Below are 247,274 nucleotides of genomic sequence, written 5' to 3'. Positions count from 1 at the left end.
GGGGTTGTCTATCGAAGGGGCAAGTCTGGAAGCAGAGAGACCAGCTAAGAGGCTGATGAGGTGGTCCAAAGGAGAGATGATGAGGTCTGAATCAAGTGGAACAGGTGGGATAAGGAGAAGATGCATCCCAGGGATACTTGGGCAGTGGAATGGGGGAGGGGGAGCATGGCAGAAAGAGGAAATTTATGACAGTTGGGTTTCTGGATCGAGAAGCTGTTGATGGTATGGGGTCTGTTGCAAAACTCCTGAACCCCAGAGATGGTTCTTAGGGAGCCTTTGAGAAGTTTCAGACCAGGACTGGTTTAGGTAAGGAAGTTTCCCCATTCTATCTCCAATCTGGGAGGCCCTTGGATTGCTTTAGGGCCCCCTGAACTGCCCCGGGAGTTCTTGGTTGTTGGGGTGGGAGTACCCCAGCCTATATCAGCAACCCATACCCCCAGACTCCTATATTGTTTCCCTTTCATGGGACTCTGGAGCCTGAATTGGGGCCCAGATTCACAAGAGAGATGAGAAGAGAGATTCCCTTCTACAGGAGGAAGGTTTAACAGATCTAGCTGTGGTGGGTTCCACTCAAAATCTAGCTTGGGCAACTGTCCAAGTAACCTGTCTAACCATCTGTCCATCCATCCATCCATCCATCCATCCATCCATCCATCCATCCATCCACTGCCCCACGCATCTACCTAGCCAGCCAGTCATGTGTCTATCCATCCATTTCCAAGAACATTAGTTGAGTTCCTTCTCTACGCTGAGCCAAGATTGGCTAGGCCAGCTCTCTCCTGGTCTAATCCCTGAGTCAGCCTGGGGTGCTGAGGCAAGTCACTTCACCTATAAGATGGCAATCAGAGGGGCACCTGGGTGGCACAGTCGGTTAAGTATCTGACTCTTGGTTTCAGCTCAGGTCATGATCTCGGGGTTGTGAGATGTTGTGAAATCAAGCCTCACATCAGGTTCTGCACTCAGTGGGGAATCTGCTTGGGATTCTTTCTCCCTCAGCCCCTCCCGCTCGTTTTCTCTCTCTCTCTCTCTCGCAAATAAATAAATCTTTTTTTTAAGATTTTTATTTATTTATTTGACAGAGAGAGAGACAGTGAGAAAGGGAACACAAGCAGGGGGAGTGGGAGAGGGAGAAGCAGGCTTCCCACCAAGCGGGGAGCCTGATGTGGGGCTCGATCCCAGGACCCTGGGACCATGACCTGAGCCAAAGGCAGACACTTAACGACTGAGCCACCCAGGCACCCTGTCAAATAAATAAATCTTTAAAAAAAAAATGGCAACCAGCAGCTCTTTTGCAGTGGGTTGAAGTCAATGAGCTAGCTGACCCATCTCAGTGCCTAGAAGAGTCCCTCAGCATGTGTGTTCTCTTCATGCTCTTGTGTCCCTCTCACTGTCCCTGGGATGGCTGCAGGGTCCCCCCTGAGGGAATGGCCCCACTTCCTCTAGATTCACAGCCCTATTTCAGGTCAACAACTCCTCTTGGCTCACTGGTTGCCCTTTGATTGCTTGGGGCCCCCTGAGCTGCCGTCCTATTCAATATCTTACATATATTAGGGTGACACAGACCCAGCCTTTCCCATCAAGGTAGATGGACGTTTCTGCACAGTTCCCCTCTAATGTGACAAAAGTTAACTAGTTTGTACTTAATTTGCAGAACACTGGGGAGTTGTCTCTGTTGAAGTGGTTGAGAGCAGAGAGGAAGGCCAGCCTGGGTTTGGATTCCAGCCCCACCACATTGTGGCTCAGACAGTTTAGGCCACAATACCCCTAGGGGATCAGGGAGAGGTGGGAGGAAGAGGTGCAGCTGGGATTGGCTTTGGGTAGAGTGACCATAAGTCCTGGTTTGCCTGGCCAAGTCCTGGCTGATGACTGTTAGCCCAGAGTTCCCTTTCACTTAAAAAGTGCCCTGGTTTGGAAAATCAGCCATATAGCCTTATGACCTGTTCTGGGAGATTCTGGAGAACTGGGGCAGGCAATCAGCCACGTGGTGCTTCCTAGAAAGGTCTCCATTCATAGAAAAAGGAAAATAAAAACAATCCTACTTCTTCGACACATTGTTGTCACAGAACACTGCCTCTCATCCTTTTCTCTGTACCTCTTAAACCTATTTGGATTTTAGTGTCTATGAAAGACTGCATCTTGCTCTTTTTCCACCTACTATTACATATTACTTTCCCTGTGTATTTACACTCAGTGCCAATGTTGTTTTTAGTGGTTGCATCATGTCCTGTCCTGAACCCTAATTTATGTAGCGAATGCTTGGGTGTCCCGGAAACTCTCCAAACTGGAGGGATAAGACTGGGGTTTGTGCATGGGTGGCAGGAGTATCTCTGAGCCAGGGACAGGCAGTCATTGCTGAGTTCTTGTGTCAGAATTGTCCTTGGGCTCACAAGCCCTGTTAAAGTCACATTGGTCTCGGAGGCAGTCTGGGTCCAGGCACCCCTACCCACAGTGGGTCCAGGGACATAGACCACAGGCCCTGTTCCTCTCTCCTGCCCTGCTCTGGTCAGACCTGGAGCAGAAGCAGCTGTATCCAAGGTGCTCCTTATGAACTAGGGGTGCTTCTTTTTAATAAAGTTAGGATCTTTGATAATTTTGAAGTCTACCTTCCATGCTCTCATGGAGCTTGGGGTTTAGGGAAGGACGCAGTTACTGATCATATGCACTGCAAGAGACATCCTTATAAAATGCTGCAGACAGTGACCGCTTCCGAAAGGATTTGGGAGGGTGGCCGCTAGAGCACCGAGGAAAGCGCCAGCACTCGGAGCTGACCAGAGTTGTTGTCAGGACTCCTGAAAGCGTGGAGAAGGCGAGCCCCTAGGTTCACCTCGACTCCTCCCGCTCACGTTCTGCCTCCTCCCAGTCCGTGTCAGACTGCATGTCCGCTGAACGCTGACTCCTGCCCTGTCTGTCCACCGGTACTCTGGCCGCGGCCTCCCCCAGACCTCCGGGCCTGGAGCCTGGGTGGTTGGGGGTGTCTCACACTGAGAAATGGCACCCAGAAGGAGGAGCAGTTTTGGAGGGAAGATGCCAAGATCCATCTGAACAGACTGTGTCTGCAGCGCCTCTGGTGTGAGCGGTTGGATCCGTGGGTCTGAAGCACACGACGTGCTCCTTAGCCCAGAAGGGGCCTCCCGCCCGTTCCCAGCCTCAGTGAGCAGCATGTGGTCCTCTGATCTGAGCCAGAAACAGAGAAGCTTCTTTGACATGTCCTTCTCCTCCACCTCCTTGTCTCTCCTCCGTCACCCAGTGTTCCCTGTTCCCCTTCTGCAGGAGCTCCCTCAGCCTGTCGCCGCCTCCCTGGTCCGGTCCACCATCTCTCACCGAGTGCTCTCCCTGCTTCTGCCCTTGTGCCCCCCAATCCAGTCTCCAAAGTAGCAGCCAGCCAGCTTTTCAAAATGCAATTCTAACTATCTTACCCCTCTCTTTTCAAACCTGCCCCTGCTCGTACAAAGACCAGTGTCCTGTCACAGCCTTGGGGCCCAGAGTGACTTGGTGTCCTGCCTGCCTCAAGGACCTCAGGTGTGGCCTGTGAAGATGCCCCTCCCCCCAAGGGAGAATGTGCACATTGAGGAGAGAGAAGGCCCAGGGCTGAGCCTGGAGGAGCACCCATATTTGGGGGGAGGGCAAAGAAAAGAGTGACTCCCGCGCGCCTGGGTGGCTCAGTTGGTTAAGCGACTGCCTTCGGCTCAGGTCATGATCCTGGAGTCCCGGGATCAAGTCCCACATCAGGCTCGCTGCTCAGCAGGGAGTCTGCTTCTCCCTCTGACCTTCCTCCCTCTCATGCTCTCTCTCTCTCATTCTCTCTCTCGCAAATAAATAAAATCTTAAAAAAAAAAAAGAAAAGAAAAGAGGGACTCCTGAGAGGAAACCAACAGGTATAACAGGGATTGGGAAGAAGAACAGAAAAGTAGATGCCCCAGAAGCCAGGGTCACCCCCGTTTTGAGACGGAGACACCCTGATGAGCCAGGTCAGATGCTGCAGAGAGGTCAGGTATTGTGAGGACAGAGCGGATTTAGTGACCTGGGCGAGATGTCCTGGGGCAGTACTGGGGGCGGGGGCAGCTTGTGAGGGGTTGGGAAGGAGCAGGAGATGGGAGCCGAGACGGCGTGGCCAACGTGAACGTGACAGACTGACAGGGAATTTGGTCGTGCCAATGAAAACAGTCTCCCCGGGAGCAGCATGACTGCTGAGCAGAGTAGAGAATGATCCCAAGAACAAGTAATTAGTCCAGGAATGGAGCGAGCTGTGGAAGTTGGCACAACCAGCTGTTTCTGTAATCCCCGGCTAAGATCCATTGGCTCCTTTAAATAATACAGTTTGCTGCATGTAAGTTTTCTGCAGGACCTAAAGTTTGAGGACAATCAAGGGAAGAAAAACTAACATTCTAGACCATCCCTCCATGAACTGGATTTTTTTGGGAGAACTGATTAACGACCAGTGTAATCCCACAATGGGGCTCCTCCTGTCTCCTTGAACCAACGTGTTTATTTCTCCAACCAACATATAAGCCCCACAGTGAGTCAGCATGCTGCTGCACATGGGGGACACGGCCGTGAACATTCCACCCCAGTATTCAGGCCAGCACCGCTGCACACAGACACAGATGTGAGTGTGCATTGCACACGCATGGGGGCATCCTCTGTCTGTGGCTGAGGCAGCCATTCTCACCAATGGGCTGCGTGACATACTAGGGGCCACCTCCCTCCTCTCCTTAGGGAGCAGAGCAGTCCCTCCCCTGGCCCTCTTGACTTTGTCCTCTCTTGGAGAATCTGGACTTCCATCTGAGCTGCCTGGCACAGAAGAAGCAGGGCCCTGCGATGTTTTCCCATCCAAGCCCCATTTTCCAGATTGGGTGCCGCAGGCTACATTAGATCCATGGACCCAGGGCAGGGGCAGCTGACCTGAGGATGCCCCATCCTTGTTTGAGGGATAAGTGCCCTGAGTAATGTTTAATCCTGGTGGCCCAGGCACCGGTCACTCATTGACTGATGAGGCTAAAGTCTGTGGCCAAAAGAGCTGAGGTTGCTTTGGGCTTTTCTCAGAAATCACCTCTTTCCCTGCAGCTCCCTTCCTAATATGGCTCCAGCCCTGTGCCCTCATGCCGGCCTCAGGGCAGGCCTGAGGGTGACAGCATACTCCCAGATGGCCCTCCTATGCTCTAGCTTCTAGGTTCCAGACCTGAAGCTCTGAGCTCCTGCTTTAGACTTCAGGTTCTGAGCTCCATGTTCTGGGCCTGGAGCTCTAAGCCCTGCACCGTAAATTCTCAGGTGCAAGCTCTAGGTTCCGGGCTCCAGGATCTGAGCTCCAGTCTCCTGGCTCCGGTTTCAGGCATCCCATGTCCAGCCAAGCAGGGGCTCTGCTTCTAGGCATGGGGCTCTAGGTTCTGGGCTGCAGCCTCCAATCCCAGATTCCGGTCTCCAGTTTTTATTTTATTATTATTATTTTTCAAAGATTTTATTTTTAAGTAATCTCTACACCCAATGTGGGGCTCAAACTTACAACCCCAAGATCAAGAGTCTCACACTCTACCAAATGAGCCAGGCAGGTGCCCCTCCAGACTCCAGTTTTTAGACTTCAGGCTCTTGGCTCCAGGTTCTGGTCTGGGCTCCAGGCTCCATGCTCCAGCAGCAGACTCCACGCTCCAGGTTTTGGGTCTGGCTTCTGATTCCTTCAGCCCCTCAACAATAAGGCTGGGAGATGGGGACCTACTTGGCTAGTGGGGTTATTGCTGCCCACCCCTCCTAGCTGGCTGGGACTTCATTCTGGCCGCCAGCATCCTGGGCTGGCCTACAAGTGGCATGCTGGTTCTATGGCGCTTCTCCTTGGCTTTCTGCCTCTGTTCGACCCCCAAGCCAGTTCTCTGGAGATAGGAGCTGAGATAGTCACAGAGCACCCCTTGCCTAGACAATACGGGAGCCACAGGATACACACATGTGTTCATGTTTCAGCTTTTCTTGGACGTGCCAGGACCACCAGGGACATGAATGGTGGCCCTGTTTTTTGTGCAGCGGTATGGGCCTGGGCTGCGTCTGATTCAACGTGTGTTCCTCCCCATCTGGGCCTTTCTTTCCCTGTGAAAGCTGAATTCCAGCCTCTAATCCCCCAGAAACTGGAGTCACCTGATCACCGGCCAGGCCCCCTGAACGGTGTACCTTGTGCTCGCTCTTGGGGGTAGGGATGGCTGCCCCAGGGAGCATCTGCCCACCGCTGTGTCAGCACTTCCAACCGGCACCAGGCGAGCAGCTGGTGCCTCTACCTGCCCCCACCCTGGCCCAGAGCCGAGGTCACTGTGTGCTCTCTGCTTGCCCTGTGCCTGTCCCATACCATCCGCTTGACTGTCGCCACGACTGTCAAGAAGGGTAAGGGGACCAGAGACAGGTAGCAAGTTTCTCTCTCAGAGGTTTGGGTCTTTTGGCTGTCCTCAGGGCAGTCACATCCGCTCTCTGCCTGTGTCCTCCATAAGGTGGGGGTGCTGGGGACTGCAGAGCAGTCAGCAAATGTGTGTTCTCTCCCCTCCTTCATACTGGGTGCTGGGTGGATAGGCAAACTCCCCTCCAGGCTTCCCATCTGGTGGGGTGGGGGGAAGCAGCTTCCATGGCTTTTCCCAACCACCCAGGAGCCTAGCTCCATGCAGTGCAGGGGCTTTGAAAACGGTCTGCGGGGTTGACCAGCTGGTGCCTTTTGCCCCTGGGCCTGGACCCCTATCACTGCAGTGAGGGCCAGGACCTTGAGGGATTCTGAGAGTGCAGAGCTGGGAGGAGGGAACTGGGTCTCCCTCAGCCCAGGACAGCTTCAGGGGACATGTTGCGGGATTGTGGCAGAGGGACAAAGCAGCCAGCCAAAGTGGGCCAAGGTGGGTGCTAGCTGAAGCCCCCAAAGGAAGAGTTGGTTCTCCTTCTGGAGAAAGGGATGGTGGGCCAGAGTGACAAATAAGTGGCCTTGAGAAGTTCTTTATGTTATTATAATTATTTTAATTGCATCCTTTAAAAAGCATTAAAGCTTAAGTGAAAGTGTCCTTTGACTACTACCCCCAGTCCTGGTCCCCTCTCCATTTTCCTGTCTGCTTGACATGTATCCTTCTAGAATGTTCTCTATTCTTTCTGTATCCTTATAAGTGTGTCTCTGTGTTTGTGGTTTATATAAAGGTATCATGTCATAGGCATTGCCCCACTTTCTTTTACCAAACAATAACACTCTTGGAGGACTTTCCATAGCAGGACATGCTCTACCCAATTCTTTATCTGCTGTGTGGTATTGCAGAGCATAGACACACCACCACCTTTTTGTTACCCCACACCACACCCCCACCCACATTTGTCTGCCAGTTTTGGGGTCATAAACAACCCTGCAGGGATGGGGCTCCTTGTGCCTGGGAGTGAGTGATTCTCTGGTGATACTACTGGGGTCACATGCTGTGTGTTTTTAATTTTTAGCAGAAACTCCCAAGCTGCTCCCCAGAGCAGCCATATCAACGTATCCTCCCCCAAGAGGGTGCCGGCTTCCCATCAGGGGTTCCTCCCTGGTGTGTGTCCCTGAGTCAGACAGCCTATGTGCTGGTCAAGCTCCAGCAACAAATTCCTTGCAGGATCCTGGACTCATCACTTCCCTTCCTGTAGCCTTGGTTTCATCCCCACCAGGCTATTTTGTCATGAGGACAAAAATGAGATAAAGGATGGAGCATGCCTAACTTGGGGGCCTGAGTTGATGTGAATTTTCCTCCCCCCTGCAGGAGCTAACATCTATAGAGGCTCTTCCACCTGACCCATGACCTCCTCTATCATGGGGCAATCGCCTCTGTTGGTCCCTAAGAGTAGTAGGCATCACTGCTGGGTCTGCAGATAGGCAGGGGTGGGTGAAGGGTGGGCTTGCCTGCAGGATCTGCCAACTTTGGGAAGATACCCATCTCTCACCTGGTGTCCCCACCTCTCTATCTAGGCACATGGAAAGGTGTCTCTGCCCCCAAGGGAGAAACCCCAGAGCCCAGAACTATAAGGAAGGTTCTGCAGCTGATTGGGGAAGGGACATGGGTTTGTCTCCCTACCCCCATCTGGCCACAGACTGTGATCCTGGTGCTATGCAGTCCCCTGCCCAGGACCCCACTGCCCTGCTGTCCCTGCATCCTTCACTGGGTCTATCTGAGGCTGTGGAATCATTTCCCACTAGGCCAAAGGGATACAGCAATGACTACGAGGGACAAGGTCACTGCCATCAGGGCATGTTTTTCATATTATCAGCCAACAAGTGTAAATAAGTAAACAAGGTCATTACAGAGTGGGATGAGCACTATGAAGGAAGAAAACTAGACAGCATTGTAGAGAACAAAGTTGGGGAGCACTTCATATCTGGTATCAGTCCGTTTGGGCTGCTATAACAAAAATACCAGAGACTAGGTGGCTTATAAACAACAGAAATTTATCTCTCACAATTCTAGAGGCTGGAAGTCCAAGATCAGGGTGTCAGCACATTTGGTGTCTGTGACAGCCCTCTTCCAGGTTGTAGACAGCCAATTTCTTGTTCTGTCCTTACAGGGTGGGAGGGGTGGGGGAGCTCTCTGGGATCTCTTTTATAAGGGCACTAACCTCACTCACGAGGACTCCACCCTCATGACCAAGCACATTGCAAAGGCTCCACCTCCTAATACCATCATCACCTTGGGACTGGGGTTTCAACATATGAATGGCGGGGTTGTGGAGGGATGGACACAAACGTTTAGATCACAGCATCCGGTGACCAGGGAAGGCTCCGCTGAGGTGTTCAAGCTGAATGATGAAGGAGAACTTTTGTGGTTGCAGGTCTTAGAAAACCCACTCAGAGTCCCAGGCACATGCACACAGAAAGAATGTGTTGGCTTGCCTAAATGAGAATGTCTAGGGGTGGTTGACTTCAGGCCTGGGTGAATTTAGGTGTTCAGGTAAATTTTGTCAAGAATCTCCTTCTATCTCTCAGTCCTGCTGTCCTGTATTGGCTTCACTGACATGCAGGTTCTCTCCCTGCATATCCTCTGTTCAAATCCCCAGGAAATGGTAGATGACCAGGACTGGGATTTTGATTGGGGTCAGAGAATCATCCCTGCACCAAACTCTGATTGACCAGGCCTGGGTCATGAGCCCCCCTCCAGCAGCTAGGGGGTCTGGTCAACCCAGCCAAGCAAAATGAGCAGAGGAGGCAGAGGGCTGAAGGCCCCCGAGAAAGGCTTGGGTTCAACTTCTGGAGAAAGGCATGATGGGCCAGCAAACCTCACTGATCTCTCAGGAATTTCAAGAACGAGGTGCCATGATGGGGCGGGGGTGGGGGTGGGGCAGTTCCTGGCAGAGGGGACAGCAAGCACAAAGAACTGGAGTGGGGAAGAGAGCTTGACCTGCCTGAGGGGGTCAGGAGGGTCCCTCACTCCCCAGGTGTCCCTTCAAGGTTCCCATGTCCCCTTGTTTCCTCTGTCTCAGCGGCACCGGGACTGAGTCCGGCTTCTCTGCCCACATGCTGGGCCCTCCTTCTGGGAGGTCCTCCCTGCTCCCCCTCCCTGTGTGGGCTGCCTAGGGACAGGGATGACTACCCAGCCAAAGCAGGCAAGGGACAGAACCTGCCCCCACCACAACAACCAGCATCCTCCACAAGGCCCTTCATGCATCCCAAGGAGCCCACAGCCATGTCTGCAGAGACACACTCGAGCCCCACTAGAAGTAGAGGACAACAACCAGATGCTGTGCTCTCCTCAGATCCAGAGACTGAGGAACAGCATGAGGGCAGGTGGCAGAGGCGCAGCTCCCCAGAAGGGCCTTCCCCTCCCTCCCCCCTTCCTCCTTCCCTCCCCGTCTCTGTCTGTCTCTCATATTCACACCCCAATACTCTGTGCAGTCAGGAAGAGAAGTTCTGACAACAGGAAGTCAGGGGGCACATCCTGAGGTCCCCAAGAGCTTCCTGGCACTGACCTTGGTGACAGAGGCAGTGCAGTTGCGGGGGGTGGGGGGGAACACAGGGTGGACAGGCACACAAGGAACACACCTCACGGGAGAATAATAATTACTATTATAATAACAATATCGTACATCCAGGACAAACCCAGCTGCCCCAGGCCAACCGCAAAATCCGTCCGTCCCGCAGAGCCTATGTGAGTAGAGGGAGGGGCTGCCCGCCTGCACCCCCAGGCCTTACTCATTCCGGCTCCCTGAGGAGGGGCCAGCCCCACCTCCTGCTCCCTGCTGAGGCTTAGCACAGGGTGGGGGGCTGGCACCGCCAACGCCGCCCCTCTGTGCTGGGCATGCCTGTACTGGGGAGGCGAGGCCCACCTCCCCTCAGTGACCTGGCAGCAAGGGATGGGTGAGCGAACTGATGAGGGACCAAGCGGTGGTAGCTGTGGGGTGTGGCTCCTCTGAGCCCGCTCTCCACCCTCGTCCAGCTCTTCCTGCGGGCCTGCCCATGGCAGGAAGGGGCCAAGGACACTCATGGCACAGACAGGGCATGCAGAGCGGGCCCATGGCATGCTTGGCCCGCCAGGTGCCATGCAGCCGGCCTGGACTGCTGGGCAGCTGTCAGAGGCCCGAGTGGGCAGTGGAGTCCGAGGGGTCCCCCTTGGGCTGGACCTCTGATTCAGTCTGTGGTGGGGCCTCCTGGGAATTGGGCCCTTGGGCCGGCAGCTGCAGAAATTCTGGAAGCACCAGGTCCTCTTTGCGCAGAAGGCCCCTCTGGTCGTGGGCCCCACTGCTCTGCACCCGATTCAGCAGCTCCACCAGGCCTAAGGGTGGCCACAGAGTCATGAGGCCCACTGGTGCTAGCCCACCACCGTCCTGCTGCTTTTACTATGACCACAGCCTCCCTAACCTCCTTCCGCCCTTCAGCCCCTCTGGTCCCCCAGCCCCAATGGACACTCTTCCAGCCCCAAGGACATGCAGGTCCCGGCCTCAGCTCAAGCCTCTCTGATTCTGCCCACCTTCAATGGTCCCCAATGCTTCTGGTCCCTAGCTCCCACCGTCCCCAAAGTACCTTCAATGTCACAGGTCTGCCGCTTCCCAGTGAGACTACTCGGTGCCTCAGCCATGGAGTTGAGGGACAGTGGAGGGGGATGGGCAGCCTTGTTCTGGGCTCTAGGTTGGCTGCCCTGTAAGAACGCGGAGTCAGAGCCACAGCTGGGAGGGGAGGTGCAGTGGGTAGAAGGGGGAGCCCTTTCTCTCTCTCTCACCTGGCTGTGACGCCGGGCTATGTCCCTAGCTTCGGGAATCTCCACACCTGTGGCAGAGCGCACCACCGTTAGTGTTTGCCTCCCACCTGGACCCCTTCCCTTCTGGGCCAAAGCCGTCTCCAGGGACCAAGCCCTGGGGACTTGCTTCTCTACCTGGGTGAGTGTCCAAAACCAGTCTCTGGGCCGCCACCGAGCTCACTAGCTTCCCCAGATCCAGCGGCTGTTTCTCGCCTGGCTGTGGGGACAGGTCAGCAGCCCGCGAGACAGGCAGCCCGCTCCCGGCCGCCCCTGCCCTGCCCCGCTGTCCCCCCGGCTCACCAGGCACAGCGCCACCTGTTGCGGGCTCAGGCCATGCTTCGCCAGAATGGGCTGCAGCGCCTCCTGCAGCCGCTTGGTGGGCTTGGCGGAGATCCGCACCACGCGCTCCAGAGCCACCAACTCGACCCTGCACGGGACCCTCGCGCTGCGGCAGGGCAGGAGAGCGGGCCCGCCTCTCCCCCAGCCCCCCAGGGACAGGTCCAAGAGGGGGCGGAGCCTGAACTGGGAGGGGTTGGGACAACTTGGGGGTGGGCCCTTAGCCCCGGGGACGCAGTTAGCACCAGGGGCGGGACCTGAGAGGGAGAACAATAGCCTGAACTGGGACCCAAACAAGTGTTGGAACCCAGGACCCAAGCCTGGGAGGAGGGGCGCTCACTCGAAGGTGATCCTGTTCTCCAGCCGCACTTCCTGGTCCGCGAGCACGGTGCAGTCCTGATCCAGGACCAGGGCCTTCTGCAGATGCCAGGCAGGGCTCAGAGTCCCTCCCTCCCCAGCCCCAACCATCCCCACGGTCCGAGGGAACCACCTCACTTCCTCCGACAGCCCCCACTGGGGCCCCTAAGGGTCAGAGGGAAGGGCCGATGGGCGGGTGAGCCGCAGAGATGTGGATGGAGTAAGACTCCTGGCTGGAGTGGGAGCCTAATATGGCCAAGGCCAGGGAGAAGGGTGGCAAGAAGGTTGGACAGCTTTGGAAAAGAAACGGAGTTACAAGAAGCATGGGAGTGGGGTGAGCACGGAATGATAATGAGGCTGCTTGGATAAGGAGCAGGCCTAGGTCCTGGATCATGGGGCCGCCTCTTGCCAGGCCAGGCCAGGCCAGGACCTGCCTCCTGGACAGCTGCCCCCTTGTCTCTCAGGCATGTGAAACCCAACCGGACCAGCTGGATGCATTTCCTTCCTCACCACCCACCTTTGATCAGCTACCCGGGCCTTGTCCCTTTTTTGACACTTGTCCACTTCTTTCCATCCCCACTTACTACTTGTCTCCTCACTGCAACAAGAACCCTTCCCCCCAAGACTGCTGTGAGGCCAGAAGGAGGTAAACTATCTGGCACAGTACCTGGCACACGTAGGTACATGAACAGTAGGTGCAGAGTCTCCTGTCCCTATAGGCCCCACTGTCTGCACTAGCCTAGGGCAGGGAGGCAGCCTCTTCCAGGGATAGGCCTATGTTGTGCTGCAGGGACAGGTGGAGTGTGGGTGGGAAGTTATATTCAGCAGTCATGAATGCCCATCTGGGCTTCAGAGGCTGCATGGGTGGCCTGAGTGGGCAGAGCTCCTCCCACTGCTGCCCTCCCAGTCCCACTCTCCAGGCCCCGGAAGTTGCCCTGCACTTCTTACCCACATCCAGGGCTTCATTTAAGATGTTCCCTCTGCCTAGAATGTCCTCTTCCAACAGCTCTGCCAGGCAAACTCCTCCCCGTCCTCATTCTCCCCTCATCAACAGCAGCCTCTTCCACGAAGCCTTCGTGGAACCAGCCAGAAAAGCCTACCTTCCCCCAGAAACTCTCTGAAGCTTCAGCTCCTCTTCCCTGATCACATCCTGCCTGGCTCATCTCCAGCTTGGTGGGGATTCCCACCACGGATGTGGATCTGGAGGACAGAGCTCAGGCTTGGGTCCCTCTGCACACCCTTTTTCTTAGATTCCTCTTTAAAGCTTAATGCTTGTACCTCAAGAAAATTTTTTCATGGGCTAGGTGCATTTGGGTGCCCCTGACAGCCATTTCAAGGATGGCCAATAGGAACTCTGGGAGTGATGGGGGAAACCCAGCTCTGGCAGTGGTTCTCCCCCACTCTACCTCCCCAGAGCATCACAGTGAAGATGATGGGTGAAGCTGGAAGCTGGGAGGGGGTGGGGTGGGGATGGGATGTTCATGGAACGAGAGTGGAGGCCTGAGTTTGAGGAGTTGTTGCTGGGTTGCTTTGAAGCTGGGCGTGGGGGGAGGGGCAGGGTTTTGTTGGGGACTGGAATTAGGAAGGGGGTGAGAATAGGAATGGAATTGGGGTTGAAGTCATAGCTGAACAGAGACAGGAATGGGGTTGGGGTCAGGATCAGGAAGAGAGTGAGAGTTGGGGACCAGGCCAGATTCACACCTGCTCATTGCCGACGAGGTAGACCTTGATGTCGGGTAGAGAGAGGCCTCGTTTCTCACAGATGCCTGCCAGCATGGCACGGATGGTGAGGCCAGATCGCGCCAGGGCCAAGGAGGCTGTGCCATCGGGCAAGTACACACAGCAGTACTTCCCTGGCCGGCTTTCGCTCTCACCTTCTGTGCTCCCAAGGCTCTTCCGGTGGCTCTGATTTGGGGCAGGAGTAGAGGCAAGGTCATGTGTACACATTCAGGGACATGCAGAGAGGCACACAGACAGGTAAGCTCACTGGGGCACACACACGCACACACACGCCTAAGGGCACACTCTTCGGCAGGCAAAGATACTCCTCCTACAACAACATATATGCTCACCCAGACATAGGACCACCCAGAGACAGGTCCTCCCTCTGACCCACATATACCTGCTGGGTACACCAGGGCACACACACAAACAGAATGTACACCCATGCCATGCATGGGGCCCAAGGTGGTGAGGACAGGAAGAAAGTAAGGAATATGAGGGGTTGGCAGCAGGGAGATGGAAGTGGGGACCATGACTAGGAATGATGGCGGCCCCACAAAGGTGCATGAGTAGTGGCCCTAGCCTGCACCTCATCTCCCCCAGCAGTCTGCTCACCTCAGATTTGCTGTTGACAAAGGCCAGGAAGCCGAGGTCCAGACTGGCGGACGAGTTGAGGGAGCCCTGGGACTCTCTGCGCAAGGCCGAGTTTGGGGCCCCGGCTCCCAGTTCTAGGGGAGAGGGAGCAGTGAGCAGAACAGCCCTTCCACCCCCCCCCCACACACACTCCCTTCACAACCTGGTGGACCCCGCTGGAGCCCTCCCGCGGGGGTCTAACGCGGCTTGGGACCATGGAAGTGTTGCTACTGAGGGGGCTTCCCAAACTTCTGCTCTAATCTAGAAACCAAACCACCGGGGAAACGTGGTGGTCACAGAGACCTCTATTTCGGTTTTCAGATTTACAGACTGTCTATGCGACAAGTAGGAGGAAGGGGGGATTCTCAAAGCTTGCCCAAACTCCCACCCCAACTCTTCTCTGTGGCCTCCGACCCTCACCCCTGCGGAAAGACTTGCGGAGCGGGCGGCCCCCGGAGCCCTCAGCAGACGGCAGCTGCCCCAACTCCTCCACGCCCAGCGGCAGCGACTTCCCGGGCTTCAGCTTCGGCTTCTGCGGGTACAGGAAAGGCGCTGGCCCCGGGCTGGGCTCCAGCCCACGTGCAGACCAGGGGCACAGCCCTACAGATCTGCACCCGGCCCCCTGCTTCCCATAGCCCCTAGTCCGCACCTTCCTCGTGGAGTCAGGGCTGCCCGGGCTGGAGGAGCCAGGTTCCCGCAGGGGGCGTCCCTCGGCCTCCGCCAGGAGACACTCGCGGTATAGCGGGGACTTGACGAAGCGCGCATAGCTGTCGAACTTCATCAAGTTGAAGATCTGCGGGACCCGCGCAGGGAAGGTGAGCCGGGGAGGGCGTTCGGCTTGGCCCAGCCCTCGGGGTCGGCTGGGTCCCGTACCTGGCAGGCAAGACCCTAGCCCCTCCCACCCAACTCCTTGGTCCAGCCCCGCCCCCACGCTTGGCTCCGCCTCTACCTCAGCTAGGCTCCGCCTCTAGCCCATGTTCACCGCAGCCTCTGGTACCGCCCTCTGACCCACGCCCTGCCCCTGCATTTTACTCTGGTGCGGGCATCCAAATTTGCCCTTTTCCGAACCCCACTCCACGCCCATCCCACCCACTACAATCGGGCCCCGCCCCTGGATCTGGCCCCGCCTCTTGCCCTTTCTTCCAAGGCCACGCCCCCTAATCCCACGCGACCCCGGGAAACGCTCACCTGGAGCTGCTGCGCGCGGAACATGTCCGGTCGGGGTTGTGCCAGCACCTCTTCGCCTAGCCAGGCCTGCCGGTCGATGTTCACTGGGCTCAGCGCCTGGCTGGACAGGAATTCCTGGTAGATATGGCGGGCTTCCTGAGCAAGCTGTTGCAGGAGGGACAGAGAAGGTCAAGGACATGGCCCAGGCTCTGGTCCCACCACTCTGCCCCAGCTCCCCTTTCCCCCACCTGCTGGGTGTCGCTGGCCGGGATCTGCTGAAAGCGCTCGCAGGCCTTCCAGAAAGTTACATTCTCAGCGCTGAACTCCTTCTTCAGAAACTCCTGGTGCAGAGGAGGAGGAAGTTAGAGACACGGAGACCCAGTCAGGGGGTGCAGTCAAAGAGATTGGGATAGAGATAGGGCCAAGAGGCCAAGTCAGGCAGATAGGGCCAGACAGACAGATGGGGCCAGATTGGAAGGCACAGAGAGAAAATGGAAAGTTCCCTGCTGAGGGAACAGGAAGAAGGTGCCAAGGAAAGGCTGGAGGAGGCAGCTGACAGAGGAATCCCACTCTGGCCAGCCTGAAGCTCCATCCATGTCCTCTCCCATGCCCGCTGCCCCCCCCAACACACCATAGTGGCCACTGCCACCTGCCCTTCCGATCCCACCCCAAGGCTTACAGTGAAATAAGCCAGCCCCAGCGGGTCCTGCAGCAGCCGCTCGAAGGACAGACCCCAGCTGGCCACAGGCTGCTCCTCGGTGGAGAAGGGGCTGCTGGGGCCACTAGGGAGGCTGTGGATACTGAGGGAGCTTCCTCGGCCCTCGCCCTGGCCCTGAGGCCCTGCCGTGCTGCTCAGCTCTGTAGGTGGATGGACAAGTGGTGGTGAACCTTGTGGCCTTCCCCAGGCCCTGGCCCAACCCCATCTGTAGGTATTTTCCCTGGAAAGGTAGCAAGTGACAGGGGTGTCCCCACCCTGTTTCCACATACCCTCCCCCACCCCAGCAAGCCTCCTCCATACCTGCTGTCACTTACCTCCATCTGAGACAGCCAGAACCTACAAGAGACCCAAGGTAGGCAGTCAGAGCAGAGCCCAGGGTGGATTCTCAAGGTACAGTTCTCGGTTCAGGCCCCAGGACAGGAGCCTCCCCCTGGAGGGCCATGCTGGGCACTCCCAGCCAGGTCACTGCTTGCTCAGCATTTTGCTCAGGCTCCTCCTGGCTCCCCTTCCACCATGTGCCAACCACCGTGTGCTGGGACTTAACGCCAGTTACTTTCCATTTGCCCCTGGCTCCCTCCTCCCTCAGCACGTGCTGGGTAAGCGCCAGTGTACAGCATGGTGGGGATCGGCAGAGACTTTGAATCTTGTCTCTGCCATTTACTAGCTGTGTGACTCGACACTTGTTTGTCTCCATCTGCAAATAGGGGATGATGATAATAATAGTAACTTACTTCCCGGGACTACTGTGAAGATCAAATCAGTTTAAGACATTTCCAGCACCCAGAACAGTGGCCAGCATGTGCTACATGCTGCATCAATGTTTGCTGGTGTCTATAGTCAGTGATATCTTTGTTGGAACTATTTCCTCTCGGAGAAGAAGATCCTGAGAGACCCTGGGCCCCACCCCACCTTAGGCTGGTGCCGGGATGCTATTTTATAGTATAGACAGTCATTCTCAGACTCTAGTGTGCATTGAAATGACCAGTAGGAGCCCACCTCCAGAGATTCAGGCTCAGTAGGTCCAGAATGGGGCCGGAGACTCTCCATTTCTAACAAGCTCTCAGGCAATGCTGATGTGCTGGTCCATAGACCACACTGTGAATAGCATTGCTGTAGAGACCAACTCCATCCTCCCCCTCCCCCCCCACAACTCTGACTTCTCTGGGAATCCCAACCATTAGTGAAATAGAAAAAACCCTCCTTTCAAAATGACTCTTGCAGTGGTTTCCCTTGGTCTTCCTACCTTCCTAGCAGCTCCTCCAGCTTCCTCCTCATCTCCTACCCACGCAAGATGGCTTCTACCCCTCCCTGACTCTGTCCTGGGCCCTTTCCCCCTCCCACATCTCCCCAGATCCAAACCCACAGAGCCAACTTCCTGCTACCATCTCTGCCCAAATGTCCCACAAGCCCTTCCAACTCAGCCAGTCCCAAAGGAAGCCACCACCAAAGCAGGGCACCGAACAGTTTACCTACATCGTTCCTGTCTTTCTTCCCGCCACCTGGGCTCAATCATCCCCAGTTCCTCCCTCTCTCTCACATCCTATATTCTCACTAGGCCTGTCACAGGAGTTTCTACCACCTGTCCCTTTGTTACATCCCCACTGGAAACAGGTCTGCAAACATCTCCCCCAGGAAGCCTCTCCCTGCCCTCCTAGCTGGAATCTCCCTCTTTGTTCCCCACTCTCACCTAGAAACACTCAGGTCCCACATCTGTGGGCCAGAGCTGGCCTGGAAATATGTAGGACATTATTAATATCTTGGCCCTTATTTTTTGTAAGTGACTTTAACTGACTGAGCCACCCAGGAGGCCCAAGATTTTTTTTTTTTTCATTTTACGTTGAAAGGTGTTCCCACATTTAAAAATCAGGAGTTTTACATAAACTCCTGTGATGCCTCAGCTACCCGGAGCTTCTTCCCAGCAAGACAACGTTGGCTGGCACTGAGCAGCAACGGCCTTCCCTGGAAGGGGCTCCCGTTCTCTTCAGGGGTCTCTGAGGCCAGTGTGATGCATTTATGTTACTTAGGGAGGCAGGTGCTGCCCCGGACTGCCCAAGTTCCAATTTGTGCTGTGTGATCTTGGACAAGGCACTACACCTCTCTGTGCCTCAGTTTCTTTCTCTATAGAAATGGGGCAAATGCTTCTCCTGACTTCAAAGGGTTGCTGGGACTAAATAAGTTACATATATAGATAAGGAACCCAGAACACTGTCCGGCATGAACGTTATTGTTACTGCTGTTGGCACATTAGTATTGATGTCTGACCCTGCTCCGCTTCCAAGGTTGCTAGCCCTGTTGTAGAGGAAAGAACACAGGTGTTGGGGTCTGTCAGACCCAGATTCAAATCCCAGCTCTGCCCTTTTCCAGTTTTACGCCCTCAGGCTCCTCCCTGAGCCTCGTCTCCCACTTGGAGTGTGGAGGTGAAAGGTTGCTGAAGAGGAAAGAAAGTTGGCGCAGAATGTGGCTGGGCGTGGAGCCCATTCGCAGGTGCCCCACTCCCACCCCCAGCACCCTCACCCTCCTGCCTCTGCACCCCCCCATCTGATGGCTTCTTCCCTTCTTCCGAGTCAGCTCCAGCGGCTGGCTGCCTGAGAAAGTCCCAACTCCCGGGGTGCGTGAGGATGATAAATTGAAGCCCAGGGTCCCTTCCAGCCTGCTCCTTCCGTTCCTGGCAGCTCTGCTCATGCCGCACCTGCTTGTCCTGCCTGCTCTGAGGCTTTGCCAACCTCAGGGCGGCTGTCACCAACCTCTGCTCCGGGCTCCCGGAACCATCCTGCCTCCCACTCCATGGTGGCCACCTGGTCCTCCGTCCCTCCTCACACACTGGCCTCTCTCCCCCTGCCCTCCATCCCTGCACTCAGCCTCTCCCAAGCTCAGAGCCCCATGGCGGCTGGGGCAGGCACCTGCAGCTGAAGCCAGCCGACACTTCTATTCCGTTTTATTCTTGCCATTACGTTGAATTGACTGTCCGGGTCTTTAGGCTGGCTCCCAGGTGGTGGCTGTGGCCAAGCTCCCTGCCCCGGGGGCTGGAGCAGTTGCTGGGTTACAGCTGAAGCTCAGCCTGGGCCTGACTAATGAACCCCTTCATCCTCCCCCATTTCCCTCCCCCTCACTCCACCCTGCACTTTATCAAACTTTTCTAGGTTCCCCACGCCCCTTCCCACTCCTGTTTCCTGCTTTGCTGCTTTCTCTTGCTGGGTGTCTGCTCCTGCTCCCCTCACTGAACTAACTGCTCTCCAATCTCTGCTCATTGACACCAGTCCCCTCCAAAGACCAGTTGCCCTGAGCCCTCCTGCCCACCACACTTCTGCCCACCCGTGTCTAGGCCTCTCTCTCCTTACAATTTGGTAGCTCCCAGAGGGCAGGCCTGATTTGTAGAGGGAACCAACCTGAACTCCCTCCCATGAAGCACCCTCCTTGCTCTGGTGCCAATGAGCAGCCATCAGGGCCCTAGCAGTCCTCCTCTGCCCTCCCGTGAGGCCCTGGCACCCCCTTCACCAGGGATCCTTCACCTCTGAACGCCCCATCTCTGTGTCTCAGTCCCTCTGGCACCACTGGTTGTTGATCTGTAGAGTTGGGGCTGAGATGGGGTAGGGACAGAGATCCGGAGGTGGGAGGGAGTGAGGATAGGGTCCAATTTCAGTTCCACCATTCAAGGGCAAGTAACTTCCTCCCCTGGGCCTCAGTTTCCCCCCAGGGTAGAATGGGGCTCGGCATTCCCAATTTCTTGGGGCTGCTAGGAAGAGTGAGCGGGTGTGTGAAAGCAGCTGTCAGGGGCTCTGCTGACCTCATACTGATGCCCTGCCCAGGGCTCCCGCCTGCCCAGTCTCCCAGGCCTGGGGAAGTTGTGCTGAGCAGGGCTGGCCTTGCGCCACCCTGGCTTGCCTGAGGAGAAGTGGTGAGTGAATGGGAGAAAAGGGGAAGAAAGGATGAGGAAGGATGTGGTGGAAGGTGACACCCCTGACCCATGGTCAGGCCTCAGTTTGCCATACCTTTCTCTTAGGCCCTGGAAGAGCCACTGGTGTCTAAGGATACTGAGGTGAGAGTGGAGTGGACCAACACTTCTGAGCTCCAACTGTGTGACAGGCTCTCTCTGACAGTACACATCCACGTTCTCACTCTATCCTCAAATCTGTGTAGCAGGTGTTATTAGCCCCATTTTACAGATGAGAAAACCTAGACCCAAAGAAGTCCCACAGTGTGGAAGTGGCTGAGCTGAAGTTAAAAGCCAAGTGTGCCTGACTGGAGCCTGAGGTCTTCCCTCCACGAAGCCGCCTCCCTGGGCAGACAGGAGATGTACAAGGGGAACTGGGAGGCCCAGGGCCTCAGCCCTTTGGACACAGGTGGGCAAAGTCAATCAGGGGTAAAGGGCCTAGGGGGTCCTCTTGAACTCTGCCCTCTGGAAAGGTCAGACCTCAAAGGGAGGGCCCATTTACTTAGCATCTTCTGTGCTGGGCACTCTGTACCATCATCTCCTTTCATCCTAGTTTGGGGAAACTGAGGCCCCAAGATCCTCTCTGGGTATATGCACAGAGAACCCTGGGTGCCTGGCCCCTTCAGCCTGAGTCAACCCTGTGGAGCTGAACCCTAGCCCCGAGCTGGATGCCAGGAAGGCAGGCAGAGGTCTCTCCAGGTGGGAAGACTCGCTGGGCCCCCTGAGAGCGACAGGATATGACAACCACCACTCTCCAAGCTTTAGGCCCAGCTTCCCCTTAGGCCATGTCCCTGTACACACACCCTGTGTTTCCCCACATCCAGACCCTTCCCCATGCCATCCCCTTTCCAGATGGCATATCCTTTCAACAACTTCATAGCACAATGCACAAAATGATCCGACAAGTCAGTTCTCCCTTCCCAGGTCCTCCTCAAGCTTTCTCTACCCTGGATCCATGGCTCTTACCAAATCTGAATTTTGTTCTGGTATTTGGCCCTGTGTGTTCTGTGCCTTGCCAGACCGGGAGCTACTTGAGGGCAGGGGCCAGGGCCATGGGTTTGGGTCTCCAGCGCCTAGGACAGGGCCAGCACAGAGCAGACCTGTGGCGGGGCCGTTGACTGAATGCCTGCATGAGCAAATGAAGCGGACTTCGGGGTTATGTGAAGATGTCTCTGGGAGGGGGCTGGGAGCCATCTCTAAGTGACAGGATTCATTGCAACTGCCTGACAAGCTGAGTGGCGGAAAGACGAGGCTGACAAATGAAGCTGCCTCAGCAGGGAATGATGGCAGCCGTGGGTGGGGGTGGTGGCAGGGGGAGGTGGGGGAGGACAGAGCCAGGCATTTCTGGGAGGTGGGAGACCACCGGCATTGAGTCAGAGAGGCTGGGTTCAGATGCAGGCCCCTCTACTTGCTGGCTGCCTTCAGCATGTCATTTACTCCTCTGAGCCGCCGTCAGGGGGTAACTCGTGGAAGGAGCCTGCTGCCTGCTCCACAGGTGCCTCTGTGTGCGTCCCTGCTGACACCTGTCCGCCCCTCCCCCATCAGCTGAGCGCCATCTCAGAAAGCAGACCGATGGCCAGCAAGCAGCCAAGCTGTGACCCTCAAGATTCCAAGAGGTGACATGGAGAGTTCACAACAGACCCAGGAAGGGCAAAGATAAACCTGTGTGTGAAGGTTGCTACCAGGAACCAGGACATCTGTGAGCTGGCCAGGGCTGGGCACAGAACTTGGGTGCCCTCCCTTTTCTGAATGACTTTGGGGTAGAGAAGCCATGGGCTGACGTGGGAGGGGCAGAGGCTGGGTCCATCTCCAGGCACCCTCAGTTGCCCTCCAGTTCTGGGCACTGCTCAGAAGCATCAACCCAGCTGCCCGTTGGGGTGGGCGTGAGAGTGGACATGCTCCTCCTTGGCCTCGACACCTGAGTGTCATGCCTCTAGAGTTGGAGTGCGAGGACCTTAGGTTCTTGAACTTTCAAAGTTAGGTTGATGGTAAAGATAGTGAGGTGGGGAACTGGGCCAGCTTGATGGGGTTTGCCTCTCTCCCACCTAACTAGCCTGGGGATGGGCAATAAAGAGACACTGGAAGGAGAGGTGGAGAAAGGTCTTGGTAATTAGGAGGCAGGAGTGTGAGTAAAACCTCAGTTTCTGAATGAGGCAGGGGATCCTTGAAGAGGGGCTGAGAATGAAGGGAGGCATTGGGCTGATATTTATGGAGCCCCCACAATGGGTCAAGGGTCTCATATTCATCATTCCACTTAATCATCTCAACAAGCCTTGGAGAACTGTTCCAATTTCCTCCTTTTACAGGTGAAGAAACTGAGGGTCAGAGAGGACCCCTAGTAAGGGACAATGGAGCCAAGACTGGAACCCAGTTCTTTCTAGACCCATTGGTTTTGTCCCATAGTCCTAGGCTGGAGCTAGGTTGGAGGTTAAGACACTGTCTGGCCTTCCTGGGGTTGTTAGGAGGGGCTGGGGCTCTGCCAAGAGGGCTGGTATCCTAGGGAGAGAAGGAAGGCCCAGCACAGTCTGCCCCATCAGCTGAATGAATACAGAAGCTGGGCTGTCTGAGCACAGCTCTGATTTAAAGGTGAAGTAGCGGGTGCCTGGGTGGCTCAGTTGGTTAAGCGACTGCCTTCGGCTCAGGGCATGATCCCTGAGTCCTGGGATCAAGTCCCACATCGGGCTCCCAGCTCAGCAGGGAGCCTGCTTCTCCCCCTGACCCTCTCCCCTCTCATGCTGTTTCTCTCTCTCTCGCTCTCTAATAAATAAATAAATAAAATCTTTAAAAAAAAAAAATAAAGGTGAAGTAGCCAGGGAGAGGGTTTAGAGGGTGCGGCAGGAGCAGTAGCCAGGGCATCTGAGCACCCAGCTACTCCCACCCTTCCTGGTGGCCCAGGAATAGAAAAGACAAGCTGCACCAAGCTGGCCTGACCCTGCTGACCCATCCCAGGCTGTCCAAAGACTACTTGTTCTGGCAGGAAGCCTCTGAGCAGGTCCAGCTGAAGGGCAGTGACCCACTGAGGGTTACCCCTTACCTGACCTTGTGCATCAGGACGTGGGGTGAGGCGGGGGGAAGGCTGAGGCTAAGTCAGATGTGGAGGCCTGGGCCACTGTGGGGGTCAGCAGGGGTCAAAGGGCATGCCAGGTCTCCCTGCTGCCCTAGGATGCGGGCAGCCCTGGATGGGGCCAAAGTGGCAGGAGAGGAAGCACTGGGGACCAGAAGCCTATGCTCACTGTACTCTGCTCTCCTCTCTGAGGCTGCCTCAGGTCCCCAGCCGGGCCATCTAGAAGGTCCTAGGACAAGAGTCCCAGGTCCCACTGCCTGCTCCTGTTTGTACCCAACTTCTCCCGCCGGCCGGCAGCATGCAGGCTCTTGCCCAGCCCTGTCGGCTGTGCCTCCTGGGCTCCACCCTGGGTGTGCCCACCCCTTCCCCATGGGCCTGGCCCGGAGCCCGCACTCACCATGCGCCCGTTGGGGACACCCAGGTGCTTGGGCTTCCCCGGCATGCCGCCGCTGTTCACGGGTCCCTGCTGCGAGGAGCGCCCACCATGGGGACCGCGGGCAGCCCCGGCCAGAGCTTGCACGGCGGCAGGCAGGCAACAGAGAGAGCCCGGCTCCGCTCCTGCGGGCCCTCACATCCTGAAACACCAGCTCACTACCTCTTTTCTCTGCCACAGGAAGTGTCTCTATAGAAACCGAACCACAGAAAGAAGCAAGGTCTAAGAGAGCGAATGCCTCTTCCTACACACACACACACATGCACACACACACACACGCACACGCGCACGCACACACACGCACATTCGCAGGCACACACACATGCCACCAGTGCACCCTTGGCAGTTCCCCACGCTGTCACCAGCACATCGCAGAGGCCTCTGTGCGCCCAGGAAGGAGCCGAGCCTGGTCTGGCCCAGCCCAGGGAGCTCCAAGGTCATGTCCGGGCACACACAAGTGTGCGCTCACACACTTAGTCACCTTTTTGCACCCTGGCGGGGGCTCGCACAAACACGCGGACATGCGCACCGAGTATGCACATGGGTACTTTACTCAGCACACGCTTATCTCACACCTGCTGTGTTTGTGCTGCGCAGGTGCACACTCAGTACCCACCCCCCAGGCAGCTGTGCGCATGCAGAGTGACTACCTTCATCCCCAGACACTGCCCAGGCATGTGTCCAAGTGTACAGACAGATGGACGCCTTGCATGCATGGTCATGCACACCCAAACCATTCACGTGTGCATGTTATAAACACATAGGCTCGCCCTTCATAAGAAACCCCTGGGTGTGTATATCTAGTCCCCTGGACAGGGGCCTGTGACAGGCGCAACTGCACATAGGCACGTAAGCACCCAGCCACCCCGGTGACATGTGCCCACCCCCCCAGGCAGGGGAATGCATCGGTGGCATCTATGTGTGATGCCTGGGTGTTCATTCTCACTCACACAAAAATCCTGCCTTGGTGCAGTACTGTCAGCTGAAGAGTGACACCCTGCCCTCCAGCCCCGGCCCCGGGCCAGCCGAACTCGGCCCTTAGCCAGAGTCCTCAGTTGGCCTCTTTCTTATACGGCACGCACCTACTACAAGGACTTGCGTTTTACCTTACGTTTGGGCTTAGTGCCCTCAAGTCACCCACCACTCTGGTTTGGGTCCCTCTTCAGTTTTCTACCCTCTATCCTACTGTCCCCTTCCCCAGCTGTGACTTGAACCTTTCGGTGGCAGAAACTGACTGACTCTTCACCACGAGTTCATGTCCTCCTCCTCTGGGTGCGTGGTTAAACTTTAATTTCCCAGGCTCACTTGCAGTCAGGTGTGGCCTTGTGACTAGTCCCACCAAGTAAAAGTGAATGAAATGACGGGTGCCGTTTCTGGGCCAAGACTTTTATGTAGTATGTGCCCTCCACATTGTTTCTTTCACCTTTAGCTGGCTGGATGCAGGAGATTAAGGGATTGTGGGGCCACAGGAGGAAGGAGACAGGGTCTTTGTATTAGGGCACAAAGTGAAGCCACCCATCAACCAGGAACACTAGCTTTGCTCTGTTACATGAGTGAGGAATAATCTTTGAACCGTTATACACATTTGAGTCTATTTGTGATAGCAGCTAGTGTTACCCTACTTAATATACGTCTTCACCGGGCCCTGACTCCCCTCTTCCCAGACACCTTGCTCCAGGTCCCCCAGATAGAGGGATTCAGTCAGACTTGGTATGTGTATTGGGGGTTGCTTTTGGGCCTGGAGCATTGTCTTAATAAGGTGCACGACAATGGCATTGTGCCTGGGAGGGGTTTCTAGGGTGCGTGATGTCAGCAGAGACTGCCTATCTGCTGTGCCATGGATCTGGGCCTAGGTTTCATGGCGGGCTTCACCGTTTACAGGGTCTTCTCCCCACATGACTTCATTTGATCCTAACACCCTCTTTGTGAGTGGTGTTATTTCCATTTTACAGATCAGGAAACTGAGACTCAGGGAGGAGTGAGTTCCCAAAGTTATACATCAAGTTAGATACTGCTAAGTTGTGAATATGTGTGCTTGGGTGCCAGGAGCTGCACCTGGGCTGCCCACAGGCCAGGTGCCAACAGTTCATCTTTCTCCCCAAAAAGACCCTGTTACAGGCTCTGACCCTTGCTAAGGTCATCCTCTCCTCTCCTCACCTCTCCACTATGGATGCCAATTTCAGCTCTGATCACATCTTTACCCCAGGGACCCCAGCCAACCCTGGGACTTCCCATCTCTTAGTCCTTACCAAGTTTTCTCCCCTCCAGCCCTCAGAACGCTGTTCTCAACTTCTCTCTCCCTGGCTTCTCACAGGGGATCAATTACTGATATCTAGTCTCCCTGTGGGAGATCTGATCCCCCTTCCCTCTGGAGACTTCCCTGGATCAGGCCTTGCTATCTCTCATCTGGTCATAATGACCTTTTATTCAGTCTCCCCACCTGGGTAGGGTAGCCCCCCTCCAATCTCTTCTCCTCAACGTAGCCAGAGAAACCCATGTTGGCCACTCCCATGCTTAAAACCATCCCATTGCTTTCTGGAAAAAGGCCACGTTTCTTAGCTGGAAATTGAAGGCCCTTCAAGTTCTGGCCTCAGCTACACTCTCCCCCACCTCTCCTCAGCCATTCCGAACTGCTTTCATCCCATATGCTCTCAGGCATCCCTCTGGGCCTTTGCATCTCCTGTTCTCTCTGCTGAGAATGCCTTTCCCCTTGCTGGTAAACTCCTACTCATGCTTCATGACCCAATTCCAGGTTCTAGAACAAATATTCATATTTTTACTAATTACTTAATAATCACTTCCTTTGTGCCAAGTGTGCTTCCAGATGCTGGGGATTCAGAAGTGACCATAACTGGCAAAAATCCTAGCCTTCCTAGAGGTCTAGTGGAAGGTACATATCCTTGTTTGTATAGCTATAGATAAATCTCTGGAAGGGAATACTCTTTGGGAGGGGAGTGGCAGGGGACTTTCGTTGTATTATATGTCTGTACTACATATATGAGCATATTAATAATAAGCGAATAAAAAATATGTGATCCAGAAAAGATGTCTCAGCACTAATCTTAAGTTCACTCATTCAAAAGGGAAGATTCTTGGACAATATAAAGGAGCAAACAACCAATGATTCCACGTCCCACCCCATGATCTGTAACAGGGGTTATTAATTCAAATAGCTAGAGGGTTGGGGCAGGTGCTATAAATTAGCGGCCAGTGGGGAGGCTAGCTCAGCAGAGGAAGGCCTTTATAAGGCCACATAGGCGTAGTGTGGTTGGAGCTCCAGATTTTTCTGAAAAACCGGAAGTTTGGATTTCTGATGTTAAGTCTGTCCATTTAAAAATATCAATGGGCGCCTGGGTGGCTCAGTCTGTTAAGTGGCTGCCTGCGGCTGGGAATCGCTGCTCAGCGGGGAGTCGGCTTCTCCCTCTCCCTATGCCCCTCCCCCGGTTTGTGCGCTCTTGCTCTCAAATAAAATATTTAAAATAATACAAATAAAAGATAAAAATATCGGTATTTAAATTATTGTATTGAAATAGCATGAGCAGGTAAAACAGAGCTCTGTTTGGCTGTGGGCCAGCAGTGTTTTAACCTCTGGTCCACAGGTTAGCTTTTCTGGACCATTCATGGCCGCTTCCAGCTGCAGCGGGCGGGCACTAACATGGTTTGGATCCGGGTGGGTCCCAACCGTCACCGGGGTCCGGGACAGGATCCGGGTCGGCTCCTCCTGCTTAAACTCTATGGGCCACGGAGCTGGGAGTAGTGTACGCCCTCAACTGGGAATTCTACGTCTCCAAAGGCGTGACGCTAGGAGAGGGGTGGGACCAGAGAGGCTAAAGAGAGGCTAGCCAGAGCCACCCAGTGAGTGCGAGGGGCGAGGGAGTTGGAATTCAGGCCTCCTCCTTCCATTCTGAATTCTTTCCCCTCAGGCCTGGGAAACGTTACTCCAGAGACGCGATCACCGGCCGGTGGCCGAGGTCGTTATAGTCTTCGTCTGTCCAGCCCGCGCGGAAGGCCCCCCAAAACTACGAGTTCCAGCATGCCTCGCTACGCACACGACCTTCGTGCTTCCCTGAATCAAACTACCCTTCTGTTCCTCATTGGCTCACAAGCCCAACGTGCTGTTCCATGATTGGTTGCGGCTCTTGTCGCTCCTAGGACCCCCTTGCTGAGGCTGGCCGACAGTTTCCTCGAAGCCGCCAAGGAGATGGAACAGCACTTGACCAGGCTGGAGGGCTGCTCAGTAAATAAAGCCGCCTTCCTTTCGGCTGCGAGGCTTTGCTTTTTTAACTTCCCGGTGACACTGGGGTTGAAGGGTTTCCGGCCGGAGGACATTAGATGGGACACCCGGAAGGCGGAAGTCCTAGGGCGGAAGTGGCCGAGAGGAACGGAGAATGGCGGCCGAAGGCTGGATTTGGCGCTGGGGCTGGGGCCGGCGGTGCCCGGGGAGGCCTGGGCTTCCCGGCCCCGGCCCTGGCCCCACTGCACCTCTACTACTTCTCCTGTTACTGGGGCCGGTTGTTGCGGATATAACTGACGGCAACAGTGAACACCTCAAGCGGGAGCATTCGCTTATCAAGCCTTACCAAGGTGAGGCCTGGGGCGGGAATGAGTGCAGGGTGAGGGCGAGGCTGGACAGGGTTGGGTGAAGGGGTTTCCTTTCTCCCGAGCAAAGCAGCTGTGTGGGTTTCCTGCCTCTGGCAAGGCCAGTCCTGGCATGGCCTCTTACGCACCTGTCTACGCCCATCTCTGCCCACAGGGGTCGGTTCCAGCTCCATGCCCCTCTGGGACTTCCAAGGCAGCACTATACTCACGAGCCAGTACGTGCGTTTGACCCCTGATGAGCGCAGCAAAGAGGGCTCTATCTGGAACCACCAGGTGAGTGGCTCCCAGGACGCTAGGTATATCCTTAAGTAAGCCACTACTCCCAGTCTCCGCAGCACCCCAGACCTGCGCTTGGTTTGAAGGCTTGCACCCCCCCACCACCCAAGGTTTCCTCATCTTGGTAGCACTCACCAGTGACTATTGAAGTTACCAGGAATGATTACTGAAGTTACTGTGTGTCAGGAGCTGTGCCTGACACTTCACACCTTTCTCATTTAGTTTCTTCGAAAGCCATGTGAAGTAAGTGATGTTATCTCCATTTTACTGACAAAGCTAAAGCTCAGTTGAAAGTGCCTTGCTCAAAGTCGCATAGCTACTAAGCATTGGAGCTCTCAGGCTGTCTGAATTCAACTCTGTCAATAGTGGGATAAATGGGACAGATGGAATCTTTATTGGGTATTTTGTGTGTGTTAGGCACTGAACTTAAAATGCCTTATTGCATTTAATTCTCAAACAGGCTGTTTGAAGTTGATGACTGCCATGGCTTTATGCAAAGCTAACACAGACAGTGAATGGTATAATCAGTATTTAAATTCTGATCTGTCTGATATCTAAGCCCAGCAATTCACTTGCTACACATGACCCCTTCCCTCCCTCTGGACAGTGGAGGAATCCCTTAGAAATACTTGCAGGGGGGGCGCCTGGGTGGCTCAGTCGTTGGGCCTCTGTCTTCGGCTCGGGTCATGATCCCAGGGTCCTGGGATTGAGCCCCGCGTCGGGCTCCCTGCTCTGTGGGAAGCCTGCTTCTCCCTCTCCCACTCCCCCTGCTTGTGTTCCCTCTCTCGCTGTGTCTCTCTGTCAAATAAATAAATTAAATCTTTAGGAAAAAAAAAAAGAAATACTTGCAGACTTAGTCCACTTCCCCAGTGCTTCACGGAGGGTCTTGTCATCAGTGGTATAGAGGAGCTGGACCTGTGGGCAGTTTTAATTTTTGTGATCTTTACTCCAGAGGTTAGGGAACCTCAAGTGTCACTGGCATGTCATACATGACCAGTGGCCAAGATAAGTTGCTACACAGACTCTACACTGAGAAAGTCTAGGTTAGGAAAGAGGACTAATTTGGGGCTGGGTCACAGGTTGGAAGCTGCTCCTACCTCAACCTGCCTGATTCTAGTTATTCTCGTAGGCCTAAGCTGTTGACCATTGTCCTACTTTTCTCCATCACCCTGTTCTTTGGTCCATTCTGGATGGCTTCCCCATTTAGTTCTGGGAGCCCACACTGTCCTTGTGTTGCCTCAGCTGCCTGTCCCTTCTGCTCCTCCTCCTTTCTGCTAGGGGCTTCTGGGTTACTTTCTTCAGCTTTCACTCTTATCCTCAGAGCCTGGGGTCTCCTGCGAAGGGGATAAACAAGCATTATGTCTACACAGTCTGGCTCCTGGTGCTTGGCATCTCCATTTATACTGGTTATTTTGTTCCAGCCTCTCTGGCTGCCTTCTTGCCTCAGGACCTTTGCACTTGTTGTTCCCTCTCTTTGGGACACTGCCTCCTGGCTCTTCATGCCTGCTTGCTTCTTTCTCATCTGGTATATCTCAGCTTGAGTGCCACCCACTCAGTATTTCATTAACTACTTTCTCTCCCCCGCGTCACATACTGTCATGTTATTCTGTCTAGGGCTTTCAGATAATTTTTAAAAATTATAATGTAGGATTACATTTTTTATGGAAGTGAGTTCAGTATGTCATTAATTTTTTATTTTTTTAAGTAAGGTACAAATAGTTCTGGAACTTTTAGAAATTCGTTCAGTTACAAGTAACTTAATTATGGTTGTGGGTAACTGTTGGTTGGCATTGTCAGTGGTGTGGTGATGTCACAAGGCTGAGAGAATTCTGCACAAATTCATCAAATTTTCAGTCTGGACTCTAATTCTCTTCTTTCCCCCACATCTCCATTCACTTCTGGGGATTTTCCTATTTGGCCCTGCAGATATTCTTGAAAGGGTTGGAGTGTTTCCTGTAATTCTTGAAAGAAATTGCTTGGAACTCTTAGAATTTTCTGCTTATTGTTTCCCAAGAACCATCTCTTCCTTTACTTGACTGGAGAGGTGCTTTCTGAACTTTTCTTTGTCCTCACTTCTGGGAGGGGCACTGAATTAGCAGATACTCCTAAGCACCTGCTATTGTCCAAGCAGAGAAAACATAGCTTCTGCTGTTTTGGGGTAGAATGGTTCAGACCAAGGAGTGGCCCCAAGGTGACTGGAACTCCCAAGAGTCCAGTGGCTGGAGCACAGGACAGAGGGAAGCCCGTGGGGCTGATTGGGCCCCGCCTTGAGCCTTGTGTGGAGGCTGCAGAGTGGAATTTAAGCTTTTTTGGCTGATGTACTCTCTGGAAGTACATACCCTCTTGCACTTTTTAGAAGTTGATATCCAGAATTGCTTAAGTTTAAATATTTGTAAAGGATGTAGTTTCCAGCATATTTTAAATATTGCCATTTTATTTATTTATTTGTTTGTTTATTTAAGATTTTATTTATTTGACAGAGACACAGCGAGAGAGGGAGCACAAACAGGGGGAGTGGGAGAGGGAGAAGCAGGCTTCCCACTGAGCAGGGAGCCCGATGCGGGGCTCGATCCCAGGAGGCTGGGATCATGACCTGAGCCTAAGGCAGACGCTTAACGCCTGAGCCATCCAGGCGCCCCCATTTTATTATTTTTTTAAGATTTTGTGTACGTAACTATGTATTGAGGGAGAGCGCATGCGCCCCAGTGGGGGGAGGGGCAGAGGGGGAGGGGAGAATCTTCCTCGGACTCCGAGCTGAGCAAACAGAACTGAGCGGGGGAGTGAGACCTCGAGATCATGACCCGAGCTGAGAGCCGAAATCAAGAGTCAGACGCTCAACTGACGGAGCCACCCAGGCGCCCCTAAATCTTAAAATGAAATTGTTCAGGGGCGCCTGGGTGGCTCAGTCGTTGGGTGTCTGCCTTCAGCTCAGGTCATGATCCCGGAGTCTTGGGATTAAGCCCCACATCAGGCTCCTTGCTCAGCGGGGAGTCTGCTTCTCCCTCTTCCACTCCGCCTACTTGTGTTCCCTCTTTCGCTGTGCCTCTCTCTGTCAAATAAATAAATAAAATCTTCTAAAAAAAATTTAAAAAAATGAAACTGTTCAGTACTCTTAAGTGTATTCAGTGGAATCTAAATATTTCAATTTGATATCCACTGTATGTTTTAAACACTGAATCAGCCCAAATTATACATCAGGTTTTTTTTTTTGAATTTGTATTTTCATTTCATCCCACACAGAATTTTGTTCTATGCAGTATATTTAGTGCTTGAAAATCTCTTATTGAATAACTTGTCCCATTCCTCTGCAACTAAAAAAATGTAATAATTTAAACCTTTTAACTTTTTTGGGACCTTGAAACTAAGTTTTAATATTTTGGGGGGAATATTATAATTATTAATACACAGTTGGTCAAAATAAATGCATTACACAATTTTTTGATAATTATTGAAAAGTAAAAATTTATTGAATGCATCCCAGTAAACTGTTGTCCCTCCATCCCTGTCTGGATGGATATTATTGTCAGTAAGAGAGGCCTCAGCACCACTTCTGCTTTTTGTTTTTATAGATGTGAATGCTGAGAATCTGTGTTCACTTAGATAGTAATGGAGATGCAGGGAGTTTTGTTATAGCAGAGTTACTCAATATTTTAAACTTCTTTAGGTTTACAAACCCCAAATCATGTAGTGATCTTTCATCAACATGTGTCATGATGTATGAGCTGACTGTTGGATTATCTCTGCCTTTCCATGCAAAGACATGGAAACCACGAACTGTAAAAATGCTCTATGATTGCCAGGTGATTCTGATTTAGCTGGCCCCAGGGAGGGCCAGGGCGTTAAGATTGCTGAGCTCCCCAGCTGGCTCAGCTTTGCAGCGAGGGTGGAAAACCATGGCCGTGTCACGTTCTGTCTCCAAAAGCAGCTTCTAAATCCGTTTCAGCTGGTACCTCACCTGCACCTGCTTAAAATCCTTCAGAGGATTTATATTGTCTCTATCTTGGTATTTCCCTCCACTGATCTGCAGTCTTCAATCTGCCGTACGCAGAGACTTTCTAAGGCCTGGATAGTCCTGTAGGAATCAGTTTCCAGGTTTCAGCTTCTTTGTGTACCCTTTCCAGAAACTCCCCTCCCTATGAACCATACCAGGGGCAGGAGAGTAGGTGTTCCTTTCTCATCTCCCTGTTCACAGTTGCCCTTCTGCTTGGAGGCATCCCTTGAACCACCTTGGGGTCTTAGCTCAGTGCATTGTTCCCAGGTGCAGAAAACTCCTGGGCACCAAAGAGACCATTTGAAATCTGGTTTCTGGGCTTTTATAGAGGTGAGATATATTTAACATTTTTTTTTTCAAACATGAAGGCTTTTCTAGTTACTAAAAAATTAAGTTGTCATTAATATCTAGTTTGATTTTATCATGGTGAAAGAACACAAGCTATTATTTCCATCCTTGGAGGTCTTTTGAGTCTTGGAAATGGTCAGGTTTTTGGAAAATTTTCTGTGTGTGTTTGCAAAGAATGTGGATTCTCAGCTAGTTGAGTGCATTGTGCCATTTAGGTCCTTGGTCAGATTTGCTGATTGGGTTCAAATATCTGTATTCTTCCTGACATTTTTGCTCGTTTTTATCAATTACTGAAGAGGTGTGTTAAAATTGCTTTGTGGATTTGCTTTTACTTTTGTAATTCTCTCAGTCTCTGCTTTATAGATTTTGAGGCCAAAATTTTCCTGGTAAATGAAGTCTTGTTCATTAAATATTTTTGTCATTAAAAAGTCCCCTTTTAGGGGCGCCTGGGTGGCTCAGTCGGTTAAGCATCTGCCTTCGGCTCAGGTCATGATCCCAGGGTCCTGGGATCGAGTCCCACATCGGGCTCTCTGCTCAGCGGGGAGCCTGCTTCTGCCTGCTTCTCCCTCTGCCTGCCACTCCCCCTGCTTGTGCTCGAGCTCGCTGTCATGTCAAATAAATAAATAAAAAGTCTTTAAAAAGTTCCCTTTTAAACTTTGTTATCAGTATAGCTGCACAAGCCTGCTTTTGGTTAGCATTTGCATGCTATATCTTTTCTATCCTTTTCCTTTTTTCATGTTTTAGAGTTGTGTCCTGTAAAGAGCATATAATTAGGCTTTCCGGGGATTATTGGTTTATTTTTATTGTGGTAAAACACATAACAAATTGTCATTTTAACCTTTTTTTTTCACTTTTAAATCCTTTATGAAAACTTTCCCTTCAGTAGGCTTCTCATTGGCATTTAAATGGTGTTGAAAAATGTAATGGCTATCTAAAAAAATTATTGATTATTGTATTTATGTATCTGCACACATGCAAAAGAAAATTCCACAAACGTTTTTTATCATGGTAAACATACATAGCATAAAATTTACCACCTTAACCATTTTAAGTGTACAGTTCAGTGGCATTAAGTACATTCACCTTGTTGTACAACCATCAATAACAGTCTATCTCCAGAATTTTCCTGACCTTCCAAACTGAAACTTGGTACTCATTAAACACTGACTCTCCATTCCCGGTTCCCCACAGTCTCTGATAACCAGTAGTCTACTTTCTGTCTGAATTTGACTCTTTTAGGGACCTCATTTAATGAAATCGTAGAATATTTGTGTTTGGCTTATTTCAGTTAGCATAGCTCAAGTTTCATGTTGTAGCATATATCGGTACCTCATTCCTTTTTATGGCTGAATAATATTCCTGTGTGTGTTTACCACATTTTGTTAATCCATTTATTTGTTGATGGACTCCTGGGTTGTTTCTACGTTGTGGCTGTTGTGAGTAATGGGCTGTGAACATGGGTGTACATGAGTGTTTGAGTCCTTGCTTTTAGTTATTTTGAGTATAAACCTAGGAAGTGGAAATGCTGGGTCATATGGTAATTCTATGTTTAACTTTTTTTTTTTTTTTTTTAAAGATTTTATTTATTTGAGGGGCGCCTAGGTGGCTCAATCAGTTGGGCGGCTGCCTTTGGCTCGGGTCATGATCCCAGTGTCCTGGGATCCAGCCCCACATCGGTCTCCTTGCTCAGTGGGAAGCCTGCTTCTTTCTCTCCCTCTGCCTGCCTGCCGCTCCCCCTGCTTGTGCTCTCTCACTATCTCTCCTTCTGTGTCAAATAAATAAATAAAAAATCTTAAAAAAAAAAAAAAAAGATTTTATTTATTTGAGAGAGAGAGAATTCTGAGAGCAGAGAGCAGAGCCTGATGCGGGGCTCAATCCCAGGACCCTGGTATCAAGACCTGAGCCGAAGGCAGACACTTAACTGACTGAGCCACCCAGGCGCCCCTATGTTTAACTTTTTGAGAACCGCCAAACTGTTTTCCACAGCAACTACACCATTTTACATTCCCACCAGCAATGCACAAAGGTTCCAGTTTTTCCACTTCTTGCCAACACTTGTTTTTTTTTTTATTTTAAGTTTATTCATTTATTTATTTAAGTAATCTCTACACCCAATCTGGGGCTCGAACTCACAACCTGGAGATCAGGAGTCACAGGCTCCATCCACGGAGCCAGCCAGATGCCCTGCCAACACTTCTTATTTTCTGTTTTTGTTTTTTTTTTTTTATGATAGTCATCCATCCTAATGGGTATGAGGCAGGGTCTTGTGGTTTTGATTTGCATTTCTCTAATAACTAATGACATTGAGCATTTTTCATGTGCATATTGACCATTTGTTTATTTTCTACCTTAGAAAAATGTCTAGTCAAGTCCTTTGCTCATTTTGATGGGGCGCCTGGGTGGCTCAGTCGGTTAAGCGTCTGCCTTCGGCTCAGGTCATGATCCCAGGGTCCTGGGATCGAGCCCCGCATCGGGCTCCCTGCTCAGCGGGGAAGCCTGCTTCTCCCTCTCCCACTCCCCCTGCTTGTGTTCCTGCTCTCGCTGTCTCTGTCTCTGTCAAATAAATAAATAAAATCTTTAAAAAAAAAAAGTCCTTTGCTCATTTTGAAAAATTTTGTTTTCTTTTTTTATTGTTGAACTTTAGGAGCTCTCTGTATATTTGGGAGACACTACTCCCTTATCAGATACATGATTTGGAAATATTTTCTCCCATTTTGTGGTTTGTCTTTTTACTCTCGATGTTTTTGATGTGCAAGAATTTTTAATTTTGATGAAATTCACTTTATTTTTTTGTTTTTGTCTGTGCTTTGGTGTCCTATCCAAGAAATCTTGCTAAATCCAATGTTGTGAACATTTTCCCTGTGTTTTCTTCTAAGAGATTTATAGTTTTAGCTCTTAAGTTTGTCTTTGATCTTTTATTTACTATTTAAAATAAATTTATTTTGAGATAATTGTAAATTCACATACAGGTTTTTGTTTTGTTTTAAAGATTTTATTTATTTAAGAGAGAGGGAGAGAGAGAGCATGAGCAGGGGGCAGGGGCAGTGGGAGAGGGAGAAGCAGACTCCCCGCTGAGCAGGGAGCCCGATATGGGGCTCGATCCCAGGACCCTGGGATCATGACCTGAGCTGAAGGCAGATGCTCAACTGACTGAGCCACCCAGGCACCCCAATTCACATACAGTTGTAAAAAATAATACAGAGCGATCTTATGTAGCCTTACCAGCATGTAGTCATCTACATTTATGATAATTACTGATTTTTTTTTTAAGATTTATTTATCTAAATAGAAAGGGGGACGGGCAGAGGGAGAGGGAGAGAGAGTCGTAAGCAGACCCTGCACTGAGCTCAGAGCCCGATGTGGGGCTCAATCTCACCACCCTGAGACCACGATATGAGCTGAAACCAAGAGTTGGACACCCAACTGACTGAGCCACCCAGGCGCCCCGGATTTTGGTTTTACCTACCTTCCTATTATTTATTTTCTATTTGTACTGCTCATTCTCTGTTCATTTTTCTCTCTGGATTTCTTTTGGGTTGGTTAATTTTTATTCCATTTTTAGTCTTCTGCTAGCTTGAAAGTTCTTTGATCCCTGATTTTTCAGTGATTACTCTGGAGTTTAAAACACACAGCCATATTTTACCAAAGTCTAATGATAATGTGTACCTTCTTCCTGGACAATGCAAAGATCTTAGACTACTTTAACTTTATTTACCCCATTGTTGTCATTTATTTTAATCCTCTCTGTTTTAAGTCACATAAAACATTATTTTATACAGTCAAATATTTACCCCCACATTTACTGTATTGGTTGCTCTTTGTTCCTTCCTGAATCTCTGACTTTACTCTGGATCTGGATAATTTTCCTTCTTTCTGATGAATGAAAGACAGTTTTAATGTTTTTGTTTATCTAAAAATGTCTTAATTTCACCTTCATTCTTGAAGGATAACATTTGCTAAGTATAGAATCCTATGTTGGTTGTTACTTTCTTTTAACTCCAAATATTTCAATCTGTTGTCTTCTTGCTCCCAGTGTTTCTGTTGATGAAGCCCCATAACAGGCTAATTCTTCCTTTGAAGATAATCTTGTGTTTTTTCCCCCTCTGGTTGCTTTTAAGACTTTCTTTTTCCCTCTCCCTCCCTCCCTCCCTTTTTAATGTGCCTAGGTATGGTTTTCTTTTTGTCTCTTTTGGTTTGTAAGATTTAAGGTTTGTGGCATAATGTTTTTGAATCAGTTTTAGTAAGTACATGGACATCTCTTTAAATGTTCCTTTGACCTGTTCTCTCACTTCTCATTCTGAAACTCCAGTTATACGTATCTTACAGTTTCTCACTGTCTCTTATTGACAATTTTGTGTCTACCATTCATTCCCTGTGCTTCTTGGATATTTTTATCTATCTGATTGGCCTTGAGATCACTGGTTCTCTCTTCATCTGTTTTTAATCTGTTGTTAAGCCTGTCTATTACATTATTAATTTCAGTTATTCTTTTAGTTCTGGATTTTTTTTTTGTGAGGTGAGTTTTTAAAAATTTCAGTTATTTTCCAAAGTTCTCAGTCTTGTCTTTTATCTCCTTGAATGTAGTAAACTAGTTATTTGCAAGTCCAGAATCTGGAGTTACCATCAGCCTGTTTCCTCCCTCCCTCCCTTTTCGTTTTTGTTGGTAACTTGTCTTTTGTGCCTGGTTATTTCTTGTATGCCCGATATTGTATTTGTAAGATTGTTGAAAAATTTCAGGCTTGGGTGAGTCACTTTAATCTACTTTAAGGGATGAGAGGGCTCAAGCTGAGCAACCGCCCCTGGGAGGGCTTTTCCTCATTCACTCTTTTATTTGGGTTGCCGTCTTTGTGGTCCCAGCCCAAGGCAAGGGTGGTTCACCAGGCCTTCCACTCCCTCAGTAGGCCTTGGTGTCAGAGTCTTTGTTCATCTGTCCTTGAGAGCTGGTCTTACCACCTCTCAGTTGTCCCCTCTAGAATCTGCAGATTTTCCCAGAGCCAGTGAACTGCCGAGAATTGGGAAGGCCAAGATTTCACACTACTTGCAAGCTGTTGGTTAGATGTCTGCCAGCTGTGTTCTCAGGGGCTGGAGCTGGGTCTCATCACCTTGGTTTTTGGTTCCCAGAGCCAGAACAGTAAGTCTGATGAATCAGTGAATGCCCAAGCCAGATCACACAAGAGAGGATATAAAGTTTTCTATTTTTGAGTTTTTTAAAACTGTGTAAATTATACAAAATTCAGATATAGAAAGTAAACATTTCTTGTAGTTCCCCTACCAAAGTCACGTATCATTAATATTGGTCCATGTTCTTTTGATTTTTTTCTTTCTCTCTGTATATGAATTCCTTTTTCTAAAAAAAGGAACTTTTGCAACTTACTTTTCTTCTCTTAATATCTTTGATATCTTCAAGTGTAAAGGCTTATGGATCTGCCATGGTCTGTTAAAAAGCTGCAACAACCAGATTGCCCCCAAGAAGATGGGAGCATCTACAGTCCCATTGGTTGTTTGAGAGCGTGTGTTTCTTTCCATCCTCCTCTACACTGGTATTAATGATCTCTTTAATAGTCGCCAATCTGATAAGTAAACAACATTTTGTTTTAGTTTGCTTTTCTAATGGGCCTTTGTTTAAACACTTGCTCACATCCCCATATGTAGACTTCCCCCAAGTGGATTCTTGTCAAAGTATGTGTCAACACCTTAGTTTTCACGAGCAACTTCCTGGTGGGTGAGGCCAGGCTGTTCCCCTTACTGTGGACAGTGCCCTGCTCTGCACCTTGTGTTCCTGAATGCCAGGGAATATCTGCGTTTTCTCACATCACAATAGCCCAGAGACCCCAGAGCATGACCCTTCCAGCCCCCCCCAGCCCTGGCACTGCCATCACACTGAAGCTGGACTGGGTCTGTAAGAGGCAGGAAGGGTGCTGGCCAAGAGCTTGGGGTTTGGAGGTATCCAGACCTGGGGTTGAGTCCCTCAGCTTGAAAGTGTGGTTGGAAGGGAAGACAGTAGGGGTGGGAGACCAGAAAAGAGTTGCTGCACTTTCTGTTAAAGTCTTGAAGGTCAAGACACAGCACAAGTTTCTGAGTCAGATAGATCTGGGTGTGAATCAAGACCATCCACTTAACCTGCTGTGGAAAGTTATTTTGTCTCCGAATGAGTTTTCTTTTTTGTAAAATACGTGGCCCAAATAGGGGTAGTAATCCTTCCACAAGATTTTGGGGCAGAAGCAGTGGGGATGGAGAGGAAATGGCTGATGGGTTTGGCTGGTGTTGAGGAAAGTGAATCATAAGAGTGAGAACCTGTGTCCAGACCCAAGAGAAGACTAGGGCCAGGATGGGCAGAGTCTGGGCCTCAGGCAGCCTTGGGACACTGTGTGGCCCCCTCCTCCCCACCTGGGAAGCCCAGCAGCCCCCTCCCTTCCTGCTGAGAATGCCAGGGGGTGGGGTGTCTCTTGGTCAGTGGCACTTGTGACTCTGCTGCCTGGCCCTGTTTCAAGGAGTGCCAGTCTCAGTGGAGGAGACGGGCCTGTGCTGGGTCATCTCTCGCTGGCAGGATAGCCTGGGGAGCTCTGAGCAGTTCTTTCTGCTTTCCCTGCAGCCTTGCTTCCTCAAGGACTGGGAGATGCATGTCCACTTTAAAGTCCATGGTGCAGGGAAGAAGAATCTCCATGGAGATGGCATTGCCTTGTGGTACACCCGGGACCGCCTTGTGCCAGGTAGGGAGGCGCTTGTCTAGGTGGGGGCATTCTGCACCCTTGGTCCTGCTGCTCCTCTTTGAGGAAACCCGGGACCTCGAGTCTGCTCTGGGAAGTGTCCCTATAGGAAGAGGGATAGCTGGATCCTGCAGCTCAATTTTGTACCCCATTGTGGCCTGGTGTTGTACACCAGCTAAGAAAGGATTTTACTGTTCTACTTTTTTTTTTTTTTTTTTTAGATTTATTTATTTATTTTAGAGCAAGAGTGCATGCTAGAGCATGCTAGCGAGCATGTGCGAGCCAGGGGGAGGGGCAGAGGGAGAGAGAGAGGGGAGGCAGAGCTGAGTGCGGAGTCTGATGCAGGGCTCAATCCCAGGACCCTGAGATCATGACCTGAGCCAACTCCCAAGAGTCGGATGCTTAACTGACTGAGCCACCCAGGTGCCCCATCATTCTACCATTTTTTAAAAAAGCAAAAACAAGACTATGTGACTGAGACCATGTGTGTCTGCAAAGTCTAAAATGTTTCCTCTCTGGCCCTTGACAGAAAGTTGCTGACCCCTGGGTTAGAGGATGGGGTTTCCTTTGTAGGGGTCCTTTCTGCCCTCTTGTCACAAGACATGTCAGAGTACAAGGCCAGGTGTTGTCCCCTCAACAGTTCTGGTTTCAGACTTTGAGTCTTCTTTGCTGCACCCCTGACACCTCCCCTCCCTTAGAGATTCCTTCCCTTTCCTGGGTGAATGACCACAGATTAACCTCTTTTGCCCCCACCTACACTGGCATTACTTTGTCCTTCAGGTACCCAGGGGACAACTCCAGTATCTCCCATTACGAGAGCATCTCCTTTTAATTCCAGGGCCTGTGTTTGGAAGCAAAGACAACTTCCACGGCTTAGCCATCTTCTTGGACACGTATCCCAACGATGAGACCACAGAGGTATGCCTCTGCTTTCTCCCTCAGGCAGGACAGGAAGAGCTGGGCAGTCGGCCGGGAGGTGGGGACCAGGACTTCTCCCTGGTCTTGGCACAAAAGGGGCTTCCCACAGGCTGGACTGGCCATGGATTAACTGGTGTCTCGATCTCAGCGTGTGTTCCCGTACGTCTCGGTGATGGTGAACAATGGCTCCCTGTCCTACGACCATAGCAAAGATGGCCGCTGGACCGAGCTGGCGGGCTGCACGGCAGACTTCCGTAACCGCGATCACGATACCTTCCTGGCTGTGCGCTACTCCCGGGGCCGTCTCACGGTGAGCAGGCGGGCCAGGGCCAGCTCTGTCTGTCAGGGCTTGGGGAGGTGGGCAGGCTTGGGCCTGGTGTGTACTTGACTTGCTGCTGGCTGCAGGTGATGACTGACCTAGAGGACAAGAACGAGTGGAAGAATTGCATCGACATCACAGGAGTGCGCCTGCCCACCGGCTACTACTTCGGAGCTTCAGCAGGCACTGGAGACCTGTCCGGTGAGTGTTTGGCCTGAGCAAGGCATTAAGTCTCAATCTTGACCTTCCCTGGTCTGTTGGAAGCTTGTGACGTAGTTGATCACTTTTCCTTCTTGAACTCCCTTCATTTGGGTACACATGCACCTGGGTTTCTTCCTCCACTTTCCAGCATCTGGGAATGTTGGCACACTTGGGGCTTATTCCATGAGCACTCCCTCAGCCATCTTCCCCTCTCTTTAGCAACTGGGGGGCTTTGAATCCAGGTGCTGCAGAGTCCCAGCTTTGCGTCATAGCTCAGACCTTTCAGACCTATGTGACCAAGAGCCTGCTCAACATCTCTACCTGGATACCCAACAAGCATTTCAGCCTTTACATGCCCACAGCTGAAGCCCGCATCTTGCCACCGAGGCATAAATGGCACCTCTGTTATTTTAGTTGTTCAGCCCAAAAAACCTTGGTGTTGTTCCGGTCTCTCTTTTCTCTCTTACACACCACCTCTCATCTTTTGGTGAGTCCTGCTGGCCTTGTCTTCTCAGTGCAGCAGACCACTTCTCTCCCCACTGTTACTACTTGGCAGGTCCAGGCCATCGTCTTCACTCACTTGGATGACTGTGTGAGCCTCCCATGTGGTCCCCTTCTTCCACACTAGCCCCCGACAGTCTCTTCCAGCTCAGCAGCCAGAATGATTCCTTGAAAGCTCCTGTGAGGTCTCGCCACTTCTGTCCCCTGCAGGGTCAAGGCCACTGTCTGTCCTAGGAGTGGTCCGCTGGGCCCTGTGTGCCAGTGCTCCCCCACCCCATCCCCTGTGACTCATGACTCCCTACTCCCTTACATCACCCCCAGCTGTTCTTCAGACACACCAGTGCCCTCCGTCGGGCCTTTGTACCCGTGCCTCACTCTTGTCTCCTTCAGGTCTTACTCAGATGTCCCTTCCTCACTGGGGCTTTCCCTGATTCCCTTATTTTATTTTTATTTACTTTTGTTAAGTAAGCTCTACACACAGTGTGGGGCTTGAACTCAGAACCCCAAGATCTAGAGTCGCATGCTCTACCAACCGAGCCAGCCAGGTGCCCCTACTTCCCTTATTTAAAATTGCACATGCATATACCAGTCTCCTGTGTACTCCTTATCACCTTTCTTGGCTTTATTTTTCTTTATAACATTTAACTATCTTGAAATCTACCATATAATTTATTTCACTGGGTCCCCTTCACCGAACTGTAAGTTTCATAAAGTTAGGGCTCTTGTTTGGCTCACAGTGTGCTCCATAAGCATTGGGCTGCTGCCAGCCTCTGCAAGCTTTGCTGGACCACTGGGCCTGGGTGACACTTGATAGTGACCCTTGGCCATGGTACTCAGGAGGCATCAGGGCCCTCAGAGGACACCAGGCCCAGGACCAGCTCCTGCTAAAAAGAAGTGGGAAGCAGTGTAAAGAATCAGACAAAGGGCTTATTTATCCTCAGGATGGACATTTCCAGCGCCTGTAATCCAGCCACTGTCCAGGAGCCTCCCCTTCATGGAAATGTCTGGGTCCACTTGGTACCCAGAGAGTCGTTGCTTTGGGGTTTTAAAGTTTTTAGTGTGGATATTTTAATTATATACCCCTAAAGTGGGGAGAATGGTCCAATACGTCCCTTTGCCCCTGCTACCCAGCTTCAGGGAATCATTAGTTGCTCATGGACGACCTGGTAGTCAGTTATCAGCTGGCTGTCAGTCCTGTTTCATCTAGGGTTCCACCACAGTCTTTCCCCTCAGGTTATCTGGAATTTCGCCTGATCGTATTTCAGCCTGTGTCAGGAGAAGGTTCTGGGCACAAAGCCAGATCTGTGGCGGTGGCTGCTCTCCAGGGCTCTTTGGAGAGGCCCGGGGAGGAATGCTGAAGATGGCTGTGTACGTAGTCGTGCCTGGCCATCCATCAGAGGCTCGTGAACGCAAGCCTCTGCAGCAGGCGTCTCACAGTCACGTGACGTAGCGGCGTCTTTTCCCTTTTATACACCTGACACCGTGGGGAGTTTGAGAGGTGAAGGGATTTCCCCACGTTCACAGACCTAGGAACGGCAGAGCTCAGATGGGAACTGCCGTCGGACTTCAGAGTCAGGACTTGTCCCTGGGCCCCCGGGGCTGTGCACACTGGGCTCTGAGGTACCGCATGGCTCTGCCTGACCCAGCTCCTTGCTTTTAGGCTCTCCCTTTTCCAATCTCCAGAGTTTTGACATGAGGCTTTTCCTCAGGTTCCGCTTGTTAGCTGAGTTGATACTAGAATCAAGGGACCAGGACCCTTGTCTTGGCTCTGAACCTCCCCATCTCAAAATGGGGTGATCACTTAGTGTCAAGCAGAGGTTCTCTTCTGCCCAAACTGGTTAGACCTGAGCCTTTCTCATGTCTCCTCAGGGACAGTCACTGCCTATGTATTGGGGCCTAGCCCTCAGCTGTAGTGGAGTCATTCATTCGCATCCTGTTCTTGGGTCTCTGACAGGAGTGCCTAGCAGCTACCTGCCTGCCCCTTGGGAGGATCAGGCTTCTCAACCGGCCATAGAATAATATGCAGGGTTTTTCTGGTACATACTATCTGCTGGGCAATGTCTTCTGCTTTGTGTGTACTTTCTCATTTTCTTGGCATGCTAACCAAGCAAGGTGGAGATTATCACCCGGATTTACAAACAAGGAAACTGACTCAGGATTTAGACCCAGGTGATTTTGAGTGTAAAACCCATGCTTTTTTTCCCTGTGCATTCTGCCTCCTCTTACTGTTGAGTTCTAGAGGTATTCCAGCCGCCGAATACTGCCTGCTGGGGGTGGCTGGAGGTCACTGGGAAGAAAACAGGCCCCGCAGTAGGCAGGAGCAGGGTTTTCTCTGGGGGCCTGGCTACTTTCCCTGACTGGAGCAGCATCCCCACTCTGGGGAGGGGGATGGGCTGTGGCCCTAAGGCAGGCTCTGTGCCCCTTATAAGCTAACTCTCGGTCCTGCAGACAATCATGACATCATCTCCATGAAGCTGTTCCAGCTGATGGTAGAACACACTCCTGAAGAAGAGAACATTGACTGGACCAAGATTGAGCCCAGCGTTAATTTCCTCAAGTCACCCAAAGGTACATGCTTGAGGCCCATCCCGGCCTGGGGTGGGGGAGGGGCCAGCTTGGCTGAGTGCCTGTGGTCCATTTGCTCTCCCCTGGTCCAGTTGTGGCTTTGGCCTGGGGTCTTGGATCAACAGTCAGTGCTAATGAGTAGATATGAGAACATCTGGCATCTGCTTCTGCCAGTGCTTGGTGCTGGGTAAATGGCCAGTAAAGCCAGAGGGGCAGTTTGTTGGTGTAGGTGGCGTACAGGGCATTCTGATACAACTGGTGCATGGCCTGGGCAGTAGGTCCTGCCACGAGCCAGGGGAACTGATACTCCAGCTTTCCTCAGAAACAAGTAAAGGCAAGATTTGACCTTAAGTTTTTGCAAAGCCCCAAAAGCTCGTACTCTTCCCGTGGTGCTAATTAGCCACCAGTCTGTCTTCACAGAGCAAGGGTTCTGGTTGAACTGAAACTCCTGTGAGTGTGGACATCCACCCCAAGAACCCTGAAGTTGTCCCTGTGGGCCAGGGTCGGGGCCCTGAGGAGCCTCTCAGCCTAGTCCAAGGTCACCATGTGGAGTGGGAGCAGGAGTGAAACCCAGCATTTTATGTGACACCTCACTGTTTTAAGATTCAGATTACTTGTAAACATCTCAGGCTAAACACACCCTACCATACACCACTGTTTTTGCAGCCTTTGATTGAAGGGTTTCTGGCTGCTGAGAGCTCTCAGAGACCTCATCTGCTCTGACCTACCCAGCAACCCCATGAGGTTGGCTAGGCAGGGATTAACTGGTTTGCAGACTTGTTGATCCTTTCGTTCCTTTAGCAGATAGTTCCAGAGCTTCTACTCTGTGCCTAGCTAACCATGGGCTAGGTGCTGTCCTGGGCCTTAGTCTAGTGACTGAGGCAGAGGAGAGAGGCTGGTGTTAAGACCGGGTCAGCAGACCTGCCCTGGTCAGGTTGTGTGGGAAAGGAGGATGTAAGTTGGCTCCTGGCTGGCATTCCAGGCCCCAAGCAGCCCCCACAGTAAGGAGTGGAGGGTTGTGGCTGGGGAGGGCGGCCAAGTGGCAGGAACAGGGCCCAGGCTGCACAGGGCAGAAGGACATGAGTCCAGACGCCAGTCCCTTCACCATAGACTGATGAATTTGACAAAGTCAGTTCCTGCTGTCAGCCTCCTGTAAAAGGGAGATCATGAGTTCCCCATCCCAGTGTGACTGGGATTCCAGGAGATACCTCATGTGTCAAGGCCTCATTCCCAGCGGAGTTGTTGATGGTTTTAGCAGGCCGAGAAGTGGTGTGGCTGGAGCAGAAGGACGGGGGGGGGCGGGGGTGGGGGTGGCGGTGGCGGCTGGGAGACCCCCTAGGAGCCATGGAATGCATCCAGGTGTGAGTCAGAGCTGTGTTTCTCCAGAGGGGGACCTTGGACCCCAGCACGGGGCTGGGGTGGGGCTTGTGAACACAGGTCTTGTGCCTGTGCAGACTCAGGCTCTCCTGGGGAGTCCAGGAATTCAGTTTTCACCAGCTTCTTGCAGCAGAAGGCTCCTGGGGCCTTGATCCCTGGGAAGCTCAGTCCCAGTGGGATTATCTCTCCGTCCATCCCCCTGTAGGGCTGGCCGGCTGCGGTCTGTCGCTCTGCCCCGTCCTGTCGGACTCCCCTGTCTCCTGGGAGCCCGCCTGACACCTCCACTTTGCCGCTTCAGCTCCCCCTCTCTTCTCCCCCAGACAATGTGGATGACCCGACCGGAAACTTCCGCAGCGGTCCCCTGACGGGGTGGCGGGTGTTCCTGCTGCTGCTCTGTGCGCTCCTGGGCATCATCGTGTGCGCTGTGGTGGGGGCCGTAGTGTTTCAGAAGCGGCAGGAGCGGAACAAGCGTTTCTACTGAGTGGCCGGTGCTCTGCCCCGGGGAAGGGCCTAGTTTTGGGCCCTAGCACTAATGTGAACTTTTTTTTTACTGGGATTGTAAAAGAAAAACAAGACGACCTTATTTCTTAACCGTTTCAAAGAAATAATTAAAAAAGTATTTTCGTACATTTTGCTTCTTGCCCAGCAGGGACAGGCTGCAGGGCGAGGGAATAGGGTTTGGCACCCCCACAGCTGGGGACAGAGGTACTTGCCTGTTGCCAGCATCTCGGGAGCAGGAAGGAGTCTGTGCCTGGAGCTGGGCCCTGGCAGGCGGCTCTTGAACACTGGAGGGCCTCCCAACCACATTGGGGTGGGTGCCTGAGGACGCGAGCAGTGATTTTGTTCTGTGCAGGGTGTGGTGGTGGAGAGAGGAGGCTGACTGGGGAACCCGGGCCTTCCTGGTTGCCCTCTGAGCTTCTTCCCAAGGCAGACCCTCGAGTGAGGCTGGAGGAGCAATTTGGTGTAGGGCTCAGAGTGCAACCGTTTGCTAAATAAAGTGAAATAACCAACCTCAGCTGTGTGACTGTCCTAAGGGGCTTGCTTCTCTTTTTCTTCAAGTAACTTCAAGTGGCCAGTGCTTTACGGCTCTCAGCCTCCACCCCTCGGCCCTGCCACACAGCCCCAGGAGGCAAGTGCCATGCTCCCATTCCCAGGTGGGGAAGCACAGCTCTAGGAGGTCAAGTGAAACTTGTCCAGTGTCACATAGCAAGTGGGGTCATGGGGATGGGGCCCTGTGCCATCTCCCATGTGCTCTGAGCCTCTGGGTGAAAGGCTTCAGCCAGGGGAGAATGTGGGGTACCACGTGGAGGGTGTGACCTAAGTGTAAGTGAACTCTAGGGAACTCTGGCTAAGGGTGCTTCAGGAAGATCTGGAAGGGATTCGTGGGTACAGGAGGACAGGCTGGGGTCAGTATTCCCTTTGGGTGCCTTGAGGGGAGAAAGGTGGCACAGGGAGTGGAAGAAAGCCAGCAGCTGAAGGGAAAGCACCCTTATCTGGCAGCTTTCACAGGTCTGTCCATCTTGGCCATGGCCTGCCTATGCTCTCCAGACTGCTCTTAGATGTCTCTGACCCTGCCACAGAACAGTGTCCTCATCCATTCCAGAACCATCGTCAGTATCTTCCTACTCAAAATTAAATAACATTTGAGTCTCCATCTTAAAAGCGAGAGCAGCCCTGTCTTCCTGTTGTAACCAGGCTTTTTGTAATTTACATTCTTGATTAGATTCTCATAAAAAATGGACAGAAGTGGATGAAGTGAAGAGTAAGAACTTATTTTCCTGTTAATCTTTCACTCTCCTGATCTCTTCGTTGATGGGCTATTCACGGTCTCTTGTCCTTCTTGATGTGTCCCCTGCATATATAGGACTCATCTTTCACAGATTAGACGTCGAGAGATTATTTATGAGATCACGGTGACAGAGAAGTCTGAGCTGCGTTTCCTTCTCATGGGGCTGGGAGCCCATTCATGAAGCTGTAAGAGTAAACATGATCTTTATTGAAATATTTTACTGAGCACTTTCTCCAAAACTGTTTCTTTACTTGAAAAGTAGCTAACTTTGAGTGCTTACTATATGCCAAGCATGGTTCTGAGCAGGTGACATGTATTAACTCATTTCTCTCCACAACACTTAACCCATTCGGACACCGGAAATCCACCGGGTTGGGTGGCTCCTGTCTCACTGACCATCTCCCTCCTCGGGGAGCACCGTGTCCACACTGACACGAACGGCTCAGGCCTGGGGTCTGGAACTCCCCATGGCTGCTACAAACATCGTCGTCAGCACCACACTCGTCATACTTGGCCTTTAGTTTTGGCCCTGTCTGGGCCTTCCCTGAATTCCTGAATTGTGAGGCACATTGGCATCCTGTACGGTATGGCTCTGGCCCTTGGTTGCACATTGGAGTCACCTGGAGAATGAAAGTCAGTCCTCTGTGTTCTCTGGTTTGGGTTTAAAAAGTCAGGTGTGGGCAAGGGCGGGGTTTTTTTGGGGGTGGGGGGCGGCAGGGCAAGGGCTGTTTTAAAACAACCATGCTGGGTGGGTAAGATGAGTTTATAGGCTTGGGAACCAGCAGGTGTTAGACCAGTGATTTGAAGGCCAAGATTGAAGTGGTTGTGGTCTGTTCTGGGCTATGAGCGTCTCCTTTGCATCCCTTTCAAAGTTCATGCCTGGAGGTGTTTCCCTAGAAGGTTCGATGTGTGCTCTCACATCTGCTTTTTCACACATGTGGGATCATGCTGCTGTAATCTACATTTTTGCCACGTGCATTTAAAAATGGAATAATTTCATCATACAGAAGATAAATATAAATGTATATCCCTGTACCTGCTGTACAACATGAGAAATAAAACATTGCTGACACACTTGCATCCCTCTTTGTCCCCTGCCCTAAATAAGTGCCCCTCCTTTTGGAGGTGATTGTTGCGGATTCTGGTTTTTTTTTTTAAGTGTTTCTTAAAAATGTTACTGTAGAGGTATGTATCAGTAAATACATAGTATTATCTTGCATTTTAAAAATGACAGATGGTACACAGATGTATTCTTCGGATCTTAAAATTCAGCATTGTTTGTGAATGTTTGCGTTACATGTAGCTCAAGATGTGGCATGAGGGGACTCCAGTTTCTGCCTTTGGCCGTTGCTGGATGTTTGGATGGTTTCCAGGTTTTTGCTCTTAGAATACTGCTCTAACTGTTTTTGAGCACGACTCCATCCAGGCACAAGCGTGCAGGAATTGCCGGACTGATGTCACATTGCTCTCCGGAGTGGGTTGTATCCATTCTTCTATCCTGGTGACAGAGATTCCCTCTGCCCATTTCTTAACACTCCCTATTGTCAGTGTGTACTTTCTGACAGTCTGATAGGTGTAGAAGTTTTAATTTGCATTTCTCTACTAGACAGGTTGAGGATTTTTGTTATCCTCAAAGATCTATTTGTATTTCCTCCATGGTGGTTTAATTTTTTTGCCCCTCCCTTTTTCCTTGTGGATATGTACGAGTTGTCATGCGATCCTTAGGTTGTGTGCTTTGCAGATACCTCTCAGAATGCTTATCTTTTTGCTTTTCTAATGATGTCAGGTGATGTACAGTCTACATTTTAATGTCATTCACTAATCTTTTTCAAAGATTTTTTTCCCCCCAAAGTTGAAAAATTTTGCTGTTCATATTTAGTATGTAATCTCCATGGAATTAACTTTCGCGTAGGGTGTGATGTGGGGATCTGGTTTTCCCACTATGTCTAGCCAGTTGTCCCAACACATTTCCTGACATTCATCCTTCCAAAGGGGCCACAGCACCACTGAGTCAAGCACTCCGGATACCGCTCCCTCCTCTTCCTCCTCTTCCATGGCCAGAAGGCTAAATGCTCAGCTACATCTTCCAGTTTCTTAGCTAGGGTGGTTCTGGGAGAGTTGTGCCGGCTGAGATGCTGGAGGCAGTCTGCTGTGAGGAGGTTCTCAGTAGAAAGTGGTAGATAGCAGCTGGTGTGGCTGTTTGCCTATCCCCTTCCTCCTGCCGGCATGTGGGGGTGACCCCCAAAGGTGCAGAGGCCCCCTGTGACCACTGGGGCGGAAGTGAACACCAGAGCTGGATGGACCGTGGGTCCTTAGAACATCACTGAGGTGCTGCCACAGCCCTGGACTCCTGACCACTGGGCTTTTATGTAAAAAATAAATTTGTATTTGCTCAAACTACCGTGAGTCCTGTTTTCTGTTATTTGAGGCTAAGAACAGCCCTGCCGCTCTCCTTTGTGTGTATGTCAAATTTTCTGACGTGTGGGGGTCTTCTGTGGGCTGCAGGGAACACTGATGTGCGCACTGTGTGCCACGCGCTGTTGAAAGCGTCGGGACACAACAGAGAGGAAAAGGAACTTACGGTTCCTCATGGAACTTACAGTCTGGTGGGGATATCAGGTGAAATAAATAGAGTGTAAAGTAAGTTTAAAGTATATAGTAAGTATAATCTATGCAATGTTAGTACTTGCATTTGTTTCTGAGAGCTGCCATAACTAAGTACCACAGACTGGTGGCTTTAAACAACAGAAATTTATTGTCTCACAGATTCTCTGCAATCCTTGGCATTCCTTGGCTTATAGACATAGATCACTCCAATCTCTGACTCCATCACTGCATGGCCATCTTCACATCCTCTTCCCTCTGCCTCCAAATTTCCCCTTTGTGTAAGGACATTGGTCACATTGGATTAGCCACCCCCATGACCTCATCTTAACTTGAATAGATCAATCTACATAGAGCCTATTTCCAAATAAAGTTGTATTGTAAGGTACTGGGGATTGGGACTCAACATAACCTTTTTGGGGGAACACAGCTCAAGCAGTAACCGTGGTTAAGGGGAACAAAATTAAGGAAAGTGGATACAAGGAGTCAGATGAAGATGGAGAAAGACCTGCATTTGGCTAAGGGAAGTGGAATGAAAATTCATTGGTAAGATTTGTGCATTTTTGGGGTGCCTGGTGGCTCAGTCGTTAAGCGTCTGCCTTCGGCTCAGGTCATGATCCCAGGGTCCTGGGATGGAGTCCCACATCGGGCTCCCTGCTCCGCGGGAGGCCTGCTTCTCCCTCTCCCACTCCCCCTGCTTGTGTTCCCTCTCTCGCTGTGTCTCTGTCTGTCAAATAAATAAAATCTTTAAGAAAAAAAAAAGATTTGTGCATTTTTCCATATATAATATTTAAACATGAACTTACCTATCAAAAGAGAAGCTTTTACTTGGTTTTTAACTGCAGTGGCGGCGCCCGGCGGTACAGTAATTGAAGGTGTACAGCACCGTGATGGACAGCTCTGACGCCAGGCTCGCACACGTGCAGTCGCCGTCACCGGGCAGCGCTAGTACACCGCCATCGGCTGTCTTCCCGATGGCTGCACTCCTCGTCCGGGTGACTTAGTCATGCCGGAACACTCCCCTTCGCCCATCCCCTACCTCCCTGCACCTCGGGCAGCCATCAGGTCTATATTTCTGGGTCTGCTTTGTCTTGTTTTTTTAGATTTGACGTATAAGTGAAATCACAGGGTATTTGTTTTTCTCTGACTTACTTCACTTAGCATAATACCCTCTAGGTCCATCCATGTTGTTGCAGATGGCAGGATCTCATTCCTTGTTACGGCTGAGTGAGATTCCATTGTGTATATGTATACTACATCTTTATCCACTCGTCTGTGTGTGGGACACGTCAGTCGCTTCTGTACCTTGACTGTTGTATGTTGCAGTGAACATAGGGGTGCATATATTTGTTAGATTTAGTGTTTTTGGTTTCTTTGGGTAAGTACCCAGTAGTGGAATTACTGGATCATACTGGATTTCTATATTTAATTTTTTGAGGATCCTCCCTATTGTTTTCTACAGTGGCTGCACCAGTTTGCATTCCCAACAGTACATGAGGGTTCCTTTTTCTCCACATCCTCACGTACACTTACTGTTTCTTGTCTTTTTGATTCTAGCCATTCTGACAGGTGTGAGGTGATACCTCATTGTAGTTTTGATTTGCATTTTCCTGGTGATTAGTGATGTTGAGCATCATTTTGTGTGTCTCTTGGCCATCTGTAATGTCTTCTTTGGAAAAATATCTATTTAGGTCCTCTGCCCATTTTTTAATCGAATTATTTGTGTTTTTGGTGTTGAGTTGTATAACTTTATATGTTTTGGATATTAGCCGCTAATTGGATATACTGTTTGCAAATATGTTCTCCCATTCAGTAAGTTGCCTTTTCATTTTGTTGATGCTTTTTTTTTCACTGTACAAAAGATTTTTATTTTGGTGTCATCCCAATAGTTTATTTTGCCTTTTTTTTTTTTGGGAGAGAGAGAAAGTGGGGGTGGGGTGAAGGGGAGGGGGGAGGGGGAAGGGAAATTTTTTTTTTTTTTTTAAGATTTTATTTATTTGACAGCAGGAGAGCACAAGCAGGGGGAGCGGCAGAGGGAGAGGGAGAAGCAGACTCCCTGCTGAGCAGGGAGCCTGACATGGGGCTCGATCCCAGAACCCTGGGATCATGACCTGAGCTGAAGGCAGTAGCTTAACCGACTGAGCCACCCAGGCGCCCCAGAGAGAGAATCTTAAGCACGCTCCACACCCAGCGTGGACCTGAGGCAGGGCTTGATCTCACAACCCTGAGATCATGACCTGAGCCGAAATCAAGAGCTGGATGCTTAACTGACTGAGCCACCCAGGCGCCCCTTTGCTTTTGTTTTCAAAAGGACAGGGCGGGGACACCTGGGTGGCTCAGTCGGTTAAGTGTCTGCCTTCAGCTCGGGTCATGATCCCCGGGGTCCTGGGATCGAGCCCCACATCAGGCTCCCTGCTCAGCGGGGAGTCTACTTCTCCCTCTCCCTTTGCTCCTCTGACAATAAATAAAATATTTATTTTACTTCTGAAAAATAAATAAAATCTTTAAAAAACAAATAAATAGAATCTCTCTCTCTCTGACAAAATCTTTAAGAAAAAAATAGGTCAGGGTGGTGGTATATGAATCTCATGACCAATACTTGGCATTTCTTGATTTCAGTCAATAATATCAGCAATGAGGGGGCGCCTGGGTGGCTCAGTTGGTTGGGCGACTGCCTTCGGCTCAGGTCATGGTCCTGGAGTTCCAGGATCCAGTCCCACATCGGGCTCCCTGCTCGACGGGGAGTCTGCTTCTCCCTCTGACCCTCCCCCCTCTCATGCTCTCTCTCATTCTCTCTCACTCTCTCAAGTAAATAAATAAAATCTTTAAAAAAAAAAATATCAGCAATGAATGTGTGCACTAAAATAATCTTGCCCATGGTTTTATCATGTTTTATTTTGACTTCCAATTTTAGTTCCGTCATGGACTAAAGCCTAATTAATTCAACACATCTTTGTTAATAAACTAGTATGTACTAGGCAGTAGGCAAGGGATGCGGAGGTACAGTTCCTGTCTTCGCAGAGTGCAGTCTGGCTGAGGAGACACATCGTATGATTCAGGATCCAGTCTGGACAATGTGCCCCACTAGGTATTTTATTTTATTTTATTTATTTTTTTAAAGATTTTATTTATCTGACAGAGAGAGACAGCGAGAGAGGGAACACAAGCAGGAGGAGTGGGGGAGGGAGAAGCAGGCTTCCCACAGAGCAGGGAGCCCGATGTGGGGCTCAATCCCGGGACTCGATCCCAGGACTCCGGGATCATGACCTGAGCCGAAGGCGGACGCTTAACCAACTGAGCCACCCAGGCGCCCCCACACTAGGTATTTTAAACAGAGGGTGCTCAATATAGGTCGTTGGTTATGGGGGTGTGGGAAGGCTGAGAGAGCAAAAAGGGGCCCTGAGATATGCTAGAAATTCAGTATGGGAAACAGATACCTCCCAGAGGGACCAAAAGGAAGCGGTGATATTACCAGAACCCTGGAGCTTGGAGGGCCCTGGAGGTTGGAGGGCCCTGTGAGAAGGTGGAACGTGGTGGCTACTTGGACTCGCAAGAGAGGCACAGCTCCGGTTGGGGGGAGCCTGGGAGAGCTGGCGCTTTCTTGGCTGGCAGGGCAAGCCCTGCTGCTGGGAGTGCTGGAAGTGGGAGCCTCCTGGTGCCGGTTGGTGCTGCTGGCCTTGGAAAAAAGGAAGTCCCTTCTTCCTGCTTCCCCTTCCATCTACCACCTCCCAGTGGCAGAAACTCAGCAGGAAGCCCGCTGGGGGCGGAGCCTGGGAAACACAGCAGCGTAGAAAGGCCGGCTTGAGGCTTAGAGATGGTGGGTGAATAACCTGCGGGCAGCAGGCTGCTGGGCACGAGGCCATCGGGAGGGCGGCATGCCAAGGTCCCCGGACTGGCCACCACTGGAGATGGCATTCACAGGGAGAGAAACCGACTTCTGTGCGTGCGTTGTGTTGGGTTTTCTTTTACTCACAGGTGAACGTAATCCCAGCTCATGCAAGTGGGGATTGGCAACCAGAGGGAGAATCTATTATGTAGAAGGAGGGAAGGACTTGAGCAATGGTTATGTTGGTGAGTTTAGGAGACTTCACAGGTCAGTGAGAATTTAGGAAGGAATGGGATCTTGTGGAGAGAGAATGTTAGGAGGGAAATGGGCAAGCCCCGGACTGAGGTGACACCATGCGATGGAGGTGACCGAGACTCAGGAAACTGGGGGACGTGGGTCGAATGCCTGTGCAGTGGCGCAGCCTTGCATGCTCAACTCATCTCCTTGGGCATCACTGCTTGGCTGACAACTCCATATATCTGGAATCCTGAACCAGGATTCACTGTGGATCCTGCGAGAGCCGTCTTAAGTAGCGGGGCATCTCCACCATCCTGGGAGGGCAGAACAGAAAACTAACAGAAATTACGTGGGATTTTGGTTCCAAAATTGGTATTAATGTTTTAAAATTCTCAGTTATTTGCTTGCGTAGTCTCTCTGCTTTGTGATTCTTGTGTCCCGTGTCTTCTGCGTTTTTTTTTTGGTTTTGTGGCACATACCCTTCAGAAACTCTTAGAGATGATGCTTCAGGGAGGTAATCATTCTGAACTCTCTGTGAAAATAGATTTATTTTGCTCTTACACTTCTGCTTAGTGTTGCCAACTAGAAGTCTGATGTCATCTTCTGGTTCTTACTCCTCTGGAGTAGATTATTTTTCTTTCTCGAAGTTTTTAGGAATACAGTTGACCCTTGAAGAACTCGGGTTAGGGGCATTGACCCCCCCATACAGTTGAAAGTCCTAGTATAACATTTGACTCCCCTAAAACTAATAGCCTACTGTCAACTGGAGGCCTTACCAATTTAACATAAATAGTTGATTAACAGATTTTGTATGTTATATGTATTATGTACTGTATTATAATAAACTAGAGAAAAGGAAAGGTTATTAAAATCATTAGAGAAAATAACATTTACAGTACTGTACTGTTACTTATCAAAAAAAATCCAGGGGCGCCTTGAGTGACTCAGTTGATTGAGTATCCAACTCTTGATCTCAGCTCAGGTCTTGATCTCAGGGTTGTGAGTTCAAGCCCCATGTTGGGCTCCACGCTGGGCCCAAAAAAAAAATCCACGTATAAGCACAGTTCAAACCCACGTCATTCACAGGTCAACTGTAGTTATCTTTGCTGATCTGAAACATCATCAAGATGTGTCCAAATTTGAATCTTTGTTTTCTCCTTCTTAGCACTTGGGGTCCTCTTTTAATTTGATACTCACGTCTTTAGCTCTGGGAAATTTTCTTCAATTATTTTTTATTATTTACTCTCCTGATGACTGTGATGATTTTACAACACTGCCCCAAATTCTTTGATGCTTCTCCTATCAAGAGGAATATCAAGGTTGATATTCCTGTTCCCTCTTTTTGAGTCTGGGTGGGTTTGTGATTGCTTCCATTAGTGGAGTGTGGCAAAAGTAACGTGCTGTAACCTCCAGGGCCTGGTCATAAAGGCCAGGCAGCTTCACCTGTTTGGCAGGAGCACTGGCCCTTGGAGCTCCCAGCCACTGTGTAAGAAACCCCGCTGCCTGAAGCCCTCTGCTCGGGAGCCCTGTGCAGGCACTCCAGCTGACAGTCCCCGCTGGTGTCCATCCTTAGCCACTGGGGCTCAGGTGCCAGATGTGCAAGGAAGGAGCTGTCTGGGCTCTTGTGTCAGCCATTCAAGTCATCCCAGCAGAAGCCCAGATGTCATGGAGTGGAGGAGTCACCACATTTCCATGCTCTTCTCAAATCTCCAGTCCACAGAACCCATGAACATAAAAATGATTGTTGTACACAACTAGGCTTCAGGGTACTTAGCCTCTTATGTAGCAGTAGATGATCAGACCGCATACACATACCCCTCCCCCCCCCACCGTCTCTTGATCTCTCTTTCCAAACTTTTTTTAAAAAATATTTATTTATTAGAGCATGTGCGCACAAGCAGGGAGAGGGGCAGAGGGAGAAGCAGACTCCCCACTGAGCAGGGAACCCAGTGCGGGGCTTGATGTGGGCCTCGATCCCAGGACTCTGGGATCCTGACCTGAGCCAAAGGCAGATGCTTAACCCACTGAGCCACCCAGGCGCCCCTCTTTACAAACTTTTGCTAGAGGTAGAGGAGGGGAAAGGGCATTGAAGCGGTCTTGGCCTTGGTCAACCTGTTTGGTTGACCACTTGGTCTTGTGTTTTGGGTCATTTGATTGTTGGAAAATAGGCATTTCCCGTTGCATATGTGAACCTTTAGCTGGTACCTCATGTTGACTCTGCAGTCCACAATCGGGACATTTGGACTAAAGGCATACACGTCCCTCCTCTATTTAAACTGACTCTGGGGGATGTGGTACCCACTTCTTCCCACCATGGCAGGCAGAGGAAGGGCTGTCCTTACACACACAAGGCCACAGGTTTGTGTTATCAGGATAAGTGGCTACTACCTACCTTTAATATACAACAGACATGCTGTACGCCTAATAACCAGATGAATTCTTCAGAGTGTTGGGTGCCAAAGCCCCGGTCTTTCAGAAACATGAGCATTCTCCTTCTAGTCAATGGAAGGTGGGATGCAGATATCCATATGATTGCCATAATTAGACCTGGGTTCTTGGGGTGGGGTCTGAGTCACCAGACTGCAGGTAGTGGAGCATGAGAATCTGCATTTTTAATAAGCATTTGAGGGGAGTCCTATGCACACTGGCCGTTGAGCCATGCCGATTAGATGCCTTGTGGCTGTGTTAGCATTCTGTGGTGGCTTATGCAAACCCACCACAAAGCATATTTGAAAAGCTACGATAATCCAATAAAAATATTATTTTATCTGTTGGAGAATGAAACTGGGAAAATTTCAGTATTCATCATGTTGGACACAAAATCCATTTCGTAATGGTATTCTGTCCACTTGCCCAGAAAGCAGGCAAGCAAAATTGAAACCCTAGAGCGCCAAGCATTCATCTTAGCCAGTCTCCACTTGAGGATGGGAACGGGCGCTATTACCCCTAGAAAGTGCCTCTCAGCAGCTTGTTCCTACTGATACTCAAAGTCATAATTAGAATCATTTAGTAAGAAAATTCCCAAACTGAGAATAGAATCTAGTTTGAGTTTTAATCTCCTATTCTGTATCTCAGAGACCCACTGTTAGCAGCCTCTCAGTTACCCAGAGAATGGCCACCCTTAAAGGGAGCTTCATCCAAGGGTCAGCTTGCCAGTTTTGCCTCAGGATGTATTGGATGCCCCAAAGGTGTGAGTTGGAGCTAAATTTTAAACAAGCCCTTGCTTACTTTTTCCCTCTGCAGCCTTGAGCTATCTGATTCAGGATTTTGATAAGGAGCCTCCCTCTTAAATCTGCTTATAGCTGTTGAAACCTAGAATGCAAAAATAGCTGTTTTTTTTTTTTTTTAAGATTTTGTTTGTTTATTTGACAGAGAGACAGTGAGAGAGGGAACACAAGCAGGGGGAGTGGGAGAGGGAGAAGCAGGCTTCCTGTGGAGCAGGGAGCCCAATGTGGGGCTCGATCCCAGGACCCTGGGACCATGACCTGAGCTGAAGGCAGACACTTAACGACTGGGCCACCCAGGCACCCCAAAATAGCTGTTTCTAGGGTGTGGTCTAATTCCTTTTTAAAACATTTTTTAAAGTTTTACTTATTTAAATAATCTCCAGGGGTGCCTGGGTGGCTCACTCAGTTAAGCATCTGCCTTCAGCTCAGGTCATTACCCCAAGGTCCTGGGATCGAGCCCCGCATCGGGCTCCTTGCTCCGTGGGGAGCCTGCTTTTCCCTCTCCCTCTGCCTGCCTGCCTCTCCCCCTGCTTGTGCTCTCTCTCTCACTCTCTCTATCTCTGTGTCAAATAAATAAATTAAAAAAAAAAAGTCTTTAAATAATCTCCAAACAACATGGGGCTCAAACTCACAACCCCGAGATCAAGAGTCACATGCTCCCCCGACTGAGCCAGCCAGGTGGCAGGTGTGCTCTAATTCTTGACGCCATGACATGAATCGCTTCAGTTTCTATTCATCCCTGCACATCATTTGAGAACAAATTTAATATCACCCAAAGTACGCTCGGCAATGCAAGTTCCCTTAAATAAGCCAGCTCACGATTTAAGTGAGAGGGTATCATCCCCCCACAGACATGAGAGAATCATGCCCTGGGAATGTTCATGAATCATGCCCTGGGAATGTTCATGACTCTGAAAAAGGATGAGACTCTTTCAAAGTAGAAACTTAATTATGAACTTAGCTTTTCACCAAGGAAAGAAAAGGCCTTGCTAAAAACAAATAATTGTGTGGGTTCGTCGAAATAATTTATAGGTAGTATCTGTTCTGTTGTTTTTTTTTTAATGCAGCAGACATTGTATGTCATAATTTAAAAATCATATACCAAAGGCTCATAGCAACAATAAAAATGACCACTCTTTTGTGATTTGGGAGCAGTGATTTTCAGCTCTGTCAGCTCTTACTCCTAGCAGTTATTTTGTATTTCTAAATTATATAGTTTTATCTTGATTTGTAAGTTTTTAGCATTATGTATGTATTTCTTTGTATGACACTTGAGATTTAGCTCTTTTACATCCCACCTTCTCTGCAACCTCAGAATAGGATTGGGTCCCTCTTTTTAGCTAAGTAAATGATCATTATTATGCAAATGTATTGCACTGTCAGCCCAGGGAGAGCGCCCCAATTACAGCACCCCAGTCGGCAGCTTTGAACTTTTTCTTAAGTTGACACTTGCCTCATTTTTTTTTTAAGCAATCTCTACACCCAACATGGGGCTCAACCTCACGGGGTCAAGAGTCTCTTGCTCTGTCAGCTGAGCAGGTGCCACAGACACTTGCCTCATGTTTCCCTTGGATTTTTCCCCATATACAATCCTCACTTCTTTCTAAAGCCCTATCTCATTGTCTTTGCCTCCTTTTCCGGACGTCTGCTCCCCCCGCCCCCCAACTCCGCGGACCCCAGTGGCCACACACCCATGCTTGGGTCTTCCATTCTTTGTCCTTCGGATTTGGAGCAATTCTTCTGGGGCTGACCTCTCTTTCCAGGCACAGCTGCCTTGTTTTGCTAGATTCTAAACTCTGAACACTGGTGTGGCCTCGGCTCCTCTTCCTCCCAACTCTAAAATAACTACGGTAAGAACTTTAACCATCTGCCTCAACCTGTCACACTCACCCAAACACCCCCACACCGCTCCTTCACGAGCACACCGTCAAGAAAAAAACCTACATAATACTGAATGTCAGTTACAGCGCTATAAAACTGGGAGGGGGTGGTTATGAGGAATTTTAGATAAATTGGTATTAGTGACAGTGCTGTGGCTATAGACGTCAGCTGTGCTTGCATCCTTCATCTCTTTGTAGATGTTAGGAGAAGGGTAAATTCAGTTCCTTCTGTGTCTCAGTGTCCTCTTAAATTGGGGATCATGTTAATGTCTGTCTCAAAACTGCTGAGAGTCACATGCCTACATGAACCCATTAAACAGAGTGTAATTTCTTTCTTTTTTTTTTTTTATAGAGAGTGGGGGGCAGGGAGGTGGCATGGGGAGGGGCAGAGGGAGAGGGAGAGAGAAAATCGTAAGCAGGCTCAGCGCGAAGCCCAAATGGGGCTCGATCTCACGACTCTGAGATCAGGACCTGATCAAGAGTCGAACGCTCAACCGACTGAGCCACCCAGGCGCCCCCAGAGTGTAATTTGTGCCACACACGGAGCGCTCAGTAAGTTTTAGCTGTTACCATGATTACAGATTATTCTCATGTTAATTCTTTTCATTCAGTATTATAAACTATCCACATAGGGGCGCCTGGGTGGCTCAGTCGTTAAGCGTCTGCCTTCAGCTCGGGTTGTGATCCCGGGGCTCTGCGATCGAGCCCCGCATCGGGCTCCCCGCTCCGCAGGAAGTCTGCTTCTCCCTCTCCCACTCTCCCTGTTTGTGTTCCCTCTCACGCTGTCTCTCTCTCTGTCAAATAAAAAATAAAAATCTTAAAAAAAAAAAAAACCTATCCACATATACAAATTATTTTTGCATCTCAATAAATTTGTAGTTTTCTATCTAAAGATTTCTGAGTACTTTTCATGACTTGTATTCCAATTATTTGGTTGCATTTTTAACCAAATCTAGTTTACTTATTAAATCGTGTTATATTTTCTGATCCCTCTTTAAAAAAAGGAAAATTTTATTTTGAATTAGTTGGAATCCAACAGCTTCCTTTGTAATCAGATCAAATATATCAGCAATTGTATCTTTAAGATTTTAAAAAATTGTATGTCACCTCCAAACAAAAGATTTTCTATCTTAAAAAAAAAAAATAGCCACAGATTTCGTATGTTCTCAATTGGGACTGCTGCTTGTCTCCCCAATATTTAATATTTAATACCTACCTTTTCCTCCTGTTAAAACCCAGATTTAATTTGGGTGGCCTTCTCCAGCTCTCTTGCTAATGGTGGTTAGGAGAAGTTAATAGGAGTCATCAGGTGGCACTTCTAGAAAGTTCTTTGAAAGGGCTGGCTCAGCCTGAAGCACACTCTTCTGTCCTAGCTGTCCTCATTCCAGGAGTGTCCGGCTAATGTTTGGACAGACATCTCACGCTAAGGATGGGCAAGCAGAAGGTAGAAGTCGCTGCTGGCCTGCAGTCGTCCTACCAGCCCCATGCTCCTGATGCTGAACACTTCATTAACGGGAGAGAAAAACAAATCTTTGCTTGGTGAATACATGGGCTGGCCTCTTACCCACACCTAGCTCAGTTTCTGACTGATGCATGAGAGACTTCAATTATTTAATGAAAATACCACTTTCCCTAGAAATTGATTTTTTTTTTTAAACCTAGTTAACTATAGAGTAATTTACATTACCCACTGGGACCTAATTCTTTACTCAGAAAGGTTCAAGCCCTATTTGAAAGGAGAAAAAGAATAGCCGAGCTTTCAGAGTACTTACAGTCCTGCTGTTAGCTCTAGGGCCCCATTGCATTTTGCAGCCTGGGGAGACCGTTCGCTTCTTGCAGCTGCCTGGTTCTCCTGTGAGCCCTCCTAGGTGTGCAAGGGCAGGAATCCTGCCTGCGCTTCTGCTTCTGCTTTTGTTCCCATTTCTGACCACTGATGCTCCATCCTATTTCATCTCCATCAACAGAGCTACCATCCTCAGGTCTAGTTGGAATTCTCCCAGAATTTTCCAGTGCCATGTCCTCTACTCTCCTGGAATGTTTAAGACCTGACTTCCTCTGATCTGCCCCAGGATCAGCTCACCCACCATCTCTAGGGCAACTTACATGCTCACATCCCCAGACCACAGAGATGAAAAACTGTCTTATTTTAGTTCTTATTTCCTTGAGTGCTGTCTAGTGGAGTCACTTCCTATGTATCCTCCCAGGCATTGTGCTTAATCTCCAAACAGTTTCATCCTGTAGATGTGGGTGTTCTGGGTTTTTTGTTGTTGTTGTTGTTTTTGGTGGTTTTGTTTTGTTTTCTGCTTAAGCTTTTCTGTCAATATGTACCTGACTTCTAGAAATTTCTCTCAAAATTGTGGGGTCTGAACATATCATTTGTGTGTTCTTTTTTAATGAGTTTAATAGGTTTTTTGAAGAGAGACGTAAGTGCTCGTGCCTTTCATTGAAGTCTGGCCTATATTCTGGCAATCAGTTGAGCTTTTCTTTGTGGTGTGAAATGTAGTTGATTTCTGTAGGTAGGCTTGTGCATTGAAATTGTGTAATTAGTTTTCAGAGGTAGAACTTGATGTGTCTATATTAGATCAGCCTTATTCTGTTGTCCAGGGACTTTATACTCCCTTTTTGTGGTTTGTGATTGATAAAAACCAATTGAGGTTATTTGTTTTTGAGTACTGTTGTTATTTTGAATAACTTTATGCATAACATACATAGCTGGTATTTTTCATTTTCATTTTCATTTTTTTAAAAAGTATTTTTATTTGAGAGAGAGCATGTGCATGCATGCACAAGCACAGAGGGAGAGGGAGAAGCAGAAGAGAGAGCCCAACACAGGGCTCAATCCCAGGACCCTGAGGTCATGACCTGAGCTGAAGGCAGACACTTAACCAACTGAGCCACCCAGGCGTCCCATATAACTGGTATTTTTTAATGTTTTTTTTTCTGAGAGGCACACGAGAAAGTGCTTTCTTGATCCATCTCTAATCTTTAGTTTACCAGGTTATATGTGTACAAAATGGAATGAAGCACTTTTCTTTTTTGTTTTTTTTAAGATCTTATTTATTTATTTGAAAGAGAGAGTGTGAGTGTGTGCATAAGCAGGGGGAGTGGCAGGCAGAAGGAGAGGGAGAAGCAGGCTCCCTGTTGAGCAGAGAGCCCAATGACATGGGGCTTAATCCCAGGACCCTGAGAGATCATGACCTGAGCCGAAGGCAGACGCTTAACCAACTGAGCCACCCAGGTGCCCCAAGGAATGAAGCACTATTTGATACCTTGTTCCAGCTGAATTAAATCAGTCATTATTAAGGAAAAATAGCCATTGGGAGATCATATAGATTATAGGCTAACAAATCATCAGGAGGGCTTACTAAGATGATGATGATTCTTTGAAAATATGACATATTGACCTGCCTTGTTTATAAAACTACCCAGAATAGTGGTTAAATGTTAAACTGTCTTCACCACGTTACCGTGCTTTAAAATTTTTTTTACCAAAAAAATTGTTTTTGTAAAATATAAATTGTATGCATATTGTATGCAAAATTGACCATTTTGACCATTTTTAAGTGTAAGCTCAGTGACATTAAATATATTCACAATGTTGTGCAACCATCACCACCATCCGTGTCCAGGACTTTTTCATCTTCCCCAACTGAAACTCTACTCGCTAAACACTGACTCCCATTGCTTCCTCCCCAAAGCCCCTGGTCACCCCTATTCCACTCTTGTCTCTGAATTTGCCTATTCTAGATACCTCAAATATTAGTGCAATCAAGTAATATTTGTCCTTTTGTGTCTGGCTTATTTCACTGAACGTAATGTTTTCAAAGTTAGGGTTTCAGTGTCATCAAGGTTATCATGTATCAGTGTAGTATGGCCAAACAATATTTCATCATATGGATATACCACAGCTTATTCATCTGCTGATGGACACTTGGGTTCCTTGTACCTTTTGGCTAGTGTGAATAATGCTGCTATGAACACGGGGCCAAGTGCGTTTGCGTCCCTGCCTTCAGTTCTTTTGGATATACCCTGGAGTAGAATTGCTGAGTCGCATGGTAATTCTATGTTGAACTGTTTGAGGAACCTGCCAAACAAGTGGCTTTACTTGCCATGGCGCTGTCACTCTTTGCATAGGCTCGGAGTCCGCCCTCCTTGCTACCAGGGTGTTGCTAGATAAGCTGACCTGTGACCCTGCCTGTGCCCAACTGTGTGTCCCCCACTTAGGGCCATTCACCGCTCTCTGAACACCGGTGGAAAAGGTGCTGCAGAGTGCTCCAGGGAGCCTGCCTATTGCTCGTTTGATGGCCCGTGAAGTCCAAGCCTACAGGCTGTAAAGCGATTGCTTCCTGGCAAGTCATACACATTGGCAAACTTGGGGATCTCAAGGAAGATGATGCCCTAGATGATGATCTAGTTAAAGGTTCCATCTGTGAAACCTGGTAGCAGCCAGCATGATAGCGCTTAGGTCCTGAATGCAAAATGGAGACCTTGAATGCAAACCGAAGACCTTAAACATACTTCTGGCAGGATAGATATTGTAAAAACTGTGACCCCTGGGGCTTTACCAAGCCCTAGCCTCAGTGCCAAGGTCAAATTTGTGAACCGTCCAAGGAAGTCTCTCCGTTTTGTTAAAGAACAAGTCTTGTTTCACCTCTGTAGAGAAAGCATGCCGAATAGCACTGCATATCAATAATTTTACAAATTCAAAAACGCAGTGAAGCTTTTCACGTCACTGGTGGAATCCTTGGTTCCCTGACGTTTTCTCGGGATGAGCAGGTAGGCTTCTCCAAGGAATAGTGTTGGTGGTGGTTGAGTTTGTATAGGCATACCTCATTTTACTGTGCTTCACTTTATTGTGCTTTGCAGATACTGTATTTTTTAGAAATTGAAGGTGTGTGGCAACCCTGTGTTGAGCAGGTCTGTTGGGGCGATTTTTCCAGCAGTGTTTGCTCACTTTCTGTCTCTGCGTCACATTTTGGTAATTCTCGCAATATTTCTAGTTTTTTTCATTATCAACGTATTTGTTACAGTGATTTGTGCTCAGAGATCTCTGATGTCACTATTGTAATTGTTTTGGGGGCACCAAGAACTATGCCAATATAAGATGGTGAACTTCATTGGTATATATGTGTGTTCTGACTGCTCAACCGACAGCCTGTCTCTCCCCCTCTCCCTGGGCCTCCCTATTCCCACGGACACGACGGTATTGAGATTAGACCAATTAATAATTCTGCAGTGGCCTCTGAGTGTTTAAGTGAAAGGAAGAGTCTCACATTTCTCACTTCAAATCAAAAGCTAGAAATGATTAAGCTGAGTGCAGAAGATGTGCTGAAAGCTAGGCCTTGTGTGCTGAGCAGTCAGCCAAGTTGTAAATGCAAAGGGAAAGTTCTTAAAGGAAATTGAAAGTGCTACTCCAGTGAATACACACATGATAAGAAAGTGAAACAGCCTTATTACTGATATGAAGAAAGTTTGAGTGGTCTGCATAGAAGATCAAACCAGCCACCACATACCCTTAAGCCAAAGCCTAAATGAGAGCTAGGCCCTCACTCTCTTCAACTCTTTGCAGGCGGAAAGGGGTGAGGGAACTGCAGAAGAAAAGTTCGAAGCTGGCGAAGGTGGTTCTTGAGGTTTAAGAAAGGAAACCGTCTCCAGAACCTAAAAATACCAGGTGAAGCAGCAAGTGCTGATGTAGAAGCTGCTAGTTATGCAGAAGGTGTAGCTAAGATAATTCCTGAGGGTGGCGACACTAAACAACAGACTTCGAGTGTGGACCAAACAGCCCAGAAATCCTGAGGGCCTTTAAAAGAAGTATGCTAGATCTGCTCTGCCTGTGCTCTAGAACAGAAGGCAGGGTGATCTGCCCTTCCACCAGTATTGATTGGACATGCTAGATGGGAATGGGTGAGATTGCAGGAGCTCATTCAGGTTGGTTGTTTGCTACACCACAGCCCCTGGAATATGCAGCCTCCTGGAATTTATGGTGAAAGCCTGTGAGTGCCCCCTAGTGGCAATTGCTGGGATTTGCGACCAGAAAATTCCCATTTGAGAAATAGGACTTTGAGATTTTCCCTGTGATTGAAGGACATAAAATAACCTTGAGACCTGAACTACCCACAATACCTTGGGTGACGTTGGGGAAATGCTTTAACGGGGAGGGTAATGCCCAGAAGTATTCCATCATAAAATGGAAATGGTTTATACAGGAACAGACCACCAGGAGAGTGAGAGGAAGTACTCATGAGTAGGAGCCTCTTTTCCCCAAAGTCTGGCTCTGGAACCACCTGAGTAGCTGTTGGGTCCTATGGCTACTGAGTCACTCAGGCAGTGTCCCATGAAAAGCTTTCCATTGACCAACAAAGTAGTTGGTTTCTGGAGGGCAGTTCCACAGTAAATGGACAGTTTCCTCTTTAGAAGTCCACTACTCTGATGAGGAAGGTCACAACAAATCAGTTCAGTGGGCTGAATTGTATGCTGTTTTTCTAGCAATGATGGAAGAATTGAACAATCATAAAAGCCCCTGTGTTTGGGTTTTTACTGACTTACAGACAGTGGCCACATGTATCTGGCCAATCAGATTGGTGCTGGTAAACCTGACGGGAAGGGGGGCTTGTGGTACACATGGGTCCTGACAGGGACATACACTTACTCCGGGCTGGGCATAGCCTCTTCCGTGGTAGGTATAAATGTTGAGGGTACAATAAAAGGACTGGAACAGAAGATACTAGAAATATATTGTCAGGTCACATATCTTCAGACCAAGGAACACACTTTATAGCCCATAATGTTCAACAGTGGACAGAGGGATATAATTTTCAGAGGAATGGTTTGATGGAGAATTGGAACAGGCAGTTGAAATTTTTTTTTTTTAAACGGGGAAATAAAGGCATGAAGGGCTGGCTTACACACGTCCGTGAGTGTGTGCTCACACTCAACATGAGGCCAAGAGAAGGTCCCCACAGACAGATCCCTCTGCTTTTTTGGGGGTGGGGGCGGGTGGGTTTGGAGAAGAAGCAATGGGAAGGATGCTGGTTGGTATCACTATACTTCTCTCTTTTTCCCCCACATCACCTCACCTTCCTTTGTCCTACCGGAGGCAGTGGTCCCAGGACCAGGGCTGCAACCACAGGTGCCAGAAGCTTCTAAGTAAGAAACTATACCTTTAAACCTTTATGTCAGAATTCCTAAGGATCTGCTGGGGTAGGTTGTGCCTTCACCCCATCTGGCAGAATTGGGGCTGCCACTGAATGCAGCTATATTGCAGAATGGTCTGGACAGCTCACCTTAGTTCTGCACCCAGTAATCCTCCTGCCGTCCCCGCCCCATCCCAGTGGAAGAGGCCTGAGGGGGGGCATATGCCAGACCAGTATTTCTGTTGGCAACCTGGACCAACACAGTGGCCAAACCTAACACCCCTTCCAAAAGTAGAAAAGGTAGGGTCTAGATGGAGAAGAGGAGGAACGGTAGCTGAGGGTTGAGGAATGAATGAGTGGCTTATGCGGTGAGAGCATGGCAGTATGGCTGGCACTGGTGCCTGGAGAGGGGCTCCAAGCCAGATGTTGTCTCCTCTCGTTCAGTGACACCAGGTGCCTGAAAGGGGAGAGACTCCTGTTGCTGTGAGACCACTCTTGCTTTTGGAACCTAAAAAAAACTGGGAGTCTGCAAACCTGAATGGCATCACTCTGGGGGACATTTAAGTCACACAGTGTGATGATGGCCTGGACAGTTGTTAATGACCGAGTGGGACTCTAGTAATGTGCCAGAGCTTTGCAGAACACATCTGGCACACTGCGGTACGGTGTAATACCGGCCTTGCTACAGTGCTGGTGTTCACAGTCAGATGGACTGGGAAGTGGGGTCAGAGCCCCCTCAGGGAGCACCTGGGTGGCTCAGTTGGTTAAGCGTTGGACTCTTGGTTTCGGCTCAGGTCATGACCTCGGGGTCCTGAGATCAAGCCCTGTGTCAGGCTCCACGCTAGGTGGGGAGTCTGCTTGTCCCTCTCCCTCTGCTCCTTCCCTGGCTTGCTGTTTCTCTCTCTCCCATAAATAAATAAAATCTTTTTTTTTTTTTTTAAAGCCTCCTCAGGAAGTAACACAGATGGAAAATGACTATCCTGAGAAAGCACTGGATTTACCTCACCTCACCATCAGCTAATTTCTTTTTAAAATTAATTAATTTGAGATAGAGTGTGTGAGGAGGGACGGGGAGCCAGGCAGAGGGACAGGGAGAGAGACAATCTCTAGCAGACTCCCTGCTGAACAAGGAGTCTGACGTGGGGCTTGATCCCACGACCCTGAGATTATGATCTGAGCTGAAATCAAGAGTCGGATGCTTAACCAACTGAACCACCCAGGTTCCCCAGTGTCAGCTAATTTCTAAGCTGAATAGCTCTGCACCAGCTTATCATAAAGTACAAAGGGGGAAATAAATAATTAGGACAAAAATAAGAAAATGTATGTACTCGCTTTATAGGCTTTACATTAGTTGTTTCTTTAAATCTATCCCTACTTCCACACTAGCCCCTCCAAATATTAGGGAATATGATTATTTGGTGGTAAGAGTCTTGACCAAAGGCAGTGGTGGCATTTAACTTCACAAAAGAGGCCTCTGTCTTCTGCCCTCAGCTCTTGGAAGATGATCTTTGTTTGCCCAGAGGCCTTGGGTTAGCCAGTGAATGACTGTGTGATTTAAGGTGGGCTTTAGGTCACATGACATCAGTCCAGTGGAGACTTAAGACCAACCTCATGGGCACTCAATTAATCATGCCCATGTAATGGAGCTCTGAAAACTGAGTACTGAGTCTTGGAATAGCCTCTCTAGTACTTGGTACTCTGTATAATTGTCACACATTGATACCGGGAAAGTAACATGTCCTAAATGCACGGGGAGAGAGAATAGTGGCAGTCCTGCATCTCCTAGTTCCCCAGACTCATGAGCTTCTTTCCTTGGCCAGTCTTAATCTGTATCCCTTCCCTGTAAAAAGTTGTATAATACAGTGTATGCAGTATATATTTTAGCTTTGAGTGGGTTCTGTGAGTCCTAGCAAATCATCCCCAGCCATTGTTTTAGGAATCCCCTGAACTTGCAGTTGGTTTAAGAAGTGACTGTGTTCACTCTTAATGTACATTTGGCTGAATTCCTCACGAGTCTCTACTCAAGAGGAATCCAAATCATAAGCCCTTTGTTCTAACTGCCAGATAGGTAAGGACTTGCTTGGTCTCTCAGGAAAATAAATGAAACAAATACACACACACGCACACACACACTTTGACATAGTTATATTCTCTTTTTACTCCCTTTTATGTTCTAGAATAAAAAATTATAAAGCACATTTTCTTTCTTTCATGTCTTACAGTCAAGAGAAAACACAGTCAGTAGAAGTCCCAAGGGCGCCCGGGGGGCTCACTTAAGCATCCAGTTCTTGGTTTCAGCTCAGGTCATGATCTCATGGGTTGTAGAATGGAGCCTCATGCCGGGCTCCACGCTCAGCAGGGAGTCTGCTTGAGATTCTCTCCCTCTCCCTTTGCCCTTCCCCCTGCTCGCATGCACGTGCTCTCTCTCTCAAATAAATCTTTTTAAAGATTTTTATTTATTTATTTGACAGAGAGTGAGACAGCAAGAGAGGGAACACAAGCAGGGGGGAGTGGGAGAGGGAAAAGCAAGCTTCCTGCCGAGCAGGGAGCCTGATGCAGGGCTTGATCCCAGGACCCTGGGATCATGACCTGAGAAAAGGCAGATGCTTGAAACGACTGAGCCACCCAGGCGCCCCAATAAATAAATATTTTTAAAACAATAGACGTTCCACCAAAAAAAAAAAAAAAAACCACCCCAAGTTACTGGAATTAGCAGATAAGGACATAAACTATTATAAATATATAAAATAATTAATGGGAAAAGAATAATAACTGGGAGAGAGAAGGGTATAATGAGTTGAAGAGTATTTATCCAGAACTTCTAAATGTGACCTAATTTGGAAATAGTCTTTCACGGATGTAATTAGGTAAGTTAACATGAGGTCCTAATATTGGGCCCTAATCCAGTGACTGGTATCCTTACAAGAAAGGGAAATTTGGACCCAGAGAGACACAGGGGAGAACGCCTTGTGAAGCTAGAGGCAGAGATTGAAGTGATACATGTACAAGCCAAGGACTGGCAAGGGTTACTGGCAGCCACCAGCAATGAGGAGAGAGGCCTGGAATGGACTGTCTCGCAGAACCGCCAGATGGACTAATCTTGCTCAGCCCCGAGTTTGGACTTCTGGCCGTCAGCACTGTTGTAGACTACATTTGTTTTTTTAAGCCATTCATTTTATAGTACTTTGTTATGAGCCTAGGAAATTAATACATGAGCCATGAGATAGTCTGGGATATGGATAGAAAACTTTTTTAAGAAGACCAAATGGAAATTCTAGATCTGAAAAACACAGTGGCTAAAATAAAAACCACAGTGGATGGGCTAAACACCAAGTTGGACTTCACAGAAGAAAGAATAAGCGAACTTGAAGACAAGTAAATAGAACTTATCCACACTGAAGCAGAGAGATTAAAAAACAAAAAACCACCACCTGAAAACATGTACAACATCGCTTAGCATTGATGTATTCTCAGACTGGGAAGGATACTTGAAATTGGGATCAGTAAGAAGAGGAAGAAAATAGGGCAGGAAGAAATATTTGAAGAAATAAAGACTGAAAAACTTTACAGAAACTCACAACATTCTAAACAAGACAAACACAAAGCAAGGCAACAGCTGAAAACCAAAGATAAAAACTTACAAGTAGATAGAGGAAAAAGACACATCTTCGTCTATCCTCCCCACCTGCCCTGCTTCCTGGGAGGTGGTGCTTCCTGTCCCCCTGGCTGGTGGCCCTGACCATATCCACAGGAGACCTTGAGGCCCAGGTGACCCTTCTCCATGCTGGTCCCAGCCCCAGGCCTGCCTGCGGCAGCTCCCACGATGAAGTCCACTGCTCGATGTGGCCCCTCTGGTGCTCTTGCAGCCGCACTCTCACTTCCACAACTTCCAGTCGGAGCGTCTCTAGCTCTTCAAGTGTGCCTTGCTCCCTTCTGCTGCTGGGAGCTCTCCTCCTTCAGAATCCCTCTCGGCCGGGCCCCCTGGGTCGCAGATGTCTGAAGAGTAGGTTTGCGCCTGCACGGTGTGGGTGCTGACTTCAGTGAAATACACTTGGGAATTCATTCACAAGCCTCGCGCCTTCCTTTCTTCAAACGTAACTGATTGTGGGTGGAGGTTTGGAGGACCAATCAGCCTGTTGTGGGCCTCGTCCGCCTCTCCAGCATCAGCCTGCACTGTGTTCTTTGCTCTCTGTGTTGCCAGCCACGTCCACCTTCTTTTGGTCCGCCTCCGTTCTTTTCAGCCTCAGGCCTTGGCGCCTGTTGTTCAGTGTGCAGTTCTCCTACAGGCCTCCTATACGGAGATACGTGTTCATCCACTTCCCCAGCAAAACCTTCCCACACTTCCCTGATTCGGACAGGTGCTCCTTAGGGCTTGCCTTCATGTTGTGTCTTTTCCTATGAGGACCTGGCAAAACTGTGACTGTTGTGCGATTACTGTGTCACTCCCCCCCCCCCCCCCCCCCCCCCCCCCCCCCCGTGAGCTCTGCGAAGGCAGGAACCCTATCTGGTTGTTCCCATTTTGTATTCTCCAGTCCTAGGCACAGAGCCTGCCGTCCAGGACCTACTCTGCTAATACCTTGTGAGCGAATGGATGGGTGAATGGGTGGACAGTTCAGGCAGCAGTTGGTGGAGCATGTCAGTGGTTCCTCTGGGAGTGACTCTTAGTCCTCAGGGGAAGAAGACCTTTGGGTTTCTCTGACTGCCATATATCATGTGTTTCCCAGAACTATCTCTTCATACAGAATCTAGTCCCTCTTAGCCATTTCACCCTCAGCCCCAGCCTGGCTGTAATGCTCCACCCTGTAACAGCTGCTTTCATCTTCCTGTCTCCACCCTTAGACTCACTGTTCCCGCAGGTGTAGCTACACCTACTGGTGCTGCCCTTAGAAGGCACTGCATATACTCCTTTGGGAGGCTAAAAAGTCATGTTAAAGAAGTGCTCCTGGACTCAGGCAGCCAGGGGTTCTGTGGGAGGAAGAAACCTGCATCTGGTTGCACTGGCCTCAGAAGTCAGGAGCTGCAACGTACTGGGCACAGATGGGCAAGGGCTCTGATCCTGCGACAGTGCTGTCCTCACAGGGCTTCCTGAACATAGAGGAGGGAGGTCACTTCCCGAGCCACACAGTTGAGAAGAAGCGGGCACAGGAGAGGAACCCAGCTCCGTGGGCTCCAGAACCCAGGGCTCCCTAGCAAGCTAGTTCGCCTGCTTCCAGAGTATGGCTTGGCTTGGGAAATCGGTACCCTACTGACAGTTTCGTAGCAACAGTAGCTTCCCTGCAGACGAGGAGGAGGAGGAGCCAGGAGACTATTCCCCTTCGCCACAACAGGAAGCTGCGGCCCAGCGGGGGCGTAGGGGTGCAGATGGCAGGCCAGCGAGGGCACGGACCCTCAAGCATAGGAGCTGGATCTGTGCCCCCTCCCCCGGCGCCTGCGCACTGCAGCTCCGTTCCCCGCCCAACCCCGCCCAACCCCGCCCAACCCCGCCCCGATTGCCCGGGTTTTCAAATTTGAAACCTGCTCCTTTTCCCGCCTGAACATGTTGACCAGCGGAGGGAGAGGGCGGGGCTGCACGCCGCCAATAGTGCTTCAGAAGCTCGCCGGCCCCGCCCCGAAGGTGACGGCAGCGAGCCGCAGGAGGCAGCGGGCAAATGGGCGAGGGTGCCCGCCGGCCCCGCCTCTGCGGCGCCCACGTGCAGCGACCGAGCTGGGGCCTCCCGGACACCCAGGGCCCCCAGAGTACCATTTTAGGTGCAGAGCCTTCGCTATCAGCTTGGGGCTGGAAACTGGGGCCCTGATATACTAAGCAGTCGGTGCGGGGTCGTTGAGCGAAGTGGGCAAGACGTGGCCCCCTTCAGCCCGGGGATTCACTCAAAGGCTGGGCCTGGAATCGGCGCCAGTAGCAGCCCCGGGAGTCTGAGTGGGGGCGGGCTCGTGGAGGTGGTCTGCTGTTCCCGGGCCCCTTTTGAGGGGGGCGGGGCCAAGGGCTGGGCCGTCCCGGGGGCGGGGTGTCCCAGGGGCGGGGCCGGGCCCCTGTGTTTGTTGCACCGTGTCAGTTACATTGTAACAAAAGTGGTGCAGCCGCTCTTCGGGCCAGCACCCTAGGCCCGCCGGCCGCCAGCTGTCGCCGACATGGAACCCGTGGCCAGCAATATCCAGGTCCTGCTGCAGGCGGCCGAGTTCCTAGAGCGCCGTGAGAGAGGTGAGGAAGAACTCTTGGCCAGACTCCAGACGGCAAACTCGCTGACACAGGCCTGGGCTGGACTTGGCTCCCAACAAGAAGGATGCATGCATTGCTTTAGGCAGTAGCCCCGGGGCACCCCGCCCTCAACTTGTTGGCGGGGGAGGGATCCCCGGGCTGTCGGACTGGGAGGGGTTGGGGAAATGGCCCTGGCGCCAAAAGCCCTTCCCTGACCGTGCCTTGCCAGGGGCGCCTGCTGGGACCAGCCCCAGCCTGAAGTGGGCTGGGGCTCTATCTGGCAGAAGCTGAGCATGGCTACGCGTCCCTGTGCCCGCACCGCAGTCCAGGCCCAGTCTACAGGAGGAGGAAGCGATCCCCCCAAGCTTCTGGCACGCTGGACAGTGGGCGGTGAGGAGGGCTGAGGATGGTGGGGGGGGGGGATGGGTGTCATCCCTCATGGGGCCTCACCTTTGCCCACTTCCTCCTTGTTGCTTGTATCTTCTGGGCCAGGTCCCCTACTCTGGAGGCAATTCAGACCTCTCCTGCCATCTCCTCACTCCCCTCTGTTCATTCAGGGACTGTTTCTTGAGCACCCCTGATGTGTCAGAAACTATAAACAAGAGACTTTAGGGTCCTCCTTCCACTCACACTCCTGCAGTCCGCATCTCTACTTGATTTCCCTCGCAGACTTTTCTCTTTTTCTCAACCCTTTGCACATGCTAATCCCTCCACTTTTAACCCCGCTTTGGGTAGCATGTTCCTGGCCCAGCTCAACTGTCACCTCTGTCCAGGAAGCCCTTCCTGACCGCTGGTAGGGGGCCTCGTTTGGACCCCACAACCACCTGGGCAGGCCTCTCGGCATTTGGCCCAGTGTCTCTGCCTCTTCCTGCGGACTCCAGTGCTCAAGGCTGGCACAAGGTCCCCGCATTAGGCTAGTTTGGAGCCCACATCTATAGTGGATTTTAAGCCCCTGGGACTGAGGGTGTGGGTAGTAGCTGACGCCCCCTCATCCTCCCTGGCATTGGCAGGTCTGTGCACAACGAGCTGGAGAAACGCAGGTGAGTCCCAGCTTTGCCCTGACAGCACTGGGCCCCAGGAACCATCATCTTCCTCTGGCCTTCCCTCCCCTGCTGTCCCTCTGGCCAGCAAGGCTGGGCTGGCACTGCCCTCCAGACTCCTTCCCCCGCAGGAGGGCCCAGCTGAAGCGGTGCCTAGAGCAGCTAAAACAGCAGATGCCCCTGGGGCCTGACTGTGCCCGCTACACCACATTGAGCCTTCTGCGCTGGGCCAGGACGCACATCCAGGTAAGGAGCTGCCACTGCGCCCTGCGGCCAGCCTGCCAGAACCTGTGAGCGGTATAGTAGGGAGGGGCTGAGTGGAACTGGGGGGGAGAGGCCCGAGGTCATAGCCCAGCAGTTCTCTGTGCTTTTAGCTTCCATTTGTGCTAAGTAGGAAGAAAAGCAGAAGACAACTCAAGAGGACTGTTCTGAGGCTTGAGTGACTGCCCAGTAAACGTTCATGGTTATTATAGCTATTATCAATTCAGTCCTAACTGGCAAGTCACTCAGCCTCTCTGGACTTGGTTTCCCCCTCTGTACAGAGGGGCATGGCTGTTGAAAACATTTTTTTTTTCTTTTTTTTTTTTAAGATTTTATTTATTTATTCATGAGAGACAGAGAGAGAGAGAAGCAGAGGGAGAAGCAGGCTCCCAAGGAGCAGGGAGCCCGATGCGGGACTCGATCCCAGGACCCTGGGATCATGACCTGAGCTGAAGGCAGACACTTAACCGTCTAAGCCACCCAGGCGCCCTGTTGAAAACATTCTGATGTGTCGTGTGTCAGGGTCCCTAGGACTGCAGAGGTTTCCACTCTCCCATCCCCCCAAGGCCTCCTGTTCTGAGCTATCTATTCTGATGCCATTTGGGGAGGCAGTTCCAGAGACCAGGAGAGGGAAGCCAGTCACCCCTCCTCCCAGCACCCTTCTGCTACCTGGGCTAAGCTCAGTGCCCCCTAGTGGACAGGAGTGGGGTAGCAGACTCAGATTGGGGGGAGGGGGGCAGCAGCCCTATAAGTGGCCTCAGAAACAATAGAGGCCTTTTCCTGCCCTCCTGGCCCTTTTCGCAGAGGAAGAAATGGCACAGCCAGGCCAAGGACTGAGCAGCACAGCTAATGAGAGGCAGAGTCATAACCCAGGCCCAAGTCCCCTGACTTGCTGTTTCCTTCGACAAGTGTTTATTGAGCACCTGTTCTAGGCACCAGGTGTTGTGGTAGCCAGTCCATGTGCTATGCAGCAAATAAATCACAGTGCAGGGACTGTGAGCTCTGCCCCATGGTGCTCGCGTCCCCTCCTTGTGCTGAAGAACACCCTGGCCTGGTAGCAGGCCCATTTCTCACATGGAGCTTGCCTGGCCCGGTTCTTGGAGGGATGATGTGTGCCCCTTGGGTGCTGGCTGGCCCATGGGCAGGACCTGGGGATTGCTCCTTCCTCAAAGCCCTATCACCCCTCTCCTGGACTCCCTGGCCTCCTGTGGGCTGTCGTCCAACTTGCCCTGGAATATAATTTGGGGCACATAGATCTGTCCAGGTCTGTTTCCTACTGGAAACCTTCCATGGCTCCTGACAGGACAGTCTCAGTTCCTTCCTTCCTGTAAAACTGTAGGCCCTTCACAGCCCAGGCCTTGCCACTGGTCTGCTTTTGGTCTCCTATCTTCCCATGCCCTACCAGAAAAGCTGAATTCTCCATGACCTTCCCAGTATCCCTCTGCTTGGATGCTGCTGCTTGCCCCATCTTTGCATAGACAGCTTACTCATCCTTCTACACCCAGTACAAATGTCCCCTTGCTCAGTTCTCCCTTTCTTGTTGACTGAATGCAGGCTTCTGCCCGCAAGGGCTCTGGTGGGAGAACCCCTTGGCCCTCCAGTCCCTGGACCCCAGGCTGGCAGGGCTGGAGGGGGATTAATACTAAAGCTCCAGGGTTCCTGGGAGGTTGACCAGGAGTTACAAACCGGTAGGCTTTGTTTGGTCTGTAGTTTTCTAAAAACTTAAATTAGCTGGCAGCACGTAAAAGTACATTTGACATGAAAAAGTCTGACTTCCAGCTTTTCTTAAATTGGGCCACGTGGCAGCACCAGGCCCGTGTGCATGTGGCCCACCGGGCTAGAACCTGGGGGGCCGCCCCCTTGAGCTGTAGTGCGCGCTCGCTGCCAAGCCACAGGCCTCCCCCGTCCCTGCTGCTTGCGGCAGACAGACCCACGTCCCTTGACTAGGCCCTGACGGCCTTTGAGATTGTGGCGCCGTCCCCCAGCCCATCGACGCAGCATGCTCCTGGGGCATTTACGTGAGCCGGAGGGCAGGGAGGCTGGCTTCCCCGAGGATGTGGCAGCAGGCCCCTGGGGCCCAGATGCGGTCTGGAGCAGGCGGTGACCAATGGCCGGGCCGTCGCTGGCGGTGCTGAGCCCGGGACCTCGCCCCCTTGGGACCCACAGAAGCTGGAGGCGCAGGAGCAGCGGGCGCGGCGGCTCAAGGAGAAGCTGCGCAGCAAGCGGCAGAGCCTGCGGCGGCAGCTGGAGCGGCTTCGGGGGCCGGCGGGGCCGCGGGCAGACGGCCTGGACTCTTCGGGCCTCTCCTCCGAGCGCTCGGACTCGGACCGAGGTGAGTGCCCCGAAGCCAAGGGGTCGTGTGGGCTGAGCGGGCCGCGGCCCCTAACCGGCGGCCTCCCTGTGCAGAGGAGGCAGACGTGGACGTGGAGAGCCTGGCGTCCGGGGCCGAGGCTGAGCTGCTGCGGGGCTTCGGCGCGGGCCGGGAGCACAGCTACTCCCACGGCGGCAGCAGCTGGCTGTGAGCCGCCCGCACGCTGCCCTCCGCTCGAGGCCGGAACCCGCCGCGAGCCTCAGGGGCTGCCTGCGACGGACTGAAAGGACCCTTCCGTGGGAACAGGTGCCTGCCCCCCCCCGTCGCTGGCTGCCGGCCGGTCCTCCTGGGGGAGGGCTCGCCCGTGCTTCCTCCGCGGCCTGCAGGGCAGGCAGCTTGCGCCCGGGCCACCCTTCCAGGCCTTTCTTGTAGCACTTGGCTCTGCTGTCCCGAAGGGGAGCAGAAGACTCTTGGGCCCTCACGTTCCTTCCTAGAGAAGGCCCCCAGATACTGGACAGTATTCGCATTAAATTTACACATCTTTGCTAACTTCCTGTCCGTGGTCTTGCCTGAAGAAAATGGGAACTCCCAGGCACAGACAAACTGGAAAAGAGGAAATGAGATCATAACCGTGACCGACATCATTCGTTCACGGTACCAGGCAGTGTCCCTCCACGCCTCACAGCTGGGGGCTGCCTGGCCCCGCTTCACAGGTGGCACTGAGGCTGAGTACGAGACTTGCCTGAGGCCCAAAGCCAGGAAAGCGTGCAGTCAAGATTCTAACTAAAGCTTTCTGCCTCCAAGAACTATTTATTGAGTGCCTGTTATGTGCTAGACGCAGTTCCAGGCACCTGGGACACATCAGAGAACGCAACAAAGGCCCCTGCCCTCGCGGAGCTTACAGTCTAGGCTTCCTCCCCCTGCACGCTGTGCCCCCGAGCGAGCCACCGCCCCTCCCTGGGCCTGTCCTCGGCCCCCCGGCTCCACGCGGAACAGGACACCCCCCCCCCCCCCCCCCCCCCGAGAGCAGAAAGGGCTAGAAGTTGAGTTTTACTAGTAAAGTACAAGCAGGAAGGGCAGAGGGACTGGAGCCGGGCGGTCAGGTGTCCCACCGCCCCGGGGCCTGGGCTGGCTACACGAAGTGCTGCCGCTGTTGCTGCTGCTTGCTGGCCGCCTTGCTGGCCAGATCCTTGGCCTTCTCTGTAGCTGCCAGTGCCGTCTCCTTGGCCTTCTCCTTGGCTTCCTTGGCTGTCTCAACGAGGGTTTTGGAAGGGGCCTCCCCTGCAGCAAAGGGCAGGGGCTGGCTTCAGAAGACACCAAGACGACCCACCTCAACACCCCTCCTCCCCGACACTCCCCCTCTTTGGGCCAGGCGCTGTCCGAAGGGTGCCATTTGCCCCAGGGTACTGATGACGGGTCCCAGGCTTAGAGTGGGGTGGTGACGGCTGCGGACTCCACACCTGGCAGGGCCACTAGGGCCTCTTTTTGTGCCCAGAGCCCCTCACCTTGCAGCTTGGCCAAGATGTACTCAAAGCCCTTCATAGTCTTGGTCACGTTGCTTTTGAACCGGGCAAGACCAAATTCCTGGCAGAAGAAGAAAAGGGGGAAAGATTCTGAGCTTCCCACTGACCCCTAACCCAGCCTCCATACCAAATGCCTGGGGCCCCAAAGCCCCAGCACCCCCACAACGCTGCTCACCTGGACAGCTCTGGAGACACCAAATAAGCTAGAGGAGACCCAGGCTTCCCGGCGGATTTCGGTCCAGCCGCTGTTATCAGAGTTCACACAGTAAACACATCGTTCCTCCACCACCTGTGCAGGGAGTCAGGCCAACCACAATCGCGTGGGAGTCTTTCACTTTATCAATTTGCACATAAATTGGATCCCCTGCCTCTTTTTCACAGGGTAGGGCAATCAGGTGAAAATCCACTTCCTTCCCTTACTGTATTCCCAACCTTCATTTCAGGAAGAAAGCAAGAACGTAAAAAAGGCCATTCTGCTCTCTCAAACCTCTCCTCTGACCCTTTCAACTAAAAGGCATATAGACTCGAAATCAGTAGTGTGCCAGCTCCAACCTGGCCCTGGACTTTGTCTGAAGGCTTTCTGTGCAGTGCTTTTAGCCTGCCTTCCACCCACTGCAGTGCCTGAGCTCCCTGGCAGGTGAAATGAAAATGGAAATCTGGCAAGCGTCACAGCTCTCATTATCTGACGAGTGACCCAGTACTTCCAAGAGCAACACTTAAAAGACATGTCTCACAGCTGGATCACTATCTTCGTAATTTATAAAAATAGATTACGCCCTCAGGGTAGTCAGCTGTGAAGCCTTCGGAAAACTCTGGGGCAGAACATCAAGGTGCTCGCTCACTCTGTGACCTTGCAGGGCACTTCCTCTCTCAGAACCTCACTTCCCTCTTTGCACAATAGAGAGTAATACCTAGCTCCCAGAACCACTGTGAAGAAGTTAGCTGAGAAAAAGAATGAGAGCTCTCTGAAAACTTTTAGAGTATTCACACGTGAGAAGATACTGTAGGATGTTCCTTTAACCAAGGGTTTTCCAGCTCTCTTATAGGCAAGAAATCAAAAGGTATATGAACCTCTCCTCCCAAAATCTTAGGCGAAAACCCATTATGTAAGACAGATAAAGTGGAACTCCTTTAATCATCATGGGGTAAGGGGCCCAGATCCTCTCCCCTCTGAGGCACAAAAAAACTGCTTATAGCTTGATAGACTCCTGTTTGAAAAATCACTGCCTCCTTCCCTCAGCATCACTTCTGTGGGCGCACACTCTGTGTGTGCCAGGCACAGTGAGGGTGCTCTGTATTTAGTACTTGGGACAACTCTGTAAAACAAGTACCCCTCCCCCACAGTATGAATGAGTTAAAAAACTAACTGGCTGAAAAAAATCATCTGAGTTTACACTCTAGATCTAGCACTCCCCAGTAACCCAAATCTGCCTCAGACAACAGAAGCCCCTTCATGGCTTCCTAGCCACATGTACCTGGAGCTACTTTTGGGGGACCAATGGGGAGAGTAGTCTCACCATCAGCCGGGCATGGTTGATGTTCCAAGTGAAGGTGGTCATGGTCTGGTTCTGCGGGTCCACAATAGAATCCTCCAGGATGTACACCGAGTGAGCAACATTGGCAGGAAACAGTCGCTCGGCCCAGCGGGGCATCCTGTTGGTCTTGGTCAGGAGACGCCGGGACAGGAGTTTCTGGTCAGGGGTCACCTCCCGGTGCACTATGTCTTCCGTCAAGACATGTTTGCTGCAAGTATCAGAATGAAGGTGACCCTCGGGGGCATGCCGCTGAAAGACTGCCTGTTGGGGTTCCCCTATGGAGGCTCCCCGCCCAGAATGGCCATGCCTTCCCCAAGCTTGCACCGGTAAGTAGTGTGGCTCACACCTCAACTAGAGTCCCTTGCGACTATCCGAGGGCAAAATCCAACTCCCGCCCTCTTGCTGACCGGATTCCAGCGGGGACTGGACCTCATGATTTATTACCCCAGTGGAGAACGCCACAGGCAGAGGAGTAGGCCAGCGCCGGGACTTCCAACCCCAAGATCCCTCCCAACTGCTGTGCCGCCGCCTCTTCCTGTCTCACCACCCCGAAATGAGAGAACCTTGGACTAGAGCCTCAAGTAAACCACCGCCCAGGCCCGGCCTCCTTCCACTACCTTGCAGGCCTGGCCTGGCCACTTTTCGGATAGGGTCTTCTTACCCTAAAGAAGGCCACAACGGTTCCGACGATGCCCTACCTCGGACTCGATGTCGAGTCTCTCCCGGCCCCACACTTCGATCTCCAAACAGCGAGGGGGGGGAGGACTGCTCTTTCCAGGGCCACGTACCTATAGGGATTCGGGTACCGCTGCCAGAAGGCAGCGAACACTTGGTCCCAGGAACTCCGGAGCACGCTCTGGCCCAGGAAATACTTCACCATCGTCCCGGCCGGGGCGGACTCAGCAACCGCGCAGCATCAGGGGTGCGATGCCCGGGGGGGCACGCGGAGGCCGGACCGAGGCTCGGCGCACGCCCGCCAGGCTCGCAGCTCAGTCACCACCACGCCGCACCCAAGCAGCCGCCGCCGCCGCCGCCGCCGCCGCCGCCGCCATGAGGAGTTGTCGGGCCGCGCGCGCAACTTCCGGCGCTGCAGCGCTGTACCCACCACTTCCGGCGCCCGCGCACGTGACCCTGCGGCCCCGCCCCTCGCCCTTTACACCGCCCCCCCCCTCCCCCGCGGGAGTCGCGGCGCTGCGGGTCGGACCCAGGTTGAAGGGGCCCCTAGGTTCCGTGGGGAGTCCGTGGCGGAGCGACGCCTAAGCCCTGCGAGCGAGCTGGGCGGCGGCATGCGGCGCCGTTGAGGGCGCTGCCGCGCGTGCTCCCAGGCCGCCCTGAGTCCTGGGCTATTCGAAGGAGCAGCAGCGCCTGGGGCCGAGGAGCGGGGCAGACGCGGACGCTGCCGGAGCTCCAGCCGACGCGGCGTCTCCAGTCGTAGGTTGGCGCTTTGGGGTCGGGGACTGAGGCTTGGGCGCTGTCTGCCCGAGCGGAGATCCGGGTTTGCCTCCCGCCCCCGCTCAGGACCCTGACGCGGGTGAGGCGGCCCCGGGAGCATGAGCGGGCAGCGCGTGGACGTCAAGGTGGTGATGCTGGGCAAGGAGTACGTGGGCAAGACGAGCCTGGTGGAACGATACGTGCACGACCGCTTCCTGGTGGGGCCCTATCAGAATGTGAGTGCGCCGCGCGGGGCCCGGTACGGGTGGGAGGGAGCTGGCTCGCACCCGCGGCCCTGATCACTTCCCCCTGATTGCAGACCATCGGGGCCGCCTTCGTGGCCAAGGTGATGTCCGTTGGAGACCGGACGGTGACTTTAGGTATTTGGGTAAGTCCCCTGGGCAAGCAGTCCTGAGAAAACCCATTCATGAGGAGGCTTAGGTTCTCCTGCCTATTACTGGTTGACTTGGGGTCTCGTAGAGGCCATTTTTCTATATTAGACCCCAGTTTAAAACTAGGGGTCTGGAGAACGTGGTATTTGTTTGCAATCTTGGGGAGTAGCTCGGTAACTCAGGGCTGAGCCGCCCCCTGCCCTTCAGGATACAGCAGGCTCTGAGCGCTACGAGGCCATGAGCCGAATCTATTATCGGGGCGCCAAGGCTGCCATCGTCTGCTATGGTAAGAGGGGTTCTGGCCCGTTCCTCAAACAAGAGGGGGTGGGTGTCAGGCTGGCCTTAGAGAACAGCCCCTGATCCATGGTTGTGTTTTCTGCGTGTCCCGTGTCAAGACCTGACGGACAGCAGCAGTTTTGAGCGGGCGAAGTTCTGGGTGAAGGAACTGCGCAACCTAGAGGAGGTAAGTGCCAGACCTCACCAGACGACCAGGGGCTGGTGGTCCATGGGAGTGACTCTGACCTTGTCTTTTGCCCCAGGGCTGTCAGATCTACCTGTGTGGCACCAAGAGTGACCTGCTGGAAGAGGACAGGCGCCGCCGCCGTGTGGACTTCCACGACGTCCAGGACTATGCAGACAGTAGCTGTTGCTCAGCTCCCTGGGGGTGGGGGAGGGAGGTGGCTGCTTGGGTGGAGCAGAGAAAATAGGGACCACCTTAGCTGCCATGGCAAGATCCCTTGGGAAGGTCTTCTGGCCTCCCTGAAGGTGTGGGGTCCATTAGATTCCCTGAACTGCTAGCCTTCCCCTTTGTATCCACCCCGATTCTCAGGCAGGAGGCTTTAGTCACTTCTCTTTACAGATATCAAAGCTCAGCTCTTTGAAACATCCAGCAAGACAGGCCAGAGTGTGGGTGAGTGCTGTTGGGGGCCTCCCAGCAGAACAGGCAAGGGTGCCAGAGGAGGCAGAGAAGAGCCTAGAGGGCTGGGTTACTGGGTGATTCCAGGGTTACTGGCTTTGAGCCCTCACTGACTTGTCCTTTTTCTTGCCAGACGAGCTCTTCCAGAAAGTGGCAGAGGACTACGTCAGTGTGGCTGCCTTCCAGGTGATGACAGGTGTGTGTGCTTCCCCAGCCTCTCTGGAGACTTCCTCTAGGCCCACAGCATCTGGCCCCCTTCACGAGTTACCTGATTCCCAAACAGAATGGTGCTGAGCTGCCACCTCTCTTTGACAGAGGACAAGGGCGTGGACCTGGGCCAGAAGGCAAACCCCTACTTCTACAGCTGTTGTCATCACTGAGTCACCACCACTCACCTGGCCTAGGGGAATTAAAGGAATCCCCCCAGAAGGGCTAGACCTAGCTCCTGTCTGGGCTTGAGTGGCCGGACGTCTGAGCTACCCCCAGTCCCCAGGGCAGCAGAGGTGGCACCTGCCTGTGCTGGCCCATGGAACGAAGGCAGCATTGGGCTGACTGACGGGCATGAGGAGGGTAAAGGCTTATTTGGACCCCAGGCTCCTGCCCTGGACAGCACTTGTGTCTGCAGATTATTTAAGTGGCTTTTGATTTGTAAATAAAATCAATGCACTGTGAATCACACTCAGCCCCTCTCCCTGCTGTGTGGATTAGGTGCCAAGACACCTAGTTCTTTCTGGGGCTACCAGCTGGCCTCACTTCCTATATTAAGGCTCCTCCCAGCTCTTATTCTTTTGGAAGCCAAAGAACTTCACTCCAGGGTTGCATCTGAGATAGTGTAGAAACAAAAGGGCCTTTTCCTGTTCTTTAGGGGGGACAAAGACAGGTGAAGGGCTGGGGCTGGGGCAATGCGAAGCTCACGCAAGGCAGGCACTTAAGTGGTGTCCAGAGATCAAAGGGTCAAGCACTCCTACCTCAGACTGGCTGGTTCTACCACAACTTCTGTCACATCTAGGTCCATGAGTCATGTCTGTGGCTCAGATCCTAAGTTTCCCAGCAACCTACTACAAGGTGGCTTAATGGAAGAAAAATTGTAAGTTCTGCAAGACAGAAAGGTCTTATAGATCCAGATTGGGATCCAATTCAGTTATCAACAGAAAAGGGACCTAAACTTGGCCTGAGTTTCCCATCTGTAAAATCAGGTGACCACTCCCAGTTCAGGGCGGCGAAGATCCTGAGCAAAAAGTAACTCTAGGACTGAATGTTTGTCTTCCCACACTACTCCCCAGAGGGCTTTCTGCTGAAGGGCATGAAGTTCAGGACTAGGTCAGAAGGAAAGACAGACTCCCAAGACTCCCCCCAAAGTACATTTTTGGGTCTTAGAAGTATCAAGTGTTAGGGTGGATAGGGCTGGTACTTCCTGTTCAGCTAAAAAGCATATGGCAGCCCTTTTCCAGTATTGGAGGCCTGGCTGCTTTGCCTCTGCTTTTCCTGCCTTAGGCCTGGGCCAGGTCTTCTGCAGTGCCTAGCACCTATCTCTGAAGAACTAAAAACGTGGCCAGAATGGTCAGACTCACAGTCAGAAAATGCTTTGGTTCCACTTCCTTTTTTAAAACCAATTCCTCAAAATACCCTTCCTTCATGGGTAATGGAAGCTTCCTGTATAGGGGCTGAAACTGACACCAGCTACTCCCAAAAGAAGTGAAAAGACATTCTGGCAGCTGGTGGCTGCTGGGACGAAACCCACACCACTCCTGGAGATGCTTAGAGGAGGGGCTCACCTCCACCATGTCCCCAACCTGGGAACTATCTCAGAGGCTGGTTTCTGCTCTCACCCCAAACCCATCCTCCCTCCTGTTAAGCTACATCTCCCCACGGACAACAAACAACACACAGGGCAAGGGCCATAAGAGTAAAGTTAAACTTTACTTTACAGTAATTTTTTTCTATATACAAAGAATTACAGTACATGTTTATGGGGACTCCTACAGGGCTCCCCTCTTTTTCACTAAGAGTTTCACTTACAGCTGACAATCTATGGGGGGAGGAGGGGGCAAAAGACCAGTGATGGACCTCAGCTGACAACCCCCCCCGCCCCTTTCTTAAAAATATATAGATCTCTATTGTCAGCTTGTTTCTTTGCCAAGACTTAGAAAGCTGCTCTTCCATGAGCTCCTGTGTGCTGCACTCACCCATCTTCAACACACTCCTCTACACGCACACACAGGCAGCACCCACCTTGGACCTGGAGACCGCCTGTTCTCTGCCCCTACCCTGGAAGTCTAAAGCACCACAACCATTCATCTCTGCTCCTACTCCCTGGGCTTATCTCCTGTCCACAAAGCTTTGCTTGACTTCCAGGGTGTTAGACCTGAAGCCCCTCAATAGCCTGATGGTTTGAAAGTCATGGGAAAGCAGCTCTAGAGAAGGGACCATATAAGAGTTTAACATGATTTTGCTTATGCTGGTAGGAAACATTTCTCAGGCTGTGGATTTCTAATTAAAATAAACTCTTTCCACTTCCTTAAGAAATATTACCCTTAATCTTCATAAGCAATCGAGGTGCTCCCATGAGAGTGGAAGAGGTAGAGAGGGGCAGAAGGAGAACCCCACAGCTGGAGCGCTCTACCAACCTGTTCTAGGTAGTGTGGACGGAGGCTACACCAGGTGACACGGTGACACCAGCCCTGAGAAACTCAATGGCCACCCTCGTCTGGATATAGCATCTCTCCCACCTAGGATTATGCTGACCCACTCCAGGGTCGGGTGCAGGCTTCACTGAGGCTCTGCCTTCTCCTTCTCTAATTGAGCCTCAAAGAAACCATTCTACACAAAATTTCTTCCTCCCAAACAGGAACCTGGGTTTCTCAAGTCACCAGTCCCTCAACCCTTGGCAGTGCTTATTTATACCAGAAAATTAGCACCATCATTACATTTTTTTGTGTTCAAAGCAATTATCTATTCTTATTTCAATTTGTACTACAGCAACCTCTGGCCCTGCTGCACTGGCCCTAGGAAGCTCAGCTGAGAGCTAACTGGCCACAGCCAACGAAAGTCCCATGCAGCAGCTACCTAGCTCTAAGTGATCTGGAATGTCTAACACATGAAGCAGCCCAAGCATTATTTAGCAGGGAAAGGGGCTTGTATCAGCTCCTTTCTTGCCATGATCTCAGGTGAGGAGACTGGGCCACTCTGACCTCCTGGTTGACAAAACCGGAAGAGGATGACAATATCCTCCGAAAAAGCCTTAGGAGAAAACCCACTTTATAGGAGCTGAGGGCAAAATCCATCCACGTTTAGTGCTTTCCTGATTCCTTTCCACAGGGGAATCTGCCAGGACCAGACTTCCTTCCTGCCATTCTGTTCTCATGATGTGACCTGGGAGTCCAGCTCCAGTGAGATGCTGCTGAGCCTGGGAAAGGATCGCTGATGCACTTCGTGCCCTGACTGTAGTGTGGGGTAGAGAATGTGAAGATAAAATAATTATTTCCATCAATGCGAAAGATGCAGGTTTGGTAGTTGTTCAATTAGAGGATCAACACAGTGACTTAAATCACCTCAAACTCAGTAACTTCAGGGGGAAGCAGACATTTAAAAACTGGGATCCTTCTGTAGCAATGACAGTTATTTTGCTATTAGAATGGGTTTGCTTCAGCAGGAGAAGCAAATGAGGCTTTGAATTCAAATTTCAACAGTTTCCATCAAGTTCTTCTGACTGAACAGGGCTAGGAGAGATATTGGTTCTTTAGCTACCTATGGAAGCTATAACTTCCCCCTTGGAAACGTTTCCTGGGGACTGGCTTAGAGGCACTCTCTCTTGAGATCCTGATTTCCAGGCACTTGGTCAAATACCATCCTGCACAAAGATCAGGAGTTTCTGAGAGAAAAGCTTTCCTTTTAACTGCCAATTCATACCCTCTGGAGAAAAGGTCTCAGGTACAAGGCTCCAGGAGAGTCCCCAAGAACTGGCAGGATCACTGTCTCCCCACTGTCCCTCATGCAAGAGTTTCAATTTCCCAGTAGTCCTTCTAACTCTGCTTCTAATTGTATGGTGACTGCTTTCTTGATGTTAACAATCTGGTATCAGATGCTGCTATCAGTGGGCCTGACAGCTGAATTTCTAGTTTCCATTCTACCTGAGAGTCTTTCAGTAACCCTCACAAAAGCCTGGATGTCCATCTAGATAAAGAACTACCACCCCCCCACCCCCACCCTCTCCCCCAAACTAAGCACAGCTCAAAAGTTGTTTTCCCAGGCAGGTCTGGAAGGACGTTTCCAGTAAATGGTGTAGAATGGAAAGAACCAAAACAAAACCACAAAGTGGCCACTCATGGCCCACCTTTCCCTCACTCCTTGTCCTGTGAGACGTATCTAGAGCGGCTGTCAAGTCAATTACCTACCAAAGCCTACTTCAGAGAAGCTATTTCAGGATCAAACTTCTCCACTTAAATTTTTTTACATAGCCTGCACACACCCCCCCCCCCCCCAAATTCACAGTTTATTTCATGAAACAAAGAGCTACGGTAATTTAACACACAACATAGTGAAAGGAGATTCTGACAGTGCAGTGCGAATATCTTTTTCTGATCACAACTACAGATGACAGGAGAGAAAAGGGCACAGGACTGGCACCAAGCAAACCCTACTCATACAGCCTAAGAGATTAGGGAAAGGGACCTACTAGCTGCAGTTATATACTTATTATTCTCACACATGATAAATACTTAATATAATGAACTTTAATGTTCTGGGTGGATTTCTTTAAAAATATCTTTTCCATGGTTTAAAATTTTTTAAAAAAGAAAATAAGATGCTTTGTTTTTTCTTCCTTTTGAACAAAGAGCTTTTCCTCTCTCATGATGTGGGAAGAGAGATAGGATGAAAAGGGGAGAACTAGGCAGGTGGAATTTACAGAGGAGATTTCGAGGTCTAAGTGGGATGCAGAGATAGGCCCCTAGACTCGGGACAGCCCTGCCCAGCCTCGTACCTCTGCCTGAGTTCAAGTGTCTCAACCCGAGACAGACTTTGGGAAATAAAAGCAAATTCTTCTTTTAATCTTTATATAAAGCGCAAATGCTTCTATAACTATTGTTCCCTCCTTAGAAGTGATGTGGATAACCTCAGTAGGAACTCAGGAGGAGGAAACTGGGACAAAATACAGAATCTTGTTGAGGGTGTAAAAGCCATAACTGAAACAGAATGGCCAGGAGACATCTGGGCCAGGAGATGGCCTGTTGGCTAAAGCTGCTGGCTAAGTTGGCAAAGCAGAGAGGTAAACACGTTTGGTCTAGGGACAAAGGAGGGGTGAGTGAATGGGAAGGAACTGGCCAAACAGCACTTCCTGTTGGCAGTTGGTGAGCTGGGTGAATGGTAGGGCAGGGTAGCACCAACAGATTTCCCAGCCCTTGGGCCCCAGCTCAGGGCAGCAGTAACAGATAATCAGCAGTTATGAGGAATCATCTCTCAGACTGGACATTGCTCTAAACACATCTTGCCAGTCACAGGGGAAGGGCTCTGGCCTGCCTTTGAACAAAGTCAGCAGGCAGGTGCTCTCAGTACAGAACACAGCAATTCTCAGGGATAGGGTGGTAGAATCCACCAGTGAAGGAGAGGACTCCCTCCATTCAGGTAAGAGGGTAAAGGATCAAAAGAGAGAAGGAATTTTCCATCAGAATCTGGCACTCTCCCTGAGCTGGTGGTAGATCTAGCGCAGAGCTTGCCAGAGATTCCCTATGTCCACTGCCCGACTCTGAAATCTGAAAGCACCTGAGTGTTTGGGGGGCGGGCATGGGGTGGGCTGATGTAAAAGGACGAAAATCGGTAGGAAAGAAAGGTAAGCTTGCCAATTGCCTTCTTATACTTCGGTAAAGCTATGTCCTTGTAGAGCCCAGCCTCCACAACCAGCTGCTCTGCCAAGGACAGATTTTCAGACTCTGCACAGCCCAAACAGAAGCAGCAGCGGCTGCCCAGCCAACGGCTCCACTTGGCCTTGATGCAACCCCCCCCACCCCCCAACCCCCCCAATTAGAGACCTCCACATGAGCGTGTGTGCATCACACGCACACATGCACACCCAACCAGGGGACACTTACTCAACACAACCACTTCTGGGGCCATAAAGGACATTACAAAATGAGTCTGGAGCCCCAGGGCCCCTCAGAACTTCCTGTTATTTCCTGGTCAAAGGTTCATGAAAACAACCTGAGAACCCAGGCAGGCATGTTAGGCTCACAGGGATCAGGTCTTATCTCTGTATCTCCTGTCAGTGACTAGCACCTGGCCTAGCACATGTGAATGCTCAAGAAATCACTACTGATACCAGTTCTTCCCAAGTGTTCATCAGGTGCCCTCAGTGGGGCTCTGAGGGCTACAGAAATAACTTCGAGAGCCCCTCTACCTTCCAACCTGACCAGTGGAATTGAATCCCATGCTTGACTCCAGAGTGGACTTTTTATTTCAAGTTACCGTGTGTAAAGGTTGGAGGAAAAAGACCCAAGTCTGTCTGTCTCCTTGGCTGGGGCCCACTTGGATTTCCATACATGGTTTACACAACCACATGCCCCCACTGGCTAATGTCACAAGAGTTCTGAGTGTTGGGATATAAGGAAAGAGTAACAGTGGAAAAGTGGTGGGGTCTGTTTTTTAAGAGGGGAAAAGAAAGATGATTTCCCTTCCCCAAGAACCCTGGGGGCAGCTGGTCTGGTCATGTGACATTTACTCATATTACTTCTGTTCTGACTCTGCACACTTGTGACTGGAAGGAGCCTGGTTAAGAGCTGGAAGTGTATTTTGCTCTGGTTTAGGGTCTTGCCCTCTTCCAAGAGACCAGCAAGTCTGTGCCAATGTCTGTGTGCTCCCAGAGGACCAGCAAGATGGCGATATTGTCTGTCCAGCCACCATGGGCCAGAGCCCTGGCCCTGGTGCGGCCTTTCCCAGGGCCCAGGGACTCTGCTCTGCAGTTGCCAACTTCTTCTCTTCAGTACAGAGGGAGGATGGGGCCTTCCCAAGAGGCCTGAAGGACTGCCCACTCTTGGCAGCAAGTCCAGGTAGTTGCTGGCCTCCGGCCATCTGCTTCACCTGCTTCACCAGGCCTGGTGCTTGGCTGGGAAGCCCTGGTGTCTGCTCCAGCCCTGCAGGTGCTCTTCCTGAGGCCTGAGTTGTTGGCTCATATAAAAAAGCCTTGGCAGGGGGCTGAGAGAGAAGTCTGGCCTGGGTGAGTGATTTAACTGCTTGCCAGGAGTGCTCCGAAGGGACTGCTGCTTTCCCCGGTGGCTGAAGGACAGGATCTGACACGCTGCCTCTCTCTACGGCTCGCGGCATCTGCCCCAGACCTTTGCTGGCAGTCCACGAGCTTGACTCCAACACCGGCATCTTCTCATCAACCTGTGGTGTGACCTCATGAGGTGAAGCAGCCCGTTCTTTCTGGTGAGGAGTTAGGTCTATGAGATCCATCACCAAAGCAGCTCTATTTTTTGACTGAGTATTCTGGTCCACGGGCCTCAGTGCTTTTTCTTTAGCTACCAGGGTCTGGACCACAGCTGATAGTACTTTGTCAGGAGGTGGGAGTCTCTGGGACAAAGAAGCATGGGATTTGTCTGGGGGCCTGTCTGAAGTCTGGGGTTTGGGACCGCTGGTGACTAGCACTCTGTCTGGCGGTGGAAGTCTCAGACCAGTAGGGACTGGGGTTTTCTCCAGTGACTGGGGCCTTGGGCTGGCAGCACCTATGGATTTATCCAGCCTTGGGTCAGCTGTCCCCAGAGGTCTTTCCAGTGGTTGGGACCTGACTGAGGGTGAGGAGCTTACGCCAGTCACTGAAGAGGGTTTGTCAGATAGTTGGGGTCTTGGTCCTGCCACTGCAGGTGGCCTGTCCAATGGCTTCTGGCTGGATACCAAGGACTGGGGTTTGGTCCCCGACCCAGCAAGGTCCCTGACCCTATCTACAGGCTGGGGCCTGGAGTCAGTTCTGTCAGAAGGTCTTTCAGGAAGCGGTGGCCTCTGACAAGTCCCTGCCAGAGCTTTTTTGGACAGCGACAGTGTCTGGTTGGTGTCAGCAGGCAGCTTATCCAACAGTTTGGGCCCCTGAGCAGCCACTCCTGATGAATGCTCTGCCAGGTGAGTGCCTGGGCCTGGAGGCAGCGGTACTGGGGGAGGCACATACTCACGGATCTCCCCAGGTTCCAGAGGGTTGGGCCCACAGGGGTCATGCTCAGTACAAGACAAACGCCCATCCAATTTGGAGATGAAGAGCATCCCTTCCCGATGCTGCTTACAAAAGGAGCTGGGACACATCTCACAGAAGGAGGCTGCTTCCTTCCCACAGATGTCACACTGATGCCAAGGACACTCCCATTTCCCTAAAAACACAGATATGAAACAAACGCTTAGGAAAACAAGCAAGGTGCATGAAATGAGTCATGGCCCTGAGCCTGGGTCAAAGGAGTGATTTCAAACTGCCACCTTCTGCGGAGAGCTCATGCCACTCACCTGACACCTCCCCTGCCCCAGAATCTGAGTCTCCTGTACAACACATAAAAATAAAAGCCAAGTACAAGTAGCAACTGAGTATTAACTAAATATACAGGCAGGAGTAGTTTCTTATTTCTAGGACTATTTCTAGCAAGGGGGAAAAAACCCAAAGCTCCCCTTAGATAGAATGTGAAGATACTACTTCCACAGTTTTGCAAACTCCATTTGTCTAATATAGCCTTTCAATATTCAACTCTAAAGGGATAATCTCAGCTATTTAAACTTCTGCTTATTTGGTTATATTTAGGAACAGGGAGCAGATATACAAATGTGAAAAACTGAGCGGATTTTCCTTTGCTCAGTTTCAAATCTTGCAACTAGCACAAATTTTACCTGTACAGTCCACACAGAACCAGTGGAAAAGATCCTGACCTACCATCTATTTGCTCCCATTTCATGACACCTGAGAGTCCCTGCCGTGGATGGTGTTTTCGCCCCGGCTCATAGTTTCCAAATAAACTATGCTAGTCCTGACTCCTGGCTCCTAGTCAAGATGAGTTCCATTGCAGCCTGTGCCAGCTACAATCCTGAGCTATTGACTCTGAAACAATTCTCCTTCTCCACTTCCTGGCACTGACAAGTCATGTTGTGGTCCTGCCCTCACACTACCTCCGTTTCTATAATTTTATTTCTCTGGCAACCATACATTGAAGGAAAGCTAGTTCAGGGACAAACTCCTCTCATTCCCACCCCAAAGTTTTCTCTCTGCAATTCCTAAGAGCAGGCCACTGGTGATGTTTAATCTCCTCAGCTGAAGTGGCTCCCTACTGCTTTCTTGCCTCTGTCAACAAAACAGACCACATATCCAAGTCCCCCCAAACTCTTCTAACTCCAAATCACCACTCAAAAGTTAGCAACTTGGGCACCTGGGTGGCTCAGTTGGTTAAACAACTGCCTTCGGCTCAGGTCATGATCCTGGAGTCCCAAGATTGAGTCCCGCATCGGGCTCCCTGCTCAGCGGGGAGTCTGCTTCTCCTTTTGCCCCTCCCCCTCTCATGTGCTCTCTCACTTTCTCATTCTCTCTCAAATAAATAAAATCTTAAAAAAAAAAAAAAAAGTTAGCTTCTCCAGCCACAAATTCCTGACACTCTATCTGCCCAAGCAGCTCTCTTATGTGTCAACAGACGGAGCTGCCTCTCCTTCATAAGGGAGTGGGTGAAGGGAGCTCAAAGGGTCCCTAGTCCAGGGTATCTAGTCCACACCTCACTGACCGGAATAACCCCAAACTCCATGCTATCTCAACCTCTCTTTCTTTAGAAAGGAAACATGATTTAGTGGCCTTGAAGTCAGAAAACCTGGCTTTCAATCCAACTCCTCCATCTACATGCTCTATTGTGACAAGTCATCTCACCAAACTGGACTCTCAGTTTCCTCATCTGCATCATGGGAAGGTGAAAAGGTCTCATCTTTATGGGTTGCTGGGAGGATAAAATAACATAACATAAATGTAAATAAAGTGCTTGACATATAATGAGTTTCTGTTCCCTTCTCTATAACCTAGGATTCCAAAGCCTTTATTTCCAGAATGAGAACATGAACCATACCCCCTTCAACATTATGCATGGGAAGACCAAGGGCTCTGACAATTCTGGCAGAGAACAAAGAGCACTCTACATGGATTTTGACACCAACCTGCTGGTCGCTTGGTTAGATTTAGACAGTCAGCGTGGTAAACTTTTGGGCAGCCTGGCTTCTTACAGGAGACGAGCTGGCCAGCATCCCCACAGCTGAAACATTCATCCTCTCTCTCCTTTGTGATTTCACCCTGGGTCCTGCGCTTCCCCTGTTGCTTCTTCTTGAATTTCTTTGACTTTTCTTCTGTGGCAATGGGTTGATTCTAGAGGTCAGATATTGAGCAGTAAGCATTCTGTCGATATATTAGTTGTGTGATCTTGACCAGATTAACTATCCTCTCTGAGCCTCAGTCTCTCCTCTGGGAAGAGACAGTCCTCATAGACTATTGTAAAGATAAGAGAAAATGCAGGAAAGGCACCTCGCACATCATAGGTACCCAATAAATGGTTGCATTAATTCTAACTTTTCTATCAACTACTCCTGCCACATGAATGAAATAAAAGAAAAATAAACTTATTTTTGTTAACACACAAGGCTAGTGTTTGTTTTTTTTTTTTTTTAAAGATTTTGTTTATTTATTTGAGAGAGAGAGAATGAGAGAGCACATGAGAGGGGGGAGGGTCAGAGGGAGAAGCAGATTCCCTGCCAAGCAGGGAGCCCGATGCGGGACTCGATCCAGGGACTCCAGGATCATGACCTGAGCCGAAGGCAGTTGCTTAACCAACTGAGCCACCCAGGCGCCCTCACACAAGGCTAGTGTTAAAGGTAACGTTACCCTTTCATTACGTTTTATTTTTGTGTTTGTCTAGGTGTGTATGTTTGTGTGTGCACACACATTTCTTTATTCAATAAACCTTCACTGGACACCTTAAGAGTCACATGCTAGGAAGGCACAGAAAACTAATTCATGGTCCTTGCCCTCAATAAGCTATGTGCCCTTCATCTATATCAAATTAGGTTCATATCCACCACTCCCCAAGACAGATCCTGGTGTAGCCAGCAGGTCTCCTCCATGATCCCTGCAGCCCACACTTACCAAACCCCATGCGTTTCATCACATCATTTATCTTGGACTAGAAACATCCAGGATCAATCTGATCTATTACTATCCCTCAGTGATCTCCCATTTCTAAACTTCTGCCCTCAAATTTCTCTTTCACTGATTCATGTGTGAAATACTACATAGATGTTAAGGATGCAAAAACTGACATCCCTAGTGAATGTAACACCATTAAACTTAGGTTAAACTCAGTTACTATTTTGATTTATAGGTAATAAATAAACTGGACACCTTAAGGAACAAGACCATTTAACCAACTGACTAAAGAAAAAAAAACTCAATAAAATATAAACATAATTTTCCTTATTTAATAAAAGAATAATTGGGGGTGTTCACCATCTCCGTGTGTTTTTGCTCAAAATGATTACTCCTGGGGCGCTTGAGTGGCTCAGTCGGTTAAGCAACTGCCTTTGGCTCAGGTCACAACCTGGGGTCCTGGGATTGAGCCCCACGTCAGGCTCCCTGCTCCGTGGGGAGCCTGCTTCTCCCCCCTCCTCCTGCCTGCCACTCTCCCTGCTTATGCTCTCTCCCTGTCAAATAAATAAAATCTTTAAGAAAAAAAATTAAAAAGATCACTCCCCCTTTAGTTATTGGTTTCTGTGCTAATTTGCATTTTTCAGTTCTTAACATTGACTTCCAAATCAAAAAAGCATAATGGGAAATACCCAATTGGAGTCACTGTGTATTTTTCATCAAAATTAAACTTCAATTTTTAGTGTGCTGTAACTTAGGATAGAAAAATCTGGATGCATGTTCATCTATTATGGTCCATCCATTATATAAAAAAATTAAGTCACTTAGAGACAATGGTTAAAAAGACTATGTGACAGCAAGGAAAAAGATTTTATAATATTTAAGAAATGCAGGATACAGACTTGTAAGTAATTCTTTACAGAATTATAAGCCAGTTAAAATGCACACAAAAACCCAGAGAGTAAGACACAACAATGCTTATACTTAAAGTAAGATTAAGGGTCCTATTTATCTTCAAGTGTTATACTACATTTAGAATCTTAAATTCAATATTGGATTCTTTGAGATCTTTAAAAAGACAAAGAGAGGAAGAAAGGGAGACAGAGATACCAAGAATCTAAGAAGCTTATTAGGAAATGTGAGTGAGATGAGCTGAGACCAATAAAGACATAGGAAGTAACCTACTTTATGGATTCCTATCTTACAGCTTTTTTAGCTAGAAAGGTATCACCAATTAGAAGTCAGACTGCTCAAAAGAAATTCAACAACACCCATAGATCTGCTCTTGAATAACCAAACTGACCATCAGAATGCTTAGTTAAGTGCCAGTAGCCCTACCGACAACTATCCAATGTCATTATTCCAAAGAGACATCTTAAAAAGTCAGCTATGCCACTGGTTAGGGAGGGAGGACCACACCATTATTCCCGATGGAAACATTTGGAAGGTACCTTTGGCCTTACACCCAAAAAGCCACTGCAGTTTGGGGCTCCACATTTGCAAACAGTCTTTCCATTCCCAAGACATTCTAGGTTGTAGTTGAAGGTAAGTTCAGTGCCTGCATAAAAGACCATGAAAATATTAATATCTATGGTTTTAATTATATTATTCTGTATTAATCACAAAGGATATGGACTTGCAAGAGAACAGATTTTTTCAGAGGATAGAAGGGATTTATTAACTCTAATCCCACTATATTAATGAAATACTAATAAATTCGAATCCTATAATATTATTAATCAGCAAATACAACTTAGTAACAGAAAAACTTATACAGGTTAACAAGTAATATTTAAAATAACCTTTACTGTAGATGTTAATTATCCCAAGTTGTTTTGTGTTTCCTAATCAGATTCAAAATATATTAATTCATTACCAAAACAAACAACAACTCACCTGTATACACTGATGTGCTAGGCACTGGGAATGCAAGTATGAAGAAAACCTGTTGATCTGTGCCAAATCTAGCAGAACTTAAGGGAGAGACATCTCAATACAGAGTAATACTAGAGAACTCTATACCATAGACTTGGGCCCTGGCTTTATATCCCTGTTACCACAGTCTAGCTGGGTGATTTGAGCCCTGAGTACATTTATTAAATGGAGAAACAACAACCGCACAAGCATATTTAGAGAATAGGACATAATGCACACAGCAGTAATTTGTACACTTTAAAAAGAGATGTACAGATTTAAAGTACAAATTGTCCCCTTTCTGTCAAAAGTGCATCTTATCAAAACTAAGAGAGGAAATAAAACACACAACCATTCAAATTTAAAACACATTAGGGAGGGCCTAACAAACAGAAGAATTTTATATATGTATAAAAAGAGATTAACTCTGGGTCAGGGTAATGGTTCACCATTAACGTGTACAGTGATAATCATTTGGTCAAAATGACCAAATCTTAGAAGATTTCCCACTGCAGACTGACCTATTTTCCATCACTGAGATTAACTGATATATATAGTTTTTCATCTAATATTGGATTAATATAGATCATTATTTGTTTATTCAGCTAAGCAAATTATAAATCAGCTACCTTACATTTAGGGGTCCAAATGGTACAAAAACTAGAATCACTCATGGCCTGGTGAGAAGTTCACACTGCAAGGAACTTGCAGAAACCAAGACTGACCAAGGTAAGAGCAGGGTTCTGTCTCCCCTCTCACATTTACGGCGAAATACTGCACTGAATGATAGATAATTCTACTCACTTTATTCCTTTCTTATTAAACAATTTATGAGTACATAACTGAATTTTCATTAATTTAATGTGCTTATAATACAACTCACCCATATACACAAATATAAGATAGCAGGATACTGACATAACCTACTGCTTACTCACCATCCACTATGTAAACATAACCGCACAAGGGATAAATCAGAAGGTATTGGTGTGCATAAAGGAAAGACTTATACCATTCTAGAAAAGAGCCCAATATACAACAATCCTTGAGGTCTGCACTTATGGGGACGAAAGGGCATTGGAGAAAAGATAAACAAGGAGTATGACACATGTGGTAGAAAGTATAACAGGTATTGAAGAATACATGAAGCTGAATGAGTAAAGAGAGCAAGCTGAAAAGTTCTGATTCCATCTGTCAAGGCTGCAGCTCCATAGGAACTCTGCATAGCACTGAGCTTTCTGTCTCGTTCCTCTCATTCCACCCATGCAGACTGGAAGTCAAGTGAGAACAAGAACAAGGTCTGTGAATTCCCATACCATGCTGCTTGAGCTAAGTGAATATGGAAAAGAGAGAAGAAAAATTTGTGGCTAGAAATGGTAGAGGAATCTATCACCATGGACAAAGACTTAAGTTACAAGTACAAATGTACTGAAAGCAGCCAGGAGAGATAGAAGGACTGACGTTATGGGCCTGGATAACATTTGAGTAATTAATACACAGGACACGACCCCAGGGTGGTTAGAGGTGCCAGACCCAAGAATCCAAGTAACACAGGTATATAATACCACATACTTCACAACATTTTTACAAGGATTAAATATGGTAATATGCTTGGAATAGTGTCTGGCAGTGGTGCCAGGGGCTGAGGGGAGAGAAAATGGAGAATTAGCATTTAATGGATACAGAGCTTCACTTGGGGAAGATGAAAGGGTTAAAGAGATGGATGGAGGTGTCAGCTGAACAACAAGGTGAATGGACCTACTGCCACAAAACTGTAGAATTAAAAAATGGTTAAATGATAAACTTTATGTTATGTATATTTTGCCATACCACCATCACCACCAAAAATATTCCACGCCAAGTACCACCTGGAAAGTCTTTTCTGTATTCCCAAGAGTTTGCAGACCTCATTTTGGATTATAGGACATATGGGATGTTTAGATGATAAAACCTGAAATTCCTTTCTTAGCTCCAGAATCCTTAACTGATTCTTACCTGCTTTAATGTCACTCAGGGCAAAAAGGCCAACACGGGTATCTCCATTCACAGACCATTTCTGTGTTTCACAGTTGGGCTGGCAGCAATGATTCATGAACCGAGCATAGTTTCCTTTAGGACCAGCGTCAATGATCCGGTCCTAGAATTCCAAGAGATGATGCTCATTAGATACTTCCTATATATTGTAACAAGCTAGAGTTCCTATTTGTATAATTTGACTCTCCCAGGAGTGGTTCTCAAAGTGTAGTCACTAATCCATCACTAGCACCATATCTATTATTTGTTGGAAATACAAATTCTTGAGCTGCACTTCAGATATACTAAAAGCAGAAACTCTGAGGTGGGGCCCAGCAATCCGTGTTATAACAAGCCTACTAGGTAATTCTGATATATGCTGAAGTTTGAGGACCACAGCCCTAGAAGCGGCAGCTTGCCTCACCGTCTCAATTTGGTGGTCCTGAACCCTGGGGCTACACATTAGAAATCAGCTAAGGAGTTTTTAATACTGATGTTGAGACCCCATCCCAAATGAAGATCTGAATATCTGGAGGTGACGATCTCACAAACCAAAGGGTTCAACTTAATAAATGTTCATGAAGTTTCACACCAGAAAAGAATTCTGTTATAACAGTCAATGGAAGGGGTCAGGGATTGCTAGCAGACCTTAATATTCAGGTACAACGAAGAATGTCAAATGCACAGAAAATAAACACATTAGGATGCTGGAATTAGGAATGAGTCCCAAATATAATTCTAGGCACCAAAGAAATGAAACTCATCAGCAAATTCCTATGATTGGAAAGATGACGGGTTCAGAGGCTGAGTTCTACAATTTATATGACCTTGTAAATGAACTAAATATTAACAAATCAGTTTCTCAATCTGTAAAATAAAAGGATGAAAGAATGATTATTTACTTGGCTGGCTGCAGGTTTTAATCTTATAGGAAAAATACTAAAAGACATAATACCCAACTTGTATAGGACAGTTCAAAAAGAATGCAAACAGTAGCTCTGTTGACTCTGGCAAGGGATGTGTAGCCAGAAATGAGCAAATTTAGCTACTCCAGAACCTCGACAAAGCAAACCCTACAAATGTAAGGGAAAGACGCTGTTTTGGGCAGTGAATTACATGCCTACAAACACTATGGCTGGGACAATATCAATTTCACAATCTTATAACAATGGAAATAACACTTACTTTGTCTAGAGTAAGCATATAGAAATTAGTGATATCATGTTCTTGGGCATAACGGATTCGAGCTCTGCACTCTTCTTCATCTATTAGCTCACCCACATACTCATTCACAAATTCACCCTAGAACAAGAAATAGTTCTTAATGGCAAAAAGCACAACTGTGTTCCCAGGTACACCTTATTTTTAAAAAAATTAATGAAAATAACAATCTCCAAAGCAGTTCATGTACACGTACCTAATCAATTTAACAAAGGTTTATTCAAGAAACATAAATATGATGCTTCAACTATTTGACAATGAAAAACACCTCCCCACTCCTATCACTGTCACCAGGAGAAAGACTGGGATACAATGGACATTAAAGATCAACCAACGTAGGTAAACTAGGGCTCCATCAAAATGGTCATATAGTTGATCCCTTGAACTGCCCCAAAACCTGAAAGTCAATTTCCATAAACTATGTTCCTTTTCCTTGGAATATACCCTGCCTGCTGCCCGCCCTTCCACATTTTATAATACTGTCCTCCTGACTCACTCCGCTACAGTCATACTGGCTTTCCCTCATGCTGTCCAATTTGCCAGCAATGCTTTAACACTCACCTAGCCTAAGCCAACAACTACTTGTATTTCAATTCTCAACTTAAAATATTCCCAGAGTCAAAGCTAGTTTCAGGCCCTTTACCATTTACCATATGCCTCCAGAACCCGTTGTGCTTCCACACTGGGGACTACTTGATCAATGTCTCGCCCCCTTAGAATGTAAACTTTATGAAAGCACGGCCTATGCCTCTCTTACTTATCACTGCATTTGCAGCACAATGCCTGGCACACAGTAGATACATAATAGCTACTTAGCAAATAACTAAACAGACCAGCCAATATTCACTTCCTTTTCTAGAAACAAACTTCAATAAAATTCTTTAGAAAGCATAACTAGAGTAAGGTTTATTTTATTAAAATGTCAAGTAAGATTTATTCTACACAAAGACTATATAATATTCTCTATTAGAAACTTGCAGGTCCATGAGAGACTATGGACTCTGAGAAACAAACTGAGGGTTTTGGGGGCGGGGGGGGAATGGGTTAGCCCAGTGATGGGTATTAAGGAGGGCACGTATACGCAAACAATGAATCATGGAACACTACACCAAAAACCAATGATGTAATGTATGGTGACGAACATAACATAATAAAATTAAAAAAGAAAAGAAACTTGCAGGTCCTAAGTTTGAAGTTGAAGATGTTACTGCACTTTTATTAGAGAAGGCCTAATCCTCTTCTTCATTTTCCATGAACCAAAACCGAATTTCCCTTAGTAAAAACAGATTTTATTTTATTAGGTGACTAACACCTCTGTATCACATACTCATTATCCCCTTCCTCTTAACTACAAGTTCCAGAATTGTCACAAAAGAGCAAGTAAGGCCATAGTATCTCTATGAATTTCCTTCACTTTTCCATCCTCACACACCATGAACATGAGCAATACTAAGGACTTTAGAGGTAAAGGAGACTATTCTCAAGCATCTAAACTCTAGAAGGAAAAAAAAACTCTAGAAGGACACAGCAAGACCCAATAGTAAGGTTAATCCTTACACTATGTTATCTTTCCTCTAATGATCATTTTCTCATATTCATCAAGAATAATTACTCATATTAAGCAATTGCAAAGAAGAAAAAAAAAATCTGGAAATTATGAAAAATTTTCTTCACCTTTTTAATATCTGTTTTTGTCCTGAGACCCCAGCCCCTCTGTAATGTTCGGAAAATTTCAACCTCTGGATACTGGCGCTTAGTGAAGCACTGGTTTTGGCAGCGTCCTCCGGCAGGACATACTGTGGGGTGGCACTCATAGAGCAGCATGCGATTGATGCACTCAGAGTCGATCCCACAGGGGTTATCATCAGTAGCTTTACAGTTGCAACGGGGAATTTCGGACAAATCTGCAGTGAAGATCTGTACCCTGCCAATAGGACGGTTCACCTGCAGAAGAAACACATACTATAGAACATCAGGCAAGTCAACACAAGACAACTCAGGACCTATAGAAGGTAGACTTCTTTTCTTTGAAGTTGCATGCCACATTTTCCATGATTTTGAACTTAGGGCATTATTCACAATAGCTAAATGTGGTACAAATAACGGAATATTATTCAGCTTAAAAAGAAAGAAATCCTAACACATGTTACAATATGGATGAACCTGGAAGACATTATGTTATGTGAAATAAGCCAGTGACAAAAAAACAAATATTGTATGTATATAAGGTACTTAGAGTAGTGAAAATCAGAGAGGAAAAAGTAGAATGGTAGTTGCCAAGCAATGAGGAGGGGAGAATGGGGAGTTAATTTTTAATGGGTACAGAGTTTCAGTTTTACCAGATGAAAAGAGTTCTAGAGATGGATGCTGGTAATGGTTGCAAACATTATGAATGCATTTAATATCACTGAACTGTATAAAAATGATTAAATTAATAAATTTTACATTATCTATATTTTACAATAAAAAAACTGGAGGAAAAAAGATTAAGGCAATCTGACATAAAGCCTCACTTAATATACACATTATGGATCCCACAAAAATTTTTTAAAAATCATTTTATGAAAATTATAATTTCAAAGCTGATAGGCTAACTTAAGTGTAAACTGGGTTTTTGCTATTACCACATGGTGGCGCCACGTTAGCTGCTACATTTTTGTTTTATTAAGATTTTTTATTTATTTGATAGAGACACAGCGGGAGAGGGAACACAAGCAGGGGGAGTGGGAGAGGGAGAAGCAGGCTTCCCGCGGAGCAGGGAGCCCGATGTGGGACTTGATCCCAGGACCCTGGGATCATGACCTGAGCCGAAGCAGGGAGCCCGAAGTGGGGCTTGATCCCAGGACCCTGGGACCAAGACCTGAGCCGAAGACAGACGCTTAACGACTGAGCCACCCAGGCGCCCCTAAAAGAAAATTCTTAAGTGGTAAATGGTTGGCATGAAAATGTCTTTGGGTAACTGGGATTCCTCCTGTATGTGAAGAAATAATTTTAATATTTATTATCATAGTTTGAAATCTTTTTAATAGACTACAGCAATGTCACTCATGTATTTATTTAGTAGTGGTGCTAGTACTAAAAACTATAGTGAATACAACAGAGATCAAACAGCTGCTGTAACACTGAAGCCGTGAGCATTTTCCAAATGCTAGCAATAATGCTGAGAAAAAAATAGACATTCTATAACACAGATGGATTTGTGCACTATAAGAATGAGTCTCCCCTACCTGGTATTATTTCACTTAGAATAGCCAAACTGTGAGTCTTCAAAAACCCATCCCATACATAAAAATTGGCTTTTCAGGAACTTTATGATTTTGATAAATCACTTCACTTGCAAGATTATTGTGAGATTAAGAAATATATGTAAAAAGTATAGTACAGAGTCTATCAGCCTCTTAAACATGGTAGATACTATGATTAATTATTCTTTTAATGTTCTTTTATTTTTTTATTTTTTAAAGATTTATTTATTTGACAGAGAGAGAGACAGCGAGAGAGGGAACACAAGCAGGGGGAGTGGGAGAGGGAGAAGCAGGCTTCCCGCGGAGCAGGGAGCCCGATGCGGGGCTCGATCCCAGGACCCTAGGATCATGACCTGAGCCGAAGGCAGACACTTAACAACTGAGCCACCCAGGCGCCCCTCTTTTAATGTTCTTTTAATTATTTGTCACATCAAATATTCTAGATTATCACATCCATTCAATCTAAAATCACTATGATTGGGACACCTGGGTGGCTTAGTCAGTTAAGCATCCGGCTCTTGATCTCAGGGTTGTGAATTCGAGCCCTGCATTGGGCTCCCAGCGTGGAGCTTACTATAAAAAAATATATATATATAAAATAAAATGAAATCACTATGATTAACAAAACAGTTATTTCCATCCTCTAAATTCCCAAAAGTGGGGCGCCTGGGTGGCTCAGTTGTTAAGCGTCTGCCTTCGGCACAGGTCATAATCCCAGGGTCCTGGGATTGAGCCCCGCATCCGGCTCCCTGCTCCGCGGGAAGCCTGCTTCTCCTTCTCCCACTCCCCCTGCTTGTGTTCCCTCTCTCACTGTGTCTCTCTCTGTCAAATAAATAAATACAATCTTTTAAAATAAATAAATATATAAAATAAATTCCTAAAAGGATCCATTTCTAACATTTTAGTTTTTGCCTCTTCTTTAACAATATTATAAAATCTCCAATCTGTTTACAGAAATAAACTGTCCTCAAACCGGTTCTTGATAACACCTTACAAGGATGTAACTCTGCCAGATCTCTTCCCAGATACTTCAAAATACTGGCAAAGGCTGTACACTTCTTGGGGTGCCTGGGTGGCTCAGATGGTTAAGGGTCTGTATTTGGTTCAGGTCATGAACCCAGAGTCCTGGGATCAAGCCTCCTGTCGGGCTCCCAGCTCAGCGGGGAGACTGCTTCTGTTGCTTCCCCTGCTTGTGTGCTCTCTCTCTCCCTATAATAAATAAATAAAATCTTAAAAAACAAAACAAACCTGTAAACTTTTCGTTAATGGAGGAATACTACTACCACATGTAAATGGAAGTCACAACCCTGAGGAAAGCAAACTCTAAGGGGACAGAAGGTAAGGACTGACTCACTCACCTCAGACTGCAGGTCCTACACATAGGGCATTAGAACATATCTGTCTGTTTCAAGGTATCTTTACCTGACCTCCCTCCCATAAAAGTTTCATCCTACTCCTTTTCTCTCGATAAAGATATGTTTCAACCATTCTTTCTTAACATCTGATCTAACTTGTTATTAATCCCAAATAAGTTTCTTGCCTAACATAACATATAAGCAAAAACAAACTAACAAAAAAAAACCCCACATGATTAAGAACAATACAGATACATAAGTACAGTTAAATGCTCACTCTAGATCAGGGATTGACAAACCTTTCCTGTAAAAGACCAGACAGTAAATACTTTGGGCTCTACAGGCTACAGATGTAGCTCAATTCTGTCATTGTAGCATAAAAGAAGCAAAAGACAATTTCTACATAAGCATGGATGAGTGTCAAAACGTATTTATAGGCACTGATATTTGAATTTCATGTAATCTTCATGTCCCTAGAATTACTCTTCTCATTTTAATTTTTTTCCCAACCATAGTAGGCCAGATTTGGCCCATGGACTATAGTTTGCCAACCCTTGTTCTAAAATTTTTCCTGGAAATGTATTTGTTTTTAAAAAGGTGGGGAGAGGGTATGGAGGAAAGAAGTTGGCTTCTAAATTCTGTGATTTAGATCACTCCCAGGAAGCTGCTCTCTCAAGAGCTCATTATGCTTGATGTGCAACTCTGAAATGCCTCCCTTGTTGTTGTCTGACACCTAAGACTGTGGCCACGAACCAGATTCTTTTCCCCCTTTTGAGGCCTAACTACACTTAGAACTCCATGCACTATCTTATATATCCACGCACAATAACTCCATTTAACTCTCAGTACACCACCACCAGCGTCCATTTAGACCCAATTTCAGGTTTTGAGTGTATTTTCTTCAGCAGTTTTATTTGTAAGGGTTGATATTTTATGAATTTTATTTTCTTAGAGGCCTTCTAAAGATCAAAAAGAAAATTCACTTAAAAAAGAAAAAAAATACCCTCATTCTATCCTGCAACTACTATGTACATCCATTAAAACCCTTTAAAAAATCTAAGCTATATTATGGAATTTTAGTGTTCTTAATTTCCTGTATCTCATAACATTTTACTGTTTCATCGTTATTCATAGTTACTCATCAGTCATTCCCACCTTTACCAAAAGAGACTAAACTAACAAGAAAATAGAAAAATGATGGAATCACAAAACCTTATGCATGCAACAGTGAAATAGTGACACTTCAGTTTCTCTACTGCATTGCCTAAAGTATTAAATCATCTTTCCAGAAAGTATGAAAGATTAGAGATAACATCTTTGTAGTCTGCTTTTAGTAGGGTTGCTTTAAAAATCCAGGACACCTGATTAAATTTGAATTTCAGATTTTTAAGTATGTCCCATGGAATACTTGGGATATACTTGACCACATTAGACTCTAAAGATAGTGATGAAATTGATCTCTACAAGAAGCCTCACACTCTAAGACTTCAGAAACTCAAATACAATGGGTACACTAACAATGAATTTCTATTGACAAAAAAAGAAATATGGTATTCTTATTCAGGCATGACGTCACCACAAATATTTTACAACAAGAACCTGGGCAGTCTCATTCTGTTAATAGAGCTAATAGTATTATTTCATGTTTTCTGATGTTTAAACATTACAACTAACTTAATAAAAATTAGGTTTTTAAAGAGAGGTTTTAGGAAATACTTATTAAAATGTCTAAAAAATTTGTTCTTCATTATTCCTGTGTTTTTACTTCTATAAATTATTCATAAAAATGATTTAAAACATTAAAAAATAAAAAGGGTCCATTGTACCCAGATGATAAATGGTGAGGACTCTTTTACTAGGCACATTAGGGGTTAGGTACATATAACATGAATTCTCCTGACCTTGGGAAACCTAATCATACTGGTTACCTAAAATATCTTTAGTATCAGCCATTACCAAGAAGACTTACCATGTGTATTATTCATACTATCTAAGGGCTATTTATCATTTTTTATCATGCTTCTTGAGTCCCCTTCAAACTGCAAGATGTTGCCTGTGCACAGACTCTAATCCAGTCCACTTCTATAAGAAGACTTTCCAAGGCAACAGAAAAAGTTATCAACACACAATTGACTTTACAGAAGCTATAGACAATGTGCTAGGAATGGTGCTCTGGAACTTTTTCTTATCTTCCTTCAAGTTCACACCTCTACCTAAAAGCAACTCTGCTTGTGCTTCCAAACCTCTTCATGAACACAGCAGGAAGACAGTACTCTATAAGAGGGTGTCTCCTGGAGACAGTCTCCTGCATTTTTTTCTCACCTTTATATGTTTGTAAGGCGGTGGCTTCTTGTCATTCTTTCGGTCTTCCTGCAGCTGTCTTAGCTCTTTTTGGGCCTTTAACTCCTCAAACCTTGCTGCAGCTTCCTGAAGAGCTAAGAAAACACACAGCACAAGTCACTTAATCTTGGGTGGAGTTGTTTATTTTGCCATTTTTTTCCCCTTTAAAGTTGGAGAAAATCCATGTTTTAGACAACAATCAGCCAGCAACTGGGGCGCCTGGGTGGCTCAGTCATTTAAGTGTCTGCCTCCAGCTTAGGTCATGATCTCGGGGTCTTGGGATCAAGCCCCACATCGGGCTCCCTGCTCAGCGGGGAGCCTGCTTCTCCCTCTCCCCCCTCACCCCAACTCGTCTCTCTCTCTCAAATAAATAAACAAAATCTTAAAAAAAAAAATCAGCCAGCACTATATAGAAAACTAAGAAGTACATATTACTGCTATTTTCAAGTTAATTTATAGTCCCCAAGGTATTCAGATATAGCATTAAGACAAAACATAATCTACCACTACATGGCACAATCTAGACTACCACCTTCAGAGGAAAATTTAAAACAAAACCAAAACAAATCCAGCTAAATGATTTGAAAAAGCCCACAAATAACATCTCCTAACGACAACAAGACTGTATCTGTTCAGCAAAGTCACTGTGCTTAATTAAGCCTAATTCTTTCCTCAGTTCCAAACCTCCTGCCTCCAGAAACACTCTGTCTCCTAGGTGCCAAATAACATGCTGCATTCCTCTGGAAGAAATTCAAAGTTGAAGTTTTCCTCTCCTTCTTGCCTAATTCTCTAAAGAGCACCTGTCCTAGTCCTCTCCTAAGATTCATTCTGTAAATATCAACTATTAGCTGTAATGATACACAGATCTTCATAGCTGATTTTATTCAAGTCCTGTACTTTCATGTGCTTAAAAGACTGTAATATCTTACAAGTCCAACAAAATCTTAAGATTCTCATTCTTTTCCACTTAAAACAAATTTTTCATTCATTCTTTTTTAAAAATTCTTTGTAACCTAGATTAAAAACTCTGAGAAGAACTCCAATTCTTCCCCCTCTTTCCTCTCTGTAGCTTCCCCCATATTCTGTCAATTCTTTAAAGAAAAGAAAAGAAAAGGGTCCATCCCCTTTTCTCCATTTCCCTGTTAAACATCTAACAGAGCTTTTGTTGTCTGGAGTCGTGTGTGTGTGTGTGTGTGTGTGTGTGTGTTTAGATAATCACTCCTTTCTTCATTCTATTATTCAGCATGTGTGTGTGTGTGTGTATGTGTGTTTTTAAATAATCACTCCTTTCTTCATTCTATGATTCAGCATGTCCTGACTAGTCTGTTTACTTAATGTCTATTCAAGTACCCATCATCCTCACCACCCCAGGGACACTTCACTTCACAATCTTGTCATCTCTGCCCGGAACTACCAAAACAGCCACATCACAGACATCCCTGGCCACAGCCTCTCACCTTCTACAGTCCCAAAACTCAAAGATTCCTAAAAATTCTGCTCTGACCATGTAACTTACCTACCACCTTTTCTGGCTAACAGCACTGTGTTCCCCCCGACCCCATATTAAACTATACCACATAACTAGAGGTCATTCACTTAACATGTTAGATTTAACATATGTTTTCACATGCGCTGTCTTCTTGTTAACATTTTCATTTTTAACTTCTTCACCGTCAGTGTAGGGGTGAAGAGTGTGGATTCTGAAGCCTGAATGCTAGAGTTTGAAACCTTCCTCTACTTACTGGCACTGGCACTGGCACCTAGGGCAAGTAATTTAACTTTTATGTGCCTCACTTTCCTCATCTGTAAGATAAGGATAATGACGCCTAACTAATACTATTACCACCAGCACCTAAAGCAGAAAACAAACTGAACAGGGCCTGGCAAACAACAAATGATAACGATTATTATTAAGGTTCACTCCTCAAAATCACTTGGAAAAAACCAATCCATGACTTCCAAATTTTGATCCCCAGCAGTTATGCTTCCTCTTAGTCTGTTCCCATAGCATACTATGCACAGTTCTGCCACAACACGCAATGAATAACATTTTGACTGCTTGTATCTGTGTCCAATTCCCCCATAAAAACATGTATTCCTTGAAGGCAGAGGCACCCCGCCAGCCCAGGGTTGAGGCATAGGAAGAGTAGAATCCCAGAGCTGCAGCAGGATCAGACTTGTGGTAGTCCCTACAACTCCACCTTCTCCCCCAGCCTCTGTGGTGGCCAGCTCTACACAGGCAAAGATGTTGGTCAAGTGGTCCCTGACCATCCAAGACTACAAGACTCAAGAGCCAAGCTCCTATATTGTTAATACTAATAACCCATATCCACACAGAAACCACATGGCCAAAGGTAAGTGAGGACCCACTGAAATGACATGAGGCAAATGGAACCTTTGTGAAACTTGTTCCCTATGGACATGATTCTCATTCCCCATCCAGGAGGTTTCACCTGCTTAGAATTTTCTTTGAATCTTCACCTTATGAGAAAGTTTTACCTGCTTAGAATCTCCACCTCACCATACAAAATCTATATACTTCAATGTCCAAATATCTTCGAATAATAAGAGATACCTATACTGCCTTTCAAAGGACAGCTAAAGGAAGAAGATAATTATCATTGATCGGATACCAACTATGTGCTCTGCCGGTTGTTTTTATTACCTCACTGAATTCTCAGTACAACCTTTACTCATTATATAGTAAGAGAAAACTGAGGCTCATAGTTGACTCAACTCCTTCTAACCCAAATGTCCCCACTCCTTCACTGCTAGGCCAGCTTAAAAAAATCTCTTTTGATTCAGAACATTTATGCTTTGACTTTCACTATTTTATTTTGCTCTATAACTTCTCTGTAACTTCCTTGGAACAAACACAACTCTATTAGAGATTCTGACTCTTGTCTAGCAAACCACAGGGTTTAGGCTATAAAATAGTTCCAAAGCTCCAGTACTTGATAAGATGCTGAGAAAACAGAACTGGTAAGACAAAAACCTCCCTCAAGGAAATTCCTGTTACATAAAGGCTAGGCTCAAAAATAATGAATTATGTGGATCAACTTCCCTGTAAAATCCTGTAGCTGCCCCAGAGAGCAGAACACAGCTGCTAACAGAACATAAGTGAATTCTAACACATAACAGAATAGATTCTTGGGCAACAGAGGTCTGTGTTGGCCTGAGAAACAAAAATATAAAGTTACCTTTTTTATATGTCCCATCCACGCCTTTGCCCATCTTATCCTTGCTGCTCACATCCCCCTCCATATAGGGAAAGACTCGGGCCTGATGTGTCCACAGATAGTCATTAGACCCAAAGAAGAGTACAGGGAACTCGCCCACATCATGTCTCATCTTATCGATATTGGAAGGTACAGCTCGAGGATGGCAGATCTCAGCTGGCCACCACCTGGGAAAGGTGAAAACAAGGAAGGAAACCTTTAGAATACTGCAAGACACTAGGAAAATGACCTACCTTTTAGGACAGGAATAAGGAATAGCAATGTCTGTCTATCTACATGAAAGTCCAACCTAGTCCATTTTTACAATCTAACTAGAGAAAAAATAAGTAGAATGTGCTGAAAACCTGAAAATGGCCATTCTCACAGATGTGCTCACATATATACTTTTTAGACTCAGTTATTTTACTCTAAAGAATATATAAAGGAAATAATAATTTAACAGTAAATAATAATCATCTCATAGAAGATATAAACAAAGCTTCGACTATAATGTTCACTGAAGTATTATCTATAAGAATGAAAACCTGGAAACAATCAAAATGCCCAACATTTAGGGAATGATAAAGTACCTATAGTATATGATACAATGAAATATAATTTGGCCTTTAAAAAGGAAAAGTTTCAATAATTGTGAGGGGCATAGAACAAGGACACCAAGAAATGCCTCCGAAAATAAAAAGCATGTAAATTAATGCTTTACATCCACTTTAGGAAGACAATTGGCTTTAGCTATTTCAGCTGGAAACCCCTACTCCTAGAAAAACTGTGCATGTACACTACTAAGGAACATTGATAAAATGCTCATAGTCCAAAGAGGAGAATGGATAAACGAACTGCACTGTTTTGTTAAGACTATATCAAGAAGAAATGTAGAACAGCAAAGTATGAACTAGAGCACTGCACTAACTACTATTAAATCTCAGGAGTGTAACAGTAAATGAAAAAAGCAAGTTGCAGGAAAATATAGCAACAATTTCTTTATGAAAAGGTCTAAAACATGCAGAACAAAACATTATACATGTGGTAAACCATTACAGCAAGGCAAAGGAATAAAAAACACAAAATGCAGTATAGTGCTTACCTCTAGGGGTGGGAAGAGAGTGGATTCAGAAAGGGTCATGGACGGAGCCTCAAAAGTACTAGCAATGTGCTATTTTCTTTAAATGGGAGGTACATACACAGATATTCCTTTCTGATTCTTTTAAATCATGCATGTTATGATATTCTTTTGTATGTTCCATGTTCAATAAAAATAATTTTAAAAAAGAAAAGACACAAAACTGAGTATAAAATATAAGGTACATGCATTGAGGGTACATGCATTGGTGTGTCTCCAAGAAAATATACCAAACTGTTAGCAATGTATCTTCCTTGTTTGTTATGGATTTTATTTTCATTAATGAATTTTCTACAGGGAATATGTATTATTCCTATAACCACAAAACATAAAAATTAGTTTTTTTCTTTTATAATGGAAAATTAATGGGGAGAAGGGTGGACCTTGCTTAATCAGAAAAACTATTAAAAAGGAAGGAAGGAAGGAAAGAAAGAAAGAAAAGAAAAAGAGTTAAGCACTGTAACTGAAATCCCAAGAAACAGAGGATGGGATGTTAAAAGAAGTCAGTGCCAATTTCCTTCATGCTCACTCACCTGTATCGTCCAACTTTTACCCAGACAATTTCCCTGTAATGTGGCTTTTTGCCTGCCTTACAATCATTGCAATACCAGTTTCCTTCAGGGATATCAATGTTCAGGCATTCACGATGAAAAGCAGCAGGGCAAGAATCACAGCACAGAAGGCTGCCTCCTGTGGGAATCAAAAAATCTGGCACTCAGAATCACAAGACTGCATATAGTAACCCAGCTGAAACAGCTTTTGCTCCTAACCAATTATCTATCTCCTAGCAAATGGCTTAGTAATTTAATTAGTTATTCAGAAAGACTTTTCTACAAGAGCACTTATTCCCTCTCCAATATTCCTGTGAACCACAACCTTGAGGGTTTGTTACATTCACAGCAAATAAACATGAGGTCCTATTGGCAAAATTAGGTTAGGGCAGTGAGGTCAGAAGTCAACCTCTCAAAGTCAAGTATGTGCATATACACATTTCTTTCTCTTCACTAAAAGACAATACGCTAAATTTTCCACAATGAACAGTAAATAATCACATCTATTTGAAGACTAAACAAGTGAATAAATGGCACAGTAATGTTTGACACATAAGTAGTCCCCATATGGTCAGTTCCTTTCCCCTTTTTAAATTACTAACTCTATTCTTTTTTATGTTTGGCACTCTGACACCTATGGGCTCTTTTCAGAATAACATTTATAAACATTAACCTAACATATAAATTAAAAGAACACTGTTACATTTTATGTTATGTTTCTTTGTAATACAAAATGTTACAATACAAAATGTTACAAAATGTAATACAATATGTTAGAAAGTTATGTTTCTTTGTAATACAAAAATAAGATCTAGCAGTAACAATGATTGCAAAATATTTTAAGATATCTACAACTGAAATATCTGTGATTTTCACTGGTGACAAAAATCATAGGTACTAATGTGGTTTGTTGCCTAAACTTAAATAAATGTTCTCCCCTTCTCCACTGAGGTTTTCAGACACCAGGATAATTACATATATTGCAATGACAATGAATTTTCACTTCCTAAAGATTTTCAGAGTAATTCAATTTATGTATCTGAGGCTGAAATCCTCATAGTTTCAGACTATAAAAAATTTCAGATAAAGAGGATTCATATTTAAGGAATATAATAAATACCCTATTATTTTTTTAAATTTTATTTTATTATGTTATGTTAATCACCGTCATCATTAGTTTTTGATGTAGTGTTCCATGATTCATTGTTTGCGTATAACACCCAGTGCTCCATTCAAAACGTGCCCTCTTTAATACCCATCACCAGGCTAACCCATCCCCCCACCCTCCTCCCCTCTAGAACCCTCAGTTTGTTTCTCAGAGTCCATAGTCTCTCATGGCTCATCTCTCCCTCTGATTTCCCCCCCGTTCATTTTTCCCTTCCTACTATCGTCTTTTTTTTTTTTAAAACATATAATGTATTATTTGTTTCAGAGGTACAGGTCTGTGATTCATCAATCTTACACAATTCACAGCGCTCACCATAGCACATACCCTCCCCAATGTCTATCACCCAGCTACCCCATCCCTCCCACCCCCCACAACTCCAGCAACCCTCAGTTTGTTTCCTGAGATTAAGAATTCCTCATATCAGTGAGATCATATGATACATGTCTTTCTCTGATTGACTTATTTCACTTAGCATAATACCCTCTAGTTGCATCCATGTCGTTGCAAATGGCAAGATTTCTGGAAAACAGTATGAAGGTTCCTCAAAAAGTTGAAAATAGAGCTACCCTACAACCCAGCAATTGCACTACTGGGTATTTACCCCAAAGATACAAATGTAGGGATCCGAAGGGGTATGTGCACCCCAATGTTTATAGCAGCAATGTCCACAATAGCCGAACTATGGAAAGAGCCAAGATGTCCATCAACGGATGAATGGATAAAGAAGATGTGGTGTGTATATATACAATGGAATATTATGCAGCCATCAAAAATACCCTATTATCTTATGCCAGAAATGAGCATGTTTCAAACATGCTAAACTCAGGCATGTAAGTCCAAATCTCATCCTGAAGTTAGTGGGGGATAAAGCCTTAGCAAAGTATATGTCCACATCATCTGAGTTTTACTGTGCCCCTTTTGCCTCATAATATCCTATAAAAAACTTAGATTTTGTGACACCATCCTATCCATGCTGTCTTTTTCCTTTTCTCAATCATCTGCAGCAGGCTCTTAAAATAAGCTCTGAGGTGTTAAGCTCTGGGGTGTTTATTTTCTTGGGGCCAGGACTGTGTGCTTAAGACCCAACTCCTTTTCAATTAGAGAAGCTCTCCTTTTATCTCTGTTGTATACTGAAGCTTGATTCAGTGATATTTCATTTGCAAAAAAGTCTGTTGCTACAACAAGTTTGAAGAACTTGTTTACTCAATACATATAGCCTGTACTCTCTGCTCTGAAACTCATATTTAGCTATTCTTGTGCATTTTGTAGGATGAGTTGAACAATCTTAGCATGGGACTTAAGAGTGATGTAGAGTCACATAATTTACCTGCCCCAATAATATACCTTCTAGAACATTTCCTATTTATGCTTAGTTATCTGCTAAGTCACAATCTGATTAACCGTATAGTTTGCCAACTACATGGACTTTGTAGAAAAATCTTCCTTTTAGTAAGCTGGCTTTCATAACACACTAGAAATATTTCAGGTACAACAAGGCCTTTGCACTAGGCCTTAAAAGGAGGTTATATAGCATGAAAAGAAATCTGCATATAAGAATACTCACTGAAGAAAGGCTGAGGACAGAGCTGAGGGGATATAGTGGCAAACAGTTTTGCAGGGAAGGACATAATACGATATGAGCTGAGAGAGAATATGAGAAAAGAAATCAATAGGATTAATCTGGGTAGATGGATGGGAGGTAGGCAGGAGAGTTTATCTGGTGGCAGTAAGGGAGATGTATAGGAGAAAGGACATTAAGACAGAAGAGGGAAAACTACATGAACCATCAAAAGAAAGCAAAAGAGAAAAAAGTGACATTCTGTGGAAGAGGTAAGAGAAAATAAATTTTAAGCACATTGCTGAATTCCAGGAACTTGTTCCTTTCAAGTTAGCAGTTTACCATATTATTATCCTAATACTCTGAATGATCACCTTCAGCTTTCTCCCTACACGGGCAAAAATGTCCTAAGGCTCTATTCTGTCTCTGTTGTCTAATAGCAGGATAATCTTAGATAATGGGACCAGCAATTCTCAAGCTTTCTGGACTCAGGGTAACTTTATACTCTTGAAAAATGATGGAGATTCCCGAAGAAGTTTTGTTTATGTAGGCTAAAAATATTAAACTTACTAAACTGGAACCAAAACTAAGAAATTTTTAAAATATTTATTAATTCACTTAAAAATAATAAATCTATTAAATCTAATAAAATAATAAATCTAATAAATATTTAGAGCATCCAGTTAAGCATCTGACTGGATTTCGGCTCAGGTCATAAAAATTAATAATAAATCTAATAAAATATTTATTAATTCACTTAAAAATAACAATAAATCTATTATGTTAATATAAATAACATTTTTGTAAAAAAAATAACTATTTTCTAAAATAAAAAATTGTTAGTGAGCTAACAAGTTTTACATTTTTGCAAATATTTTATTTTTTAAAAGATTTATTTACTTGGCGAGGGGGGAGAGAAAAAGCGTGACACAGCAGGGGGAGGGGACAGGGAGAGAGAATCCCAAGCGGACTCCCCACCAAGCGGGGAGCTCAACACAAGGGCTCAATCTCATGAACCCTAAATTATGACCTGAGCTGAAACCAAGAATCGGACACTCAACCAACTGCACCACCCAGGTGTCACTCAACTACATGAGTGCTTTAACTTAAGATAACCTTCAGTATGCAACAGAATCACTTTAGTGTACTTCTATTTTAACAGAATATTAAAACAATGTTCACCTGAGGGTTGAGATTTAATAAAATTAATAAATGTTATTCAAGAACATTCTTATGTGAAACTTCTTTTTCTTTTCTTTTTTTTTTTTTTTTTACTGAGAGCGTGTGGTAATACAGAATACAATGACTGATTCTACTTGTATGTTTTAGAGCCACTGCCTTGATCTGTATTAGGTGCCAGCAGTTTTACCCACCACTGGTTTTTGAACCATCAGTGCAAATGTCAACAAACTATAAAAGGCATGTGTTATCTTACTATTATTATGAAAAGAGTTATGATTTCATGGAAGCCCCTAAAAGGGCCTCTGGGTCCTTACCCCTTCCCAAGGATCATGGATCACACTTTTGAGGGCTGCTGCTGCAGCTACTAAGTTTTCTACGTGGCTCAGTTATCATTATGAGTATCCATTATTGGATTCAATAGCTTTTCAGTTAGGATGCTCCATGTCAGGAATGCTATGGGCACCCTCACTCTAAACCATCTCATTCATTTCATCCCACTCTGGAATTAGAAATGGTCTAATGCTGGGGCGCCTGGGTGGCTCAGTCAGTTAAGCATCTGACTGGATTTCGGCTCAGGTCATAATCTCAGGGTTATGAGATCAAGCCCCTTGTCAGGGTCCATGCTGGGCATGGAGCCTCCATAAAATTCTCTATCTCTCTCCTTAAAAAAATAAAAAGAAAGGTCTAATGCTGAAACTGTTTCATCGTCCCATCTCCAAGAAACGTAGAAAACTTTTGGAGCTTACACTTCAGCCTCCCAGAAACCTGTTTTTAGTCTAAGACTAGAATTATAGAAAGTTATATTTAAATGCTATTGAATACCAAAACTCTTATCTCTAACTTTCTTCTAAACAAAAGAAGGGTGGTACAATAAAGAGGCAGCAGTACTTACCACAAGACTGTGTTATAAGAAGCAGGTATTGTAAGAACAAAGAAAAATGTCCACTTTGTGAATTAAAACATCTCTAACACCAAAGGTTCCCTTTCTATCCACAGAACTGCACTTAACATTCTTTTTATTTATTCTATATTAGCAGCATAGTTTGAGGATACAAACCATGTCCTGGTGTAAAACTCTAGTCAGTAAGTATAACTTTTCCTTAAATTGTCATGTTACATAAATCTTCTAAGAACACACACTCCAAACTGACCATTTTCAATCACATAAAGCAGTCAAAAAAACTTCTTTTTTGGCTTTAGCACTATTTAGTATATCCAAATTTCTCAAAAGGGATGCTCATTCAATTACACATTTTGACTTTTCAAATGAGTCCCTCTGAGGGCACCTGGGTGGCTCAGTTGGTTAAGCATCTGACTCTTAATTTCAGCTCAGATCATGCTCTCAGGGTCATGAGACTGAGCTCCACCTTGGGCTCAAGCTGGGTGTGGAGCTTGCTTAAGCTTCTCCCTCTCCTCCACTCGCACACATGCTCTCTCTCAAATAAATAAACAAATATCAGTCCCTCAAAATGTTCATAACCAGCCAAGTTTTCGTGAAATTGCATTACCAGTAAGTATTCAAAAACAGAAAAGTGAGACAAATTGTTCCCCCCCAAATTACTAATCAACAAAATTTCGTCAATTTGAAAAGTAATGAAGAAACTAGGTAAGAGAACTGGTGCCACCCTTAACATCAAAAAATAGTGAAGCAACGTCCACAACAGTCTTAGAAAAAGAACATGTAGCTTAAAAGTTTTATAGCAAACCAACACAGGCTTATGGTATAGAGGCAAATGATAATAGCCTCAAGCAGAGGATTATAGCACCTGTGGGTGCTTCCTGGAAGTTAAGCCCACCACAGGAAAAATTAAAATAAGGAAATGAGAACTATAAAAGCACCACAGTAAATAGACTAGTGATGATTACTATATCATCCACCTACAGTAACTAGCAAAAATGAGGCTGTGAAAAATGGAAAGAAAAAGTATATAAGAAGCACAACACTGACTATTCTAAAGGAGATGTTTTAAGCTGAAGGAAAAAAAGATACAAAACAAAATTTATTTTTCCTCCACTTTAGAAGAACTTCTAGGAATTAATATCCCTAACAGTGAGGAAACATTTTACAGACATTCATAAATTCCTTCACTTTCCCTTTGTTTCGTCCCTTTAAATTCATGAATAAATGATTTAACAAAAAAGATACACAATTGTACGATATAATATCATCTTCTAGAACTGTTTCTATCTAGGTAGCTACCCCTGCTATCTGGGTATGTGCACAAATGTCTTAAGTAGTATCACTTAAAATTAAGCAATGGTTTTTCTGACGGTGGGACTTGGGACAATTTAGATTATTTATTTGTTTGTTTGTTTATTTCCTCCCACCCTCCCTCCAATTTAGATTGATTGATTTCCTCCCTCCAGTTTATCTTCCCTCCCCCCCCAGCTTTATTGAGATATAACTGATCTATAACATTGTGTAAGGTTAAAGTGTACAACAGAGATACTAGATATATGTATATACTGTGAAATGATTGCTGAAATAAGTTTAGGTGACACATCCAACACCTCACATAGTTACAATTTTTTTTCTTTTTGGTGGGGCAGTGAGAATTTTTAAGATCTACTCTCTTTAGCAGCTTGCAAATATACAATACAGTATTGTTAATTACAGTTACCATGCTGTACATTAAGTCCCCCAAACTTACTCATCTTCTAACTGGAGATCATACTCTCCCATTTTCCAAGGGTGATTTTATTTCCTTTCCCATGTCTTTTTCTTTATTGTTTCATTTGTTTATCATTTATTTTTTTAAACATCTATTTATTTATTTAAGAGAGTGTGTGTGTACACATGCATGCACGCGAGAAGTAGGGGAGAGGGGAATGGGCAGAGGGAGAGAGAAGCTCAAGCAGACTCTGTGATAAGCGCTGAGCCCAAGGCAGGGCTCGATCCCACTACCCTAAGATCATGACCTGAGCCAAAACCAATAGTCAGATGCTCAACCGACTGTGCCGCCCAGGTGCCCTTCATTTGTTCATCATTTTAATAAAAATAAGGTCATTATTCAAAATAATAAAATAAAACCTCTCCCTACTGGGGGAAAAAAAACAAGTTTAAACGTTTGCTATGTTATCATTAATTCAAGACATTACTTCCTAATATTTCTCTAGTAACAATGTGAAGAAAATAATTTTTGTTGCAATTAGAATATTGTATTAATCTCTTTTTAGACTATTCATGTATTAAGCAGTCATGTCTTACCTTCTGAGCATACAAAACACCAGCTAACATTAACGTGCTCATGATTTCGGCAGCCCCGCCTAGGTGTAAAGTGATTAGGGCAGATGATACTATTAGATGCAAGAATCTTGGACCCGGCAGCCAGGCAAAAGTCATTGGCATGGTATGCCACAGGGCAGCGGACACAGCGCATCAGACGACCTAAAATTACAAGAAGCAGGAAAACCAGTAGTAAAAGAAAAACAAAGAAAACATAAAAGCAACATGAGTTTTGAAATTTCTTTGTCAGCACTGAGAAAATGTCACTAACAGAAGGAAGCACTACTAGGACAAGGGATCACAAAACACACAATTCCCTATGAAAAGCTCAGATGGGAGCTATGTGATAAGCTGCCATAAAGGAGTCAGATCCCACAACTGTTAAGTGAGCCTGCCTCACCAAGGAAAGCCCTATTCAATCCACTGCCCTGACTTCTAGGAAACCTGGCATCAGCCTCAAACTAAATAGGTGGGATGTGCACAATCAGAATAAAAAGGCAGCTAGGAGAAAGACTAATGCTTGCTTTCATTGCCTGGTACTGAGTGATTCTTAAAGCCTGAATTTTTAGGTGAATGAAACTTTCCACCCCTTCCAGATAAAATATGTCCCTAATATACATCACCTACTAAAAACCATTACCAAACCACCTAAATGCAATCTACAATAGCAACTGAAAAGGGGAAGGTAAGCTGATGGTTAAACTATAATTTTGATCAAGCAAGTGAAATTACTGTACTTAAGACTGATGAGATCTATAGGCTCAGGAAATCATATTACAAAAGGTACTGCCAGTCTAATTAGAAGAAAAGGCAAAACACTGGTAAATGTTTCCTGCTCAATCCCTTATGGGAGAAGTAGGGACTCTCTGGGCATACTTTTGGAAACCTCAGCTCTCAACCTAACTATAAAGCAGGAAAGAGGTGTCAGGATAAAAGTTTCCAATTTAAAAAACAAATCAACACAAAACAAAAACCTCAATTCTGTCCTAAATTCATACCTGAATAATATCACATCTGACAACCACAGAGATAAAGGGTTCACAGGAAAAGAATGCATTTTGGTCTAATGGAGTAGGGAGAGGAAGACCTACAGCAAAACACTTTCTCAAACTAAGTATCACGTGAAATCCAAATATTTGAAGCCACCACATAACAATAGGGCTCCATAGAATACAATGTGGCAACTGTTGGACTAGTCCATTATTTTCTTCTCTCTCACATAAAATGCTGGTACCCTGACAAAAGCTAGAGGCCATGAAGAGACATGCCACATCGCCTCTGGAAATACACACTACCAATGACACCAAGGTTCTACAATTAGACCAGTCCATGTGAGAAACCCGTACCTTTAGATGCAGAAACACTGGCTGGATTAGCAGCATGGCAGGTTATACAGATGTGGAGGGAGCACCGGAAGCCCTTGTTCTGCATGACAGTGGGTGGATACTTCTGGACACATTCTTCATGGTAAAACTTTCCACACAAGGGCAAAAGGCACCTTTTAACATCTTCTCCACTCTGCTTACAAACAAAACAGGTATGGATTCCTGGTAAACAAAAGGAAGGTAATAAATTAACACCAATTCAAGAAATCATCCAATGCTAAACCATTAGATGAAAAGTTTGTTAAGTACACAATTCTGTACCAAGTTCCAATATGGGGGGGGGGGCCCTCCGTACCACCAAGCAATTCTCCAACACCAGCTGGGTGTCTTACAATTCAACTCAATTCTGAAACTATATACATGGAGGTAACATCATATCCCACAGGTTAAGGACTCAATTCTACAAGCCGGCCCTTGCCCCCAACTTCAGATGCCAGTCTCAAGTCCAGGTTGTCACCTATACTTCTGACTGGCTATAAATCAGAGGTTCCTACAACCTCCACTTCCTTGGGTTTAATTTGCTATAATGGCTCATAGAACTCAGAGAAACATTTTATTTACTGAATCACCAGTTTATCATGAAAAGATAATACTCATGAATAGCTACATGGAAGAGATGCATAGGGCAAGGTATGAGGAAAGGGTGTAGAGCTTCCATGCCTTCTGCAAGAGCACCACTTTATTCTGAATCTCCACATACCCACCAATACAGAAGCTTCCGAAACCCATCCTTTTGGGTTTTGATGGAGACTTCATTGCATAGGCTGATTAAACCATTGGCCACTGGGGATTGACCTAACCTCCAGCCCCCTCCCCTCGCTAGAGATTAGGGGGATAGGAGTGAGAGTTCTAGCCCTATAATTGTAAGGTTGGTTCTACTGGCAATCAAGCCCCCATCCTCAGGTGTGTCTTTTATTAACATAATAAAACACACACAAAGGACATCTTTATCACTCTCACCACTTAGGAGAGGCCAAGGTTTTGGGAGCTCTGTGCCACAAGCTAAAGACCAAAATATGTATGTTTTATTATAAATCACAATATCACAGTAAAGAACTTTGTAACAGACTGATCAGGCTGATAACATGAACCTACTGAACAATCTTAAGATCATTATTAAGTGAGAAACTCTTGATAATATATGCTTGCTGATGTGATGCAATAGAAAGTACACATTACCTACAAAGCATTCCTGCCAAAAGAAAACTGACCTGAAATTAATCCAGCCTCTAGATCTAACTACACGTTTCCAGGAAATATGGAAGATAGAGGAACAAGTTAAGGACACCTGAAAGATGCAATCAACCAAATATGCAACGCGGAAATTTTAGCAGGACAAATGTTAAGACCGTTGTCTTAACAAATAAACGACATTAAAAAATAGGATGAGGGTGTACTGTTGTAGATTAAAAGAAATTTAAGAGACATATCAAAAAATACAATAAAGGCAGTCTTATTTGGATCTTGATTAAAATACTGTAAGAAGACATCTTTGAGACATATGGGAAAATGTGAAAATGGGACTGGGCAGTAGGTGACACACAGAAGTTACTGTATAATTTTTCTACATATTAGATATATTTTTTTAAGTTGTGCTAGACCTTTTGAAATATACGGGTAAAGCACTGGGTATTATATAAGACTGATGAATCACAGACCTGTACTCCTGAAACAAATAAAAAATAAAAAGAAATATATGGGTAAACAGAGGCAGAAAACTGGTAACTACTGAAGCTAAATGATGAATACATGGGGTTGTTTTATACTGTTCTACTTTTGTAAACGTCTGAAGATTTCTGTAATACAAAGTTTAAGAAAAGGGAAATTAAAAAAAAGAAAAGAAAAGAAAAGAAACTACCTCTCTCTGAGAAGCAATACAAAGTAAGGGAAAGAGCCCAGGCTTGAGAGACAGACCTGAACATGAATCTTGCCCCCGACACTTCTGGAAACAGGAATTCATTAAAATAACCCACCACACCTATGAACAGTAAGATTACCCAGCTAATAATGATTTTAAGAAAAAATTTTAATTATGCATTTGGAAATAAGCAAACTATTTACTGCCTGATGCCAATATTAAACTGGAATGACCTAAATTATGGTGTGGTCACTCCACATTAGGAAAACAGGGTGAGCCACAAGAAAAAAGATATGACTCCTTTATTCTTACTCTATTCATCTTGACTAAAACTAGGGTAAAATTTCCTACCCTCAAAAATAATAACTCTACCTCACATCATATATAAAAATCAATTCAAAATAGACCTTAGACATAAAGCTGAAACCAAAAACTATAAAATTTTCGTTAGAAAACAAAGAAAAGCTTTGTGACATTGGGTTATACAAGATTTCTTCAATATGACACCAAAGCAAAATCTCTAAAGAGAACAAACTGATAAACAACATCATTACAACTAAAAAACTGCTCTTCAAAAGACTCAATTAAGAAAATGAAAAACCAAACCCACAGTTTGGCAGAATAATTTTACAAGTATGTATCTGATAAATAACTTGTATCCAGAATATAGATAATGAACGCTTAAAACTCAACAGTAAGAAAATAAACAACCTAATTAAAAAAAAAAAAAAAGATTTGAACAGATACTTCATCAAGGAACATGGCAAAAAAGCACATTAAAAAGACGCACATCATTTGTCATTAGGAAAATGCACATTAAAACCACAATGAGATACCACTACACATCTGTCCAAATGACTAAAATTAAAAAGACTGACAATACCAAGTGCTGATGAAGATGTGGAAGAACTGAAACTCTCATACATTACTGATGAGAATGTAAAATGTGTACAAACACTTTGGAAGTTTCTTAAAAAGTTAAACATATACCTACCATGCCATTCCGCCCTTAGGTATTTACAGAAGTAAAAAGAAAATGTATCCATACAAAGACATGAATGTTCACAGCAGCTTTATTAATAATACCCCAACCTAAGAACAACCCAAATGTACATCAAGAGATGAATGAATATATATCACCAACTGTGATACATCCATACAATGGAATACTACCCAGCAATAAAAAGGAATGAACTCTCAATACCTACAACAATGTTGTTGAATCTCAAATTAACTATGCTGATGGATGGTTTCACAGGTGTATGTACACACACATATATATGTCAGAACTTATGAAACTATACTTTGTGCAGTACTGCACATCAACTATACCTCAATAAAGCTATTTTAAGAAAGAGAATGAACTACTGATACACACATTAACACAGATGAGTGTCAAAAACATTACGCTGAGCTAGACACAAAAAACTACATACATTTTGTTCCACTTATATGAAACTCTTAAAAAAGATAAATCTAATGTGTAGTTACAGAAAGCAGATCATTGTTTGCCTGAAATAGGATTGGGGGAGGGGGAAATGAGGGGCATAAGGATCAACTGGGACTAAGTACAAGGGAACTTTCAGGAGTGACGGAAATGTTCTGAATCTTCATTATGTTTGTGGTTACATAGGTGTTTATAAATTTTATCAAAACCTATCAAAACATACATTAAAACTAGTGCGTTTTATAGTAGGTAAATTATACTTCAGTAAGGTTAATTCTTTAAAAAATACCTTTGCCTTAACTTGTTCAGAGAATATCACATTATAATAAAGATAAGACTAGCAAAACTGGATTATCTGTACAAAAGGCAAGATCTTTCTAAGGTTAGGATAAGAGATATGCACATACCTAAAATTTTTTTTCCTAATTTCATTTATAGGGCTGGATGGTACTATTTCCCATAATGATCAAAAGCCCACTGTGCAGGAGGCAAAATAACCCAACAATTTTTGTCTTCCAGCTTTTATTCCCACACTGCTAAAAGTAGTGGCAGAAAGAGGAGATAACTCAATATGACACAGCCACTGATTTACAGACACAAGTTAATTCTGTCTCTTGTTCCCACAGGTGCTACTCTAAACCTACACTCTACCTTCAAGTTAGAAATCACCTTTCCCCCATCATTCTCATCGAACTAAGAAAAAACACTGGCTTCTTTATTCTGCCTCCCAACTCCAAGGTACATTCCTGTTTTATCTTTTCCTCTCTTCAAGATTATTCTCTCCTGTCACTTTGTAGCTATACTCCACTAATTATTCCCTCTCCTGTTGCAGGAATTTATTTCCCTATGTGGTTCTTAACATTCATCCTACAAACACTCAAGATGTTCTTCCTCTTGACCCTATAATATCCTCCTTCAGCTACTGCCCTCTTTTTCCATGGATATCAAGCTTTCGTAAGACGTAGTGTATACTGCTATCCATTTGCCCTTCAACCAGGTTTAGTGTGGCACCCTCTGGCAAAAAGTCAAGCCTTTTCTCACTGCTAAATATAACAGGCTCTTATCACCCCAGAACCTCCTTGGTCTCTTTGCCACAAATGCCCCTGCTGATGACACCCCACTCTCCCTGGCTTCACAGACATTCTTTGACTAGCTCCTCCTCACCCTCCAGTGTTTTTTTTTTTAATGTGGGCACCCCCTGAGTACTTTTGTTGGTCCTTTTCTCCCTCTCCAGATGCTTTCTCCTTGGGCAGGTTCATTCACACTTGCGGTTTTAATGACTTAGGGGTGTAACAGCTTTTAGCCCCCATTTTTTCTTACTACTTAAATGCTGTAACATTCACATATAATGCTGAAGAAAGAACAATCTCCTTAGCATAGCTTGTGAGGTACTTTACAGGTGGTTACATCTGACCATTCTTAGTTTCTGAGCCAATCTATGTAACTCTCAAAATATGTCTTTCCTTTTTTGGTAAACAGTTTTGTTCACGTATGATATACACACAGAAAAGTACAGCATCCTAAGTGTACAGTTCACAAATAATCAAAGAAAACACGCTTATGTAATCACCACTCAACTCAAGAAATATAAAACATCACCAGTAATCCAGAAACCCTCCTTGTCACTACCAATGCCTCTTCCCTAAAGTATCTTAAACTCTAAACACACTAACCTATGCCTCCTATTTCCCCAATATTCTATACTTTCATTACTGGACCTTCTTGTTCTTCATCTCCCCACACCAATTTCCATGCCTCTTTTAAAGACAAATTCAGTTATCTTCCTCTGTGGAACTGGCTCATCTTTATTCACTTATCACTACAAATCTATCTCTACTACAATCCTTCTGCACTATATTATACTATCCATTCATTATTCACTTGATATTCTTTTCTACAGGCGAAGATCACACAGCACCTATCTGCGTCTGTAGCAACTAGCCCAGTATTGCCACAAAAAGTGTCTGCAATAAATGTTGGGAATTTTTCCCGAAAAACTTAAACATCTTTGGAAGAAAACCCCATCTATATCTACTTCACCTGTGCGACATTCATTGCAGATAAATTTTCCTCTTGGCATCTCAGTTAATCCAAGGCACTCCAGGTGGAAAGCCCCACAGCACTGAGCCTCACATAACAGCAGCTCACCCAGTTTCTCACAGTTCTGTTAAGAGAAAGAAAACAGGTATGTCTATAGAGAAAAGATTTTTAAAGTCCCAAGCAGGCGGCCTTCATGAAGGCAAAGATTAAGCAGCAGCTTTCCAGAAAGAAGAAAGCTCACCATTTATTCAGCCAATATTTAATGATTAACTCCTCTATGCCAGGTTCCACAAAGTCCCTGGCTCTCATGATTCATATATTCTAAGGATTGAAAATACAAGTAAACAAACAGGAAAGATATCAGATAATGATAAGCATTAAGTAGAGAATTCAAACAGCTACTTTGGATTGGGTGATTGGGAATGGCCTCTCAGATGGAATTCTGAACTCCAAGTCAGTCACATGATCTGACAGAAAGACCAGGAAGACAAATACAGAAAGTCCACAGATAGGAAAAACTATGTCATGTCTGAGAATCACAAGGAAAGTCAGTGGACTAAAATGAACAAAAGTTAGAAGTGGTAGAAGATGAGGTAAGAAAAAGGCAACAGCCTGATTGTGTGGCCTTACACATTATGCTACAGTTTCAAATTTTATTCTAATTACAGAGGTGTGCCATTAGAGGGCTTTAACAAGGGAAGGCTAAAGTCAGATATTTAAAAACAGATTCCTCTGATTACTACATGGAAAATGAGTTCAAGAATGAGAAAGGTGAGAAGAGTAGCAAAGAGACAATCAAGAAGCCTACTGTAATAGTTCAAGCAAGAGATACTGGTTAGCTAGACTTGGGTTGTTAACAGTCTCACAAAAGGGCTCTCATCAAGGTTTGAACAATGTTTGAGTTACATCTACAACCATCTCAGAGAGATCACCTTTGAGATGATCTCATCTAAGACAGGGTGTCATTTATGATAGGGCGTTAGGAAATAAAGATCTGGCTCTGTTGCTTTCAAAACATAAGATTTATGAAAATTCTGCAAATTCCCAACATTTGTTACTTTCATCCCTCTAACATCCTGACGTTTCCGAACCCATAGTGATCAGCAGGAAAATACTAAAAATGAAAAAGAGTCTTATTGTGGAAGACAAGAAAGAGGGAAGGCGACTAGATAAGTCTAATATCTTCAAGAACCCAAAGAAACAACAGGTCTTGGCCACTTAACATCAAACCTTAAATAAACAAATGAGTAGGAGAGCTTTGGGAAAAAATGCCAGAGGCAGCCAGGGATAAAGAGCAGACAGACCCCAAAGTCTTAACCTATAGTGTAAATTAGTCTTACACTTTGGCTCTTCCATTATCCCCTATTCACAGATAAAAATTGACAAATGCTATAAATATTACCTACTTTCTTTTGTATATTCACAGTGTCAATGATACCAGCTCTTATGTACAATAAACAAATTCGCCATCACTATTTAAACAGGAAAACTTCAATTACAGTATATATCAAAGAATGTTTTCAAGTTAAGCAAATGTTACAGACTAACCCTTTAACAGGGATGACCATGTAATTTCATCTTTCAAAATGGTAACCATGTGAGTGAAAGGACATGATATTAATAAATTAAACAAGGACAACAGATAAACAAAGAGTGATCCAAACAATCCAGGACCACAAGGCAACTATCCCTTTAACCATTTTTTGTTGATAATCTTTGTGGCCATATAGTCTTTAAGGACTAACTAACACTGTGTGTGGGTGCTGATCTGAATATGATCAACCTTCTTTACATAATAGTAAAAATGAAAAAACAAAGAAACTGAGTTGAAATTCTATTGTTTATCATAACATATTCTGGGCTTGGGTTAACTTTTATTTTTTAGCCATTTCAATAAGAAAAAAGAAAAAAAAACTAATAATCTTCAACTTTTTATAGGCCAGCTTTTAAGAATTTACAAAGGTAAATCAAGCCCATAAAAAAGAGAACATAACCAAAGCATCCATTTAATTGACTCTACTCCCAAGTCTGATAAAGGCTCTTTACAGAGAGGCAACACAACATAGTGATTAGCTCTAAACTCAGACTGCTTGAGTTTGAATCCTGGCTTCGCTGTGTGACTATAAGCAAGTTATGTAACATCTCTATGCCTCAGTTCCTCACCTATAAAAATGAGGACATGGTAGTCTACTTTACAAGACTGTTATGACTAAATGACTTAATATTTATAAAAGTTTTATTTTTATTTATTTTTTTAATTTATTTATTTTTCTGGAGGTGGGGAGGGAGAGACAATCTTAAGCCTGATGTTGGCCTTGATCTCACAATTCTGAGATCATGACCTGGGCCAAAATCAAGAGTCGGCTGTCTAACCCAGGCGCCCCTGGAATATTTATAAAGTGATGGAAACTCTTGACACACAGTAAACACTGTATAAATACTTATTAAACAAATATAAAAAGGCAGGTGGTAGATTCTCTAAAGTCACTACTTTAAAGGTAAAGAAATCTTAAAGTGAAAATTTCCCTTGCAGCATTCCTTAGAAACCCAGAGATTCTCACACCATGAAACGTACAGGAAAATGATCTTTAAGCAATCACCAGATTCACCTTCTCCCATCTCAGACTGGCTTCATGGCATCTATTCATGGGTAACAAGGGCAAGTGATTGACCAACACTAAATATTTCTTTTCCTTTCTCTTTTTGTAAAAAGGGGTAAGACTTAGGGGCGCCTGGGTGGCTCAGTCGTTAAGCGTCTGCCTTTAGCTCAGGTCATGATCCCAGGGTCCTGGGATCGAGCCCCACATCGGGCTCTCTGCTCGGCGGGAGGACTGCTTCTCCCTCTCCCACTCCCCCTGCTGTGTTCCCTCTCTCACTGTCTCTCTCTGTCAAATAAATAAACAGAATCTTCAAAAAAAAAAAGGGGGGGGGGGGTAAGACTTAAATCCTTAAAGGGAAGTGACTCTACTGGAATCATCCAGGAAAATGTTTATTCTAACCATGACTGGGTTATCAAGAGATGGAGAGGGCTTCTCTTAAGAGACATGCAAGCAATCAAAATCCAAGTGGGCAACATCCTCTACCTGACAAACATTCTCCTTGAGTGCAGCTCCTCCGCCTCGTTCGCCCTGCAGCTTTTTAGATGCCGGCATCCCATGATCATTCTCTACACCCTCCTCAACAGTCTCCTTAGGGCTTGCAGCCGTTCTGTGTGTCATCAGTTCTCCCTTGCAGAGAAAAAATAATGTCCCACATCTGTATTATTGATGTCTCCTCCATCTGACCCCCTCCCTCTGGGCTGCTATTTGTCTAGCCATTAAGCACTTACAGATGTTCAGCCAATCACGCGGGCGGACTGCATGCAATGTTAGTTCTAACCCTGCTGTGATTGGGCGGGTAGTGGGCGCCTCATGCCCTGCCACTAACTGCTCTGAGGCTGTTCCACTGGAACTTTTTGAGCTGTTCCATTTTAAGGTTTCACTAAGGGAGAGAAAACATTCTTAAGTTTATTTGATTACTTATTTGTCCTTCCAAGATCAGTGTTTCCTAAATAATGCCCCCCTTGGGCATTCTATTCAAATTATCCTGGAAAGAAACACTCTGTATCATAATGTATAAACTGACCTCACTTGTTCTAATTCTCTTTTAACCTCAGTTGAAAAGCCAGAGATAGCATCAATGACTGCACTGATGCTCTACAAGGAAATGGTTTTAAATCTACCTTTGTTTTTTGTTTCCTTAAAGCCAATGTTTACAAACATTAGTCTAAAATTAAGCAGTTGATGGTCTCAAGAAATACGCAAATGAGTTTCCCTTCTAATTGTAGCAGTCTCAACTTTTAAAGGGCAATACCCAAGTTCATTCGGATCATATGGTTACTTGGTATTGTGCTTTGGTTTTAGAAAAAGCTTACTTCATGATGAAAGTTATAAAATTTATCAGACACCTAGAGCATAGGATCTGATCTTTTAAAAAGATCATACCCATAGTTGCCATATATGTCTTCTTACAGCTATTAATTAGCTTGTTTCAGTAGAACATTATTCTTAAGTAAACTCAAGGGAAAGAGGGGTGTGGCCTCTACTGTGAAAAGTAGATTTTCTTTGGAAGGTCAAAAGATGAGGAACTGAGTAATACCTCTGAGGTTGGAGTTTCTTTTGATGAGTCGTCATTTTTCATTTTTTTACAGTGCACCTTGGCTGTAGCATGCCTCTGTCGTTTTCGCTTCCTTGGTTTATCAAATATCTTGGTAGTGCCTATGACAGGAAAACATGCGTTACCTGCTGGCTATTCACTCCCAAGTCCAGGAAATCCTACCTTCAACTAAAAGGACCTCATAGAATTATGGAATGTTAGAGTAAAAAACCAGTCTTAAAGTCCATTTAATTCCCCAACTTAGCAGATGAGGAAGAAGGGCACATTTACCCATGACTATGTAACTAGTTGGGGAAATAGCTACACATATATAAATTCTATCTCATACAGATTAAATGGTAAATGAATACAGTAGGTTAAAGCAGTTTCATTTTATATGACTGAAGTGAAAGACTTCATAGTTCCTCAAAGGACTTTAATATCCTATAGATGGGGAGGAAGTACATTTAGTAGTCAGGAAAAGATACTAAAACCTGACCTCCACAATTAAAGACAGTAAATTATATCACTATATGATTTAAGGATTAAGATAAAAAGCAGAAATACAAAAATCTGGCTTGGGGAAAGGGGAGACCTCCCCCAAAACATTTAATGGCTTAAAGGATATTCATGCAATAGTACTAAAATCTTGAACATCCAACAAAATGTATGATCTAACCTGGCATATTTACAAAATGAAATTCCAGTCTCTCCCTCATTGTCTATTATATATATTTCTTTTTTTTTTTTTTTTTAAAGATTTTATTTATTTATCTGAGAGAGAGAATGGGAGACAGAGAGCATGAGAGGGGGAGGATCAGAGGGAGAAGCAGACTCCCCGCCGAGCAGGGAGCCCGATGTGGGACTCGATCCCAGGACTCTAGGATCATGACCTGAGCCGAAGGCAGTTGCTTAACCAACTGAGCCACCCAGGCGCCCCTATTATATATATTTCAACTTTTTGTTACAGAAATATCAAGAGGAATCTCAAATGATATTTCATAAAATATTCCAGGATAATTAGGCTAGGTATCAACATGAAGGCTAGACTTTGGAAAACTGGCTTAGTACTCTCTTTCTTGGGATTGCCTGATAGAGATGGAGAAGCTCTGCTATCAAAGCTGCCAATCACCTATGACTAAAAAATTAATATGATAGCAGAATAAAGGTTCAAAATTCTCAGAAGCTGAAACAGTTGATGAAATTTATAAAAGATAAAGTACAGGTTGTATGTTTCATAAAAGCTGGACTACAAAAATATTAAGAGCTGACATTTTGAAAGGTTTTTTGTTTAAAGCAAGCAAGCCAATCGGTGAATCTATTAAATTATATATGAACACAAGCTTAACATAAGCTAACATACTACTAGATTTACTTACTAGAAAACTTAATAATCATGGGTCATATTTAAAGATGTGCCCATTTAAGGGGTGCCTCAGTTTATTAATTGTCTGCCTTTGGCTCAGGTCATGATCCTGGGGTCCCAGCACTGACCACTGCATCAGGCTCCCTGCTCAGTGGGCAGTCTGCCTCTCCCTCTTCCTCTGCCCCCTCCACCCCTTGTGCTCGCTCTCTCTCAAAAAAAAACAAAATCTCTTTTTTTTAAAGTGCACATTTGGGGCGCCTGGGTGGCTTAGCTGGTTTAGCGACAGCCTTCGGCTCAGGTCATGATCCCGGAGTCCTGGGGTCGAGCCCCAATCAGGCTCCCAACTCAGCGGGGAGCCTGCTTCTCCCTCTGACCCTCTCCCTTCTCATGCTGTTTCTCTCTCGCTCACTCTCTGATAAATAAATAAATAAAATCTTTAAAAAAACAAAAAATTTAAAAAGTGCTCATTTGAGATCACATGTAGTGCTGCCTGGGTGGCTCAGTCGGTTAAGTGTCTGCCTTCAGCTCAGGTCATGGTCCCGGGGTCCTGGGATGGAGCCATATGTCGGGCTCCCTGCTCAGCAGGGAGTCTGCTTCTCTCTTCCCCTCTGCCCCTCCCCCTCTGCTTGTGTACTTGCTCTCTCTCTCAAATAAATAAAATTTTTTTTTAAAAAAGATCACATGTAATATAACCTTCCCATGATACCCTTTGCTGGCAGACCACATCTGATGCCATGTGCTGAAATCTGGGCTAATGTCTCAGAAATGACACTAATCAATAAATAGCACTGGCAGATGAATGATCAAAGTGGTACAAAAAAGAATAGGCCTGAAAAAATCTGGAGTGAATAACAAGATGGTAGTGTGGCCATGAATTTGGTCAGTTCTGGATTTAGTCCCCCAACCCTGCCACCTCTTTCATCTTCATGTTTTTCTATAAAACAAGGATAATATGGATAATATCCTAAATCTCTGTAATGCTTTAGATGGATTAGAAGTTAACAGTCCTGGGGCGCCTGGGTGGCTCAGTCGTTAAGCATCTGCCTTCGGCTCAGGTCATGATCCCAGGGTCCTGGGATCGAGCCCCACATCAGGCTCTCTGCTCAGCGGGAAGTCTGCTTCTCCCTCTCCCACTCTCCCTGCTTATGTTCCTTCTCTCGCTGTGTCTCTGTCAAATAAATAAATAAAATCTTTAAAAAAAAGTTAACAGTCCTAAAGCAATGGACTGAGCAAACAAAGGATCTGGTAGAGGAAATGCTCAAACTACGATATTCTATCTGTTACTGAATGAAGGGCTGCCCATTCCTCCTACAGGCAGAACCAAGATCAACATGTATAACTTTCAGGAGTCAGATTCAAATGCAACCTAAAAGATTTCCAAGCCCGGTGCCTGGGTGGCTCAGTCAGTTAAGCATCTGACTCTTGATTTCAGCTCAGGTCATGATCTCAGGATCGTGGAATCGAGCCCTGCGTTGGGCTCTGGGCTGAGGGTAGAGCCTGCTTAGGATATTCTCTCTCCTCCCTCTGCCCCTCCCTGCTCGCACTCTCCCTAAAAAAATAAAATAAACTTCAAAAAATATATATAAAATATAAAAGATATCCAAGCCCTTAAAAGAAGCAACCACATGGACCACACTCAAAATATAAGCTGTCTTTTTCAAGCATATGCTCACTCACCAAAAATCATAGATGTGACAAAAGAAACTAAGACTATTTGTGAAAAATAGGCTTAGATGACTTGTAATTTCCCTCTCAACTCAGATTCCACATTTTCTGTCCTATAGAATAAAAACTGAATCAAAGCCAAGAAAGTAATGATTACAGTTAGAGAATCATCTAATAAGAAAATTAAGTAGCAGATTTTTCTTTATTGTTCCTAACTTTTCCTTACTCTAATGTAATTCTAATTCCATGTAACTAATTTCAGCATAAAGCTGAAAATGACCATCCAGCTTTCTAGTGTCATGCATCATGTTAGGAAGCATATTCGGGCAAACAAGTCTGGGTTTTTTCTTTAGATTTTATCTTATTTTATTTATTTTTAAGTAATCTTTACACCTAATGTGGGGCTCAAACTCATGACCCTGAGATCAACAGTCTCATGCTCTTCCAACTGAGCCAGCCAGGTGCCCCTTGGGCAAATAAGTCTTAGAAGTTCCAACCTCACTGGTCTTGCTTACATATGTAACAACTTTTCTAGTTAGCTGAGAAGGTGCTTCATAGTTATTTTGCACTACATTTTTTTTTTTTTAAGATTTTATTTATTTACCTGACAGAGAAAGACACAGTGAGAGAGGGAACACAAGCAGGGGGAGTGGGAGAGGGAGAAGCAGGCTTCCCATGAGCAGGGAGCCCAATGCAGGGCTCCGACCCTGGGACCATGACCCGAGCCAAAGGCAGACACCCAATGACTGAGCCACCCAGGCGCCCCATGCATTACATTTTTTTAAATCTCAAAAATACGCACCTCCACCATACTCTTTAGAATGAGATGCAGCACGTGATTCATTAATGTCATTCTCCAAGTGACCAGCTTCATAACACTACAAATAAACAAAATGCAACAGATTTACAGAAGAACAGAAAATAAACCCTTTATATTATATGCCAAATATGAACTATTATCACAGATACAGAAATCCTGGCTGTTTCTGACAATTAAATAAACAGTATTAATAATAATGGGTTGAACAGAAACTACATGGGGAAAAAAAGACATCAAAAACACACAAAAAAAACAGCTCCAAAAGACTCATACAAACACACACTCCTTTGGGGTGTGGGGGTTAACCAGAGATTCCCAATATATCAAGCAGATACAGAATGGTGCTCTGATTGAAGTGGTAGACAAAGAGAAAGGGTATATATCCAGAGACCCACCATCTCAGTTCTATTCCATACCACCCTGCATTTAAAGTCTATCTTCTTAAGACTGCATTTATAGCCATTAGATTTTACAAAAACTTATTTGATGAATTCTAAATATTAAAAAGCTTTGAATCAGTGCTCACTTCAGCAGCACATACACCAGAAAGCTCTGAATCATGGAATGTCTTTCTGATTTAATTGGCTGTAGATTAATATAAATGAAAGCAACATTAAAACTCAAAACAAAACACTCAGACATCAAGAGTAATTTCCTACACATTTTATTCCCCTACTACTAATGCTTGTATGAATTAGTTCCAGTCCAAGCAAGTGTCTTCTACAACAAAAATAATCTTCAGCAGGAATGTCAAACAAAATTTAGTGGCCACAAAAAGTCAACATAACAGATGCTATTCTTGCTATAAAGTTCCTAAATTTTGAGGTCAAAACAAGCTAAAATACAGCAGTGAATTTCCAAATGCTCATTATACACATTAATCAAATCATTAACTTATGTATGTCAATTATATCTCAATAAAACAGGTAAAATATCATTCACTAAACTAGCCCTAATTCTTATTTTCTTTAAAATTTGTAATTACCTCACCTGTAGCAGTAATGCAACAGCCTTACATAATTCACCTTGTATAATACTACTAAATTTATCACCTAATAGCAAATGTTACTTTCATGCAAAATATTCGAATGAATCATAGTTTCCTTGGCCCTTACCATCTACCTCTTCCAACAATCTTGCAAGTGGCTAAGATTTGAATAAGACAAAGTCAAGAGAGAAAGCACTGCGCAGAAGGAAACTATCACAGCCTTACTAGGACATGTCTTAGGAAATGGACTTTGAGAAGAGTAAAAGACTTAAAGGATATAATGCAGACTTTAAAATGAGGTACAAAAACACGAATAAATTGAGTTTTACAATTACATGCTAATCCAGATGGGTGAATAACTCACAAAAACAAAAACTAGGATCCTCAATATAGGATTAAATGATAGAAGCCTGTTATAGCTGATGAAAGTCTAAAAACTCTATATTTGATTTGCTTACAATCTGCATTTTTCCTTTAAAGAAAGAAAATTTTAATAGGAAATCTGTGCACCCTAACAACTGAATTTCTAACACACTGAGTTACTCCTCAAACATATGGGCAACAGGATGTTCCCTAAAAATTAATATCCAGGAAAATAACCTTCTATTTCCATCTACTATTTAATGATGCCTTCTTGGCCAATAAAAACAATGTTTGCAAACTCAAAAACTTAGGTTCAAATGTTTCTGCCTGGTTTATAAATAAGCGGAGTCTTTTCTGAGGTGTTATGCAGACAAGGCAAGGGGATAAGAGTAGGTTAGTGGCCCACAGAGACAGAGGTGAGGTAGAAAGCAGGTGAGGTTTTAATCCCAGAAAAAAAATGACAACACACACACACTATAGTCAATCTTAAAAGCTCTTTTCATTTTCACTTGAAAAGAACATCTAAAACCAACTGATACTCATATCCACAAAAATGCAAAACAGCTTCTCAATATAGGATCTCTTAGACCAAACAAGTATACTCTGCCATTCTGTAATGTCTATGTATGTGTGCATCAATGTTGCTAACTAAGTATTACTAAAAGATTTGTTTTTAAAATCCCGTATTTACATATGGCTTAATCATATTTTAGAATTGACTAAAATAACATACCTTTTTAGAAAGGCCAAGGTCCCCTTTCTTGGGCATAAATCCAGGGTCTAAATCATTGGATTCAAGAAGTTTCTTAGTTGGTTTTCTCTGACGTTTACTTTCATAATTTCCTGAAATGCATGTATCTTTTCATTAGATGATTTAGAAACTAGGCACAAACTAATTAAAAAAAAAAAATCTATATGCCACAGAAAAATGAGTCACCATATTTTTTATGTTTTCCTCCTCATCTTCTGGGGAGGGGCAGGATAGGAATCTATTTATTTATTCTAAAATATTAGTTAACATAAAAAAACAGGAAAACAATTCTCAATACAAACACAAACGAATCTGAAAATGTTCTTACGTCTGTGTGTGTGTCTGTGTGTGTATCATCAAAGGACTAAGGGAGAAATCAAAAGGGCAGAACTATCTTTATAATAATTAATTGATAGTAAGGACAAAAAGAGAAGTGAGGTGGGGTAGAGCCTGAATTCCGGGCATAAGAGGACCAAGATTAGAATTTTTATTCTGCTCCTGAACAAACAAAAAACACATTTACTTTGTAGGACTGTTCTTAAGAATCATATACAAGAGCCTAATAACAGAGTTTGGTACATGCTAAATTACAAAATAGTAACTATCTTTACTATTTTTAAAGTCTTTTTGATTCTGTCTTACTTGATTAATAAACACAATTGGGATACTTTTTTTTTTTAAATAAAAGGAATATCATCACAAGCTATTGTTGGGAATATAAAAAAGTCACATCCAAAATTTTCCTTGAGTGACTACAATATTAAAAAATCAGAAGGTGATTAGAGACAGTATGTTTAGATTCAACTCACACCAGGTGACAAGTTTATAAAGAATGATAAAGTGAAAAACAATTGGTAATTGACTTAAAGGGAATATTTACACTTAGCTACTTACAATGTATCAGGTAAATTACATTATGATGTCCATTTTATAAAAGAGGAAACAAGTTCAGAGGTTAAACAACTCCCTAAGTAACACAAGAATTGACAGAGCTAGTATCTAAAGCATAAGTTTCATGTGTTTATTAGTGTGTAGCGCCCCTCCCCCAAACCCTGCTATCCTAAGTGTTGACTCACATGTGTTTGATCAACAAACATGAAGAGTAACAGTGGAGTAAGGAGAATTGTTTTTAAAACATGTCTTCTGGACAGTGTACCACCAATTCATGGTCATTAACTATATCCAATTAGCCAGCACTTTCAGGATTTCCCAGGACAAATGTGGGTAGCTTGCTGTACAGAGATTCACTATTGGCTTTTCATCACAACATGCTAAAATCATATCTACTTACATTCTGAGACCCCATCCCCATCTTACCTGGTGTTTTAACTAGCAATTCCTCAGACTCAAGGGCAGGCCGTGGAGAGACTTCCGGAGCCACAGGCACAGACAAGGTCAGCTGTGGCAACTCAGCATGTCCACCTCCAAGTTCTGACTGAGCCAAGGGCCCTTCCAAAAATGGAGCCTCCCTTTCAAGAACTGGAGGCTCTTCTTTGGTTGAAATCAAAGAATTCTCATCCACCTGCTTGTTCTGAGCACTAGATCGACATCGGGCTAAAAGGCTTTCCTCTTCACAGCGGGAACTTACCTAAGAGCAAAAAATAAAAGTAGAATCCAGAGACCAAAGTTTCTATAATTTCAGTGTCAAAAAGAGTAATACACTTAATGAAATTCTGACACATGCTACAACATGGATGAACCTTGAAGATATTACGCTAAGTGAAATAAGCCATACACAAAAAGACAAATATTGTATGATTCTACGTAGATGAGGTTTACCTAGAACAGTAAAATTCATCAAGACAGAAAATAGATTGGGGGAGGCTGGGTGGCTCAGCCAGTTAAGCATCTATCGGACTCTTGATTTTGGCTCTGGTCATGATCTCAGGGTCATGAGATCAAGCCCCACACTGGGCTCTGTGCTAGGGATGGAGACTAAGATTCTGTCTCGGCCCTCTGCCCTACCTCTCCCCAACATGCATGTGTGTGTGTGCTCTCTCTCTCTCTCTCAAAAAAAAAAAGAGGAAGAAGAAAAGGAAAAGAAAATAGAATGGTGGTTGCCAGGGGCTGAGAGGAGAGTAAAGTGGGAAGTTATTTTTTAATAGGTACAGAAATTTAGTTTGGGAACATGAAAAAATTCTAGAGATTATGGATGGTGGTGATGGTTCACAACAATGTGAATGTACTTAATGACAGAACTGTATACCTAAAAGTGTTTAAATTACAAACTTTGTTATATATATTTTACTATAAATTTTTAAAAAGGGAAAAAATGCAGTTGAGATACACTAAAGCTATAAAAATTCATTAATGCCAGTGATAACCCTCCCCACCCACAAAAAGATTTCCTAATATGTCACCAATAAAGCAGCTAATAATAAATTCCCAATGTTAAGTTAGTAAATTTATAGGAAAGAAATAAGCATTTATGCTTCCTTTCATGTATATCAAGACAATAAAGTGTTCAGTTAATGAGAGTTCGCCAGCTAATAAAAGTACAAGAAATAATAAAATCTAAAAGTTTTCATTTTATAACCCCTAATAAAATTAGTGATCCAGACAAGGATTCTTTGAAATTTTTATTTTTTATTTTTTGAAAGATTTTATTTATTTGACAGACACAGCGAGAGAGGGAACACAAGCAGGGGGAGTGGGAGTGGGAGAACAGGCTTCCTGCCGAGCAGGGAGCCTGATGCAGGGCTCGATCCCAGGACCCCGGGACCATGACCTGAGCCGAAGGCAGACACTTAATGACTGAGCCATCCACGTGCCCCTCGATTGAAATTTTTAAAAACCATTAGGGAATTAACATAACAATAAAAAATTAAAAAAAAAAAAAAACCATCAGGGAAATGGTGGATAGAGAAGAGGACATTCTTTTGAAGCCAAAGTAATTACAGATATACTGCTTCATTTTTTAAAAGATTTTATTTTTTTTATTTGATTTGATTTATTTTAGAGACAGAGAGAGCCTGCGAGCAGGGCAGAGGGAGAGAGGCAGAGAAGTAGACTTCCTGCTGAGTGCAGAGCCCAATGCAGGGCTTGATCCCAGGATCCTGAGATCATGACCTGAGCTAAAACCAAGAGTCAGACACTCAACCAACTGAGCCACCCAGGCACCCCCACATATTCCTTCTTGATCAAAGGGAGCAAAATGACTTAAAAGAAAGGAAATCAGGACTCTGGACAACTTCTAATGTCATGCAATATATGACACAATAGCACCTATAATTTAATCTAGCTAAAACTGTTTAACTTGAATCCATCAAATTGTTAGTTATAATTTCCACATAACAAGGGAGATAGAAAAGTTTAGTGAAATATATGAAGAAGCAATCATACAAATCTAGAAGGGGGATACTGTAAAGGTATCTCATTACTTAGATAGATAGGGTCATGAAAAACGGGGGACTGTTCTGGATTTAAAGAAATTTAAGAAATCTAACAACCAGATAAAATGTGTAGTCCTAGAATGAATAAACCAAATGTAAAGGTTAGAGGACAAGTGAGGAAATCTGATATGGATTTGTTGTTATTAGATAAACTGATCTTATAAGATGCAGTAAAATTAAATCATTTATGAAGGAAAATGTTCTGTTTTTTAGAGGTGCATATTATTTAGGGATAGAAGGTAAAATGTCTCTAATTCACTGTAAAGTAACTGAGCTTAAAAAAATTGAATTGGGGGGGGGGCGGCGCCTGGGTGGCTCAGATGGTTAAGCATCTGTCTTCAGCTCAGGTCATGATCTCCAGGTCCTGGGATTGAGTCCCATGTCTGGCTCCCAGCTCAGTGGGGAGTCTGTTTCCCTCTCTCTGACTCTTCCCTTGCTTGTGCTCTCCTCTGTCTGTCTCTCTCTCTCAAATGAATAAATAAAATCTTTAAAAAAAAAAAAAATTGAATTAAGGGGTGCCTGGCTGGCTCAGTTGGAAGTGTCTGCAACTCTTGATCTCAGGGTCATGAGTTTGAGCCCCACGTTGGGTGTAGAGATTACTTAGATAAAATTTTTTTTAAAAATTGAATTAAAAAATAAAGCAAATAAGGTATCAATAGCATTTGTTTAAAAAATTATAATCCTGGGGGTTTCGGTGGCACAGTCAGTTGAGCCTGATTCTTGGCTTTGGCTCAGGTCATGATCTCGGGGTCATGAGATTGAGCCCCACATGGGGCCCATGTTCAGCACAGAGTCGGCTTCAGACTCTCTTTCCCTCTCCCTCTGGCCCTCCCCTACATGCTCTCTCTCTCAAATAAATCTTAAAAAAAAATAAAAATAAAAAATTATGATCCTACCATATTTTATATTCTACAATTTTAACAAATATTTTGTCATAATAATATTCCTAAATCATTAATCTCTGAAAGCAAAGGGAGAAAAAAATTTAAATATACATATACTACTCACAGTGCATAGAGCCATTTATACATTTCATGTATATTCTAAGTAGTGCCAAAAGCTGGTGGTAAAAAATGGAAAAAGCAAGATCCCAGTTAAGGAAATTATTATCCCATGCAGACAAAACATGATATTGAAGGCAAAACTGCAATATCCTAAAAGTACTGATGAAAAGACTATTAAAATGTTGGAACAAACCTTGTGCACCTGTTCCTGCACCTTCTTTTGTTTTTTCTTAGGAGCAAATATCTGATCATATTCTTCTGTATATTCCAGAAGCCACTTGCTTGGCTTCCTAAGGCGTTTCTTCTCTGACCGCACAGCTAAAAGAGGAGAAATAAGTTCATATTAACCAAAATGTTAGAGGAAAGCCCACTGCTTTCATGCAACCATCCCTGTACTCTCAGAGGTACAGAGATGGGAAACTCTCAAAAACAATCTGCTTAAGCTCTAAGAGGCTAAAAGTGATTTCCTATGGTTTATCACATACGGAAGTTGAGGGGGGAGATTGAGAGCAACTTTTGTTGCTCTATACACATATACACAGCCCATCTGAAGTTAAGGGAAAGATAAAAAAAAGATTAAACTGAAATTAACTAGTGTCCCATAGTGACAGATACAGCTAACATTAAAATATAGTCTAGGGGCGCCTGGGTGACTCAGTTGGTTAAGCATCTGCCTTCGGCCCAGGTCATGATCCCAGGCTCCTGGGATCAAGCCCCGCGTCGGGGGTGGTCCCTGCTCAGGGGGAAGTCTGCTTCTCCCTCTCCCTCTGCCTACCCCCTGCCTCATGTTCTCTCTCTCTAATAAATAAATAAAATCTTTAATAAAATAAAGTCTAAATCAAGCAAATTCATAAAATATACCATAAATTATTTTAATAACACCTCTCTGGATTACACAGAATACTAGACAGATATTTCAGATAGAATATTTACCTAATCAGTACTACCATGTGAATTTCAAAAGCACTTTACACACACTTCGTACCATAGTTGTGAGTTTCACATTAGAAAACTGAGGAATATTTCTAAATAGAATCATTAAAAAATATAATTAATTATATGTATACCATTACCTCAATGACATAAAAAGCATATGGCATGTATGCCAAAGACAGAAAATAAGATAAAAATACAGAGTTCGGGGTACCTTTTAAGAAAAAAAAATTGTCATGTTTTATGGTCAAAATTTCAAAATATCATAGCATTTTTCTTTGAATTAATGGTAAAACAATTATCTATTATAATTTCCCAATAAAACTTTGTCCCAGTTTAACATGCTATAGTGATTTTATTAGGTCTTTGGGAGCAAAAGCTAATGCATACAGAATGTAGGATATAGTCTACTCAAGAGGTATTTCATGACACAATAACCTCAGAGGAAACTATTTCTGCCTCAGTTGAATGAGGAACACTGGTGTTCAGTTGAGACCAAAAGGAAAAAGTCAAATCATAGGCACAGTAAACTTGGCAAAGGCTTCTACCCCTTAGATAGCACATATGGAAAAAAGCCATAAAACTGTTAGGATGAGATATGAAAAATAATTTTTTTTCTAATTCTAACTACTGTAATTTCATAGCAATAAATAGTAGTAATATACCACTTAGTTTAACTATTTAAATCTAATATAAAAGGAGTTGAAAACTTATATTCACCCAAAAAACCTTCACATGGATTTTTAAAGCAGCTTTATTCATAATTATCAAAACTTGGAAGTCACCAAGATGTAGGTGAATGGATAAATCAACTGTGGTATGTACAGACAACAGAATATTATTCAGCACTAAAAAGAGATGAGGTATCAAGCCATGAAAAGACATGCAGGACACTTAAATGCATATACCAAGTGAAAAAAATCAATGTGAAAAGGCTATATATACTATATGATTACATACATATATTCTGGAAAAGGCAAAACTATGAAGACAATAAAAAGTGGTTACCAGGGGGTGGGGTGCGGGGGGCATGCACATGGGAAGGAGGGATAGATAAGCAGAACACAGAGAATTTTTACAGCAATGAAGATACTCTGTATGATACTATCATCATGAATACAAGTCATTATATATTTGTCCAAACCCAAAGAATGTACAACACCAAGAATGAACCCTAAGGTAAACTGTGGACTTCGGGTGATTATAATGTGTCAATGCAGATTCATCAATTGTAACAAATGTACCACTCCAGCGGTGGGTGTTGATAATAGGGAAGGTTGTGCATGTGAGTGGACAGGTAATATAGGAAATCTCTGTGCCTTCTCAATTTTGCTACAAACCTAAAACTGCTCTAAAAAAATAAAGTATTAATAAAAAATAAAAAGTTAAAATGATAGAGGCTGAAATAGTTATCAAAATTATATACCTACAGAGCTCCCAATGTAATTATAGGGCTTGTTAAACCTTTCAACCAATGCAATTTTCCTAACTTCTCAGTTTTAGACAATAAACCTGTAAGTGACCCAAACTGGCGAGTTTTTCCCAAGCATTTCAAAAGAAGTTAAAACCATCAGCTAGGGCGCCTGGGTGGCTCAGTTGGTTAAGCGACTGCCTTCAGCTCAGGTCATGATCCTGGAGTCCCGGGATCGAGTCCCGCATCGGGCTCCCTGCTCGGCGGGGAGTCTGCTTCCCCCTCTGACCCTCCTCCCTCTCATGCTCTCTGTCTCTCATTCCCTCTCTCTCAAATAAATAAATAAAATCTTTAAAAAAAAAAAAAAACCATCAGCTAAACAATTACTTAAAATGTTCCCCTCAAATAATAATGTTTAAAAAATCTCTCCTGGAGAAAAGAAATAAGCCAAAATACATCTTGAAATAAGTATATGCATCTGTACCTGTGACAGTTAATGGGTAGTAACTTTATGCTCTGAGGCAAATAGATTATGCCTTTAATATATTCCCATTAGGTAGCATCCAAATTTTCAAACACCAATGACATTTTTAAACATTTAAGACCAAAGAAATGATAGGGAATAACATGGGTTTACTATGTGCATGCAAGTTACGGTTCAGCCATTTAACATTCATGAATTTCTAATCTTCACTTCAAGGTAAGTTATGACATCACCATTTTATAAAAAATGTAACTGAGAGGTGTCTGGCTGGCTCAGTCAGTAGAGCGTGGTACTCTTGATCTTAGGGTTCTAAGTCTGATCCCCACATTGGGTGTAAAGATTACTTAAAAAAAAAAGTCTTTTTTTTTTTTTTTTTAAAGATTTTATTTATTTATTTGACAGAGAGAGACACAGTGAGAGAGGGAACACAAGCAGGGGGAGTGGGAGAGGGAGAAGCAGGCCTCCCGCAGAGCAGAGAGCCCGATGCGGGGCTCGATCCCAGGACCCCGGGATCACGACCTGAGCCGAAGGCAGACGCCTAACGACTGAGCCACCCAGGCGCCCCCAAAAAAAAAGTCTTAAAAAAAAAAATAAGTAACTGAGGCTCAAAGAGGAAAGTGCCTTGCCTAAGCCCACTCAAGTTAGTCCATTATTTACGTGGCAAGTCCATGATTCCAACCAAAATCTCTCCATGCTCCAAAACCACCGGGTTCTTTTTACTAGAACAGATACCTATGCTATCACATCATCATATCCCTTATCCTACCCCATCCCCCACAGCTCCCATCCATTACTACCTCCCCACATTAATTAGATCTCAGTCCTAGACAGGTTATATTCTCTGTCTTCTCAGAAGGTTCCATGGGCTAATCCATCCCTTCTTTCCTCCTGAAGCTGCTGTCCCCCATTCTGTCTTTGGGTTCACTTGTCTCACAGAATAAGTTCTAAGACTAAGTTTTAGTCCTTCAGTCCTTTATTTCCTTAAGATCCACAAGAAAATCAGCAAAGAGCACAAAAGACTGGAAATTAATGTAAAAACATATCTGACATACTACTAGGTTCCTGCACAAGTACATACATTGCAGGCAACCCTCTTGGGTCCCCTCCCTCCTCGGGAGCTTTGTACTATCACTTTGCTATGCTCAATAAACCCTGTTTTGCTGCCCCTCCCCAAAAAAACCCCACAAACAAACAAAAAACCACAAGTACATACATTGTTCCTCACCAACATTATATCAAACAATCCTTTAAAGGTTTAGGGTTTGGCAAGCTACCAACAGGACTATTTTAGTAAATAAAGTTTTATTGGAATACAGCCATGCTCATTTATTTACCAATGGCTTATGACTGCTTTTGTGTCACAAAGAGTTAAGAGTGACAGAAGACAGTATGGCTTGCAAAGCCTAAAATATTTACTATTTGTCCTTTTAAGAAAAAGATTACCAATTACCCCTCTTAAATGTACAATAGGGTAAGACACTGTAAATGAAAACAGCCTGGCCACAATTCAATGACTTAAAACCCAAAAGGTCTCCTGGCTGTTCCTGAGCTTCTGTTTCTTGCCCTCTTCAACCACACCTGCTACCAAAACCCCCTACTCCCACCTATGTTCTCACCTAAACTAGACTGCTCATCCGGTAAAACCACTTTTGAGTTGAAAGAAACTAGAGAACTAACTCATCATCTCCAACTACTCTATAAATGACCAAAAGGAAGTGGCTTGCCAAATCAACATAAAGTATATCAAGAACAGAAGAGGAATATGACCTTTTGGATACTAAAGGGAAATATTAAAAGGTAGAATACAAAAGCTAATGGAGAGATGAGTAAATCATGCAAACCTCAATACATGGCACAAGGCAAATAAGAAAGAGCAGGAGCCAAAGTATGCACATCATTAAATTTCTTGGCAAATACACATCAAGGAAGGTTGGCCCTAGCACAGGGCCAGAACCTGTTGTAAAGAATGGATATAAATTGCTCATACAGGAAAGTTTAGCAGTATCTTTTTAGACTACAGAGTGTGTACATAAACCAGCTAAAATAATAAAATATCCAAAAAGTTAAATAAACCCCAAATGTTCACCAACTGAAGAACAGATACATAAAATGTGGTATATCTGTGCCCTGGAATACTATCCAGCAATAAAAACCAAATATTGATATAGGCTACAATATGTATAAATCACAAAACCAGAAATATTATGCTAAATGAAAAGAGCAAGGCACAAAAAGTCACATATTTTATGATTCCATTAATATGAAATGTCCAGAAAAGGCAAATGGGAGTGGGGGTAGGTAGTGGTAGATTAGTGGTTGCTGGGCTGGGAGTACAAACTGACTAACTATAAATGGGATAGAAAAATCTTACTGGGTAGAAGAAATGTTCTAAAACTGATTTATGGGAATGGTTGCACAACTCAACAAAGTTACTAAAAATCACTTCCTTATGCATTTAAAATGTGTGAACCTTATGGTATATAAAGTTGACTATATTCAACTATACTGAATAAAGTTTTTTTAAGACTAAATTACAAAGTTTTCTTTTTTTTCACCAAAATGGTGAATTTTCCTAAAGGACTACAGTACTAACAGCAATATCACTCCTCACTAACACATTTTTAGCCCTTGTCATACCTCTACTTTCCTAGATCTGAAATCTCAGAAGCAAAACGTTAAAAGGAAAGGGGTAAAAGGGCAAAAATCCAAACATTTCTTCATAATAATAGTTAAGTTACTGAGTCCAACCTCCGTTGAAAATAAAATGTTGTATAAAGTGTTTTAAAAATTTGTCAGCAAAGCACTGACAAGACTGTGAAGAACTACAAACCAAAAACTAACAAAATAATAACCCAGAGAAATAAATATAGCACTGAAATGGATTTTGTCCTGAGGGCTTTTTTGTGATCCTGCTAAAGAGTAAGGGGGAGAAGTTTAAAAGAGAATAAACTAGTGCCCCAAAGGACTCTATCATCAGAGTCACAACGAAGCAAAAGTACACCATGTCCAAACCTCCAGAAGACCACAGGGAAAGGTGCTTTGGCACAAAGCAGAAGGGGAGCAAGGGGGAGAATAAGTCCTTGAGAAGCTGTGATTGGTCCTCCTGTGTATTTGCAGTTCCCATAAGAAAATCAATCAATGTAATTAATACATCATGTTAACAGAATAAAGGGAGTAAAAAAGGAATGATCATCTCAACAGACACAGAAAAACCATCTAACAAATGAAGGATTAAGGGAACTTTCTCAACCTGAAAGGCCCATCTTTCAAAGTCATAGCCAATATCACAGTTAATGGTAAAAGACTGGATGCTTTCTCCCTAAGATCGGGAACAAGACAAGAATGCTTGTTCACTCCACTTATGCTTAACACTGTTCCAGAGGCTTTAGCTGAGGAATTAGGCAAGAAAAAAAATAAATAGAAGACATCCAGATTAGAAAGGATGAAGTAAGATTTTCTCTATTAGTTGATGACATGATCGTGTACAAAGAAAATCCTAAGGAATTCACAATAAAACAATCAGAACTAAAAAAATGGGTTCAGCAAGGTTGCAACATGCAAAATCAATACACAAATATCAACTATATTTCTGTATACTTGCAATGAGCAACCTAAGAATGAAATTAAGGAAACTATTTCATTTATAAGGAGCATCAAAAATGAATAAAATTTTTAAAAACAATAAAATACTTAGAAATAAACTGAATAAAAGCCCAAGACTTATACACAGAAAACTACAAAATATCATTGAAATAAATGAAACACAACTAAATTAATGGAAAGCCATCCCTTGTGTAGAGTTTAGAAAACTTAATATTGTTAACAATGGCAACACTGCCCAAACTGACATGCAGATCTAGTACAACCCTTATCAAAATCCCAGCTGGTTTTTTTGCAGCAATTAACACACTGGTCCTAAAATTAAAATGGACAAGTGAAGATCCAGAAAAGCCAAACAAACTTGAAAACAGACAAAGTTGGAGGACTCATACTTTCCAATTTCAAAACTACAGTAATTAATTATTGTAAAAATAGGGTAATTAAGACTGTGGTACTGACATAAAGAAATATATATCAAAAGAAAGGAGTTGAGGGCCCAGAAATAAATCATCACATTTATGGTCAAATGATTTTCAGCTAAGATGCCAAGACGATTCAATGGGAAAATAATATCCTTTTTAACATAAATGGTGCTGAGAAAACTTGATTAGGCAATGGTTCCTCAGACATGACACCAAAAGCACAAGCAACCAAGGAAAACACTAGACTTCATCCAAATTAAAAACACTTGTGCTTCAAAATATATAAATCAAAAATGTAAACGGTAAACCCACTAAATGGAAGAAAATATTTGTGAATCATATCCAATAATACTTAGATCTATACCAAGTAAAGAATTCTTAAAATTAAATAATAAAAAGACAAATAACCCAATTAAAAAGTAGGCAAAGGATCTAGACAGATGTTTCTCCAAAAGATTTACATGAGACCACTAAATACATGAAGAGATGCTTAATATCAATAGCCCTCAGGGAAATGCAAATCATAGCAAAATAATGAAATACCACATGACACTGACTAGGGCAGCTATTTCAAGTAGGTATGAGTAGAGAGGTAGAGAAACTGGATCCCTTATATATTGCTAATATGAACGTAAAATGTCAAAACAGCTTTGGCAAAACATTCTGGCAGTTCTTCAAAAGTTTTATATATATATAATTACCAAATGACCCAGCAATTCTGCTTCTAAATATATAAACAGTAAAAATGAAAACATAGCCACACAAAACACTGCACACAAATGTTCAAATGATACCATTATTCATAAAGGCCAAAAGGTAGAAACAATCCAAATGTCTAAGTTGATGAAAGAATAAAATATGGTTTGTTCATACAATGGAGTATTATTTGGCATTAAAAAGACACGAAAGGGGCGCCTGGGTGGCTCAGTCGGTTAAGCGGCTGCCTTTGACTCAGGTCATGATCCCAGGGTCCCGGGATCGAGCCCTGCATCGGGTTCCCTGCTCGGCGGAGACCCTGCTTCTCCCTCTCCCTCTGTCTGCCGCTCTGCCTACTTGTGCTCTCTCTGTCAAATAAATAAATAAAAATCTTAAAAAAAAAAAAAAAAAAGACACGAAACAGGGATGGCCTGGGTGGCACAGTCGGTTAACCATCCGACTCATAGTTTCGGCTCAGGTTGTGATCTCAGGGGTATGGGATGGAGCCCTGCTCTGGGCTCTGCACTCAGCCCAAGTCTCCTTGGAGTTTCTCTCTCTCTCTGCCCCTCCTGCTTCTGCATGCATGCGCACGCACTCTCTCACTCTCAAAATAAATAAATAAATCTTAAAAAAAAAAAAAAAAAGACACGAAGAAAGAGTGACATAGATGCAAGATGGCAGAATTGGAGCCCGTACACAATTTCCCTCACAGGGACACCAGAGTAACAATGAACACATCAAAATACCTTTGAGTACTCTAGAAACCAGTTAGGAAGTTGCACTACCCCCAGGCAAGTCAAAGTCAAGAACTATAGGATCAAAATGGGTTAAAAAAAAAAAGAGCAAATTCACGTTATCTGAGACTTCCACTCCCAATGCAGACACAGATGAGCTCCCCTCATGGATTGGGAGGGAGGGGGGAGTTAGGGATGGGGAGCTTGTGGCCAACATACCAGCTTTTCACAGGGCTCCCAAGAGATCAGACTGTCTAACACGACCAGGACCACTAACAGAACCCACACAGTTTGGATTCCTGAGGGCTGCTGAAAACAAGGCAGAGAATGGGCAGCATGCTGAGGAACCAGATGGCTTGCAATGAGGTAGTCAAAGGCCAGCACAGTTTGATGAAATCAGGAGAAGGTACTAAACTTATTCTTCTTTGTACAAAAAAAAGGTTCAAGAGTGGAACCAGCATTTGGCAATCTGGATTTCTGGAGAACTGGCCAAGGGACTAGTATATGTCTTGCCTGCTTTTGAGAGCAAATGGGGAGCCAGTACTCTTTGCATACCTGGGAGCCACTGAGAATGAAAACAGTGGGAAGATTGTTGCAGTAACACAAGCAAACCTTCAGTACTGCAGAAAAACCCTAGAGGGAGCAAGATTACAAGCCCCTGAAAAAGAAATGGCAGAATTCCCTAATTAGGAAATTACACATACAAGCCCAGAGAAGCCCAACCTCCAAAAAAGGTTCAAGGTCCTTAGAATATCCCTCTGAGGTGATTGGTGAAAGCCTTTCCATGTCTGAAGCCAATCCCTAAAGACTAGAAGTGGTTGGGGCGCCTGGGTGACTCAGTCGTTAAGCATCTGCCTTCAGCTCAGGTCATGATCCCAGGGTCCTGGGATCGAGCCCCGCATCAGGATCCTGCTTGGCAGGAAGCCTGCTTCTCCCTCTCCCAGTCCCCCTGCTTGTGTTTCCTCTCTCACTGTGTCTCTCTCTGTCAAATAAATAAATAAAATCTTAAAAAAAAAAAAAAAAAAAAGACTAGAAGTGGTTGTTATTCAAATGCATAAAACTCAGGGGGAAAAAAAATCACCAAGCACACAAAGAAAACAGGGAAATTTGGCCCTAATCAAAGGGTCGAAATAAATCTCCAGGAGTGCCTGGGTGCCTCGAGTGCCTGGGTGCCTCGGGTGGTTAAGCATGCGGCTTAGATTTCGGCTCAGGTCATGTTCTCAGGGTTGTGAGATCCAGCCCCCATCTGGCTCTATGCTGGGCATGGAGACTGCTTAAGAATCTTCTCTCCCTCTCCCTCGGCACCCCCATCCAGCTCCTCTAAAGACAAACAAAAAAACCCCACATACTTTGGAAGATAACAAATACAAATATATGTGCAGAGCACCCAAATATATGAAGCAAACACTAACAGAACTGACAGGGGAAATAGTCAAACAATAATAGTGGAGTACAATATCTGGCTTTCAATAATGGATATAACAACCAGACAGAAGATCAATAAAAAAAATCAGAGAATCTGAATATCACTATTTATCAAATGGACCTAACAGACATATACAGAACACTCATTCCACCTTATAGCAGCAAAACACACATTCTTCTTAAGCACACATGAACTGTTTTCCATGATAAATCACGACAGACCACAAATCAAGTCTTACAAATTTAAGAAGACTGAAATCCTACCATGTTATCTTTTCCAATCACAATGAGCTGGAACTCTAGCAGTTGGAAAACTAGAAAATCCACAAATATATGGAAATCAACAAACTCCTGCACAACCAGTGTGTTGGAGAAGTCCCAAGAAAAATTAGAAAATATCTTCAGACAAACAAATATGAAAATACAATATACCTAAACTTATGGGATCCAGTAAAGTAAGTACTAAGAGAGAAGTTTATAGCAGGAAGCACCTACATTAAGAAAAAAGATTCCAGGGTGCCTGGGTGGCTCAGTCAGTTAAGCATCTGCCTTCAGCTCAGGTCATGATCCCAGGGTTCTGGGATCGAGTCCCGCATTGGGTTCCTTCTCAGCGTAGAGTCTGCTTATCCCTCTCTCTTCTCCCTCTCCCCCCTGTTTGTTCTCTCTCTTATAAATAAAATCTTTTTTTTTTTTTAAAGATTTTATTTATTTATTTGAGAGAGCAAGAATGAGAGAGAGAGAGAGAGCATATGAGAGGGAGGAGGGTCAGAGGGAGAAGCAGACTCCCTGCTGAGCAGGAAGCCCGATGCGGGACTCGATCCCAGGACTCCAGGATCATGACCTGAGCCGAAGGCAGTCGCTTAACCAACTGAGCCACCCAGGCGCCCCTCTTATAAATAAAATCTTTAAGAAAAAAGATCTCAAATCAACAACCTAATTTTTACACTTCAAGGAATAAGAATAAATCCAGAGTTAGCAGAAGGAAATAATATTAGAGCAGAAATAAAACAGAAAATTAAAAATATCAAGAAGACTAAGCACTGACTTTTTTAATGATCAGTAAAATTAGAAAGTACTTAGCTACATTAACTAAGGAAAAAAACACAAATAACTAAAACCAGAAATTAAAGAAGAGTCATTTCAACTGATACCACAGAAGCAAAAGAATTATAAGAAACTACTATGAACAACTGCATGCTAACAAACTGGATAATCTAGAAATGGATAAATTTCTAGAAACATACCAAGACTGAATCATGAACAAATACAAAATTTGAATTAGGAATTAGTAAGGAGATTAAATCAGTCATTAAAAACCTCCCAAGTGAGAAAAGCCTAGGATGAGATAGCTTCACTGGAGAAATCTACCAAGCATCTAAAAAAGAATTAATGCCAAACCTTTTCAAACTCTTCCAAAAACTGAGAAGGAGAGAACATTTCCAAACTCATTTTATGAGGTGAGCATTACTCTGATACCAAAGACAGACAAATATACTTTAAAAAAAAAAAAAATTGTAAACCAATATTCCTTATGAACATTGCTGCAAAAATCCTCAGCAAATATTAGCAAACTGAATTCAATACATCATGACCAAGTGGGATTCACCCCTGGGATGGAAAGATGATTCAACATATAAAAAAATAAATGTAATACAAATGTTACCAAAATGAAGAAAATCACATGACTATCTCAACTGATGCAGAAATTCAACACTTTTTTTTAAGATTTATTTTAGAGAGAGAGAGAGAGCAAGACAGCACATGCTCATATGAGTGGGGGGGGGGGGGGGGCCAGAAGTAGAGAATCTTCAAGCAGACTCCCAGCTATGTGCAAAGCCCAATGACAGTGCTCTATCTCACAACCCATGAGATCATAACCTGAGCCAAAACCAAGAGTTGGACGCTTAACCCACTGAACCACTCAGGTGTCCCTCAACACTTTTTTTTTTTTTAAAAAGTAAGCTGTAGGCCCAATATGTGGCTTGAACTCATGACCCTGATATCAAAAGTCACACGTTCTACCGACTGAGACAGCCAGGCACTTCCTACCAAAATCCCAATGGCATTTTTTGCAGAAACAGGGGAAAAAAAATCCTAAAATTCACATGGAATCTTAATGGACACCAAACAGCCAAAAACAATCTTGGCAAAGAATACGTCATTTCTTCAAAATATATTATAAAGCGACATTCTAATATGATACTGCCGTAATGACAGACACAAAGGTCAATGGAACAAAATGGAGAACACAGAAATAAACTCTAAGTGTATGGTCAAATTATCTTTGACCAGTATGCTAAGACTACACAATGGGGAAAGGATGGTCTCATCAATAAATGGTGCTGGGAAAAGTGGATATCCACATGCAAAAGAAAGACGGACCCTTATCTTACACCATTTACAGATATTAACTCAAAATGGATCAAAAACCTAAATCTAAGATCTGAAACTATAACACTCCAGAAGAAAACAAGGGAAAAGATTTGATTCATGACTGGAATGAGCAATGATTTATTTGATAGGATACCAAAAGCACAGATAACAAAAGCAAAAATAGACGAATTGGACTGCATCAAACTTAAAATCTTCTGCATAGCAAAGGAAACAATTAACATAGTGAAGACAACCTACAAAATGAAAAAAAATGTCTGCACACCATATATCAAATAAGGGGGAATAAAGAAGAAGAAAAAAAGAAAGGCAGGCAGGCAGAAAGAAAGAAACAAAGAAATCCTACAACTCAGTAACAAAACAACCCAATTCAAAAATGGTCAAAGGACCTGGAGAGACATTTTTTTCAAAGAAGATATACAAATGGCCAACAAGCATATGAAAAGATCCTCAACATCACTAATCATTAGGGAAATGCAAATCAAAACCATAATGAGCTATCACCTTACACCTGTTAGGATGGCCACTATAAAAAAATAAATAAATAACAAGTGCTGGTGAGGATGTAAGGAAATTGAAACACTAAGCGCACTGTTGGTAGGATTATAAAATGGTGTCGCCACTATGGAAAACAGTTTGGAGTTTCCTCAAAATACTAAAAATAGAATTATATGATCCATTCCAATTTCTGGCATACAGTCTAAAAGAACTGGAAATGTGACCTCAAAAAGATATTTGCACACCCATGTTCAAAGCAGTCTTATTCACAATAGCCAAGAGAGAAGCAACTTAAATGTCCAATCCTAAATATCTGCTGATAGATGAATAAAAAAAATATGGTATGTACATACAATGGACTATTATTCAGCTTCAAGAAAGACAAATTGTGTCATATGCTAAAACATGGATGAAATTTGAGGACATTATGCTAAGTGAAATAATCCAATCTCAAAAAGGCAAACAGTACATGATTCCATTTACATGAGATATCTAAAGTAATCCAACTCATAAAAACAGAAGGAGAATGGTGGTTGCCAGGGCATGGGGGAAAAGGAAACCGAACTGTTGTTCAGTTGAGTACAGTTTCAGACATGCAAGATGAAAAAGTTCTAGAGATCTATTGTACAACAATGTGTATACAGTAATGCTGTATAAACTTGTTCAGAAGGTAAATTTATGTATTTTTTACCACAATAAAAATAAAGCATTGCTACATGCTAACTTAAAAGAACCAAACACTAAAGTACCACATATTGTATGATTCCATTAACATGAAATGTACAGAACAGGAAAATCTACAGATTGGGGAGAAATGAAGGGAGGTTAATAAAGGGTACTATGTTTCTTTCCTGGGTGAGGAAATATTCCAAAATTGACTGTGTTGATGATTGTACAATTCTGTGAAAAAAACCACTGAAGTATAAACTTTAAAATGATGGATATTTCATGGTACATGAGTTACATCTCAATAAAGCTGTTAGAAAACAAAATCTACTATGGTAAACAATTTTGAGAATCTTATGTTGAAGGATAGTCAGTTTTCATATTCAGAATATTCCATCCCAAAGCAACGGAATACACGTTCTTCTCTAGTGCGCATGGAACATTCTCCAGAATCAATCACATCCTAGGTCATAAATCAGGTCTCAACCGGTACCAAAAGATTGGGATCATTCCCTGCCGATTTTCAGACCACAATGCTTTGAAACTAGAACTCAATCACAAGACAAAAGTCAGAAAGAACTCAAATACATGGAGGCTAAAGAGCATCCTACTAAAGAATGAATGGGTCAACCAGGAAATTAAAGAAGAATTAAAAAAATTCATGGAAACCAATGAAAATGAAAATACAACTGTTCAGGGGCTCCTGGGTGGATCAGTCATTGAGCGTCTGCCTTCGGCTCAGGTCATGATCCCAGGGTCCTGGGATCAAGCCCCACATCGGGCTCCCCGCTTAGCAGGAGGCCTGCTTCTCCCTCTCCCACTCCCCCTGCTTGTGTTCCCTCTCTCGCTGTACCTCTCTCTGTCAAATAAATAAATAAAATCTTAAAAAAAAAAAAAAAAAGAAAATACAACTGTTCAAAATCTTTGGGATGCCTAAGAGGAAAGTATATAGCAATACAAGCCTTTCTCAAGAAACAAGAAAGGTCTCAAGTACACAAACTAACCCTACACCTAAAGGAGCTGGAGAAAGAACAGCAAATAAAGCCTAAACCCAGCAGGAGAAGAGAAATAATAAAGATCATAGCAGAAATCAATGAAATAGAAACCAAAAGAACAGTAGAACAGATCAACGAAACTAGGAGCTGGTTCTTTCAAAGTATTAACAAGATTGATAAACCCCTGGCCAGACTTATCAAAAAGAAAAGAGAAATGACCCAAATCAACAAAATCATGAATGAAAGAGGAGAGATCACAACCAACACCAAAGAAACACAAACAATTATAAGAACATATTATGAGCAACTCTATGCCAGCAAATTAGATAACCTGGAAGAAATGGATGCATTCCTGGGGATGTATCAGCTACCAAAACTGAACCAGGAAGAAACAGAAAACCTGAACAGACCTATAACCACTAAGGAAATTGAAGCAGTCATCAAAAATCTCCCAACAAACAAAAGCCCAGGGCCAGATGGCTTCCCAGGGGAATTCTACCAAACATTTCAAGAAGAATTAATACCTATTCTTCTGAAACTGTTCCAAAAAATAGAAATGGAAGGAAAACTTCCAAACTCATTTTATGAGGCCACCATTACCTTGATCCCCAAACCAGACAAAGACCCCATCAAAAAGGAGAATTACAGACCAATATCCTTGATGAACATGGATGCAAAATTCTCACCAAAATACTAGCCAATAGGATCCAACAGTACATTAAAAGGATTATTCACCACGACCAAGTGGGATTTATCCCTGGGCTGCAAGGTTGGTTCAACATCTGCAAATCAATCAACGTGATACAATACATTAACAAAAGAAAGAACAAGAATCATATGATCCTCTCAATAGATGCAGAAAAAGCATTTGACAAAGTACAGCATCCTTTCTTGATCAAAACTCTTCAGAGTATATGGATAGAGGGTACATACCTCAATATCATAAAAGCCATCTATGAAAAACCTACAGCGAATATCATTCTCAATGGGGAAAAATTGAGAGCTTTCCCCCTAAGGTCAGGAACGCGGCAGGGATGTCCATTATCTGCTATTCAACATAGTATTAGAAGTCCTGGCCACAGCAATCAGACAACAAAAAGAAATAAAAGGCATCCAAATCGGCCAAGAAGAAGTCAAACTCTCACTCTTTGCAGATGATATGATACTTTATGTGGAAAACCAAAAGACTCCACCCCAAAACTGCTAGACCTCATACAGGAATTCAGTAAAGTGGCAGGATATAAAATCAATGCACAGAAATCAATGGCATTCCTATACACCAACAACAAGACAGAAGAAAGAGAAATTAAGGAGTTGATCCCATTTACAACTGCACCCAAAACCATAAGATACCTGGGAATAAATCTAACCAAAGAGGCAAAGGATCTGTACTCAGAAAACTATAAAATACTCATGAAAGAAACTGAGGAAGACACAAAGAAATGGAAAAATGTTCCACGCTCATGGATTGGAAGAACAAATATTGTGAAGATGTCAATGCTACCTAGAGCAATCTACACGTTCAATGCAATCCCCATCAAAATACCATCCACTTTTTTCAAAGAAATGGAACAAATAATCCTAAAATTTGTATGGAACCAGAAAAGATCCCAAATAGCCAGAGGAATGTTGAAAAAGAAAAGCAAAGCTGGCGGCATCTCAATTCCAGACTTCCAGCTCTATTACAAAGCTGTCATCATCAAGACAGTATGGTACTGGCACAAAAACAGACACATAGATCAATGGAACAGAATAGAGAGCCCAGAAATGGACCCTCAAAACTCTACAGTCAACTCATCTTTGACAAAGCAGGAAAGAATGTCCAATGGAAAAAAGACAGTCTCTTCAACAAATGGTGTTGGGAAAATTGCACAGCCACATGCAGAAGAATGAAACTGGACCATTTCCTTGCACCGCAAACAAAAAGACTCAAAATGGTTGAAAGACCTAAATGTCAGACAGGAGCCCATCAAAATCCTAAAGGAGAACAAAGGCAGCAACCTCTTCGACCTCAGCCACAGCAACTTCTTCCTAGAAACATCACCAAAGGCAAGGGAAGCAAGGGCAAAAATGAACTATTGGGACTTCATCAAGATAAAAAGCTTTCGCACAGCAAAATAAACAGTCAACAAAACCAAAAGACAACCGACAGAATGGGAGACGATATTTGCAAATGACATATCAGATAAAGGGCTAGTATCCAAAATCTATAAAGAACTTATCAAACTCAACACCCAAAGAACAAAGAATCCAATCAAGAAATGGACAGAAGACATGAACAGACATTTTTCCAAAGAAGACATCCAAATGGCCAACAGACACATGAAAAAGTGCTCAACATCGCTCGGCATCAGGGAAATCCAAATCAGAACCTCAGTGAGATCCCACCTCACACCAGTCAGAATGGCTAAAATTAACAAGTCAGGAAACGACAGATGTTGGCGGGGATGCGGAGAAAGGGGAACCCTCCCACACTGTTGGTGGGAATGCAATCTGGTGCAACCACTCTGGAAAACAGTATGGAGGTTCCTCATCAAGTTGAAAATAGAGCTACCATACAATCCAGCAATTGCACTACTGGGTATTTACCCCAAAGATACAAATGTAGGGATCTGAAGGGGTACATGCACCCTGATGTTTATAGCAGCAATGTCCACGATAGCCAAACTGTGGAAAGAGCCTAGATGTCCATCAACAGATGAATGGATAAAGAAGATGTGGCATATATATACAATGGAATATTATGCAGCCATCAAAAGGAATGAGATCCTGCCATTTGCAATGACGTGGATGGAACTGGAGGGTGTTATGCTGAGCGAAATAAGTCAATCAGAGAAAGACATGTATCATATGACCTCACTGATAGGAGGAATTCTTAATCTCAGGAAACAAACTGAGGGTTGCTGGAGTGGGGGGTGGGGTGGGAAGGATGGGGTGGCTGGGTGATAGACACTGGGGAGGGTATGTGCTATGGTGAGCGCTGTGAACTGTGCAAGACTGTTGAATCACAGATCTGTACCTCTGAAACAAATAATGCAATATATGTTCAGGAAAAAAAAAAAAGAGCAGGAGGGGAAGAATGAAGGGGGGGAATCGGAGGGGGAGACGAACCATGAGAGACGATGAACTCTGAGAAACAAACTGAGGGTTCTAGAGGGGAGGGGGGTGGGAGGATGCGTTAGCCTGGTGATGGGTATTAAAGAGGGCACGTTCTGCATGGAGCACTGGGTGTTATGCACAAACAATGAATCATGGAACACTACATCAAAAACTAATGATGTAATGTATGGTGATTAACATAACAATAAAAATGAAAAAAAAAGGATAGTTTTATCCTCAACAATTATATTGTATATAATATTAATATCTTGAAAGACTTCTGCTGTTTTCTTCTGCTGCTAAGGTAAGATACCCTGGTACTTCAGTTTTTTGTTGTTCTCAAACCTTGTTACAGAAGGGAAGTTAAGACATCTAAAGCCTTCAAGTAAGTACTACAGAACACTTTCTTTTTCCCAAAAGCAAATGTCCCTTTTGTCTACATCATCAATGGACCTTCCTTAAATTGTGGTAAAGGAAGTCTAACATTCAATAAAATCTATTCACTTTCTGTAAACTAATAACTATACTTAAATTTTAGGCTCAGAGCCTCTCAATTACCTACAATGCCAGACTGAGTCCCAAAAAGTTTCATAGATTTAAAAAGGTCGTGGGTTTGGGACACCTGGGTGGCTCAGTTGGCTAAGCGTCTGCCTTCGGCTCAGGTCATGATCCCAGGGTCCTGGGATCAAGCCCCATATCAGGCTCTCTGCTCAGTGGGGAGTCTGCTTCTCCCTCTGCCTATTGCTCCCCTTCTTGTGCTCACTCTCTCACTCTATCTCAAATAAATAAAATTTTTAAAAAAGAGAGAGCGAGCGAGCTTCTGGGAAACATAATTTCTGAAAGTATATGGAAACCTGGCCCTCAAAATTCAGATCTTGTACACAAAGCTCATCCTTCAAGTGATAGTACTTTCTTCCCAATTTACACTTAGCCCTTCCATCAAAATAGCCCAACTTCAGAAGAGTAACATTATCACCACTACTTCTCTAATCCTTATCATTGTCAGGAGTCCTTACCTGGTTCAGGGAGCTCAGGCTGGGGTGTCAAACTGGGAATTCCCGGCTCTTTTTCCATCTCTTCAATGCTGGCACTGGATTTATCACAAACATTCAACCGTGGTCCAACTGAATCTAAGCGGCTGGCATGATTGGGATCTGCCAGTGTATCCTCTAGTATGTTTGTTGAAGTAGGGGGTCTATGCTCTGGGAACTCATCCCCCTTCTTTATGGGGTCAGCTGGAAGCAAAACCCCAAAGGCACCCTCAGAGTTTTCTTTCTCCCTAAATCTGTTAGTGCGCTTCCGAGGTTTAGTGCGCCTTTGGTTTAAACGCTGCCACCGCTTTTTAGGCACCGCTTGATTTACACCACTGGGTTCATCATTCTCACTGTTCATTTCAGTATCCACCTCTGGGCCTTTTCTGTTTTCAAAAGAGGGGCCTTTCTCAGGAATTTTATCAGAGTCAGACTGGTTGACTTTGTTATCAAAATGAATACTGGAAAAATGGGCACTGTCTTCACTTGTTAAATGGCCCATTAACTGAAGGGCTTCCTCTTTACCAGAGTCTTCTAGCCCACCTCTTGAGGAACCATTCTCTGAACCTCCACTTGCTCTGTCTCCCTGCAGTGCAGCCTCAAGAGTTACAGCTGGAAGTCGGTTGAGTTTTCTTTTGCGCTCTGTCTTTAAGGCTTTACGGTTCAATGTGTTCTTTCCCAACTGGGCTGAAAAACTATCTCGCAATTTAGATGATGGTTTTGATCGCCCACAGTTGCGCCTAGTAACACAGTTTGAACGACTTTTACCAGAAGCAGGGATGTCTCTTCTGTCAGACACTAGGCCAGGTACAGATACAGACAACTCTCCAGACACTGCAGAGTCACCCCCACTAGAGCTAGGACGGACTGGGTTCTGAGTGCCATCTCCATTTTTTTCTGAACTGTGAGTGGAGCTTCCTGAAACCAAGACCTTAGATGCACCTACAGGACTACTTGTAGAACAGTCCCCAAGACCAGGACTCCGATAAGAGACCAAGTTCTGAGCAGTCATTAACCGTTGCTCCTTGGTCTTACTATCATGCATATCTTTTAACATCATTAACAATGTACTGAATTTGTAGTCTGGTTCAATAGGTATATGATTCTGACCAGAGGCAGGAGAAAAAAGTAATGGTTTTGATGGCTTTGATGTTCCAGAGTCACTCATATCTTCACTTAAGGATCTATAAGAGAGTTCCTTCAACTCTGACAGAACATGTTTCACCACTGCTGTTTCTATGTCATTTGAATCCCTGGTTTTCTCATGCATGTTGCTCAGTAGTTTTAGCCCATCCACTTTCCCACTTTTGGAAATGTTGGCCAAAGGAGAGCCTTTGGTATCAGAAGAACAGCATTTCAAACTGCAGTCCTCATTTGTAACTGGAGGTTCCATTACAACTGGATTTTCTTTATGTTTGCACTTTATACTTCGGATCTTGGGCTGTTTGCTTTTTGAATGTAATAGAGCTTGATTTGTAGCCCCACCTTTTATTAGTGAGTTCTCACTGGAAATGCTTGATGGTGTGTTGAATTTTGGAGAGAAACCATCATTTCTAAAATCCGATTGGGGTTTGCGGACAACAGTAGATACTTTAAGATCAGAGAGATTAACCTGAGATGTCTCAGTTCCAGGCTCTCCTGTCTTAGTACAATCCATTAGGTGGTCTGTATGTGAGTTAGTAATGAGGGACTTCTGCTTTGCTTTTACCTTAGTGTTTGTGGCAGGATACCTAGTATACTTTACCTTTTCATTTTTCTGCACAGATAACATATTCTCTGTTCTATCAAAAGCATCTGTAATTTCAAGGACACTGTTATCAGACTCTGAACTGTGATCTATGGGATCCAGATCACTGCTTCCATCATCAGAAGTGGTACAGATACTAATGGAATCACTTCGCTTTTCTTCATCACCTGTTCCAATGTAACAGAGCTGCACTTTTGAACTACACACCAAACCTCGTTGGAGTTTCTTCTTCTCCCCAGAACGTTTAGAGATCAAGGCACCCTCAGACAAGCCCAGTAAAGAGTCACAATTTGAAGTCTCAAATTCTTTCTTTGCTGTGTTTTTCGCACAAGAAGAAAACAGGAAACTTCCTGGGGCAGTGTTGGACCCCGTGAGGCTGTTTGCTATCCTGGAAAGTTCATTAGAGGCCTGCTTATCAGATACATCCCCAGAAATAAAGTTTAGGCCAAGGTTCTCTGGAATCTTTCCCCTTCGTTCTTCCTTATGTGCTTCAAATTGCATGTGGCCCTTTTTCATACTAGTCCTTTTTGGATTATCAGAACTCTTTCTGGCTCGAGACTTAGCACAAGGCTTTTCCTTCTCATCTGCAGAATGTTCAGAGTCAAAAGCCAGAGATTTCAAGCAGCCATTAAGTAACAGGTCATGTTCTGATTCAGGATCATTTGTACAGTCCTCAAATGGCATATCCTCCTCACTGTCCAACTTGATTGAACTGGTAACACATCTTCGGTTCTTCGACCCTTTGGGAACATCATACTGTTCAGCAAGACCAACACTGGCTTCCCATTTACTCAAAATTTTCTGAGGAACCTTAAATTTAAAGGAGAAAAAGATTATCACTTATCAAAAAAATACAAAAGGGAATAGAGAGATGATCAGAAGCCTTTCCAAATAAGAAGCCTTTCCAAGCCTTGTAACTTCTTCAAGGTACTTTTATGGTACCAGCCAGGTGATTAGCAACGACTGTTCACCCAGAGCCTAAACAAACAATGGGGGATTCCTCAAATCTACTTCTACCACTAAGATCTGTCATTAGAAGAAAGATTAATCCCACACATCCTCTGCTCTCCCTCCTTTACAAAAGAGGGGCCATAACTAGGACTGCATTACTAATCAACATTATATTACTAAATCAAGGAATAATCAGACCCTTCCTATTTACCCCTCCACACTTTAAAATAAGGATTTATTTTCTTCCTGACTTATGAAGGCCAAGCACTTGCTCAGTTGTATGAGAAAGCAAAAGGCTAAAAAAGATGAACATGGAAAAATGAGGACAGGAGAAATGAGGTCAGATCTACCCTAGGAGACCCTAAATTTGAACCTCTGGTTCTCCCTAGGCCCCTTTATTTCTGGTGATGTATCTGATTATTCTATACATGTTACATTAAATCTGGATTATAACTAAGCAGTCTCCTGGGCTGAGTCATGTTGTCCAGAGACACCAAAACACCTTGGGTATTACATATGTGCCTTTCTTGATTCCTCACAAATGGAGACACTGATGCTCTGTGAAATATAACTAATTTTTCAAACTCTTATTTCCCTCCTTGGCTTCATACAATCGTTATTAGTCAAGGGTCTAACTATTAGCCAACTATACTTTAATACTTATAAAAGGGATGTTCCACTGAGCATGTAAAAATTCAGGTCACTGGAAAGGTAGCCTCCTCTTATAAAGCAATGAGCTGACCCTTTAATTTATTTTACACACAAACACACACTCATTAATTCTCATAACTGTGACGAGAGTAAAACAACTTTCCAGAATCTGAAAGCCCTACTGAACTCCTTTGAAAATGGGTTGGTTAAGCTACATAACTAAAGGCTCGACACAAAAACTCTTTAACACCTCCCTACCACCAACCACCCAAAGTATTGGAACTGAGGCAGTAAGCCTCCTTCATCATAACAATAACATATACTAGTTGTTTTAGGGCATCAAACTTATGACATATTAAATATTTATCATTATTTCTAATTCTCCCAACAGTTCTAGTGCACATATTATTACACTAGTTTTAGAGATGAAGACACTAATCCTCAGAGAATTCAACTAAGAAACAGAAGGGACTGCATAATGACTCTAACTTATCCTAATAATGATTATTAAGTATTTATACACAGAAAAACCTGAAACACCAACCTAACAGGAACTATTTCACCTTCTAGAATTAACTACAAAGGAATATTAAAAGAAATAAACCAAAATTTTATTCACCTAACTTTAACACAAAACATCAAGCAAATGGAACAAAAACACAATATTCTTTATTAAAACATAACTGGGCTTGAAACTCCAACTTTAAGTATTAACCACATACAAAAACCAAAACAACACCATTTGCAACAACTTGGGATAGAGCTAGAGAGTACAGTGCTAAGTGAAATAAGTCAGAGAAAGACAAATCCATATTATTTTACTCATATGTGTAATTTAAGAAACAAAAGAGCAAAGGGGAAAAAAGAGACAGAAAGACAAACAAAGAAACAGACTCTTTAAACTACAGAGAAAAACTGATGGTTACCTGAAGGAGGATGGGTGAAATAGGTGATAGGGATTAAGGAGTGCACTTGTCTATGATGAGCATCAGATGATTAAAATAAAAACAAACAAAAACCCAAGACAACAAACAAAAATGTTTAGTTTTATCTTTCTCATTTTTAAGAGAATTAATCCAGAGAGTGAGAAGTAGAATATTTCATTTCGAGGATCATTTTCTTCTTACAAAAGATATGAACAAAGAAGACTGGTCATGTCATTTTATACCGTCACATCTAAGTGACATGGCAAAAGTTATCTGAAATTATTTCTCAAAAAACTGAGTGTAAATATATGGAAGGCTACCCGATTTCATCCCAGGAAAAACACTGCTTTCATTTATTTTCTCACAAATATCCTACTACCAAAGGAAATAACTTATATTTAAATAATATAAGACTTCTTCCTTGCCTCTTCCCTGCCCACCCCAAAGAAGATAATTAGAGAGGCTTAATTTCTTTACCTTGTGCCTGTATCCTTTTTCTTTTTGCTTCCCTCTTCTCCTAAGAACAGGTAGCTCTTCAAATTGATGTCTGCCTTCGAACATGACGATTGCTTTTCCAGCCACCCAGGCTCTCTCTGAAGGGTCCCCAAAAGCCTCCACGTAGTACTGTCGATAGGGCCTCCGGTTTGAAACTAGATAAAAATAAGAACCAGTGTCATTACTTTAAAACGATGACTGTTCACCTTCAAGAGAACAGCCATACCATCACTACCAAAGAAATATCTACTTTAAAAAAAAAAAAAAAAAAAAAAAAGAGGGGTGCCTGGGTGGCTCAGTTGTTAAGCGTCTGCCTTCGGTTCAGGTCATGATCCTGGGCTCCTAGGACCGAGCCCCGCGTTGGGCTCCCTGCTCAGGAGGAGGCCTGCTTCTCCTTCTCCCACTCCCCCTGCTTGTGTTCCCTCTCTCGCTGTCTCTCTGTCAAATAAATAAATAAAATCTTATAAAAAAAAGAAGAGGTCAGAGGGGGAAATTTTAAATATTCAATCCATGTGGCAAGAAAATGCATAAGAGATTATGAAACAATTTCAGTGGTTTGGTTTGGTGATATGCAATTGATTAGTCAATCATAGAACAAATTGATATAACAATCAACTAAGTTCCTTTTATCCTCAGTCTATAAAGTCTTATACCATTGTTACCAGAAAATACAAAGGGCATTTAATAAGCCACAACACCACAAATATAATAATCAATTAGAACCAACCACCAAACAAATTTTTTAAAAATATATTTTATTTATTTGACAGAGAGAGACACAGCGAGAAAGGGAACACAAGCAAGAGAAGTGGGAGAGGGAGAAGCAGGCTTCCCGCGGAGCAGGGAGCTCGATGTAGGGCTCGATCCCAGGACCCTGAGATCATGACCCGAGCTGAAGGCAGACGCTTAACGGCTGAGCCACCCAAGCGGCCCACCAAACAAATTTTAAAACACTATGCTAAAACATAAGGGAGGAAAAAAATGCTTCAACGCCTTGCCATGTATGATGTGCTAACATTTACGGAATGGCTACTATGGACTAGGCACTCACTTACACTAGGTGTTTTGCATGGATTCTTAGCCTTCACAACAACCAACTCTACGAAATAAGTAGTATAATACCCCTTTTATACACATGGTAAGTAGAATAACTTCAGAGAGGGCAAATTCAGAATGAAACATTGGCTTTGCAGAGAAAGCAGAACCTGGTATTTCAAAATACAGAAATTTAAAGCAAAAAAGGAAATCCCGAGAGCAATAAAAACAACAAGAAATCCAGTTATTCTATAGTTTCTTTGTTATCCAAAGTTCTAAACATACAATTAACAAAAATAAAACAATACAGATCTTGTCTAGAGAAGATTATAATCAAATTTACATTTCGGCATTTTTCATACCAGTAAAAAATGTCACAAAAGAAATATATCAGGACTATACAATGTGTAATAATGTTTTCTTTCTTTTTTACAATGTGTAATAATTGGCCTGTATTTAGAAAAGGAAATCATCTAATATAAAAATTCACTTACATAGGAACTCACATCTAATCCCCTTAACCATTAAAAAAAAAAAAAAGAATCCAAATATCTCTTTGAATAAAAAACAGGAAAAGTCAACTTCCTTCAGAATAGAAAAAGAAAGAAAAAGAAAAAGAAAAAGAAAAGAAAGGGGAGGGGAGATGTATAAACTCAGTATTAGAACAAGTATAAAGAGCTGTAAATACTGTCAAAACTCAGGTCTCCACAGTAATTAGAAGAGTAGCCAAAATATCAAGTAAATTTCATAGGCAGCTTCTTTACAAATGCTAATTTCAAAACTATACAACCAGAGAATGAAGAGTACCTATAAGCTTTCATAAACTTTAGTTGAAATGGCTATTTTCCTACAAAAATAGAGCTTAATAATAAAATTACAACCTGGTTGAATTTTGATTTTTAGTCCATTTCAAAAACAAGTTCTATGAAAACACTGAACTCCTTAGTCTCGCTTAGTCTCCACCTACTAAATTAAATCCTTCCATAGAAACCACCTATAAAGGGGGATTAAATGATGAGATATATATATACCTATATAGTAGTTCAGAAGGTCAATTTGAATAGTACATAATTCTCCCATAATTAAGTAAATTCAATCAACACAGCCTGAACACTTATGATGTGCCAGCACTAAAGAGGACAAAAAAGAAATTTATTGCCTGGTGGGTAAGAGATATACAAATAGATTATGGTAAAAGAATATGGTAATTACAGTAACATAAATATTCACTTTTTATTTTTTTTAAAGATTTATTATTTATTTATGAGAGAGAGAGAGAGAGTAGAGCAAGAATGGAGGGAGGAGCAGAGAAGAGAGAATTTTTTAAGCAGACTCCATGCTGAGCATGGAGCCCCGACATGGGGCTTGATCTCATGATGCGAGCCAAAACCAGGAGTAGGCAGCTTAACCAAACATTCACTTTTTAAAAATAACATTAAAAAGTGGAGATCATTCTGGCACTTTGATGGTTCAGTCGTTTAAGCGGCCGACCCTTGATTTCAGTTCAGGTCATGATCTCAAATCCTGGGATCAAGCCCCTCCATGCTCAGCGGGGAGTCGGTTTGAAGATACCCTTCCCCTCTGCCCCTCCCCTCACCCGTGTGCATGCTCTCTAGCTCTCTCAAATAAATAAATGGAACCAAAAAAAAGTGGACATCATTAATTGGAGGACAAATGGGACACCTGAGCAGAATTTCTAAAGGTAAATAAACACTTTGTTAAGGAGAGAATTCTAGTATGAAGGCCCAGAACATTCAAAGGCATGAATGAATAAACAAACAGCTGAGAACTAAAAGTAGTTCAGAACACTAAATCATAAAAACTTAGCAGGTAAGCAGTGGCTACACCTTAAAGAGCTTGATGCCATGTTAAGAGCCTGACCATTGTGTAAGCTCTTGGCATTAAGGAGCCTCATTTAAATTGTGGAACCACAGGCTCAGTTTTGGGTCTTAGAAATATAAATCTCCTTGACCTCGGAATAACACATTCAAGCGGAAACAGAGAGAAGACTCAGCAGACCAGGGATTACCAAAATAGTGTATAAGCAAGATGACTAGAACCTAAACTAAGGTAGTAACACTGGGAATCAAAAAAACAAAATTTGAAAAAAAAAAATTTTTAGGGGCGCCTGGATGGCTCAGTCGGTTAAGTGTCTGCCCTCGGCTTGGGTCGTGATCCCACAGTCCTGGGATCAAGCCCCATGTCCAGCTCTCTGCTCAACGGAAGCCTGCTTCTCCCTCTCCCTGCTGCTCCCCCTGCTTGTATACTCTCTGTCAAATAAATAAATAAAATCTTAAAAAAAAAAAAAATTTAAAGACAAAACAAAAGGATTTGACAAGTAATAAAAAGTCAGAAGGGTGCCTGCCTGGCTCTTGATCTTGGCTGGGGTTGTGAGTTCAAGCCTCATGTTGGGTATAGAAATTACTTAAATAAAAATAAAACTTAAAAAAAAAAAAAAAAAGGGGTCAGAACAGATATTTGAACACCATGTTCCTAGCAGTATTATAAACATCAGCCAAAACATGGAAAGAACCCAAATGTCCATTGAGGGATGAACAAAATGTGGTATATACATACACTGGAATATTACTGAGCCTTGAAAATGTATGAAATACTGACACATGGATGAACTTTAAAGACATTATGCTAAGTGAAATAAGCCAGACACAAATAAACAAATATTGTATAATTCTACTTATATGGGGTACCTAGAATAGTCAAATTCTTAGAGAAAGAAGTGGAATAGTATTGATCAGGGGCTAAAAGTTCTTATCAAATGGGTACGGATTTTCAGTGTAAAAATACGAGAAGGTTCTGGATATGTGTAGTGGTAATAATTGCACAACAATGTGTATGTATTTAATGCCACTAAACTGTACACTTGAAAATGGTTAAAATGGGGTGCCTGGGTGGCACAGCTGGTTGAGGGTCCAACTCTCGGCTTCGGCTCAGGTCATGATCTCAGGGTCTTGAGATAGAGCCCATGTCGGGCTCTACACTCAGTGCAGAGTGCGCTTGAGACTCTCTCCCTCTCCTTCCGCCCCCCCCAATAAATAAATCTTTTCTTTTTTATATGGTTAAAATGGTAAATTTGTGGGGTGCCTGGGTGGCTCAGTTGGTTAAGCATCCAGCTCCTGGTATCGGCTCAGGTCATGATCTCGGGGTTGTGGGACTGAGCCCCAGGTCAGGCTCCGCGCTCAGCACCGAGTCTGCTTGTCCCTCTCCCTCTGCTCCTCCCCTCCCCACCACCTCCTCTCTCAAATAAATAATAAAATCTTTTAAAAAATAAAATGGTAAATTTGTTACGTATATTTTAGCACAATAGAAAAAAGGTCAGATTAACAAGTATTAGTGAGGACATAGAGAAATTAGAAGCCTCACGCTGGTGGAAATCTGAACTGGTGTAGCAGCTTTTCAAAGCACCTCAAAAAGCTAGAGAGAGTTAACATGTGAGCCAGCAATTCTACTCCTGGGTATATACTCAAAAGATCTGAAAACATTATGTCCACACTAAAACTTATACACAAATATTCACAGTAGCACTATTCTGAATAGCCATAAGGTAGCAACAGTCCAAATGTCCATTGACTGATGAATTCAAAAATAAAATGTGGTCTATCCATATAATGGAATACATTTACCATGAAACAAAATGAAATACTGATACATGAATAGATTTTGAAAGCATTATGCTAAGTGAAAGTAGTCGTAAAGGACCACATAGTACATAATTCCATTTATATGAAATGTCCAGAATATGCAAATCTATAGAGATAGAAAAGATATTACTTGTTACTTAGGGCAAAGAGGTATAAGGGGTGAGAAGATTGGGGAGAGGGTAGATAAAGGATATGAGGTTTCTTTTGGGGATGATGAATATGTTCTAAAATTGACTATTGGTGGTAGTTACTCAACTCTGAATATACGAAAAACCACTCATTGAATTGTACACTTTAAAGGGGTGAATTTTATGCTCTGTAAATTATATCTCAAAAAAGTTCTATAGAAAATACAGGATCTGATGGTATAAGGGCACAAAGAAGGAAGAAAAGGGTGACTTCTAGGTATTTGGGGTACATTACTAGGTGGCAGGGATCTATTCACTAAGGCAGGAAATGAAGAAAGTACTGGCCTGAGGAGGAAAATAATTATGTCAGTTTTAAATAAGCTAAGCTAAGGTGCCTAAAGGACATCCCAGTGAAAGCTTCAAGTACATAGCTAGGCTAGCAGATTTGAAGCCTGGGGAAACACTAGTACTGTGTATATAAATTAAGTTTAACAATAACAGTTAAAACTCATAGTTAATAAGACTGCTATTCAAAAAAGAATAGAAAAGAGGGGCTCCTGACTGGCTCAGTCGAAAGAGCATGCAACTACTGATCTAGGGGTCGTGAGTTTGAGCCCCACGTTGGGTGCAGAGTTACTAAAGAAAGAAAGCGAGAGAAAAGTTAAAAAAAAAAAAAAAAAAGAATCACTCACATTCAACGGCAATGTAGAACAGGATCCAGCAAAGGATAATAAAAGGAATTTTTAAAAAATTAGATGAAAATAGTGATTATTGTAACAAGAGAACACAAAAGTCAAGGATGAGAGATAAATATTAGGAGGAAAGGAGTGTTTCCCTGCACCAAATGCCCATAAAATTAAAAACTATTATCTACTGTATTACCAGGTAACTAATGGCCCTGCATAGAGCAAGGTTAGGAGCGAATGGGTGATTTCAGTGCTTTCAGAAATGAGTAGCACATCCAGAGTGGAGAAAGTCGATGGTTCCTGCAATCATGGTTATGAAGGGAAGATGAGAGCTGCCACAGATAGTCATAGGTAGAGCTTTTTGAACAATAGGTTTATTCAAATATTAGTTCTCTTCAAAGAGCCACAGTAATTCTTTGCTCTAGTAAATAATCTTTTTAAAAACTATTATTAAATAATGTTAAAGTAGAAATCTTTAAAGATAAAGAATGAGACTAATACTCAAGTTTAGTTTTGCTCCCTTCTAACCCCCCCCAAAAAACAGAAAAAGCAGTTTTTAAAAAGAATAAACACAAAATGGGGTGCCTGGGTGGCTCAGATGGTTAAGCGTCTGCCTTCGGCTCAGGTCATGATCTCAGGGTCCTGGGATTGAGTCCCGCATCGGGCTCCCTGCTAGGTGGGGAGCCTGCTTCTCCTTCTGCCTCTGGCTCTCTCTCTTCTCTGACTCTCATGAATAAATAAATTAAAAAAAAAAAAACATTTTAAAAAGAATAAACACAAAGGACAAAGCACTGGAAAAGAAACAACAATAAAAATCTGGCAAAGTTGAAAGTCAGATAGCGATGAGAGTTAAAAGAAAAATGAATAACAGGCCAGCTCTGAGAAAAGCTAAGAAGCAACCTGATTATCCAATTGCTTTGCAGAGGGTATCCTAGAAGTAGAAGTATAGAAAGTATAGTATAGAAAGATCTGAAAACAAGACTGGCTGAAAGTCTGTTCAAGATGAAGTTAAGAGTATTTCCAGGTCAGGGGCGCCTGGGTGGCTCAGTCGTTAAGCGTCTGCCTTCGGCTCAGGTCATGATCCCAGGCTCCTGGGATCGAGCCCCGCATCGGGCTCCCTGCCTCATGGGAAGCCTGCTTCTCCCTCTCCCACTCCCCGTTTGTGTTCCCCTCTCTCGCTGTGTCTCTCTCTGTCAAATAAATAAATAAAAATCTTTAAAAAAAACCAGAGTATTTCCAGGTCAAGATGAAGAACTGAATAAACATTTCTAAATTCCTTTCCCTCCTAATCTCCACTAAAGCTACAATAAAAAGATTTTCAAGTAATAAGCCCATTAATGACAGGGAGAACAAGGATAACTGAGTGTAAATTACATAGCTGTGCAGGTATGTACAGTTCTGGAAGCTGAGAAGCAAATGGATTAGTATAATGGTAACTATCTTAATAGATTTAAGAATGCCAAATTTTAAGTCTTCAGTGAGTAAAACCAAGAACCAACTGTATCTATACCACATACCATCAAAAGGCCCAGGAACTGGCAACACCTGGTACAAGTCTGGAGTTTGAGAGGATAAGACACAGAGAACTGGGGGCGCCTGGGTGGCTCAGTCGTTAAGCGTCTGCCTTCGGCTCAGGTCATGATCCCAGGGTCCTGGGATCGAGCCCCGCATCGGGCTCCCTGCTCAGCGGGAAGCCTGCTTCTCCCTCTCCCACTCTCCCTGCTTGTGTTCCCTCTCTCGCTGTGTCTCTGTCAAATAAATAAATAAAATCTTTAAAAAAAAAAAAAAAAAGACACAGAGAACTGCTTGAAAGCTGTTAAGCAGCCTTCTCCATTCCAAACCACATTGTCATTGCCTCTCCCCTCCCCCCAGTAGAAGACTAGAGGTTTTTCCACAAGTTGGGAGTAAAACAGAAAGACTCTAGACTAAGCAACACCAAACATAGCCCAGGAGTATAGCAATACCAAAAAATGGGTGAATGAACTGAATGCTACAACCACCTAGTTGAGTTCCCTGACTGAGCACCCAGAATATGAGAAGCCAGATTCTTATTTTTTGGGTAGAAGACTAGACTCTTCTCTGAGGAATCTCACCAAGCCAAGAAAGAAATGGAGAAGATACTACTGACAAGGGATTGGGAGGGGGAAGGGAATCACCCTACAAGAAAATTAAAAGGCTGAAAAGCTCCACACATTCAGAAGTATCCATATGCTCTTTAATCCAGAACAGAGATCTGAGGAAAGCCTCAAACATAAAAAATAGAAAAGAAAGGTACAAAGAGTAAAGGAAAAAAAAAAAAAAAGAACTTGAAACATAATATGTACAGAGAAGAAAATTTCACAGAAACTATCATAAATAGCTTCAGAAATGAAAAAGATATTGCACTCATGAAATAAGATGAAAGGAACAAAGAAGGAATCCTTAAAAATTAAGAACATAAGAGCAGAAATGTAAAACTCAAAAAAGGGTTTGAAGACAGAAGTTGAGGAACTCACTATCAAGTAGCAAAACAAAACTGTACCCACCCCCCCCCAAAAAAGAAAAAATTATGATGTCCAGTGCAGGAAAGTCAATATCTGAGTAAGAGTTACAGGAGAGAATAAACAAAGGGAAGAAAATAATCAATGAAATAATTCAAGAAAATGTCCTAGAAAGAAACTAAATTTGTATATCAAAAGGGTCCACCAAGTACCTACCACAATGGATGACTCACAGCAAGGTACAGCCTTGTGAACTACGGGAACAAACAGAAGAGTCTGCAAGCTATCAGAGGGACAAAAGTCACAGAAAAACTACCAGAATCAAAATAATTTGATTTAACAGCAACTCTGGAAGTAGAAGATGGAGCAATGCCTTTAAAACTGAGCAAAAATGACTTCCAGGCTAGTGTTTTATACCAGCCAAACTATCAAACAAGTGTACGAAGAGAATAAAAATGTATTCAGATACATTCATTGTGTTACTCTTCAATTTGTCTATAGGTTTGAAACTTTCAAAATAAAAAGCTGGAGGGGAAAATTACAATGCCACAGAAAGAGTCAAACATTAATACTGGTCATAGTTTCAGCGTGATGGGGAGCAGGATTACTTTGACAGCAGTCTATCTGAAATTTCCTACTATTGGCACATGTCAATGGCAAGACCAGTAATTGCAAGATCAGTAATTCCACCAGGTTATGTGCTATGAAGGAGATAAGGAGGAAAAGGAGCACATTCAAAGAAAAATGGAGAGTTAACTACTAAGAGGTATTAATTAGGCTTTCCAGAACTTGGCTGACTATAGCTTGCCATAAACTAGGAAAATGAAAACAAAAGTGAAAAATGCTAAAAAGAAAATGGAAAAAGTATTATGAAATAACTAGCTGTAAGGTTAAATAGATCCATTTTACCATGTTTTGTCATTTCTTCAGTAGGAAGCTATATAAATTCACCCTTTCTGGGAAGCTCACTTGAATTTAAGAGTTTTAACCTTTTTATAGCCTGAAAACAAAACATGGTATTTTCCAGTCAGCAATGGCACTTGCTCTTTGGTGTGATCACATTCTTGACTCATGAGAAACAGACCAGACAGGTACCTCAATATTCAATATTTGAAATATGAAATCAAATCTAGCAATCCCACTTTTGATACACGTATATGTGAAAGTTATTCTTTACACCACTGTTGTGTACACAGAAATACATTTATGTTATATACATATGTATGTAAATATGTATATAGAGACTTCACAACACAAAATCAAAAACAACCTAAACACCCATCAACAGGAAAATGTTTATATAAAATATAACATAATCAAAAAGTGGAAAACTATGCCGCTGTAATAAAAAAGAGAGAAAGTCTTTAAAACACTAACATGGAAAAACCTCTAAGTGAAAAAAGCAAATGTAGAACATACAAAAAATACGCTACTTTTGTGTTAAAAAGATGAGAATATATACTTGAATTTACATAAAAATACTTTAGAAACAAACATTAAAAACAACTGTTTACTCTTTGAAAAGAAGGGTAAAGAATGGGGCATATCAGAGAAAAGGAGGGAGTTGATTTTTGGAATATTATGAATATATGACCGAGTCAAAAACTAAAATACACATATTAAATCACAAAACATCTTAACGAAAAAAGGCAGCTCAAGATCAAGTTTTAGTCCCTAGCTTACAGCATTTTAAGGATACCTGAGATTCAAATAGAACCAAGTAAGAAACAAACTACAGTTATTAAAGGGAATGCACTAAATCAAGATTTTACAGTTCAAAATTCAAAGGATTCTTTATAATTATTTCAGCTTTAAAACTTAACAGCAATGATACAAACCTGAAGACTGAAGTAGGAAAACCTAAATATACTGAAAAGTGATTCTAGAGAATGTAAACTTTAGGTAATAAATCTAACATTTTCCTGGCATCTATAAATAGAATAACTGAGAATCATAAAATAAAATCATAAATCATAAAATAAAACTTTTAAAAAAATTCAAAATGGTAAAATACATTAATAATTTATTCACCAAATGCTCAAAGGTAAAAATGTATTACTACTTAAGGCAACAAAAATTAGGTTACACTAAAGGCAACTACAAGTTATTTACCATGTATAATCAACTACTAGTATTACCTTTCATTTTTGAATGTGTGTTAATCAACGGATCAGAACAAATCCTGCAGGGCCACCATGGGCGTCTCTTGAATTTTGCCCAGATGAGATCTCCAACTTCATACTTCAGTGGCGTAGACTTTTTCTTGGGTTGACACTTTAGACAGACAAAACATGGAGCATCAATAAGAATCAAAACCTTTTGAAACAGTGTACCGTTTTCTTATTAGCCTTCTGAGAAAGCAGAATTCTACAGAAATCTAGATAAAAACATTCCACTTAACAATTACAAAGCAAGTACAATTAAATCATTTTGTCTTAATGTTTATAACATAGCCCTTTATAAAGTAGTAGCTCTAAATTTGTATTTGTTTTATATAAGCAATCTACCTATGTTCATGGAGAAAATATTTTCATTAATAAAAAAGCTAAAAACTGAAAAAGGAAACAATCTTCCCTAGGAAAAGATATTTTTGCCCTAGTCCTTGGATTACAACACAACATGGCAGTGGGGGGAGGGGGTGGATTAAAAAAAGAATTTATGAACAAAGTCAAGAATCTATGTTCCCAATACAATGTGTCAATTATATCTCAATAAAATGGGGGTTGGGTGCAGGGAGACTGTGGAGCCTTCTACAGGTGATATTCTACATCCTTCTCAAATAAACATAGACATTCCTATTAATTAACAATAATAGCTCTAATGAAATAATCCTGAAAGCTACAGGCTAGACCCTAGTAATGTCAATGCAACTGACTTGGACTTTTTCCAGGACCTACAGAACAGTATACTGCACAACTCCAAGGAACACCATTCATGCAGAGTAAATTCAATACGAATCAAGCTCCTTGGAATTGTCTAATGCAGAGACTTCGGCTGCATCTTTTCCCCAAAACCAATATCCCTAATTGATCTGCAATACAACATCCTCCATCTCCACTCTAAATCCATGGCCATGCCTTTAACACACCATAAGCAGACCTCCTGCCTTAAAATGAACACAGCTCTGTATTTAGTAGGACTGAGCTTCCCACATGGTATACACCACACAAAGGAGTTGCAAGTGTACTGAGATGTTCCTGGGTAGTAGCCAAAAGAAGCACCCAGGGTACTTGGACAAAGATCAACCTCTTCCATTTACTTATTTACTTGAAGGAGACATACAAATAACTATGGTTTTCTCTAAGCGCTATGTATTGAAAAAGGCTTGGTGATCCTCCTTCAGACTCAATCTTCCCTTGTTAATACCTAAAACGGATTAAGCATTCAATAAAGTATATGCTAGATGAACTGACTGAAATCATTCAAATGAATGATGAATATTGCCCCACTGCAGGGATATCAAAGGATTGGGCTCAACTCAATGATTTCTAAGTTACCCATTCAACTTTAAGACTCTGTTTTCAGACAGAAATTCAATTTTATAGAATGCCTATGAATCACATTGAAAATATTGTGATTAGTTCTACAAATATAGAGTTACTAGGAAATGAGACAGAAACTACATTTTATTCTTTTTTTTTTTTTGAAGATTTTTTATTTTTTATTAGAGAGAGAGAGAGTACAAGCAGAGGGAGCAGCAGGCAGAGGGAGAAGCAGGCTCCCCGCCAAGCAGGAGCCCGATGTGGGACTCGATCCCAGGACCCCGGGATCATGACCTGGGCTGAAGGCAGACACTTAACTGTCTGAGCCACCCAGGCACCCTACATTTTATTCTTTTAAAGGAAAAAAAAAGACTATTTTTGCCTGTTACCAGTTTGTAAGTCATCAGCAAAAAAATAGGACTTCAAAACTAGTTAGTTGGCTTTGAAACTTTAAAAAAACCAAGATACAGGGGCGCCTGGGTGGCTCAGTCGTTAAGCGTCTGCCTTCGGCTCAGGTCATGATCCCAGCGTCCTGGGATCGAGCCCCACATTGGGCTCTCTGCTCCGCGGGAAGCCTGCTTCTCCTTCTCCCACTTCCCCTGCTTGTGTTCCCTCTCTCGCTGTGTCTCTCTCTGTCAAATAAATAAATAAAATCTTTTAAAAAAATAAAAATAAAAAAAATAAAAATAAATAAAAAAACCAAGATACAAAGACAGGACAGGAAAACAATTTTTTTTTAAAGATTTTTATTTATTTGTCAGAGAGAGAGAGCACAAGCAAGGGGAGCTGCAGGCAGAAGGAGAAGCAGACTCCCCACTGAGCAAGGAGCCCGATGTGGGACTCGATCCCAGGACTCTGGGATCATGAGCCAAAGGCAGACACTTAACCAACTGGGCCACCCAGACGCCTGAAAACAAATTTTTTATTTGCCTGTACTGAAAACTACAATTTGAGTAGGTTCCCATAAATTTCTGATACAATTTATGATCATTTAATTTATTTGGCAATCATTGGTATTGGCTTATTTATTCAAGTCCTAAATTATTCTAAACATATTAACTAATATTTACTTGATGTTTGCTATGTGCTAGATGCTGTTCCTTTTTTAATCCTCTTAAGGTAGATACTGTATTATTACTTATTTTACTGTGTGTCTAAGGTCATACAGTATTTAATAAGTTGGCAGAGCCATAATTCGAATCTGGGCAAACTCTCAACCACTGCCTAATCCAGTAACAATAAAATCCCATGATTGGGGGCACCTGGGTGGCTCAGTCGTTGAGCGTCTGCCTTCAGCTCAGGTCATGATCCCAGGGTCCTGGGATCGAGCCCCGCATTGGGCTCCCTGCTCAGCGGGGAGCCTGCTTCTCCCTCTCCCACTCCCCTTGCTTGTGTCTCTCTGTCAAATAAATGAATGAAATCTCTCGCTGTGTCTCTCTGTCAAATAAATGAATGAAATCTTTAAAAAAAAAAAACAAAAACCCATGATTGCTAAATTCTTTATGACAAATTAAGCCATAATCAATCTATGACATGATACTGGTTCAGTCTTCCCCTCATATTACTCCAACAAATAAATAAAAAAAAATCTTAAAAAAAAAAATATATATATATATATGAACGCCTGGGTGGCTCAGTCAGTTAAGCATATGCCTTCAGCTCAGGTCATGATCCCGGGGTCCTGGGATCAACTCCTGCATCAGGCTCCTTGCTCAGTGGGTAGCCTGCTTCTCCCTCTGCCTGCTGCTCCCCCTTGTGCTCTCGTGCTTTCTCTGACAAATAAAATCTCTAAAAAACAAAACAAAAAACAGGGCGCCTGGGTGGCTCAGTTGGTTAAGCGACTGCCTTCAGCTCAGGTCATGATCCTGGAGTCCCGGGATCGAGTCCCACATCGGGCTCCCTGCTCGGCGGGGGGTCTGCTTCTCCCTCTGACCCTCTTCCCGCTCGTGCTGTCTCTCATTCTCTCTCTCTCAAATAAATAAATCTTTAAAAAAAAAATAAATAAATAAATAAATAAATAAAAAACAAAACAAAAAACAAACAAAAAAAAAATATATATAACAGTCAATGAGAAACATGAATAAAAAATAGCTTCATTAAATTAATGGTATCATGGATAAAGATTTTCACAAACCTGAAACATTTATTATCTCCATGTTTTTTTTTTAAGATTTTTAAATGTCATCTCTACACCCAACATGGGGCTCAAACTCACAACCCCAAGATCAAGAGTCCCGTGCTCTACGGACTGAGCCAGGCAGGTACCCTCTCCACGTTGTCTTGACTGATTTACCATGTTGACCAAATACTACACTATATGCAAACCCATTGGAAAATAATGTCTATACAAATACATACTGTTAATACTATTATTAATGGACAACAATAACCAAATCCAACTGACTTTAACACATAAAAAATTAGACACAGGCAAGAATTCCAGACCAAAGAGAGGCCTTCAATTACGAAGTAAAGAAAATAAGAATAAGGAAAATAAATTCTTTTTAAATATGACTCTTCTCTTCAGAAGAGCTTAAAAACTTCACCTTGGAAAGAAAGACACCCAAATACACCAAATTGTTAAACCCATAATTCAGCTACATACAAACTCACTAAACAACCACAATAGAAAGCTCAATAAGAGACACAATGATGAATTCCTGATCCCAAGACACTTGAAGAGTATCAGGGAAGACTCAAGTGAAGAAATGCCATCTGAGCTTAGATTGGCAGGATACGCATATTTCAGAATGGTTCTTCCTAATATCTCTATATGTCCAGCTGGAAGAAATATACTGGTGCTAAGCCTTTTTATGTAACTATTGAGCTGAACTGTGCTCACCCAAAAGTATGCCCCACAATATCTGTAAATGAGACCTCATTTGGAAATAGGGTCTTTGAAATAATCAAGATGAAATCAATTAGGGTGGGTTCCTAATCCAAAATAAATGTGTCCTTATAAAAAGGAAAAATCTGGAAGCAGAGAGACAGACATGCATACAAGGAAGATGATGAAGACACAAGGAAAACACCTAAAAACCAAGGAACTCCTGAGGCAACTATACATTAGGAGAGGTATGGAACATATTCTCACAAGCCCTCAGAAAAAAACAACTTGACATTGCATTTCTAGTCCGCAAAACCGTGATACTATTAAATCTCTGTTGTTTAAGCTACCCACTTTGGGCACTTTATTATGGCAGCCTTAGAAAACCAATATACATAGATTATCTTGCTTAATCTTCACATTATGAAATGGCATTATCTCCAATTTGCAGATAAACTGAGGATCAAAAAGGTTAAATCACAGTAAGAAAGACTAAGATTTAAGCCTGATTAATTCTGAGGCACCTGGGTGCTCAGTCGTTTAGCGTCTGCCTTCCGCTCGGATCATGGTCCCAGGATCCTGGGATCAAGCCCCACGTTGGGCTCCCTGCTCAGCGGGAAGCCTGCTTCTCCCACTCCCCCAGCCTGTATTCCCTCTCTCACTGTCTCTCTCTTTCTCTGTAAAATAAATAAATAAAATCTTATAAACCTGATTAATTTTAAAGACCATGTTTTTTTTAATATAACATTTTTTCCTTCAATTTTAACTGAATAAATATAGCCAGGATTTGTTTTCAAAGTGTTTAAAGCAAATCTAAAAACCAATTAGGTTCAAAATCTCCATTTCCATTCTTTTATTGATAGTAACTTATCATTTCAACAGTAAACTTTCCTGTATAAGCTTGTCACTACTATTTTTAAAGGACTGATACTTCTACTTCAATAACAATCAAGAAGTGGCTCTTTAGCCAAAAGTTATGGTTAGAAGACACCTTAGGTAATATAATATCTTTAAGGACTTCCACTAATGAAATTTTAATCAAAGGTATAAACCAGACTGCATTTCTAAGATAAAATAAGCTCAGGTGGTCCAGGTATGTTCCTGGGCTGTATGGGATAAAACTTAAATTGCTATTTTAATGTTAACTGAACGTTACCACAGATATCCTTGGACACCAATATCTTTACATGCATATCCAAAATTTAAGAGTTGAGTATTTAAAGTCAGCTAACTCATAGAACAGTATCGTTTTTTTTTCTTTTTAATTTTATTCTGGTAAGAATATATAACAGATCTACCCTCTTAACAAACTTTAAGTGTACAATACATGGATGTCTAAAGGTACGACAAACTATCTTCTAAAACAACTTTTTATAAGTTTTTTTTTTTTTTAAGATTTTATTTATTTTTTTCACAGAGAGAGAGCACAAGTAGGCAGAGAGGCAGGCAGAGGGAGAGGGAGAAGCAGGCTCCCCCCGCCCCGCCCCCCGAGCAGGGAGTCCGACACGGGGCTCAATCCCAGGACCCTGAGATCACGACCCGAGCCAAAAGCAGCCACTTAACTGACTGAGGCACCCAGGCGCCCCTAAAACAACTTTTTAAAGAATATACAGTGATACAGAACTTGAGGTAAAGACCTAGGGATGTTATCACAGAACTTACTGCCAACTCTAGGACTCAGTTCTTGTTTTCGTTCTTTTTCTCCGAGAGAGAGAGAGAGGAAAGCATACAATGTGTGCAAGAGGGGGGTAAGTGGGGGTAGCAGATGGAGAGGGAGAGAGAGAATCTTAAGCAGGCTCCATGCCCAGTGCTTAGCCCAACTCAGGGCTCCATATCAAGACTCTGAGATTATGATCTGAGCCGAAATCAAGAGTTGGATGCTTAACCAACTGAGCCACCCAGGTTCCTCAAGCATATTTTTAATAACTTGATTTAACATACCAAGTTTTAAAGGTTATACTAAGAACTAAAATGTACAGAGCTATCTGAATTTTACTTTGGAATTTCACCTTTTTCTACCCAGTCAAAAGTGACTCCCTTATTTTGACGATAAAAACAGGTATTTCCAGGGGCGCCTGGGTGGCTCAGTCGGTTGGGCGGCTGCCTTTGGCTCAGGTCATGATCCCAGGGTCCTGGGATCGAGCCCCGCATCGGGCTCCCTGCTCAGCAGAGAGCCTGCTTCTCCCTTTCCCTCTGCCTGCCGCTCTGCCTACTTGTGCTCTCTGTCAAATAAATAAATTAAAAACAAAACAAAACAAAACAAAACAGGTATTTCCACTATTTTACAAATAGGACACCAAAGGTAAGAGATTACAGAAAACTCATATTGATGTTCCTTTAATAATATATTGAGCGGGAGCGCCTAGGTGGCTCAGTCAGTTAAGCATCTATCTGCCTTTGGCTCGGATCATGATCTCAGGGTCCTGGGATAGAGCCCTGCATCGGGCTCCTTGCTCCATGGGGAGTCTGCTTCTCCCTCTGCCCCTCCCCCCTGCTCATGCTCTCTCTCTCTCTCTCTCAAATACATAAAATCTTTAAAAAATAAAAAAATAATAATATATTGAGTGAAAAAAAATAAAAATACAGATAATCTTACGTTCCTGTTTACAAAAGCATTTTACAAAAGCACTAATGATTTCATTATCATTTGATAATTTCAAAGCCTCTCTAAAAGTCTACACAGCACCAAGCCCACAGTAGGACCTCAGAGACTATAATCACCAAAACAGAAAAAAGAGACTTCCCATACTACCTCCATGCCTAACACTTAGCCCAGTACCTGGCAAAGAGTATATGTTCAATAACTATTGTCTATCTTGATCCTATTAGTCAAACTGATTAATATGCTACGCTTTATTATTAAAAAAAAAAAATTTAAGCATGTATTTCAAATTAATTTCAAGGGCAGTCCTTTGCCAATCTGCCCTACAAGAAATATTATAGAGAGTTCTTCGGCTTTAGCTAAAGGACAATGGACATAGCTCAAATCTACATGAATAAAGAACATGGTAAAGGTAACAAAAGAGGTAAATACAAAATACAGTAAAATGTATTTTTGTTTACAACACTTTTCTCACATCCGACTTAAAAGACAACTGTGTAAAACAAGAATTATAAGTGTGTGGATGGGCACACATTATATATAAAAATCTGTCTGTATGACAATAAAATGACAAGAGATGAGAAAGACCAATAAAGGAGCAAAGTTTTATTACTACTATTAAAATTAACTTGATATTAATACAAACCACATCGTAATAAATTAAGATTTTAGTTGCAATCTTGACTATTTAACCAGAGCAACCATTAAGAAAATACTCTGTGTGTATTTGGGGTTGGGGAGGGATGCTATCATACAGATAACAAGGAAATTAAAATATTACACTAGGAAATATCTATTTAATATAAAAGAAGGTAGTAATGGGATCAGAGGAATAGAAACATAAAAAATAGTAAAATGGCAGACAGCAATCCTACCTTATCACTACTTAGATAAAATGTATACGTATTTAAAACTACAATTCAAAGACAGAAATTGGCAGAATGGATAAAAAAATATGATTCAACTATATGATGTCTACAAGAAGACACTTTGTATCAAAGTCAGGAAAGGAGCTGAAAGAGGGGGCCCCTGGGTGGCTCAGTCAGTTGAGCATCTGATTCGGAATTTCGACTCGGGTCATGATCTCAGGGTCCTGAGACCAAGCCCCGAGTCCGGCTCCCTGCTCAGTGGGGAGTCTGCTTGAGATTCTCTCCCCCTCTCCCTCCACCTCTCCCCCTGTTCATGCAGGTGCTAGCACTCTCACTCTCTTTCTCTCAAATAAATAAATAATAAAATTAAAAAAAAAAAGTTGAAAGCAAAATATTGGAAAAGAAGTAATATGCAAACAGTAACAGAGTGGGGTGGCTTCTCCTCTACATTAACAACACATAAAATATACTTAAAGGAAAAATGTTACTAGAGACAAAAGATCGAAATTTTATAATGATAAAAACGTCAATCTAAGAGGAAGGTATAACAATTACAAACACCATGCATGAAACCAGACTCCCAAATTCATGAAGCAATAACTGACAGAAATAAATGTAAAAAAGAGAAACAATAACAGAGATTTCAAAACCCACTTGCCGTAATGGAGAGAACTAGACAATCCATAAAGACACAAAAGCCTTAAACGGCTCTACAAACCAACTAGACATAACAGGCATCTGAAAAACATTCTACTAAACAACCGCAAAATATACAGTATTTCTTTTTCTTTTTTAAAGAGACAGTGAGAGAGGGAACACAAGCAGGGGGAGTGGGAGAGGGAGAAGCAGGCTTCCAGCTGAGCAGGGAGCCCCATGTGGGGCTCGATCCCAGGACCCTGGGATCATGACCTGAGCCGAAGGCAGACGCTTAACGACTGAGCCACCCAGGCGCCCCTAAAGTGTTCTTTTGCGTTTTTTGAATATGGCTGACACACAATATTACATTAGTTTCAACACAGTGATTGGACCAGTCTATTTGCTAGGCTATGCTCACTGCAAGTGTGGCTACCATATGTCACCATGAAGAGCTATTACAGTAGCACTGACTGTATCTATGCTGTGCCTTTTATTCCCATGATTTATTCATTCCATAACTGGAACTCCTCTATAAGTGGAGTAGGGTTAAAGTGTTTAAGTGTTCTTAGGGTTTATATACAATTAGGAAGAAATAAAGCATTTTATTTATTTATTTATTTATTTATTTATTTATTTATTTATTTTTAAGAAATAAAGCGTTTTAAATTCTTTGTATTGTCAGGGAGGAAGGTAATGGGAATTTTAAGTACTGATGAGTTAGGGAGGCTTGTAATATCTAGGGTAACCTATAGATGAAGAGAAACCAAATATGTAATTTCCAAACTTGAATTAGGGTGGAAGGAGCATAAAAGGAGCAATAAAAAAAATAATTTAAAACCAAAAAAAGGCAGCAAAGGGGAAAAAAGAAAAATAAACCAGACAAAGAGCAAATAACACAGCAAATTTAAACACAAATATATGGCTAATTAAAGTGGAATAAATGTTGCTGTTCATTTGACCAAAAAGATAATATTTAAAATTTTATGCCTCTAGGGGCACCTGGGTGGCTCATTCATTAAGCGTCTGCCTTCAGCTCGGGTCATGATCCCAGGGTCCTGGGATCAAGCCCTCTATCGGGCTCCCTGCTTGGCAGGAAGCCTGCTTCTCCCTTTCCCACTCCCTCTACTTGTGTTCCTTCTCTCGCTTTGTCTCTCTCTGTCAAATAAATTAATAAAATCTTTTAAAAATTTAAAAATAAAATAAAATAAAATAAAATTTTATGCCTCTAATAACAGAGCCTCAAAATACAGAAAGCAAAAACTGGCAGAACTACAAGAAAAAATAACATTACAGTCATAGTGCAAATAAAGCTCTCTCAGTATTTTACATAAAGAAAAAGTCAGAGGGTTTAGAAAAAATTTCAATATATGAATAACAAAACTGACTTAATGGATATATGTAAACTACTTCACTCTAATTGTGAAATATACCTTTTTTCAAGCATTGGGACCGTTTATAAATATTCACCATGTCCTGAGCAAATGAAATGTATCTCAACCATTCTGAAAGGACTGGAATTATATGGAACATATTTCCTGTCCATAATGTACTTAAGTTAACAATTACAAAAATATACTGAAAATATTTGTTTGGAAATTAACAAGTATACTTTTAAATAATCATTTAGGTCAAAGAACAAATCATAATGAAAATCAGAAAATATTTTGAACTAAATGATAAAATACCCCATTAACGATCAAGAGGAGGGAACATATGCTGGCATTTTTCAAAGAATAGCAAGAAAAACCATGTGGCTGGAACACAGTAAGCAAGAGAGAGAAGAGGAAGAAATGAGGTCAGAGAAATGATTCAGAGAGAGGATGACACAGGTCTTATTATGCCCTTTTACTATGAGTGAGACAAGTCTTTAAAGAATTGATGTTTTAATAGGATCACTCTGAGGGCCAAACTGAAAACAGCCTTAGGGGGTCAGGATAGAATCAGAGTGACCTTCTTCGGTTATTGCAATAATAATTCAGATGAGATAAAACAGTTATGTGAACCAATCTAGGATGGTGAAGGGGGCAAGAAGTAGACAAAGCCAATGGACTGGACATGGATGTTACAGAAAGAGAGAACAAGGATCAGTCTGAGAGCTTAGGTCTTAAATACAGGAAAGATGGAGTTGCCGCTTACTAAAATGGAGAAAACTACAGGAGAAGCAGGTTTGGGGAAGAAACAGCTGAAATTTGGTTTTGAACAAGTGCAAAACTCCATTTCACAACCTAGTGGAAAATGCCCCAAGAAGCCACTGTAGGGGCACCTGGGCGGCTCAGTCGGTCAAGCATCTGACTCTCGATTTCAGCTCAGATCATGATCTCATGGGTCCTGAGAATGAGCCCCGCATCAGGCTCCTCGCTCAACAGGGAGTCTGCTTGAAGATTCTCTCCCTCTGCCACTCTCCACACTCATGTATTCTCACGCTCTTTCTCTAAAAAATAAATAAATCTTAAAAAAAAAAAAAAAAAAGCCACTGTATATATGATTCAGGAGTCCCAAGAAAAGATCCAAGCTAGGGATGTAAACGTGGGTCCAGATAAAAGATCATCAACAAAGTGAGCACAGACAGAGAAAGGTATCTGAGCCTAACGTCTGAGGCACAGAAATAGGTAAGGATTCTTTTTACTCTCTAATGGAATTGCTTGACCAACAGACTCCCCAATTCTATTCATATTCTCTCTCGAGGGGAAGAAAAGAAGAAGGAAAAAAAAAAAAAATGAAACAGCCAAGCTCTTAGAAATAACTTATCACTATTATCTTTTTTTCAAAATATTTTATTTATTTATTTTAGAGAGAGTAAGTGCAAGGTTGTGAGCACACAAAGGCGGGGCGGGGAGGGAAAGAATCTCAGTCACGCCTGGCACTGAATGCAGAGCCTGATGTGGGGCTTGATATCACGGCCTGAGTCGAAACCAAGAGTCGAATGCTTAAATGACTGAGCCACCCAGGCGTCCCACTTACCACTATTACTTAATTTTAGTATGGTCTCCTGGAGAGCAACATCGTAATACCCTTTGAAGCAATACTCACATTCCTGGGACTACATCCTAAGAAATAATCCAAAAAGAAGGTAAAAGACTAAGGGCTATAAACACATTTTCACTTCACTGTTAACTATAATAACAAAAACGAAGATAACTACAAGATGGCTAAGCAAATTTAGAACAATTTGCTGGTCTACTAAACAGTTAAGCGACCAACTCTTGGTTTCAGTTCAGGCCATGATCTCAGGGTGGACGGATCAAGCCCTGTCGAGCTCTGTGCTGGGCATGGAGTCAGCTTGGGATTCTCTCTCTCCATCTCCCCATGCTCCTCCCCGCTGCAAGCACTCTGGCTTGCTCGCACTCTCTCACTCAAATAAATAAAATCTTAAAAAAATAAAATAAAAATAGGGGTGCCTGAGTGGCTCAGTCGGTTGAGCATCTGCCTTCGGCTCAGGTCATGATCCTGGGGTCCTGGGATGGGCCCCCGCACGGAGATCCCCACTCAGCAGGGGAGTCTGCTTCTCCCTCTCCCTCCCTCTGCTTGTGCTCTCTCTAATAAATAAAATCTTAAAAAAAAACCAAAGATGTTACTACCACCGTGGAAACAAAATTTGTATAATAAATACAAATTTTCATTGTTAGATACAGAACTCTGGTTTTTTTTTTTCCTTTTAAACTTTCTTTAATCATATAATTGTTTTACACAATTCAGTTAAAAAGATATAACAAGTAAAACTGGCCAAACAAGTCATTTAATTTCTCCCACTACTCCTCATTTTAGGATATATTGTTTAATAATACTACAAAAACTTAGGTTACTTGATAGCAGAGATTACTCTCTGTCTCCCTAGCATGTTACATAATAGATGCCCAGATAATGTTTGCTGAGTTGATTCAATTTAGTTTAAGTAATTCATGTTGGATCACTCACTCATTCAAATATTATACTAAGTTTGGAAAGTGGTAAAACAGTGATTATTTCTAGAGGATGAAAATTATGGAAGACTCACTTATCTTTATTATTTTTCTACAGTAAACACTTATTTTCAAGGAAAGTATTTTTCTTTATATTTAAGCATTTTATAAATATTCTGAGTGCAAGACTACGTTCAGGGATTTTTTTTTTTTTTAAGATTTTATTTATTTTTCAGAGAGAGAGAGCACAAGCAGGGGGAGCAGCAAACAGAGGAAGAAGCAGGCTCCCCACTGAACAAGGAGCCAGACTCAGGACTTGATCCCAGGACCCTGGGATCATGACCTGAGCCGAAGGCAGACACTTAACCAACTGAGACACAGAGGCGTTTCTCAGGGATTATTTCTATTGGTCGTTACTAGAGAAAAAAATATATATTCTGACTGACATATAACTGAATGTAAAGATGGAACAAACAAGGCCTCTGGGAGCTCAGTCTCTCTGGAAGAGACAAATGAACAAAGTAAAATAATACAGCTGCTAAGGTGGGATTGGGGTGAGAGGTGGAGGCGTCTTGGGGAAGGGAGATTATTAGTAACAAATCTATTTATTATTTGTAACAAATTATTTTTATTATTTTATTTATAAATTTATTTATTAGTAGTAACAAATTTCTCAAAACAAACTCCAAGAAATAACGACAGTAAAGGTAAGAAAAGCTGACTCCTTCCTGTAAAATAAGGCTAGTATCTAGATAATATTTGTTTCCAATCTCCTATTTCACCATTTCCATACCTCAAAACTTACACCAAGCTGTCCACAGTTCCCCTCTGAGATCATGCTCTTTATCCTTCCATCTCCTTTCTACCTGGAATTCCTTTCTCCTAGGTCTCCTCAGGACAGCTTACCTCCATCACCTCCTATCTCTTGGCTGAGCCAAGTGCCTCTCTACTATAGCCTATGCCTATCTCTTAGCTTATCATTATATTGAGTTTATAATTTATCTATTCCACCAGTCTCTAAACTTGAGGAAGACAAGGTGTCATCCACTCATGTATCTCCATGACCTGGGACAAAATACATGTTCAATAAAAACATTTTAATTGAACCGAAATAGGCTGCAATGGGCCATTTCCTTAGCAGCAAAATTAGATGCCTTATTTTGTCCACTTAGGCACCTGTCAAAATTTAATGGGTCCTTAATCCACAAAACCCTCATTTGTCTTAAAAAGATAAATGATACCAAAAAAAAAAAAAGATAAATGACATATTTATATATATTCCAAGTCTTTACTTCAAAGATGACCAACAATCAGTCTCTACCCCAGAACTCCCTGGTTTGGAAATGGGTAATACCACTAAATTTGGGACAGCAACAGCACATTAGAATTTAGTCACAGACTATTAAATTTTGAAACTATAGTTCTCTAAGCAACCTTCAGATTACCAATTAGTCTCCCAAATATCTAGATTTTGGAAAGAGGGTACTCTGGCTATTCAAAACAAATATTCCAGTACAATGAAATTATCTTTCCCCAACATTTATTCAGCATGGGGGCATGAACTGCAGTAAGTCTATTTAGACACTGGATACACTAACAAGTTTGGTTTTCTGTAAAGCTATCGAGTAATCCTAGAGATTCTGGGAAGGATCACAGATAAACCTTCTTCTCTAAAGCCTCTCTCAGCTCCAACATCAACCTTTCTACGCACAAGTGAAAATGGAAGCCCATTTCTACTATTTTATTACTTTAAGTTAGAAACATCCCGAGCTATTTCCAATCTAAACATTCATAATCATATGTAAGTACTCAAAATCATTTTAAGTTCCCCAGCCCTCTTTCAAAGACAGACCAAAAAAACAAAAAACCCTTCAGCCCAATCTCACAAGAATATTTCCCTCAAGTCAGAATTGAAAAGAAGTAAAAGTGCATTTCAACCACATCACACACTGAGGAATTGCTAAATAAAATAACTGTACTAAGTATAGTAATTTAGCTAGCTACATTGTGCACAATAAAAATCAAACACTGTGCTGAACACTTAATACTTAATAATCTCATAAACTCACAGCAGCTTCTAAGGATAGGCTAGAAGAGTTTTTTTTCTCCATAGTATGGAGGAAAAAAAACTGATGTAGAAATTAAGTCATTTGCTTCTGTTCACAAAACTAGTACCAAAAATAGCAATGCAGGAGAGGATTCAAACTGATTCCGTAAAAATGACTTTTACATTGCACCAGCCTAATTCCCAGAAGATAAACCAGAATTTTCTTAGAAAGGATCCTATATAAATGAATTTTCCACAATATTTAAATATAACTCATATTCTTCCAACATTTGGGAAGTCCAAATATTCCTCAATCAAGAAAAACTTAGTCTGGGTTGCCTGGGTGGCTCAGTCAGTTAAGCGTTGGCCTTCAGCTCAGGTCATGATCCCAGCGTCCTGGGATCAAGCCCCACATCGGCTCCCTGCTCAGTGGAGATCAGTGGAGAGTCAGCTTCTCCCTCTGCCCTCCCCTCTGCTCATGCTCACTCTCATGCACGCTCTCGCTTACAAAAATAAATAAATAAAATCTTAAAAAAAGAAAGAAAGAAAGAAAGAAAGAAAGAAAATCTTAAAGTCTATCACACAAGCAAAGCCACTGAAGCTGTTCTTCTGCAGCTGTTAAAATATTTTCTAGTTTGCTAATAGCCATTTCTTCAGCCAAGGAGGGCACTGACTAAAATCTCAGACAAGGGCGCCTGGGTGGCTCAGTCATTAAGCGTCTGCCTTTGGCTCAGGTCATGATCCCAGAGTCCTGGGATCAAGCTCCGCATCGGGCTCCCTGCTCCGCAGGAAGCCTGCTTCTCCCTCTCCCACTCCCCCTGCTTGTGTTCCCTCTCTCACTGTCTCTCTCTGTCAAATAAATAAAATCTTTAAAAAATAAAATAAAATAAAATTTCAGACACAATGAGAGAACATGGCATAGTTTAGAGTAATACTTTATTTTTTTATTTTTTTTAAAGATTTTATTTATTTGAGAGAGAATGAGATAGAGAGAGAGCATGAGAGGGGGGAGGGTCAGAGGGAGAAGCAGACTCCCTGCTGAGCAGGGAGCCCGATGCGGGACTCGATCCTGGGACTCCAGGATCATGACCTGAGCCGAAGGCAGTCGCTTAACCAACTGAGCCACCCGGGTGCCCCCCCGCCTTTTTTTTTTTTTTAAGTAGGCTCCATGCCTAGCATGGAGCCCAACATAGGGCTTGGACTTACAACCTTGAGATTGAGACCTGAGCTGAGATCAAGAGTCGAACACTTAACCAACTGAGTCACCCAGACATCCCTAAAAAAGCAATACTTTTAAATGTACCTTAGTCTCGGGGCACCTGGGTGGCTCAGTCGTTAAACGTCTGCCTTCAGCTCAGGTCATGATGCCAGGGCCCTGGGATCGAGCCCCACATCAGGCTCCCTGCTCGGCGGGAAGCCTGCCTCTCCCTCTCCCACTCCCCCTGCTTGTGTTCCCCCTCTCACTGTCCCTCTTTCTGTCAAAAAATAAATAAAATCTTAAAAAAAAAAAAAAAACGTACCTTAGTCTCATTACTTTTTAAACAGCCAAGAAATGGAAATAATCTAAATGTCAGACAGGGACGTGGCTCAAATTACAGAACATCAATATATTGGAATGCTATACAGAAATTTTATACATACATGTACAGTGGGTAAAAAAGGTTATAAAAAGGCATGTATACAAAGAATACAAATTTTATAAAGATACACATTTTCAGGAGCACCTGGGTGGTGCAGTCAGTTAAGTGTCGATTCTTGGTTTTAGCTCAGGTCATGATCTCAGGGTCCTGAGATCGAGCCCTGAGTTGGGCACCGCGCTCAGCGCAGAGCCTAGTTGAGATTCTCTCTCCCTCTGTCCCTCCCACTCGTGTGCTCTCTAAAATAAATAAATAAATCTTTAATCAGCATTATCATCCCCTGAATTGTTTTGAAAGAATCTGAAAGTGCCCTGTTTCCGTGCCTCACTTGCATCATGTGTAAAATGGGAACAATAGTACCTACTTTCATAGGGCTATTAGAAAGACTAAATAAGGGGCACCTGGGTGGCTCAGCCGTTAAGCATCTGCCCTCTGCTCAGGTCATGATCCCAGGGTTCTGGGATCCAGCCCCGCATCGGGCTCCCTGCTCAGCGGGAGGCCTGCTTCTCCTCTCCCACTCCCCCTGCTTGTGTTCCCTCTCTCGCTATATCTCTCTGTCAAATAAATAAATAAAATCTTAAAAAAAAAAAAAAAAAAAAAGAAACACTAAATAAGAGTGCCTGGATGGCTCGGTAGGTTAAGTGTCTGCCTCTGGCTCAGGTCATAATTCCAAGATCCCGGGATGGACTCCATCTCACATCTGGCTCCCTGCTCAGCAGGGAGTCCGCTTCTTCCTCTGCCCCTCCCCCCACTTGTACACTCGTGGACTTGTGCAGTTGCACACGTGTGCGCTCTCTCGCAAAAATAAAAAAATACTAAATAAGCTAATATGTAAACACATTAATATGTAAAGTGCCAATAGTGGCAATGTATAAGCACTGTAGGTGTTAGCTGATAACAAGTCTCCCCTTACCCACAGTTTTGCTTTCCAAAGTTTCAGTTACCCTTGGTCAACCTCAGGCCAGTAGCAGATAATCCTCCTCCTGACATTATTGCCAGAAGGTCAATAGTAGCCTAATGTTTCATCACAATACCTATTATTAATCACTTCCTTCATCTCATCATGTAGGCATTTTATCAGCTCATATCATCACAGGAAGAAGGATAAATACACCACTGACAGATGAACGGATAAAGAAGTTCATCTTTGATGAACTTCACACACACAATGGAATATATATATATATATATATATATATATCTACACACCCACCCACACACACACTGGAATATTACTCAGCCATAAAAAAAAAAAAAAAAAAGGCTGAGATCTTGCCATATGCAACAACATGGATGGACCTAGAAGGTATTATGCTAAGTGAAGTAAGTCAGAAAAGACAAATATCATATGATTTCACTTATATGTGGAATCTAAAATATAAACAACAAAAAAGTAGAATCCAACCTATAAATACACACAACTGATGAGTGCCAGAAGGGAGGGAGTGGGTGGGATGGACAAAATGGATGAAGGGGAGTGGGAGATTCAGGCTTCCAGTTATGGAATGATTAAGTCACAGGAATAAAAAGCCTAACATAGGGAATATAGTCAATGGTATTGTAATCGAGTTGCAGGGTGACAAACAGTAGCTATACTTATAGTAACCATAGTGTATGAGTTGCTGAATCACTATGTTGTATACCCGAAACTGATGTAACATTGTGTATCAACTATACTCAAAAAATAAAAAAGGATGAATAGGGTACACTAAGGTGTTAAGAAAGATCACATTCACATAACTTTTATTATAGTATATTGTTATAAAGTTTCTATTTATTATTGTTGTTAATATCTTAATGTTCCTAATTTCTAAATTAAACTTCACTATAAGTATGTATGTACAGGGAAAAACATTTTAAATATACAGTTTGGTTCTTAAATTAAAATTAAAATTAAAATTAAGGGGCACCTGGGTGGCTCAGTCGTTAAGCATCCGCCTTTGGCTCAAGTCATGATCCCAGGGTCCTGGGATCAAGCCCCACATCGGGCTCCCTGCTCAGCCAGAAGCCTGCTTCTCCCTCTCCCATCCCCCCTGCTTGTGTTCCCTCTCTCGCTGTGTCTCTCTCTGTCAAATAATCTTTTAAAATAAATAAATAAATAAATAAATAATAAAATTAAAATTAAAAATATATATAGGGTTCGGTTCCATAGTTTTAGGCATCACTGGGGGTCTTGGAACATATCCCCCATGAACAGGGGGGAATGGAGACTAGTGCATTATTTCAAAACCTTGACATTAGAAGCCTGTTATCCTTCCTCTATTCAAGTCTGACTCTATCCTAAGTAACAACATTCAAAGGTTCTCTTTTTTATCTTAATTATTAGTATGACAACATTTTTTGGAGAGAGACTACAGTGTAATGGTTAAAGAGCATATGCTCTCTGGAGTCTTACTTCTTAAAGTTGCTGTAAAGAGCCTGGCTCATAGTAACAATTCAAAAAGCAGTTGCTATAATATTATTCACTGTACTTCTTTGAAAAGTTACATGATTTCAATTACTTTTCCTCAGTTAGGTAATTAATGAAAGTATAGGTACTCAACCTCCATTTAGCACTATGTTTATGAAAAAAGATTTCAAATACCAAATAAATGGCCTAAAAATAATGTTTAAAGAGAAACAATTTAGGGGGCACCTGGGTGGCTCAGTCAGTTAAGCATCCAACTCTTGATTTCGGCTCAGGTCATGATCTCAGGGTCATGAGATCTATCAGCAGGGAGTCTGCTTGAGATGCTTTCCCTCTGCCCCTCCCCCCCACTCTCACATGCACGCTCTCTAAAATAAATCTTTAAAAAAACACACACAATTTAGCACAATTCCAATGCTGTTACTATTCTTCTAAAAAACCTCTGATGCCTATTACTCTAAAGTACATACCACATACCCAAATAAAATTCAAGACCCACCATCAACTGACCCCAATCTGTTCACCCTACCTTATTTCCTACATAATCTTTCTGCTACACCTTAAAATCTAACCAGAGTGTAATTTGTACTACATATTTCCGCATATTGCATTCCCCCCTGCCTCAGGGTGCCCTACACCTTCACTGTGCCTTGTTTAAATATGTCCCATGCTTCCCTCAAGACCCAGGTTGAACAAACCCTTCCCTCCTCAAATAACCTACTCCCACAGCATCTTGCCCTTTTGGCAGCGCTGATTTGCTATCTTTCAAGTTAATCACTTTAGAGATGCAGCTATTGTCCCTGCTATTAAGGACTTGTCTTGGATCATTTTTATTAAGAAAACTATAACACATGATAGGAATACGCAGACACAAAGTCACAACAACATTATCAAACCGAAATATGCTTACAAATCGTTTCTTTTTCTTTTTGGCTAGCTTAAATCTAATAACAAGATTTACATTGTAACTTACTAAAATCAATGTCCTGAGGGACAGAATACTCCCCAAGTAAAGAATGTGAGGGGCAGAGGGAACAAATGACTTGTCCAAGACTACAGGAGAAGCAAGGTAAGAAGATGAATAGCCACACTACTCTGGGCATTTGTAAATCAGTAAGTCTTTGAAATTTTAATCCTTACATACATTACATTTGCTTATAGTCAAATGTGAAATTATACACACCAAATCATACTCCATTCCAGCCTAACAGAAAGGCTGTGTGTTGGGTTTTGTTTTTTCTTTTTTTAATATAGTTGACACACAATTAGTACATTAGTTTCAGGTGTACAACTCAGTAATTCAACTTTTCTATACTTTATGCTATGTGTTCTGTGTAGAGAAGCTCTGTGTAATGCAAGAAATGCATGGGGCTTAATTAATTTCTGCTCTACCACTAACCACTATGAGATTTTCGGAAGTTATTTTACCTCTCTGACCTTGCTTCTTTAACTGTAAAAGTGGGATAATGCTGCCTCCTATTTGTAGGAGGTTTTATCAACTGAACAAATGTTAAATGTACTCTAAAATAATTCTTAATGCAGTACAGGTCATCAATAATATATGATAGCTATTTTTAGTGCAACAACAATTGCACTAATTTTAGCAACAACAATTCTTCTACAAGAATTGACTTCCCAGTCTTAATTCAAAATTACAAAGGAAATGTTCAATTCTACAATGGTATGGTGAAGTAAAATACGACTATAAATGTATACATTACTCCCATCTCACTCACTGCCACACAACCTAATAAATGCACGTGTGTATTCTAGTTGTCAAAGCCTTTTTATCATGTTTTGTATCACCTGAATCTCAAAAATAACCAGGTAAGGTAGGCAGCACAGTTTTTATCTCATAATTACAGACAAGAAAACAGAGGCTCAGCGTAACCTTACCAGAGGGTTGAGAGCCCTTTAGCAAAAAGCAGGGATCAGAGGCCAGCATCTTCTGACCCCTACTCCACCACACCAACCACAGAAGAGAGGAGTGAACTAGAGTACCTGAAGTCTCCTCCCACTAATCCTCTCTATCTGGCACAGGGAGTCAGAACTCAAGTCTGTTAACTTTTGCTGAGAAGAAAGGGGATCTGTAAGGTAAGCAAATCTAGGCAAGGAGTAGTTAGATAAATGATCTCTGGCAGCATTATAATTTTAGACTGCAGCAAACTAAGGCAAAAAACTACAGATTATTGTATAAAAGTTCATTGTTACTGAGTAAGAAATGACCCTTGCTTACTGGCTAGATCCCAGAAACAATAGATCAAATAGAAAGCCTGGACAACAGACCAAAGGGAATCACTGAGGTCTTGGAAAAGAACAGAGGAAAAGCAGAGAACAGGCCCAATGAACGCTGGAAAACAGAAGAACTGCTAGGTTGGTTGTGGAAACTGGTAAACTTTAGACCACATGGTAAGGTTGGGGGCTAGGTGACCCAAGCCCAACCTTGAGAAAGGAAGCATTTATTAGATACCCAAGTACCAGAAACTGCTATGAACATTCATATATTTTGTTCTCTTTGAAACCTCAGAAACCTTGTTCTCATTTAAACCTTTGAATGAGACAGGTATTAATTACCATCTCCTTATTATAAGTATAGAATCTGAGACTCAAAAATGGGAAGTGAGCAGGCCAAATGCCAAACAGAGCTGTGTTGGTGCTCTGTTCTATGTCTGTGCTCTTTCCATTAGATACAGAAAAGGAAAAATTTTAAACATTAGTCTGTTTCAAGCCTTCAGTACCTGTAACTACACTTAACCTTGGCACAATTGTGACCATACTATCCCATTCAATGAAGGGATTCTGTTCATAAATTCTCACCAGGCAAATTTTTCTCTCAACACCTTTATACTATAATTCAACTAACAGCAGATGCCCCTGGTCTCTTCAAATCAGATACATCATAGGGGCACCTTGGCGGGGGGGGGGGGGGGGGGGTTCAGTCGGATAAGCATCTGGCTCTTGGTTTCAGCTCAGGTCATGATCTTATGAGCTGTGGGATGGAGCCCTGCTTTGGGCTCAGTGGGGAGTCTGCTCGAGATTCTCTCTTCCTCTCCTCTGCCCCTCCCCGCCCACTCATGCTCTCCCTCCCTCCCTCTCTTTTGCTCTCAAATAAATAGATCTTTAAAACAAAATAAGATGAAAACACAGAGGGAGGCAAACCATAAGAGACTCAACTGTAGGAAACAAACCGGATTGCCGGAGGGAAGGTAGGTGGGGGATGGGCATTAAGGAGGGCACTTGATGTAATGAGCACTGGATGTTACATGCAACTGATGATTCACTAAATTCTACCCCTGAAACTAATAATACAATGTTACCTTAATTGAATTTAAATAATTTTTAAAAAATTAATAAATCTTTAAAAAATAATAATAAAATAGGGGTGCCTGGGTGGCTCAGTAGGTTGAGCGTCTGCCTTCGGCTCAGGTCATGATCCCAGGGTCCTGAGATCAAGCCTCCCATCAGGCTCCCTGCTCAGTGGGGAGTCTGCTTTTCCCTCTCTCTCTGCCCCCCCCCCTTGTGTGTGCACTCTCTCTCTCAAATAAAATCTTTAAAAAAAAAAGTAAAATACTAATTTAAAAAAAGGACAATGATGCTCTCTGACACTCCTAAGTGATTTCAAGACAACAAAGAGACTAGAACATCTACCTTCTATTCTAATGCCTTTTCCCTAAAACCATGTTGCCTTTCCAGTCTTTTCTAAGTATTTATTTATTTGAGAGAGAGAGAGAGAGTGAGTGAGTACAAGCAGGTGGTGGGACGAAGTGAGAGGGAGAAACAGACTCACTGCTGAGCAGGGAGTCTGATGCGGGGCTCGATCCCAGAACCCCAAGATCATGACCTGAGCCAAAGGCAGACGCTTAAATGACTGAGCCACCCAGGCACCTCAAAATCAAGAGTTGGACGCTTAACCAACTAAGCCACCCAAGAATGCCTATTTCCAGTCTTAATATCACATATCCCCTATCCCTCTCCCACAATAGAGAAGTCTAGGTCACAAGAATTTTTTTTTTAAGTAGGCTCTATGCTCAATGTGGGGCTTGAACTCACAACCCCAAGATCAAGAGTTGCATGCTGGGGTGACTGGGTGGCTCAGTTAGTTAAGTGTCTGCCTTTAGCTCAGGTCATGATATCCAGCCCCGCGTTGGGCTCCCTGCTCATGGGGAGTCTGCTTCTCCCTCTGCCCCTCCCCCCTGCTCATGCTCTCTCTAATAAATAAATAAAATCTTAAAAAAAAAAGAGTTGGTTGCATGCTCTACCAACTGAGCCAGCCCAGCACCCCCAGGACACAAGAATTTTGGCAGAGGCTGTGGTACTCTACAAAACAAAGTATGAAGCAATTCTGACTATAACACTTGCTGACTGCAAATTCAGACAAGTTAACTTCTCTGAACTTCAAGTCCTTCACTTGTAAAACGGAGATAATGTATTTAGAAATAAATACCTACAGAGCATCTAGCACAGTTCCAGTATAAAATAGGCAATCTATAAATAATTGACATACATTACTTTTAAAATTCACCCACGGGGCGCCTGGGTGGCTCAGTCGTTAAGTGTCTGCCTTCGGCTCAGGTCATGATCCCGGGGTCCTGGGATCGAGCCCCGCGTCGGGCTCCCTGCTCCGCAGGAAGCCTGCTTCTCCCTCCCCCACTCCCCCTGCTTGTGTCTCTCTGTCGCTGTGTCTCTCTCCATCAAATAAATAAATAAAATCTTTAAAAAAAAAAAAAATTCACCCACAACTCATGATTCAAATTAACTGATAATCTTAAAGATAAGCTTTGGTCACTTAGTTACTCTGCTTTGGGGTTTCTGTGACCCACCTGTGCCAGGCCTCTAAAGTCCCTCCAGGACTGCTCTAAATCAGTTATTGCCTCAGCAAGGAGAATACAAGAGAAGGAGGTAACTCACAAGAACAAGTGAGTGAGTTTATTTTGTGTACTGTGTGGTTTTTTTTTTTTTAATTTGAGGGAGTCCATTTACGAAACTAAACTATAACAAACTTGTAAAATGGGACACCTTGGTGGCTCAGTCAGTTAAGCGTCTGCCTTCAGCTCAGGTCATGATCCCAGGGTCCTGGGATCGAGACCCGCATCAGGCTCCTTGCTCAGCGGGGAGCCTGCTTCTTCTCCCTCTGCCTCTGCCTGCCACTCCCCCTGCTTGTGCTCTCTCTCTGACAAAAAAATAAATAAAATCTTAAAGAAAAACACCTGTAAAATATCACTTTTGTTCACTCACTCATTCATCCACTCAACAAATATTTACTCACTCAACAAATATTTACTGACCACCAGGCAAAACTAGGCCTTGGGGCTACAGAGATGATTAAGACATAGTATCTCCCACCCCCCACTCCAACTAAAAAAAAAAAAAAAAAAAAAAGACATAATATCTCCCTCAAACAACTAAGTCTAGCTCAAGGTTTAAATCTGTTCTCCAACTACACAGTAATATGCCAGCCTTAATTTGAATGAGATACTCAATTATAGAGCCTGACTTTCGAATAAACAGTGATGATAATTCAGGTCTTCTGAAGGCTCTACAAAGAGTGTTCACTCCCTAGAACCAGAGATGTATAATCTTGTGCAGTTAAAATCCCTTTGGGCTCATCTATAAAATGGATATAATACCAACCTGCTATTAGTTCCTTTTTTAAAAAGATTTTATTTATTTGACAGAGAGAGAGACAGTGAGAGAGGGAACACAAACAGGGGGAGTGGGGGAAGGAGAAGCAGGCTTCCTGCGGAGCAGGGAGCCCGACGCGGGGCTCGATCCCAGGACCCTGGGATCATGACCTGAGCCGAAGGCAACCACCCAACTGACTGAGCCACCCAGGCGCCCCTAAGTTCCTGGTTAAGTACTGTCAGAATTGCTACAAATACTCAAATATATATAGGTAGTAGAACTTTAATCAAAATGCCAGGCACATTAAGCCAGTATGAGAACAAAGCTTCCTAATGAGTTAAAACCAATTCCAAAGCAACCCAAACATAAATAAATTAACCTGTTTACCCTTGATTACTAATATAGCTTATAACTGACAATAGAAATTAACCTGTTAATCACCTGAAGATATAAAAAATCATAATTACTCATGTCCTTATACTCATAATTACTCATAAATAATGGCTTAATTTAAAAGTATAATTAGGTATAACACTATACTTGGATATTTAAATAACTGAAAGAAGTTTCTTTCCAAGAAAGTACTAGAAATGATACAGCATTTTCACATAGTTTGAAATTAGTTTTTTTTGGGGGGGGGGGGGACAGAGAGATTCTTAAACAGGCTCTACACCCAGCATGGGCTCAATCTCAACTCAGATCCTGACCCAAGCTGAAATCAAGAGTCAGACGCTTAACCGACTGAGCCAAGGTGCTCCAGTTTTAAATTAATTTTTAAGCACATTTAAAAATATATATCTCAGCCTAAGCATTAATACTTCTTTTCTGAATAATTACCAACTAGTAAAAAAGGTAATGTTCCACTTAGTCTAAAAATATTGTCCGTAAAGGGGGGACGCCTGGGGTGGCTCAATCAGTTAAGCGTCTGCCTTTGACTCAGGTCATGATCCCGGGGGTCCTGGGATCCAGCCCAGAATTGGGCTCCCTGCTCAGCAGGGAGTCTGCTTCTCCCCCTACCCCTACCCCTGTTCGTGCGCACAAGTACGCTCTCTCTCTCTAAAATAAATAAATAAAATCTTAAAAAAAAAAAAAAAAAAAGAAAGCCTGCCTTTTTTCTACCCCAAGTCAAAGCAGCTTCATCTTTTTTTCTGTCTTGTACTGGTGTTCTGTATGAAATCTTATTCAATGCTAAAAAGTAAAAAACACTAAACCAAGTCCAAGTTCTTAGGCTAACAAATAAAAGGCTTCCTGAAGTGACCCCCATTCAACCATCTAAATTTAGGTCCCACCACCACCTGCATCACATGCTTTACACTTTGAAGTTACACATACATCTCATGCTGTTATACCTCTAGAACCTCAATCCTACTTTTCCACCTAAGACATGCTTCCTTTCCCCTTCTGACTAGTATCTCCTTACACTTCAAGATTAGACTCAAGAAGCCTCTCCATGGATCCACAATAACTTTAATTAAGGCTCTGAATTCCTCTGTGCGTATCTCTTATTATTGCACTTCACACATTACATTGATATTAATCCCAGATTCTAACAGTCTCTAAGACAGAGACAGTATCTTATTTATTCATTTTATGTCTTACTCATTTTTTAAATTCTAGGACTTACTTGGTAACTCAAAGTCTGCTCAAACACTATCATTAACAAAATACAGACAATGCAGGTACTCAATACTTCTTTGTTAAATAAATAATTTATCCTATAGGTGGGTGGGGGGATGGGTGAAGTAGGCGAAGGGGATTAAGAGGTACAAACTTCCAGTTATAAAATAAGTAAGTCATGGAGATAAAAAGTACAGCATAGGGAATACAGTCAGGAATACTGTAATAATGTTGTACTGTGACATATAGTGACTATACTTCTTATCATGGTGAGCACTGACTGAGTAAGGTACAGAATCATCAAATCACTATGTTGTATACCCAAAACTAATATAACACTGTACATCAACTACTTCAATAATAAATTTTTAAAATAATAATTTATCCTATAAACACATATGTGCTGGATTATGGAATGAGGTACAAAGTCATTACAGTACTATTTATAATAGTAAAAGATCGGGGGAAAAAAACTAAACATCCATCCCTAAGGGACTAAAAATTAGGGTATATCCATACAATGATCTATTCTGCAACCATAAAAATTATTGAGGCAGTTCTTTATGTACAGATACAGAATAAAATACATATAAATATATAACACACTTATATATAATTATATTTTTATATGCAAATATATTTATATATTATAAAATATATAAGATATATAAGATAAAAATAAAAATATAATAAATGGAAAAAAGGAAGGTGTGATAGTAGTATAAAAAAAAAAACAAAAACCTGGGGTGGAGATTAGATACATCTGCTTCCATATGCATAAAATATCTAACAGGACAACATACAAGAAACTGATTGACTGCCAGGGAAAGAAACTGGGTGATTATAAGACTTCTTTTTACTATAAATCCTTTTAAATTTAAAATTTTACAAATTAAATAATGCAATTTTTTTTTAAAGATTTTATTTATTTGACAGAGAAAGACACAGCGAGAGAGGGAACACAAGCGCGGGAGTGGGAGAGGGAGAAGCAGGCTTCCTGCCGAGCAGGGAGCCTGATGTGGGACTCGATCCCAGGATCCTAGGATCATGACCTGAGCTGAAGGCAGATACTTAACGACTGAGCCACCCAGGTGCCCCAAATAATGCCATTTTCAAGGAGGAAACAAAAAAGAATGCCATTAAAATCTTACCTGAAATAAAAGTATTTCTTTAAAAAGCATCTTGAGACAGTCTAATTATTAGAACAGAAAGGAAAATCTGGGCACTGGGTGGTATGAGGAGTTTCTACTTAACCCATATCTAATGCTGAATTTTTTAAAAAAGAAAAGAAACCTAAATGGCAAACCCCAGGATGTCTAGCATTCAACCATAAGCTCACAGCCTTCACAAAGTTACTAAAGCTACTCTAGCTCCCTTTGGCCTCTACTCAAGCTGGTCTGCCTAAAATGCTTTCAATTCCTTTCTCCCACCCCCACCATCCCAGCCCCTTTTATGCCCAAGTTAACTCTTATTCAATCTTTGGATCCCAGTCTCTATGTCACTTTCTTAGGGAAGCCTCCCAGAGCACTAAACTGCATCAGGCCTCCTGGGGAATGCATTGTCAAGGTTCCTTAACACCTCTCTTCCTAGCCTACATTTAACTGCAATTTTATTATACAACCATTGTGGGATGACTTATTTAATGGTTTCTCCCCACCTGGACTGAAGATCCATGAGGGCTAACCGTGTATGTTTTGCTCATCACTGTATTCCCAGACTAAACGATAGTGTCTGGTACACTGTTAATGCTTGTTATTTGTTCAACAGTAAAAAAAAATGAAAGAGCAAAAAAATAATGGAATATTGTAAATGTGAAAGTTTTTATCTTCCACTTCAGTCCTTGGAACATACGGCAACTTTAAATAAATGCAGGTGAGAAGACACAGCATGGATTGCAAAGGGAAAGCTTAAATGATCAAGTTGAAAAGCATCTGTTGGAAGTGGTGTCACACACATTAAACACCATAGCCAATAGGCCACTCTGTCCTCCAGTTGCCAGTAATCTACTAGAAATATTCCAGAAATTTAAGTAGTTTCCTCAAGAGATGTAAGTTTGATTCTCACACAGAGGTAAGGATGACCCAAGTACAAAAAACAGCTGAGAAAAAAAAGCTAGTGCTAAGAGACTCCTGATACAAATATGAAGGGACTAGAAAAAGCAGTGTATTCCATAGTTAATCCACATTGCTTAGATTCTCAAAGCTAAACCTACTAGATTTCTGGAAATTCTGTATCTAAAGTTTCTGGTAAATAAGTAGGATCAAGTACCATCTTAATGAAAGATCAAAGACCCAACTTAGCAAGTCCACTGAGTCAGTAAGTATATTGAACTGATCAGTGAGATGCGTAATTTAAAAACCCCATGTTTGGGGTCCAGTACTTGAATATTAAAAGAAAAATCTTGGGGCACCTGGGTGGCTCAGTCGTTAAGCGTCTGCCTTCGGCTCGGGTCGTGATCCCGGGGTCCTGGGATCGAGCCCCACATCGGGCTCCCTGCTCCGCGGGAGGCCTGCTTCTCCCTCTCCCACTCCCCCTGCTTGTGTTCCCTCTCTCGCTGTGTCTCTGTCAAATAAATAAAAATCTAAAAAAAAAGAAAAAAGAAAAAAGAAAAATCTTGGGGCACCTGGGTGGCTCAGTCAGTTGAGTGTCTGACTATTGGTTTCAGCTCAGGTTGTGATCTCATGGGTCTTGAGATCCAGCCCGGAGAAGGACTCTGTGCTCAATGGGGAGTCTGCTTCTCTCTCTCCTCTCTCTCTCTCTCTCTTTCCCCCTCTGCTCCTCCTCCACCGTCACACACTCTTTCTCTCTCTAAAATAAATAACTCTTTAAAAAAATAAAAACTGAGATCAAGTTGAATCTCAGGCTGAGAAGAAAATAACATTTCTTTTTTTTTTTTTTTAAAGATTTTATTTATTTGAGAGAGAAGAATGAGTGGGGGTAGGAGCAGAGGGAGAAGCAGACTCCCCGATGAGCAGAGAGCCCGATGTGGGACTCGATCCCAGGACTCCAGGATCATGACCTGAGCCGAAGGCAGTCGCTTAACCAACAGAGTACCCAGGCGCCCCAAAAATAACATTTCTGAGAACTTTCTACTATGTGCCAAGCCCTTTTTCCATATATTATAAAACAGAATCAGAAAAATTCTGATAGGTGGGTATTATCTGCATTTACTATTGAGAAACCCCAAACAGAAAGTTTCCACTAGGACACCATTAATTGCCAAGTTCAACCCTGACTGATCCCCAGAGTCTGGGTATCTACCATCTTACTCTCTCCAAAAGGTTGGACCTGGGCTCTCGACTAAGTTCTGGAGTTAAAAGAATCCTAGGGTCACCACCTAAGGCTTTTTTGGTAAACTACAAAAAGGGGGGGGCACCTGGGTTGCTTAGTTGGTTAAGGGTCCGACTCTTAATTTCGCTGCAGGTCATGATCTCAGGGTCATAAGATCAAGCCCCAGGCTGGGCTTGGGGCTTGGGGCTTGGCGATCGGCAGGGAGTCTCCAAGAGATTCTCTCTCCCTCTGCCCCCCTCCATGGCACTCTCTCTCTAAAATAAATAAATAGATCTTTAAAACAAAAACAAGGGCGCCTGGGTGGCTTAGTCGGTTAAGTGTCTGCCTTGGGTTAAGTGTCTGCCTTCGGCTCAGGTAATGATCCCAGGGTCCTGGGATCGAGTCCCTCGACAGCCTCCTGCTCTGCTCTCCAGAAGTCTGCTTTTCCCTCTGCCCCTACCCGCACTCATTCTTCTCTCTCAAATAAATAAATAAAATCTTAAAAAAAATACCCACAAAAATTGTCATAAGCTATACCAACAGGACATATACCTTACAAAAATGAGTACTTCCAGATTTTTACTGTGCTATTCAGGAAAAGTAATGACAAATGCCAATTATTCTGGTTTCTGGTTAAGGGTGCCTGACTGGCTCAGTCGGAAGAATGTGCAACTTTTGATCTCAGGGTTGTGACTTCAAGACCCACGTAAGGTGTATGGATTACTTAAATAAAACTTAAAGCTTTTTTTTTTTTTTTTTTGACAGAGAAAGAGACAGCAAGAGAGGGAACACAAGCAGGGGGCGTGGGAGAGGGAGAAGCAGGCTTTCCACCTAGCAGGGAGCCCGATACGGGGCTCGATCCCAGGACCCTGGGATCATGACCTGAGCCGAAGGCAGACACTTAACAACCGAGCCACCCAGGGGCCCCTTAAATAAAACTTAAAAAAATATATTTTGGTTAAATGCAGACAATAAATGTACTGGCTATACAATCATAAAAACTAACAGAATAATCCTAATAGTAGATTATTTCCTCAATTTCCTCCTTAATTCAAAACACTGAGTTTGAAGTCACTGAAATGAAGAAAAGGTGAACATTCAAATGAGAAAATTCTACATCACCAATAAACCTTGTTATAAAATGCAGACAGGATACATCCCTTGCCATTCTAAAGATTAATTTTTTTAAGACTTTAGCCTGCATATGTTATTATTTTAAATGACACACAAAGTATCCTTTCTCCATATGGTTTAAATGATAGATCACTATTATAGTCAAAGCATTAACATTATTTGCCCTTCCAAGAAAACTCTAAATGCAATTTTCAAAATGCCATTACTTTCTTTTTTTTTTCTTTTTTTTTTTTTTTTTAAAGATTTTATTTATTTGACAGAGAGAGACACAGCGAGAGAGGGAGCACAAGCAGGGAGAATGGGAGAGGGAGAAGCAGGCTTCCCGCCGAGCAGGGAGCCCGATGTGGGGCTCGATCCCAGGACCCTGGGATCATGACCTGAGCCGAAGGCAGACGCTTAACGACTGAGCCACCCAGGCGCCCCAAAATGCCATTACTTTCTATGTAACTAATGTATGCATTCAAATTATCTTTCTACTCACCACAGAAATTAAAGAAAATTAACCCCAATACCTTTTGCGATATTTGTGATGACACAACCCAAAGTCAATGAAATAAATATATACAAGTATACTCTTGATTCAGAGTTACAAGATAACTATTTTGGGAAACAGTGCCCTGTGTAATAATTTTATCCAACTGATTCAATCTCTCACAGGTCCCTACTTATTTTCTTTTTACATCTCTAAAGTACAAATCTAGCTTTCCTCTCTCTGGGAGGGCCAAGATGAGAAATGACTCAGGTATTTATAGAATACTCATTATAGTTGTAAAATATACTTGTGCATCAGAATACAATTTATAAAATTTGTATATCTGTAAATTATATTTACAGAATACTTAATCATTCCCCCGGAAAAGATTATTGCTTACCTACTTACCAGGAACTGTGCCAGGCTTCAAGGATACAAAATAAAGACAGTTTGCCAAACACAAATCCCAAACTTGAGTTCTAAATTTAATGGAGAATACAGGGCACAAAAATAATCAAAATGTATTATGAAAAATGCTGTAACAGTATTATGGGAACACAGAAGAACTTTTTACCCTCTTCTCTGAAAATCAAGAAGAAATGTTGACCAAAATGACACGAATGAGTATCACGCTACCTATAAACATCCTTCCCATTATTTAGAAAAGTTGTCATTGTAGTCAATTTAACTACCAAATTACTGTTTCCAGTCATTAAAACTTAAAATATTAGATGTGCTTAAGAACAAATAATATATTGGGCGCCTGGGTGGCTCAGTTGGTTAAGCGACTGCCTTCGGCTCAGGTCATGACCCTGGAGTCCCTGGATCGAGTCCCGCATCGGGCTCCCTGCCGAGCAGGGAGCCTGCTTCTCCCTGCCGAGCAGGGAGCCTGCTTCTCCCTCTGACCCTCCCCCCTCTCACATGCTCTCTCTCTCTCATTCTCTGTCTCAAATAAATAAATAAAATCTAAAAAAAAAAAAAAAAAAAAAAGAACAAATAATATATTGACATACACAACAGAACTTGACAAACAGGTATTGTCCTAACAAGACCATTTAATAACTCTTGGGATGACCTACACAAGAAGCTGATAAACTTTTTCGATTAAGGGCTGGATAGCAAGTATTTTAGACTCTGTAAAACATACAGTCTTTTTCCAAACTACTCAACTCTCATCATAGCACAAAAGTAGCCATAAATAACACATAAAAGAGCCATGTTCCAACAGAACTTTATATATCATTACTGGTATCTGATATGATTTTAACATGTTACAAAGTATTTTCCTTTTGTTTTTCTCTTACCCATTCAAAAATATAAAAGCTATTCTTGGTTCATGGACTGTTACAAACACAGGTGGTAGGAACTGAACTCTACCTATCACATGATAAAAACCATTCATGTTAATTTCAAGTCACATTTAGAACCAAACTGTTATCTACTAGCTCAACTTCTTCACCAGATTCAATCCTTACTTGATTTTACCTGATAAAAGCAGCAAGATCTGAAAACAATTACAAAAAATAAGTTCCAAAAGCAATTTGAGCAAAGACTGACACAGTTAAGTGTCTAGCAACATCACAAGAAACAAGGAAATAGGGAACTTCAAGGGTCAATCTCACCACAAAAATAGCAAATAAACCAGAAAAGGTATACAAGCAACTATCAGAACTGGGTAAACTACTAAACCCCTGGGTAACCAAGCAAATATCTAATCAAAAAAGAAATAAAATAGGGGCGCCTGGGTGGCTTTGTCAGTTGAATGGCCAACTCTTGATTTTAGGTCAGGTCATGATCTCAGGGTCCTGGGATAAGCCCCTTCTAGTGTGGGACTCTGCGCTCAGTGGGGGAGTCTGCCCTGAGATTCTCTCTTCCCCTCCCCCCCCCCCCCCAACCCGTGCTAGCTCTCTCTAAAATAAATAAATCCTTAAAAAAAAAAAAAGGAGGGCGCCTGGGTGGCTCAGTCGTTAAGCGTCTGCCTTCAGCTCAGGTCATGATCCCAGGGTCCTGGGATCGAGTCCCACATCAGGCTCCCTGCTCCGCGGGAAGCCTGCTTCTCCCTCTCCCACCCCCCCTGCTTGTGTTCCTGCTCTCACTATGTCTCTTTCTGTCAAATAAATAAATAAAATCTTTAAAAAAAAAAAAAAAAGGAAAGAATACCTCCAAAAGGTAAACAAAAAAATCAGCATATGATCCAGCAATTCCACTCCTATATAACCAAAACAACTGAAAGCAGGCACTCAACCAGATATTTGCAAACCCATGTTCATAGCAGCAGTATGAAAAATATAAAAAAGGTGGAAATAACTCGTATGTCCACCACTGATGACTGGATAAATAGAATATGGTATATCCAGGCGCCTGGGTGGCTCAGTCGGTTAAGCGTCTGCCTTCGGCTCAGGTCATGATCCGAGTCCTGGGATCGAGCCCCACATCAGGCTCCTGGCTCAGCGAGGAGCCTGCTTCTCCCTCTCCCTCTGCCTCTCTCCCTGCTCATGCTCTCTCTCTGTCTCTGTATCTCTGTGTCTCAAATGAATAAATAAAATCTTTAAAAAAAAAAAAAAAGAATATGGTATATCCACAGTGAAGATTAATTGGCTATAAAAAGGAACAAAGTTCTGATTCATGCTACAACACAGATAAACACTGAAAGTATTATGCTAAGTGAAATAAGCCAAACACAAAGAGACAAATGTACAATTGCACTTATGAGTTATCTTACCTAAAAGAGGCAAATTCAAAGAGAGATCTCTATAATCTATTAGAAGTTACCAGGGGCTAGAAAAGGGAACAACATGGAGTTACTGACAGGTAAGTTTATCTTGATGATGATGGAAAAGTTCTCAATATAGATATGATAATGGTTATACAACATTGTGGGTGCAATTAATGCGGGTGAATCGAATACTTACATATGGATAAAGGATACATGTGTACTTTACAACAACAAAGGGTACTCATCCAAAAAAATTAACATAATACACCACACTAATAGAACAAAAGAATGCCTGACCACCTCAATAGGTGCAGGATAAATATTTAAAAAACACTTTCATGATAAAAACACTCAACAAACTAGAAATAGAAGGGAATTTCCTTAACATAATAAACAATATTTATGAAAAACTTACAGCTAAAATCCTACTCAAGGTGAAAGACAAAGTTTTGGGGTGTCTGGGTGGCTCAGCCGTTAAGTGTGTGCCTTCGGCTCAGGTCATGATCCCAGGGTGCTGGGATCAAGCCCCGCATCGGGCTCCCTGCTCACTGGGAAGCCTGCTTCACCCTCTCCCACTCCCCCTGCTTGTGTTCCCTCTCTCACTGTCTCTCTGTCAAATAAATAAAATCTTTAAAGATAAATTAATTAATTAAAATAAAATAAAATGAATGAAGGACTTAGGGCACCTAGCTGGCTCAGTTGGTAGAGCATATGACTCTTGATCACGGGGTTGTGAGTACAAGCCCCACACTGGGCCTGGAAATGATTTAAAAACAAAATCTTAGGGGTGCCTGGGTGGTTCAGTCGTTAAGTGTCTGCCTTCGGATCATGACCAGGTCATGATCCCAGGGTCCTGGGATCGAGTACCACATCGGGCTCCTTGCTCAGTGGGGGGCCTGCTTCTCCCTCTGCCTGCTGCCCCCCCCTTGTGCTCATGTGCTCTGACAAATAAATAAAATCTTACCAAAAAAAAAAAAAAAAAACCCCCTTCAATTTTAAAAAAAAAAAAAAAAAGGAAAAAAAAACCCCTAAAATAGTCAAAGCAATAATGAACAAGAACAAAGCAGGAAGCATCACACTTTCTGATTTCAGAATGTATTACAAAGCTACAGTAATCAAAACAAACATACTGACCGACAGAATATAGAGTGCAGAAATAAACACACACATTTAAAGTAAACTGATCTTCAACAACGGGGGCAAGAACATACAATGGGGAAAGGACAGTGTCTTCAACAAACGTTATGGGGAAAGCGAATATCCACTTGCAAAAGAATGACATTGGACCCTTAAATTATACCATACACAAAAATCTATTCAAAATGAGTTAAAGCCTGCAGCTTAAGACCTAAAATTCCTAGAAGAAAATATAGGGGAAAAGCTTCCTGACATTAGCCTTGGAAATGATTTCTTACATGACACCAAAGGCACAGGAAATGAAAGGAAAAATATATAGGCTTCTGCACAGCAAAGGAAATGATCAGCAAAGTGGTAAGGCAACATACAGAACGAGAGAAAATGTCTGATAAAAAGGAAATATCCAATATATATAAGGAACTCTTACAATCCAACAGCAAAAATATTCAATTTAAGGATGGGCAAAAGAGGGTCACCTACCTGGCTGGCTGTCAGTAGAGCACGGGACTCTTGATCTTGGGGTTGTGAGTTCAAACCCCCACACTGGGTAGAGAGCTTACGTAAAAAATAATAAATAGGGGGACCCGGGTGGCTCAGTCAGTTAAGTATCTGCCTTCGCTCAGGTCATGATCTCCCATGTCAGGCTCTCTGCTCAGCAGGGAAACTGCTTCTCCCTCACACTCTCCCTCTGTGCTCTCCCGCTCTCCCCCAACCTTTCCTCTCAAATAAATAAATAAAAACTTAAAAAAATTAAATTAAAAATAAAATAAAAAATAATTAATAAATGGCTAAGGATCTGAATAGACATTTCTCAAAAGAAAACATAAAATGGTTAGCAGGTATGCGAAAGGTGCTCAACATTAGTAATCACCAGGGAAATGCAAATCAAACCCACAAAATAGTATCACCTCACACCTATTAAGATGGCCATTAGCAAAAAAAAAAAAGGTGAAAACATGGAGGAAAAGGGAACCCCTGTACACTGTTGGTGGGAATGGAATTGGTACTATGAAAATCAGTATGGAGGTTCCTCAAAAAATTAAAACTAGAAAAAAAAATTAAAATAGAACTACCATAAGATCCAGAAATCCTATATCTGGACATACACCCAAAAGAATTGAAATCAGGATCTCAAAGAAATATCTGCATTCCCATCTTCACTGTAGCATTATTTACAGTAGCAAAGACATGGAAACTACCGAAATATCCATCCATAGAAGGATAAAGAAAATGTGGTATAGGGGCGCCTGGGTGGCTCAGTCGTTAAGCGTCTGCCTTCGGCTCAGGTCATGATCCCGGGGTCCTGGGATCGAGCCCCGCATCCGGATCCCTGCTCTGCAGGAAGCCTGCTTCTCCCTCTGCCACTCCCCCTGCTTGTGTTCCCTCTCTCTCTGTGTCTCTCTGTCAAATAAATAAATAAAATCTTTAAAAAAAAAAAAAAAGAAAGAAAGAAAAGAAAATGTGGTATATACATACAATGAAATATTATTCAGCTTTTTTTTTTTTTTTTTTTTTAAGATTTTATTTATTTATTGGAGAGAGAGAGAATGAGAGAGAGCACATGAGAGGGGGGAGGGTCAGAGGGAGAAGCAGACTCCCCGCCGAGCAGGGAGCCTGATGCGGGACCCGATCCAGGGACTCCAGGATCATGACCTGAGCCGAAGGCAGTCGCTTAACCAACTGAGCCACCCAGGCGCCCTTCAGCCTTTTTTTTTTAAAGTAAGCTTTGGTGGGGGGCGGGCGCTGGGTCTGGGCTCAGCTGGTTAAGCATCTGACTTGATTTCAGCTCAGGTCATGATCTCAGGGTCAGAGGACAGAGCCCCGAGTCAGGCTCCCCACTCAGCACGGACTCTGCTAGTCTCCCTCTCCCTTTGCTCACTTTCTGTCGCTCTCAAATAAAATAAATAAATCTTTAAAATAAACAGACAGCTAGATAAGTAAAATACAAAAAGTGGAAACAAACCAATGTCTATGGACTGATGACTAGATAAACAAAACGTAGTATATCGGGGCGCCTGAGTGGCTCGGTCGGTTAAGTGTCTGCCTTCGGCTCAGGTCATGATCCCAGAGTCCTGGGATGGAGTCCCGCATTGGGACTCCTTGCTCAGCGGGGAGCCTGCTTCTCCCTCTGCCTCCCACTCCCCCTGCTTGTGCTCTCTCTGACAAATAAATATTTTTTTAAAAAATGCAGCATATCTATAAAATGGAATATCATTCAGCCATAAAAAGGAATAAAGTACTGATAGATGCTGTAACATGGATAAAAGTTGGAAGACATGATACTACCTACATAAAAGAAGCCAAGAAGAGGAAGCCACATACTTTAATTCTGTTTATATGAAATGTCTAGTTTTGATATATCCATAAAGACAAAAGAAGAGGGGCGCCTAGGTGGCTCAGTCGTTAAGCGTCTGCCTTCGGCTCAGGTCATGATCCCAGGGTCCTGGGATCAAGTCCCACATCAAGCTATCTGCTCCGCAGGAAGCCTGCTTCTTCCTCTCCCACTCCCCCTGCTTGTGTGTTCCCTCTCTCGCTGTGTCACTCTCTGTCAAATAAATAAATAAAATCTTAAAAAAAAAAAAAAAGACAAAAGAAGAACAGTGGTTTCCACAGAAAAAGGAAAGGGTGCCTGGCTGGCTCAGTCAAAAGAGCACGTGACTCTTGATATCAGGGAACGTTAAGTTCAAACCCCAGGCTGGGTAGAGATTACTTAAAAATAAAATCTTTTTTAAAAAAAAAGGGAGGGGAGAGGGACAATGGAGGGATTAACTGCTTAAGGGATAAGGAGTTTCTTTTTGTGATAAAAATGTTCCGAAATTAGATAGTGGTAGTAGCTACACAACAGTATAAATAAAAGAAATGCCAATGAATTGTATACTTTAAAATCATTAAAATGGTAACTTTTTTTTTAAAGATTGTATTTATTTATTTGAGAGAGAGAGAGAGAGAGTGCATGCACAGAGGGAGAGGGAGAAGGAAAAGCAGACTCCCCACTGAGCAGGGAGCCCTACCTGGGGCTCGATCTCAGGATCCCGAGACCATGACCTGAGCCGAAGGCAGATGTTTAACCAACTGAGCCACCCAGGCGCCCCAAAATGGTAAATTTTGTTATTTAAATTTTATCTCATTTTCTTAAAAAGTGTCTAGCTTCCCAAGGTAACTATTTTTTAAATGGAACATTTTATATCTGGTATGATAAACTGGAAGAACATTTCATTGCTTCATAGTTACACTTACATCGTGGTTATTTATTAGTGAACAAATATAAATTCAGGTCAGACAGAAATAAACTCTCATACTATATAGAAGTTAACATGTAGCTTTGAAATACAGGACAGATTTTCAGGTAACATTTGTCTTTCTAATCATGTTTTTAGGCCAAATTGACATGGAGACATGAGAAAAACTAACAAATTTCTATCTCACTTTAATCTTCCATTTATAACAAAACAAGAATCCACTAAAAATACATTAGTAATGAGCAGTGCCCTTAGTTCTTTGTAACAGAGGAGGCAACGTAGCAGAGAGAAAATGCTATGAAGCCAGATGGCCCTGACTGGAATACCAGCCCCATCACTTGGGAAACCATTCAATCTGTCTAACCTTCCACTTCCTAATGTGTAAACCTAAAATAATGACTGTGCCTAGCAACTCGTAGGGTTGTTCTGAGGATTAAATGAGATAATACTTAAGTGCTTAGTAGAGAGCCTGACTGCCTACCATATGGTACTCAATATATGTTACGTATTATAATTAACAATAGGAGCAAATATCCACCATATGCCATGAACTGTGCTAGGAGTTAATTTTCAAAATATTTTATGCATTAAGAAACTAAACACAGGAGTCAAGTCTGGTCTCAAAAGGAGATCTGTCCAATTCCAAAGCCCACATTCTTTCTATAATCCCAAACTGCCTTTCTATCTAAGACATTCATCTTTATCACTTTGTCATTAGTTGTCAACTGAGGGAGAAGTTAAATTACTTCACATTTACTACAGAAAAGTAAAAACTTAAAATGATTAAATACAATATTAAATACTATTTAAAAAACTGTAGGTAGGGGTGCCTCACTGACTCAGTCAGTAGAGCATATGAGTCTTTTTTTTTTTTTTTTTAAGATTTTATTTATTTAGGGAGCCTGGGTGGCTCAGCTTATTAAGCAGACTGCCTTCGGCTCAGGTCATGATCCCAGGGTCCTGGGATAGAGTCCCATGTTGGGCTCCCTGCTCAGCAGGGAGTCTGCTTCTCCCTCTGCCCCTCCCCCCACTCGTGCTCCCTTTCTCTCTCTCTCAAATAAAATCTTTAAAAAAAAAAAAGATTTTATTTATTTACTGGAGAGACAGTGCGAGCACTGAGGAAGAGGGAGAAGCAGACCCCCGTTGAGCAGGGATCCCAATGCAGGGGCTCAATCCCAGGACCCTGGGATCATGGCCTGAGCATAAGGTAGATGTTTAACTGATTGAGCCAGACAGGTTCCCCAAGCATGTGACTCTTGATCTTGAGGTTGTAAAGTTCCAGTCCCACGCTGGGTGCAGAGATTACTTAAAAATAAAAAAATTTAAAAATCTTTAAAAATACATATATATACATACACACACACATACTGTGATGATTTCTAAATTGGTTTTATTTATTTATTTTTAGAAGATTTTATTTAGGGGCACCTGGGTGGCTCAGTTGGTTAAGCATCTGGCCTTCCAATTGGGTCACGATCTCAAGGTCCTGGAATCAAGCCCCGCATCAGGCTCCCTGCTCAGCAGGTAGTCTGCTTCTCCTTCTTCCTCTGTTCCTCCCCTCGCCCCTGCTCTCTCTCGGTCTCTCAAATGAATAAATTTTTAAAAATTAAAAAAAAAAAAAAAAAAAAAAGATTTTATTTATTTCAGAGTGAGCAAGAGAGAGCACAAGTTGGGGGAGGGGTAGAGGGAGAGGGAGAAGCAGGCTCTCTGCCAAGCAGGGAGCCCGACTCAGGGCTTCATTCCGGGACTCTGGGACCATGACCTGAGTCAAGGCAGACGCCTAACCAAGTGAGCCACCTAGACGCCCCTAGTTTGGTCAATTTTAACAAATCCTTAATAACAGTAGAGAAAGACTCATGATTTTTTTAAATGGGATTTAATCTATGCTTTTTCCTAATGAGTAACAGCCAAAATTAAGAAACAGAAAAAGATTAACACTAGATTCAAAAATCAGAGTTCACAACTAAATACAAGGGGGGAAAAATATAATCCCATCATTTTAACAAAAAATGGGAGAATTCAGGTAAAGGCCTAGACCTTTACTATCCTTTACTGTCCCCACCCTCCCTATCTAATCTTGACATACTGAACCCCTTATTCTCCTAAATCAGTAGCTATTTCAATCCTTGGAGTCCTAAATCATATTCCTCTCAGCCTAGCAGACATTGCCCTGCCCCAACTTCTACCATATATGTTACAAATGGCTTGCACATAAAAAAACAAAAACAAAACAAAAACTGGTAAATGAATGAATGTACTGTCTCAGTATTAGTAATTTTCAAAATGCAAAATTACAATAAAATGTACTTGGTAAAATCACTTATAACTTAAAACTTAGACATTAACTATTATAAAAATAATCACATAAAAAATGAAGTAAAATATTCTGTTATGACAATATTACCCTGATATCAAAACCTGACACAGACGTCACAAGAAAAATATAGACAAGTACACCTAATGCATGAAGATGTAAAAATCTTCAAGAAAATATCAGCAACCCAAATACAGAAACCTATAAAAAAAAATTACACGACCCTGCACAAGAGGAATTTATCCCAGGAATGCAAAACTGGTTCAACATACCAAAAATTAATGTAAAGACATTAAAAACATTAAAACATTAAAGAATTAAAGGCGGGGGGTGGAGGGGGGAACCTGGGTGGCTCATTTGGTTAAGTGTTGAACTCTTGATTTCAGCTCAGGTCATGATCTTGGGGTCCTGAGATCAAGCCCTGCCTCGGGCTCTACCCTTAGTGGGGAGTCTACTTGAAATTCAGTCACCCTCTCCCTCCGCGCCCTCCCCCGACTTATACGTGCGCATGCGCACTCTCTCTAAAATAAATCTAAAAAACAAAAACAAAAACAAAAAAACTGGGCACGTGGGTGTCTTAGTCGGTTGAGCATCTCCCTTCAGCTCAGGTCATGATCCCAGGGTCCTGGGATCGAGCCCTGCATCAGGCTCCCTGCACGGTGGGGAGCCTGCTTCTCCCTCTCCCTCTGTCCCTCTCCGTGTGTGCACAAGTGCATGCGTGAGTGCTCTCTCTCTCAAGTAAATAAAAATCTTTTAAAAAATAAAATAGGGAAGCCTGGGTGGCTCAGTTGGTTAAGCGTCTGCCTTCGGCTCAGGTCATGATCCCAGGGCCCTGTGACTGAGTCCCCTGTTGGGCTCCTTGGAGCCTGCTTCTCCTTCTGCCTGCTGCTCCCCCTGCTTGGTATTCTCAAGCTCTCTTGCTCTCTCTCCTTCTCTCACAAATGAATGAATAAAATCTTAAAAAAAAAAAAGAAAACTTTAAAATAAACTTAAAAAAAAAAAAGGAATAAAGATGGGATGGGACCACACCAAAATAAAAAGCTTTTGTACAGTGAAGGAAACAATCAACAAAATGACAAGGCAACCTACTAAATGGGAGAAGATATTTGCAAATGACATATTTGATAAGGAATTAATATCCAAAATATGTAAAGAACTTACACAAGTCGACACCAAAAAAACAAACAATCTCATTAAAAAAGGGGCAGAGGACCTGAATAGACATTGTCCCAGAGAAGACATACAGATAGCCAACAGATATGAAAAGCTGTTCAACATCACTAACCATCAGGGAAATACAAATCAAAACCACAAGTTACATCACACACATCAGAATGGCTAAAATCAAAACCATAAGAAATAACAAGTGTTGGTGAGAAAAAAGAACCTTCATGCACTATTGTGGCAATGCAAATTGGTACAGCCACTGAGGAAAACAATATGGAGGTTCCTCAAATAATTAAAAACAAACACTGTATTATCCAGTAATTCCACTACTATTTACCCAATGAAAACAAAAACAGTAATTCAAAGACATATGCGCCCCTATGTTTATGCAGCATTATTTATAATGGCCAAGATACAGAAGCAACCCCAGTGTCCATCAATAGATGAATGGATAGATGTGATACACACACTGGAGTATTATTCAGCTCTTAAAAAATAATGAGATTTTGCCATTTGCAACAACACAGATGGACCTAGAGGGTATAATGCTAAGTGAAATAAGTCAAACAGAGAAAAACAAAAACCAGTCCTGTGTGGGATTTAAGAAACAAAACAAACAAAGAAAAAAAGAGAAACCAAGAAACAGACTCTTAAATACGGAGAACAAACTAGTGGTTGCCAGAGGGGATGTGGGGGGGTTGAGCAAAAAAGATAAAAGAAAATTAAGAGTACACTTGTGATGAGCACTGAGTAATGTATAGAACTGCAGAATCAGGGGCGTCTGCCTGGGTGGCTCAGTGGGTTAAGCGTTCAACTCTTGATTTTGGCTCAAGTCATGATCTCATGGGTCATGAGAGTGAGCCCCTCGTTGGGCTCCACACTCAGCGGGGAGTCGGGGAGTCTGCTAAGAACTGCAGAATCATTATACTGTACACTTGAAACTAATAATACTGTATGCTAATTATACTTCAACAAACAAAAAAAGAATGGAAAAAAAAATATGATCAACTCAGTAGATGAAAAAACATTTGACAAAAACCTAATACCCTTTCACTATAAAAACATTCAAAAAACTAGGAATAGATGGGGCACCTGGCTGGCTCAGTTGGTGGAGCATGCGACTCTTGGCCTCTGGGTTACAGTTTGAGCGCCATGCTGGGTGTAGAGTTTACTTAATAATAAAATCTAAAACCCAAAAAAAGAAAAAGGAAAAAGAAAGTAGGAATAGAAAGGACCTTTCTCGATCTGATAAAAGAGCATTTATGAGAAACTTTCAGACAAAATCATGCTTAATGGTGAACAACTGAATGCATTCCCCCTAGGACCAGTAGTAAGAGAAGGATGTCCACTCTCACCATTTCTATTCAACATCATACTGGAGGTTCCTGCCAAGATAATTAAGTAAGAAACAGAAATAATGCATTAGGATTAGAAAGAGGAAAAAAAAGTAAAACTCTTATCTATTTACAGACATGATCTTGTATAAAGAAAATCAAAAACTATTAAAACTTAGTTCAAGGGCGCCTGGGTGGCTCAGTTGTTAAGCGTCTGCCTTCGGCTCAGGTCATGATCCCAGGGTCCTGGGATCGAGCCCCACATCAGGCTCCCTGCTCAGTGGGAAGCCTGCTTCTCCCTCTCCCACTCCCCCTGCCTATGTTCCTGCTCTCGCTGTGTCTCTCTCTGTCAAATAAATAAATAAAATCTTTAAAAAAAAACTTAGTTCAGCAAGATTGCAAGAACAATATACAAAACCCCACTGTATTTCTACATACTAACAATTAGCCATCCAAACCAAATTAACAATTCCATTTAAAACAGCATCAAAGGGGCACCTGGGTGGCTCAGTTGGTTAACCGACTGCTTTCAGCTCAGGTCATGATCCCAGGGTCCTAGGATCGAGCCCCGCATCAGGCTCCCTGCTTGACAGGGGGCCTGCTTCTCCCTCTCCCTCTGCCGCTCCCACTGCTTGTGCTCTCCTGTTCTCTCTCTGCCAAATAAATAAATAAAATCTTTTTAAAAATTAATTTAAAAAACAGCATCAAGGGCGCCTGGGTGGCTCAGTTGGTTGAGCGACTGCCTTCGGCTCAGGTCATGATCCTGGAGTCCCGGGATTGAGTCCCGCATCGGGCTCCCTGCTCAGCGGGGCGTCTGCTTCTCCCTCTGACCCTCCTCCCTCTCATGCTCTCTGTCTCTCATTCTCTCTCTCGCAAATAAATAAAATCTTAAAAAAAAAAAAAAAAAAAAAAAAACAGCATCAAAAAGGGGAACCTGGGTGGCTGTCAGTTAAGCCTCCAACTCTTGATCTCAGGCTTTTTTTTTTTTAAGAGTTATTTGAAAGAGTGAGAGAACATGCACACGCATGCAAGCAGGGGGAGGGGCAAAGGGAGAGGGAGAGAATCTCAAGCATACTCCCCACTGAGCGCAGAACCTGACATGGTTTGATCTCAGGGCCCTGAGATCATGACCTGAGCCAAAACCAAGAGTTGGACGCTCAACTGAATGAGCCACGCAGTTGCCCCAACTCAGGTTTTGATCTCAGGGTCATGAGTTCACACCCCACATTAAAAAAAAAAAGGCACCAAAAAGAGTTTAGGAATAAATGTTTAAAAAAGAGTGCAAGAAAAAAAAAAATAGAGTGCAAGAGGCATCTGTGTTGCTCAGTTAAGCATCTGACTCTTGATTTCAGTTCAGGTCATGATCTCAGGGTTGTGAAATCAAGACCCACATCAGGCTTTGCGATATGGAGGAGTAGAGCCTGCTTAAGATTCTCTCTCTTGGGGAGCCTGGGTGGCTCAGTCGTTAGGTGTCTGCCTTCGGCTCAGGCTCAGGCCATGATCCCAGGGTCCTGGGATCGAGCCCCGCGGTGGGCTCCCTGCTCAGCGGGAAGCCTGCTTCTCCCTCTCCCAATTCCCCACTTGTGTTCCCTCTCTTGCTGTCTCTCTGTCAAATAAATAAAATCTTAAAAAAAAGAAGATTCTCTCTTCCTCTGCCCCTCCCCAACAATAAATTTAAAAATGGTTAGGATGATAAGTGTTATGCTATGTGTATTTTACCACACAAAAAAACTAAAGAATTCTCACTGAAACAGGCACATTGATATAATGGTGATTGGGACTGTAAATATATATACTTACTCTTTTGGTGGGGAGTGTGGCAGTATCTTTCAAAGTTATATATGTATTTAACTTTGGCCCACAAGTCCAATTCTTGAGTAGAGATTTATTCTACACATGTACTGCTTATTTGCACAGTTGTTCACTTTCAGCAAAAGAATATATGAATTGAAAATGCCCAGATTCAGGGGTACCTGGGTGGCACAGTCGGCTGGGCATCGACTCTTGGTTTCAGCTCAGGTCATGATCTCAGGCTCGCAGGATCAGGCCCCACTTAGGGCTCTGAGCTCAGCGAAAAGTCGGCTTGTCCCTCTCCCTCCCCCTCTGCCCTCCCCCCACTCATGCTGTCACTCTAAAATAAAATCTTAAAAAAAAAGAAAATGCCCATATTCATACAATAGCATAGTATCCAGGTGTAAAAAAGACTAAGAGAACTATGTCATAAAATGGAAAGATTTTCGAGACACCTGGCTTGCTCAGTCGGTAGAGTATGTGACTCTTGATCTTGGGAGTTTTAAGTACAAACCCCACTCTGGGTACAGAAATTACTTAAAAATAAAACCTTTTTTTTTTTTTAAGAACTTATTTATTTATTTGAGAGAGTGCACACGAGCACAGGAGAGCATAAGCAGGGGGAGTAGTAGAGGGAGAGGGAGAAGCAGGCTCCCCGCTGGGCAGGGAGCCTGATGCAGGGCTCGATCCCAGGGCCCTGGAATCATGACCTGAGCTGAAGGCAGATGTTAATCGACTAAGACACCCAGGCACCCCTAAAAATAAAATCTTAAAAAAAAATAAAATGGAAAGATTTCAACAATTATCTAAGTGAAAAAGGTTAAGTGTATATAATCTGCTACCTTTGTCATAAAAAAGGTGGGAGGTACCACATGAACTGAAGGTACTAAATGAGCAGACAAGGTACAAGGGTACTTCACTGGTTACCTTTTTATATTATGCTTTCGAGCATATATCTATTCAAAAATTTAATTCAGGGGGCGCCTGGGTAGCTCAGTCGTTAAGCGTCTGCCTCCGGCTCAGGTCATGATCCCAGGGTCCTGGGATCAAGCCCCGCATCGGGCTCCCTGCTCTGCGGGAAGCCTGCTTCTCCCTCTCCCATTCCCCCTGCTTGTGTTCCCGCTCTCGCTGTCTCTCTCTCTGTCAAATAAATAAATAAAATCTTTTTAAAAAAAAAGAAAAATTCAATTCAGTTTAGAAGTAAAAAGTAATCACAGACGATTTTGTATACTTAAGAGCTTTCTCCTTTAGCTAAAACTACTCATTTCTTGTTGGGTAGGTGTGGTAACCAGCCTCCTAGATGGTCCCCAATGATTCCCACCTTTTGGTATTCTTGGTATTCAACCCATGGTATTCCCCTCCCACATTATATCCCCTTATATCTTCCTGCTTGGTCTCTCTTGGATCACTCACCCTGGAGGAAGCCAGTACATACTGTGATCACTCACACTCCTACGGAGAGCCTCACCTGGCAAGGAACTGAGGCCTCATACAAACAGTCAACCAGCAGCCATATGAGCCATCTCGGACAAGGATCCTAGCTACAGCCTTCAGATGACTGAGTGTAGCCCTGGCTGACATCTTGTCATCTCATGAGAGACTCTGAGCCAGAACCACCCAACTAAGCCACTCCAGGATTCCTAACCCTCTGTGATATAAATGTTTATTTTTTTAGGCTGATAAATCTGAAAGTAATTTGTGAGGCAAAATAAATAACTAATACAGAGGGAAATATTCCCTCCACAGCTCTAAGAATTTATGTTTTCAAGGGACACCTGGGTGGCTCAGTCGGTTAAGCCTCTGTCTTCGGCTTAGGTCCTGATCCTGGGGTCCTGAGATCGAGCCCTATCTCAGGCTCTGTGCTCAGCAAGAAGTCTGCTTCTCCCTCTCCCTCTCTCCCACACTCTCTCTTTACCTCAAATAAATAGATAAAATCTTAAAAAAAAAACCAAAACCATGTGGTGCCTGGGTGGCTCAGTCATTAAGCGTCTGCCTTTGGCTCAGGTCATGATCCCAGGGTACTGGGATCGAGCCCCGCATCAGGCTCCCCGCTCTGCGGGAAGCCTGCTTCTCCCTCTCCTGCTCCCCCTGCTTGTGTTCCCTCTCTGGCTGTCTCTCTGTCAAATAAATAAAAATAAAATCTTAAAAAAACAAAAAAAACAAAAAAAAAAACACAAAACTGGGTGGCTCAGTCAGTTGAGCGTCTGCCTTCAGCTGGGGTCATCATCTCGGGGTCTTGGGATGGAGCCCCAGATCAGGCTCCATTGCTCAGCAGGGAGTCTGCTTCTCCCTCTCCCTCTGCCCCTCCCCATCCCTCACGCTCTCTCTCTCTGTCTCAAATAAATCTTTTTTTAAAATAAATAAATATAAATAAACAAAAACTATTAAAATGGTGCAATCCTTTTGTAAAGCCATACAGAAGTAGATACATCAAGACACAAAAAATCTAACCCATTGCCCAGATAATTCCACTATCAGCAGTTTATCCTTAGGAAATAATTCCACAAACATTATTATGAAATTATTACTAGAAAGTAATTCCACAGATATTACCTATCAAGACTTTACTTACAATTCTAACATCTACTCCACCAAAGAACCGATCTCAGTGGTTTTATTACCTGTACTATACTTCTGCCCCAAAGCTCTACTATGTTAAAAAGCACTTTAAATGTAGAATTTTATTACCTCTCAACAACTGCTCTGCAATTCTTTACAGATGACAGCACTGTGCTTATTCCTTGATATAATTATAAAAACAAATTCAATACATTGTCAACTGAACCAAATGCAATGTTAGAGAAATGCCTTTGGAGGTAAAATTCCAATGACAATTAGCATGGCATTAACGTCTATTATTTTTACTGAGTGCAAAGGTAACTTGTACATCACCTACTTGCACTAGGGATCCCCAACAGCTCCAATTACACCATGAAGAGAAATTAGAGATGACGAGGGGTATACACCCTCATAATTTACAAAGAAAGACTACCTTCAGACTCTTCCTGGTATATAGAGGATATCATATAACCAATAATTATTTTTAATTTAATCTAACATGCAAATACAATTGTTCATACTCTAAAATGGACTTTATCCTTCCAGCAATCTTTACCAGAGTATTATGGTATTTTATGCAACATTACTGGAGATGTGAAAAGAACTTTAGAAACCTTAATAAAGTAATTTTGCCTAATAAAAGCAACCCTAAAATCTGTTTCAATTTATAAAAGGGAAACCACAAGTATGTATGGCTTTGTTGGTTCTCTAATAAATTATCTAAAAGTGGAAGCAATGCTTAAAAATTATGGTTTGTATATAACCATTACAAAGAATGTAGATCATGTAGCAAGAAACTCTCAAAACTCAAGTTTAAAAAAAAAAAAATCAAACAATCCAATTAGAAAATGGGCAAGAGGGCGCCTGGGTGGCTCAGTTGGTTAAGCGACTGCCTTCGGCTCAGGTCATGATCCTGGAGTCCCTGGATCGAGTCCCGCATCGGGCTCCCTGCTCAGCGGGGAGTCTGCTTCTCCCTCTGATCCTCCCCACTCTCATGTGCTCTCTCTCATTCTCTCTCTCTCAAATAAATAAATAAAATCTTAAAAAAAAAAAAAAAGGGGAAAACTTTAAAAAAAAAAAAAAGAAAGAAAATGGGCAAGAGATGAACATATTTCACCAGAGGATATACAGATGGCAAATAAGCACACAAAAAGATGTTCAACATCATTAGCTATCAGGAAAATGCCAATTAAAACCATAATGAGATATTACATAACTATCAAAATGGCTGAAATAAAAATAGTGATGACACAAATGCAAATCAAAACCACAATGAGACATCACCTCACACCTGTCAGATGGCTAAAACCAAAAACACAAGAAAAAGTGTTGGTAAAGATGTATTGAAAAAGGAACCCTCATGCATTGTTGGTGGAATGTAAACTGGTACAGCCACTGTGGGAAACAGTATGGAGGTTCTTCAAAAAAATTAAAAATAGAATTACCAGACGATACAGTACTTCTACTACTGGGTATTTACCCAAAGAATATGAAAACACTAATTCAAAAAGATATATGCACCCCTATGTTTACTGCAACATTATCTGCAATAGCCAAGATATGGAAGCAACCCAAATGTCCATTGACTTATGAATGGATAAAAAAGGTGTGGTGTAGATATATACAATGGAATATTAGTCTTAAAAAAAGAATGAGATTTTGCCATTTGCAACAACACGGATGGATCTAGAGGGTATAATGCTAAGTGAAATAAGTCAAAGAAAGGCAAATACCCTATGATTTCTAATCATGGGTTTGTGTGTGTGTGTGTGTGTGTGTGTTTTTTAGAGTGAGAGAGAGCACGCATGTGCAAGCAAGCAGGGGGTGGGGAGGGGCAGAGAGAGAGGGAGAAAATCTTAAGCAGCCTCCACTCCCAGCTCAAGCCCAATGTAGGGCTTGATCTCACAACCCCAAGATCATGACCTGAGCCAAAATCAAGACTCAGGGGCACCGGGTGCCTCAGTCGTTTAAGCGTCTGCCTTCGGCTCAGATCATGATCCCAGGGTCCTGGGATCGAGCCCCGCATCGGGCTCTCTCTGCTCAGCGGCGAGCCTGCTTCTCCCTCTCCCTCTACCGCTCCCCCTGCTTGTGCTCTCCTGCTCTCTCTCTGTCAAATAAATAAAATCTTTAAAAAAAACCCAAAAAACAAAAAAAACAAAATCAAGACTCAGACGCTTAACTGACTGAGCAACCCAGGCATCCCTGGAATTTAAGAAACATAACAAAGGAAAGAAGAGACGACTAGGCTCTTAAATAGAACTGATCGTTACCAGAAGGGATATTGGGGGGAGGGGGGTTGAAATGGATTAAGGAGATTAAGAGTACACTTATCATGATCAGCACTAACGTATGGAACTGTTGAATCATTAGGGGCACTTGGGTGGCTCAATCGGTTAATAGTCAGACTCTTGATTTCAGCTCCAGTCACGATCTCATGATGGTTGGATCGAGCCTGCCTAGGGCTCTGCACTCAGTATGGAGTCTGCCTGAGATTCTCTCTCCTTCTCCTTCTGCCCCTCCCCTCCAACCCCCGCTCCTGTGCATGCTCTCCCTTGAAATAAAATCTTAAAAAAAAAAAAAAAAATTTTGCTAAATCATTATATTGTACCCCTGAAACTATACAACACAGTACATTAATTACAATGGAAATAAATGAAGGAATGAATGAGAAAAAGAAAAAAGGGGTGCCTGGTTGGCTCAGTTGGTAGAACATGTGACTCTTGATCTGTGGTTTTAAGTTCAAGGCCCTCAGGGGATGTAGAGATTACTTAAAAATAAAAATCTTAAAAAACACTGGGTGTTATACTCAAACAATGAATCATGGAACACTACATCAAATAAATAAATAAATAAATAGAAAAAATGTATTAAAAACATAAAGTAAAAAAAAATTTTTTTAAATCTTAAAAAACGAAAAGAGAAAAAATAATGACAACACCAAATGATAGCAATGATGCAGAGTGCTGGTGAGAATGTAAATGACACAGTCACTCTAGAAATCAGCTTGGCAGCTTCTTATAAAACTAAACATGTCACTACCATACGATTCAGCAATTATAACTCTTGGGCATTTATCCCAGAGAAATGAAAACTTATGTTTACACAAAAACCTGTATACAAATGTTCATAGCACTTTTACTTCTAATAGCCAAAAGCTAGAATAAGGCCAGATGTCTAACAGGTGCATGGTTAAACTGTGGTATATACATTCTGTGGAATCCTACTTAGTAATAAAAAGGAATAAAAGACATACACTTAATAAACTGAATGAACCTCCAGGGACTTACATCTGTAAGTGAAAAAACCCAATCCCAAAAAACTATATACTGTATGATACCATTTATGTAACATTTTTGAAATAACAAAATTTTAGACAGATTTAGTAGTAAGCAAAGGCTGGAAAAGGAGTTTCAAGAAAGAAGATGGATATGACATAAAAGGGCCACAGGAGAGATCCTGTGGTGTTGCAACTATTCAGTATCTTGACTGTGGTGGTACGTATATGAACCTATATACAGGTGAGAAAAATGTAGGGAACCTAATATATACGCTGTATATATTATGCACTACACAAAATGAGTACAGGTAAAACTGAAGATATCCGGAACCTATCTTTTCAGCAATACAGAATTTTCTTTTGGGGGTAAAAAAAAAACATGAAAAACAAAAGCTGGGGATACCTGAACAAGATTGGTGGATTACATTAACATCAATATCCTGGTTTTAATATTAGACATCTTCACAAAACATCAGCATTGCAAAACCAGGCAAAATGTCTAAGAGATCGCTCTGTATTTCTTAAAACTCTAAATCTACATTTATCTCAGTAAAAATTTCAATAATAAAAGAGAGTGGAGATTTATCTACATGCTCATATTAAATATGTCCTTAACATATTAACGAAGGTATTGAATAATATTCAGACCACTTACGTTACCAAAATATTAAAAAAAGGTACATATATAAAGAAAATTCTAACAGAATATCAAGAGTGCAAATGAAATATGAGGGGTGATACAAAGAGACGTTTACATTCCTTTTTTTTTTTTTTAAAGATTTTATTTATTTATTTGACAGAGAGAGACACAGCAAGAGAGGGAACACAAGCAGGGGCAGTGGGAGAGGGAGAAGCAGGCTTCCCGCGGAGCAGGGAGCCCGATGCAGGGCTCGATCCCAGGACCCTGGGATCATGACCTGAGCCGAAGGCAGACACTTAACAACTGAGCCACCCAGGCGCCCCTACATTCCATTTTTAAGTTTGATTTTTTTTTACCATGATACCTTATTACCTTTCTTTTCCTTTTTTTTTTTTTAAGTAGGCTCCACACCCAGTGTGGAGTCCAACAGGGGGCCTGAACTCAGGACCCTGAGATCAAGACCTGAACTAAGATCAAGAGTCAGATGTTTAGGGGTGCCTGGGTGGCTCAGTCGTTGAGCGTCTGCCTTCGGCTCAGGTCATGGTCTCAGGGTCCTGGGATCGAGCCCCACATGGGGCTCCCTGCTCCACGGGAAGCCTACTTCTCCCTCTCCCACTCCCCCTGCTCGTATTCCTTCTCTTGCTGTGTCTCTCTCTGTCAAATAAATAAAATCTTTAAAAAAAAAAAAGGAGTCAGACGTTTAACCAAGCCACCCACATGTCTCTATTTGTTACTTTTCTAACTAAAAAGAATTATAGCCCTTTCTTCAAAAGGCTACACTTGAGATCATTAAAAAAGTTTAAGAAACAATCATTCAATGAAAATCAAACCCACCACCACAAAAGAGATGGGATCTTCTTTCAATGGGTTCCCATGAAAACCAGGGGATAGAGATGGAACATTTATATACACAGCAATGACAAAAGACAACCAGCAAAATGCAACAACATAATAAAGTTATACCACTTAATAGGCAGAGTACAGAAAGATCCTGATCCTACTGCAAATTAAATTCTGACGACCAAGCAAAAATGGATAAAATTCTCCTGATTATTAAACAGAAACAGAAACTGTCAATGGTAGTTAATGTCCTTAATTTAGCAAGTTAAAGCAGAAGTGTTTGGAAGAATAGAGAAAAAAAGCAAAAATGCAGAGATATATTTCTCAAAATTCATGACTAACTCTTCCAAATACGTGTTAGGTTCGTGGCATAAAATAATGGGCATCATTTACTGAGCACCTACTTCAGAACTAACACCATCAAGCTGCTTCACATAAAGTATCTTGTTGCACACTCTCAAATAACCCTGTAAGGTACTAGCCCCAATTTGGAGATTAGGAACTGGGCCTCAGAGAGACTAAAGGGACTTCTCCAACTAAACAGGAAGCACAATACACACTCAGAGATCTGTTCAATTTAAAACCATTATGATTTAATATCCACAATTAAAAGACTGAAAGTAAGAATGGTGAGGAAAAAATGAATGCTTCAGATATTAGGGAGCTCAAATTCAAAGGCCTTAGAAATTGAGTGCATGAGGAAATAAAGTAAAAAAAAAAAAAGACAAAAAAAACCTCTGAAGTTTTGAAATTTGGTACATGGAGGATGAGAGCTGACAGTCCACTCATCACCTTCCTACCTAAAATTTACTCCCCTCCCAACTTGTACCACTGTACCATCCACTCTTTCTTTGACTCAGTCACTACAAAGAAGGCACCATGTTACATACTGTTAATATGCAAAGATGAATCAGACCAGGAGGATAAAGGCATGAGCCAGGGCTGAGTGTGAAGCAAACCACCACTAATAGGGCAGTCTGGCTGAACCCAGAACACCTTGGGTATAGCATATGAGATTTCAGGAGGTCAGGAAAGGGTCCCATCAAAAGAGGCACTAAGTATGGGCTTTATTTGTTAGGCAAATAGGGAAAAAAGTGAGGCATTCATTGAAGGTAAAGCTTTAACCAGGGACCTACTATTTCTCATTTTGGAAGTCAGGGGTAATTTTGGGTAAGAGAGACTGGAAAGAAAAACTATATGAAGACAAGTGATAAAAGCCTCATAGTAGAATGGAAATGAAGAATGAAAAAGACTGGAGAATTTGTATAAATTAGAAATTGCATAATTTCTATGGGCTCCTGGCAGGCTTAGTCGGAAGAGCAAGCGACCCTAGATCTTGCAGTCGTGAGGTCAAGTCCCACGTTGGGTATGGAGACCACTTAAATTTAAATTTAATTTTAAAAAAGGGGCGCCTGGGTGCCTCAGTCAGTCAAGTGCCTGACTTCAGCTCAGGTCATGATCTCAGAGTTCTGGGATCAAGCCCCGGGTCAAGCTCCCTGTTCAGCAGGGAGTCTGCTTGTCCCTCTCCCTCTGTCCCTCCCCACACATGCACACACTCTCTCTCTCCAATAAATAAATCTTTAAAAAAACTTAAAAAAAAAAAACTTTAAAAAAAGTTGACTTTAAGGATGGCATACAAGGCCTATCTTTATACTTTGCCTCCTGACAAGCCCACTCCTCCCCAGATTTCTATCAAAGAATTTCTTGGCACTTGTATATGCTATTCCTTCTTACTTACTGGCATATGTCTGCTCAATTATACATAACCCCTCTGTGAAGTTCTTCCTGATTACTCCAGACATGCCACAGTACTGTATATCCTCCCGTCTGCTGCAACTGTTCTTTTATAAGTCACAGATAACACTTCAATACTATATTAGATTTGCAGCATTTGACTACCACTCCTTTTTTTTTTTTAATTATTATTTATTTATTTGAGAGAAAGAATGAGAGAGAGATTGAGCATGAGAGGGGGGACAGTCAGAGGGAGAAGCAGGCTCCCCACTGAGCAGGGAGCCCAACGAGGGACTCGATCCCGGGACTCCAGGATCATGACCTGAGCCAAAGGCAGCTGCTTAACTGACCGAGCCACCCAGGCGCCCCTGACTACTACTCCTTTAAACAGTCCTTCGACTGCTTGCTCTCTTTTCTTCCTCTTTCATTTTCTGCCGTCTCATCCACTTTCATGGATTCACTTTATTGCTACTCTGCTATTAGACCACTTAGTATTCTCTACTGTCATTGTTTACATTTGTCTTCCTTAAACAGTAAAGTTCCCTAAAAACACAGACTATGTCTTACCTTTTTTTTTTTTTAATACTAGCAGTGCCTGGCACAGAGGAAGCACTCATATGTGGTTTGATCACATAAATGAGCAAGTTACTCCAAGGTTCCCACCCTTGAAATGAACAGGAGGATGATGCCATCATTAACACAGAAGAAAATGCATGTTTGGCAATATAAGGGATAGGTTCAAAAGTGAATATGATTTGATAGAAGGTGGGTTAGTGACTAGAATTTCTTGGTTTGAAGATCAGAAGTCAGGTCAAGAGCCATTTTCACACAGCAGAGTAGCAGTAAAGTGAATCCATGAAAGTGGATGAGACTGCACAAAATGAAAGAGGAAGAAAAGAGAGCAAGCAGTCAAAGGACTGTTTAAAGGAGTGGTAGTCAGGGGCGCCTGGGTGGCTCAGTCGGTTAAGTGGCTGCCTTTGGGTCAGGTCATAATCCTGGAGTCCCAGGATCGAGTCCCGCATCGAGCTCCCTGCTCAGCATGGAGCCTGCTTCTCCCTCTGACCCTCCCCTCTCTCATGCTCAATCTCTCTCTCTCAAATAAATAAATAATAATTTAAAAACTTAAAAAAAAAAAAAGGAGTGGAGTGGGTGCCTGGGTGGCTCAGTTGGTTAAGCGACTGCCTTCGGCTCAGGTCATGATCCTGGAGTCCCAGGATCGAGTCCCGCATTGGGCTCCCTGCTCAGCATGGAGTCTGCTTCTCCCTCTGACCCTCCCCCCTCTCATGTGCTCTCTCTCTCTCTCAAATAAATAAATAAAATCTTTTTTAAAAAAAAAAGGAGTGGTAGTCAAATGCTGCAAATCTAATATAGTATCGAAGTGTCATCTGTGACTTATAAAAGAACAGTTGCAGCAGACAGGATATAAAAAAGCCAATCCACAGAGCATTAAGGAAAAGTAAACAAAGTAGATAACTCTTTAAAGAAATTCACCATAAAGGGGAAATATCCCTGGGGGGATTATAGGATACACAAAGATTCCTTTAGAACAGGAAGATGTCATCCCATTTTTAGGCAGAAACAGTGATATATTAGAAAGGTAGAGAATAAAGACTCCAGAGGAAAAGAGGAAAGAATAATGAGTAACATAAGGTCCTCCACCAAGGAGGGAGTCAAACAGTAGAACCTGAGAGGCATGGAGATAGGATTTATTTTCTTCTGAGACAGGAAAGGAGAGAGTAGAGAATTGCTGCAATGAGAACAGAGAAGAGAATCCCTGAGGAATCATTATCTCGGGAACCAACAAAAGCCTTAGGTATCATCTGCACTCACCTCTCTTTTCCTCAAATCCAGACTCCAATTTTGCCTCCAAACCAGGCAGCCCAGAAGGATTGCCCAATTCCCTCCTCTGAAATAATCTTTTGGACTATCCCCCCCTTTCTTTCTACTACTGACTCAGCCCAAGTCTTTACTATTGCAACAGACTCCTACATCCTAAATTTGTTTCTATTCTTCCCCAGTCTAAGTTTTCCAAACACAAATTTCATTGTATCATTTCTCAGCTAAAATCTGTTGCTGCCTCCCAATCTTAATCCCTTCAACACCAAATGCCACAGTCCAGATTTCTAGGCCCTATTACCTGACTACACCCATGCTACTCTACCAATCCCCAACAAATACCCCCTGAAAATACTGTGTTCATTTATTTTTTTTTAAAGATTTTATTTATTTATTTGAGAGAGAGAGAGAGCATGAGAGGGGGGAGGGTCAGAGGGAGAAGGAGACTCCCTGCTGAGCAGAGATCCAGATGTAGGACTCGATCCTGGGACTCCAGGGTCATGACCAAGCCGAAGGCAGTCGCTTAACCAACTGAGCCACCCAGGCGCCCCAATACTACATTCACTTAATTCTCCACATCCAAAGTACCTTTCTAAACCTAGCCAAACCCAACCAAGACCAATTCAAGTTCCACTTCTTCCTTGAAGCTTGACTACTCTAGGTTTCACTCATCTCTCCACTCAACTCTTTAACCACTTAATCATCCACAGCACAGAACTCAGTACAGGGGGTGATTTTTGAGTATTTTATGAATCCCCAAGATTGTATGGGATTGTTAAAACACCAAAATACCTATTTTTATATATTTTTAAAGATTTTATTTATTCATTTGAGAGACAGAGATAGCGAGAGAAAGCATGAGTGGGGAGGAGAGGAAGAAGCAGGCTCTCCCCTGAGCAGGGAGCCCGACGGCGGGGCTCGATCCCAGGACCTGAGCCGAAGGCAGACACTTAACCGACTGAGGCACCCAGGTGCCCCCAAAATATCTATTTTTAAATAGCAAAAAAGTCTCCATTCAGAGGCGCCTGGGTGGTCCAGTCAGTTAAGCATCCCACTCTTGGTATCAGCTCAGGTCATGATCTCAGGGTCATGAGATCCAGCCATGAGTCAGGCTCCTCCAAGCACAGTGGGGAGTGTACTCGAGATTCTCTCTCTCTCCCTCTGTCCCTCCCCCAACCCGCCACCCCAGCAGGTGTGTGATCTCTCTATAACAAATAAATCTTTTTTTAAAAAGTCTCCAGGGGAGCCTGGGTGGCTCAGTCGGTTAAGCGTCTGCCTTCAGCTCAGGTCATGATCCCCGGGGTCCTGGAATCGAGCCCTGACTCGGGCTCCCTGCTCAGCAGGGAGCCTACTTCTCTCTCTCCCTCTGCCCCCTGCTTGTGCTCTCGCTCTCTCTCAAATAAATAAAATCTTTTAAAAAGTAAAAAATAAAAAAAGTCTCCACTGAAACATCTTCCTATGGACAATATAGTGTCTATCTCCACCTAATGAAAGAACTAATATTATACTGCCAATTACAATTAAAACCGCAAACAAATCTGGTGAAAAGATGCTGTTTCTTTTTTTTTTTTTTTTTACGATTTTATTTATTTATTAGACAGAGAGAGAGATAGCAATACAAGCAGGGGGAGCAGCAGGCAGAGGGAGAGGGAGAAGCAGGCTCCCCACTGATCAGGGAGCCTGATGCGGGGCTCGATCCCAAGACCCTGGGACCACAACTCGAGCTGAAGGCAGACGCTTAACCGACTGAGTCACCCAGGCGCCCCAAGATGCTGTGTCTCTTAAAGTCAATGTAAATAAAGAAAAACCACTCTGATTATAGGCAAGGAAAGGATGATCTAGGTTGAGTACCTAGATGTAAACAAATGACAACCAGTAAACAAATGACAATGGACAATAATAGGACAGGAGCTTCAAAGGATAACATGATAAACATCAAAGGATTAAGAAATGTAAGTGAACGACACAACGGAGGGAAGATAAAACAAGATTGGTAAAATAGCAGTTATTTTTTAAACTGGATATGTACATGGGAATTTCTACTGTTCTCTCTTCTTTGGTACATGCTTGAAATTTTCCAGAGCCTACATTTCTAAAAGAGAACCTTACTAAAACTGATTAAGTCCCTAACTATTTTACAAAAATTTATCCTCCTTACGATCACGATGAGAGTGAACCAAGATAAAGTATGTCATCTCCCTACTGTAGTTTCACTGGACAAAATTTCTTTTAATCTATTTGATTCTTGCCTTATTATAATAAACAGCTGCCATCATAACGAAAGTTTTGATAGAGGTTTAAAAAATTTATTTTCATAAATTTTTTTTTTTTTTAAGATTTTATTTATTTGACAGAGAGGGAACACAAGCAGGGGGCACGGGAGAGGGAGAAGCAGGCTTCCCGCCGAGCAGGGAGCCCGATGTGGGGCTCGATCCCAGGACCCTGGGACCAGAACCTGAGTCGAGGCAGACGCGTAACGACTGAGCCACCCAGGCGCCCCAAGATTTTATATTGAAAAGTAAATTAAGAATTATGAAAATAGGGGGTGCCTGGGTGGCTCAGTCGTTAAGCGTCTGCCTTCGACTCAGGTTCTGGTCCCAGGGTCCTGGGATCGAGCCCCACATCGGGCTCCCTGCTCGGCGGGAAGCCTGCTTCTCCCTCTCCCGTGCCCCCTGCTTGTGTTCCCTCTCTCCCTGTGTCTCTCTCTGTCAAATAAATAAAATCTTTAAAAAAATAAATGAAATAAAATCCTAAGTAAACTCTTTTCTCCTTATTATGAAATTTTTGTCCCCATTGTAAGTGGATTCATTTTCAGTGATCTTCTTTAAATAAAGAGTATATGTACATCAGACGAGCCTGAGCTACCTACATCCTAAAAGTTTTGACAATCCCTAAATTCATGGATACCACCATAGTATAAAATCTCCATAAAATATGTAAGTAAGGGAAGAGTATAAAACAAATAACTGCTACAAATCAGCCTAATGAGTAAACCAGGCCCAGCCAAGAGTATCAGAGACAATCAGAAGTCCCTACAGAAAACCAAGAGTACTGAGATAATTCTGATTTCAAGGGTTTTAGTCTTGTCTCTAATAATCTCAAGTGCCTTGAAAAAGACCTATGTCATTTATGACATCTCTTTTTACTACAAGGCTATGAAGACCCAATGAGACAATACAGACCAAAGCACTTAATAAGCTGTAAGTTACTGCCTGTTTAAACTTGTAGCTCTGAGACCAACCTTCCTTCAATATTTTATCAAGCACCTATATATTACGAAGACTAGACACTATATATGTTCAGTGGGAAGAATTAGAAGGTGCCAACCCAATTAAATATAAAAGCATCAAGTCAGGACTACTGACTATGACAATCATTTCACATCATTATATTCAAACAAAATAACTTAAAAGCATATAAGGGGGGAGCCTGAGTGGCTCAGGTGGTTAAGTGTCTGTCTTCGGCTCAGGACATGATCCTGGGGTCCTGGCATAGACACCAGCGTCAGGGTTCCTGGTCAGCGGGGAGTCTGCTTCTCCCCCTGCCCCTCCCCTCCTACTTGTGCTCTCTCTCTCTCAAATAAAATCTTAAAAAAAAAAAGCACGTAAGGATAAACTGATGAGGCTGCTTATTTATGACAGGAGGCAAACAGTCTGCTTATAGCTAGATATACAAAACAACAGACAATATGATCTTGAATCATGTGTCTTTCTCTAATTCTAGACAGGGAGTATATAATCCTAAGAACTACTCTTACTGTCACATAATAAGAGAATCTGATTCTATCGTAGTATCACAGAATAAAAAGACAAATAGCATTTGCTAACGATTTTCTAAAATTTCCAGCCCTGAGGAGCCTGGGTGGCTCAGTCAGTTGAGCAACCAACTCTTGGTTTCGGCTCAGGTCCTGAGATCAAGCCGCGCATTGGGCTCCATGCTCAGTGCTGAGTCTGCTTGGGATTTCTCTCCCTCTCCCTCCGCCCCTCTGCGCCTCGGCTCGTGCGCTCACTTGTGCTCGCTCATGCTCTCTCTCTCTCAAAAAAATAAATCATAAAAAAGTAAAATTTCCCACCCTGAGCATAGAATCTAATGCAGAGTAAGTGCTCTATACCTCATGGTATCAACTGTGGTCTGTATGTATTAATAGCGTGTGATCATATAGAATTACTTTTAATTACACCTTTCCCAAGCTATATTGTTCAACTGAATTTGCATTCTCAGACTGATTTGACTTTTTCAAATCTTCAGTTAAAAAATATCAAAGGCAGGGCGCCTGGGTGGCTCAGTTGGTTAAGCGACTGCCTTCGGCTCAGGTCATGATCCTGGAGTCTCTGGATCGAGTCCCACATCCGGCTCCCTGCTCGGCGGGGAGTCTGCTTCTCCCTCTGACCCTCCCCCCTCTCATAGGCTCTTTCTCTTTCTCTCTCTCTCAAATAAATAAATAAAATCTTTAAAAAAAAAAAAAAATCAAAGGCAGGGGCGCCTGGGTGGCTCAGTGGTTGAGCGTCTGCCTTCGGCTCGGGTCATGATCCCAGCGTCCTGGGATGGAGCCCCGCATCGGGTTCCCTGCTCCGGGGGAAGCCTGCTTCTCCCTCTCCCACTCCCCCTGCTTGTGTTCCCTCTCTCGCTGTGTCTCTCTCTGTCAAATAAATAAAAAATCTTCCAAAAAAAATCAAAGGCAAAAATCAAAGCTATAGATTGCACCCACAATCTTAACCCAAAGGCCTAAAATAAACAGGTTACTTGCCTCTTCAAGCCCATAAAGTCTTTAAGCAAATTCAGACTTTCTGCCAGAAAAAAAAAAATTCTATTTATACAAGTTTTCTAACTCCCAGTTTAGATACCTAACATACTGTCCATAGGCTCCAATATTTTCAATTCTTTATAACAGAGCCAATACTCCACTGACATCTCTTTTGATGAGAAACAGATTTATATTTCTATATATATGCTTCTAGAAGATTATCTATCTCCACTGTTAGACCTAGGGTTCTATGTAAATACAAAGGCAAAAAACTATACATGTAAAATAATTTCAATGTGAACCCAAGAAAAAGGGTTTGTCTAAGCTGCCAATAGGCTGCCAACACAGCCTAGCCACCCTAAAAAATACTTAGGACGATACAGACTCAAGATAACCACCAAAACAAATTTTTAAAATCTGCAACTGCCAAGTTAAGAAACCAAGGAGTACTAAAGAATATTTCATATATAAATCAACAAACAAAAGCGACACACCCACATTCTCTGTGGCTTTAAAGAACATCAAGGCTATTGATAGCCTTGAATGTTTAATGCACTCAAAACGATCACCACATAAAATTTTTTCTGATTAAAACCTTAAAGATTCAGAGTCATCATGGGGTGGGGAGATCTTCTGTGGTGACACTACAGATGACCTAATAATACATCTGAACAGAAACAAAATTAGAATCAAGTATTTAAAGCCGAGAGGTATTTTTTAACAACCAAGAAGTTTGATTTTAAAGGTGATGAAACTGAGACTAAAAGAAGTCAACTGATCATTATGCTAACTGATCAAGAAATTCTGCCAAAACATCAAATAAAAAGGAACTTTATCATTTACAACTCTTGAACAACAGTACACAGCACTACTGAACAACTCAGATTTTCTTCTGTTTCTATACACGTACACATACCACACACGTATACATACATAAACTTTAAAACTAAAAACTAGAAAAGGCTCAAGAGCCTACTCTGATGGTGACATTTATCTAAAGCATAGGATGCTATACCTTCACAACAGGTAGTTCAGAAAAACTGGCCTAATTTAAATTTTGACTGATGTCCAAGAAGGTCTTCTCATCTTAGCTACTTTCAATTTGTACCCAAATGCACTCCAAACTGAAGCAAGAGTCACCCCATCAACTAAAAAAAAGGACTCCAGGAAATTAATTGGTCCACCTGTACTCATGATACCAGCAAGCCAAAGCATTTAAAAAAGAAAAAAAAAATCTAAACAAATGTATACCTCCATTTGAAAAATAAAATCTGAACTCAATCAAATGCCCTTAAAGTTCTAACTCTTAGCCAGTCCTCAATGGAAAGTTAATTGGGAAAAAATCTGAAAAGAACCAAACTCATACAACAGAGATAAATTTAAAAATCAAAGTAAAATTTCCCCAAAAAGCCTATCATTAGCAATAGGCTCTCAGCCGTGAACTGATAAGCAACCAAAAACCAATTAGTTATGTTTAAGTTGCCTGTATATATACATTTATGTATATATTTAAGTTGTACCAAAAACTGCTTACAAATGGCAATTCCTGTGAAGTAGATGATGATGAAGTTCCAGGTAATTCTAGCATGTTTCCTAATGTACTGGTACTGGAGTCTGGATCATCCTGAAAAGATAAATTTATTGAGTTTAATTGCTCTTCTATGGTAACGTTTGTATCTCCTAGTGAAAAGGGGGCTGGGAGAAGGGCTGCTTTTTCATTGCTGCCGTCCACTTCATTTCTTTGCTTATTTTTCTGTGTTTCAGTTTGAGGAGCTAATGGCAAGAATGGCGATTTGACTGCACCGTGTCTACTCTCTGGTGTGCTGTCTTGTTCATTTCCCATGGCCACGTCTACACCATTCTCTGATTTAGGCTCATAATTGCAGGTGGCATTGGTCTGAGTTTCCTCAAAGATCTCCTCTATACTCTCATCCTCTGTGACTGGCTGTTCTGGGTCCATTTCAGAATCTACATCTGCATCGTCCACACAAGTAAAATTCTCAAAGTGCAGAAAGCCATTCTTGATAGTCTTTGTTACTTTTACCTGGAGTTCAGGGGAGTTATTACAAGAGGGTTCCTGTTTCATAGCAAGTGCTGTTGGACCACCAGGACTCAAAGAAGTGCAAACAACTGGCGACTGAGCTCTTGAATCACTTTTTTCAGGGTCTTGAAAGGATTCTGATCCATCAGCAGACCCATTTAAATACTCTACATTGATCATGGAGGCCAAATCCTGTAGTCTCCGCAGTGGAATGTAACAAGATGGAGAATCTTGTCCATAAGCATTTTGGGATGTTCCACTGGCAGTCGATAACTGCATAGTACACCCATTAAGTGGCTCAGAAAAATTGGATTGACCATTACCGAAAGGGCTGTCCTTGTCTTCAGGGGCATCTAAATTCACTGGATTGGAAAAGGGCAGCAGACAATTTCTTCTAGATACTTCACAGGTCTGATCCATCCTGGGCCAGCATCAACCTGGAATCCAAAAACAGCAATTAATCGGAGTTTATAGGCCATTTGACTCTTATCTTCAAAATGGCAGCCAATTCTCAAGGCCTAGTGGCCTCGATGCCTTTCTGCTGCACTTCCATGGGCGGAAAAAGTTCCCCAGCTGACGATGGAAAAATGGCCTCGGTGAGCCTCCGCAAACTCCATCTTCCCGGAGCTGGGCAGATCTTGCCACATGCAAACAGCCCGTCCCTTTTTCCTGCACTGCAGACTGGTGGACAGTTGGGCTGAACTAAAATTAAAATCCCTTTGGCAGTAGAAATTCCTAAATCTCAAACAGGAATCGTCCTCCCCATCCCCCGCTGGGGGGGGGGGGTGTCCAGCGGCCGGATCTCCAAAAGGGAGGGGGCTGTAGGGCTCGAGGGGGGCTCCCGGACGCTGCACAAAAAGGTTAACCCCCCTCCTTCCTGGCTCGCTCGGGCGCAGCGGTCACAATAGCGCTGCACCCTGCGCCCAGCCGGCGCTGAAGCCCTTGCAGCGGCCGTGCCCAGGCCGCAGGCGAGTCGGCCGAAGCGGGTGCACCCCGAACCTCGCCTTCCAGACTGCAGGACTGCTCAGTCCACGGCTGCAGGGCCCAGAGGCCGGGACGCGGCAGGGGGAGAGAAACGGAGGCAGCCGGTGAAGCCGAGTCAGGGCAGCAGCAGCTGCTACAGCTTGACAAACATGGCTGCTGCCGACGCCGCCGCCGCCTGCCCGGGCCGCGCTCCTTCCCGCAGCCGCGGCAGCACCTCCTGGCCGAGCCGATCGCACTCATCAATATTAAGCAGCAAGCAAAGTTTGCTGCAGGAGGGCAGCCGGCCCCGCGCCCACCAGCCGGCTACCTGAGGGGAGGCGGAGGCCGAGGTGCGCGCGGGAGGCCGGCGGGGCAAGGGCCGCGCCGGGAGGAAGTTCGCGGCGGCCGGGCCGGCTAGGCCTGAGCCCGGCTGGTAGTGATGGAGGGGGAGGGGGCCCGCGGCTACAACGCCGCGGGCCACCAACACCGCGCCGCACCCGGCCCTCCCCCGCGCCCCTCACCTCACGGCCACCACCATCTTCCCCGCCCGGCCACCTCCTCCCTCCTCCTCGCGCCTGCCCGCCACCCGCCCCAGCGCACTAGTTACCGTGCCCCGCGCCCCCTCCCGGGCCGGCTGGGGGGAGGGGGTGACCCTCATTACACTGGGGCGCGAGCGGAGCCTTGGGGAGAGAGCGGAGCCGCTCGCCGCACCCCCCTCCCCCCGCGTCTCTCTTCAGGGGAGAAGGCAGCGAGCGCGACCTGCCCCGGCCTATTCCGCCGCCGCCTCCTCCTCCTCACACCCCCACCGCGCGCGCCCCCGCGGCGGCGCGTGCGACCCAGCGCCTCGCGCCGGCCCGCGTGCGGCTGGGGCACCGAGTGCGCGCGCACCCCTTCCCCCACCGCGCGCGCGCTCCCTCGCCTCACTCTTCGGGGTTCAGGGCGGGTGAAGTCGGGCTCGCGAGCGCGCCGCCCAATCAGCGGAGCCGCCGCTGCCGCCCCCTCCCCTCCCCTTGCGCGCCCGCTCGCGGCCCGGGCCTACGGGCCGGCCCGGCTGCCCGGGCGGGGCCTGAGGCAGGCTCCCCAGGGGCCTCGCGCGCCTCCCCGGAGTGTCTGGGCCTGCGGGCGTCGTGGGTGGCACTCAGATCCCCTCACCTACCTCGGGGCGCTGCGCCGGCCCCGAGCTGCACACGGCTCCTGCACCCTACCCAACTCGAGCCCCAACCCCGGCGGCACCTGGCCCGGCTGAGGCCTGTCCGACCGCCCCGCCAGCCCCGCTCGGGCCCGCGTCAGTCCCGACCTCCATCTTAGGTTACAGCCCGGCTCCCCATCCACTGGGCACCTGCCCTCAGCCCGCTCGGCTCGGCCCGAGGCCAAGGCAACCCCCCCCTCCTACCGCGGGGCTCACCTGGGGGCTTGGGCTGGGGTCTTCGAGGCCTCAGGCCCCGAGCAGGCGCGGCCGCAGGTGAACCCCCTGCCCGGCCGCACCCCAAACCCACACCACCACCACCACAGACCAAGCTGAGCAGGAAACAAAATGGAGGCAGCAGCTCGGGTCTGCCTCCCCGAGCCAAGCTTGTGCAGCCTCAGGGCTCCCTCCTGCCGCAGGCCCGACGCCCGCGAGGCAGGGGGCTGGCTCGTCCCGGGCAACACAGGCAGCCGCCCTAGAGCAGCGCAGACAGGCCGGGGACTCGGCCCTGCGGTCCCCACAGCCCCTCACCCACCACCCTTTCCCTTCCCCCTCCCCCCCATTTCTCTCCCTCCCCCTGCCCGGCCTTGCGGGGTGAGCGGCGACCGGGAGCCGGGTCGGGTCGGGTTACCCGCCCGGGCACTGCTTGCCCGGCCGCGGCCTCGGCCGGGGGATGAGGCCAGGCGACCCCCGCGCTGAGCCCACCCCCCGCACCGGAGCCGGGCAGCAGCCTGACAGCGCGCCCGCACCTCGGCCTGCCGCCGTGCGGCCCCCGCCCTGTGAGGCCGTGTCCCCAGCCCGGGCACCGCCGGGACGAAGCTCCCTCACCACCCCCGGGCCCAGGGGTCCTCGCTGCCTCGGGCGGGGCGAGGGGCGCGCTGGGGGGAGGGGTCCACTAATCCCTGCACCGCCTCCCGCGCCTAGTCTGGGTCTGGGCCTGGCACGGGGACTCGGGCCGCGGGCGCGGGCGGGCGTCAGTAGGTGTGTGCGCGCGGGGCAGGGGACGCGGGCTGGGGGCCCGGAGGGGCCGCGCCTCGCACCGCGGACGCTGCAGTTCTCCGCACCCAGGCAGATGGCCCTCTCGTGCCACAGCCGCCCAGCGCAGGCCGCCGGCTCCGCAGCCCTGATCCCCCGGGAGCGCGCGCCTCGCCCCTGCGAGCCGGGCTTCGGGACCCCGGCGGAACTGCGTTGAGAGGGCGGACCGCCGGGCTGGCCCAGCAAGGTCTAACCGCCTAATCTTCGGCCCGGTGCTGTCTGCTCCCAGGGCGCCTTGGACCTCGAGGCCTGCACCCAGCGCCCCGGGCCCCGCAGCCCTGGCCTAGAGCGGCCGCGATGCGTCCAATCATCAAAGGCGGTGCAAGGACAGGTCAAGGAACCCAAACCCAGCCTCACCCCGGGACTCCGGCCCCCTAGGCCCTTCCCCCAATTCGGTCTGACTCAGTCGCCCCTGGGCCTGTACCCCGGCAAAAAGCTCACCGCGGCAGCTAGCTGTTACCAAAAATGCTAAGGGCATCCTCGCTGTTCAGAGAAAACCAGGATCTACCGCCATAAAAATCCCGCCTCCTCCAGAAAGCCTTCTGTGATTAGAGTTAACTCCATCTCAAAGCTGAGGGCACCGCCCTCGAGAGCCACGTGACCACCATTCCTCCCTGGGCTTAGTAAATGTGCATAATTATTGCCCCAGTGGAGTGTTTACCCGCAGCCCTTCTATCTGTTAGCCGTGAACCCACTTGGGAGAAAGGCCACTTTTGGCCTTCCCCTACACGGTATTGGCACGGGGATCCCTAAACTCCACCCTTCAGCCTTTCCCGTCCTTCACCCCGAGATTGGCCCGGGTAGGCTAGGAGCTCAGGATGCCCCTAACCTCCTACTCTCCAAGGCCCGCAGACCAGCCATGGAGGCACACAAGTAAACACAGGCTTAGCACACCGTAAGTGCTGGGATGCAGGCCCTGCCAAGACAACAAGCAGACTTTCTTGAAGGGTAGATTCCTCCCCTGGACCCAGAGTAATGCCCCCCCTCCAGCTATGACCCCAGGGGGCCTCTGAGGTACTCTGAAGGTTCCCAAGTGCAAAGTAAGGTTGGCAGTGTTCTGTGCACTAGGACCAGCCAGAGAAAAGCTGGGTCTACACCCCAGGGTCCCGCCCTACAGGGACCAGCCCTTGTTCTGCTAAGGAGAAACTCCTGCCAACCCCTTCTGGGCAATTCAGTGGGGAAGCTTTGACTGTTCCCTTCTTCACACCTAATAATTTGAGTTAAGCATTTCTGACTGACAATTACACCCTGCCAATTGCCCCAATTCATCAAGGCTCCTCTCAACCTTTTACTTTCCCACAGACCATCCTGAGGGCCTCAGAGCTGCCCCTGTTTGGCCTTGAGCCAGTCACTTAATAGCCCCAAGCCTCAGTTTCCTCATCTGTGGCTTCCAATGCACAGGGTGGCGTGAGGTTTCTCTAAGGTAAAGGTAAGTTTTAGGGGCCTGTACAGACTAACTAAGCACCTGATGAATCCTGAAATGTAATTCATTGCTTCATTCGGCAACCATTTCCTGCATTCTGGGCAATACGCTGGGTGCTGGGAAAACAAGGATGAGATGCCTGCCTCAGGAAGCCCCAGGCCTCCAGAAAGGACAGTTAAATAAAGGTGCTAAGGTATGAAGACGTGCTGGGACAATGGTTTCTCCCAGAGCTGACCTCTGGACATCACTGCCCTACAGGAAACCCTCTTTCCAACGTCCCAGCCCCCAAGAGAAAGAAGTAGGGGCCAAAGGGGGACAGGCAGCTGGGATGAACGGGATATTGATGGGCCTTGGGGAGGCTGGAACCCCAGGTAAAACCTCTTGGACTTCCCTGGGGTGACATCAGGGGTCCCTTCCTGCCTCTTAAGTAGAACTTGACTGCAGTGGTCTCAACTACAACAGCCCCCCTCTGGGGCCTCCGCATCTAGCAGGTTCTGGCCAAGCACCTCCTGTGGGTCAGTTCTGGGTTGAGGGGACCCACAGGACCACATATTCTCACAAGGACACTGGCTCTTGAAGTCAGGGAAGAAGGGACAGGGCTCCGTCCTACCCTCCTCGTCTTAGCTCAGGGAACTTTTCTGGGCCTGTGTCTCCCATCCATAAGACAAAGATTAGAATCAAATACTTGCGAAGTCTATGCTGTATACTGGACAGCATGCTGGGTACCTGGCACACATTAGTTCCTTTAACCCTTCAGCAGCCCTGTGAAGAACTGAAGTCCAAAAGTTGAAGCTCTTCTGCAAGGTCTCAGGGCCTTAACTGTCACCTGGTGTGCTTGGCCTTGTATCTGTTGCTCTTAGCTGGCACACAGATACCAGCTGTGAGTGCCCAGCACAGTGCCTGCCTCACCCATGGATGCTCAGGAATTTAGGTGTCAGGCAGTGAGATTAACCTTAGCCTCAGTTTCCTCATCCATGAATTATGGTTACTGATAATTCCTACCCTGCTGAGATAGATACTTGTCAAGGCATTTGGCCAGTGTACAGTGACCCCTTTTTTCTTAGAACTGCCCCCCCTTTCATTCATTCATTCAGCAGATATTTATTGAGTTCTCCACTCATAGCCTTGTGAGGAAGGCAGATAAGTGAAAACAAGCTAGAGAGCTGAGCACTAAGAGAGAAGCTAAAGGTGCTGGGAGTTCGGGGTGGGGGGGTTCTCAGGGACAGTCAGGGAAGTAGTAACAGGTCTCAGGTGAGGATGGGAAAGGCCATGGGTGCCTGATCATGCAGGGCCTTATTGTTCAAGTTAAAGAATTTAGGCTTTCTCTAGAGGGCAGTAGGGAACCATAGAAGGTTAAGGAGCAGATTCTGGATCACATCTATGCAGTACAAAGCTCACTCTGCCAGCAGTGTCCAGAAGAGATTGATACTTCCCCTAGAAACACAACCTTGGCCAGGGCCTTGCCTCTGGGATATGCTAGAACTGCCTTGTTCCAGTAACAGTTGTGGCTTCTCCTCCTTTGTGCCAGATGTTCTCCAAGACACCCTCTCATTTAGTCCTGAGTGGGGCACTGTTGTTATCTCCATCTTCCAGAGAGGAAGCATGACTTTGTCAGAGCCAAACTCCTAACGCATCTTCCAGTTCAAGCTCTTCATCCCTCCTAGACATGGGCATCATCTGCTTTCTGACTAAACAGCCAAGTTTGGTAATTAATCCCAAATGCTGCTGGTGAACACCACAACCATCCCTTCTTATGGGTCTAGGATTTGAGAATTCCTTTCTCTTCCCACTCAGTGGTTTCCTCAGAACTGGATCAGGCTTCTACTTAAGATCAAGGAAGGCTTGGTCACATCTGAAGCCATACAGCTTTCCAGCAGTGTTTCCTTTCTACCCCAAATACCAGGTTTCTGTCTGCTAACCTGACCCTGTAGGCCAGCCCCAAGGACTCAAGTTTCCACCTTCAAGTGTTCTTTTTCTCAGACATTCTCCTTTGAAAGCCCTGTGTGTGCTGGCCACTAACCCCTGCCCTTTTGCCCTCATCACTTCTTTGGCTGCCCAGTGGACTCCTTGTGCCAGCACAGACCACATTTCATCCAGCCTGTGCCCATCCTCCTCCCTTTGCCTTTTCTCCTGTCCGGCAAACTCCTGCTCAACCTTCGGGGCCCAGTTTAGAAGACTGCCTCCTGGAACCCTTCCCTGATCCCACCCCAGCATGAGCCACTGCAGTAACTATTGGCTTCCAAATATGGTCCCAGCCAGGGACAACAGGCTCAGGGCGTACGCTTCTCTGATCTCCAATGACCAAGCCCAGGACTGTGAGGCTCAGAGTAATTACCAGAGAAACATTTCCTGATGCCTGATCTGTCCCCTCCCCTCTTCTCCAAGCTTGTGTCTCCATTAGACAAAAGAATTATGGTTTGAATTATGGACCAAATGGGTAAAACTTAAACCCTCCCTAAATGGATTCTCAGATGTTTGGGGAACACACATTCCTTTGTGCCAGACAATGCTTTCAGAAACTGTAAGACAATCTATAGGAGCTGGAGTCAGATAGATATGGGTTCAAAAAAGTGAGAGAGCCTATAGGATCTGGAGTAAGAGAGCCTGTTAAGTTGCACCCTCAGCCCCCAGCCTGGCACTTCTGAACATACTGATTCCAAGGGGAGGAGTAGAAAGTGGACTGGGGGGATACAGCCTGTGGCCAGCAGAGTGGTTGCACCTTCTACCTGCTAAGGATTACCATTTTACATTCACCCCCTAATTATCTCCCTGCATGCAGAGCATATTATCCTATCTTACAGATGGAAATAGAGGCAGGGGCGCCTGGATGGCTCAGTCGATTAAGCGTCTGCCTTCGGCTCAGGTCCTGATCTCAGGGTCCTGGGATCGAGCCCCGCATGGGGCTCCCTGCTCAGTGGGGAGTCTGCTTCTCCCTCTGCCCCCCCCCACTCGTGCTTGCTCTCTCACTCTCTCAAATAAATAAAAAATCTTAAAAAAAAAAAAAAAAGAAAAGAAAAGAAAAGAAAATAGAGGCTGTAAAAGGAGTGGCTTGTGAAAGGCCCTGCTCTGGCAAGTGGTGAGATGGCACAGAGTTCACACCCAGTGTCATTCCAGAAGTACTAGAAGGAGGTCAGGTAAGATAAAAACAGAAATGAGACTCTGAGGTAAGGGCTTAGTGAAGTAAATCGTCTTCCACATTTTTGATCAAGTGCTCCTTTAAGGAATTTCCAGAGAGTACGTATATAACCTGCTCACAGTTGAAAGGTGACATCTAATTTGACTTTTTTTCAGTCATATATTACAAGTAATATAATTTTTGGCGTATATGTGTACTTTATTTTTTTTGAGATTTTATTTATTTAAGAGAGAGAGAGAAAGAGTGAGCACGAGTGGGGTTGGGGGGAGAGGGAGAGGGAGAAGCAGACTCCTGGCTGAGCAGGGAGCCCGACGTGGGGCTCCATCCTAGGACACTGGGATCATGACCTGAGCCAAAGGCAGATGCTTAACTGACTGAGCCACCCAGGCGCCCTGTATGTGCACTTGAAATTATTTCTTCATCAAAACCTTGGGCCTATAGATTCAGCTCTATTGATCTAGAGAAAACAGTCCCCATATTTCTAAAATGGCAAAGCCAGGTCCCATCATCAACTCCCTCAGCCAACTGATTGACTATCAGTCCAAAAAGATGACTGCACTTCTCAGTGGAAGCCATTATGCTATTATGCATCCCCATGACAACCATCCCCTGCTGGGTTCTAGTCCTAGGACAGACAAACAGGCTAGAGCCTTGCTGTTGAGTTTGTAGTGAGGTCCTTGGGAAGCTCTGAGGGGTCTCCCAGCACCCATTCTCCTGAGGAGCTCTGCTAGGCAGATTTATTTGGATGAGATGTGGCTTTTCTCATAAAAACCATCTGAAAGGAAACATGGAGAGAGGCATTTCTCAGGTAGACTAAGGATTTTATATGAAAGGTATGTAAGTATGAGAACTTGTTCCATTAACTTCAACCATGTCAGAACAATCCAGAAAACCTTTTGCACCCATCAGGTACAGACTTCAGGCAAAAATTGTGATTGGGAAAACAACCATGCTCAGAATACTCTGGAAAATCTTCACATCCCCAAGGTGAAGACCTTAGGCAAAAACCATGTTTGGAAAACGCATGAGTGGCAGCAACTGTTGGAAAGGGGCCAGAGAGAGAGGGATTTTTCTGAAGACAGAAGAGACTTGGTCTTGTGTAAACTGTTCCAGGTCAGGGCCTGTGTTTGCTGTTTCCTCTGCCTGGAAGACCACCCTCCCATGTCTCCCAGGATTCTATCAATCAATTCAAGAGTCCCTCTTCAGACAGGGCTTCCCGGCTCCTCCTTCACCTTGAGGAGCCCCTCTCCACCTCAGGTCACTCTATCACATCTTTCTGTTGAAGTGACTTATACCAATTACTATTCTCCAAAATTATCTGATTTTTTTTTTTTTACTCCTTATTTCTCTGTTTTCTTTTTACTGAGATATAATTCACACACACCTTTTAAGTGTACAATCCAGTCGTTTTTAATATACTTACAAAGTTATGCAACCATCACCATTATGTAATTCCAGAGCATTTTCATTACTCTAAGGAGAAACTCTGTGCCCATTAGCAATCACTCCCCTTCCCTCCCTTCTCCTAGGCCGCGGCAACCACTAATCTACTCTTTGTCTCTATGGATTTGCCTATTTTGGACATTTCACATAAATGAAATGATATAATATGTGGCCTTTTATTTATTTAAAACATTTTTTATTATGTAATCTCTGTGCCCAATGTGGGGCTTGAACTCACGACCCAGAGATCAAGAGTCACATGCTCTACTGACAGGCCAGCCTGGTGCCCCTAATACGTGGTCTTTTACTGAGTATAATGTTTTCCAGGTTCATTCATCTTGTAGCATGTATCAATACTGCAGTCCTTCTTATGGCCAAATAATAGTCTCCTGTACAGATAAACCACATCTATGTATCAATTGATGTCCGTCAGTTCACGATATTTGGCTTGCTTCCACTTTGGGGCTATTATGAACAATGTTACTTTTAACATTTGTGTACACATTTTTGGGTGGACATATGTTTTTATTTCTCTTGGGTATATACCTAGGAGTGGAATTGCTGAGCCAAATGGTAACTCCATGTTTAACTCTGAGGAATTTTCTGAAGATGTTACCAAAACGACTGCAACATTTTACATTCCCACTAGTGATGTATAAGTGTTCCAGTTTCATCACATCTTTACCAACACTTGTTATTATCCACTTTTTTGAGTACAGCCATCCTAGTAGGTATAAAATGGTATCCCATTGTGATTTTCATTTGCATTTCCCTAATGATGCATCTCCCTAATGATGATTGAGTACATTTTAGTGTGTTTATTGGCCATTTGTATGTCTTTGTTTATCAGATTATTTGTGCATTTTTAAAATTGGGTAATTTGTCTGGGACGCCTGGGTGGCTCAGCTGGTTAAGCATCTGCCTTCGGCTCAGGTCATGATCTCAGGGTCCTGGGATCCAGCCCCACATCAGGCTCCCTGCTCGGTGGTGAGCCTGCTTCTCCTTCTCCCTCTGCCTGCCACTCCCCTGCTTGTGTTCTCTCTCTCTCTCCCTCTGTCAAATAAAAGAATAAATTATTTTTAAAAATTGGGTAATTTGTTCTTTGTTGTTGTTGTTGTTGAGTTAAAAGAGTTCTTCACATATTCTGGATACAAGTCCTTTATTGGATATAAGATTTATAAATATTTTCTCCCATTCTGTGGATTGCCTTTTCTCTTTCTTGATGGTATCCTTCAAAATACATAAGTTTTTCATGTCTGTGCAGTCCAACTTGTCTATTTTTTCTTTTGTTGCTGTGTTTCTGGTAATATCTAAGAAACCATTTCCTGATCCCAGTTCATGAAATTTTACCCTATGTTAACTCCTAAGAGTTTTATAGTTTTAGCTCTTACATTTAAAACTTTGATCCATTTTGAGTTACTTTATAATGTTAGATAGGGATCTAGCTGTATTCTTTTGCATGTGGCTATCCAGTTGTCCCAGCACCATTTATTGAAGTCTGTCTTTCCCCAATGAATGGTCTTGGCACCCTTGTTGAAAAATCAATTGACCATAGAAGCATGGATTTATTTTTGAATTCTCAATCTGTTCCATTGACTGATAAACCTATCCTTATGCCAGTACTACACAGTCTTCATAGCCTGATTTGGTGGGGATGGGAGACACAGTGGGAAAACACAGGAAATCTGAGGAGAATTCCAGGGAGTTTCCAGAGAAGTCAGTGGTAAGACCACCTGAGGCCTGACAATCAAAAAGTCCCCCACCTCCCAAAAAAATCCTGGGCCCCTCATGTGGAGAGTCAGTTTATGGGTCTAGAGTTGATAATAAGCACCTTGGGGAGATCTTCAGAGGCCTTAAATGATAGGGCATCTCCAAGATCAAAACTGGAAGCACAGGCTTGGATAGTCAATGGGAAGTCGCAGTTGGTTTCAGAAGGTCTAATTAGTTTATTAATGAGCCTACAGCAAAAAATAAGATCAGAGAGGAGGACTTGGGGATCTTCAAGTTGGTGGCATCTCCAGTCCTGCCCAGGGAGGGAGCCCAGGGGGCTGCCAGGGGATTTAGGGAGCCTGGGTCTCCAGGCCTGGCAGGGATTGAAGCTAAGCCACAGTGACAGAGGCCCCTGCTGCCTTCTACTTCCCAGGACTGTGACAATTAGGGGTCAGAAACACCCTTGGAACACCCTGTTACATGCTTCCCATGTGCTGACACCAGCTCCTCACTGTGGCCTAGGACTCCTTCCAAGATGTGGTCTTGCCTGCAAGTCCAGGCTCATCGTCTACTTTATTCCCCTCCTCCACCCTTCAGCCATATTGACCTCCTTTAGTTCCTGGATACAAAAGGCTTGGCCCTGTTAGTCCTAGCCTTCTCCATAGTTCTGTGTGGTGGGTCTCTAGTGTGCCAGCCGGTGTCTGAGAGGCATCATGGTCTGAAGTTATGAACACAGACTGTGGCCCAGAAGGCCTGGTTTGAACCCCCAGCTCTGCCACTTAATAACTATGAACCTCTCTGTGCCTGTGTATCCTCCCTGTAAAGTGGGATTGTTGAGAGTTAATATGAGCTTTATTATTATTATTTTCTAAAGATTTTATTTATCTGACAGAGAGAGACACAGCGTGAGAGGGAACACAAGCGGGGGAGTGGGAGAGGGAGAAGCAGGCTTCCCGCAGAGCAGGGAGCCCAATGCGGGGCTTGATCCCAGGACCCTGGGACCATGACCTGAGCTGAAGGCAGACACTGAACGACTGAGCCACCCAGGTGCCCCTTCATATGAGCTTTAAATAGTGCCTGGCACCTGGAGAGTTCTGCAATGGTTATAGTCATGATTATCATATTGTTCTAATGAGGCTCAAAGAGATCAAGGTCTGCCCAATCTCTCGGAGCTGGCCTTCAAAGATGTTCTTCCAGTATACCCTGTTGTGTCATAAAATATCCCCATCTAACCACTGAAGTTTTCTGCATTATAAATCCCATGATTTTGTGTACTCTGTTCTACTACTACTGTTTCTGTAGCTTAAATTTACCCTTGTAAGACCAAATGAAGGAATTGCGGGGTTAGAAGACTGAAAAGGCATATTGGCACATCCTTGTTAACAAGCAGTTTACATTCTAGTAATGTAATAGGAGTAAAAAGTAGCCTTGGGGCACCTGGGTGGCTCAGTCGGTAAGCATCTGCCTTTGGCTCAGGTCATGATCCCAGGGTCCTGGGATCCAGCCCCACATCGGGCTTCCTGCTCCCCGGGGAGCCTGCTTCTCCCTCTCCCACTCCCCCTGCTTTGTTCCCTCTCTCACTGTGTCTCTCTCTGTCAAAAAAAAAAAAAAGTAGCTTTAACACAGGTCTGAGTGTGACAAGGATGGCGAGTTCCTTGAGGAGAGCAGTATCAACAATCATAAGAAATAGGGCGCCTGGGTGGCTCAGTCGGTTGGGCATCTGCCTTCGGCTGGGGTCATGGTCCCGGAGTCCTGGGATCCGCGTCGGGCTCCCCGCTCAGCGGGGAGTCTGCTTCTCCCTCTGACCCTCTCCCCTCTTATACTCTCTCTCAAATAAAGAAATTAAAAAAAAAATTAAACAAAACAAAACAAAACAAACCAATCATAAAAAATATAACCAGGGTGCCTGGGTGGCTCAGCCATTTAAGCATCTGACTTCAGCTTAGGTCATGATCCCAGGGTCTTGGGATCCCGAACCCTCCTTCGGCGCACACCCCCCCCCCCCCCCCGACTCATCGGAGAGTCTGCTTCTCCCTTTCCCTCTGCCTCTCCTCTCACTTGTGCTCTCTCTCAAATAAATAAAATAAAATTCTATCTATCTATCTCCAATGTTTTGGGGAGCTCACCACATAACAGGCACTGCACTTTACAATCCTCACAAAAATACCTAGGTGAGTATTAGCAGTCCCATTTTACAGATGAGGAACCTAAGGCTCAACAATGTGTCCCAGGTCACATGGTGATTGAGTGACTTGAACTTGATTCTGTCTTCCTCCAAATCACCACTTTGGGGGCACCTGGGTGGCTCAGTGGGTTAGGCGCCTGTGACTCTTGATTTCCACTCAGGTCATGGTCTCCCGTGGTGATAGCGAGGCCTGCATAGGGTTCCGGGCTGGCAGAGTCTTCTTGCGATTCTCTCTCTCACTCTCCCCATTCAATAAATCAATAAAATCTTTAAAAATAACAAATCACCGCTTTGCACCCGTGGGCCAGGCATTAGAACCCCGCCAGAGAGTAGAAGGAGGATTTAGCAAAAGGGCTTGGGTTCTTGCCTTCTGGGCGGGCGGAAACGGGGCGTGGTGGGGGAAGGCGGGGCACAGCCTCAGGTTCCCCGCTGGCCGGAGGGCGTATAGGCACGTGGCCCTCTGGGCCCCCAGGCCCCACTGCAGTTTGGGACTCCGCATCCCTAGGAGAGCGCCTCTGATTGGCCGGCCCCGTCAGGTGGGTCCCGCGGACCAATCAGCGGCGACCCGCAGATCCTCGCTGTTGGTGTGGAGTATAGGGAAAGGCGGTCTTTGTTGGGATGTACCCGGAAAAGGGGCCAATACCCGGTGATGTCCGGCGTGCCCCACATCCAGCCGGGTACCCCGCTGGCCCTCCACGTCACCAGCCTTTCCCCAGCGCCCCCAGAAGGAGACGGAAGTCCACTGTGCCAGCCCTCCTCTTGGGATCTGGATCCCGCCCTCATGATTCCTCCGGCTTTTGTTCATCTTGCTCCTCTTGCCCCTCTGGAGCTCCAAACTTCTGGTCTTCTTGCTCCTTCCTGGCAGCCCACAAACTGTAGTCTCTCTCTTAGGAGAAAAACCTCAATGCCCCTCTAGCCAGACTCTGCCTCTTCTCCCCTCCACTGCCTCTGGCCTCCCTTCCTCATCTCCTCCCTCGTCTTACTGCAGTCTGTCTTCAGGTCACCAACAGCCCAACTTTGACCAAATCTGGTGG

General features: G+C 44.1%; 6 protein-coding genes across 17 annotated transcripts; 3 read left to right on the top strand and 3 right to left on the bottom strand.

The window, feature by feature from the left end:
* Positions 1-8,633: 8,633 nt before the first annotated feature.
* Positions 8,634-23,841, bottom strand: RGS14 (regulator of G protein signaling 14). Its single transcript, XM_032403819.1, has 15 exons — positions 23,518-23,841; positions 16,440-16,461; positions 16,087-16,265; positions 15,656-15,748; positions 15,429-15,572; positions 14,890-15,033; positions 14,661-14,772; positions 14,223-14,335; positions 13,587-13,790; positions 11,869-11,945; positions 11,493-11,619; positions 11,328-11,409; positions 11,175-11,221; positions 10,979-11,093; positions 8,634-10,730 (listed from the first exon to the last, which is right to left on the bottom strand). The coding sequence occupies exons 1-15, from the start codon at positions 23,560-23,562 to the stop codon at positions 10,528-10,530; spliced, it is 1,707 nt and encodes a 568-aa protein (XP_032259710.1). The 5' UTR covers positions 23,563-23,841; the 3' UTR covers positions 8,634-10,527.
* Positions 23,842-27,723: 3,882 nt separating this feature from the next.
* On the top strand, positions 27,724-46,365 carry LMAN2 (lectin, mannose binding 2). Of its 2 annotated transcripts, XM_032403818.1 has the most exons (9): positions 27,724-27,962; positions 28,022-28,137; positions 28,307-28,425; positions 39,360-39,477; positions 40,313-40,392; positions 40,541-40,702; positions 40,798-40,912; positions 43,862-43,981; positions 45,676-46,365. In XM_032403818.1, the coding sequence occupies exons 1-9, from the start codon at positions 27,886-27,888 to the stop codon at positions 45,834-45,836; spliced, it is 1,068 nt and encodes a 355-aa protein (XP_032259709.1). In that variant the 5' UTR covers positions 27,724-27,885; the 3' UTR covers positions 45,837-46,365. The 2 variants fall into 2 exon arrangements, with proteins under 2 accessions (XP_032259709.1, XP_032259708.1); XM_032403817.1 differs by having other exon boundaries at positions 27,726-28,137.
* A 25,767-nt stretch (positions 46,366-72,132) lies between these two features.
* Positions 72,133-76,335, top strand: MXD3 (MAX dimerization protein 3). 2 transcript variants are annotated; one of them, XM_032403815.1, is made up of 6 exons: positions 72,133-72,250; positions 72,532-72,637; positions 73,258-73,287; positions 73,419-73,533; positions 75,715-75,880; positions 75,955-76,149. In XM_032403815.1, the coding sequence occupies exons 1-6, from the start codon at positions 72,181-72,183 to the stop codon at positions 76,068-76,070; spliced, it is 603 nt and encodes a 200-aa protein (XP_032259706.1). In that variant the 5' UTR covers positions 72,133-72,180; the 3' UTR covers positions 76,071-76,149. The 2 variants fall into 2 exon arrangements, with proteins under 2 accessions (XP_032259706.1, XP_032259705.1); XM_032403814.1 differs by having other exon boundaries at positions 75,715-76,335.
* A 569-nt stretch (positions 76,336-76,904) lies between these two features.
* Positions 76,905-79,991, bottom strand: PRELID1 (PRELI domain containing 1). Its single transcript, XM_032403816.1, has 5 exons — positions 79,706-79,991; positions 78,900-79,125; positions 77,558-77,671; positions 77,365-77,443; positions 76,905-77,140 (listed from the first exon to the last, which is right to left on the bottom strand). The coding sequence occupies exons 1-5, from the start codon at positions 79,795-79,797 to the stop codon at positions 76,992-76,994; spliced, it is 660 nt and encodes a 219-aa protein (XP_032259707.1). The 5' UTR covers positions 79,798-79,991; the 3' UTR covers positions 76,905-76,991.
* A 90-nt stretch (positions 79,992-80,081) lies between these two features.
* RAB24 (RAB24, member RAS oncogene family) lies at positions 80,082-85,857 on the top strand. Of its 3 annotated transcripts, none has more exons than XM_032403811.1 (9): positions 80,082-80,348; positions 80,436-80,584; positions 80,668-80,736; positions 80,948-81,026; positions 81,136-81,203; positions 81,280-81,379; positions 81,600-81,650; positions 81,790-81,852; positions 81,972-82,330. In XM_032403811.1, the coding sequence occupies exons 2-9, from the start codon at positions 80,468-80,470 to the stop codon at positions 82,034-82,036; spliced, it is 612 nt and encodes a 203-aa protein (XP_032259702.1). In that variant the 5' UTR covers positions 80,082-80,348; positions 80,436-80,467; the 3' UTR covers positions 82,037-82,330. The 3 variants fall into 3 exon arrangements, with proteins under 3 accessions (XP_032259702.1, XP_032259703.1, XP_032259704.1); XM_032403812.1 differs by having other exon boundaries at positions 80,082-80,352; XM_032403813.1 differs by lacking the exon at positions 81,972-82,330 and adding an exon at positions 84,975-85,857 and having other exon boundaries at positions 80,082-80,584.
* A 16-nt stretch (positions 85,858-85,873) lies between these two features.
* On the bottom strand, positions 85,874-236,389 carry NSD1 (nuclear receptor binding SET domain protein 1). 8 transcript variants are annotated; one of them, XM_032403807.1, is made up of 24 exons: positions 234,730-234,939; positions 233,163-233,596; positions 232,653-232,742; positions 171,408-171,543; positions 161,264-161,436; positions 156,497-159,068; positions 138,320-138,444; positions 135,048-135,318; positions 133,713-133,822; positions 131,611-131,686; positions 127,781-127,899; positions 126,727-126,870; positions 123,644-123,767; positions 118,260-118,460; positions 116,896-117,075; positions 109,762-109,918; positions 108,073-108,278; positions 104,855-104,967; positions 99,607-99,876; positions 97,897-98,013; positions 96,694-96,835; positions 94,236-94,342; positions 91,809-92,013; positions 85,874-90,004 (listed from the first exon to the last, which is right to left on the bottom strand). In XM_032403807.1, the coding sequence occupies exons 2-24, from the start codon at positions 233,577-233,579 to the stop codon at positions 88,374-88,376; spliced, it is 7,686 nt and encodes a 2,561-aa protein (XP_032259698.1). In that variant the 5' UTR covers positions 233,580-233,596; positions 234,730-234,939; the 3' UTR covers positions 85,874-88,373. The 8 variants fall into 8 exon arrangements, with proteins under 8 accessions (XP_032259698.1, XP_032259700.1, XP_032259696.1 ...); XM_032403809.1 differs by having other exon boundaries at positions 233,483-233,596; XM_032403805.1 differs by lacking the exon at positions 234,730-234,939 and adding an exon at positions 236,373-236,389 and having other exon boundaries at positions 232,653-233,596.
* Positions 236,390-247,274: the final 10,885 nt, after the last annotated feature.

The sequence above is a fragment of the Phoca vitulina genome, unplaced genomic scaffold, assembly GCF_004348235.1.
Source record: "Phoca vitulina isolate PV1807 unplaced genomic scaffold, GSC_HSeal_1.0 scaffold6, whole genome shotgun sequence".
In the NCBI taxonomy this organism is placed as follows: domain Eukaryota; kingdom Metazoa; phylum Chordata; class Mammalia; order Carnivora; family Phocidae; genus Phoca; species Phoca vitulina.
The sequence above is the reverse complement of the archived record's forward strand: the minus strand, read 5'-3'. Positions and strand labels throughout refer to the sequence as shown.

What these genes read in the sequence shown, in the direction of transcription:
- RGS14 (XM_032403819.1), bottom strand. Translation starts at nt 23,562, where the DNA reads ATGCCGGGGAAGCCCAAGCACCTGGGTGTCCCCAACGGGCGCATG. An exon ending in TCCGCGCGCAGCAGCTCCAG is followed by an intron (nt 15,034 to 15,428) that starts GTGAGCGTTTCC and finishes CGGGTCCCGCAG; the next exon opens with ATCTTCAACTTGATGAAGTT. An exon ending in GAGAACAGGATCACCTTCGA is followed by an intron (nt 11,620 to 11,868) that starts GTGAGCGCCCCT and finishes GGTCCCGTGCAG; the next exon opens with GGTCGAGTTGGTGGCTCTGG.
- RAB24 (XM_032403811.1), top strand. Translation starts at nt 80,468, where the DNA reads ATGAGCGGGCAGCGCGTGGACGTCAAGGTGGTGATGCTGGGCAAGGAG. An exon ending in TGGTGGGGCCCTATCAGAAT is followed by an intron (nt 80,585 to 80,667) that starts GTGAGTGCGCCG and finishes CCCTGATTGCAG; the next exon opens with ACCATCGGGGCCGCCTTCGT. An exon ending in CGTCCAGGACTATGCAGACA is followed by an intron (nt 81,380 to 81,599) that starts GTAGCTGTTGCT and finishes TTCTCTTTACAG; the next exon opens with ATATCAAAGCTCAGCTCTTT.
- MXD3 (XM_032403814.1), top strand. Translation starts at nt 72,181, where the DNA reads ATGGAACCCGTGGCCAGCAATATCCAGGTCCTGCTGCAGGCGGCCGAG. An exon ending in CCTAGAGCGCCGTGAGAGAG is followed by an intron (nt 72,251 to 72,531) that starts GTGAGGAAGAAC and finishes TCTATCTGGCAG; the next exon opens with AAGCTGAGCATGGCTACGCG. An exon ending in GGGCCAGGACGCACATCCAG is followed by an intron (nt 73,534 to 75,714) that starts GTAAGGAGCTGC and finishes TGGGACCCACAG; the next exon opens with AAGCTGGAGGCGCAGGAGCA.
- LMAN2 (XM_032403817.1), top strand. Translation starts at nt 27,942, where the DNA reads ATGGCGGCCGAAGGCTGGATTTGGCGCTGGGGCTGGGGCCGGCGGTGC. An exon ending in GCTTATCAAGCCTTACCAAG is followed by an intron (nt 28,138 to 28,306) that starts GTGAGGCCTGGG and finishes CTCTGCCCACAG; the next exon opens with GGGTCGGTTCCAGCTCCATG. An exon ending in CCAACGATGAGACCACAGAG is followed by an intron (nt 40,393 to 40,540) that starts GTATGCCTCTGC and finishes TCTCGATCTCAG; the next exon opens with CGTGTGTTCCCGTACGTCTC.
- PRELID1 (XM_032403816.1), bottom strand. Translation starts at nt 79,797, where the DNA reads ATGGTGAAGTATTTCCTGGGCCAGAGCGTGCTCCGGAGTTCCTGGGAC. An exon ending in TCAACCATGCCCGGCTGATG is followed by an intron (nt 77,672 to 78,899) that starts GTGAGACTACTC and finishes CTCCCTGCACAG; the next exon opens with GTGGTGGAGGAACGATGTGT. An exon ending in CATCTTGGCCAAGCTGCAAG is followed by an intron (nt 77,141 to 77,364) that starts GTGAGGGGCTCT and finishes CCTTTGCTGCAG; the next exon opens with GGGAGGCCCCTTCCAAAACC.
- NSD1 (XM_032403805.1), bottom strand. Translation starts at nt 233,579, where the DNA reads ATGGATCAGACCTGTGAAGTATCTAGAAGAAATTGTCTGCTGCCCTTT. An exon ending in ACCTTGGCCTTTCTAAAAAG is followed by an intron (nt 131,687 to 133,712) that starts GTATGTTATTTT and finishes GTTTATTTGTAG; the next exon opens with TGTTATGAAGCTGGTCACTT. An exon ending in GTAAAAGTTGGACGATACAG is followed by an intron (nt 108,279 to 109,761) that starts GTGAGTGAGCAT and finishes CACCTTTCCCAG; the next exon opens with GTGGTGGCCAGCTGAGATCT.